Source organism: Bactrocera neohumeralis, chromosome 6 (assembly GCF_024586455.1).
Source record: "Bactrocera neohumeralis isolate Rockhampton chromosome 6, APGP_CSIRO_Bneo_wtdbg2-racon-allhic-juicebox.fasta_v2, whole genome shotgun sequence".
NCBI classification, from domain to species: Eukaryota; Metazoa; Arthropoda; class Insecta; order Diptera; family Tephritidae; genus Bactrocera; species Bactrocera neohumeralis.
Window position 1 is genome coordinate 75,456,552 of NC_065923.1, and position 277,912 is coordinate 75,734,463.

The 277,912-nt window shown below is 37.5% G+C and overlaps 12 protein-coding genes across 19 annotated transcripts; 5 read left to right on the plus strand and 7 right to left on the minus strand.

Annotated features, from left to right (window-relative positions):
* The first annotated feature begins 206 nt into the window (after window positions 1-206).
* LOC126761790 (homeotic protein Sex combs reduced) lies at window positions 207-42,998 on the plus strand. The gene is made up of 4 exons (XM_050478182.1): window positions 207-1,889; window positions 5,118-5,303; window positions 27,098-27,294; window positions 42,528-42,998. Exons 1-4 carry the CDS (start codon window positions 794-796, stop codon window positions 42,729-42,731), a joined length of 1,683 nt encoding a protein of 560 aa, XP_050334139.1. The 5' UTR covers window positions 207-793; the 3' UTR covers window positions 42,732-42,998.
* Window positions 42,999-45,508: 2,510 nt separating this feature from the next.
* On the minus strand, window positions 45,509-109,923 carry LOC126761794 (COMM domain-containing protein 4). Of its 3 annotated transcripts, none has more exons than XM_050478191.1 (5): window positions 109,812-109,923; window positions 107,686-107,826; window positions 107,383-107,614; window positions 107,022-107,300; window positions 45,509-45,654 (listed from the first exon to the last, which is right to left on the minus strand). In XM_050478191.1, exons 1-4 carry the CDS (start codon window positions 109,812-109,814, stop codon window positions 107,059-107,061), a joined length of 618 nt encoding a protein of 205 aa, XP_050334148.1. In that variant the 5' UTR covers window positions 109,815-109,923; the 3' UTR covers window positions 45,509-45,654; window positions 107,022-107,058. The 3 variants fall into 3 exon arrangements, with proteins under 3 accessions (XP_050334148.1, XP_050334147.1, XP_050334145.1); XM_050478190.1 differs by lacking the exon at window positions 45,509-45,654 and adding an exon at window positions 106,677-106,865; XM_050478188.1 differs by lacking the exon at window positions 45,509-45,654 and having other exon boundaries at window positions 106,677-107,300.
* LOC126761789 (glutactin-like) lies at window positions 54,974-84,628 on the minus strand. Of its 3 annotated transcripts, none has more exons than XM_050478181.1 (8): window positions 84,351-84,627; window positions 81,982-82,134; window positions 81,389-81,904; window positions 81,195-81,330; window positions 80,920-81,110; window positions 80,533-80,857; window positions 80,447-80,478; window positions 54,974-55,066 (listed from the first exon to the last, which is right to left on the minus strand). In XM_050478181.1, exons 1-8 carry the CDS (start codon window positions 84,573-84,575, stop codon window positions 55,058-55,060), a joined length of 1,587 nt encoding a protein of 528 aa, XP_050334138.1. In that variant the 5' UTR covers window positions 84,576-84,627; the 3' UTR covers window positions 54,974-55,057. The 3 variants fall into 3 exon arrangements, with proteins under 3 accessions (XP_050334138.1, XP_050334136.1, XP_050334137.1); XM_050478179.1 differs by lacking the exon at window positions 54,974-55,066 and adding an exon at window positions 75,408-75,991 and having other exon boundaries at window positions 84,351-84,628; XM_050478180.1 differs by lacking the exon at window positions 54,974-55,066 and having other exon boundaries at window positions 80,232-80,478; window positions 84,351-84,626.
* Window positions 108,769-109,873, plus strand: LOC126761796 (leucokinin). The gene is made up of 2 exons (XM_050478198.1): window positions 108,769-108,947; window positions 109,070-109,873. The coding sequence occupies exon 2, from the start codon at window positions 109,097-109,099 to the stop codon at window positions 109,610-109,612; it is 516 nt and encodes a 171-aa protein (XP_050334155.1). The 5' UTR covers window positions 108,769-108,947; window positions 109,070-109,096; the 3' UTR covers window positions 109,613-109,873.
* A 47,513-nt stretch (window positions 109,924-157,436) lies between the features above and the next one.
* Window positions 157,437-189,157, plus strand: LOC126761793 (protein phosphatase 1 regulatory subunit 3C-B). 3 transcript variants are annotated; one of them, XM_050478187.1, is made up of 8 exons: window positions 157,437-157,712; window positions 161,830-162,251; window positions 172,691-173,104; window positions 186,598-186,801; window positions 187,763-187,937; window positions 188,010-188,147; window positions 188,227-188,449; window positions 188,510-189,157. In XM_050478187.1, exons 2-7 carry the CDS (start codon window positions 162,175-162,177, stop codon window positions 188,410-188,412), a joined length of 1,194 nt encoding a protein of 397 aa, XP_050334144.1. In that variant the 5' UTR covers window positions 157,437-157,712; window positions 161,830-162,174; the 3' UTR covers window positions 188,413-188,449; window positions 188,510-189,157. The 3 variants fall into 3 exon arrangements, with proteins under 3 accessions (XP_050334144.1, XP_050334142.1, XP_050334143.1); XM_050478185.1 differs by having other exon boundaries at window positions 188,227-188,408; XM_050478186.1 differs by lacking the exons at window positions 157,437-157,712; window positions 161,830-162,251 and adding an exon at window positions 162,730-163,657 and having other exon boundaries at window positions 188,227-188,408.
* Window positions 189,158-194,292: 5,135 nt separating this feature from the next.
* Window positions 194,293-197,240, minus strand: LOC126761799 (phosphate carrier protein, mitochondrial). The gene is made up of 4 exons (XM_050478203.1): window positions 197,144-197,240; window positions 196,440-196,863; window positions 195,355-195,695; window positions 194,293-195,281 (listed from the first exon to the last, which is right to left on the minus strand). The coding sequence occupies exons 2-4, from the start codon at window positions 196,815-196,817 to the stop codon at window positions 194,939-194,941; spliced, it is 1,062 nt and encodes a 353-aa protein (XP_050334160.1). The 5' UTR covers window positions 196,818-196,863; window positions 197,144-197,240; the 3' UTR covers window positions 194,293-194,938.
* A 535-nt stretch (window positions 197,241-197,775) lies between these two features.
* Window positions 197,776-206,352, plus strand: LOC126763764 (putative U5 small nuclear ribonucleoprotein 200 kDa helicase). The gene is made up of 9 exons (XM_050481538.1): window positions 197,776-197,924; window positions 198,070-198,527; window positions 198,595-198,829; window positions 198,896-200,575; window positions 201,361-204,424; window positions 204,491-204,665; window positions 205,341-205,623; window positions 205,687-205,929; window positions 205,994-206,352. Exons 1-9 carry the CDS (start codon window positions 197,880-197,882, stop codon window positions 206,234-206,236), a joined length of 6,426 nt encoding a protein of 2,141 aa, XP_050337495.1. The 5' UTR covers window positions 197,776-197,879; the 3' UTR covers window positions 206,237-206,352.
* Window positions 206,353-206,851: 499 nt separating this feature from the next.
* Window positions 206,852-207,772, minus strand: LOC126763766 (uncharacterized). The gene is made up of 2 exons (XM_050481539.1): window positions 207,541-207,772; window positions 206,852-207,473 (listed from the first exon to the last, which is right to left on the minus strand). Exons 1-2 carry the CDS (start codon window positions 207,644-207,646, stop codon window positions 206,971-206,973), a joined length of 609 nt encoding a protein of 202 aa, XP_050337496.1. The 5' UTR covers window positions 207,647-207,772; the 3' UTR covers window positions 206,852-206,970.
* Window positions 207,773-211,002: 3,230 nt separating this feature from the next.
* On the minus strand, window positions 211,003-213,412 carry LOC126761989 (E3 ubiquitin-protein ligase NRDP1). The gene is made up of 5 exons (XM_050478446.1): window positions 212,946-213,412; window positions 212,693-212,835; window positions 212,172-212,616; window positions 211,883-212,048; window positions 211,003-211,815 (listed from the first exon to the last, which is right to left on the minus strand). Exons 1-5 carry the CDS (start codon window positions 213,033-213,035, stop codon window positions 211,712-211,714), a joined length of 948 nt encoding a protein of 315 aa, XP_050334403.1. The 5' UTR covers window positions 213,036-213,412; the 3' UTR covers window positions 211,003-211,711.
* Window positions 213,413-214,374: 962 nt separating this feature from the next.
* Window positions 214,375-219,151, minus strand: LOC126761388 (Golgi apparatus protein 1). Of its 2 annotated transcripts, none has more exons than XM_050477500.1 (7): window positions 218,256-219,151; window positions 217,006-218,100; window positions 216,410-216,934; window positions 215,891-216,259; window positions 215,448-215,817; window positions 215,260-215,366; window positions 214,375-215,200 (listed from the first exon to the last, which is right to left on the minus strand). In XM_050477500.1, the coding sequence occupies exons 1-7, from the start codon at window positions 218,946-218,948 to the stop codon at window positions 215,030-215,032; spliced, it is 3,330 nt and encodes a 1,109-aa protein (XP_050333457.1). In that variant the 5' UTR covers window positions 218,949-219,151; the 3' UTR covers window positions 214,375-215,029. The 2 variants fall into 2 exon arrangements, with proteins under 2 accessions (XP_050333457.1, XP_050333458.1); XM_050477501.1 differs by having other exon boundaries at window positions 216,422-216,934; window positions 218,256-219,150.
* A 1,147-nt stretch (window positions 219,152-220,298) lies between these two features.
* LOC126761907 (glutactin-like) lies at window positions 220,299-223,226 on the plus strand. Its single transcript, XM_050478342.1, has 7 exons — window positions 220,299-220,563; window positions 221,231-221,383; window positions 221,448-221,963; window positions 222,034-222,169; window positions 222,354-222,544; window positions 222,606-222,930; window positions 222,995-223,226. The coding sequence occupies exons 1-7, from the start codon at window positions 220,339-220,341 to the stop codon at window positions 223,120-223,122; spliced, it is 1,674 nt and encodes a 557-aa protein (XP_050334299.1). The 5' UTR covers window positions 220,299-220,338; the 3' UTR covers window positions 223,123-223,226.
* A 15,619-nt stretch (window positions 223,227-238,845) lies between these two features.
* Window positions 238,846-254,051, minus strand: LOC126762419 (zinc finger protein sens). The gene is made up of 4 exons (XM_050479140.1): window positions 253,597-254,051; window positions 251,149-252,356; window positions 241,643-241,793; window positions 238,846-240,191 (listed from the first exon to the last, which is right to left on the minus strand). Exons 1-4 carry the CDS (start codon window positions 253,766-253,768, stop codon window positions 239,974-239,976), a joined length of 1,749 nt encoding a protein of 582 aa, XP_050335097.1. The 5' UTR covers window positions 253,769-254,051; the 3' UTR covers window positions 238,846-239,973.
* Window positions 254,052-277,912: the final 23,861 nt, after the last annotated feature.

Sequence of the window (277,912 nt, forward strand, 5' to 3'; positions counted from 1 at the left end):
TAATTTAAAAAATAAATGAAAAAATTTTAAAAATAAATAAAAAGCAAAATTGCTTATAGCAATTTTAGTTAAAACTAGCAAACTGACTGCAAGCATAGCGGGCTATATACTAATACACGATATTGAGTAAACGCCGCGAATTTTTAAAAAATAATCAAAATCAAAATTTTTTTATAAAAAATATTACTCTTGTGCAAAAAGTGGCATTGGATTCGAATTCGTCGGCTAATTTTATTTTACACTGAAAAAAAAAAAAAATTAATTGAAAAATTCAGTGAATTTTTCTCCGGAAAAGTGCAAAGTGTTACGGAAACTCGAAAAAAACCATAAAAAAAGTCCCAAAAAAGTATTAAATTAAGTATTCCTCAACAACTGGCGCCCAACATCCACACTGGGTAGCCCTTATTTGCCAACGACGCCCGCGGGCCCTGAGAGTCCGCATGCCGCAACCGCCGTTGCACACATAACCGCCGTGCAGCCGCTGCCGCCCACGCTACATGCCTACAACGGTAACCACAACGACGCAACGCACCACAGCCAACACCCGCTGTTGCCGCAGAAGCATTTCCAGCTTTCCGAGCACTCCGCTTTCAATTTAGCCGCCACAGCGATCGCTGGTGCCGCGGGTTTTCCCAACAGCGCGGCCGCTTTTTATCAACGCCTCAACAGCTTTGCCGGCGCAAGTGAGAGCACCAGCAACTCATCCCACGACTACTGCCTCTCCACGTACAGTAGTGGCGGCCACGGTAGTGAACAGCAGCAATTGCAGCTACCAACAACAAACACAGACAACATGGATCTCATAAACCCCTATATGCGTCATCACAGCTTTGCCACGAGCCAGAGCAGTTCACCGTCGGCCATGGCTATGGCGTCTATGGCAAGTCGCAGTCCACCAACTGGCGCGGCCAGCTTGCATCATCACCTACCAAATGCCGCCGGCTTGACGAACGGTTTCGCCGAAGCGGCCGCCGCTGCGGCAGCTGCGCATCATGACTATCAGAATTTGGCCGCTGCAGCAGCGAGTCGCGATCATTTACTCGACTATCATAATGCGGCGGCTGCGGCCGCTTATGCCGCCAACAATAATAATCTTGCCAGCCCACTTATGCTGCTGAAAGCGCCGTCGAAGCAACTGCAGCACAGCCACGAGACCGGTGGCACAAAGTCAACGCGTTCGGCTGAGGATTCCTCCACACCGCCGCCTTTACTGTCGGCGGGTAGCGTTGGTGGCGCCGGTGCTGATCACTCCTCCGTCGCTTCATCGTCCCGCCTGCAATCCGAATCGCCCGATAATTGCGCCAACTCGCTGCATCAACGCAATCGCTATGACAATAACTCCAGTCCCGGCGTGGATAGCTCCAAATCGTATCCGGTGAGTCAGCGTAGCGGCAGTGCTGGCGATGAGGCGGGCAATAATAGCGAGTCGAGTCCGCCACCGCCGGACTACAGTCCGGAGAATCTCTCCGCCAATCGCGCCAAATATGCCAATGCATTGCAAGCGCATCACAACAACAATAATAATAACAATAATAACAACATAAGCGGTATGCATCCATTGGGTGTGCATCACAATAACAATAACAATATGCTGGAACACAAATTACCATTGAGCTTTCTGGGGCCACCGCTGGCGGCGCTACACTCAATGACCGAAATGAAGACTGGCGGCGGTGCGGCGAGCATGATGAACGGCTATGCGAATAATCAGCAGACGCAGCACTTGATCGGTGATGGTCGCGCTGGTGTCGTGGGCAGCGGTATATCCGGTTCCATGACGACCACAACAACAACACATACACAAGGTGCGGCTAATCCGCACGGCATCGATACGATATTGTCAAAACCGCCGCCGGTTACATCGGCGGGTCTAAGTGCTTTAACGGGAGGTGAGTTGTACTAGAGTCCGTAATATTTGGGGTTCTCAATTTTTTTCGCATAGTTTTTGCTAGTTATGAAAGGCTGCGGTTTCGACCTTTAGTTGGCTTGAGTGTGTGTTTCCAGACTTCCAAATATCTTTTTAAGTAAGGCCTTTAAATCGTTTAGTGTGTGTTTCCGAAGCCTATATTTCTGGGATGAAATATGAAATAGCGGCTTAGACGTCAACAGCTCATCTCATCTTTTTTCATCGAATCTGATCTCATCGGATCTGATCTGATCTCATCTCATCCCATATCATCTTATCTCACCTCAACGCAACTCTTAGTGAGGCTGATTGTCTAACAATTTTAATTTACAAAAGTTCCCAAATATTTATGTAAGTAAGGGTCTCAAAACCGTCGAATTTTCATTGCTGATCCTGATAAACTTAAGTTTAGGCCTTTAGCTTGATGGAGTGAGGGTTTCTGAAGCTCCTACTTCCGAAATAAAAGTTGAAATAGCGCTTGAGTTGCTACCAACTCATCTCATTCCATCTCATTCCATCTCATATCTCATCTCATCTCATCTCATCTCATCATCTCATATCGACTGATTTTATCCTTACTCTAGACGTTTTTCTAACAATTTTAGTTTACCCAAGCTCCAAAATATTTTTATAAATACGTCAAGTTACGAATTTTGAGTTCCTTCCCGCGACGCTCTTGCTCAAATCCGGTTTCACTTAAAAATTGTACATGCCAAAGACACATGAAAATCTCACTTACCAATATGTCATGAGCAATCATTTTAAACGTTCAATTACCAGCATTTGTGTTGCCAGCTTAAGCTATTTAATACTTTTTCGAATTGTACAACAACAAACCGAAGTCATTAAATTTTTTCACGACTTATTATCTAATATTTATTGTTGTCGCATTTGGTATTGTCCAACTAGTTCGTTTTTGTACACTAAATTATTGTAGCTTAATTAAGTGGAGTTATTGAGCGACAGCGCCGAAGAAGAAGGGCGCTCGCAGGCGGGTGACAAATTGTTTTTATTGTATATGCGCGACGGCTGCTGCATGACAGTGCGTTCAGCATACATATTTTCAATACTATTTTGATTACAACTCATAACTAATTAAATAAATGACAACAAATTAAATTACAACAAAAGCGAAATGAGACGAAGCGGAGCAGATCAAATCGATTACATCAAGGTGTTAACTAACATATGATTACATACCTATGTATTTATATACTTATATATATGTACAAATATTTGTTGATGTATGTATGTACATATATATGTATATACACATATATACATTATATAAATTTTATATCAACATTTGTACGTATTGATTATATACTTAATTTTATATATACGATATGAACAATTTCTTCGAAAATTGTAGCATGGTTTAAGGTAATAATTTGTTTAAAATTTCGAGAAGCTATCTCAATCAATAAAGAAGTTTTCCATACAAGACCTTTAGCGTAATTAGTCAGTTTGTACGGCAGCTATATGCTATAGGCATCCGATCTGAACAATTTTCTCGCAGATTGTATTTTTGCTTCAAAAAATAGTACGTGCTAAATTTCGTTAAGATAACTTGGTAAACAAAAGAGTTCTCTATACAAAAAGGTGATTGTGATCGTTCGGTTTGTATGGCAGCTATATGTTATAGTATTACGATCTAAACAATTTCTTCGGATATTATAGCGAAGCATTTGAGAAATATACATGCCGAATTACGTGCGGATCCCTTATCAAACAAAGAAGTTTTCCATACCAGGACTCGATTTTGATAGTTCAGTTTGTATGGCAGCTATATGTTATAGTAGTCTGATATCAGCGCTTTCCACAAACGAACAAGCTCAAAGTAGGACGTATGCAAAATTTCAGAGCGATAACTTAAACATGAGGGACTAATGCAACGTTCGTCAGGCTGGTCATCTGTTAAACTATTTTATAAGGCTTTCGACGTTTCCGCGAAAGTTCAAAATCTGAGGGACTAATGCACCGTTCGTACCTGACGTTTCCTTGTGAGTGTTACAAGCTTCTTGACAAACTGAATCTACCCAGTAACAAAAAATCTATGAAAGTTAGAAGCGGTAGAAAAACTGTCTGAAACACGGAATCAGATCTGGTATCTCTGTCGAACTTGGTTTCATGAAATTGTTATAAGAAAAACTGAAAACCCCTATAAGTCCGAAACGGTGCGTTACAGGAATTTTTTATATTTATGAACTCAACTAAAATACTAAAATATTTGAAAGCTTCCAAATTACAAATAATACCTCAAAAGACTTTAGACCTCTTCAACTGATGAAAACATTAAAAAGTGAAGCATATGGTGCTTTGAAATCGTCAGGCAAGTGTTAGAGAGATGGCAAGAGAGCTCAACAACTCTCGCGAGTCCGTTCGTATGATTTTGGTGGATATTTTGGGTATGAAACACGTTCTTGCTCGACTCGTCCCGGTAAAGCTGATTTTTTTTTTTCAAAAAGAGTACCATAAACAAGTCTCTTTGGTCCTAAAATGCTTTGCATACAACCGATCAACCACTGTATTCACCAGATTTGGCTCCGTGTGATTTTTTCTTGTTCCCCAAACTGAAATTGTCGCTCCGTGGAATCCGTTCCGTTCTCAGTCGATCGAAGAGATAAAACAAAATTTTGCTGACGGAACTATAGGTCATCCCATAAAGTGCTAATGAAAAGTGTTTTCAGGACTGGAGAAATCGGTGCCATAAGTGTATTACATCTGGTGGGGATAACTTTGAAGGCAACAAAATAAATATTGATGATTGATGAGAACTATGAGTACCTTGGTTTTGGACCGATCGGGATTACTTTTTCGAAGAGTGTCCGACGGCCTCCAGTGCAGAAAAGATTTCGACGCAAAATAGTACATTATTTATCTATGTTTATTAAAGAATATACAACATATACGCCATATGTATGTAAAAAGTTTTCATTTTGAATTTGGTGATTTTGAAATCGGTCATTTCAGCCTAAACCGACAGTGGTCTCAATATTTTGTAAACTGCACAAATATCTGGTATATGTACATATGTATTAATTTATATCTGGAAAACTCTGATTTTATAAAAAAAAAAAATTATTAAATATTAATAAATTGAAATTAATCGAATAGAAATAATAATTGAAGCCTAGAATTCTCACACACCTCACTTTTGATCCAAATAATGTCATATTTATAGAACCTAACATGCTCTTCTCACTTTCAGGTGGCATACCGCGTTTCTCCATTGCCGCCGCCGCCGCTGGTATGGCCCAATACTTATCGCAAAGTCAAGGTGGACCCTTGAAGACGCATGCTGGCCATATTGTAGAACGAACGCATCTGTATTGGCCCGGTCTGCAAGGTTTGGTCGCAAATCCAATAGCGTGGCGTGAAAGACTGTCGAATACGAGTGAGTTTGAAAATATTAATAACCTTTAATAATGAATTATGCAATAACACGAATATGAAGTATTCGTTTAAATCGCATTAAGCGAGTGGATACCTGAGCAGCCACCTACAGTGTTCTTTTGCTTTTTGATAGCAAAATTTTATATAATTTAAGTGAGTCGATGCCTACGTACCCAACTTTAGTGTTCTTTTGCTTTTAAGTGGCAAAATTTTATATAATTTAAGCGAGTCGATGACTGAGTCGTTTTCTTTAGTGTTCTTTTGCTTTTTGATAGGAAAATATATATTATTTAAGCGAGTCGATGTCTGCGTAGCCAATTTTTGTGTTCTTTCGCCCTTTGATAGCAACCAGGTATATACTAAATAAGCGAGTTGATGTCTGATCCGTCTCCTTTAATATTCTTTTGCTTTTTGGTTGCAAAATTTTAAACAATTTAAGAGAGTCAACGCCTGAGTTGCCTCCCTAAATGTTCGTTTGCTTTTTAGCAGCACTGAGTCAATAAATTAGCAAGTTGAAGTCAAATTTGGTGTTCTTTTGTGTTTTTGTGGTAACCAATTTTATATTATTTAAGCGAGTTGACGTCTGCAGAGCCACCTATAGTGTTCTTTTGCTTTTTGGTACTAAACTTGTTTAGTTAGTATATATTGGGACACAATTGCTTACCCTGAGTATCGTATGCAGTTATATATTCATAGTGTGAAAGAGGTAGCAAAATTTTATATTGTTTAAGCGAGTAGATGCCTGGGTAGTCAACTTTCTTTGTTCTTTTGTTTTTGGTAGCAACCAAGTTTATATTATTTAAACGAGTTAATGCCTGAGTCGCCTCTTTTAGTGTTCTTTTGCTTTTTGACATAAAAATTGTTAAGTTCGTACATATTAGGACATAATTGCTGACTCTAAGTCTATAAATTAGTATCGTTAGCAGTTTTACATGCGTAACGCCGAGGCGATGGCCAGCATATTACCATGTTCATTTACCGATTTTAAACACTTTCGAAGTAGTTCATCGTAATTGTACCAAATTAATTTGAAAATATTTCTGAAACAACAAAATATAAAATATGCTGCTAACATAATCAAAATACCTCTGACATTAAAACAACAAAAATATCGCTCACAAAATTAATGAGCTAACCGCCGAGAGCCACTTCAAAATCGCTTCTGCACTTGAGACGTTGCTAACCACAGCTTCACTGCCCACAGTTCATTAACAAGTGTGTGTTGTTGTCAAACCCGATTTACGTTTAATATTTTCACAATGTGTTATTGTTGTTGTTGTTGATTTTTGCTTTTGTCATTGATCGCCTCCGTTGGCAAGGAGTAAATTAATATTTCATATGCCTGTCAATGCCTCCAAGCGAAACCGAAGTGAAATCGACCAGAAAGCGGATCGTGCATAAGTGCAGCCAACAGCAACAATAACAGCAGCAATGCTTAGCTGACCAAATGTTGAACGCATCATTTTAAAGTGTTGACTGCTTGCAGTTCGCCATGGCAGAGCAAGTGCTCCAGTAAGCCAGTTCAGTCAATTGTTGTTGTGTTGCAACTTGCTGTTGTTATTGTTACTGCTGCTGTTGTTGATCTTGCCAGCGCTAAAGCAAACAAATGCACGCTGATGACCTGCAGAATTTCGTGCTGCTCCCGTTGTTGTTATTATTGTTTGTTGTTGTTGTAGTGATCGCGCATGCCTAAGTTGTGGACAATGCCTTTTACTTGTGTGTGTGTTTGTGTGCGGTTGCTGCGTTTTTAATGATTGTGACAATGCAGCAGATGCGTCAGACGCACATTGCTGCTGCTCCAACGGTTGTTAATGTTATTTCAGTTATTTATTTATTAATTTTATTGACTTATATGCAGAGCGTTGAAAATTTCGTGGCTGACAAAAGACCAAAATGCCAAGTCATCGCATCAGGCACAGCTCGTCAACGCATTAACGAATCAATGCAAGGCGAATGCGTGTGCGAAGCATAACAACAACAACAATATGTGTTATTAATACAATTTCACTGTTGTTGACAGGTGTTGATCATTAGCAGCAGCAATTGTCAGCACAGTGTGTCAGCTATCATTAACCACACACACACACACGCAGCTGCAACACGCTTATGCATATATACACGAACATACTTATAAACTGTCATATATTCATATACAATTTGTATTGTGCAATGCCTTAAAAATTATTGTTGTTATTGTTACGCATAGTTTCCTTAATTATCTTTAAATATGTTGTTTTTGTTGTTGCTGTTTTTTACTCTCACATTGTTGCAGCATCATTAACTAGTCCAACGCTGCCATTGTTGCATGTATTTGTCAACGGAAATGCCTGCAAGCTTGCTTGCTAACTGGTTTATACCTGAATTATACCTAAATTAACTCTATATCTGCTTGTATGACTTAGTTTTTGAGATATCGATCTGAAATTTTGCACACATCTTTATCTCCCTAAAAAATTGCTTAAGTGTCCAGATCACTGATATCGCAACACTATAGCATATAGCTGCCATATAAACTGAGCAATCGGAATCAGGTGCTTGTATTGAAAACTTTTTTATTTGACGAGATATCTTTATGAAATTTGGCAGAGATTATTGACAAAACCAAGTGTACGATCTCTCAATAAATTTCTCAAATCCGACCACTATAGCATATAGCTGACATACAAATTGTATAATCAAAACCAAGTTCTTGTATGGAAAACTTTTTTATTTGACGAGATATCTTCACGAAATTTGGCACAGATTACACTCTAAGCCAACAACATAATATTCGAAAAAAAAATTTGAGATCGAACCACTATAGCTTATAGCTGCCATACAAGTCGACCAGTCAAAATCAAGTTTTTGCATGTAAAACTATTTTAATTTTTTAATTTAAAGTTTTGTCTTGTTTTTCTGAAATTCTTTGAGAAATACTAAATACAAAATTCAACAAATTTCGTAAAATAAATAAAAATATCCTTCATTCCCACTTCACATCCACACTCTAAGCACGCCATTACTCCCCATTGGGGTTGCTACACATACAAGCAAGCAAGCAATCATCGTCAACAGCAATATATTTACATTTAAACAAATTGATAAACGTTTATGCGATGGTGTGTTAGCAGCGTGTACGACATGACAAGCAACATGCGCATAAACAATGCCAGCAGCAAACAAATAATAGCATCTACTACAAGTCTCACATCAACGCACCCACATACATATTTGTGTGTGTGTGACAGGCAGGGCATGTACCGTTTGCGGATTTATTGTACGAAAATGGCATTAAGAATAAGAAGGACTAACTTGCTGACTGACAGACGGACGAGCACGGCAAAGCTGTAAGCTGCAAAGTTTGCAAATGCGGCAGCAACCCCTAAAAGCAGGCTACACGATTGCTTGAAGTGAAAATGTCTGCCGTGTGGAGCAAGCAAATGCTGCTTTAAGGGTATACGAAGCAAGCGTTAAAGGGGGGAAATACTACAACAATGAAAATAAAATGCCAACACATGCATAAACTTGGGTTTGTGTAAGTATGTGTGTGTGGCTGTGTGTGGAGGAAGAACATATGTATAAATATGTACTTCTGTATAATAATGTGGCAGCGAATTTCACTTCATCGCTACACGTAACGGCGCAACGGCTGCCGCGCCAAGTGCTTGCTGTTGTTATTGTTGTTGTGCTTACTTTTCTGCTGGTTTTTTATGCAAAGCGACAACAAAGGCACTGCTTTAAATGTCTGCGTTGCCAACGCAACCGACGGCTTATGGCCGGGCTGACTATCTGTCTGGCAGGCGAATGAGAAATGCGAAAGTAACAGTAAACTGTAAAATGTGGCGATAAAACGGAAACGGATGTGGCAACGAAAATAAAGTGTTGCATATGCACATACAGATATATATATATACAAATATATATACATACATATACACATGCATGAATACATTCTTATAGTTGCAGACACTGATACATACTTACAGCTACATACATACACATACACACACACTTACTAACATGTAGTAAATGCGAATCACAGACAAATTTCAAATAAGCGGCTGCAAGTAGTTCCATTCGTTGTTGTTGCTGTTGTTGCCAGCCAGCTTTAGCGCTGTCTATTTTCGTAGCTGCTTTGCTTTGCGCATTTATTTTTTGATTTTGTTTATTAAAAAGCTAGAAGCTGTTGAAAACAAGTTGCAAAGACGAAGCTATGCTTGGCAAAAGGCAAAAATAAGTTGTGCCAAATCCATTTGCAACGGTAAATAAAATATGTAAAATATAATTTCGCGTGTACAATATTTGATTTTTCGAAAACAATTGTGGTCGCACAGCTGACGCGCATGAATAGCGAAATTCCGTTGGCAAAATAGACGCGAGAAGTGTCGGACTAAAGGTGCCTAAGTGAAATTCACACACATATATATACATACATATGTAAGTAGGTATATACTGTTATCAAGTATATGTTACTGAAATTCTTTATATATTTATTCATACACATCATCATTTACATACACATCCACCACACGCATGTTATTGTTGTTATAGTAGTGTTGTAAGTAGCAAAGTGCGCCAAATGTAGGTCGCCCAATCGATTTGCTGCAAAATGATGTGGAAACAATGATACAATCTTCTAACAGCAAATAAAACATTGCTTGATTTTTGTTGTTTTTTTTTTTTATTTTATGTGGTGTGGCTGGCAAGCATAGACAAATAGCAACAAAATGCAATGATGTGGAAAGTGAAGGTCGGCAATTTAAATTGAAATACATACAGGCAAACGTAAATTGCACTTAAAGAGTTGTTTTCATAACAATGTATCTCTTTACAGTATTTAATAGTTAGAAATAACGAATTGTAAACAATATTAAATTGAAAAAATAATGATTAAAAATTGAGAAACGTTAATTTTGTTTGCACGAAGGCTAAAATAACTATTCTAAGTTCAAGTTTTCTTACAAAAACTTAATTTTGATCAGAAGGTTTGTGTGACAGCTATATGCTATAGTGGTCCGATCTCAAAAATGTTTAAGGAAATTATAGTCTTGCTTTGAGGAAATATACGTGTAAAATTTCATGAAAATATCTCTTCAAATAAAAAAGTTCTCCATACAAGGACTTAATTTTGATCGTTCAGTTTGTATGGCAGCTATATGCTATAGTAATCCGATTTAAATAATTTCTTCGGAGAATATTGCCTTGTCTTGGAGAATAAGCTGTGCAAAGTTTCGTGAAAATATCTCATCAAATTACAAAGACTGAATATATGCTATACATTGATTTTAAAAATTTATTCTTATATTGTAGCGTTATTTAGAATTAATCGAAGACAAATTTCGTGAAAATATCTCATCAAATAAAAAGTTTTTCAAAGACTTGATTTTGGATCGTTTTGTATGGCTAAAGCTGTATTGTTCCGATATGCGGTTCCGACAAATGACAAGCGCCTTTCTGAGAAAACGATGTATGCATATTTTCAGATGGATATATCAAAAACTGGGGGACTAGTTTGCGTATATACTGTCAGACAAACAAACCGACAGGCAGACTGATAGAAAGACATGGTTAAAGCGCTTCAGCTTGCCTCGCTGATCATTTATATACGCTTATAATTTATAGAGTCCCGAATATTTTGCGTTCTCACATCTGCTTGATTAAGTCATGCTTACAGAGTTGCATTTTGCGCTTGCCACTTTTCCTGCTAGGTGTTAAAAAATTTTGGTAACAGTTTTGCCCCGTTCTAGGTATAAAAATTGGGTGGAGAGCGCGCCTGGAACTCAATTTTGATTAGCTTTTGAAATACTAGAAAAATTATTTTATTTTTGCATATTGTAAAAAAGTTAATTAACAGAATTTTTTTTAATTTCTTTTGGCAACCCTGCAGTAATTCAACAAAAATCTAATAAAATATTTATTACACAATATTTATAACGTAGTAGCAGCATATAAAAGAATATTAATCAGAAAAATTGTTAAACTTTGAAATTTTTTTGTTCCGAACATTTTCTTATGGTAACCCTGCAATATTTTTCTTAATAAAACTTTACTTAATTTATTCCACTTAGTAGAAGCTATGTGCTTCTCTAGAGTAATTTTAATCAATAAAATTTTTGATATTTTGAAATTTTATTTATTCCGAAAATTATAACCCGGCAATCCTGCTATATGTTTTTTATAAATCAGTAAAATTTTTTTAAGGTTTTTACTCTGAAAATTTTTCGTAAATTTTTTTTTAAGATTTTACATAATTTTTTTTGCCGAGTAGAAGCACATACATACAATAATTTTAACCAGTAAAATTAAAATGTTTTTAAATGTTTTTGTTTCCAAAATTTACATATGGTAACGCTGCAATATTTTTATTAAAATTTACAAATAGAGGTACATACATACATTAATATAAATTAATAAATATTTCCAAAATTTAGAATTTTTTACTCCGTAAACTTTCATGTGGCAACTCTACAATTTTTTTTTTTACCGGCTATGGTTCTCCGAGTAGAAAGATATACTTTGAATACCAAATTTTTAATTATTTTTATACTGAAAATTTGTATATGGCAACTCTACAATTTTGTTTTAAAATTCCATAATACTTTCTACCAAGTCGAAGCCCAACTAAAATTTTTTATCAGTAAAAATTGCAGACTTTTGAAATTTTTCATGTGGCAACACTACAATATTTTTATTTTTTAAGTAATATAATATTTTTTTTACATATACATATGTACATACTTTATTTTTTATCAGTAAATTTAGAAATTTTATCTATCCGAAAAATTTTATATGGCAACTCTATAAAATTTTTAGTAATATTTTCGCCAAATGGAAGCACATACATACATAATTTTAATCAGTAAAAAATTTAGAAACTTTGAAATTTTTTATTTCAAAAATTTTAATATGGCAACCCTACAATATTTTATTTATAAAAATGATAATAATGTTTTTTTACCAAGTAGAAGCACATACAGTTAATTTTAATTAGTAAAAGTTTAGAAATTTTATTTATCACAAAATTTAATATGGCAAACTTTAAAATATTTTTTTAATACTTAATACTTTTTTCCAAACAGAAGCACATACATACATACATACATCCATAAAAAATTTTAAAATTTTGAAATTTTCTATTTCGAAAGTTGTGATATGGCAACCCTAAAATATTTTTTTTTCACAATTTTACAAGTAATGCTTACTTTCAGTTGTATTTTTCTGTTATATACATAAATTTTTTTCAATTTTGTCGTTAGTCTCTCCACCGCTTACTCTGCATACGGCACTCCCTCCCACCGCGCAAAAGCAACACGCACTTCATAATGCCTGATAATCAATAGGTAACAAATTTACTTTTAATATTTTAACTAATATGCCAGAGGAGTGTCCCAGCTGCAGGATGCGAAGTGTTAATTTACCACCATCAAAAGCAATACCGTTAGTTCTGCTTTGCTGTATAGGCATAGCTGCAGGCGCCACACCATTGTTTGCACACATTTATAATAAGCGCTTAAATATTATACAAAAACTTACATATATATGTATGTGTGTGTGCAGCTACAATATAAAAAGACAATATTTCAAATAATTTACGTACATTTGAGACCCATTAAAAGGCGGAAAATTGCGAGCGCGCAAACCGAAGTGAAAAAAGGTAGTGCAACAACTGCAGACGGATGGACAGAGGTTGCTTTGAGACAGCGGTGAGGGTGACTTAAGCGATTATGAGAGACACAAAACAGAGAGGCTTACAGACACAGTTTGAATAACTGGCGCTGAAGTTGGAACTGATGCAGCCGGGCGGCCGAGCATTATGTGCGCCAGCGCAGTCGAGAACAGGCGGCAAACACTGCAAGCGCGCGGAGTGAGTTGATCAGTTCGACTTTGTGCTGCTGCTGAGGTGGCAAACACAAATAAACGCTTCATATTTGTCATAATTTATGAGGGAAGTGAGACACAGCCGAAGTCAAGCGCGCACACAAAATGATAAACACGTACATATGTGTATGTATGTATGTATATTCTGCACGTTTACCTCCAGCAGTGCGTTGGGACTCAGCTGTGCGTCGCTAAACAATATTTTCACTCATAAAAAATAATAAAAATGCTGATGAAAACAGAGAAGCGCTGCATTACACAGCGCCTCCCCCTCTCATTTGCTGCACTGTGTTCGCGCCGGATTAGCTTTGTTAAAGCGTTTATTTTTATTTTTTTTTTTCGTTACTTCGAATGCTCGAAAGCAATGTAGCTCGTGTCAAAGGCCAATTGACTGCAGCACTTGCCACGGCGTTGGCTGCGAGTGTATAGGTGGCTGTCTATTGATGAAGCGTTGTGCCGTTTGGCGACTTAGCGCCAGCTCAATTTGTCAATGCCACGGTTTTTTTTGCAAGGGTCACATAATATTTCCGTAATTTTTTTCAATTTGTTAGACATACATATACACATACATACACACATATATTTTTTCAATATATATTTATATAGTACAGTATGTGAGCAGCCTCAGCAACGCGGTAGTGTGTTATTGATTTTCTTTTACTTGTGTATTAGTGTAACCTGTGTTGTGTAGGCCTATATACGCCTGTTTTTACGCTTCGCTTTTTTATTGTTCGCTGTTGCCGTGTAAATGGAATCATAAGTTTTATATCCTTACACTTTTATGAGCTGTTGAATAAGGTAATTGAAATCTTTGTAATAGACAATCGAAATTTGTCGTAAAATAATGGTGAACGAATAAAAAAAATAAACGCTAAATGTTATTTATGTTAAAAAAAGTATAAAAGCTTTAATTAAAAAAAAAAATCAAAAGTAAAAATTAGAAAAAAATTCATAAATAATAAAAAAAAAATAAAAAATCTTTTGTAAAAAAAAATTTAAATATATTTTTTAGAACAAATATCAAAAATATTATTTAGAAAAAAAAAAATTTTTTTTAAATTAATTAAAATATTTTTTAGAAAAAAAATTAAAATATTTTTTAGAAAAACAATTTAAAATTATTTTCTAGAAAAAAAAATCAAAAATAATAATTAGAAAAAAAACTAAAAAAATATTTTTCAGAAAAAAAATTTAAAAATATTTTTTAGAAAAAATATCAAAAATATTTTTTAGAAAAAAATAAATTAAAAAAATATTTTCTAAAAAGAAAATTAAAATAGTTTTTAGAAAAAATATCAAAAATGTTATTTAGAAAAAAATATTAAAAAATATTTTTTAGAAAACTATTTTCTAGCAAAAAATGCAAAAATATTTGTTTACTATATAAAAACGCAAAATTTGCAAAAACGAAAAAATTCTTAACCTTTCACTACAAAAGATTTCATACAAGAACTTTACTTTGATCATTCAATTTGTTTAGCAGCTATATGATATAGCGGTTCCATCTGAATATTTTGTTTGCAGTTTATACCGTTATCTGAAAGAATACTATATGTCAAATTAATTGATGATGTCTTATCAATTGAAAAAGTTCGCTATACAAAATCAAGATTTTTATTGTGCGGTTTATATGGCAGGTATATGCTATAGTTGTCTGATCTGAATGATTTTTTCTGAGATTATACTGTTATCTTCCGGATTAATTTGTGCCAAAATTTCGTGAAGATATCTCTTCAAATAAAAGAGTTTCCCATACAAGGACCTGATTTTCAGCGGTTAGGTAATATGACAGCTTTATGGCACACAGGTCCTATATCGGCGATTCCGACAAATGAGCAGCACTTTGAGTAGGAAAGAACGTATGCAAAATTTCAGATTGATATCTCAAAATCTTCTAGCTCTCAAGTTCAAGTATGTATGTATATACAAACAGGCGAATATGGCTAAATAGCGGTGAGTCGAAATCTGTTGTCATGCTGATTTTTTGTATAAATATTTTTAATGTTTCTACTTTTCTTCGATTATCTAACGCATTTGTTAGCCGTTTTTCCCATTGCATAAATTAATTATCTATTAGAGTCTCTAGTATATCTGCATTGTTATATAATAATCCTTCTGCTGCCATTTAATTGCAATTGCAACCGCAGCAAATCCATTAATGTTTATCTGTTTACTGCAATAATTATGGTTTTATTTACTTGTGATTTCGCGCAAAAGTGCTGATAATAAAATTCAATTAAATCGCATAGTAATAATATTAATAAAGACTGTTTATTATTTCACAGCCATATTTGTTTGTTTAAGCCGCGTTGTTTGCATTTTTTTTTATTGTTGGACGACAATGCTTTGATTGACTCTCCCACCTGTAACGTAGGGCAGACTGATAAAAACACATATTTTCACACCTACACATACACAAACACACACACACACATGTATATAAACATAAATATTGCCGCGGTGATTGGAGGCCTTTTAACACCCTGACGACCTGACGCCTGTACGGATTTCGCGCACGCGTCGGCACGTGCTGACCACTGTGCACTCACACATATACACATACTTGCGTGGAAAACATATTTTTATGTGTGTGCGTGTGTGTGTGCTGCTTAATCTCGTTGCAAAAATGCAATTAATTGCCTTGCAATAAATATGAAGTGCAATGCGCTTGGGGAAAAGCGTAAAAAAGCAACAACTACCATGCGTGCGTGTGTATGTTTTGCTGCGTGTGGCTGCATGTATGCGCGGTGTTCATCAAGCAAGCCGATAATTTGCATTTTACGCCAAACTGTCGGTATAATTGCATGTTTGCATTGCAAATTTCATTGCAGGCTAATTAATTATAGTACACACACACACACACACATTGACGCGCAGTGTGACATATAAATAGTTATATATAAATTATTGTGTTGGCAATTCAATCAGTTTAAGCGCTGAAATGGGACACGCAGCTAGGGGATTATGACTGCCGCCGCAAAAATCTGTGGCACAAGCTCAGCAGACTTTATTGAACATGAAAAATGATTAAACAAGGCAATATTTTACCAAACATATGTATATGCATACATATGCCGACTATTCTGCGGTTATTGATAAGCTGAAAAGTATATTCTTTGATAAACTACTCGCCTTGTAAATCAAAGGGTGTTGCTTTGATTTGGAAGCACAATTTTCCGAAGTGGAGTTACCACCTCTAAAAAAAAATAGTAATAGTTTTTGTACATATATTACTTAAAACTAAAAACTTTTAATGGACAATTTAAATTTTTTTTCTTTTTGAAAATGTTAATACAATTTTTTAGATTTTATAAAATCTTTTATAAAAAGAGCTTTTTATTAGATTTCCTTCCATCCATTTATTAGCGTATTTCCTACATTTTAAACAAAAATATTTCATATTTTTCGAAAAATTGGAGTTGTCACCTTTTCTCAAGAATAAAAATCAATAGCATTTTGACAATACATACTTAAAAAAAATGTTTTGTGGAATTCTAAAATGTTTGTTTTTTTTGTAAAGAGTTTTTTGAAGAAAGAGTTATTAAAAAATTCTATATTTTGTTCCGTAATTAACAAAAGCGCTATCGATAACAGCTTAAATGAATAAAAATTTTTAATACTTTACCAAATTTTTTTTAATTTTCATAATATTATTTTTTTCAAAAATTTGAGTTTTAAAAATTTTTTATGCGAAATTTTTTCTATAAATTTTAAATTAATATATTTTTTTTTAATAAAAAATTAGTAAAAAAGATTAAACTTTAGACAAATTTACTAAAATTTATAAATTGTTTGAAATCAGTTTTTTTTCAAAATTTTAATTCTAAATACTTTGTTCAAAATTTTTTATTTTCATTTTTTTAATTTCTTCAATTTTTTTCAAAACATCAAAAATTCAAATTTTTTTTTTTACAATTTTTAAAATATATTATTATAAGTAAATAAATTTATTTTAAATTAATAAAAAGGTTAAACTTTCAAATGTTGACCCTTCCAAATACTTTATAAATTTTTTTTAAATTTTTTTCAGAAAACTTAAAAATTACCTTTTTCAAAGAAACATAAATATTTTTTTATATAAATGTTTTTTTGGAAAATATTTCTTCCTGAATAATTTTTTTCATGTAAAAATTTTTCAAAATTTCTAATCCTAATTATTCGCCAATTAGCGTTTAGTATCCAGCAAAATTTCACTTAATTCAATTATAACATCAAAAGGCCGTTGAAATGCAACATGCATGTAGAACTGAAATATACTAAATCCGTTTCTACACTCGCCCAATTAACCTGCCTGCTTCATAAAAGATGTAAACAATAAAGAAATGAATTGATTTCATTAGTCCTAGTCCACAAGAAAGCATCAATTCAATTACTCCAGTCTCAAAGCAATCCAATTAAATATTTAACACACTTCGCATGCGGCAAGCCACGAACGCCTCGTTCCCTTTACAATTCACACAATTAAATTTAAAACATTTACGATATGCAATGCACCGTTAAAACAGCCGAGCAACATAAGCCATAAACCATAAACCATAAGCTTGAAGTGCCTCGTGCAAATGAGCGAACACGAAGAGCGAACATATGCGAGTAGCAGTGGAAAATGTTCACATGTCGTTGCTGAAATGATTTTTATCTTTTTATTAGTCATGTTGGTGATAATAAAATTTGCGAAAATTATAATGAAAGTGTAACACGTAAACCTAATAAAATTTTCAAATGCCGCATGAAACGGGCCAATCGGAGAGAATGGCGTGTGTGAAAGCGCAGCGCTGCACGTTAAGGAGGCAAATAATTGAAAAAGCGACAAGGAATGCACACATTTATAAACACATACATATGCATGTATGAATATAAGGTTCATACCAATTTATGTATATTAGGGTGGGTCAGAAAAAACTAGATATATTTTCAATATATATAAAATTAGATATTAAAAAAACTATGTATAAATAAAATATTATAAAAATTAATATAAAAAAAATTTTACAAGTTTTAAAAGTATAACAAATATTTAAAAAATTAAAAAAAAACCATAAACAAACGAAAATTGAATAAAAAATGTTATTTAAAAAAATTTTGAAACGTAATTTTTAATAAAACAAAAAAAAAAATAGAAAGAAAACAAAAACTATAAAAAATATTAAAAATTAAATAAAATATAAAATGTAATGAAAAAAAAATAATTTAAAAAAATTGTAAAATATTTAAAGCAATTAGTTAATAAAAAAATTTTTAAAACATGAAATAAATTTAACAATATAAAAAAATCCGAAATTACAAAAAAACAGAAAAAAATGTGGAAAAAATTAAATATGAAAAATAAAATAAAAATTTATAAAAATTATTAAAAATAAAATAAAAATTTATAAAAATTATTAAAAATAAAATAAAACAAATTAAAATGTAAAAACAAACATTTAATGAAAAATAAAATGAAATAATTTAAAAAAATTGTAAAGCACGAAAAAAATGTAAAATATTTAAAAACTATTAAATATTAAAAAAATTTTAAAAGCTCATAAAAAAATATATAAAACCATAAAAAATATTGAATAAAATATTATGCAAATTTAAAAGAAAATGAAAAATAAAATATGCATTCAAGCCAATGAAAAAACAACTCAATTTAAAATTTTTTTAAAACATGAAATAAATTTAAAAATATAAAAAAATTCGAAATTAAAAAAAGTTAAAAAATACTTAAAACAAAAAAAAATAATGAAACAACATTAAAAAAAAATTTAAGGAAAAGTGAAAAATGCATTTAAGTCAAAATATTATAAAAATTAAAAAAAAATATTGTTTTTATATTTAAAACTACAAAAAAAATTAAAGGAATAATTTGTATGGAAATTTTTAACTAGAAGGCATGAAAAAACCTATTTTTAGAGTACCAACATAAAAAAGGATTCAACCACCCTAATGTATAGGCTTATGCACTAACTAAGATTAATTAATTTTTTCCCGCCCTAATGTATAAGCTTATGCACCCACAAAAATAATCAATTGTTTTTTTGCCCACCCTAATGGATAGGCTTATGCACCCACGGGCTGCGCTGAAATTTTGAGCTTATGCTCGCTTTCATACGCTCAAAGTAATTTACTTGCTTATCTGGGAACGTGCTTTAAGTTCGACCTTTGGCGTGACCGTGTACTACAAACTGTTTTTGTAAATGATAGGGATACGGTGTCTTCGTAAAGAACCCTTTGGACGTCACATGAGTCTAATTTTCGCTCATTTGGTTCCTTGTAGTGTGTATAATTAAGATCCTGCGCCTTCTTTTAATTGAGGCATTGCTGACGCACATTTAACTAAATATCATTATCATACTCGGCAATTAGCTTTGGCATTATGCCGAGGGTACGCATATGTGAGTGCATACTATTATGGGTGGATATGTACATACATATATATAAAGTTGGTATATGTGGATAAAACATGAGCTTCCGCTATATATGAATATAGCTACTATAAACATATTTTTAATCGCTGGTGAATCCTTTCCTACTCATACATACCTTCATATTTCAATATGTTATGTAATTATATCTTGATATACATATGTATGTCTTTATGAGTCGCAAAGGATTCACCAGCGCTTAAAAACTTGTTGTAGCAAGAGCGGGAAACATTTATTGCACGCACTTAAGTCGTTTTACCTTTTCAACCGCATTTACATAACTCATGCGCACCCTCAAGCCTCCTTAGTCAACACATTATGCTCGTATGTGTGTTTATTTGTATGTTTGTATGGCGCCTTGTTTGTGCGCCAACCATTTTAATGAGCCCTTTCAAATGTGGGTCGAATTCTTTGCTGAGCAGATTTTTATGTGCTTGTTGTTGTTTTATTATGGTTACTTGCGCGTATATCTTTTGGAATTTTAATTAATTGCGCGGTCTGGCTGCACCTTAGCTCAGAGCTTGGCTGGATTTTGATTGCTACATGTAAGCGAAAGGATTAAATGGCATTCCTCCGCGCATAAAATGAGTTCCTGCTGTGTAATTATATACTGGCATCTTTATATGTATATTTGCAGCGCACTCTTTATACCCTGAACAGGGTATATTAAGTTTGAGCGATGAAAATCAACTCCTTGTATGGAAAACTTTTTTGTTTGACAAGATATCTTTATGAACTTCAGTACAAATTATTTTTCAAAGCATCGCTACAATCTATGTGGAAATTGTTCAGATCGGACCACTATATCGTATAACTGTCATACAAACTAAACGCTCAAACTGAAATCCTTGTATGGAAAACTTTTTTAATTGACAAGATATCTTCATGAAATTTGACACGGCTTATTATTCAAAGTAACGGTATAATCACCGAAAAAATAGTTCAGATCGGTCCACTATAGCATATAGCCAACATACAAACTTCTCGAACAAAATCAAGTTAAGTACCTCTTTATACCTTTTATGCTATAAAAAATGCACCTATGAAGGGTATTATAGCATCGGTGAGCCGCATTTAAACTTTTTTCCATTTTATTTTTATATTCTGGTATAATTGCTGATAAAGTCTACATTGCTCATAATAAATTTAATCGTTTTAATGAAGTGGAAAAAATATGATGTGGAAGAATATGTGCTGTCAATATGAAACTATAGAAGGCTTTGGATAGGTTTTCACTTTGAACTGCAGCAAAATATGAAACTGCCTTAAGAAATACTTGTACTGGAACTCCTCTCTACCATAGCAAACTGTTGTGAGATAAAGTCGTGGTATCGCCGTGTTTCTTACACTTCTGAACTTTTTAGGCTATATAGTCCTTTGGCTCTATGAAACAATAATTAAATCAATAATAGTCTACGGTATTGTTTTATGGCGGAAGACGATAGAAAAGACTACACTCACGTAAAAACTATCGGTTTTCCAAGGGCTGCTCTCATTATTTTGTGATACACTTGTGACTGGCTGTCGTTTCTCTGCTTATTTACCTTTGAGGGTGGCGTGTTAGCTAAGAATTTACTGGAGGATACACGGATCTAAGCTTGAAGGAAGCGTCGAAGTTAAGAACTCAGTAGATGAGAGGAGCTTTATTACGTTTTATTAAGCATGCGACGAGGTTTGGTGGCGCAATAAACTGTCGGCAACTATCCATCGGCTCCAGTTTTAGACTTTCTTACCACTGCAGCGTCTTTCAAGCTGTAGTGCCTGTCGTAAAGGTAGCTGTAGATGTACTACTGCAGAGCTCGAACTTTTTCAGAGTAGTGACAATCGACTCCGATAGTAGGGGCTTGAGTTCGTTGACTGTATGTTCAAGACTAAAGAAGGATGTGTAGACTTATTACCTCCTGGCTACAGCGATATTGCAGGAAACCGTATGGTTGATGAGCTAGCTCGGACAGGTACTTCAGTCTCAAAAACTGCGGAATGGAATTGGATAGGAGCTATGTTGACTTCTTGTGTGACTTCTTCTTAACTGCTGGATCTCAAACCAGCTCAGCAAGCGTGGGTCAACCCAGGAGCTGTGCAGTTGCGAGGTACTTCTTGCCCAGAGTCAATCGGAAGAGGTCTAGAGAGCTCTCGGCTCTCAGCAAGATCCACTTTTCAATCGTTTTGGGAGTTCTTAGTGGAGTTAGACGGAATCCAAGCAGACAGATTGGACATCTCACTACATGCCGGCTGCCTTAGCTGTTTCCAAGAGGACGAGATAGAATCTTCTCAACATTTCCTCCTCAAATGTACCGCTTTTGCCAGATCAGGCCAAAATACCTCGGATATCATACTTTTAGTCACTGAGGTGAAATAGAAAAAACAGAATGAAAGGTGCTAAACAGATTTCTACTAGATTCAACACGAATTTCCCATAGCTAGTATCCAACTACTGGAGTTTTTCGTCTGACTTTACAAAGGACTGAATATAACAATCTAAGTGCGATCATTTCGCAATTCTGAGGTATAAGGAATCTAACTTAATCTGACATTGTGGTAAATTGTATGGCGATACTCGCTGTATTACGACTCGATCTCTTGTTTTATTGAAGCCTATACTCAGATAAGTTAGCGCCACGTGAGCCGTGCACTAGCGACTTTACAAGGCCCTACTTTAGAAGACCGCATCCTTTAATTTTGAGTCGAGCAGATCCAGTATATTGATTAGGGTGTTTTTAAAAACGTTTATAGTGTACTTTTCCTCATTGCTATTATAAATTGAAGTTATTATGATTTCCGAAAAATTCACTACAACAATAAATTACTGGTTACCAATTGCTCTCAAAGACATATCCATAACTTTTGTGCAATCCATTCAGCATTCAACTACCAAAACATTTCCAATATTGTCGTGTCGGAGCATACTTTAAGGCCCATGTTTACAAGCTACTTAAAAACTTTTCGAAATTTTCACAAAGTCATTATTTCATTATAAATTTTATTATGCGAAATTTCACAGAGCTCAAGCGGAACGGATGGCGGCGTAAAAGACACGTCTAAATCTACAAATGTACCATTGTTGTTGTTGCAAGTCGGCAAGCCAGGCAACAAGGCAATGCATGTAGAAACTTTGTCGTTTGTTTTGTCATTTATTAATTGTTTATAAATGCCTGGCACAGCTGCTAATTTACGCGGGGTGGCGGGTCAGGCGGACTTCGGCAGCTAACATACAGAGTTGAGATGTTTGTAGCCGTCTAAATTGTTTGTTTGTGTCACCAAAATCTCAATTTCTTGGTGGGTTGAGTTGAGCACACAGAGGCGGCACAACGCCAGCAATGGACGGACAATAAAGTTGAAAACAAGTTTTCAAGCGCTCAGCGCGTCGTAGCTGTAGTGTTGGTGCAATGTGCTGTGTTGGAAGACAACGAAACTGGTTGCCACGCATTTTGTTAAGACTTGGACTCCAAGTCTGATATGCTAATGAGGTGAAAGACAGCCATTTTAAAATTATGACAATTAAGTGGAAATGGCAACGAACGCCAGATTTTAATGGTGTTTTTATGTAACATTAATGGCTGATTGCCTGCTAAAAAGGAGAATTGTTTAAAGTTGATGATTTGTTTATAAGATTTTTATTACTTGTTAGTATACACTTGGCTAATAGGGGTCTCGGCTTTTATTTTGTTCAAGAGTTGGTGGTGTAGAATATTATAAAAAAAATAAAAGAAAATCGTAAGAATTTTTTCTTGCTTGAAAAGTGTCTTGAACCTTTTGGTTTTTCGTACCAGGACTGGGTTTTTTAAAAATGAATTTGTATGACAGCTACATATATGCTATAGTAATCTGTTCTGAACAATTTCTGGGGAGATTATATCATTGCTTAAAGCAAAAAGCTTTGCCAAATTTTAAAAAGATATCTCGGCAAATATAAAAGTTTTCCATACAAGAGCATGATTTCAATCGTTCAGTTTGTATGACAGCTATTTGCTATAGAAGTTCGATTTAAATATTTTTTTTAGAACTTGTTCCGTTAGCTTAGGCAATAATATTTGCCGAATTTCGTGACGATATCTTTTCATTAGAAAAAGTTTTCATACAAGAGTGTGATTTTGATCGTTCAGTTTGTATGACAGCTATATGCTATATTCGTCCGATCTGAACGATTTCTTCACAGATTATATATTTATCTTTAACAGTAGTAATTTCCAAATTTAGTGAAGATAACTCTTGAAATAAAAAAGTTTTCCATACAAGGACATGCTTGTCAGCGTTCACTTTGTATGGCAACTATGTATATGTTAAAGTGATCCGATATGGGTGGCTCCAACAAATGTGTAGATCCTTGAAAGCAATGAACTTTTGCAAAATTTTAGATCGATTTCTCAAAAACTGACTGACTAGTCTGCTTATATACTGAGAAACAGATGGACGGACGTAGGGATGGACTGACGAATATGGCTAACTGGACTCAACTCGTCATGCTGATCTTTCATACATATATATTTTATAGGGTCTCCGAAGTTTCCTGCTTTACGAACTCCGTGGGAAACTTAATATGGTATACTCCCTTCAGTGTATAACTATAACTATGAACGTCGCAGTCTCCGAGCGAGTTAAGACCGCAGAAATTTGTGAGAGGCATTGTTATTCCTCAGACAACCTAAAGATTTCGCTTGAAGGTTTCATAAGAGCTCGTAATCTTTGGTAGTTTAACGGAAAAGACGACAAAGTCGGTAAGTCTAGACTCCGAGGGAGTTAAAACTGAAAAAAATTGTGTGTAGCATCGTTATTACTCAGACAACAAAATGATTTTGTTTGAAAGTTTCATTAGAGCTCGTAATCTTCAGTAATTTACAGGATGGTCGGACAGTTTACCGAAAAAGACGACAAAGTCTTTTAGATCTTGGAGCTTCTACAGCTAGTTGTTGTGTAAAAGTTGGTCTGGCCAACGTACAATCCTCGTACGTTGATAGCATCCCTTATTCTCACACTTTAGTACTCCTTGTTACTTTCATTTAGCTCCATACAAAGTCTATGCAATGAGTTTTAGAGCTTCTACTAATATTTTAATCTAACCTAGACGACGGCACCCCCTAGTTATAACACCACCGCCTCACACCACAGTCATAAAACTAGTTTTATTTAAATGTCAACAATAAGAAAGTAATCGGAAGCCGTACATAAATACTTGAACCATAAAAAATATCCAGCCCAACTCCAGCTCAACGCAACCCTCTGCGCAGCAATTTAAATAACTGTGTTGAGCATTTACTCCCAACTAAAATCATTTCACATAATTAGGGATCATTTAATAATGGGGTGACATTAATTGGCCGAAAGCACGGTACAAAGCGAGCACAGCGAAGGCCACAAAGCGTCGCTGGCATGAGAACGTCCGGGCCGTCAACTAGTTGCCGAGCACAACCCCCGTTGTCACAGCTTTATAAGTGCGGTTTAGCGCCGCTGTAAGGCAACTAAAACAGACCTTTGAGATTTGGTTGCGGCATTGTGGGTGATTGCCACCACCATCCAGACACACACACACATACACATTGACACTTGCCAACAAGGTAGCGCTGGCATTTAGAGCCCACTTGTAATGATTGCCTTTCAACCCACACCAGGGAGCCGCACAGGTCCTGGGATTTATGTACGTGCGACGCGCGGTCCGGGCAAGAGCCGGTGGTCGGTGTGGCCACGACAAAGGCACGACGGGCGTTTTGTTTATACTCGTTTTATTGGCTTACACTCGCATAAAAGTGGGCTTACAGCACTCAACCGCCACACCACCTGCTTTGGCAGGGGAGTTTGCTGCGCTGCGCCGTGCGGATTTGTACCTCGCCTGTTTGGCTAATTGATTCTCATGTTGTGTTCATGAAAATGAAAATGACGCCAGAGGGCGCTTTTACAAATTACTGCGGCATAGGCTTACATTATATACATAATTTGTTGTAATTTCATTTGTTGTAAATATATAAATATATATAAATGAGTGTTCTCTCGGTTCTGTTGGCAAAATGTTTATTCTCTATGCGAGCAACGTAATTAATTTGCGGACAATTTGCGTTTGTTAATTTGATGGCCATTGGGCGGCACTAAATGTCCGGATTGCTGGGCAATTGGCTCCAATTGCTAGGTCTGCCTTTGGGGCTCATTATGCGAGTTGTTGCCTGTAATTGCCTGTGTTGTCATTTCCGGCCTCCGAATGTGGCTCCGTTTGTGCATGTGTATGTGTGTGGGCGCCATTTGCATTGATTCGATTTACTGCATGTAATTTTTTACCGTAAATGCCTAATTAGTATGTAATTATTATTTTAGGTTAGGGCTAGCAAAAACATTGAAATTTATTTATATGGATTTTCGATAAATTTTGTGGCTGGTGGCAGCAAGAGATGCCCATACTTGTTGTCAGTGCGTTTCTAACACCAAGAAGGCAAGGTCGGAGACCTTATAAAATTTATATATAGATGATTAGCATGATGAGCTGAGTCGTTTAAGCCATGCCGATCTGATTGTCCATCAGTCTGTATAAGTGCTTAATACTACCTCAGTTTTTCAGATATTCTAGCTGAAATTTTCCACACTTCATTTTCTTTCAAAGAAGTTGCCGATACCATCGTTATCCGACCACTTTAGCATATAGCTGCCATAGAAACTGAACGATTGGAATCAAGTGCTTGTATGAAAAACTTTTGCATTTGAGGAGGTATCTTCTCAAAATTTTATATAGATCATTACCCAAAATATTTTCATAATCTCCGTAGAAATTGTTCAAATCGGACTACTATAGCATATAGCTGTCGTACAAACGGACCGATCCAACTCAAGTCCTAGTATAGAAAACTTTGTAGTTTGACAAGATATATTCACGACTAAATTCGTAGAAATTGTTCTGATCGGACTACTATAGCATATAGTTGGCATACAAACTGAACGATCGTATAGGTGTCTTTGTATGGAAATCTTCTTTATTTGAGGAGATATGTTTACAAAATTTGGCATAGCATATTTCCCAAGTCAGCGCTATAATCTTCGAAAAAATTCTTCAGATCAAACCACTATAACCTATAGCTGCCATATAAACTTATCGATCAAAATGCAGGCCTTGTATAGTAAACTTGTGAAAAGGACGAGATATTTTCACGAAATTTGACATTGATTATTGCCCGAAGCATCGTCACAACCTCCAAAGAAATTTTCTAGATCGGACTACTCTAACATATAGCTGTCATACAACCGACCGAAGAAATCAAGTTCTTGTATGAAATCTTTTGTATTTGTGAAGGGTATTACAGTTTCGATTAACGTTCTTGTCTTGCTATATTAATATTTGCCTAAATTCCGTCTAGAAAAACTTTTTTCTCTCGGTAAGATAGCTTTCGCCACGTTTCTCTAAATATTATCTTAAATCAGTCATTTATATATGCATGATTCTCTTAAACTCCCCCCAACTTAATAAAACAAGTTGGGAGACAATACAACGCCAGTCTACGCAGAAAGTTAAATTTAACTTAATACAAGCTAAACATTTTTATTTTCTTCCGCTTTCCAGTGTCGGCGAGTCTCTCACAGGCGCATCAACACCATCAAAGCAACGACAAGGATGGCAAGAAGAAGCACACCCGCCCAACATTCAGTGGTCAGCAAATTTTCGCGCTGGAAAAGACATTCGAACAGACCAAATATCTGGCCGGACCAGAACGGGCGAAACTCGCCTATGCCTTAGGGATGACCGAATCGCAAGTGAAGGTGAGTCAATACATACATACATAGACTCGGTATATATATGTATGTACACATTTGTTAGACTCTAAGCACTACTCAGCTTCGTCCGTGATAAAAAGTATATAAAATGAAATATGAAAACTAGAAATGCAGCTCGGTTACTATCTAACAAGGCAGCACATTAAAGCAAGCAAAACTTTTTTTTAGTGTTTTTGTAAACGAGTGTTTTGTTTTTTTTCTTTTTGAAGAAATGCAGTTTTAACATTTAAAAGAGATAAGACACAGATAAAACGAAATATTCACCACCGAACATGAAAACAAAGTTGAAATTCGGGATCCCAAGCAGTTAAGGTGAACACACATACATACATATGTACTATCTCGTAAGCGCTGTTAAAAGTGGGCAAGGAAATGCAAGTGAAAAGGAAATGCGTGAAAGGCGTTGAAAAATTTGCATTTTTATTGAAAGGCAAATCCGAGTGGATTTCGCTGGGTATAAAGCGAATGAAGTATGGCTCGCAAAAGTTTTGGCGTTTAGCGGTGTACGCCGAGCAGGGGGTGGTGTGTAATATTGTGCATACAGCGCACTCACACTTACTCGTATCGCACGTATTTGCCGTGAAAATGGCGGTCACAACAACCAATCGTCCAAATACACGCTTGTATGTGTTTACTCGTGCCACTCAAGCCCCAACTACGTCGGTGAAGCTGCTGTGACTGGCTGTGGCTTCATCGTTTTCGAGCGCTTCATTTTGCGCTAACCTTTTATGTGCATTTTATTACATTTTTCATTTCTTCATCTTGTTTTTTTCTCTTTTTGCTGTGGTTGTTGGCTGCTAACTTGTATGCGGTTCGCCGTCGCTGTCGCCTGGGATTACGCGGGTCGCTGTGGCTGCTGCGGGTGCGCGCTTTATACGCGTAATACCGCATAATACGCGCCGCATGTCTAAGTTTGCAAAAGGTTTTTTGCTCGACTTTTGTTTTATTTTTATACCCTGCACAGCGTATCTTCAGTTTGTCACGAAGTTTGTGGGAAGCAGTAGGAAGCGTGGGAGACCTCAGTTTTTGAGTTATCGATCTGAAATTTTACACAGATTATTTTTCATCGCGACAATACAATATCCTAAGAAATGGTTCAGATCCGAAAACTGAATATACTATATATATACATATGTATGTATATACAAACTGAATGTTGGGAATAAAGTGCTTGTAAGAAAAACTTCTCTATTTGTAGAGAGAGAGTTACAAAATTCGGCACATACTTTTGCTTGAAGAAAATATACATTCTCCCAAGCAATAGTTCACATCGGACCAATGTAGCATCTGGCTGCCATACAAACTGAACTATCAAAATTCAGTCTTTATATGAAAAACTTCTTTATTGGACGAGATATCTCCTCAAAATACGGCATGAATTACCGTTTAAAGTAACCGTGTAATCTCCAGAGAAATTGTTGATATCGGAGTACTATACCATATGGCTGCCATACAAACTGAACGATAAAACTCAAGACCTTATATGAAAAACTTGTTTATAAGTCGAGATATCTTCATGAATTTTGGCACACATTATTTTCCAAGACAACGATATAACCTCCTAAGAAATTATTCAGATCGGATCACTATAGCATATAGCTCCCATACAAACCGACCGATCACAATCATGTCCTAATAACAAAAACTTTTTATTCGTTGCGATATCTTTACGAAATTTGGCACATATTGTTATCTAAAGTAACGGCAAAATCTCCAGAGATAGTACTCAGATCGGACCAATATAGCATATAGCTGCCATACAAACTGACCGTATAAAATTAATTTTTTGTGTTGAATCTTTTGTATTTGTGAAGGGTATTATACCCTCTTTGCAACAAAAGTTAAGTTTTGTTGTTGTTATATTTTTTTGTTTAAAATCTAAAATCCATGCAGACATTGCCGTCGCTTGCCACTTAATGTTGAAATCCACGAGCTTCGGCGACTGAATGCGCAGTTTAAAATACTTCAATGTATTTCCATTTATACGTAATTTTTTTTTTTTTTCATTTATTTCAAGGGGATATGTGTTGTCGCATTTGATACCGTTAAACACAAATCCTTTTGTCGTCAAATTTGTTGGGCATTATTGTGGGCATGTCAGTCGCTTTATAAATGTTGCTGATTTGTGGGACTTGTCAGAGATACTGTAGCACATCATGTATGTGTGTGTGTGTGGCACACGTGTGCGGGCTTTTGTGCGCTTGAGCTGCTTTTGTTGCATGTCGTTAGTTGTTGGTGTTGTTGGCGGTAACTATTTACTGACTTTTTCTTGTTCGCCACCGCGCGTGTACCGTTATTTAAATTAGTCCTAATCCGCGCATTTAATTGGTCCGGCTTTCGCTGCCATTGGGACATACGAACACATATGTACGTACATATGTATATGTATACACACATATTGGGTAGTCGAAAATGTCTTTTCGTATTTTGTCAATGCTAGTGGTAGTTGTCGTTGCAGTCGTATATATAATTTATATTTCATATAAACGAGTTGAAAGCTCATTGTGGATAACAGTAATATTGTCTACATACATTAACAACTTCAATTGCGCTGCAATTATGGCATATTTTCGCAAGTCTAGGCGTTATTGTACGAAAATTTAGCGGTCATGCCATGTACCCATATTTAAAGCGAAATTCCTAATAATTGTTGGAACCACCAATTGACAGTTTTCTGCGCAAATCAACGTTAATTGCAACGAGTGTAGGCGTTTTCTGCACTCAAATACAAATTTCAGCATTTTGAGCTGTTCAACATTAGTTTAGTTATACGGCATTGGGGTGCGGCCAATAGTTTAGTTTGTTATAATATGCAATCTTTGGCAACTGAATGTAAGTTTAAAGCAATAAGAGTAAAATAAGAAGAAAATAAAAATAAATTGAATTTAAAAAAGTTTGAAATTAATGGTACAAACATGGAATTCAATAAATTTTATATGCAAATGAGACAAACATTTTAACAAAAAAGGCGAAAAATATTTAAAACAAAACAAAAAACCAGGAAAAAACGTTAACTTCGACTGTATAGAAGCTATAATACCCTCCACATGTTCAATTTTTTTAGTTTTCTTACTAAAACTTTATTCTGATCGCTCATGCATGTTGAATTTCATGAAATTATTTTGCAGAATAAAAAAGTTTTCCATACAAGGACTTAATTTTCAGCATTATGTTTGTATGGTAGCTATATGCTATAGTTGTCCGATTTCTATAATTTCTTCAGATATCATGGTGCTGCTTTTGGCAATAATTAGTACTAAATTTCATAAGGATGGCTCTTCAAATAAAAAAGTTTTCCATACAAAAACATGGTTTTGAACGTTATCCGATCTAAAACTAGATTGTGTCGATGTCTTAGAGAAAAATTTATGTCAAATTTCGTGAAACTATCTCGTCGAATAAAAAAGTTTTCCATACAAGAACAAGAATCTGATCGTTCAGTTTGTATGACAGCTATATGTTATGGTAGTCTGATAACGGTGGTTCTGACCAATAAGCAGCTTATTGAGAAGAAAAGGTTGTGTGCCAAATTTCAGAGCATTAGCTCAGAAACTGAGCGCCTTGTTTGCGTATACACCGACAAACCCTGGTTAATTAATTAAAAAATTTTAATCAATAAAAAAAAAATTATAATAAAAATTTAATTAAAATATCAATTATAACTTTTTTATAAAAAAAATGTTATTAATTAAAAAAAATAAATAAATTATGAAAAATTGTAGTGATGGCAAACATGAATCGAAACATTTTTAATAAATCAAAATACTCTAAAAAATTTTAATAATTGATAAAGTTAGACTTATTAAACAATTCTTGCCACTCAAGTCAAGTAGCTTCAAAAGTGTCTTAAAAATTATGTAATAGCTTACAACTTAACTTAAAAAAAAAATTATTTCTTTAAAAATTAATCAAATAATTTAAAAAAATTTAATTATTTTACATTTGTAATAATTAAAAGAATTTATCAAAACATTTTTAAAATTATATAATAAAAAATTGAATTATTAAAAAATTTAATCTAAAAATTTCACTAATATTTATCAATAAAATAATTCTTAAATTTTGTATAATATCTCTCAAAAAATAGTTAAAATTCATAGTAAAAAAATGAACTAATTAACCATAAAATTCATAAAAAAAAATTTACAAAAATATTAATTGCATCATTTTTGCCAAGATAATTTTCTTATAAACTCAAATTTAAGCACATTTCTTTAATAACATTTATTTTTCAAACCCTACTTCTAAGTTAGCAGTGAAAGCAAATACAAACGCAAATGTCATATTTTCCAAGCGAGCTTTGCAGTGGCGCGCTGTGCACTGGCTAACGGTATTTTGTGTATTCAAAACGTGCTCGAGAATTCATATCATCAACACAACTCCCGACAGTCATTAATAATAACAGCTAAAACAAGGCAAAAAGCTACAAATGGCTCGTAATTATACATAAAAGAAACATATACAAACGTACATATGCATATATGCATACATACATACATTAATACACACACACATATTTGTTGTTGTGTCAAAATCTCAGCTTTGGCATCAAATCACAACGTTATGTCCACCATTATTTTCATTGTATGGCGCTTTGATGTCTAATAGCATTTGCTGTTGTTTTAGTTTGTGGCCAAACAACTGATGTCTGTGTGTGTGCGTGCTTACAAATGGTTTTAATTATGCTAACATGCAATTATTCTTGTCAAGATCATTTCTCATATTATGAAAGGTCGCCACACAACCGTTAGTTGCATTGCTAGTGTTTGGTGGTGGTGTTAGTAGTGCGCTGTGCACAGCTGCCGCCCACAGGAGGTCACTACATGTATGTATGTGTGTTGCAATGCTAAACACGGCTACCATTTGCACCCATACACGCACGCTTTTGCTAGTTTTTTGTTGTGTCACATTGTTTTTGTGCTGTCTATAGTGCTTGCTTAATATACAACTATGTATGTGCGTACGTATGTGTGTTTGTGTGCTCGTCTCGCTGTCATATTAACTAATTTGCATATGCAAGCTGTCCATATCCGGGCAATAGCCGACCGATTGATGTGCCCGATTGTTATTTTTGTTTTTGCCACAATTTGCATACTAGCGCATGAGGCAGCATGATACCGTTACACAGTCTAACCTATAAGCATGCAACCAATCTGAAAAGCAAAACAAAAAAACATTCATGAACATCCTTTGCCGTTTCACCACTTTTTACGAGTGTTTGTATGTGTGTGTTCGGTAGTCGATTTCATTGCTGGCCACGCGCTTATTCGCTTACTAATTGAATATGTATGAAGCGTCGTGTTGCCATTAGGCAAGCATGGCTAATAGATAAACCCACACATACATACATATATGCAGTTGTGCGTGTGTTGAGTCCACTTGCCATTGCCGAATTCTTAATTTACAGCCAAATTGTTGCCATCGTCCTAACGCACTCATTATGTTGTGACACGTAAACTCTCTGAAACACACACCCACATATAGCATACATACATACATACCATAAATGCTTAGTTGCTTGGCTGCAATGAGCTCCATTTGTCGTTGCAGTTGTCGCACTCAGCCCATCTTCGTCATTTGCTCGACTCTAACGCTATGCTCATCCATGCCAGCCATTAAGCCATTCACTTAGCCATCCATCAGCGCACACGCACACATGCACTCATACTTGTACATATATGTATGTATACTCTGTTCCGCTTGCGCTGCAGCCACACTGAGTGCCGTCGCTGTGCAACTGTCGCTTCGATTCAATTCCTCATAAAATCATAAACATTCGTGCTCCTCATTCTTCGGCCATTAATCATTTCCTCATCATAATCGCCAAATGTTTGCTGTTTTGTTTGAGTGTATGTGTGCATTTGTGTCTCATTGCATTAGTGTTGTCATCTTTTAGGCGTGGATGCACTGCGCTTTCCATGTAAATGTCTAAAAGTGTCAGATAACGGTAAAATGTATATGTAGTTGCTTATAGAAATGAATTTTTTAATTGTAACTAATAATTTCTAATTACACTGGTCAACAAAAAACATTTTTTTGGTTCTGTTTTCATGCTCAAATTCTCTTTCTAGATATTGAAAAATGCTGGAAATTTTATGTTTAGCTGTTAAAGTTTGCTTTTGTCTGATACGAATGAGTCTGATTTGCTTATGCATATGAACATATGTATATATATGAACATACAAGAAATGCGCCAAAAAATTCTACAAACACAAACATAAAAAAGTATTCGCCTTTTTTTGGTGCAGGAAAAACTGAAATTAAGCATGCAGAACTCAGGTTCAAAAAATATTCTAAAAAGTTTAATTAAAAAAAGTTTAATAATTAAAAAAATAATTAAAAATTTTTTATAAGTAAAAAAATTAATAAAAATATTTAATACTTAATAAAATTAAGCAAAAAAAATCCAATAATTAAAAAATTAATTATAAAAAATTTTAATAATTAAAAAAAATTAAACAAAAAATAATAATAATGAAAAACGAATTATGGAAAACTGTAATCAATAAAAAAATTTATGAAAATTTGTTTAACAATTAAAAATAAAATAATCTCCTAATTTTTAATAATTGTAAAAATGCATTAATTTTAAAATTTTTACCACACTCGTCAAGTAGTTTCAAAAGTATCTTAAAAATTATGTAATAATTTTAAAACTAATTTAAAAAATTGCAAAAATTAATATAATAATATGTAATAAATAAAAAAAGTTAATAACAAAACAATTAATTATAAAAAATTTTAAAAATTAAGCTTTTAAGCAAATATCAAGTGTTATTATTAATTTGTAAGTCATTAATAAATTGTCGTAATTAACAAAAATTAACACAACTATTTTGCTCTACAGTGACTTAAAAATTATGTAATAATTTAAAAAATTGTAACAACTAAAATAAAATAAAAAAAAAATTTAAAAAGAAAATTTAATTAAAATAATTAAAATAATTGGTAAAAAAAAATTTAATTAAAAAATTAATTTTAAAAAAATTATAATAATTTTAAAAAGTAATTAAAAAAAATTGTCCTTATAAAATTTAAGCAGCTTCAAAAAACCCTCAAAGACTAAATAACAATACATTTAATTGCGATTGACGCATAAATTAATAAAATTAATTAATGCTTCAAAATAATTTATCATACCCCCAAAAAAGCTTTTAGGCAAATGTCAAATGCCATTATACAAATGTAAGTCATTAAAAAAATTACCATAATTAAAAACAAAAGCGGAATTCTGTTATCAAGTCTTCTTGTTGTTGCTGCTTTTGAACTTAAAAATTACTTTCCAACTTATTATTTGCTATTTCTATAACGAATTACTTTATGTTCACATTTTCGTTTCTTTATGGCTTCCTCTCACCTCACGCTCTGTGTTTGGCCACAACAACAAGTAATAAAGGAAATCTGTTGCATTAATAGCTAATGAATGCCTATTATAAATTTCGGTTTAATTTGTTTCATAAACAAAGTTTTCAAGCAATGATTGTACTGTGGCACAGCTGAGCTTTAAAATTATATGGCAATCACAGAATTTATTGTTTATCGACAGCCATTAACAGTTGTATATTGTCGAGATTTAATGGATGTTTTGTGAGATGCGAAAAGCCATGTATTTTAGAGGGGGTTTAGAGTGGAAAAAAAGTTGGAGAGTAAGCAACCGCTGTCAATAATGTATAAAAGGTCGTCTTCAATGCTTCTTTAATTGATTGAAGTTTCGGTTAATTGGGGATACCTACTCTTAGAGACCTTAGTAGACCATCTCCATACCATCAGAAAGTAGAGATTTCATTGGAGAAAAAGGAAATTAGAGTTATTTTTCAATACAGAGTCCAATTTTAGGTGAAAAATAAATACTTTAAACGCAAAAAATGCAACTCTGCCATATCACTTTTTTCTATAAGACGCGTCGTTGTGCCAGTAAGCGAATTAACCGTTTTTAACCCTTAAAACCACGCACCTCACCTTCCTCTTCCCGACCGCAGCTCGCCAGTAAATTATTTATCCTTTAATTTTTGTTATTTTATTTTCCTTTTCCAATGGTTTGCCTTCCACTATATATATTTTTTGAACTCTAAAAAAGTATCTACTCTGCTCCACTTAGCGCTACTCAACTCAACTCAACCCGCTGCCATTCAATTAGGCATTTATCATATTTTACAACCAATTTTTCAGCTTAATAACGCCATGACCAATCTCTCTGCTCCTTACGCTCGTAAAACTAATTTAACTGCGTTTTTATTTAGCAGCAGCTAAGCCCGAAAAATTTATCTCTATCGCCTACTGAGCAACTTTCTGCACAAAATTAGTCAACTGCTGTCAATCTTTACGATTTTTCCATGAAGTTTATTACTAGCAAAACCGCAGTAAATCAGTCAAAACACAACTGAGGTATTCTTTATTTGGATGCATGTATGTGTGCATTGTATTCGAATATGTGTGAATACACAACTAAAATTTATACTGAGTGAGAAAGTGTATAGTTGCTCGTATATGCAAATAACTCAACTTTTATATGCGGAGAATCTCGTTTATTTTAACCTATACATACATATATAGTTGTGAATATAAATATACATACATATATACTTGTGAATCTAAACATACATATATGTATATGAGCTTGCATGCATCTATAAAATAAATTAATGACTTCTATGAGGCAACATAACTTTTCGAAATACTAAAGCCGAGAGAATATACTCACACTTGCATTCAAGCATAGTTTGGAATTTGTAGAAATAAACAATGAAGGCTTAAGCGGAGCGCATAGTGGAGGTTATAAACGAAATAAAAAAAGCTATAATACCCTACACAGTTGCATTTCTTAGCATAAAAGGGTGTTAAAAGCACTTTATCTTGATTTTTATAGGTCAGTTTGTATGACAGCTATATGCTATAATCATCCGATTTGCACAATTTCCTCGGAGATTGTACCGTTATCTTCGCTAATAGTTCATGTAAAATTTTGTGAAAATATCTCATGAAATAAAAAAAGTTTTCCATGCAAGGACAAGTATTTGATCATCCAGTTTGTAAGGCAGCTATATGCTATAGTTGTCCGATCTGAGCAATTCCATCAGAGATTAAAATGTGGCCTCGAAAAAATAATTATCGCCAAATTTCATAATGATATCTGCACAAATAAAAAAGTTTTTCCTTACCTGGACATGTATTTCATTGTTCAGTTTGTAGGGCAGCTATATGCTAAAGTTGTCCGATCTGAACAATTTCTTCAGAGATTGTCACACTGCCTTGGATAATGATAAATGCTAAATTTTGTGAAGTTAGGTCTTCAAATAAAAAAGTTTTCCATACAAGGACATTCATGAGATCGCGATGGATGAAAAATCTCAACGCTACATATCTTATATATATTATATGATAATATAACATATGCATATATCCTCATGCTACAAACTCATATGTAGTGTCTATCATATCCCGCTGTATCAGTTTATATTCGCAGCACAGCGGGGGCACGGATATGAATTAAAAATTTTATTTGGACCTTTAGTTTCAAGCATCTTTGCTGGCGTGTTGCTTTCAAGCGAATTTGCATATCAGTGTGTACATTTATGTGTACGCATGTGTGATATCCTTTTATCTACACACATACACATACATACGAGTACAGCAAAAGTAATACCACCACCAACACTACAACAACAAAAAACACGAAATACCAAAAACAGCAACATTTTATTGGCAGCTCTCTGCCTGGCACTCGTACCACCTGGCGACATTCCGTCAGCCATTTCGTTTGTGTTGACTGATTTCTCAGCTTTGGGCTCTTGCTGCTTTGCGACGCATGCGCTTTGCCACAATTTAAATGCCACCAAAACACGCACACCAACAATATTTTGACTTTATTTCTTACGCCTCTTAGCATAGCATGGCGGCCGTTGCCACCACTAACTCCACCACAACCACTACAAGCCCGTCAGAGCCGCCGAAAAGCCATAAAAATTTGAATACTTGACTTTTTGGTTTTATTGCACCCTTTATTTCTTTTTTTTTTTGTGCGCTCGTCCGCTTTTGTTGGCCAATTCGTTTATTCCAGGTATCCACCATGCCATGCATTTACAATTGAGTGCCAGCTAGACATGTGGTCCTGCGTCGCTTTGTTCGTATTTTTTTGTGCATTGGTCATAAATCTATCGAAATTCGGTTGCTTGTTGCGGCTCAAATGGCAGCGCAGCGAATTGATTGCAGCCGGCGACAATGTTTGATTGACTTTGACATGTTGCTGTCATAAAATGCCTTGGACCGGTGCGTCGCTTGCGCAATTGAGTGCACAATTGGACACAAACCTGTTATATATGTGCATGTAAATTTATGCTGGATACAGTATATGTTATATGTGAGATTTGAGCATATAATGCTCGTGTGTATATTTTTATCTTTGTATTCGAACTTTTTTCGATACAAGCACTGAATTTTGATAGATAAGTTTGTATGGCAGCTATATGTTACAGTAGTTCGATTTGAACAATTTCTTGGGAGATTGTGCTGTTGCTTTAGATAATAATCCATGCCAAACTTTGTGAAAATATCTCATGAAACAAAAACGTTTTTCAAACAAAGATATGTGTTTGATTGTTCTGTTTGTATGGCAGCTATATGCTATAGTAGTCCGATCTCAACAATTTTTTTGAAAATTATACCTTTGTCTAAGGTAATAATCCATGCCAAATTTTGTAAAAATATCACATGAAATGAAAAAGTTTTTCCTACAAAGATATGCCTTTCAAAGTTCAGTCTGTATGGTAGCTATATGTTATAATGGTCCTATCTAAAAAATTTCTTAGGATATTATACGTTGTCTGATATAATACTCCATGCCAAATTTCGTAAAAATATCTCTTCAAATAAAAAAGTTTATCATACAAAGCCATGCCTCTAATCATTCCCTTTATACGACAGCTATATGCTATAGTGGTCCGATCCCAACACTTTCTTTGGAAATTATACCTTTGTCTGATATAATACTCCATGCCAAATTTTGTAAAAATATCTCGTGAAATGAAAAAGTTTTTTCATACAAGGCCATGCCTTTAACCGTTCAGTTTGTATGGCAGCTATATGCTATAATAATACGATCTAAATAATTTCTTCAAAGATTGTGTTGTTTCTTTAGGTATTAAGACATGATGAATTTCGAGAAGATATCTCATCAGATAAAAAGTTTTTATATACAAGGACTTGAAGTTGATCTACCAGTTTGTATGGCAACTATATGCAATAGTGGTCCGATATCGACAATTCCGAGATTAGTAGATTTCTGCTCGAAAAACCAACTGCAACTTTATATCTAAAGCTAAAACACTTCATGCTTAGTACATCATGCAGCTTCATTCCAATTAATTTCATATCAATGATCGAATGGGCCAAAACTCTGTAACTGCAGATGAAATCCTTACAACCTGCATGTAATTAGCTTGCTTGCAACACATTCATTGCATAATTTACAACTTCATTTGCACATTTGTGTAATTATTATATCGGTGGCATTATGTGCAAATAAAAATGTAATTAATTTTTCTTTATGACAACAACAAAATGAAGTGAGAAAGGCACTGAGATTGACTAAGAATTATATTAGTGCACATGTGACTCGAAAGAAACCAAAAGTAATGTGAAGCAGCAGCTTTTTCGGCATGTCACACCCATACACATAAGTGTAGCAGATTTTACGAGGAGTCAAAATATTTCCGACGCCACCGCAAACAGTCCTTTACAACACCCACACACCCGCATTGTGCTGCAGCAGCTGGCAGTGCGTTGGAGTAAAACAGCGGCGGAAGCAACACTCGCAGGCAACGCACCATTAGATGGCATCATTAAGGATGCTTTTCATGGTCATTATTTTGTTGCAACAGCTGTGGCCAAAATATCCCAGAGCCAGCAAAAAATGCATACCGACATACCACAGTGGTGCCGAAACGCAAGCTTTTCGCCACTATTTTCGTATAATATTTGTTGTGATGTGCATAAAAATATATGCTATTTGTATATGCTGATATAGATAGATAAGCCAGCACATCAAAGTTTGGCTCGCATATTAAAGTTAGTCAAAAGGAAATTCCAGAGACCCTATACACGTACATACATATGTATATACAATTGATCCACCAAAACCCAGTCATTGTATGGAAAACTTTTTTAATCGACGAGATATCTTCACGGTTATTGCATAAAGTAACGCTATCATCCCTTTTGTTGAGATCGGACAACTGTAACATACTATATAACTGTCATACAAACTGGTCGATCAAGCTCATGTCCTTACATCGAAAACTTTTTTTCTTGACAAGTTATTTTCACGAAATTTGGCATTGATTTTCGTCAGAGACATCCTTACAATCTCCGAAGAAATTGTTCAGATCGGACGACTATAGCATATAGCTTCCATACAAATTGCACAAACAAAATCATGATAAAGGTCAATTTATATCCTTTTGTGCTATAAAAAATGCACCTGTGAGGGGTTCGAATCGGTTCGGTGCGGCCGAAGTTAATTTTTTAATTGTATATTTTAACTTCAATCGCCTTTTTGTTGACAGTCCATAACTTACTTCTCGGCTGTTGGTCTCTTTTCTTGAAATATCATAACTTACCTCTCGACTGTCAATCCAGTCTCTAGGTATTTATCCAAGTGTTCTTTTTGTATCAAAGTGATGTGACCATATGTTTTTATTGTTGTTGGCCAGGTTTGTACAATCGTGTGCATGATTTTCTACCGTTTTCTCCAGCCAGATCTAAGTTATAGGCATTTCTTTAAGGCATTTGTGAGGCTGGCTCTTAAGCAGGCAACATTTATTGGATATTGCAATCAAAGCGTATCGAATGAAGTATTCTTCATAAGTTAATATGTCACTAATCTATGAAAGTGAAGATTGCTACGGCATTGAACAGAGTCTAATGTTCCCAAAACCATTTTTCTCAATTATCTATCTTCTTCTGCGAAACTGAAAATGCCAAGAACAGAGCAAAAAATAAGAATTCGCAGAGATCTCGATTGAAGTCTTCTTCCTCAGTTAATTTGTCACTAATCTATTGGCGTGAAGATTGCTATGGGTTTCCTTAAACAGCGCCTAATGTTCCCAAAATAACTTTTTCTCAACTATCTAACTTCTTCTGCGAAAATTCCAAAACCGGAAAAAAGCAAGGAATTTGCACAGATCTATGGAATTTAAGACTGCTACGGGGTGTCTTAAGCAGACTTTAATTTTTGTCATCTATCCATTTTCTTCTTCGAAACAACAAATACCAAAAACAACCCATAAAACAAGAATTTGGACAATAAGTAATGATGAATTTAGCACTACATTTCTTTGCGTTCAGAACAGTTACCAAAATAGACAGGAAACACATTTAGTAGTTTGTAAAATAATGAAGTTCGGACCATACTTGTTGAAGAGCTTTACTTTAATAGGAAGATCCAATTAGAAGTCTGGAAACAGTGAAGGTTGGACCATACTTAATGAAGAGCTTTACTTTGAGAGGAATATCTAATTAAAAGTCTCTAAAATAGTGAAGGTCGGACCATACTTCTTGAAGTGCTTTACTTTGAAGAAGATCCAATAAGAAGTCTGGAAATATGAAGTTTGGACCATACTTATTGAAGATCTCTGCTTTGACAGGAAGATCCAATTAGAAGTCTGGAAATAGCGAAAGTTGTATCATACTTATTGAAGAGCTCTACTTTGCTTGAAAATCCACGTGAGGATATTATGAAATGCTTTAAAGGTTTCAAAAGCTGTTTGAGCGACCGCTCCTTAAAAACATTTCCCCACCTTCAAAAAAAGCTTGCCACAAAAATTTTAAAAACTCGAAAAGTAATTAACCGTAGCATTGTAACCACATCACAACAGACAACAGCTGTCGGCCATAAACTCGCAAGCCAGCCAAGGGCCGACAAAGGCCAACGTCGAATCTCAGATGAAAGTGGCAGTGGCACTGGAGCGGCTGGCTAATGACGCAAGGGCAGTGAATTGTCTGGCGCAAAAGTGTGTTAATGACCGCCAAAAGCCAGCAGTAGCCAGCAGTAAAGCGACTAGCAAAACAAAAGCTGCCACCAGGACACGATGCGGCATGCATGTAAGAGCCACATTGAGCACAGGATGAACGGAAAAAAAGTTGGTTGGGTCCATTGCTCGTGCTTTGCTAAGCAAATTATGTCGTCAACGCTGTCATTCGAAGCGCTCAATGAGCTCGAAAATGTGCTGCACACACTCGGCTGCTGCTTGAGTTACTGTTTTGCGAGCTCATTGTGGCGGCCACACACAAAAACATGACGCACATATACATACATGCCTAATGACTGAGGAAATAAGACACACACACACAAACATAGCTAACGACTGAGCCAATAAGTAGTGATATACGAAGACAAACCCGACTTTTGGCGCTCAGCCTGTTTGCGCCTTGCAGTCACACGCACCTCTATGTACGTATGTATGTATTGCTGGCAACATATGTTGCATGCCACACTATTAAGCATGTCAGTGATTTTTGTGCCGCTGCTTGCTTACATGTTTCGGCTTGCAAAATGTAGCTTCACTTGCCGCACCAAATTCGTTAGTCATGGTTTGCGCCAAGCCCACACTCTAACGTACGCCCTCGCACTCTGCCGCACACTGCTGCACGTCGCCTTCAGCACTCACCACCCCCGCTTCTTGTAGCGCCTGCCTTGCGTTTGGTGCTTTATTTTCTCTTAATTGAGGGTTAACCGGCGTTGATGATGCTGCTTATGGGGTGGCGACTATGCCTGCCACAAGGCCAACAGTGTGCCACTTGTGCCGCGCTACATGCGTGCCCTAGCAGCTGCTTGGAATTTCTATGCCGTATTAGGTAAACACCATTGTCTGTGAACGCCTTAATGCCGACAGCGACTTAATGACTTTACACATGTTACCAACGAGCGACGGCGTCAGGCACGAAACTCAGCCGAGTCATCAACGAGTTTAAGCATTAAAGTTGCAATTTCGACTTTTTCGAAAAGGTTGAGCCGTCACTTAGACGCGCAATAAATGCCAGTAAACCCACTTTTAATTAATTGCACACATAGAAAAGTTTAAGTATTTGCCTACCGAGTTTTGTAAAATACCGCTGACCCCTTACACATATGCCGTAATTAAGTGAAAATTAAATGCCAACAACAACAAATCTACTTTTTCACTCAACTTTTACTAATTTCTTGCTTAATGTTATGCTTGCAGGTTTGGTTCCAGAATCGGCGCACCAAGTGGCGCAAGAAACATGCTGCGGAAATGGCCACCGCCAAGCGGAAACAGGATATTATGGGCGGTGGCGAGCCCGATGGCGACTGCAGCGAGACAATGGACAGCGACAACGAGAGCTTGGACATGGGCGAGAATCCGGCGCAGAGTAAACGTTGTCGCATGGGTGATAATTACCGTTAAATGCGGCAGCGGTGAAGACTTCCAAGTGTTGCTGCGGCACTTTTGGTAAACAGCACCGCACGTGGAAGGCCACTCCACTAATATATAAATAAATTAGATATAACACTGTAATAGTTAATGAAAAAACGGTTTAATTATTTTCCTAACGTTTACTTAACGGCGCCAAATGGTGATAGCAGCAAATCTCTGAGTTTTAAAGCAGTCTTCTGAAGGCTCACTAAGTTAGTCTACACTGAAATAGTTACAAATATAAAGCAAAAAATTTCATTTTAACTTTTTTTATTTTTTTAGATTCTATCACATAATTAAGTGTAAATTAACAGTTTTTAAGCAAATCCTTAATTTAAATTTTATTATTTGTTTAATATATTTTTTTATTTAATTTTTTTTTATTTTAAAATTTTTCTAATACTTAATTAAGTGTAAATTTGCAGTTTTTAAGCAAATCTTTAAATTTATTTTTTTTTTAATTTTCTCTTTTATTAATTTTTTTAATTATGTTTTTTTTTAATTTTTAATTTTTTAATTTTTGTAATACATAATTAAGTGTAAATTAGCAATTTTTAAGCATATCTTTGATTTTATTTGTTTTTTAATTTTTTTAATTTTATTTTTTAAATTAATTTTTTTTAAGTTTTTCAATTATTAGATTTTTCCATTACATAATTATATGTAAATTAGCATTTTTTAAGCAAAACTTTAATTTAATTAAATTTTTTTTTAATTTTTAGATTTTTCCATTACATAATTAAGTGTAAATTAGCAGTTTTTAAGCATCTTTTTTGAATTGTAAATATGTGTGCGTACTCTTAAACTACTTTTTTAATATGTAAATTGTGTATTTGTATAGCAAAATTAAGCATAAATATGATAGCAATTAAAATTTAATTGAGTTGGAAATTAAAAAAAAAATTTAATTAAAAAAATTAATTTTTAAATTATAAAAAAAACCTTTAAAAAAATTTATTTTTAAATGAAAAAAATAAAAATTTAAGAATTGAAATAAATTTAATAAATGGCGGCAATGCAGCTTAGCAGTTAGTAAATATGTTAAGGCAAATCATAGGGTTAAACAATGTTACTTTGAGAGAAATTCGCTACCAACGCAGTTTGGCAGCGAGTGCAACGCTTATTTTTACAAATTTCAATGATTTTCGATACACAACTACACTAAATAACGGTACACATAAGGTTAAGTGCATAGTCAGATCAAAGCAGCTTCAGCGAGGCTATAATACCCTGCACAGTTGCAGTTCTTCCAGCATAATGCGATATAAAATTATATTTTTCTCGATTTTGACTGGTTAGTTTGTAGGGCAGCTATAGACTATAGTAGTCCGATCCGAAAAATTTCTTCAAATATTCTAGCTTTGCTTCAGAAAATAACATATACCGAATTTGGTAATGATATCTCGTCAATTCAAAATGCTTTCCATTCAAACATTCGATTCCGATAGTACAATTTATATGGCAGCTATATGCTGTAGTTGTTCGATCTGAATAATTTCTCCGGATACCCCTACTTTGGAATATACCTCACACCAAATTTCGTGACGATATCTCCATAAATACAAAAGTTGTCCATACAAGCACTCAATTCCGATCGTACAGTTTGTATAGCAGCTATATGCTATAGTGATCTGATCCCGGCAGTTCCGACAAATGAGCAGCTTCTTGGCAAGCAATGAACGTGTGCAAAATTTCAGATCGATATCTAAGAAACTGCATCAACAACAACTTTCAAAACTTCCTGCACTCTCTCTCTCTCTCCCATTCTCTTTTACATATTTTGATTATTATTCCTTATAAGTATGTATGTATATGGCTTTATTTCATCTTTGATAGCTATTCTAAGGAACTTAACTTGTCTTTTATGTATTATAATACTTAATTAAATTTATGCGTATGTATAACTACTTAAAGTAATTAAATTAAAATTTAATCGATATACAAAACTGAAAATTATGTATTTAATGCGAATACACGTAAATATAAATAAATAAATCAATACACATATACAAATGTGAGCAAATTATTTTATTAAACAAACTTGCTTAGCAAAATGTACAATTAAAAGCACGAAATGTTGCGGAGAGTTATTGATATATTCAGCAACAAGTAATGATAGTACACTTTCAAGACCTCACTCACTGGTTACGTGCCTTCATCGGTTTCTGCCATATTTTGCAGAAAATAATGGTAGATAATGTGCACACAATGCAAGAAAAGTTCGGTCACCAAAATGTTGATTAAAGAGATCACATCTCTCTGCATTTCAGAGACACTTTAGAGTTTTGAAATCTATTATGGAATCTGGCAACCGTAGTGTTGCAACAGGCAACTCACAACTTTATCGTTAAGTTTAACATTTATGTTATTATACGTATTCAGAAAGTTTTGGCATATGAGCGTTATTTGAGATGTTTACAGTAACTTAAAATCTTCATCTGTTTACAGTTACTTAAAATATTCATCTCGACCAAAAAATTAAATTAAATCGCAAACATTTTTACGTGAATAAGCACTTCCAAGTAAATTCTGAGTGGTCTTACAAGAAATCAGTAAAATCAGCCGCCGAAGATGGATCACTCTTCAACGTGACAATGCTGGAGCTCACATATCGACTGAACAACTGCAATTTTGAGCATGCAAAGCATGGATTTGATGAGTCAACCTTCGTATGGACCCCGACTTGGCACCGAATGACTTCTTTTTATTCCTATACGAAAAAATAAAATAAGAGAACGGTTGATGCATTCAGAACGTATGTTTCAGAGATACTTCGATTAGACTCGCAAAAGTGCTTTGACAATTGGTTTAAACGCAGGCAAATGTGTATAGATATAAATTTTCTCTAATCCCGAAAGATAGGAGGGCGTATGGTGTGTGCCTTCAAACCATCAACAGGTGCATGATTTTGATGCTGAAATTGATCACCGATATGAAGGGTTATAAGTTAGGTGGAAATATATCTACATATACTTATATATGTATTAGCTTCTAGTAACTCATTCATGATAAAAGGTTAACTCTCTCTCAGAACGCATAGCTATTTACAGATCTGTGTACTTATGTAAATGTGTATTTGTATCTACCCACGCATTAGTCACTCACAGCGGAACATGCTCATCGGCGATCGGCCTCAATTACCACAAACACGCTAATGGCATGCGTATTGAGATTCCGAGCATTAAACAGTAGTTGGAAGCAATGAAAACATTAGCGGGCGGAAAGAAAAGACACCGGGTCTGAGGTGTTGTCTGCAACGAATATTTGCCCGTTTCTCGTGCTGATGGCATTAAGCAAATATTTAAAAAAGTAAAAAAAAACTACAAAAACAAATACGCGTAGCAGCCACCATTAGCATTTTCGGCCATTGTTCAACGTTGGCATGATTAATGTCCATCAAATGTACGCGCTCGCTCGTCAGTGTTAACAACAGGTACCTACAGCGGTGGCATTATGGCAGCAACGGCAACAATGTATATAAGTAGCCTAAGCCCTTTCAGTGGTTTGGTTCAAATCATTAGCCAATAACTTTTCACTAACACTAAAATACTACGAATTTATATAAAAAATAGTTGTTGTTTTTTTCCTTAAATAATTACGAAGCTGCCAAGGTAGCTTAAACATTTGCTTACTGACAGCAGCTGACTTAAGCTTGACAAATAATATACTGTTATGAATATGTATCTACTTGTAAACTTACTAAGATTTGCGCTACAGTGTCAATTATTTAGTCCCGAAATTTCGGGATTAAAAAATAATGACTTCGGGATCCCGAATTATTTTCAGTTCAAAAATTAAATTTTTTGATAAAATTGTACTGTATAAATATATGTTTTATTTACATATGTATGAATTTTATGTATTTGCTCTATAATGCCAATTAGTTAATCCGGAAATTGCGGGATAAAAATATAATAATAACGGGATCCCGAAAAATTTTCAACTGCAAAATTTACTATGTTTGCTAAGATGAAGTAGATATGTATGAGAAAAATTTCCTCACTAGCTAAAAATTCGAGATCCAATTAAAATTATTACGGGATCCCGAAATTTTTTAACTACAAAAATTATTATTTTTGCTATGATAAAAGAGATATGTATGTATAAGTAATATTTTCTCACTAGCCAAAGAAATGCTTATTCAGCTAAGCAGCGCATGCCTTCCGACGTCTTTCACAACACTAAAATTGTATTTAGGCTTTCATTTCTACACATGTATTCGAACTTTATTTCTACAACGTTTTTAATTGTTTTTGTGTTTCTACTGAGTAAAAAATGCTTTCAAACGACTATGGTGGCACAATAATAAGCGACTTTCAGACCTTTTCACTCTGCGACTTTTGACATAGCTGCCGTTTGACAGGCGTAACCGTACGTCATGCGCATTAACAGTTTGATGATTATGTGTCTTGTTATTACGATTTGATTATTGTTGTTATTTCAGTTATTATTGCATGGATACTTGTTGCTGCTGTTGATTATTAAAGTGACTCCAAAGTGTCTGTAGTGACTGGTACCAGAATATTATAAATATGTATGCATACATTTATATACATATGCCTGTAAGTATTGAACAATTCTTCTACAAAATTATTGTTCAACATCATATACATATACGTATGTACATATGTATAAGAAGGCATTGTGGGTTCATTCATACTTTTCTAAAACTGCATATATACATACATACATATTCGTACATATGTATATGTCCATACATTCATTCATTCCACATCATTTCATCCATTATGCTCAGCATATTCATTGAACGCCTGAAATCCATTCATTCATTGCGCTTTGACTCTCTCATTGCCTCACTTGATTGACATTCAATCAATCTTCGGCTGGTGTGCGCGACTTACGCACTCGCTGCTCGCTCAACTGTTTGGGAAATCCCCTTGCACCTTATTGACTTGACTGTTGCCTTGCTCCGCTTTTGTGTTTGTTGTCTTCTAAGGATTAACTTGCCTTTGGTTGCTTTTGTGTGGCATTTTTTCTTTACTTTTTGTCTTAATCCTTTTGACTTTACCAAAGCAGATTTCCGGTGTTTAATTGTTGGAACAGGTATTCCGAGGACCTGTAAGTACTAATGTGTTCGAGAAATTATGCAACTTTGCATTCTTGTCAAGTCTCTATAGAAATCTTTTAATTAAAAGAAGATTTTTTCCATACAAGAACTTGATTTGATGGTCAGTTTGTAAGGCAGCTATATGCTATAGTGGTCCGATTTGAATAATTTCTTCAAAAGTCGTGTTGTTGTTTAAGAAAATAATTACTGCTTAATTTCGTGTAGATATCTCGATAAACACAAAAGTTTTTCATACAAAGATATGTTTTTTAACGTTCAGTTTGTATGGCAGCTATATGCTATAGTTGTCCGATTTGAATAATTTCTTCAGAGATTGTGTTGTTGCCTTAGAAAAGAATTAATGCTGAATTTCAGTGAGATAACTCTTGAATTAAAAAAGTTTTCCATACAAGAACATGTTTTTGAACGTTCAGTTTGTATGGCAGCTATATGCTATAGTTGTTCGATTTGAATAATTTCTTCAGAGATTGTGCTGTTGCCTTAGAAAAGAATTAATGCTGAATTTCAGTGAGATAGCTCTTGAATTAAAAAAGTTTTCCATACAAGAGCATGTTTTTGAACGTTCAGTTTGTATGGTAGCTATATCCTATAGTTGTCCGATTTGAATAATTTCTGCGGAGATCGTGTTGTTACTTTTGAAAATATTTTGTGCCAAATTTCGTTGAGATAACTTTTCAAGTGAAAAAGTTTTTCATACAAGAACATGTTTTTGAACGTTCAGTTTGTATGACAGCTATATGCTATAGTTGTCCGATTTGAGCAATTTCTTCAGAGATCATGAAGTTGATTTAGAAAATAATTCATGCTAAATTTCGTTATGATAGCTCTTCAAGTAAAAAAGTTTCCCATACAAAGACATGTTTTTGAGCGTTCATTTGTATGGCAGCTACTATATGTCATATTACTCCGATCTAGTATATGTATAATTGCCTTTAAAAAATCGAACACATTAAATATCGAGCATGCTCATTCAATTGAAATTGAAAAGTCATTTAGAAAGCAATTAATCCAATTCTTCAAATTGTAGAGCACGTTGCGCCTGCGCAGAGCACACAAATTCACATACATACTTGTACATACAAAAAACATATCTATAAATATACATGAAAGTTACTCCATGTAAAACCATAACAAATCGCTTATAATGCGCTAAGATCGTGTAATCTTTTCACTAGGCGCATTTTAACTGCGGCGACGTGCTCTTCCAATGATTTTGCACAATTTTCATTTGGTCATCTTCACCGTGTAAGCCTTAGAGCACATAAATTCTAACAAAATGTACATATGTGTGCATTATAGTTTAATAGCGTGTGTGTTTGAAATGTTTTCTAATACGCATTTCCTGTGCTTCCTTCTTCCTGGACACATGCGGCGCAGCAGGACGCCAAGCAGGAGCACATAAACACGTTGTCAGTGCGAGCATGTAATGAACTGGAGAAATGCGCAAAACAAATGAGTTGCTGGCAAACAAATGCAATTCACAGCCGCTTGTAAATCCGTCCGAAAATTGCCAATACTCGCTTTGGCCAGCTGCGTCACTCGCTCGCTCGCCACTCAGCGCAGCTCGACAAAGGTGCGAGTGCTCTGCGAAATGCGTGCGTGCGTGCCTCCCGAGAGATTTGCAGCGCACAATAATACAATTGTGCACAAACATATACATATACATACATACATACATAAAAATGCTGTTGAAGTCATTGAAGCCATCAATGAGGCTTGTGAACAGTCAGCAAGTCGCTGGTGAGTAGCCAACAACAGAAATTTGCCAAAACTCAGCGCAGCTTAGCTTCGGTCCGCTTACCTGTGTATGTATGTATGTGTATAAGTGTTGTTGGTTGCGAATTCCAATTAACTGCCGCAAAATGCAGTTCCGATTTGAGAATTTATTTTATTTTGGTTTTTCAGATTCTTATATGTGTATGTGTTTGTTGTATTACTATATCTGTATGTATGTTGTATTACTATCTCCGTGTGTCTGTGTGCCACTTTTGTGTGATTTGTCAGCTCAGCTGGTTGTCTTGCTGTTGTGCCTCTTTTGGGTTTAATTTGGATTAGTTAGTTTTTGGCACTTTGTCTGCCTGGATACGTGCGTGTGTGTCTGTGCGCCTTGGTATTTGTTATTTTACGTGTGAGTTCATGCGAAAAACGTTGATTAATTGCTTTTAATTGTTTTATTGTTCATTTGCATTCACTGTTGACACTAATCTGTATGGATCATCGCAAAGTCAAAAGATTATACAAACATGCATGCGAATATGCAGAAGAAGGAACAATACTGAAATATGCTAAGCGGATTTGGTAGTTGCATAAAAATTTTGTGAAGACGTCTAAGGAACACAAATTACATAGACATGGTCACGTGAAATGCCAAACTAAGTATAATCAAAAACATCGCCGCTGTCAGATATAACTAGTACCTATATAATTCGAATATAACCAATATATAACCATTTTATAACCAAAACTCAAATTTTTTTTTGAATATGAGTGTTTTCTATATCAACGTTTTTCCTTTGCCTGTGAACTTATAAAAAGCGATGTTGCGTTATTTTGCATTTTAGGTGACAGTAGATACATTTAGAGGAAGGAATTAAATTTTTTTTTTATATTCAAGCGATCTAAAGTCCAATCAAACTTTCTGATAACCCAGAGGCATTTTTATAGGTAGGTAGGTAAGTGTACAGCTCTTTCGGCGTAGGAACTTTATATCTTTTTATCACGTTTCATTGTTATATCCAGACTATTCTGCGCTCTTAATGAGACTACATAACAGGTCAATGAAAAAGTCCCCGGCTTACCATAGTTTCGGCTTAGAAGTCGATCCTAACAAGAATCTTGCTAAGACAAACTCTTTTTTTGACTCTTATTGGTATGCATATAATATATGAGAGAATTCTCGAGTGCCCAACATAAAATCCCAAACTACTTAGCGCTCATGAAAATTATTAAACAATACAAGGCAATATAAATTCGCTTCGATAACAATTCAAGAGAAATGAATGTAAATTACCGCATTTGCCGAATATCGAAATCAATGTGGGACAAAATACAACAAAATCGATAATCCAAATAAAAACTACAAATGAAAGCGCAAAATGCCTACATATTACCAACTTGAGTGTCAAAATGGATAGAAAACAAGAAAAAAAAACGTTAAATACAAATAGCTGAAACAAAAATACCCTACACAGGTTGAAGTTTCCTTACAAGCACTTGATTTTGAACGTTTAGTTTGTATGGCAGCTATATGCTATAGTGAACCGATTTGAATCATTTCTTCAGATATTATAGTGTTGCATTGAAGTGTAAATCATGCCAAATTTTGTGAAGATAGCTTGTCAAATAAAAACGTTTTACCTATAAGGACATGATTTTGATCATCATGGAAAACTTAATAAGTATACCCCGTTCAGGGTATCAAAAAATTGTATTAAAAGACAATTCATACACTTGTAACGCGTTCGTTGCTCTACGCCACCTCAGCAAAACAACAAAAGCAACAACCTTAACAATACTCAGTATAGCTTCGAATATAGCGACTAAATTTGGTAGTGAGTCTATTAGCTTTGTCGATAGACAGCCAGTCAGTGTTAGGTTAGGCAAGGGCCGACGAGCGTCGCGCGGCAAAAAGTTTGCGGAAGTGAAGTGGAATTTGCATCGTAAATTCCCGCTGCTAGCATTTACTACACTTTCGAAGCGATTGAGCTGAATTTATCTGACAATGACAAGCGATTGCCGGCATACATAGGCACATATGTACATACATATTTTGCAGGAGGCATATGCAGAGGTGGAGGCATATAAATGTTTGTATGCATAAATATGCTCTGGCAACCGGTACAAGCGCTGGCTACGCGGGCCTAGCGGAAATTGTAGCCAAAATAGGCTGAGCGGCTTCCAAGCCCGCCTCTTCAGTCCTTCGAACTGCTGGCGCAGCACTGCTTAGTGCGTCAAATTAGATTTCAAGTGTGTTTCGCGTACATACATACATATGTACATGTATGTAGATACTTCAGCAGTGTTTTCGTCTTCTGCTGCTGCTGCACGCTTCAATGTTGCTAGTTGTTGATGAGACAGCACGGCATGCCATTTAATAACAACATTTACAGCAATAACGACAACAACAGCAATGATTGCAACACTCATCAACAGCAAATAGAACGCGTGTAACTGCTGCGAATACATACAGACATACATGTATAAATACATACAATATATACATATATACATGTACTTGTGAGTCAATGAGATTTTTGTATTAACTGACGCTGCCAGTTTGTAGCACTTCGAGAGTTGGGGACGGCAGCAGTGGCGCACGGAAAATTGGTTGGCGGTGAAGAAACTGCAAATTCGAAATCGATAAATGATAAAAATGAGCAAAACATCATGGTTCATGGCTGGCAGCTTGTACGCGCACGTTCATAAAGCGTTTGATAGTCTGTGGCGCAGCCAACAACAACTACAGCAACTATAGCGGCATAATAACGGCAGCAGGAGTGGCTGCAGAGCCACTTCATATACTCGCCAAAGCACTTTGAGGCACGCAAACACACAAACACACACACATATATGTATGCATACATAGCAGCAGCGAAGCTTAGCTGTAGTTGTAGTCTGTTTGAGCCACAAACGCCTTACTTACTGCTACAATTTATCGGCGCTGGTTTACATGTGTGAGTTTGTATATACATACATGTATGTATGTATGTATATATGTGTGTGTGAGCAAGTATGCACAGCGCTTTTAGGGCGCTTTTGACGCCATCTTCTATGCTGCGCCAAATGTTCGAACAATAGCTATACAACTTTGTGTTGTTGTTCTTGTTGTTGCCTGGCTACTACCACTTACTACCACTGTTGTAATAGCTTTTAGCCCCACCGCTGGCTCGTACATTGGCTATTGGCAGTCGGGCCGCTGCTTTGCCTGCTTTTAACTCGTTCGGGGTGGATAACTTTTGAAATATTGAGTATGGATGCCATAGATTCGGATAAAGTGGCGCAGATAGCCAAGTCCAAACAGAGTTACAACAACTCGCTATGTCCTTAAACTGGTATATGTGTGCATATGTTTGTGCATGTGTGTTTGCAAAGCACTGCGTGCTGTTAGTTGCTGCTGCTGTTTTAAGTGAGCACTCGTCCAAGGATTAGATTGTGCTTGTTCGTCGCTCTGTCTATTTGTTCGCCGCGCTGTCTATGCTCCTCTGGAAGTGTGTTTCTTTGTCGCAGCTCGTTCATTCTGCCACTATATGATTGTATTTTATAAAACGGATTTTTATGGCATTCGATTTTATGTTTGTCTGTCATTGGCGAAATCGCCTGTTTTCGTACACTTTTGGTTTATTTGTATTTTATTATGCTATCAGCGTTTTATTACATTTCAAGAGCATAATCAATGTTTTATGTTTGCCTAGTTATGCCTATATTATTGAACCAAGTAGTAAATTGTCATGATTCTGTACTTTGAAAGCTTAGAAAGCAACCAACTTTTTAATATGAGCAGTAATCTTGTTGCCGACCCGAACATCAAATTTAAGCAGGATAAATTTTTTAAATAAACTACAGATCAAAATTTTGTACGAAACAACAATAATCAATAATAAATAACAGTATATCAGCTATAGGCTTAAAATTCTCAGATAACCCCTATTTTTGTGCATTGATATATTCAGTCTGCCGCTAAAGTAGACGTCGGAGAGCCGTAGTTTCGATCTGAAATTTTGTGTACATTCCCAAGAAGTTGCTCATTTGTCACCAATATCGGAATATTATAGTATATAGCTGCCATACAAACTGTACGATCAAAATCGAGTTTTTGTATAGAAAACTTGTTTATTTGAAGAGATATCTTCAAGAAATTTTCTACAAATTATTTCTGAAAGAAAGAAACGCAAATTGTTTAGATTGGACTACTATAGCATATAGCTGTCATACAAACTGAATGTTCAAAATTCAATCTTTGTATGGAAAGACTTTTTTATTTCACGAGATAACTGCACGAAATTTAACATAGCTTATTACCCAGAGCAACACTACAATAGCTGAAGAAATGTTTCAGATCGGTTAACTATAGCATATAGCTGCCATACAAATTGAAATATTAAAATCAAGTTCTTGTATAGAAACTTTTGTATTCTTAAATGATATTATAGTTTCGGTGCAATCGAAGTTAAGTTTTTCTTTTTTTCGTACATTTTGACTATTAATTCATCTAAATTTACGTTTAGTAATAATCAACATACATTAGAAGTTCAATAGCTACATTACTTTGTATACATTGATCTTAGCCTCTTATCTTCAATAACCAGTGAATATCGATAAATAATTATTTTAAAGCAATGAGTTGTGGTAATGCAGATTTTTTGAGTTTAAAAATTCCATTAGGCAATCAAGAAAATATTTTATTGTTATATGAAACAACAATATTTCACTATACTCTTTGTTTTTATTCTCCTGCAACATGAAACTATTTTACTCTGTAGCAATATGTATAATAATCAGAACTATGAAACGATTTGAAATCCGGGTGACTGTCTGTCTGTCCGTCCGTCCGGCCGTCCTTCCATGCAAGATTTAATTTTATTAAAAATGAAGATATCCTTCTGCAACTGTACATGTTCCTTGGCAAAAAAGTTAGGCGGAGTTCGTAGATGGGATTAATCGAACCAGTGCCACGCCCACAAAACATCATTAACCGAAAACTTATAGAGTGCCATAACTAAGCACTAAAATAAGATATAGAACTCTAAGTTTTCTCATTCAGGATAAATCCTTTAAGCACCCCTACCGACACTGTAAAAATGGTTGAAACCGAAAGATAACCACGTCCACTCCCCATATAAGGGTATTGTTAAAAACTACTAAAATTGCGAGAAATCAATTACTAAATACGACAAAGACTTAAAACTTTACATCCGTACCATAGAACTAATATCAGGCTTTTCGAACATCTCATTGACTTTACTTCATTTGATTGGCGATTGCATGTGAGGTACCTTAAGGGGTTACATGAATTTCCTTGGGTAAAAAACAGCATTTTTTCAACAACGTTTTCTCATATAAAAACTAATATATTTTATTAAAATTTTTTATTGTTACAAATATACACTATTAACAAAGAAATTCTGAAATTTTTGGAAAAAATATTTTAAACTCGACCATTGCGCCGCCATTTCCAGTGACTCCTCGAAAAAAAGATGCGCCCGCGCTGGCAGAATAACTCCTTACAGGATCATCTAAACTGAAAAAATACGTATTTTTGTTATAACCTTAACTTACTACTTGGACGAAGGAAAAAAACCGAAAATTTGAGTTTTGGATTTTTTACAAAAAAAATTAAAATTTCAATGAAAATTTCGCGACATTTTTTTTTTAAATAGTTGTAACCTAAAAAAAATCTTTCGTCCAAGTCCTTAAGAATTGTATCTCAAAGATCTGTGTAACATTTCAAGATTGTCGGTTTAGTAGTTCTCGAGAAATCTCGTCAACCGACTTCAAAAATACAGTTTCGAGAAAAAAGCGTTTAAAGACAGTGCTTAGCTTAGCTAGCCTCGAGTGCATAAGTTCTCAAGACTGTATCTCCGAAACTATTACTCGGATCAAGTTGAAAACTTAGGACAATATTCTAGAGGCAATTTCGATTTTTTGAAACCCGTAAACCTATGTAACCCCTTAATGAAACCCAAGGAACATTTGGTTAGTATAGCAAGAGTAAAAAATGTCGGCTAAACCCGAACTTAGCTCTTCCTTATTTGTAGTTGTAGTAGTAAAAAAAAATAATCCTTATTAAAAAACAGCATCTATAAGATTACAGCTACAATATTGTAAATACACACACATACAAATAGAATGGCCAACAACGTACCTTAGCATTACTTATCCATACTCCAAACACTCATCCATTACCAATATCTATAAAACTTGTATGACTATAATTATTATGTCCATATGTATGCATGTCGAACATTCCATGTCCCCTGCCACTTCATAGAGAGACAAGTGGCATTAAAAGTGCTGACAATAAGTTCAAAATGAAACACTCCAAAGACCCCCGACCACACAGCCGCAGCGAGTCCATAACTACCAAGGAAATCGCCGGCAGCCATGAACTGTTTGGAGTAACCAGAAGGCCATAAAATAATTCACCACACCACCACGGCAGTGGATTGAGAAACAGCGGGGCGCACAGCTAGCAAGCAAACAAGAAGAGTCTACGCAACCGCTGGCCACACAATCATAAACAACCAGCCGACTGCAGTCGCAGCAACAGACGCAAAACACACTGCTGCACAGCTTGAGTGACTCCTCGGTGCCAGAGTGGCGTGCCGACTCAAGTGAGTTGAGTGAGTGAGCGGGGCCACGCCTACGTGGCAAACGACATGGCCACACTTGAAAGATGGAAAACATTTTGCGCTAAAAAACGCACAAAATCAATTTGTTGTTGCTGCTTGAAATGCGCAGGTCTCAGCGCTGTTCCATTGCCACTGCATTCCTATGGCTTGTTTGGTTAAGAGTCTTTTAGCCAGCAGCGTAGCGAGGCTTTGTGGCAATTGAGCAGGTTCTGCTGCGCATGCTTCAGTTCGTTGTTGTTGTTGTTTGTAAGCATATTGTTGCTTTAATGGCATAATTTTTAATTGGAAGGGGCATGTGCGTCCGTTTGTGCTTGAAAATGAGCATAAAATTTACACAACAACAACAGCAACAACAAAAGCCACAGGCAATAAACGCACAACAACAATTTCATTTTCATGTGTAAGCAACAACAGCCAGCCGTGGTTGTGGTAGTAGTTAGTAGTAGCAAACACACACTGGTGCAACGGCAATAACAACAACAATGGCAACAACATCGGCGACGATGGAGTCCATTTTGAGTTTATTGTTTGATGATTTGAACATTTTATATGTTTTCGTGTTGCTTTGTTGCTGTTATTGTTATTTCATGTGCTTGCTGGCGCGTTGTTGTTTTTATATTTTTATAGTTGTTGCATACTTTTCCTGTTCTGCAAGTATTTGTATTTGTTTTATGCAGTTTTTAATAACTCTTTTTTACCGTTATTATTTTGCTGCGTATTTTCAAGAGATCTCGTTTGGTATTTGTTTGACTCCTATATATGTATGTACATATATACATATACACACAAGGAAACACATATATACACATTTCTATATTGCTATCTTCACAAATAAAGGCTCAATTCTAAGGTATTTATATGAAGCATGGAGGTTATCAGGCGATCGGGCATAGAAAAATGTATTTGTATACATGAATTTATGTAGACTTACGGGTTATATGGTAAATAAAAGGTCAGATAACTAATTTTCGTGGTCAAACCAGAATCGATAGACGCAAAGGTTGTGGTATGTGTTTAGTGGGTGTAGCAGGGAATCAGGCATTATACGCTGCCCTCTTACGACCAAATCTCTTAATTCGAACCTGTACTGCCAAATATTATATCATCTGAAGCTTCCGCGAACACCAGCTATCTAGTAGTAGAACACAAGAGGATGCGGAAGCTCCGTCCCGCTCCCATTCTATCGATAGTGATTCTAACGTGCCTTTCCTTATCAGCTCATCAGCAATTTTTTGCGATTCCGCTATGGCCTGGCACCCATACCAGTCTTATCACAAAGCCACTCGATGCTATTGATAGCGAGGTGAGGCACTCCTCGACCAACCATAAATGTACTGTTAATGAGTTCAAGGCTTGTATCGCCGCTCTGCTATCTGAGGCAATAGACACTTCTCTGAAGGAAGCTGCACGCCAGAGCAGTAGATCAGCTGCTACCTTAATGTCTGCAACCTTGACTTGGAAGATACTGCAATAGTCTGGAAGTCTGAGGTTGGAGGTGATAGAGAGCTCCTAACAGTGCAAGCCCCTCCACCAACCATCACCCCAACCAATCCGTAAAGCTCACTGCCGCCAGAGTTCGGTTTAACGACTTCATGATCCAAGTATTCCGATATGAAGTCTAAGCGTCCGAGTGTTCAGATACGTGTTCTTTTAAGATTCTATAAGTCTGGTAACAACTTTCACAGCCATACACCTTCCGACGATGTCCACGGCTTGCTCGAATAAATTCCTGCTGAAAGCCTGTCGCGCTTGTATATCATAACGCGCTGTCATCTCGTCGTATCTGCGCAGACAAGTGGCGGTGTTGAACCTCAGAATCTTGGCGGCCACAACACATACCCGCGAAGCGAGATAATGCGCTTAACAAAAGCTTCCTGCAATAAATTGATTGTTTCGTTGGCTGCATGGCATGTACCGCCGTCTTGTTAGAACCAAAGGTCGTCCACATCAACTTCCCCCAAATCAGGCACGAAAAAGTCATTAAACTGTAACTGCCATAATAGAAAAATATGAACGGAGGGTTCCTCTTGGCCATAGAACGCACTAAACAGTGACTTTCTAGGATGTCGGTTCAACAATGGCTAGACATTATCATCACTGAAAATGCGCCGATTTGCTCATTCAACCAAGAGTGAGCTTCCGCGCTGAATAAAATATTCTTATGAATCGATGGATGAACGTGGATGGCTTGGCTTTGGCTTTAATTCTTAATCGATTTGGAATTTTGTAAGCTCACAATCCTTCCGCATAGTCTTCCATAACGTGGATGGACACAGCTCCAATTCCAGAGACCGATGGCGGATGAACTCATTCGAGTATTCGTCTTCTACTCTTCTAGGCGGAGCAGCAATAGCGTCTTCGCTGCACACTGTACTACATCTCTGGGTATGCACATTGTCCACAAGAGTAAACGTAGTGCATAGCCGCTCCATGGTTAGTCAAAATGTCGAGTCTGCTAGGCAATTATGTCAATAAGGCTCAGATATCCATTATTAAAACGTAAAAATAGATATGAACTCCGACCCATTTCCATTCGACTGATAGTGAGGCTAAAGTGCATTTCCTTCCCCACTCATCAGTCTTATAATTAGTTATCTACTATTCCGGTGTGGCCTGGCGTCCAAATCTCGTAAAAGATCTTCTTATTCTGTCTTAGTTAATCAATATACCTTTGATCCTTAAAATTAGTTTAAAGAATATCATGCAGGAGCTTACATAAAATGCTTTCATCTAGAAATATATGGTCCCTCAATTGGATCTGGGACGTAGAAATGCTTCTGCACTTACAGATATACTCATATAAACACGCTTAAACACACACAGTTGCACAAAAGTAAGTGCTTATGCCTCATTTGGGAAAAACTAAACGAGCAACGATAATAAGCAATGACATTAAAACCATTTACTTTATGGACTTTTAATTTAATGGGTTGGGCTGTGATATTTCTGGACATGCAATGCCGTTTGGGTTGGGTTTGGGTGAACACACACACACAGACGTAGAAGCATGCAAACATTCATGCATAAAATACTCGAGTATTAACGCCCCATATAAACACACACACATACACACATACAAGCACAAATAGGAGTAAATGACACAGCGGTGACTGGAACAAAGACAATGATGGCACATTCGCCGAATTATTGCGTTCCAGTTGCAGTTTTCGTCCGAATGGCAAACTCATAAAAATGATTGCTGCCAACGACAATGGCAAAGGCACGTAAAGGGAGCGGGGTGCGTGTATTTGTAGTTGTGTCGCTAGGTAGGTCGGCAGCTGAGTAGTGAGATCTCTTTTAATTGCGTCTGTAAGTGATGCGATACTCGCTGTTTTGTTGGCTAAACGGTGGCAAACGGACAGTTCATTATATTAGACACGCTGGCGCTGTAAATACCCCGAGCACAGTCCACTAAAAATCCACTAAATACTTGGTTGTGTGTATGAGTGTGTGTGTACAAATAGTGTTTTATATGTAAGTGTATTTAATTTTGCATAAACTTTCTTGTACACTTGCGAATTTATCAATAACATTATTTATACGAAATTAATATATTGCTGCCCTATAAGTTATAAGTTCTCTCATGTGTGCATGCACATCTGTGTCTATGTATATACATATATGTGCGTATGCGTGTTTATAGTTAGCATTTTATGGTCGTCTTAGTCAATTTAATAACACACAAATATGGATGCTTCACATTCGCTTAAATTTTCTACATTTTTATACCCTACACAAGGCATACATATGAAGCAGGCCACGAAGTTTTTCCGTTTATATATACGTGAAGTAATCCAGCAGTTTTTGAGTTATCGCTCTGAAATTTTGGACACGTTCTTTTCCTTCCAAATAGCTGTCCATTTGTTGGAAATACCAATATCGGACCACTATAGCATATAGCTGCCATACAAACTGAACGCTCAAAAACAAGTTTGTGTATGGAAAACTTTTTGATTTGATGAGCTAACTACACGAAATTTTCTATGAATTATTGCCGAAAGTAACGGTACAATCTCGGAAGAAATTGTTCAGATCAGACCACGTTAGCATATAGCTGCCGTACAAACTGAACGCTCAAAATCAAGTTCTTCTAAGAAAAATTGAAGCTCTGTAGGGTATTATAGCCAAAGTTAACGTTTTTTTTTGTTTTTTCCTCAATTTTTATTCTTGCAAATTTTCCACATATAAACGCAAAAAATGCACCCCAAAGTAGAGCGCATAATCGGCAGCAAATAGCGTGAAACAAGCACAAAGCGAATGCATAAAATTCAATTGATTTTCATATGTGCGACACTTTTTATTGCTTTCTCTACAATTGATGCGTGTTCGGCAGCAAATAAGGGCAAATTATTTGCGTCGTTTATATCCATATACATAAACACATATGTATATATATGTATATATATGAATTTATATATGTTTGTCCGTGCTGTTTATGAAAGTTGGAAAATTGCTGCTCTTTTCCTTTGCCTTTGTGACGCGTTGCTCATATGAGGATTAATTGCAGATGTTCGAATTTTTATGCCAATGCACTCATACTGATATCATATATGTATATGTAGAAGCACAAGCATACATACACAGCTACATCCATATATGTTGCATGAATGCGAATTTTTTGCTACTTTGCTTATATGACAATGCTGAAAATGTTGCACAAAGAAGATTTGCAAAATGTTTTACGCTTCATTTGGCTTTGACTTCATATTTTTCATGTTTTTATGGCCAGATACCGTACATGTCACTACTTTAAATGCGCATATTAAGGATCCATATATGTATGTAGATACATAAATTCTTATTATTATCGCTAAATGAACTCAAATGAATGCCAAATATATATTTTTCTGAGTTTTGTTAGTAGAAAAATGTTCTCCAACCCTTTCCGTCGGTGAAAGTTTTTTAGAAAAAACGTTGATATCTCACGCTGTGGGCCTGTGGCGTGGGTTCCAAGATTGTGTGGTTATGTGAAGCCAGACACGATTGACGCCTTAGAGGAGCATATTCGACGCGGTATTGCTGATCACAATTGCTGCCAGCCGCGGCGGTCACTTGCCTGTAATCATTTTTATAATAAAGCTCAATTCTTGGTCATAGCATTAAATTATAAGGAATTATTTCTTCTTGGAAACTACGTACATGCCTCAGAGCATCCTTTTTTTACACAGCTTTTCAGGTAAATTTGATTATGGTGCAAAATACCCTGAATATTGAAATTTTATATCCGACTGTAAACCTGTCAAGCTTTCCTAAACTCCATTTGTGTAAAATTTTTGCTTGAGCAGCGTTTGAGAGTCCCTTTATGCTAAAGCTTGTACAGGAGCCAGACCACGGCGGAAAGACTAGCAACTGAAAAAGCTGATTAGCTGGCAAGGTAAGGTACCCCCAGTCAGGTCATTTTTCGCTTGGAATCCAGAAGGTTATCATCGAAATGTGAAACAAAAAAATCTAATTTTTAAAAGTAAAGCAGAACAGCTGCTATAACGGTATATCAAAATCCAAAAGACAAACAAAAAGTTCATAATTCCTAACACAATTAATCCACAAAGTCAACAAACAGTCGCAATCGAAATTGGAATCAGCAAAATGTCTGTTTTCTCATCAACACTCGGCCACCCCAAACGGCGACACCGATTCAGGCACCTAACCGAGCAGCTATGCTATCCCGAATGTAATGCGAAAGATGCCAACAAAAGATAAATAAAATATCAATTACTCAAATCATTTGCAACAAAATTAATTACAATAATATCAGTTAAATAATTGAGCAGCAATTCAAAATGTGGAAAATAATAAAAAGCAGAGTGCAAGGGATGAGAAGGACACTTACGAGGAGAGCAGCAAATTAGCAGTCGTTTTGTAGCGCCGTGTCAGGAATGGTGAATTGACATACAGACTTCACTTTTAAAGTCACATACATCACAAGCCGACATATACACACATACAAAAGAAGCAGACACATGCATATACATACATATGAATCGCAGCTATCGCAGTTAGGCGCTTAAGGATAACACAAAAGCCGATTGTCGAGGCACTAACTCAGTGCATAACAGTGATATTTATATACATATGTGAGTGTGTGTCCTCCATTCACTCATTCCTGCACAAAAAGTCATTGAGGTGCGAAATTAGCAGGGATAAAGCCAATTAAGGGGAGCCGGAATAGTAGAGCGCGCGCAGACGCAGCAACAAAGCCAGCAGAAGGTCGTCCAACACTGTCCGCCCTACCCTCCATATCATTATAGCGACATTCACACACTCGCGAGTCGATCTTTTGTGCTTCATGCAGGCAATAAAAGCCAATTGTTTGTCGAAAAATGTGAATTATGCGGAAATAAAAGACCAACTGCGCAGCGAAGCGAGCAATCTGGTTCAATTATGTGCACTGCGTTCGGCTGAAACCGGCTACAAAGTCACACGCGCAGTTGTGGTACGCGCTGCAAAAAGTGAAAGGAGGCTCTGTGAACACACAGTACCCTCAGAGAAAGAGTAGGAATGCGGTAAATGTTAACTAGAGCGCGGCTGGATGGCTTTGGCAAGCTAGATGCGCTGGCAAACACCGACCGATTTGGTGACAGTAGCAGCAGTGGCTGCATATTTTGATGGATCACCAACAACTAATTAGATTGCATGACTGACGTTCGAGTTTGTCATAATTATGTAGATCCTGTGTCAGGCTGCCTGAAGTGAGCAGCAGTTGGCGTTTAACTACTATCCAAATGGGACTGTTCAGCTATGAAAGGTGGAAAGTGTGTGCTTAATGAAAATGCAGTTAATTCTATTTGGTGACAAAAAGATGAAAACAGACAATTTTTTTGAGAGTACACTGTAAATAAATGTGAGTTAGGACGTCAAGGAAAAATAAAAGAAGGAAAAAAAATTTCTTCGGATATTTCATCTTCCCTTAGATAAAAAGCATGCCAATTGCATTAAGGTGTCTTGTTCACTTTGTATATGCTATAGTGGTAAGCAGTCGCTTTCTTGGAGCGCTACATCTACTGCTTCTAAGGAAATTCTTTTACGGAATGCGATGTGAGATTATTGCCTTGATTGCCGGCTCTCTGTCGACGTATATGTTGATCCTCTCTAAGCTGTTTCCTGCGTTGTTAGTTATCTCAGCCACTTTCCTGACCTCAAAAACCGGAAGCTTAAAGGATCGCCTGAGATCCAGCTCCAAACAAAGGATTTCGACTCCCATACCTTTAACGTAGTTAGCTATTTCAGCAACATTTCTGGCCGCAAAGACTTCCGAATGGTAGATACTGCAGTATACCGGAGCCTTGAAGGATCGCCTGAGATCCTGCTTCGAACTCGCAAAACTTTCGCCTGGAAAATACTGAAGTATGCCGGAGTTTGAAGGATCGCCTGAGATTCAGCTCTGAACAAAATATTTCAGCTTCCACACCTTATAGCTATCTCAGCCACATTTTCGGGCGCAAAGTTTTCCGCTTGGAAGATACTGCAGTATACAATAGCCTTGAAGAATCGCCTGAGATCCAACCCCGAGCAATAGGTTTCGGCGTCCACTCCCTCTTAATCTTCATTCCGGGCCAAAAGGATCTCTTAGTCACACAAGTTCTGATTGTTGGTGAGCGTTTATCGAGGTCATTGGAGGTTCATAGCCCCCACGCTAGAACGCAAGACGACATCAGACAACCGACTCGCTTTCCATCGATGAGATAAGGGTTCTCTCCCTAGTAAGGTCCACGGCTTTACCGTTTTCGGCGATTCCACTGTATCCAGGCATCAATTCAAGTCTAATATAGAAAAGATTAGTGCTATTGTTCATGTGATCATTCCATCCTTGACTAGTTTTGAGCGCACACTCAAAATCCTCGAATATTAGACGAATTTTCGCTGAGTGCATATTCGATTCCCACCCTTAATTAGTCATCAAACTCAATTATCCTTTATATTCCACCATGAAATTTATGAATCTTCCTCCTTAACCATATTTGGCAGCGCTCTCCTCCCCTAATGACATCGGCAACAATGCGAATTAGCTGGCACAAATTGCCTTTCATGCACTGTCAGTCCCTCATCAACGAACGTTGTCGCAAAAACAGCCAAGCTCATTCCCTGGCAATGGCATTCAACAATGCTGAGGCGCATATCCTTTAGGTAAACTGGAAGGATTTCATTGTTTGTTTCGTAAATTAATTTCCCAATTGACTTTTGCAAATCAAACACTTTGAAAGATAACAAAACAACTGCAACAACAATAGGAAGTCAAGAAAGTCCGACGCGCATGCGCAGTTGTCATTTCTTACCATTTCTAGCGTTTTACGAATGCAGATCATTTCGTGTTCATCATTAACCGATCACAAAGATTTCGAAAGCGGCGTAAAAGTAGAAATAAAATGAAAATGAATTGTGGCAATATAATTAGGGGTAGTTGAGTTGCACACGGTAGCGCCGGAAACTCGTTAAACGGTTGTCATTGCAGTTTTTAATAACCAAATCCCGGTCGTTCCGGGCAATAATTAATTAATAAAAGACCTTCAACAGATGGCTGGAAGCTCGAGATTTTTTCAGTCTTCCATATGAGGATTGCTGGGCTTGTGGTCTACTTGATTATTTGATACCTAAGCGGATTACGAAGATCTATTAAAAAACAGAATGAAACGTGATTTGTTGATTTATCAACCCGATACTACAAATATTCGGAAAGGGTATGTAATTCATGTATACACTACATTAGCTAGCCAACCTACCTAATTTTCTTCGCTTCGAAGATCTTTAATAAATAGCAGTTTTCTTCCATATTTATAGGTTATAAATACCGCCTCAGTCATATGGGAACTATATGGCGTTTACTCGGTTTATAATAATAGTTCGGACCGCACCGTTTAAAGCAAATCCGGCGTTTCTTCTTTGAGGAAGCACACGCCAATTCGCTATTATCTTTGCTGACATACGACGACCCTACTTTAACTTCCTTTTTGTTGTCGCCTACCTACTACCTGCTCTGAACCTACCATGAGCCTTGCAAAGATGCAGGCGAATCCGCTTTGTACCTCAACCCTACCTATGCATCCAAGCGGGCGGCTTCTGCTGACTGTCTTACCAACCTTAGCTGGTGACCGCGCTTTCAACAGCAAGTTTCTTCATTGCTATTCGTGAAGGACGATTTCGTCGCCCAGGCAGTGGGCCCGCTATTGCCACCCGCGACACTGCCCGATTTCCATATCGGTTCCGTCTTACTTTCACCCACATTAATTTTAGTTGTTTTTACTACTCATGTTTATGGGGTCAGTGGCATTTAATGATCACAAGATTCCAAGGTCATCTCTTTTAAAGGGCCAAGGCGCGTGTTGTCATACGTCCTTATGGAGCAATGTGTTCAAAGCCGACCAGTTCAAGGACAGAATATGACGGGAGAGGAACGTGCTCCGAGGTCTGCCAGGGTTTTGACGAGACGGAGGCAGTCTCGGCATTAAACCGCCAGCCATTTCTTCTGACCGCCAGCACAGGATTTAACCAAGTCCAAAAGCTTCAGTATTGAAATCATAATCGGAGTCGGAACCTAGATCAAGGTTCATTAAGAGTTTTCACAGGTCGCAAATCATTTAGCATAACCCTGTACGCTCCAAGGAGACTACTGGCCGCGGCGGTCACTTGCCTGAAGTGGCACTCAAAAAGGTCTGGTTTTGACTCTACGAAACCGTAGTCAAGCTAATAATGTTCTATTGTGTATTCCTCTGGTGGAAGACGCTCAAAAAGGCTACGCTTGCCAAAACGCTTGAGCGCTTCCAAAGACTTTTATCGGCATCTCCGGTGCACTACGGACCTCACCAGCAATAGCAGTTAATGCCATTTAGTACACGTGGACATTGCCGGCAGGTGTATGACTGCGAAGTGTACTCTAAGGCTCAGGGAAGCTGGGAATATGAAGAGGTCCGAACAAGGACACGTCGAAATTCTCACCTCCTTTAACTGACGCTTGTAGTGAATGTTGTATGGAGGAGCATAATGTGAAAACATTTAGGCACTTTCTCCTCCATTGTCCAGTCTTTGCACTACTAAGGCTGAAACAACTCGGTAGTCTTACCTTCGGCAATAATTTCTGAACGGTTCAAGGCATTATCGATTTGTAAGTGTCTTATTATCCAGTATATGTATAGAAGTTTTTGGCAAACGGGCGTTCTAAGCCGTACACGTGAGATCCGTGTAGGGATCGACCTCGTAACCTAACCTAACATAAACTGGATCATGGATGAGTAGTTAAAGTATTTACTTCGGCGATGCCTACTCAGTACAGGTGTGAGCTTAGCGCTATTTTCTCCAAAACTATAGAGATACATCTTAATATTGAAGACACTCTTGTTGCCTCCACTACTTTTGAGCAATATTTAACATAACTCATAAAACTATATCTTTATATGTATTTAAAAATCATAAAAACCTGTAAATGTTTCACTGCTCTCCACAAATAGCGCCAATGATTCTCCGTTTAATCGCCGTGGCCTGTCACAATTTTTCATTTCGCTCGCTTTGCATTTCTCTTCGGTCCAAAAAAAGTACCAGCACGCATACTCTTATTCACAATTCAATTTTTCGTTTATGATTTATATAACTTTCAATATTTTTTCCCCACACAATGGCATAACAGTACCTTCAAAGTTGGTCGCGTTGATTTCTTTGCTTTCTTACGGAATATATTTCGGTTGCTGTGGCATTTCATAAGGAAATTTACATACTGTTGTTGCATGGAATATGGAAATGCTTATCTCTGAAAGCTGTAAGTCCTGCGGTACGTCTACTGGTGCCTACGAACGCTGGCACTGGTGGTTTGAGCCGCTGGCTGGCTCATTGGTCCGTCGCCATACCACATGCTCCAACGCCACCAATATAGCTAGCGCCAGCTCAAAGTGGTGAGTTGAGGCGGATAGTGATGGTAAATTGAATTCTTTGCGTGCGGAAATGAATGTGGTGGTGGCTGAAGACGGCTGGCTAGTAACTCATGCGCTGCTCCAACCGTAACATTTTTGTACCGAAGGCCTGGGTAGTTATCAGCGTCGAGTCGACGTATGGCAGCAGTTCAAATAAATCATACAAAACGATGATGAAATCATGCGATACCGCAACCAATGTGCGTGGTGTTGGGGAGTGGGTTTTGTGTTACTTGTTTCCACATACGATGATGAGGTTATTCATGTGGGTATTCAGCGTTGATGCGGAGCGTAATTTTGGCAAATAAAATAATCTACATAATCAAAGGAAACATAAATAAATTGAGGTGGAGTGAGGGGGAACATGTAAATAAGTATTTGGTCCAAGTTTCCGTATAAAAAATAAAATTTGTTACCTCGGTTTCACAACAAATTTTCATAGAAAATAGTTCCGAGCATTACAGGCATGCTAAAAAGGTTTTAGGTGAAGAACCTTCCTACTTTGCAACGGAGTATAATCGAGCTTCGGCCCTCACGCACTCTTCATCACGATATCTGAACTATAAACATAGTGAAACTGGAACATGGAAAATCTGAGTTAAACACTATTATGTGGACATTCACTGCAGTGCCAAGCCTAGTATTAACACTGAACTGCATTTGATGGGCCTACCACATGTCATACTTTTAGGCAAAAGAGATCTTACGAACATTGTAGGAGTTATCACAGGGCATCTAACCTTAAGATCCCACCTTCCGAAAATTGAGAAAACTTCAGAAAATGGCAAAAGTGGATTCGGCAAGATGCAGAAGATGCATGGAGGATGATGAGTCGCTGGCATAATATCTATGCGAATGCCCAGCCTTCAGCCGGTTGAAAAGAAATATATTCCATACTCCAACTTAGACAAATTGGGCAGCTAGGGTGGAAGAGAATCAGGTTTTTTTACAACTGGACTCATTCGCCAACTACCTCAGCGGCACCTGTAGCGCTGCTCTACCGCCTCATACGCGTGTGCCGCCGAATTTGCGTCCGTGGAGAAAAACCTGTGTCTATAATTCATGCATTGCTTTCGCGAATCTGCCGAATCTGGCGCATCCACAAGCCCGCCCAACCAATCGGCTGCCAATCGACTGATTTATAGCGCTATTTAGATTGCGTATGGAAATCGACGCGCAGGAACAACAACAACTGCAAGCAAGGCATGTTACCATTTGTGCTGTGACGCGGATAAATCGTAGCCAAAATGATATTCATAAAAAAATTTAAAAAAAATAGTGGTGAGAAAAAAGTAGAAAACTATAAAATAACGTCAAGGTTATATAACTCAGTCCGACGCGCTGAATTATTGCCGCTTATGGTTAAGGAAACAAGAAAGCAAAGGGAAAGGGAGCAAATTGAATAAAACGTTAAATACGTAAAGGGTGATTCAAGTAGAGGTACTATTTTCAACAGCCTATTGTTGACAGATCACGCGTGAGTCGTGTCAAGCTGTCATGTTATTTTTGTTCAGTATTGTTTGGTATTTCATCATTTAAAGACTTACGTCTGAACAACGTTTACGAATCGCTCAATTTTATTACGAAAATTCGCATTCTGTAAAGAGTTCTTGAGACCCAAAATTCATTACTAGATAATATTTGACCGAACAGACTACGTCCAGCACGCAGTGAAGAAAATAAAGCAGCCGTAGCGGAGAGTGTATACGAAGACCGTGGAGAGTCGATTCGGGGCCATTCGCAGCAACTCGGACTGACGTATGGAACGACTTGGCGCTTTTTTTGGGCTCTTGAAAAGTTCCAAGAAGATCCGATGTTTTGGATCCAAATTTCGTTCAGCGATGAGGCCCATTTCTGGCTCAATGGGTATGTAATGAAGCAAAATTTCCGCATTTGGGACTAAGAGAAACCTGAAAACATTCTAAAGCTACCATTTCATCCAGAAAAACCAGCGCTCATCTATGGTTTGCGGGCCGGTGCAATCACCGTTCCATATTTCTTCAAAAATGATGCCCGTGAAAACATAACCGTCAATGGCGACCGTTATCGCGTCATGATAACCGACTATTTGATTCTTGAAATTAAAGCTCGTGGCGACATTTGGTTTCAACAAGACGGCGCCACTTAACACACATCATGTCAATCAATGGATTTATTGAGAGAACAGTTCGTTGAGCAGATAATTTCACGTTTTGGGCCGTTCGATTGGCAACCATCCATCCCACCATGTGATATCACACCGTTAGACTTTTTCCTAAGCGGATATGTAAAGTCTAAAGTCTATGAGGATAATTCCGCTTCGATTCAGGCCTTGAAGCAAAACATTACGCGTGTCATTCGTCAGTTACCAGTCGAAATCCTCGAACGCGTCATCGAAAATTGGACTCTACGGGTAGACGTAGCCGCGGCCAACATTTAAAAGAGATAATCTTCAAAAAAAAAAAAAAATCATAATAATGCCAAAGCATGTTCTTTTGAATAATAATAAACATTCCCCAGTAAATTTGAAGTTTCTGTGTTTTTTCTTTGAAAAAGTAGGGCTCCTCGAAATGGTTCACCCTTTATAACCCTCATATGAATATTTCTACATATGTAAGAATTAGCGGAGATTATCTTAACACCGAAATTTCGCCAAAGTCCCGTTAACCGCGCATACAATTGACATTGCCTCGAGCCATTAGGCGCATTCGACACACTTTAATGCGAATTCAAAATTAAAAACAATTTTAGCTATTTCGGATTTTGGCGACTCCAATCGGATTTTTGCAACTCAATCGCGCACTCACACACACCCACATGTAGCCATGCAAATTGACAGCGTAAAATTGCAATTGCGCGCCTGGTTAGGCGTACACGCCATTAAATGCGTCAATTTGCATGCAAACACTCCACCTCCCCGTTGCCGCCAACCAACCAACGCACATTTGAGCGCAGTTCTAATGGCTGATTGACTTCTGTGCGCCTAAGTACGGCTATGTCCTTACGCTTGCATATCCTTTGAATATTATCTGCGCCACCTGCAATTGACAGCCGCGCATAATGGCGCTAAGCTTCACGGCTTAGTGCCACCGCCGCACGCCCGCCATGCCACGCTATCAACCAGCCACTTCTACAGTATGTTTGTGCCTTTGTTTGTGTGTGTGTGCCAGTGGATTTGTGACATTTCATAGCTCATTTCCATTTCGATTGCATCGATTGTGGATTGTGATGCGCGCAGCTGTGGCGTGACGTTTTTAAATATGTAATTCATAATGTTTATCGCTGTTCCATTTGCATTGATTCCAACTGTTCGACATAGATTTATGCAGATCGCTGCGCAAGCACACATACTTGTGTCCATGTGTGTGTGTGTTTGTACAGTTAATATTACGAGTACATAGCGTGCCCGCGCTAGATTTGCTATTAAGCGCCTGCCAAGGGGGGACGGGCGTGTGGCGCGCTTTGTATTTGTCTTCATCTTGTCGGGCCGCCAATCCAATTGTATTGACAAATGGTTATGTGTCGTGGATTTGACGCCACTCGTCCTCCGTCGTCAGCGCACACATGAAATTTCATTGTCCCCCATTAGTGTTAATTGTTTGTACGGCAAACTCATATTTCACAGCTTATTGTCGACGCTGAACATGAGTTCACGCTACAGCCATGAGTGGGCGGGGTTCATGTGTTAATATTAATTAATCCGCTTAAAGCTGCGCTATTCGTAAGCGAAAAGTTAATTAATTTAAAGCATATTTGCATTGCTTGGTGCTAGAACAATTTTAAAAGCTAAGCAAATAATAGCGAATCTTTGGGAATGGACGTTTAAAACTATAAAACTCAAACGAATTGAGAAAAACAAGATAAGAACTGAGTTTGGTTGTACCGAAGCTATAATACCCTTCACAGGTGCATTTTTTCTAACATAGAGGTATATAAAGATATCTATATCTTGAGTTTCATCGGTCAGTTTGTATGGCAGCTTTATGCTATAGTTGACCGATATCGGCGATTCCGACAAATAGTGTGTTCAGCTCTCCTCGCGTGTTCTACCACTGAATAGCTGCACTTCTCATGATCTTGGCTAGCTCTAGTCCATGATCGCTTTTGGCCCAATATCAATCTTTGCCTTCAATAAGGTTAGCTTCTCCCCAGGTTGTGGCTGTTCCAACAGACCATTGCCCTAAGGACGTTCATGCTGAAGAGTTGAGAAGCTAACCGGACACCATTGCAGATGTATAAAGGAAGAAATTGCCTCAACATCTTTCTTCTTCATTGCCCCGCGGTTGCGAGATTAAGGCTTAAACAGCTGTGAGCTCACGCTTTCAGATATCCCACCGAGCTGGTGGGTATAGAAATTAAATTTCTATGCAAATTAGTATTGATCAAAAGACCTCTTGCTGACTTATAGAACCGAATACCGGAATTATGCTTTTATGAGCTCTTAAAGGGCTGAAGGGCTGCAACCTTAGCACCGCAGAAAAGACAGAATTGAATACGATTGAATGTACCTCGCATATACGTAATAGCGGAAGATTGCATACGCAGGAATGTTTCAAGAGCGAAGCATACTCTTGTTGAACCCACAGAGGTGACTTAGGGGTTGATGTCCAGATAGCACTGAATTAATGGATGGAATACTTCTCCAGTCAGCTGAATGGCAGAGAAGGTGTAACATCAGGAGATGGAAAACCCGATTCACCAATCGATTATGATGGAATACATGTACTATTGTCCAACTATTAAGAGGTTCGAATAGGAATTAACTGCCAGAAGAACAACAAATAGGCAGGGATCGCCGGCCGAAATATTCAAATACGGCGGCAAAGTTCGCGACTTCGCTCACACGTCAGTGTGGACAGTCAATAATTTGAAGTCGTAAATAATTTCGTCTATCTTAGAACCAGAATTAACACCAACAACAACATCAGCCTTGAAATCCAACGCAGAATCATTATTGTCAACAGGTGCTACTTTAGACTGAGTAGGGAATTGAAAAGTAAAGTTCTCAGAAGCTGATGAGACGAGCTATCTAGGTGCAAAACTGCAAAAGTCATGTGAAAAGCGGATCGGAAATACCCAAAACTTCTATTGGCATTCGATAGAAGAGACTGTAGGGATATGATCGGAATACTAACTGGTCACTGTCTGGTGGCGATGACTACTTGTCATGGACCTAATAATTGAACTCCATCTGGTATCGCAAAGGGTCAGATTAAAAAACGCTCGACGAACAAAAGCTAAACTTCTTATGAGTCGATGTTAGGAGTATGAGAGTTTCGCGGAAGATTTATGGCCCTTTGCACAATGACAAGGGCAAATGTCGCAGTCGATGAAAAGATGAGTTTTACGAGATATACGGCGACATTATTATAGTTCAGAGAAACAAGAGACAGCGGCTGCGCTCGCTAGGTCATGTTGTCCGGATGGAAGAAGCACTCCAGCTTTGAAGGTTTTCGATTCAGTACTCGTTGGTGGAAGCAGAGTAAGAGGAAGGCCTCCACGCCGTTGGTAAGATCAAGTGGAGAAGATCCTGGCTGTACGTGGGACCTCGAATTGGTGCCAAATAGCGAAAAGAACAAACGACAGGCGCGCTGTTGTTAACTCGGCTGTAAGCGCGTAAGCGCTGTCTACGCTAGTAAAGAGGAAGAGATGAAAAGTGGATAGTTTTAGTCAAATAAATTTAATCAAAATGTTTTTTCATTAGAATATTTAATAAATTCACTTAATTTATTTCATTAAATTAATTTATCAATCTTCGTCAGCGTTTCTAAATAATTCTCGCTTGCCTAGTCCACAATTAATTTAGGTTAGGAGGAAAATCAGCAACACACTATATTCGCTTAATTAATAATATGTACACACATACAATCATACAAGCATGTACTTATAATTATACACATATACATACATGTATATACATATATATATACAAATATGTACATATATACTCATATGAGTGTAAAAACTAGTCCAATATTCAGCAAATCATAAGCCATTCGAACGCTGCCAATGAAATCAATAAACTCAGGAGGCACGCACACATACTCATGCACTTTATATGCGCATATGAGTCTCATACATAATTAGAATTGGCATTTTGGCTCATACGGATGGATGTTTGGCATAATATTAACACAACGGCGAGATTTCGAAATGGCTGAGGCTATAATAATATTGCCACGAATTTGCTAATCGGCTCAATCTTTATTGATATGACCAAACACACACGCACACACACACACACCACGCATAAATGGTCGCATATTTACTCGTATTAGAACTTGTGTAATCAGATTAATTATGCGACTTTTGCGCCAATCGCCTTTCAGTTTAATTGGCTACGGTGGAAAGTGGCTGCCGCGCACAGCGTTGTTGTTGCGTCTGGGGTGGCGGCAGGGGTTGAAGTGCGGCGCACAAACGGTTACGTGGTCTGCTAGATGAGCATTAATATTTTTATTGCCACTGTGGCAAAATGTGTTCCAGCAGCGCTGATTGTAATTGTGATTATGGCATATATGCCGTATGCATGTGTGTGTAAACCGCGTGTACTTCGCACACACATAGTGTTAGTGTATGTGTTATATGAGCACGGGTGCTTGGACTTAATTTCATATGCGCATTTGTAAAACATGTGAAATGCTCATTACATGTAAATATGGACCGTGTGCACGGGTGTCTAATTATACCATAAAACATTTTCTGCTAAATTAACCAGACCCGAGAGGTCCTTTGTGAACTTTGCACTAATAACCACATGTATATATACATACATATGTACGTATATGTATGGTACGAGTGTAGTATGGCGATTTTTGCTTTGCTGGCGTTTTTAATATTTTTTGACTGGACTTGCTACGACGGGCAAAAAATAGTAAGACTTTCTTAATAATTTTAAAATTCTTCATTTAATCTTCAAAATCTATGTCGTCCCCTCAAAGTAATCCTCCTTGGCTCCAATACACTTGTAGCAACGTTTTTTTTCAATCCTCGAAACAGTTGTTAAAGTCAATTTCCGGCATAGCCTTCAATGTGCTTCTAGCGATTCTACAATTGACTCAAAACGGTTTCCGTGAAGTGAACTTTTGAGGGAGCGAAGAGCGAGTAGAGGAGAACATATCTTGAAAATTTAGACATAAATATTTAAGGCATCTAAACCCATCAGATCTGGACTGCCTAATTGTCAAAAGGATTAACAAACAAAAAATTGGGTATTATCATCAAAAACTAATCGTTTATGGACAAAATGTTCGAATTTAAAAGTTTTGGACTCGGAATAAATAGAGACATACTCGGAAGTCCTCCCACACCCCACTTCAAAACCCTCACTGAGGAGAAAGAATCATTTTGACGATTTATTCCTCGAAAGGCGGCGATTTGGAACACATTTTTATTTTTTTAAATTTCTGTGTGAATCCAAATTCATTTTTTCTTTAATAAAAATATGCGCCATGCGATTCTGCAAATTTCTACATTTTTATTTTTTCTCTACGACTAGTAGTTTAGAAGTTATAAGCATTTTTGTATTCGGTGAATTCGGCGGTTGCTTGCTGCATGCTCCTGGTCGCCTGGTAGAAATCTGAGATTTTGGCACCAAATTGAATGCAATTTTTCTGCAGCGGCGGCGGCTGCACTGGAAATTTGCGTGGTGTGTTGCATACGCAAAGGAGCGAAATTGGGAACACGGATGCGGGTATATACAATGCATACGCAAAGGCGCGAAATTGGAAAAACGGATGCGGGCATGCCCGGAAGCGGGACCTCTACCGGAAGTGGAGTAACGGTACCCCACTTCCGGTTCGAAACTTCAACCGGAAACGGAGAACCGGAAACATCGACCATTTCCGTTTCCGGCCAGGCACTTCCGGTTAGATGTTCCGCTTCCGGTTGATGGTTTCCGTTTCCGGTCAGGCACTTCCGGTTTAGGGTTCAAACCGGAAGTGCGGTGCCCCACTTCCGTTTCCGGTTTGCCACTTCCGGTTGGGGTCCGGACCGGAAGTGGGGTACCGTTACTCCACTTCCGCTCAAGGTCCCGCTTCCGGGCATGCCCGCATCCGTTTTTCCAATTTCGCGCCTTTGCGTATGCATTGTATATACCCGCATCCGTGTTCCCAATTTCGCGCCTTTGCGTATGCAACACACCACGCAAATTTCCAGTGCAGTCGCCGCCGCTGCAGAAAAATTGCATTCAATTTGGTGCCAAAATCTCAGATTTCTACCAGGCGACCAGGAGCATGCAGCAAGCAACCGCCGAATTCACCGAATACAAAAATGCTTATAACTTCTAAACTACTAGTCGTAGAGAAAAAATAAAAATGTAGAAATTTGCAGAATCGCATGGCGCATATTTTTATTAAAGAAAAAATGAATTTGGATTCATACAGAAATTTAAAAAAATAAAAATGTGTTCTAAATCGCCGGTTTTTGGGGAGAAAATCGTCAAAATGATTCTTTCTCCTAAGTGAGGGTGCGGGAGCATTTCCAGTTTTCATAAGATTTGGGCCAAAAATATTCTGTTATCATTGGGGGGTGGCGATTCCCATTCACAGTAATGTGCTGGTCTTTATCATCACGGAAGAAGTACGGCACAATGACGCCGCCTTCCCTTAAGCTGCACCAAACCAGAATCGTTTTTCGGGATGCAATGGTGACTAATGGAGTACGTGTGGATTGCTGCCTGACCAATAAGGCATATTTTGCTTATTGACGAAGCCATTCAGCCAGAAATTAGCCTCATCATTTTTGATGAAAATCCGCATCATTTTCAATTTGTTGCTCAGCCCGATTCACGAACATATGACGATTCTGGTGGTCAAGCGGCTTCAGTTCTTGCGTCAATTTGATCTTGTAGAGATATAGGTCCGTATTTTGATCGGTCGGTTTGTATGGTAGCCAGTTTGTTGTATGGTTTCTTCGGAGTCTTACCGTCAAAGTTAACATAACCTGTTCAGAGCATAGAAATATTTCAAACTCATAAATTATATACATACATAAACGACAGCCAACCCAACCATTCAACAAACAATTAAAAAGTTAGTTGAAACAAAGAATAATGTGTTTGTTTACTATTTCAATTTCAGTGGATAACCCACACACACTCATACACAGATTTACACAACTTTTAAGTGCCGCAATGGTGTGAGCGGAGAGCCTGCGCTGATGGAAAGGACAAATTAATTAGCATATAGGGATAAGTATTACACATACACACATACATATTATTACATACTTGTGTGTGCCTTTGAAATCGTCCCCACCCACACACTCACACCACTTGGCTTGCTTGCCACACATGTAATTAGTAAAGTGTCGTTAAACTTCAGGCGTTTGGGCAACGAGAACTCCGCTTCTGCTGCTTTTATTTACCAGTTTAACGGTAAAAGTGATATTCATGCCAAAAAGCAATTCACCAATTTACCGCTCTGGCAACACTTGGTCCGCCTGCTCACCGCCAAACGTTAGCAAACTCACTAAATTAGCTGAAAATTCAAATGTAAATGTAACATATACCCCCTACGCGCCACACACTGGCAAACACATGCCACACATACACAACCACACACACACATATGTATATATAAATGTGGTGACCACATTTTACTTTAGACAACTTTGAAAGCTTACAAATTATCATATAAACCTACTACTGTACTCATGCACATTTATTACAAATACTTATGTATATACATATACATATATGTATATCAGTGTATGTGTGTGTGTGGAAATTGGCAATTCATTCCTTGAGAAATAATTAAGATCTATGCGTATGCAAGTGGTGAGTATTTCGAATGCATGTTGGATTTGTTAAAAGCACAATAATTCTTGGTTGCTCGCATTCGCCTGTGTGTATGTGTGTGTGTGTGGTAGTCATGTGCTAATGCTGTTGCCACATAAGTTTTACCAGTTACAGTTGGCGTTGACTCTCTTCCCCTTTTGTTGTTGCGGATAGTGGGCATTTAAGCTGTTGGCAAGCGGCGACGCCAATGCTCTTTGCGCTCTCGCTTTTTGTTTTATTTGGCGTTGTTTCCATTCTAATTCAATTATCACTTACACATACACACATACAAGCAATACAAACACATTTACATAGATAAAATGTAGAATATGCTTAGCCTGACAAAGACTATATATACTTGTGTGTGTGTTTTAATATATTTTGTGACTTTAAATGACACTAAAAGCCTTGTCAGCAGCAAAACTCAAGCCTGCATGTGCTTAAGATGTCTGCTTATAAGAGATGGTGCGGCTAAAATGTATGAGAATAATTGAAATCAAAAAATAAAGAAACTATAATACCCTTCACAGGTATATTCTTATAGCATAAAAGGTTTTAAAAATCTATTTTTCTTGATTTTGATGAGTCACTTTGTATGACAGCTATATGCTATAGTAGTCCGATCTGAACAATTTCTGGTCAGATTTTAGAGTTGCCTTAAAAAATATTTCGCACCAAATTTTGTAAAGATATCTTCTCAAATACAAAAGTTTTTCACACAAGGACATGTTTTCGAACGTTCAGTTTGTATGACAACTATATGCTATAGTGGACCGATCTGCACAATTTCTACGGAAATTATATCGTTGCTTTAATGAATAATATATGCCAAATTTCAGGGAGATATCTCATCAAATACAAAAGTTTTCCATACAAGAACGTTTCGTTGAACGTTCCGTTTGTATGAGAGTGATCCCATTTGAACAATTTCTGCATTAATTGTAGAGTCGCCTTAAAAAATAATTCTAACCAAATTTCGTAAAGCTAAAAAATTTTTTCATACAAGGACTTCAAATTGACAGATCAGTTTGTATGGCAGCTATATACTATAGTGGTCCGATCGAAAAAAATTTCTCGAAGATTATACAGTTGCTTTAGAAAACAAGTCATGTTAAATCGATCGTTTGTATGGCAGCTATATGATATAGTACTCCGATCTGCATATTTTTTTCGGAGATTGCATCGTTTTCATAGCCGGTAACCCATGCCGAATTTCGTGTTGATATCTCGTTTTGAAAAAAAGTTTTCCATACGAAGATGTGTTTGTGACTGTTCAGTTTGTATGGCAGCTATATGTTATAGCAGCCCGATAGCGGCGATTCCGACGCATGACCAGTTTTTCCGTGAGAAACGAACGTATGCGAAATTTCAGATCGATATCTCAAAAATTAAGGACAACCTTGTTCCCGTATATACCAAAAATTGAAGTCGGACCAGTGCGTATTTACACCGAAAATGCTTGAATTTTCAAAAATATTTTCACCTCTCATTTCGCTGAAATATTTTTTAATTTAAGTCCTCACTGACGCTGACTGTTAAAAATAAATTTTCTTTAAACTCATTCTCTAGAGGATATAACGTAGGTTAACAAATAAAAGCGAATAAGTTCAATTAAAAAAATAAATAAATTATGCAATTATAAATTGGTTTCCATTTAGATATGGCTTTTTAGGAAATATTAAGCTTTAAAGCTTTATTTAAGACCTGGGTAGGATATTTTGTTGTTGTTGTTGTTTTTAACAATGTTAGATTTATTGTTTACCAAGTCATTTTACTTTTTTTCTCTTTAAAAAAAAAATACAAAATAAACCTTGAGCTTAGTATGCACCATAATACTTCAACTTAAAAATTTGCTTTTCAACTTATGCACTTCACAATAATTTTTTTAAATGTATATATATATCGCTTATTAGGAAATTTTAGATAATGTTTTTAATGAACTTAAAGCTTTATTTTAGACCTGGATACTCCATTTTTTATCAATGGAAGATGTATTCATCATTTTCCTAAGAATCTTGATTTCCCAAAATGTTTGTCATTTGACTTTTCTCTCATTTCAAGTTTGGCTCTTTAAAAAAAATACAAAAGAAAGCACCAAATCCTTCTCAGCTTCAAAATCAGCTTTTTCGACTTATGTACTTTACGCGCTAATCGCTAATTCACAGCTAAAAGATAAAATTGTCAAAAAGCTACACCACAGAAACCTCAAAGTCTAAGCAAAACAAAAAGCGCAATAAAGAAGACAGTAGCAAAAAGAAAATACACACACACTAACAAAGCAAACACACAGACAAACCTTAAAAAACACACACAGCCAAACACTAAAAAGCACAAATACACATACGAGCACAAAGCATAAATCTACTGTTGAATTTGGTGCGCTTCCTTGGTCCACTTCACTCGCTGCCAATTTCTGGATGATTTAGTTAATTTGTTTACTTTGTGGTGTCGTAATTTTGTCGTCGACTGTTGACATATGAAAATTAAGACGGGGGCAGTTAGCAAGAGTAAGTGCCATTTGAGAGAGCTTTTAGCTGCGCTAAGGCAGACTTCATTGTCGTGTGTATGTGCGATGTACATTAAAATGCTACGTTCGGTTGCGAAAATATAGTGTTGGCAAACAACTTTCGGGCATTTGTGGCTAAAGCTAAAATTGAATTTGAAACGCTTTTTGGCAGCAAATTTTGTGGCTAAAAGCTAGAAATATATTAGTTTGATGGAAATTCATGGCAGGCAAATTGAGCAAGTCATATGCCTTAGCTAATTGGAAAAATTGGCGTGATTAGTAAAAATAGTGGAGATTAGTAGAAACAGTGTTGGGAAGGGGTATAAGAATCGTATATTATATTCCAAGTTTAAACTTTTTTAGAGGTATCTTCACGAAACTTGACGAGAATTATTGCCTAAGGCAAGAGTATAATCTCCGAAGAAATTATTTAGATCCGATCACTATACGTATAACATATAGCTGCCATACGAACTGAACGTTCAAAATTCAGCACCTGTATGGACATCTTTTGCATTTGACGAGGTATCTTCATGATATTTGGCATGTGTTAATCTCCAAAGCAACGGTATAATCTCCGGAGAAATTGTTCAGATCGGATCACTATAGCATATAGCTGTCATACAAACTGAAGGTTCAAATATCAGTACTGGTATAGAAAGCTTTTGTATTTGACGAGATATCATCACGAAATTCGGCTTGTCTTAATCTCCAAGGCAGCGGTACAATCTCCGAAGAAATTAACCAGATCGGATCGCTATAGCATATAGCCGTCATACAAATTAACCGATTTGTACTTTTTCTTGTTTTCTGAAACAAGAGTTGACAGACTGTAAAAATCGTCTTGGGACTTCTATTCAGTGTACAGAAAACTGAACACTAATTTTATAGAATGTCAGTTTTCTTGTCAAGTCTTATATTTAATAGCTATAAGAAACTTAAAGTACATACCAAATAAAATAAATTTTCTAATTTCTATAATTATTTTTCAATCAATTGCTAAACTTGGTGGCAATGCTGGCGGCGAAGTGAACGTTCTGATCAATTTATAGCGCTCTGGATCGTCGACAGTCACTGTGAGCTCGCTTAAAATATCATTGCCCACGCTCATTACCTGATTTATGTGGAAATAAGGACCAGACTCCGCTGAAATATACATACTAAATAAACCAAAGAACATTATTTTCCAGTTATACATACTCTCCATGGCTTTGATAGACAGTTCCGGTTGATCGGCCACTCTCGGCACACCATCAGCTATGAAGGAGTACCACAAGTCCACCATTTTCTTTGCGATTTGCGTGTCATACGCATTCAGTTTATGTGTGGCAAACACATATATATTATCGTTCGAATGATGTACGCCACCCTCAAAGGGATATTGCGAGTTACCCAACTCATAGCCGAAGCGCGTATGCTCGCCGGCATAATCGAAGCTGTATAAGTAGACGGTTGCGGCACCGCGCCGCTGCAATTCGTTTGCATAGGCAATCACCGGCGATTTCATATAAATGATGTTGGCGATCTGCAATAAGGAGTGGATGAGCGTATAATGCAACGTGCAAATAGACGATTATGCTAACTCACATCAATATAGGCCGGCCAGGCAGCGGTATGATTGTTGGTATCCAAAATTTCCGGTCTGAAGAGCATGCGCAAGAGCAAATTGTTAGAGAGGCTAGTGCTGTCTTTGCCTAAGTCGATCAGCGTATTTGCGAACTGGCGCACAGTGAGCTTAGCAATGCTACCATACTTTGCCAAAAGCATATCATAAAGCGCTGTGACGTGTTTTGAATGATGTTTTCAACATTTTTTTCAAATTAGTTTGATTTCAATCCATTTTTGTTGAGATTAAAACTTACTTGCCAGCACGAAAGTGCCATCGTGCTTTGTGAAGCCAGTCATTAACGGCACTGTGCGCTTGAGATTCCGTAACAGTGTTTGCGGTTCTGTTGGCAGCACGCCCTGCACATCACCTATAACGGGACTGAAGCTTTCCTAAGCACACAAAATATTAAATAAATCAGCTCTCTGAATACAGGCGCTCAAAACTCACCTCTTTGGTTACGCGCAACAGCTGCAGCAAATCAACCTGCCTGAGGCAATCGTATGCCTCGTGCTTATCTTCACACTTCGCGCATTGAAGCGCCTCGCAAATGCGTTGAACCTGCGCATATGGCTCGCGATTTATAGCCCACGGTGCCGTTATGGCGCCCGATTGCACAATCGAGCGCTTAAAGTAGTGTTCCGGTGTTTGCGGACTTAGCAGCAGCGCACCAGACATGGCGGCACCGGCGCTCTGACCGACTATCGTAACACGCGTGGGATCGCCACCAAACGCATGTATGTGCTTTTGCACCCAACTCAAGGCCAAAAGCAGATCCAGCACTGGCGCATTGCCGGGCATGTCCTCGGTGAGTATGGTCAACCAGCCGAGCGCGCCGACGCGATATTGCGCCACTACCAGCACAATGTCTTTCTCCAGCAGATGGTGTGGTGGGTGATCGGAGGCGGAGCCATTGGTGAAGCCGCCGCCATAAATGTAGAACATTACCGGCTGCTTGGCCGCGAGCTGTTATTGGAATATATATGAAGTATATAATGTATATATGTAGATATAGAAAATATATATGTACGTGTGAACCTTACTTTTTTGCTGTAGACACTCAAGTTTAGACAATCCTCCAAGTCTTCCTGCAGTTGGCTAGCATTTAATTTTCCGACGGTTGTTATGACCGGACAGCGTTTGCCGAAGTTGCGCGCATCGTAGGTGCCTTGCCAGGGGCTACGACTAACTGGTGGCTATAATAATATTATAGTAAGAGTAAGAATATAGTATTTTTGTTTGCTGACATATTTAATATTTTCTTGCGCGAAAAACTCTCTGGCTGTACTAAAAGCCAAACCACTGAGCCACCGTGACGTTCACTCATTATCACTATAGTGTTATCGCAGTTCTAGTACACTCATAAATATTATAGTAAGAGTAAGAATATAGTATTTTTGTTTGTGACTACGTCATTATGAGCCACCGTACGTTCCTAGTACACTATAGTGTTATCGCAGTTCGGTGCTACGTCATTATATACGTACCTAGTACACTCATAATTTTTGGCTTACGAAAGCATATACCTATGCATACTCGGACTTTGCCACTCACTTCACTTAACGGAGATAAGACCGAGTCGATTTGCACGTTTCAATCTATGTGCCTATTTTTCTTTCTTTCTCTTAAATCGTTATCATTTAATTCAGTTTCAAGATTGAGGAACACGACTATTGAGAGTACAATGCTAAGTGTATTGATAGGAAAGTGTGAGAGAGAGAGAGAGAGGAGAGAACGGAAAAGGGCGAGGAAGAGAAAAATTCAAGACTAAAATTCTATTTGAAAGGTCAACAGTTCAGTTTGTATGGCAGCTATATGCTATATTAGTCCGATGTAAATAATTTATTCGAAGAAGAGGCCGCGAACAATTCTCTGTGCCAAATGTTGTGAAGATATCTCGTTAATTAAATAGTTTTCCATACAAGATCTAAAGTTTGATCGTTCAGTTTGTATGGTTTGTATGTAAATGTCATTGACCTGTTTGTTAACACGTAGAGTCAATGGTCTTTTTTAACATTTAGTCAAGCCCACAACCTTTGTTTACATTTAGCCAAGTCAAAAAACCTAGTTTACATTCAATGGCCCTTTTGTTTACATTTTGCGGAGGTCATTAGCTTTTTTCATTACATTTAGAGTCAACAGCCTTTTTGTTTACATTTAGTCAAGTCCACAGTCACGTCATGACTTTTGAAACACATCACATCTCGACATGAGAGTCATTTAAGCACGGTGACTGATTTTCTTTTATAGAGCCCGCTAGCAGCCAGCTTCCCGTGAGGTCACCTCTTGACTTTTAAATCGCATCACATGAGAGTCACTTTAAGTTCACTTTAAGACTTTTAAATCACATCACAACTCGACATGAGAGTCGCTTAAGTACAGGCCAGGCACGGTGACTGCGTTACTTTTATAGAGCCAGCTGACAGCCAGATTCCATTGAGGTCACCTCTTGACTTTTAAATCGCATCACATCTCTACACGAGAATCACTCAAGCACTGGCCAGGTACGGTGCCTGTTTTTCTTTTATAGAGCTCGCTAACAGCAAGCTTAACGTGAGGTCACCTCTTGAATTTTAAATCACATCACATCTTGATATCAAAGTCACGTAAACACTGGTCAGACACGTTTCTTTTATAGAGCCCGCTGGCGGCCAGCTTCTCGTGAAATCACATTGAAACTTTATAATCAAATTACATCCGATCCAAACTAAACAACTCTTTCGGAGATTATAGCAATGCCTGAGATAATAATCTGTGCCAAATTTCGTGGGAAAATATCTTCATATAAAAAAGTTTTTCATATAAGCACTTCTTTTCGATCGTTCAGTTTGTATGGCAGCTATATGTTATAGTCGCCGCATATCAGCGGTTGTGACAAATGAGCAGCTGCTTGAAGAGGAAAAGACGTGTACTAAATTTCACGAACGATATCTCAAGAACTAGTAAAACTAAATCGGCTTAACTCGTCAAGCTGATCACTTATACTCGTATATATATTTTATAGGGTCTCCGATATTTCCTTTTGGCTATTATAAACTTCGTGGCAAACTTAAAAGACACTTTTTATGGCATAACAAGCACTATAAATATTTAAAACGAAATTTCATTCACAAGCTATAAAAACCTTAAAGAAATCATTATTTATGCCAAGTTTTTTTTATCAAATCTTGCTTAGCAAAACAAAGTTCGTAGTATTACTAGACGCTGTATAAAGGCACTAAATACAGAGATCGCTAATTATAAATGCAAATAGAAACAAATATTTAAATTATCAGCACAAATTATAGACTGGTTTCACATTTCCCATATTATGCATTTTTTCTAAATAGATGCAGGTGACACACGCCGATTATTTTTAAATATTCTGTAACAACTAACACTGGACTAGGCACTTCGCACACTGTAAACTAACCTTGAAACGCAGTTCACCACTTGGCGATTCCGCATAGGGAATACCGCGGAATGAGTTAAACTTCTGTTTCGTCCATAATGTTTCAGCGACACTGCCGAGTACTGCACCTTGACCGGGTATAGTGACGTGCGGCGGCGAATCGGCTGTGATGGACTTTGATGTCACCAGTGCGACAACAACGACGAGTGTGCCCACCAAAGCTAATACGCCAAGCAATAGTTTCATGGTCTAGCCTCTAAGCGGCACGAGTAACAACTGAATGCCTACACATTAATGAGAGATATTTTACGTTACAAATGAACGGCCGTAAAATGCTAAACTTATGCTCAGCGGTGCTCGGTAAAGCAAGTGTATTTTGGTAAAACAATACCAGCGATTAAAGCGACTCGTTTCACTAGCTTTAGGAGCTATCGCAAAGTAAACAAACACGTTGACACAGTGCTGATAAAAATAATAGTACCACAAGCAAACGATCGTGTTAAAATTTGATGATAAGTGACTGCTTGCAGTTTCGCCAGAGATTTCGCAGATGTTGTTGAGTTTTCGCTACTAATTTCTAGCATACTATGCTTACCGCTATTGTTGTTGTAGCAGCAGTAAACAATACTGATCTAAATGTGAAGAAAGATGCCAAATTGCTACTGCTTGGTCGGATAAACAACAATCGAGTTCGTAGATTCGACTAACGTGTGAGCGGACTATGGTTTCAGACAAAATGTTTAAGAATGCTACCGAGCTCGTAGTGCTTTGGTGATTAAATTCCGTTCCGGCTACGTAGACTCGACTACCGTGGAGGCGAACTATGGTTCCTAACAAAATTTTTAATAATGATGTCGAGTTGATAGCCCTTTGACCGTTAAAAGTTCGGGTTCGTTCCGGTTACATAGACCCGACTATCGATTCAACGGAATATAATTATCATCTAACGAGCCGGCATTAAAAGTTGTAAGAAACCAGAGACTTAAACCTAGCCATAATCTGTTTAGACTCATCAATTTTGAAGAAAGTTGTTGAGTTGATAGTCCTTGGCCGGATAAGAAGCCGTGCCCGTTCCGATTAAATAGACCCGATTACCCTGGGAGCGGACTATGGTTTTTGGCATAATTTTTAAAAATGCTGCCGAGTTGACAGTACTTTGACGGATGCAAATCTGGGTCCGTTCCGATAACGAAGACCCTATTGTTCTGTGCCGGAATATGGTTATCATCTATTTAGCTGGCATTAAAAGTTGTAAGAAACCATACACCTACGCCTCGATATAATCTTTTTAGACTTATCAATTTTGAAGAAAGATGCCATGTTTCTAGTCCTTGGTCGGATAAACAACCGGGTCCGTTTCGATTACATAGACTCGACTATCGTGAGAGTGGACTATGGTTCTTCGCAAAATTTTGTAAAATGCTGCCGAGTTGACAGTACTTTGACGGATGAACCCCGACTGTGGTATGAACGGAATATAGTTATCATCTATCGATCCGGTGTCAAAATATCTACAAGCAAGAAACCAGAGACCTTGACCCCACACAAAACCGGGTTTACGAGTATTCCTTCCAAATTTCGAGCACACTATGGTTTTAGTAGAATAATCCGGCGTTAAAAATCTAAGAAATAATTTCCCACACAAAACATGGCTTACTTTATAATGTAGTTTCTTTTTTTTTAATCCCACCCTGTTGAAATACAAAGTTTTTTCTTCGTGTGAGATAAGTTTTATAATCGTAAAAATTGTAAAAGTCAATGCAACCGCAATTAAGTGGGGTAGTTTACGCGAAACAAACGCGGGTTATGCTAAATAACGGCTGATAGGCACTCTTATCGCGCAATCATTTTAAAATTTGCTCATAATTTATAACACAAACAATGTGAGGGCGATCCGAAACTACAACAGAGCAGTGTTCAAGGGGAAAAGTCAGCAATACATGGGAAAGTTATATAAAGGCGCTGAGAATAGGTATTTGAAGCAGGCCGCTCGGCGGTTGGATGAGTGATGAGCCGCGTGACACGCGTTACCCAAACCACAAAACATAAACACCGATGCCGAAGACAACAACGCCACCACCACCACCTCAGCAGGAGTAGCGACGGCAGTCATGAAAGAGACCTCATACAACCGCGACGTCGAAAACCAATTCGTTTGAATGCGTGGTCGGACGGCTGCTGGCGCTCAACGATGCTTGTACAAGCGCTTGTAAGTCGAACTTGCCGACACGCCGACTATTAAATGCTTAATGACTATTTTATAACTACGATTGCACGTGTTGTTGTTATTGATGCTGTTAGCTTTTATAATTTGTTGGTGCAACGCTGTTTTTTTGACTATGATTACACGCACTTTACACGCTCTCACGCGCACAAATCACAACCAAAACCAATTGGATGGGAAATACAGTGGGCGAGGGAAGTAAAATTGAGAGAAAAACTATTGCTTATATTGAATATTCCATATAAACCGAGGTGTTCTCATTAAACTATAAAACAAGTGAGATTTTCAAAGGCTTTATGAGAGGATTATCCCTTCTTTTATCTCACTTTTGTTTAAAACTGAGAAGAAAGCACGCTGTTGAGAGCAGAGAATCCACACTTTTGCTCAAGAAATCCTGCCTTCCGCGCTAAGCTGTCATAGCCATCTCTCTACGAATGGCATCTTCAAATTTGGTGCAGGGACCTCAGTCACAGGCATTCCCGGTCCCTCTCGACCGGAGTAAGCCGTACTTCATGGCACCCCTCAAGCTGATTGCTAGAGATCGCATGTGTGCGACCACCAAGAGCTACCACCTCCTAACCTAGGGTGTTATGCGACACTGGTCCGCATTGGGAAGCAAAGGTGGCGTTACGGCGTTGGGGGGCTCAGGCGAGTCGAACTTTTGCGTTCCCCTCTATAATCATTAACCCCACAGCCCATTGTGCTGAGCCAAAGGTCGTACAGAGCTGATGGACCACACTACAGCAACAACAAGAGATCAAAAACAAAAAAACCAAAAACAAAAAACCAACAACAAACTCCGGTGCAGGTACATACATATCTCATTTTCCAATGTGATCGCCAGTGGAGCGTTCGATGTTTGACCAGCATGCCAAAGACAACGACGATGACATGCCCTTCTGCAATCCTAGGCCTCTCATAAAACAGTTATCCACCAAACAGTTACCGGAGAGTTGTGTAGTTCGACATTTTAGAGCCGAACGGCCAACTGTGTAGAGTTAGCGTAAATAATAGCCGATAGCAAAACACTGTGCTCTCAAGGCTTCAATCGACTTTCGTCGCTGAACAATATGTGAGAGCAACTTGCTGCGGTCAATTTGTTCATTTGCTTTCCGAAAGGATGTGTTGCAAAATAGAATAACATGCTGCGCATTAGATTGGCACTCTAACGAAATAACGGGATATGAGCAGCGGCCGGAAAGCAGCAATCGGCGATGTGTGGGACGACGTCCGGACACGTGCCGGCAATACAACAAACCCACAATAACGACGAAAACAAAATTAAATCAGCGGCGACGACACGTTTTAGCAACAGCAACAACAAATTGTGGCAGGACAATGGATTTGCGCGTTTTTTAAATGACAAACAATATTTACAACACGCTTCTCAAACACCCCAGTGCACTTACGCGCAGCTCAACCCAACATGGGCCGAGCATATTTCGTGTAATTACGGGTAAATGATGAGATACAAATTTGCGCAGTTAAAAGCAAATCATTATGTCAGTGACGCAATGAAGCGGAAAATGAAAACAATAACAACAATGACGATTAAATATGAAGACTATACGTTCGTAGGTCTATTTATAGTAATTAAATATGATTACAACGGTTATGATGTAAAACAAGTCTCACAACTCACCCTACAACCTGATGGCGGCGTCTCAATGCTGGGTCCCGTCTGTTCTCTGGCTTCACGTTTTGCATAACCGTCCATCATTTGAGCTGCTCATAACTGTCGCAGCGCTTCCTTGTCCTCCACGCAAGCTCGTGAGGTGAGCTGAGACATGTAATCAGCAGCGGAAGATTGCGTGTCGCCTGTAATCTGAATGGCCGCTGCTGTGATTTAAATAAACGTCATTGGTTGCAACACCATAGCATCACACCAGCTTTAATAGCAACAACCCCTTCTTGGCCGGCCAGTTCCACTTTACTCAGGCCAATGAGTTGAGCGCGGCCACCAACCCGCATTCCTCGGTGCCCGTCAGTGTCATCACCGCAATGCTGTCATGTTGCGCCACAAACAAATTACTTTTAAGCTCGCAAGTGACTTTTTCGCACAGCGCTCCCCTGACTTCCCTTACCGTTACACACTCCGCCAACCTGCCTGCGTAGGTTTACGCTCGGCGTTGCTTTTTTCGCAGCCAGAAAGTTTCGTTAGGCCTCAGTCCCAGCGGGCATTGCGTACAATTTCATCACTTGAGCCGCCGTTGACACTGTTGTGGTGGCCGCTGTCAGACTCCCAGCGGCACGCAAAATGTGATGAACCAAGTAACCAATCCACCAACACAACCGTACCGCTTCCCTTCGTCTTGTGTGCTTGTCTGTTTGTTGTTGCCGCAAAGCTAACTTTCCATACAGAAATGTCGCTACAATTCATTTAATTTTGCCATATTTACTTTGCTCGACAAATAAAAAGGTGCTTCGCTCCAACAAAGGGTTCTGCTATACTCTTAACCGCTCGTTCCAACGTTTCTTAATAACAAGGCGTTGTGGCTGTCTGGCGTAAGTATATACTGCACACTCACCCTCGGCATCCGAGCCTTGGATTTGTTTTTGTTTCTCACATTGAATCTGACACATCACGAACTTATTTAATTTGTTTATGATAATTTACGGATTACGCAGATCGCCTGTCAGTGCGTTGTGTGAATATATAAAATGCGAAAAAATGAGTTTTAAATTCCTCTTGTGAGCAGGTTGTCCCTTGGGTGCGAGTGGAAATATTGCTCGGAAGGGGAATGAACACGGTTATTGTTTTATTTTAGAAACTTCATTCGCATATTTATAAAACAAATCATTTCTTCTATTTAACTAGACTCGCCCTGTCAAAGAGAATGGAATGCAGACAGAGCATGCTAGAGCAATGGATTACTACAAGCTCCACTATTCCACTATTCTCTACTCGTCTTATAGAAGGCTGTGGAGCAGAATATTCAACAAGAACCAGATGAGTCCATACGCCATCGTGTGCAATTCACTTTATGGAGTAGATTTTAAAAGATTGAAAACAGAAAGTTAGAGATGGCACCCTGCCGGGCCTTAGGAGCTAATCCCTTGGAGACAGAAAGTTAAGAGATTACGCATAAGATCGTATATTTGAGTCACACTCTCTAAGTGAAAGCAGCATGTGGATCTGACCATGATCAAAGCCACAAAAGCTCCCAGCCCAGAATCAACAGGAGGATGTGTACCATCATCGTGAGGCCGATTGTTACGGATGGAGCGGTGGATTCGAAAGCATCTCCGACTTCGATATGATTTCAACCATTGAAAGCACCAGAAGTCATGAAGTCATTGAAGTCATGATTTAAAAGAAAGCAGAAGAGGGAAGTTAATCACATCCTAGCAAATGAAAGCCTTAAATGATGAAACACCACTGGCTTTTCTCACAAAGACTTCACGTTTGATCTACTGCTAAGAGGTAGCAATATTAAGTAGTACGCTAGTGACTCGAAAACGTCGGAATGCATTGCTGCAGGTATCTCAGGAGCGCGTACCAAATCTGGGGCATTTTTTGAGCACTTACCACGCAAATTGGTGTGTAGATATGAAGCTCCAACTATTGCGGCACTTAAAGCGATCTCGACTTATGAGATCAAATCGCTATTGATGCGTGAGTGCATAGGATGGCTTAACAGCCTATCAAGTCGCACCAAATACACCTCATCTGGGTACCAGGTTGCAGGAGTACAGCCAGGCATGAACTGCCTGACGAGCCAGCCCGCTCTGCAGCTGCTAATAAAAGGGTAAAATCGGTGGGGTTCCGATTGCGATTAGTTCTCATACTATAAAGGAGATAATCCACATGGAGGAAAGAGTGGGCAGAGAAAAGTATTAGTAACAGCTCACTTGCATGCGCTAGACAAATTTGGTAATGGGTGGTTACAGCCTCACTATATATGTAGATTTAAAAGTGCAATCAAACTCCCGAAAGGCAAATTCTATTTTCATTTTATATTGGACACTGTAAGCTCAAGAAGGACTTATTTAACAAGGATCTAGCCTCGTGTGCAAACAGACGGTTCTGTCTCATGGAGCCGGAAACTCTGAAGGACCTGATGTTTGACTGCACGGCAATCCTTAGACGCAGTATCAAGGTCCTTAGATTTATGTATCCAGCAGAATACTGAAATGTATCAGTGTGCTGGCGAAAGATCTGTTTCTTAGGCCCATATGTTTCGACAAACGACAACCCTAGCTTTCGGGACAGTGAAAAAGGAAGTGATGAGATGAACTCACAAAGATTTCTTCTGTATATGGGGATAAATAAGATTTTATAAATGAGTACCGTAGTGCGCAACACAGCAGACAACTTTTTAATAGGTGGGTTGAAGCTAATAGGTGAAGTTTTCTGTAAGCTCTCTGTCATTCTTAGCTTTCCGCAGGACCACTGTAGAGTTTTGCAGGCATTAAGGTGGCAGTAAATGTACTGCGCCGAAGTGCAGCTTCTTTTAAGATGGTCAGCATTCACTCCGACAGCAGAGCAGTAATACTGGCGCTGAGCTCGATAACTGTTGGCCAATAGGCTTCATACTGTAAGGCTAAAAATCTTGTCGGACGCAAGTAGTCAAATTTGCATGGAGAAGGGTGAGGTGGCAAGATTCAAGCACTTTTTCTTCAATTATCCAGCACTTTCTAGAATAAGGTTGAAACATCTCGGCAGTCTTACCTTCAGCGAACCAGCAGACACAGCCGAAACTGACATTAACCGTGGCTACAAATTGTAAAAAGCTCCAAAACTTTTATCGATTTGTGAGGGTCTTATGTTCAATTATATAGGAGTTTCATAGGCACCACAACGGATTTTCGTTTCAAGCTGTCCAAGTAAGATTCATGTTAGCATCGTTCTTTTAACCTAACCAAACACAGTCTACTCGAGTTGCGTCTCATATCGAAGCCACAAAATGGTTTTCATTTGGAAAACTGAGATCAGTACAGCTAGTGCAATTATACCTTAGTTCACTTAACTTCGGTTAGCCGCGTGTCATATCTTGAAATTGCAGCTGCAGAGCAAATTTTTGGTTTTCAGCCACCTTAAAGGAATGCTAAAGAATTATAAGTGGGTTGGTAGGGATTTACAAGCACCCACTACCGTAGCTGCGCGATACCAAAACAATATTGTTTCGAAGTTCTTTTATGTTTATACTTTTCCTCCCCCTTCATGTGTGTAAATAACTCAATACCAAATCAAAGTTTAATAGGCTAAAACCCAAAACAGGCCAACATATTGTAAAACCATAAAAGCTTTGGCATACGTAATCATCATTTATGTATGCGGACTCATAAAATCCAACACAAGCAAATTGAGTTCTTAGCAAGGCAGGCAGAGGCGGCGGCTGCTTGTGCGTTATGTCGTATTTGGGTGGAGATCGGTGTATCCCCGTGCTTGTGTATGTAGTGTGCGGTAAGCGCTCGTCAAATTGCCACTAAATGTGTGTATTTAGAACTCATAAGACGCGTCAAGCCGCAGCAGGCATAGTTAAATACCTACACGCATGCAATACTACACCAATACCAATGCAGACGCAACAAACGCACCTAACAAGCCATAAAGCGACCGCGCGATCGTAAAATAAAATCGCAAGCGCACACACAAAATCGAATGGAAATCTTTGAATATTTAAGTTTATTGATATACGCCTCGCAATGTGTTTAATATGCTTGCGGTTGGCTAGCTAATGACACATAGAACGTTGCCACACACCCATAGGAAAGGTTGCGGAGTCAAAAGTGCGCGGCACAACCTGGTTGCCACATATAAAATCGCATAAAGGACACGAAAAGTCATATTAGGCATAAAAATCAATTCTAAATGTTGCGTCAATATTATTGACATTATTGGCAACAACGCTGCTACGCACGCCGTGCTTGTTGTTGCTGTTGTCGGTGTGTGCGCGCCACAAAATAGCAACAAAACAACACGTTACAAGGACATTTCACCATGGTAATGACCGTAGGTGAAGAAGCCTGTGGGCACAAGTCACACAAGCACACACATGCAGCACTTAATATACTACACATACATATGCAGTAGTGTGTGTTGCTGCGTGCATGTGTGTCGATTTCTGTGCATTGAACCAGTTGTTTGGCCTATAAAATCGACCCAAGCAACCGACCCTTTAGTACTTTTTAGTGCTGCTTTTATGTTTGTTCGTGTGTGTGTGTGTAGGCTTGGCACACCACTGCGCTCTCGTAAAGGTGTTTTTGCATAATCAACAATTTGTTTTTGTTTTTTTTTTGTATATATTTTAAAATCTTATTTTGTTGCAGTTCGGACATAAAAATTTATTTTTACAATTTTACATGTGCTGAATGCCACAGTGCCACAGCAGAAGTACACATATCAGCATAAGTGATGTCTACACATATGTCCGGTGTGTGTACATAGAATATAAAATATAAGTAACTGGTTTGTTGTTGTAAAACATGTTTATTGCTTTACTTTTACGAGCTATTTAAATTTATTTCCGAAAACCAAGCCGAGATTATGTCATTAGAGCATACGAGATTTATTAAAATAAATAAATAAATACAAAACACAACAAGAAGTTAGTCAAATTGCTGATTTGAATTTGCAATTTGTGATATTTTGAAATTCCATATTCTATATGTGAGAAATGTAATATTACTTTTTATACTAAAGTTTTAGCTGCTTAAACTTTGATTTGGAATTGAGTTATTTACACACATGAAGGGGAAGGAAAAGTATATACATAAAAGAACTTCGAATCAATATTGTTTTGGTATCGACAAGCTACGGTAGTAGGTGCTTAAAAATCCTTATCATACCATTTATAATTCTTCAGCATTCTTTTAAGCTGGCTGAAAACCAAAAATCTGCTCTGCAGCTGCAATTTTAAGGTATGACACCCGGCTGACTAAAGCTATGTGAACTAAGCTATAATTGCATTAGCTGTACTGTCGTTTTGCAAACGAAAACCATTTTTTTGCTTCAATATGTGTGTGCAATTGGCAGAAGACTGTGTTAGGTTAGGTTCAGAGGTCGATCCTAACAGGGATTTTACTTAGACAGCTCGAAATGCCATAAGGAAACTTCTATATAATTGAACATAAGACCTTCACAAATCGAAAAAGTGTTTTGAGCCTTACACAATTTGTGGCATCAGCTTATGACGGTTTCGGCTATGTCTTCTGGTTCTCAGAAGATAAGAGTGGCGAGGTCAGGCTTGTAAACGCTGGACAGTGGAAGAAAAAGTGCCTGGATGATTCCCTCCTCCATGCAACTTTGACGACTTGCAAAATACAGGATTTTTAGCCTTACAGTATGTAGTCTATTGGTCAACAGTTATTGAGCTCAGCGCTAGTATTGCCGCTCTGCTGTCGGAGTGAATTTTCACCACCCTGAAAGAAGCTGCACTTCGTTGCAATACGTTTATCACTGCAGGTATTAGCAGAAGAGTAGTCTGGTAGCCTTAAAGAATGAGAAAGAACTTACAGAAACTGCCCTTTCCTAGCTTCAACTCACCTATGAAAAAGTTCTGTATTCTGTTACCCACTCTGGTACTCATTCAGAAAATTTCATTTATTTTTACAATTAATTTCTGTTTGTTCAACATACTTGTATAACGACAAACATCTTTTCAATTAGATATCCTTGAAGTTGTATGGAAGATTTTGTAGAATCATCTTATCCATTCCTCCTTAACTATCCCGAATGCTAAGTTTCAAGCAACTTCGATACAACCTACAGCCAGCCACTAGCTGAAATAGAAACCAGAATTGTGATAGACCATCGAATCGAAAAAGGGCTTGAAGGCTATACCGGAAGAAGTCAATAATAGTACGCGTCGAATTATCTCTTCCAAACTGTCAGTCGTCTCCGGCTTATCTGCGTCTACAAGTAACTTTATTTAACCCCACAGTCTAGCGTTGTTAAAGCGCACGATCTTAGAGGCCACGCCACAGACCCACGACTCGGCAGTCTTGTTGAACCCTATGACCAATGATTACCTATGCTTATAAAACACACCAAACAGTGACTTGTTGAAGATGTAACGGCGTCTTAGCAATAGCTTTTGTTACACGACAATTGCATCAAGCAAAGTATGTAGTTGGCTGGGAGCTGCTACGCTACCCGCCGTATTCAACAGACTTGGCCCCTTTCGATTACCGAAAAGTGGTCAAAATGTGTAAAAAGCAATGATCAATACTTTGAATATATTTTGTTTTTACCTTCCCATACAAAATTAGTATTTAATTTTCACAAAATTTCATTGCACTCCTGTCCACCTGGTATAGTACAAAATGGGCTTAGCAGCCACAAAGCGGAAGCAAGCAGTGGTTAAGAGTTCTTCATGTTTGAAGATATCTATAATAAAACCTCGCTTTATTTATATCCAAAACATTTCTCCAATAAAGTTTCCTCACACATCAATTGGACTATAAATTCAAGCTATAAACAAGCTCTAAAAGCGATTTCACGTGCGCCATGTACCAAGATTGACTGCATCAATTTGTCATTGTATAAATTTGCAGAATTTTAACCAAGAGACCTCCGCGCCTACACACTACCTCTTATAACGCGCTACTTTCGCATTGCTGGGCATGGGTTTAGAAGGAGCGGCGACACGCAAAAAAGTAATTGAATTACAAATGTCAGCGCGACACTGCGGCAGGCTGGAATGGAAGTAGCGACGAGCGACAACGACAAACATGCCAAGCGCGACAACAACAACACACAAAAGCGCCAAGAATATTTGCAAATCGAAAGCCTGCAAACAATAGCGCCAATGTGAAGCGCAAAATATGGCCGGAGACACAACACTCAACGCGCGGCAACAACTGTGAGTGCGTGCGGGAGGTGCGAGAAGTGGCAAACAAATTGCGCTTAAATGATTCAATTACGCATCAGGTTGGCAAACGCGCGCCTTCCTAAACCAAGCGCCTTCCTCTCACAAGCGCCAACACTAGCCCAGCGAAGGCAACAAAGCGAAGTAGCGCGCCGCCAACGTTGATGATGACGAGTGCATGTGTGTGTGAGTGTGCGTCAATGGCGACAATGACTGTGCAACTGCAGACAGCTGCTACGGCTGTGCGCCTAAAAATATGCTTGCCATACAGGTGTACGCACTGCTGATGATTGCGTGTATGTGCGCGCTTGAACGCGTCTTGATTCGTAGCTGTGCGCCAAGGGCCTCGTAAGCCATACGTTGTCGTGTCGCATGAAAGTAATGATGTGTTGGAATGAGTTGCGACAGTTGCAATGGGAATTGCGAAAATTTACGCACGTTACAAATTCGTAAAATGATTACCGAGACGCACGCACCGCTCCTCCCAACGCTCATCAGCAGCGTTAATCATAATACGCCGCGCAGCGCTGACTGCCTGTGTTGGTTGGTAGCATTTATTATCGACGCTAAAATGACGCGCCACGCCAGCTGAGCTTGTACCCCGCCGCCGCCACCACTATGCGCCGTTAAATACAGCGCTACTAAATACCTCGGCGGTGCGGCGCTTGGCGCAGCGCATTAAGCGCATTTCGGGCGCCGCGTAATAACAATTTAATTGGCCACTTTACAATGTGCGATGTGATTTTAATTTAATTTTATTTTTATTTGCCACGCGTTAATAGCGCAATGCGGCACTGAGCACACCGAGGCGGCGCGAAAGTGCTGGAGGCGCGCCACTTACACACATGCGCCCATTTAATTGAAGTGCGAAATTATTTGACGCAGGCACTTAAGATTGTTAGCGGAGGGGGAAGTAATGAAAAACGTAAGTAAAATGGGAGTTAAGCAGGTCGCTTTGGCGCGGAGTTGCAATATAAATCAGTGATGATTTGTCGCCAATGCGAAGTGAAAAGAAAAGCGTATGTATGTATGTGCGCAGAAACACATGCTTTAGGCAGACTGTCGCGATATCTTTTTAATATAAAATTACGTTCATAATTTATCTCACCTGCCAACCCGGGAGATATGCATACATATATGTAAATATATGAGGAAGTTCTTGTTAACTCCAGCACGTTCCGTTGCCTGGGCCGTTTAGACCTACAAGCTGGTGATAATTTAAGAAAAGGAAGTCTCTTTAATATTTTTTATACGAGGTGACTGCTTGAACCAATTAGTCAACTGCAACACCCATAAAGAAGAAGAAATATTTAACTTCTGTTGTACCCAAGCTAAAATACCTTCACAAATGGAGAAGGAATATGATATAATGGTCCCATCTGGTAAATCTATTCCGAAATTGTAGAGTTGCCTTATACCATAATCCATGCCGAATTTTGTGGAGATCTCTTGAAATCAAAAAATTCTTCATACAAGGTTTGGATTTTGATCATTCTGTTTGTGTTGCAGCTATACGAAATAGGGGTCTGACCTGGAAATTTTTTTCGAAAGTTATAGCGTTGGCCTGGGCAACAATCCAAGCCAATTTTTTTGTAAAAATTTTGACAAATAAAAAGTTTTCTGTACAAGAACTTAATTTCAGGACGATACTTCGTATATATGCTATATATGGTGCTAATTCAACTCAGCTCGCCATACATATATTTAGAATATCCGAGGAAGAAGCAGCTACAGTTCTAGCAGTTGCAGCTTGTGAATAATCTCCCCTATGGTTGAGATCGACGATCTCTAGTAGCTTTCAAAGCGTTTCAAAGAATACAAGACTATCAGAATTACGTTAAGTTAAGTTAAATAGACGAACCTAATAGTAATCTTACTTGGACAAGTTATAGCGCCAGTTCGTTGTGGTACCTAAGCGACGATGCGCTGATGACAAAATTGTAGACTAATGTGCAACTAATGTCAGTTTTCGGACTGCCGAGATGATTCTACCACAATCTTACAAAGCTGAAAGTTCCTGAAAGTTTTCACTTCACCTTCTATCATACAATTTTGACAATTATTAGTAGTATTTCGTATAGCCTAAAGCAACGCGCTCCAACCTTTTCTCCTAGCTGCAAGCGATAAACAGCTTACTGCGCCTCTTTTCCAGCAACTTCTTCCCGTCCACCAATCGGGCCTCATCGTTAAGTAAGCGGAGAAACAGTCATCAGTTGCAGTCTCCGCGACGTAGTGTTCCTAACTTTCAGGGATGCAATTGAAGTAGGAGAGAATTTTAGCTGGTCTCTGTGTAGACTACTTCATAGGCGCTCACTCCGCCTCTTTTCCAGTGACTTCTCCTCGTCCACCAATTGGGCCTCGTCGTTATGTGAGCGAAAAAATAGAGAGGATGCAATTGAAGTAGGAGGGAATTTCAGGAAAAATATGTTCAAACGAATTTGATGCCCGAAATTGAAGCTTGTGATCTCGGCGACATTTGATTTCAAGAGGGCGCCACTTCCCACACATCGCATCAAGCACTGGATTTATTGAGAGAATACTTCGGAGTAAAATTTTGCGCCGATCGATTAGTCATCAATGTCGTGTGATATCACACCGTTAGACTTTTTTCTGTGGGGACATGTGAAGTCTAAAATCAATGCGGACAATACTGCTTCGATTCAGGCCGTGGAGCAAAACATTACGCGTGTCATGCGCCAGTTACCAGTCGAAATCCTCGAACGGGTCATAGAAAAATGGACTCACTGGGTGGACCATCTGAGGTATAGCTGCGGCCAACATTTGAAAGAGATAATCTTCCAAACATAAATGCCGAATAATCATCTGTGTGCTAGAGCTTGACGAAAATATGGAAAAGTCCGAGTTTAATCACTCCTTAGAGGTGTTCTTCAATATACTAAACAACAATATTAAGCAATAATTGAGCTGTGTTTGTTGAACAATGAAAGAAAGTTGTGTACTCAGCTTTTTAATTAAAATGTTTACAAACATTTGTACTTTTATATAAGTCTCTCAATACCTCAGTAAAGCTAATATTTGTGCTGAAACCAAGCAACAAGAAAATAATTTCAATTCATTTGCGCCTCCCCCCCCTTTGCAATATTGAATAAACTCTGATTCTATTTGAATTTATATGCGCTTGATTGTCCAACCAACTCATCCTTTTTCATTTAATAGATATCATTTCTCATTTTCCCCCACACGCAGGCACTTCCTCACACACACACACACACACACACACATACAGCGCGAGACTTCTATGTACGAGGTATACGCAAGCGAAGTGCGGTGCTGCGAAATGCGCAAATACTCACAATCACTTGCTTTTCTGGCATCCACTCTCCCTCCACATTCCACTACCCCCCACTCGCTCCGCAGTTGTTGTGTCAATTTACCCCCTCACTGCCACTAATGTCTATATTTCATTATTTGTATTTACTCGTCGCTAACTTTTTCTACACTTCACACTCCACCCACCTTCGCCCTGCACTAGTCGTCGTTGTGTCCTGTGCCATTAATGTTATTATCCTGCCGCGCTGTTCCGCTCGGTTGCACGCCTAAGTGAGCGCACTCAAGTATCAATTGTATTAATTTAGAGTCAAATACGCAGCGGGTATCGCTTTATATGGTGATTGTTGTTGCTGTTGTTATTGTGTCATTTTGCTCTTCTTCTTTCCACTTTAATTTAGTGAATGCTGTTGTTTATTGTTTTTGTTGTTGCACTTCTATTTATTTAATGTGCGCTGGTGTCATCACTCCAACGCTGCTGCTGGCGCTGGTGCCTCTATGAGTGTGTAGCTGCGTGTGTATGAGTGCGTTTGAATGTGTGTGTGTGTTGAATCAGTGCATTGCCTCTGCGCTGTTTATCATTTGTAATGAAGGGCCATAACTCTTTGCCCACCCTCGCCACCTCATCGCCAATATTTATTCAATTGCCAGCGCGGTCCGCCGTGTTTGTTGCATTTATTTATTTGCCATTAAGCGAATTAGTGTGTCTAATGTGTTAAATGTTGCTCGGCGCAATGCGGAAAGCATGAAAAGGGTTAAGAACGTTGGAAAAAACTGATTAGTTACGCGAAAAATCCACCAGAAGAGTTAATTTGGATATATGTATCTACTTTAGAAGCCCAATGAAATATTACTAAATTAGGTTAGGTCCGGTCCGGTAGGCTCGTGAGCCTCGCATAGATCAATTTTGGTTCTTAGCGATGTCAAATGGAGTACCGTTTCGTAGTCATCTTTCAGTATCGACACCGTCTCCAATGTTTCATGATATGCCTCAATCTACCACCGTGGGTCTCGAATCGAGCTTTTCGCTGGAGTATTATACTTTTTGCGAACGACAAGGCCTAACCAGGGTATTTCTTTGATTTTCATGTATATACATACATGTTGCCATAGAAATATATACACAGTTCATTTAGTTCGTTGTTTCTTCTTCTTCGATATTCACAGCTCACGCGGAGAACTCCAAAGACTTCGCGGAGAACAGTTCTATCGAATGCTCCAAGTGCTTTCTCATCTCGGTTCATCATTGTCAGCTTTAGAGTTAGAATTAATAACTTCTTCGTGCCTGAATTGGTGGACGACTTTTGGTTTCAACAAGTCAGCCAACGAAACATAAAATATTTATTTATTGAAGGAAACTTTTGGTGTGGGTAGTGGGCCTGTGGCGTGGCCTCCAAGAAATTTAATATACTGGACTATTTTTTGTGGGGTTATGTAAAGTTGCTTGTCTGCGCAAATAAACCTGAGACTATTGATCGCTTTGGAATAGAATAATCGGCGCGTTATTGCTCAAAAGTGAAAATTGCACCTCTCGACTGAAATGCATTCGAACCAACCACGCCAGTCACTTGCCCGTGATAATTTTCACTACATAATGGCATATCAAATACCAAATTCATCCCCGTCCTGCTGTACGATGACAACATCTCATAAGTCGGCGTTACAAGTTTAAGGTTCTCCAGATGATTTATGGTCCTTTGCGCATTGGAAACGGCGAATACCGCAGTCGATGGAACAATGAGCTGTACGAGTTATACGACGACACTGACATAGTTCAGCGAAATAGAAGATAGCGGCTCTACTACAACTCTGAGAGTATTCGATACAGTACCCGCCGGGTAAGCAGAGGAAGAGCAAGACCTCCACTCCGTTGGAAAGGCCAGAAGGAGAAGGACCTGGCTACACTTGGCATCTCCAATTGGCGCCAAACCGTGAAAAGGAAGGACGACTGCCGCGCAGTTGTAAACTCGGCTCACAACCGCGTAAGCGGTCTCTTCGCCAGTAAAGAAAAAATGAAGGGTTCAAGAAGATAAAACAATTTCGTTTAGCCAAAGTTTCGCTCGCAAAACCAACGTTTCACAGCAATACCCGCCCAATTCTGGTGCTAAATGCTGAATAGTGCCGTAACTTGTTAGAAGCTTCCGAGCGTTCTGACAATTCGGTTGGCTTTACACTCATTCATTTCATTACACGTAATGAAAGTAATATTGCTATTGTTGTTTTTGCTTTGTTAGGTTGCGATTACATATGCCAAACATTATCTGCCGAAGCATAGCGTTGTATATTTGTAGACGCCGCAGTCTTGTCACAATTGTTGTCAAACAAGGTGGCCGACCACCCTCTTGCCACCGCGCTTTGTCGGGTTAACTAAATGGGAGGGTGAAAGCAGTAAACAAGTGGCTGACTCCGGTTGCCTTACGTTTTCTTGTTGTTCGGGCGGTTTGTGTACTTCTGTGGCGAAATCACATCCGCTACGCGTTCCGGTATTTAGCCGCGACGTTTAATGTGTGTGTGGGGATGTGCGTGCTTGTTGTTGTTATCCTGCCGCATGTGCGTAGTGCCACTTTGTGACTTTTAACAATCTTTTTCCCTTTGTTAAACATCGCCTTCTCGCCGGCAACCTCAACTGCAAGTTTGTTACTATTTGGCAAGCATTTATCCCTTGCCTGCGCGGCTCGCAAGCTTCTGAGTGTGGGTTGTTGCCCACCACAATTCGACTTCAAGGGTAATAATGAAATAAATGCTGCGCTAAATGATTTCGTATTTTACATTTTCCGCCCTTTTTCGACTTATTTTTATTGTGTGCGTGCTTTCCCTTTGTTTTGTTGTAGATTTTGACTGCTGACGCTGTTGCAAGTGTCGCTGCTTTGTTGGCAGTTTGGGCTTATCTCATCATGTTGCATGAGTTTCAATTAGTTTGATGCACTTTTCCGCTGGCTTGGAAGGAGTATTAGGGCGTCCCCAAGGTATTTTCAAATTTAATATATTTTTTTTAAGTTATGAGAAGTGATTCGAGTTAAGCGCGTATTGAGGCAAAGCTGCGAGATATATATAGAGCGCGTTATAAAATTCTTTTGGAAGTTTGTTGTATACTTATCCTGCCCTAATGCAGGAGCAAACTTCCCCCGTAGTTTCTTTCGGCGTTTCTATGATTTTTGGTTTAAATGATTAAGTCTCTCATTGCAGGGCGGTTAGATTTGACTTTATCTGCACTTATTATCATTGCTCTTGCTTTTGCGGGTGGAAAGTTATTATTTTGAAAAACATTTTTGACACTTTAAATCGCAGGGAAATTTATATTTATTGCACTTTTTGTTGTAAATATAATCAAGTAATGTATTTCATTAAAAAAATGTACTCTAAATAATAAGTGTTAAAAATCATGGGCTCAAATACTTTAAATAGATTCAAAAGACTTTTTCTTAAAGAACTTTTCCTATAGCTGCCTCATTTCTTCATATCAAATTTGTTTCTTTAGACATATGGCTTTCGAGAAGAAATACAACGCATTTGATTTAATTATATAATTTAGACAAAGATATGCCATTGAAGAAGTCGCACGGTAGGGAGTTCCTTTTCGTGCTGTCGAAGGCGGCTTTAAAATCGACGAAGAGGTGGTGTGGGTCTTTCTCAAACATTTGGATTTTCCGGGACCATAGTGATAAGGTCCAATCCGTTTGTTGACGGTGGGCTTCAGTCTTTCACACGCTATGTTCATTCGAACACAAGAGTTTCGGTTAGAATTATCAATTGGGCCTTAAGAAACTCATAAAAACAGCAATCTCTGTTAGCGCTGTTGGGTAATTAACCGGTTATTTAACCGATAGATGGCTAGCAGGCTTGGATTTGTTGCAAATCGGACCCAGTTTCTTTCTATCTAGTGCATAATTTAATATTACTTAGTTTCGCTTCTAGTTTCAAGTTTGTTTCTACAATTTTTACAAATTTAATTAATATTTTTCTTTAGAGTTCAAGCGCCAAACAACACCTGTGCTGCATTGATTACATGATGGTAACGCGCCACACGCACCAAATGAGAGTAAATGAAGAAAACGAAAAAGAAACAAAAACAATTGCGCCAAATAAAGTGAAGCCAATTGAAAGAACTCGTAAATTTCGAAGCAATTCTCAGTCATAAATCAAGCGACAATAAAAACTAAGTAAATGAGCGCGAAAAAAATTTGAAAAAAATCGGAAAAAATGCGAAAAGAAAATAATTTCCAACAGCGTACGAAGCGACGCGAAACTAAGGCGAAATCGCAAATGAAATAACGCGTCAAATGTCAGCAACATGTGGCAACAACATTGAGTAATTTTCAAGTAAATGCGCCAAGGCAGAGAAAAAAATACTTGAAACACTTCAAAGAAAAGAAAGAAACAAGTGAGTATGTGAGGAGGCGTTGGGCGCGTTGAGGGCAACTAAACTGCTAAGACTTGCTGCGCTGCATCAAAAACATCACAAGAAAGTTGCCGGCTGAGCTTGACTGCTGCTATTGCTGCTGCGCGTCTTGACAGCGGCCAGCGCCGCGCGAAAAGTGTAAAAATTAATACAAAAATTACAAAAACAAAGGCTGGGAATTTGTTGTGCGGAAAAAATTTAATTGAGGTGACATTTTCGCCACAGCGACAGCAGCAGCTGCGGCCAAACTACAAGATGCATGCGTATATGTGACGTGGGCAGCGCGGCGCTCACAACAACTACAGCAAAGCGAGCGCCTGTGACTGCAGCAAATTAGCGACGACAAACGGCGTAAGCTTTAATTGAAAAAAATATCCAATGCAGCATTTTCCAGCGCTGCCTCCCCGCACTCCTCGTTTTTAGTCGCCTAAGCGCGCGCATGAGTGTGTATGTCCCATTTTTAATAAAGCACAAGTTGGCGAGGTAGAAATTTTTTAATTACTCAACCGTGAGGAAAGCGAATTTAATTGCATATAGGGTTTGTTCGGAAAGTAATAGGACTGAATCGATTTATTATTGAACCAATCGCGGAAGGCATTCTCCGGAATAACCTTGAGAGCCTAGGTGCAAGCTGCTTGGATCCTCTCTGTCGTCTCAAAATGCTTGCCTTACATTGGCCTCTTTAGGCAAAGAAACAAAAAATAGTCCGGGGTGGCCCCATCTGGGCTGGACGGCGGCTGCGGAAGCGTTTCAATGCCAGCCTTGATTAGCTAGCTGTTCACAAAAAAGGCGGTCTGAGCCGGTGCGTTGTCGTGGTGGAACTTCCAACCCTTCGTTTGAGCCTTGGCGTTGACTGATTGTCCAGGAGGAACAAATTCAATGAGCATCGTTTTCACTTTTGATTTGCGCATTCTTCACTTTTTTGGGCGTGGAGACCCCAGCGTATGCCATTCGGATGATTGTCTCTTTGTCTTGTGATCATACTCAAAGATCCATGACTCGTCACCTGTGATTACGTTATTCAAAAATTGGGGCTCACATGTGTGAAGTTCAAATTTTCTTGGTACACTTTCTCTCGCCTTCGGCTTGCACCACTCACAGAAACACGTCGCGCAAAAATGTTAGTCCAGGTGCTCGGAGACAACTGGCCAGCCGCTCGTTCGTTAGCTAGGAACGCCTTGTACGGAATCCAGTAGGTGCGCACACGCTCCGAAGTAGAGTCGCGGTGGAAGAAAATCAGTCCTTTACTTTCCGGACAAACCCTGTACTATTGTGTGTCTGTGTGTGTGTGATTATTAAAGGGGAGGAGGGGGTCGTGATGGGTATATGCGCCACATGCGTACAAAATTTTTACATTTTTACTATCAAATTTGGCTGCATTTGCGTCGCACTTAATTTACCGTCGCCGGGCCCAGCGATTTTATCTATTTTAACCCCAAACTGATGGCCGCATAATTTTTGTCACATTCGGAGTTTAATTTGTTCTTGTAACCAGCGGCGCACGTGCAACTGTAGCTTGCAGTTATTTCACGCATAATTTTAGGTTGATATTTCTGGTTTATCACTTGAAATTTGTTATCCTTTTCGGTAAATTTTTTTTTTATTTTTCTTTGCCTCATCGCGTGGTTTGGGCACGGAAAAGGGTTAAAATTACGCCGCTTTTATTAGCCACACTAAAATTGTGTCTCTGTGTGTGTGTTAGTGTGTGCTGAGCCATAAATCGATAAAAGAGCTTTCCCTTGTGGTCAGCAGATAATCTACGCATTGCCGTTATAAAATTAATGTTCTACCTCTGCGGTGAGGGCTTACAATGCAGATTTTTTAATTAATAAATTTAAGCAGCACTAAAATACAATTTATTGGACGGCTAATTTTGACTCATCTATTACATTAATGTTAAGTGGAAAGGAAGCAGCGGAAACATAACCTAGAAAATGAACAAAACATAACCTACAAAAAAAGCTTTAGCTGCTGAAGAGATCAAAAGTATAATATCCTCTAATTATGAAGACTTTTCCTGACTATTTCTGTATTGCGATGAAGGAGGAGAACAGAATCCTTTTTCGCGACAGTCGGGACTACGTAACCGGAACGGACCCGAATTTTTTATCCGGTCAAGGACTCTCAACTCGGCAGAATTCTGTCGCTACAACAACAATAGGACAATAGAATAGAAGTAAATTGAGGCATGCAGCGCAATCTAAGGTCTGAACTCACTAAATACCGGGTCTAAGTAATCGGAACTGACACGGTTTCTTATCCAACGAAGGACTGTCAACTCGGCAACATTCCTCGAAATTACTTTACGAAGTTTTCTGCGGCTACATCAATAACAACAACACCTATCGTCTATTAAACCCTTTCCTCAGTCACAACAAATCACTTAGACCCAGCTTAGTGATGATTGATTACACTTTTAAACGTAGTGATTGGTTACACCCATTAGCACCTTTGCTTCGTGCATGTCTGTGAGTTATTATCACTACTTTTCTCTGGTCATTCTTTCATCCATGCGGAGTAGCTACTTTATGGTATGGGAACCAACCGTAACGCAGGGTTCCGGTCCAACAATCGTGGGGGCAGCTGCACAGCAAGCAACCTTGTCAGCCAGTTCATTCTCGGCTGCACGCATATGACCTGGCACCCAGATGAGATGCATGTGAGTTAATTGAGCCGGCAGTTTACACTGTACCCGTCGACAGAGAAGGTCAAACGATGTGCTACCCGACGTCTGCGCAAAATGCCAAGAGACTGCACTCCACTAACTTTTACCGATGAAGAGCTTCTTTGGTCCGAACACGTCGAAACAAACCAAATAATTAATACACCGTTTTAATGCATGGAGCCACTTAAAGGGCTTATTGGATCATAATGGGCCTAATGAAGGTCTTAGAGCGGCCGCCTGCGGTCTGGCGATTCCGCGTTCCTCCAAGCAAGAAGTTTTGTTGATGTTTCTAGAGTATTCTAGTCTGCCTCGACTTGTTTTCAGAGAACTATAAGTTTCAGCGAAGCCCTTCTCCACTTGACACCAATAACTGGTAAGACATAGCGGTTATTCTTCAATAGATGATTAATTGGTCAGTTCGTCCATAAAGGAGTATAAATTTTTCAACTGACTGTTCGTGCAACAGTGGGGTCAGTACAAAGGAAGGAATATGGATTTAATACATAAAATCGAGACCTCTTAACAACAACAACAAAAGCAACAGACGAGAATTACCAAATGAAATGCCCAAGGCCGGATGGAAATACATGGCAACGCCACCTATCGGTGACTAGCTCCACTGAGCTAAGGTCGTTGTGTTAAGTAGCTCAAGCTCTACAATGTTCATGAACATTGTCACTAGATGACGCTGAAATGCATTTCCGCACAAGATTTATCGATTACAAAACAATCAAAAAAATCTACACAGGTGTGCATATGTCAGCCGGTCTGTTCCCTCATGGATATGAGATATCAAACTGAAACTTTTATATTTGACGAGGTATCTGAACGAAATTCGGCAAGAATTATTTTTGAAGGCAACGGTACAATCTCCGAAGAAATTATACGGATCGAACCACTATAGCATATAGCTGTCATACAAATTGAACGATCAAGAACAAGATCTTGTAAGAAACACTTCGTTTTTGGGAATGGTATTACAGCATCGGTGCAACTGAAGTTAACGTTTTGTCTTATTTTTTTATATTATATCTAAATGCAATATTTTTTTGTGTTTTTGTCATTTATAATTACAATAATAGTTACGATTTGACGATTATGACGAAATATAAGTCTTCCTAACAGGAATTTCTCTCATAAGCATTTACTGTAATTGTAAACGCAACATATGAGTATTAATACTATCATACTAGAATGTTATAAATGGTTTTCATAGTACCTAATAATTACTAGCTTATACCCTGAAGAATTACTAGTACATCTAAGTACTTTACTACTACAAAATGCATTTTTAATTCAATACCTTGTAAAGAAATGTCCACTATAAATTAGTTTCACACTTAGACATCCGTTTTGTCCTTTTCCCGCCAACTATATTGTTGCAATGTAGAGCGCACCTCCTTCAGCTCATCGAGTAAGGCCTCAACGTTTGCACGCTCAATATTTAGCACATGTGTGGTGTCCTCTGGCAGCCCATCAATTAGCTCCTGTGCGATTTTTAATTCGAATTTGACGCAGCCAACTGTGTTATCGGGCTGTTCTGGTGACGGTGGTATAAAACGCACTGACGAGAGCTCATTAACTGTAGACACAATAGGGAGAACATAAATATGGAACATGAAATGATAATAAATATATTTTCTTAATAAGTTTATAAAACACACTTTTAAATGCCTTGTCCTGCAAGCGTTGACGTATTTGCCTCACATTGGCCGCCAAGACGCGGCACATTGACGCAGCATGCTCCTTGGGTAAGCCCAATTGTTGAATCTCTTCGCTGAATACCGCCTCCGTAACGGCATGACGCGAAGCATTGATCAGCAAGAAATGTATGCAAGCCACAGCAGATTTGCCATCGTTGGACAAATCAGCTGTTATCGCTTTAATGGCGTTCTCCTGGGCATGCAGAATATGGAAAAAATAAAAATGAAAAACTTTAGGGATATAACAGCAGAGTTTACACTTACCTCGAACTGTGCACCAACAATTCTCTTGGCAACTAAACCAGCTAGTGTCTCTAAATTCTGGGCGCTCAGCACGGATAGTGTGGATATAATCTCCGCCAACACCCAGTCGGGACAGTCGCCATCACCACAGAAACGGAATTTCTGCAAAAAGCAATTGTAAGCGATTAAATGAATTAACTGCGATTCCATACGGCTCAATTAAATAACGGCGAAGCAAGTCAATGAGTTGAAAGAATTAACACGAAGCGACAACATTTTAGTTCACGCACCATTTTCAACAATATTTGAACGTCAACTCACACGAAGGATTAGGTCTGACAGTAAAGAAAATGTGCTATTTTAAGGGGTCCTCCGTTTGACTTTTAGACTCATGCTACACATAGTGGTGCGCTAATTAAATATATATATTAAACACGCTTTATGTGCGTCCCAAAGGCAAGTAAATATATTTGTAAGCAATATACATATGTATGTATGTGTATATGTGTGCATATTTATTTTCACTTTTATTTATTTGAGTTTCCATCTTTGCCGCGAAAGTGTTGTTTGTTAGCTAACTCGTAGAGAAGCAATTAATAAAATTTCCCTATACTTGACTGTCAGCATAAACGTGGAATTTATGACACTTGTTGCTTGTGATAATTTGTCGCAGCAAAGTGCATAGACATTAGACAACCCACCTACCACCCTCAAGTACAAGCTGACTTTGCAGCAGATAGCTTATTATACGTGTACATGCTTGTTGTGTCGGCACCCCTTTCACTCGCTCACTTGCTGAAGCGTGCGTTAACGCCAAAAAGCACACTACAATTATTTGTATATCATTTTGAAATGCATAAAGTGTAACGGTTTAGAAAAAGCACTCCCTCATACCACTTATCCACTTCTTTATAATGTGCTAATCGTTGGCATTTACCGTTTTGCTAGCTGTAATTATTTAACTGCATGCCTTTCTTGTGAACGTAAATATGTGTTTTTAAATGCAAATAACACATACACATACATACATATATGTACATATTTGCTTTAAGCCTGCGAGTTAGTTATATCCTTAGCTGCCGCACATAATTTTTGCTATAAATATGCGTGTAGGTTTTGAATTCTTCACAGTTTGTGCTCGGTAAAACACGGAATAACTTCTTTTAATATTTATAACAGTGGAATTAATATTGCAACGAAATTTATAATACCGATCGGATACGCAGCTTATTGTGTACGGAAGTTGCAACAAATCTATTGAAATACGTTTAATCGCGTAAAAGGTACTTTAACTATTCGAAAGTTATATGTAACTTGCTTTAAAAATATGTGTGATTACAACAGTGTGGTTGCACAGCGCACACCTGCCACTGCATAGTAATTTTCAAATTAATTTTTGTTGCAGGATTTTTGGTTGCCTACTTCCTTCAACATGTACATCATACACACAATACTTTTTATCACTTTGTTGATTTGCTTTTGCCAAAATGTATTTGTATTGGCACAGCCCGTCGGTGATGAGCTAAGCACATGCGAAGATCAGCTTACAAAATATCGTCGCTTTTTACTACAAGCCATTTTGAGCTTTGAAGATGTCTGTGATGCGTACGACTCACATCCTCTTAATCCGCTTGAAGTTTTATATAGACAGGACCAACAAGACTCCGCAAACGCGCCGCTTTTCCGTGCACTACAAACGGGCAGCAGCGCCAGCGAACAACGTAATGAAATTTGGGCTTTTTTCAAACTATTGATGGCACAATTTAACGATATGGATTTTGTCAACATCATTAAGGAGGCAGTTATTGATCGTTGTCGCATGAAATCCCAACTGCAGCATGACGAAAAACGCAATTCCGTTGTATTGGGTAAGAAGCAGCGTTTCCATTCGTGGGGCGGTAAACGCGCACACCTTTCGACTGACGACAGAAGCATGGATATGTTGTAAACGGAAGAAGCTGGTTTAAGCATATAACATCTTTAGAATTCTTTACGGGCTGGATACCTTTGTTTACTGTATATAACTATCAAAAATTTTAACACAAACACAAAATCATGTAACTTTCAAACTATTGTTGGCTGCAACTACATTAAAGTACAAAAAAGTAAAACATTTGTTATTTAATTAATAGTTAGGAAAAACTTACCATTGTAGAAAAATATTTAGACGCTAATTTGGTTTTGGCGGTGCTGGCAGATTTCTGACAAATAGCCAGAATTAAATGAACAATACAAAACAGCTGTTCTTGTGTTGCCAACGCAAGTGCGATTTGACGCAGAGAACGTTTATAAATTACGTTCTCTGTAATTTATATACGTTCTCTGGTCGTAAGCGTTAGCCGCGTTGCCAACTAATATGCAGTAGCTGTCATAAAATTTTCCGCCGGAAAGACGCGTTAAGATACGTAAAGTTTTATTTCGTCGAAAATTTAGTGAATTTACAAATCTTTCTATATTACTTAAAGCTTAATGGGTAGATTTTTAAGTAAATATCAGGAATATATCAAAAAGTGTGCTTTGGTTATGTTTTTTACGCAGGAAAAGTTGCATTAAGGAAAGTCGTAGGAGCAGCGATAGTCTGCGCTGGTAGTGTTTGTTTTTGTGTGTAAAAAGTGTTAAAATTTCATAAAAATACAACAAAAACGAAAGTTTAAATTATTTGTAAGCTCAAATTTACCGCAAACAAAACTTGCGGACCGGTTATATAGAATATCAACGAAATGGGGCTACTGAAAGCAGCAAAGGTGAACTCTGGGTGAGTGCTTATATTTGTACGAGTATGAATTTAAACTATTAAGGATATTGCATATTTCCAGTAAGCCCAATTATGTAAGTGTCACATGCAGTTGCATGAAAAATTCATATTAATTATCGCCCACAGTCATTTACTGTCTTATTTGTAGGTAAAACGTGAAGGCGTCCATTAAAACATAACCTAACTTTCAAATTAAGAGAAGTTACTTGTGCACCACACACTAAACCAATACAAAAAAGTCAAAAGATATAACTGCGAGCTTGTTCCCCTTTTCTTTGCATTTTCCTCGTGTCAGTCACGCATGCTCCGCTGCCAAAATGTTGCTTGGAGTAAAACCACAGCGAGATAAACGCGTTATTTGTGAGATATGCAGACCAACGACGGCGTGGGCGTGAATTACTGTCCTATGTTTGTTGCTTGGCATGTGCATACCTGCGTCAAAGCGTTGCAACTTTTCCAGCTTGCTCACTTTTTAGGCCGAAAGTGCCTTAATAAAGTACAACGCCGGCGCATGCTTTACAAATGTTACTCTTGCTGGCGTTTGACTAGTTGACTGCCGTAGTTGCGCTCCCTCTGCTGATTTATTGTCATTTCCCACTAACAACAGCTGCAGCGCTGGCAACATTTGGGTCGCTGTACACCACCACGCATAAAAATGTAGGAAATGTTTGCATATTTTTCATAAGCATTGTTGCGTTTGGCGAATTCTTGCAGCGCAGCAGTAATTGGAACTGTGTACGCGCGTAATGTGTCTGTGTTGTGGGTGTTGTACGCGCGTGCCTACTCTATTGCCTAGTGCGCTTTATTTATTATTTTTGCAGCGTTTTCTTTGGCTGTAGATGCCGTGGGGTTAGCGTTTATCAATCGATTGTATTTCATTTGTCTGCAACTCGTTTCAATGTTTTTTCTGCACTGCTTCGTTGCTGATAAGGTTTCCACAATGGCTTCTGAAGTCGCAGGCTGTGTGGTCGCCGAGAAACGCTTGCGTATATACACTAGAGAAAAGATAATTTTATGCATTTATTGTGCCTTCAAATATCAATTTTTACACCATCCCATTTCCGTCGGTAAACTTTTAATTATACAAGTCCTTCAAATTCGAAATTGTTTATGTTTGAAAAACTATTTTTTGTTATTAAATAAAAAATTATAAAAACAAATAATAATATTTGGAAACCTTCGCCTTCATGTACAGCGTCTGATATGCGAGTCCTATGTACTTATATGCTTTTTATATAAGAACGCCCTACTTTACTAATCTCTGCGCCGTGAAATAAAAATACTCAAGTGCTATAAATGTGGATCGCTGTTGTTTGCCGCCGCAATGCTGGGTCAGAGATCACACAAAAATCGCCAATTTATTTCATTATTATTGTCAGCTGTCTTTTATTATTTTTATTTGCGTTCTTCATTTGTTTTTTTTTTTATTATTATTATTTTTTTTTTTGTCGTGATTGATGGGTATTTTTACTTTATTGTTGTTACTGCCGCACACACGGCACGGTATTTCAATCAATGGACAAAAACAAAATCTTAGCATGCAAATGGAGTCAAGCTGGCGGGTAGCGGGTGCAAAAATTTAAGTATACAAATAAATCTGCAAGGTGCGCGCAAATGAAAATTTTTTGCTTCTTCTCTGAAGAGACCTATTTGATGCTGATGGCCTTAGCCTCTGTTTATTTGGAAAAAAAACGTTTTCTATATATTTATATATAAATTATTCATATATTTTAAGCAAGATATTATTCTTATCTATTTCACAACGCTGTGAATGAAATCAAAATTAATTGAAATGTCGTAGCAAATTTGCGTATTAAAAAATAAATTCATTATTTATGTGCTCGTTGATGGAAATCTGTAAAACGTATTCATGGCATTTGCATCGCCTGTTTCTTAATGTTTGTTGTTGTGGGTTTTTTCCTGGCACTTTCTAGCTGAACGGAAGCGCCAAGTAGATGTCACTGTAATGAGATTGAACATGCGATACATTTTTTAACAAGTTCGATGTATGTAGGTATAATATTTATAGTCAAATCGATCGTTTGCTATAAGAAAATCATAACACAAGATGGAGAGAAGCTGAAATTTTGCATACAATCTTTTCTCCCCAAGAAGATGCGCATTTATCGGAATCGTTGATATCGGACTACTATGTATATCAAATAGCTGCCATACAAATTGAATGATAGGCAGCAAGTGCTTGTGTAGAAAACTTTTTATTTGACGAGCTATCTTCACGAAATTCAGTTCAGGTTATTGCTTAATTAAAACCTTTAATCTCCGAATAAATTAGTTCAATCGGATTAATATAGCATATAGCTGCCATACAAACCGATCGATCAAAATCAAGTACTTGTATGGAACACTTTTTTTATTTGACGAGATATCTTCACTAAACTTGACTAGGGTTATTTTCTAAGGTAAAAGTATATTATCCATAAAATTTGGTCAGATCGGATCACTTTAGCATATAGCTGCCATACAAACAGATCGATCTTGTATGGAAAACTTTTTTATTTGTTGAGATATATTCACGAACTTTTACGTGGATTATTACCCAAGGCAATATTATAATCTCTGAAGAATTGTTCTGATCGGACCACTATAACATATAGCTGTCATTCAAATTGATCGATAAAAATCTAGTGCCGGTAAGAAAAACTTTTTTATTTAATAAGATATTTTCATCAAACACGGCGGAACTTATAACACATAGCAAGGCTGCAATCTCCGAAGAAATTTTTCAAATCGGACCACTATAACATATAGCTGACATATAAACCGACCGCTGAAAATCAATTTTTTGTATGAAAAACTTTTTTTATATGTGAAGGGTTCATGTTTTTACTTTTTTATGTTAATTAAATTAAAGTTAAATTTTTTTTAACTTTTTTTCTTATTTTTGCTTTATTTTGAGTTTTTAAGTTACGTCGTTTTTGCTTTAATCGCTTATTTTGCACACATTTAAAAGAGTCTGCGGTAATCAGCTGTTTAATGAGCCACTGATGTCAATGACGTCAGCAGATAAGGGAAGCGTAGGCGAATAAGGACGCTGTCAAAGCCTAAAAATAGAATTAGTAGGGAAGATTAACGGCGTAAAAGAACTTATTTTCAAAAGGTTGAAAGCAGCAGAAGAAAAAAAGGAACAGAAGAATAAAACCAGTCATTTTAGTTTTAATCTCAGCAACAGAGATTATCACTGTAATTGTTACTTTATGAACTCTGCAACTTATGCACCGTTATCGGCTGAAATGAAAAATTGCGATTTCATTGTTAGTTTTATAGCTTTTCTAAATTGAGTTTCTATAAAAATTTATTAGTAAATTTATTGTTTATAAATTCTTAATTTTGTGTATAAACTAAAAAGCGCATAACTCATTTTGACAGGTTTTCATAAATTTTTTAATCAAATGCCTACATTTTGAACAAGTTTAATATATATTAGAGATTTTTATAGAAAAATATTTATAATTTATAGCAATTTATAGCAGGTATGTAGTTGATAATATTCACTTATAATAATGGTTGTTGTTGCTATAAGCACGCAATTTCGATTTACTATTTATTTCTAAAAGATATTCAAAACATTATTAATTAAAAAATTAAAAAAAAATAATAATAAAAATGACAAAGGCACATGCATTTTTCGGAGAAGTTTGTAAAGCTTTTGAAATTTATGGCGCATAATTATGTTGACCACACTTTCCTAATTCACACATAAATAAAAGGAAAGCGACGAGTCAACTTGTTTACGAGCCTAGAAAGAATCCGATTAACTGCCACATAAATAACTAAATACGTCATTATTAGCTACTGCATTAGTATTTCATGCTTGATAATTTTAGCAGAAACTTATTTTTGGCAAGCGAAATTTTTTAGCACAGACTATTATAGCATATAGGAGTATTTTTATACTCTCGCATGTTGGTTTCTGGGAATAACAGGGAATGGAAAACAAAAAATATATTTTAGAGCACTAAAGAAAGTATATTTTAAAAGCTCGCAGAGGGTCTATATCTATAGACTTAAATTAAAAGGTTATATGATTGATCGCGCAGTTTGTATGGCAGCTATATGATATACTGGTCCGATCTGAATAATTTATTCATAGATTGAACCATTAGGTCATACAATATTTCATGAGAAATTTCGTAAAGATATCTCGTCAAATGCAAAAGTTTTTCGTACAAGCACTTGATTCCGATCGTTGTGTTTGTATGGCAGCTATATGCTATAGTGGTCCGATCAGAACAATTTCTTCAGGTATTGAACCACTTCCTCATACAATATTTTATAACAAATTTCGTGAAGATATCTTGTCAAATGAAAAGTTTTCCATAAAAGCACTTTATATCGATCGTCCAGTTTGTATGGCAGCTATATGCTCTAGTGATCCGATCTAAACAATTTCTTCGGAGATTACGCCATTGTTTTAGATAAAAATCAGTGCCAAATTTGGAGAAGATATCTCGTTAACTAAAAGGTATTTCCATATAGGAACTTGATTCCGATCATTTAGTTTATATGGCAGCCTTAGGATAAAGTGACTCGATCAGAACAATTTCATCGCATATTACACCATTATTTTAGGGAATAACTCATACTAAATTTCGTGAAGATACCTCGTCAAATGAAAAAGTTTTCCATACAACCACTAGATACCGATGGTCCATTTTGTAAGGCAGCTCTATGCTATAGTAATCCGATATCGCAGGTTTCGACAAATGAGCAGCTTCTTTGAGAGAAAAGCACATGCGCGAAATTTCTGATAGATATCTCAAAAACTGAGAGAGAGAGGGAGAGACAGGCATAGCTAAATCGACTCAGATGGACGTGCTGATCATTTATGCACAAACATATGTATATACAATATTTTATAGCGTGTACGACGTTTGATTTTGGTTACGCCCTCAAAAAAGCATATAAATTCGTTCCTATGAAGCCTAAAATTGGTTACATTTAATTCCTTTCCTGCTCAGCTGCTACTGGTCAACTCATGTGTGGTTCATATGGTTCACAGTTGTCTCTATAAATATGTCTATATACATATACATATGTATATATGCAAATTTCTAAACAATATTGTATGTCACATGTGCAATCGTGCAACAAAATTTGCCACATGTAAACACCACAGTGTAATGGCCACTGCTGAAGTACCACTCGCTCTACAAAAATATAACCTTTGACCTTAGCATTCGTCTATGAATTAGATAAGTCACAACAATAACACAAAAGTATTGACAGATCATGTAATCTACAAATTATTTTCAGCGGATCAGTCAAGCAAGTGATGTTCGCACTAACATTTATGAACTGTCAGCGATTTACAGTAATCTTTAGCTGTCAAAACAATGATGAGCTTTTTTCACAGCAGTCACTTTATTTGTTGTCTAATAATTATATTAATTATTAATCTAAGCACACACATACTATATACTATAATGAGATGCTCGTATTATTGAACATGCTGCGATTAAGATTAGGCAATCGTGTTGGCGCCGGTGCACCGACACCGGCCGGATTTGTCTCACTGCACAGTGGCTTAGTAAATATGAAAGCGGCGCAAATAGAAAAATAAATAAATTTTCTATTACGATTTTTGTTAATTGCCGTTTATTTTTTATTTTTATTAAAAAATTGCAGCTCACAAGCCGAGCGGGTGGGTGGGCGGTTTGTGTGTGCTCTTCCAGCTGTAGTGGGGTTTGTGTTTTGAAAGCCTGTGCATAATATTTTCAATAATTTAATATTTTTTACGACTTATTCGCGAAGGGTTTTGAAAAACAACTGTAAATATTATACGTAATATTATATAAAATGGGAAATAATCAAAATATATTACAAACTAACTTGTGGGTGTCGCAAAGGTCATTGGAATTCTCAGTTTAGTCGACAAATTAGTTTTCGTAAGAAGAAACGAGTGCAACTGAATGCAAACACCAGATAGATAAGAAAGATAATGTTGATTTAACACGTGCTTGAGCTATAAAATATTAAAGAAAGTAGTGTATGTATAGAAAGACGTGATAGATCAACTTTTAACCATACCTCTGTAGTATGAAAATGGCATGGCAGTCATATGATATTTGGAGACAAATAAATGTGGACCGAAATCTTGTTATAGGCAATGCTTGCGGTCTACCGGTTCATGATTTTCGGCCATTGCAGGACCAATACTAAGCCTCACTGCGTTAGGTTACGTAAGCAGGCAATAAGTAGTATGTAACGCGGTCATCTGGGTGCCTAATAATAGAGAAATAGGAGGAAACGAAAAGGCATTTAGCTGCTTCAAGGGTCATTTGGTGGTGGTGGTTGTCTGAGAACGTGAGCTTTCAAGTGTTTAAAGCATGATCTCGCAAACGCAGAACAATAAAGATGAAATTGTTGAGATGTTTTAACTTCGAGTTCTTACATATAACTACTACAGCTGGTATTCAGTAAAATTCTCAACCTTGGACGCCGATAGGGCGATGTGGTGTTAAAACCCCAACAATCATAGCTCATTAAGCTCCAAAGCTCGATTGCGCGGACTGTGTTCACACGAGGACTTTTTTTGCCCCAAACCGGTTTTTTTTGTAGGCTATGGGACGACGAGGAAAAACGAAGGGACCCATATTTTTATCCCCGACACCCGGCCGATGACTGTCAACTCAGTACTATGTCTCGAAATTAGTTCAGGAATATTTTCTGTCCCTAAACAACAACAGGGAACCGTGCAACTCGTGCTCGGGATAGTATTCGGCATTTCTATTCATTTCGAAACTATTTTCATATTTGTTTCAAATGAATACTTTGTTTATGTTCGGAAACTTGAATTTTATAGAATGGAAATGTTTTAGAAAAGACTGAATAAGGATCTAGGAATTAGCTAATCCAAAATCACATTCTCAAAATCTTGGAAGCTTCAGACAAGAAAATGCGAAAATTGTCCAACTCAAATTATCGTACTCGTGTCGCTCGCATTTGGCGTTAATGTGCGACATAAGAGTCCTTGTGTGAACGCAGTCATACACAACTTTCTTCACACACGCCCCTTAACGTAGAATCAGTCTCATTGCTCAACTCTTCATATGTACATATGTGCGTAACGCATGCGCACAAGATATCAAATGTTCAACAGATAGTCACTGGTTTCACTTGGCGTAGAGTCTGCTGAAGTGGTGTTCAAGATATAATTTTCTTTTTTTTCGCTCCACAATCGGATATCTTTTCACTTTCTTTCAATTGTAAATCTATACTTGTTGTTGTAGATATATAAATACATTTGTTTGTTTAATTCTCAAGTATGCGCTGCATTAACACTTCACCCAGAAGAATTCAAAGTAAATAGCACGAGTATCAGCGTTCGGTTATCGTTTAATGACCACTCGCTCGCCACTCACAGCCATGCGCCCTTATCATATTTGCCCTAAATAGACGCGCACTTTTGTTGGTATTTCTTTAAACACTCATTGTGGGGCAATAATAATGATTTGCAGATACCGTTATGCTAAAATTATGGAAGAATTGTATATTTATGTTTGGTTAATAGTGGCAATTAATCGATTCGAAGTGTGGTATAGGTGATATAGATTAAATATAAGAAACATATTTTCTAAACTAGTTTGATGTCGAAACAGTTTATCAGTGTTGCCATCACTAAGGTCAAACTAAAAATATACAGATATGTTTTGAACTAGTTTTTAGCTTTAAATAGACTTTATTTCAGTAAGCAAGTGATAAGCAAATATAGGGTGAACCATTTTGAGGTTCGCTACATTTTGAAAAAAAAAACAGACGAGGTTCCCTACTTTCTTAAAGAAAAAACAGAGAAATTTAAAATTTAATGGAGAATGTTTTTTATATCATTAGAAAGAACAGTCTTTGGGATTTAATTTTTAGAAATTTTCTCTTTCAAATGTTGGCCACGGCTACGTCTCAGATGGTCCATCCCTTGAGTCCAATTTTCGATGACTCGTTCGAGCATTTCGACTGGTAACTGGTGAATGACACATGTGATGTTTTTCTCCAACGCCTGAATCGAAGCTGGATTGTCCGCATAGACCTTGGACGTTACATATTCCCACAGGAATAAGTCTAACGGTGTGATATCACATGATCTTGGTGGACAATCGACCGGTCCAAAACGTGAAACTATCGGCTCACCGCAGTGTTCTCTTAACAAATCCATTGATTGTTGCGATGTGTAAAAAATGACACCATCTTGTTGAAAGCAAATCAAGTCATCAATAGTCGGTTACCATGTTGCGATAAGAGTCGCCATTGATGCTTACGTTCTCACTGGCATCATTTTTGAAGAAATATGTAAGGATGATTCCATCAACCCACAAACCATACCAGACCGTTTTTTTCGATGAAATGGCAGCTCTTGAATCTCTACTAGTTGCTTTTCGCCCAAAATGTGGTAAATTGTTTACATACCCGTTAAGCCAGAAATAGGACTCAACATTGAACAAAATTTGGATCGAAAAATTCAGATCTTCTTGGAACTTTTCAAGAGCTCATAGAGCGAGGTGAAGTCGCTTGTGAAGGTCGGGCGGCTTCAGTTCTTGCACTAGCTGTATTTACGCTTTCAAATCAAGATCTCGACATGGAATGCACCAAGTCGTTCCATTCATCAATCCGAGTTGCTGCGAACGGCGCCAAATCGACTATCCACGGTCTTCGCGTACATTATCAGCTACGGCTGCTATATTTTCTTCACTCCGTGCTGGACGTGGTTTATTCGGTCGAATATTATCCAATAATGATTGTTTGGTCTCAAGATATAGTATGTGATGGTGTGGCGAATAGTACGCTCAGTAGGCCGATTATGTTGACCACAAGTTGAGCGTAGCCGGCGAAACACATTCTTTACTGAACGTGAATTTTCGTAATAAAGTTGAACGATTTGTGAACGTTGCTCAGGCGTAAGTCTTTCTATGATAAGATGCCAAACAATGCAGAACAAAAATAACATGAAAGCTTGTCACGACTCACTCGAGATCTGTCAAAAAAGGCTATTGAAAAAAGTACCTCTACTTGAATCACCCGCTATAAAAATAAATTTAAATATTTTATAGCAACAACAAAACTTTTTAGCTAGCAACTATTTTGATAGGAATATTGATATTTTTCAATTTCAAAATTGCCCGCTTAATCTGCTCTATACTTGTATATTAATGAAGAAATACTCTGCTGGGCGTAAGCGATAGCCACCTGCAGTTGCTTCAAAAATTATATTAAGAAATTTTAATTATAATAATTTTATTGACGTTTCCAATAGAGTCGTAAATCCAATTTTGCATTTTTATGTAGATGTCACGTCAAAAGTGTGGCTTCATGCAGATTTTTGTTTTATTTTCACACCATAAAAATTTAATAGCGTCAAATTTTAGTAGAAACAATAAAAAAGTAAGCTTGATTTTTGTATTGACTACTATCAGTTTCTATATTAAGAAGTATATGTATATGTAAGTACACGATTGTTTTAATGTCTCCGGGAGGTGCTTTAGCCGCGATAACGGTTTTAGTGTTAGGTTATTGTTGTTATCAAAGCGAAGAATGCAGGCAGCTATCGACTGAGTGCTCTCGTTTAAGTGTCGCCGCACCAAATCTTATCAAGTAACGATATGATTTTCAAAGAAATGATTCTGATCGGATCACTATAGCATATGCATAGTTGTCATACAAACTGAACGATCAAAATCGATATTTTATATGGAAAACTTTATTATTTAAAGAGATATCTTCCCAAAATTGGCACGAATTATTTTCCAAGGCATCAGTATAATCTTTGAAGAAATTGTGGAGATTCTCCGTTCAATTTACTGTCAGTATTGCATGCAAATGTGTACTAATAACTGCGCACATTTACTACGTTCATAAAAAAAACTATTACTCAATCTTATTTTACACAGACTTGCAATATTAAATTAGCTAATTTCCATTATTTCTACAAAAATCCGTAAGAGAAACTAATGTGGCATCAGATAACTGCGGTTTTTCACAGTGCTTACGGGGCGCCACTAATTTAGATCAGTAGTAGGTATGCATATACAGTAGCTACTTACTGTAATGGGACCAATAAAAAGAAAATATTAAGAAAAAATAACTGAAATTGCTTAAATATATTATTACTAATGGCTATATTAAAAAAAAAAAAAAAAAACATTTAAAAAATTTAAATTTTCAAAAATTTTAATTTAAAAATTATTTTTATTTTATTTTTAATTCTAAACTTAAAAAAGTTTGATTTTAAAAAATGTTATTGTAAAAAAGTATTTTAATTTTATTTTTAAATTTCAAAGAGTTTGACGTTAAAAAATTATTTCTATTTTATTTTTAGTTTTCAAAAATATTAAATTTAAAAAAATTTGATTTTAAAAAATTGTTTTAATTTTATTTTATATTTCAAAAATTTTGATTTTCAATAATTATTTTTATTTTATTTTTATTTTCAAAGATTTAAATTTCCCAAAATTTAATTTTAAAAAGTTTTAATTTTCAAAAAATATTTTCATTTTACTTTTTATTTTAAAAAATTTTAATAAAAAAACGAATATATTTGTTTTTATTAAAAAAAATTGTTTCCATCATATTTTTTATCCTAAAAAATTTTAAATTTCAAAAATTTTGATCTTAAAAAAAATTATTTTAGATAAATGTTTTTATATTATTATTAATTTTCAAAAATTTAAATTTAAAAAATTATTTTTATTTTGTTTTTGATTTAGGAAATTATTTTTTTATAATTTTCAAAAATTTAATTTAAATAAAAAATATTTTTACATTATTTAAAAAAAAACGGTTGTCATTTTATTTTTTATTTTAAAAAATTTTTAATTTCAAAAATTTTAATTACAAAAATTTTATGTGTTTTATTTTTAATTTTCAAAAATTTTAATTTGAAAAAATTATTTTGATTTAATTTGTGACAAATTAATTACATCAGATTTGCTGATTTTTATCTGCGCCAACCTCAAAATCTAACAAAAGCTCATGTAATGCCTGTACATATGTGTGTTTTCATGCATGTCTACATATTTTTTTATTTTTTCCACTGTAATTTTTGTCCATCTTCTGCCAACATTTGCACGTGTCAATCAAGCAGCTGCTGCAATTATAGCAAATTTTCGCCTCGCCGCTGCAATAAATTCGATCGCCTACAGACATACATATGTACTTATGTACAGTGATAAATGAGCATATGCATTCACTCGTGTGTATGTGTGTATGCGTTTGCAATTATAAAATAATTCAATTAGAAATTTACGAGCGATAAGCTCGATCGAAAATTATTTGCGCAACATTAAAATTTTATTATGCAATTTTTTTATAGATATTTTTAAATAATTTGACAAGCTCTTGATCAAATGCACAATATACACACATAATACGAAGACTCAATTAGAGCACAGATCCGCTACGCGCATGCATTAAACTCGGTTTGCACCTTATTTATATTTGCTACATTGTATTTATAAAGATAACAGGTTTATATTATAGTACGTATGTTTATGTGCAGAAAAATTTCTGGCTTTTTAGCCATCAACAAATTTAGACCACAAAAGGCGCCACTCAACATCTGCAGAGCTACTCTTGTTTACATTTACTTTTTAGATTTTCTATGGCTTTTTATTATACCCTGAACACGGCATATAAAGTTTTTCACGAAGTGCCTATAAAAAATATCACGTCGGAGATCTTATAAAAATATATACATATTTACACGGTTTAGTCCATTATTTTATGAGGTATCGATATGAAATTTTGCAATTATTGCTCAGAACTGTTTATATCGGAGCATTATTACATATAGCTGCCATACAATCTGAACGATCAAAATCAAATACTTGTATGGAAAACTTTTTCATTTGACGTGATATCTTCTCCAAATTTCGCATAGATTATTTTCTGAAACAATGGTGTAATCTTCGAAGAAATTACTTAGATCGGACCACTATAGCATATACCTGCCATACAAACTGACCGAACAAAATAAAGACAAAGATCTTTTCTATCATTTTATGCAATAAAAAATGCACCTCTGCAAGGTATTTTACCTTCAGTGCAACCGAACTTTTAATTTTTTTTATTTTTTATTAGCGTTTTCGTGTTTTTTGCGAGAATACGCTAAATGTCAACAGAGCATTTTTCGAAAATTGCGCACTTAATTTCTTCTCATAGCTTTTAGCACGGTTTTGGCAGCAGCAGCTATCACGGCATATGTATATGCGGCATATATGTACACACATACATGTATATAAACATATCAACATCTCTCCATATCTATATATGTATGTGTATACACATACATCTACATATAATGAGAAGCTGTAGCAGTTGGGCGGGGCGTATGATGCACATTTATTGACAGAAACACACTCGCAAGTGGAATAATCGTTCGTCTATAAATAAATAAGTGCACGTTTCGCTTTTTTCTGCAAATCATATAGTAAATGTGACAGTCTATAAATAAAACGGGCTTTCAAATGAAAGCGCACCACACGTACCCACACAAGCACACATACTTGTACACACATATTTAAATAGGCACTCATATATATTTGTGCATGTGTATATACGTACACGGGGGCGCCAGCAGGCAAGTGTGTACATTTACTCAATAAAGGATGTAAAAGTCTTGGCAAATCTCGCCGATCTCCAGCCAAAGGCGGCATCTTCTATCGCCCGCAGTGGCAAAAATCAGCGTCTTCCCGCTTGTTTGCGTATTTAATGTCTGAGAAATGTCAATATTAGCGCCAAGACACATAAAATGGAAAAGTCCATTCATTAGCGTTTAAATGTTTTACTTTGCTCAACTTTTTGCTTGGCGTTTGTTTGACGCTTTGTTTGGCTTACGCAGCTGGCTTGTGCCAACAATTGTTTGTGGTGTGGCGCGGCTGCTTATTGGCTTTGTCATAGATGGCGTAGCACATCAATCGGCTGCATATGCCAAAGGCAGCGCTGCAGTGGCGTGCGCGTGCAGCAAAGTGTTTAAAAATAAATCTCACATTGCCAATTTTAAGTAAATTTTTCAGCCGTCCAATTTACTTTGTGACATGTCTCTACGAGTCGGGCATTTTGTCTTCGTGCCAAAAACGGCACACAAACAGCGAAGGGTTAATTGAATTAAATTAATTTAATTTACGGCTTAAAAGTGTTGTAAGTAAATATTTTTATTTAAATTTTTTATTTATTTAGGTCAAATAAAATTTCGATAAATAACTTCTCATGCTATTATTGTGTCTACTTTTGGGGTTTTATACCCATAACAGGGTATATTAAGCTTGCAATTAAGTTTCTAACAACCGGAAGGAAACGTGGAGACAATAAAAAGTAATATATCTATCTGATCAGCGTGACGAGCTGAGTCGATTTAGCTATGACCGTACTGTATATAGCTGAATTAGTCCGTCAGTTTCAGAGATATCGAACTGAAACTATGTACACGCTCTTTCCTCTCTAAGACGCTGCTCATTTGTTGAAACTGCCGATATCGGAACACTATAGCTTATAGCCTTCATACAAACTGAACGACAAAACTCAAGTCCTTGTATGGAAAACTTTTTTAGTTGCCTAGATATCTTCACCAAACTTGATGAGCTTTATTGCCTAAGGCTCCGGTGCAATATCTGAAGACATTTTCTAAATCCGAATACTCTAGCACATAGCTGTCATACAAACTGTCAGTTGAAAATCAAGTTATTCTATGGAAAGCTTTTCTATTTGACAACATATCATTTTCTATTTGACAATATATCAAGACAAGACGAACAAATTGTTCAGATCGCTCCACTATAGCCTATAGCTGTCGTACATACTAAACTATGTATAAGAAATGAAACTGTGAAGGGTATTATAGCTTTAGTGCAACTCGGCGCTTTTTTGCTTTGTGTTAAAATGCAACACAAAATATATAAAACATATATTACATGCCGCTACTTGAAAGCCCAAAGCTGCTGACATTTGGTTCAGACAAAAATTAGGTAAATTTGCAGAAAGAAAATAGGTGATGATGACACAGTGACTTAATTTAGAAAAGATCGCGAGATTTTAACTTATAGTGTAGTTGACGACTTGATCTTGATGTGCTTAGTATGTTAGATATAGAACCATATCCACATCATCTGTTATTTATAACCTTGAGAATGGATTTGATTTTCCTGTAATTTTTTGTTACGATTTTTTTATATTTAATGAATTTATTTTTTTTATTTTAATTTTAATTTAATTCAATTTTACTTTATTTTGATTTTTTTTAAATTTTATTGTATTTCATTTTATTTTATTTTATTTCATATTAGTTTACCTTATTTATGTTATTAATTTAATTTTTATATTTTATTTATCTCTTTATATTATTAAATTTTTTTTATTTTATTCTAAATTTGCTTAAACTTTTTAAATTTAATTTATTATATTTTTTTTTAATTTAATTTTTTTATTTAACTTATTTTTTTTTAATTTCAATTTATATAATTTTATATTATTTATCTCTATACTTTAATGTCTTTAATTTATTTTATTTTATTTTATTTTTGTATTTTACTTTGTTAATTAAATTTTTTTATTTTAATTATTTATTTATTTTTTTTATTTAATTGAATTTAACTTTATTAATTTTTTTTTTAATTATTAAAATTTAATTTATTTTAATTAAAATTTCTTTTTACTCTTTTTTAATTTTTTTTATTTTAATTATTTCTTTAATTGTTTTTTATTATTAGTTTTTATTGAATTTAATTTTATTTTGTTTAAATTTTTTTTAATTTTTTTAATTTAAAATCATTTAATTTTTATTATTTTATTTTATTTTTTTTTTTTTATTTTATTGAAATATAATTCATTATTTTCACTTTATTTTATTTCATTTAATTTCTTTTAAATTTAATTTGATTTTATTTGATTTAATTTAATTTTTATTTTTATTTTGAATTGCTGATTCTGAGGAGTGGACCTTTAAGCTTATTTTCAGCCTAAAGACAAATTTTATTATGAAATGGTATTGAAAATTTTTATCACCTCTATAATCGTCCTTGCATGTATTTATATCGAATAATAAAAACAAATTTTTTGAAAAAAAAATTCTTTATTAGCCAACGAACTTTTCAGCGCCGACCAGCTATGAATGACTTTCAAAAATTGGCACTCGGTTAGCAAAAACCAAAACTGAGAAAGGCAACACTTGTTGTGACAGCACAAAAAAAAACGAAATAACCCTTTTATAACAACAAAAAAGTGAATTTCTGAAAAATTCTTCGAATCTCTAAAAAACCAATTTTTTCGTTGAATATTTACTAACAATGCCTTTTCACAACAAAATGTTTACACTTGGCTATTCACATGAGTATTATTACTAGTATGTTTATATAAATATATACATGTCTACATAAGCATTTATTTACATAAAAGATGTGTATAATGCCCGCCTTCGCCACAGCAGCACCGCTAATTCATTTAGCGACTTAAATAGCGCACAACAAATTCATTTTGTTAATTTCTCAACAATTTTTCGCTAATTGCCAAAGAGCAATGTCTCACTCGCTGCCAGGTGGCATTCAGCCGCCAAACCACGCCGCCGCGCGCCTCACCCACAGCCGTCCGTTAACTGCCACATCACGCAAGACACTTGCAAAGCAGCTGTGTGTTTGCTATTGTTGTGCATTTGGCACTTGTTACAGCAAAAATTTGCCTGTTTTACAATTTTATTGAACGCTCACACATCACATATGTACATACATATATACTTATATTCAGTTATGTATTCGAGTGTTTTGCCACTTCCGGTTTGCGCTTTTGTTTGGCAATGAAAAAGTTCATTCTATTGCCGCTCATGCTATTAATTGGTTGCTGTTCTGCGCTCTGCTCTGCTATGCTATGCTGTGTTATGCAGCGAACGCATTATTTCTGTTGTTGTATGCTGTGTCAGTTCGTTAATGCAGTTTTCACTATTCAAATGCGTGCATTGCACTCGTCTAACGGTTACAATAATAATGAGACTGCCTCAATTAACAACAAGAATAAACGTCTCTTGCTTCTACATATACATTTATAAGTATATAGATGTGTGCGTGTGATCAGAATATTTGCATTGAGCAGAAAATTGCACAGCTTCAGACATAACATTAATTTGATTGAGCTGCGTGAACGCATATACAACTGCATATGTTGTTGTTGCACTTGTGAGGAGTAGGAAGTGGGCTCGGCTGGGCTACTGTGCTGAGGTTGACAGCTCGCATTATGTGCACTTATTGACCGCAATGTTAGCTCAGCTAGAAATATACACACACATACATAGCACACATACATCGACTTTACGCATTGAGGCTTTTATAACAGATTTCTATTGCACGCATGCATATGGTAAGTATATACAGGTATGCTCAATTTCGCAATAAACTCACTTTCATTTTGAAATGTATGTGTATGTAAGTATATAAGGCCACCACTCAAGTCAGACAGCGCGACGCATAAGGAAACTGTAAATATATACATACGTAGACATACATATGTATATTGAAATAGCATTTCTCAAATGATCATGCGAGACGATCGCGTAAGATTTGCATTAGAAACGTATTAACTGCGTGCTGATTGTGATGAGATTAGCGTTTAGAGTGATAATGAGCAAAAGCTCTCAATAAATAAACATAACATTTTAATACATAAAAGAATACTGGTCGAAATGTTTAAAAAAAAAGAAAAAATGTTAATTGCGATTGCACCGAAGCTAAAAGGCCCATTTGTTATAGCATAAAGTATATAAAAAGATTTATATCTTGATTTTGATCGATCAGCTTAAATGGCAGCTATATGCTATAGTGGTGCGATTTAAACAATTTCTTCGCAATTTATATAGTTGCTTTAGAAAGTAAGCTGTACCGAATTTCATGAAGATATCTCGTGATATAAAAAAGTGTTCCATACAAGAGATTGAATTTGATCCGTCAGTTTGTATGGTAGCTAAATGCTATAGTAGTCTGATTTTGATAATTTCTTCAGATATTGTATAGTTATCATGGACAATAATATGGACTAAATTGTGTGAAGATACCTTATCAAATAAAAAAGTTTTTCATTCAAGGACTTGGCTTTGATCGTTCAGTTTGTATGGCAGCTATATGTAATAGTTCTCCGATATCAACATCGGTTCCGATTTTTCGTCCTTCTTGGTGAGAATAGAACATGTATAAAATTTCAGGTTCATATCTCAAGAATTGAGGGAATAGTTCGCGTATATGCGAATATACTTGGTTTACCATGTTCAGACCCTTTACACCAACAGTATCACGCAATCGCTCAAGTTTTGGTTGTTGACCAGCAGGTTGCAGAGCTTAATGGAGATCTATAGCTCAAGAGCTGAACTGAAGAACACATCACGATACTGATTCGCTAGCAATCGAAAGAAATTTGGTGTAAGGTTGTCATCTCTAACAAATTCACCGGCTTTAAAGTTTTCGGCGTTACCGTTAACGGTCACCCGTACAAGTCTAATATGCGATGAACCTATTGCTAACGAAATCATACTCCCCTTGACTATGTTTGAGCACACAGCCAGTATATCCTCTAGCCTATCAGAGTGAATGCACACCTAAGTGGATTTCTTCTAAACTTGGCATTTATGTTCGTATGTAACTTTTTCTGCTTTTTAGTGAAAATAACTACGGCACCATTAATACAAAAACATTTTTGTGTATAATCTTGCGTGGGCGGCTCTGAGTTCTTTGAAATATACAAAACAATTAAGCGAGAAAAATAGTTTTAACAAAAAAAAAATAAGTAAGGAAGAGCTAAATACGACTGACAACGAGTTTGGTGGACATAATTTCTGTACTGTTTGAAATATACAATATGAATATTAAAGAGGGGGACCACAAGTGTGACCTGCTTTGTAAAATTTCAAATAAACCATTTTTGTGGGCGTGGTTGTAATAGCTAAGAGTAAACGTTGGAGACCCTATAAAATATATATTTAAATGATCAGCATGACAAGCTGAGTCGATTTAGCGCCGATGAGGGTCGTTGTCTGTTTGTCTATGTGTCTGTATATACATGAATTAGTCCCTAGGTTTTTGAGATATCGATATAAAATTTTGTACACGTTATTTACTTCTCAAGAAGCTACTCATTTATTGGAACCGACGATATCGGTCGACTACAGCATATAGCTGCCATACAAACTGACCGATCAAAATCAAGTATTTATTGCGAAAACTTTTTTAATCGTCGAGATATCTTCTCAAAATTTGGTATAGATTATTCTCCAAGGCAATGGTACAATATCCTTTGAAATTATTTAGATCGGATGACTGTAACAAATAACTGCCATACTAACTGATCGTTCCAACTCAATTCCTTGTATGGAAAACTCTTTTATTTTACAAGGTATCGTCGCGTAATTGGCATGATTTATTATTCAAAGCACCTACATATACAACATCCGAAGAAATGGTATAGATCGGACCAGTATAGCATATACCTGTCATACAAGCTGACCGATCAAAATTAAGTCCTAGTATGGAAAACTCTTATATTTGATAAGATATCTTCACGAAATTTGGCATGGGTTATTGCCTAAGGCAATGGTTCAATCTCTCAAGAAACTTTTGAAATCGAACTACTATAGCATATACCTGCCATACAAACCGACTGTTCAAAATAAAGTTCTCTTATGAAATCGTTAGTATTACAAGCAAATGTTGGGAGTACATAACTATTATACTCTATACTAGACGTTGCGGGATGTTAAAAACAACATTTCTCAACAAAATTTTAATATTTCGATTTCCGAATTCCGGAATTGGTAAATTTGTATACAAGTATTATATAAAAGAAAATCTAAGCAAATAAAACGAGTGGTTTGTTAGTACAACACCTAGCTGTACATATGTATATGTATGTAAATATTTTTTTGTATTTTTATTATTATTTATAAATTTATTTATTATAAATTAGTATTCATTCGTCATCTAAACACCGAATTGCCATCTCATCCCTACGTATTTTGAAGGCAACAACTATTAAGAACAAAAAAAGAAAAGTGTCTTCAAACTATTTTCTGAAATTTTGTGGCGACGCAGGCATTAATCTCTAATATTTTTACTTACTTTTTGGTTTTTTTTCTCATCAACGTTTTCAAGTTGCATGAATGAGCTTGACGTCAGCAGCCATGCGAGCCTTCCGCCGTTTTGGCCCAAATGAAGGCATTAAAACGTCAAGAAAATCATTATACATAAATATACATACATACTTATATGACTATCTATTTGTGAAAATGTGCGCAAGCTGTTAAAAGAAATTTGTAAATATAAATTTTCCAGTGAAATGTGGTGGGCGTGTGTTTGGAAAGTGACACACACAGTTACTTTATATGCAACAAAATGTGAGCTATTGCATAAAGCTTAGAGTATTATCGAATTTAAACCGAAATAAAAACAGAATGTGCTTACATACATATCGTCATCTAAAATGCAAAATAACATAACATTGCTTTTCAGCAGTTTGCAGGCGAAAGAAAAGCGATATAATAGAAACCTCTAATATTGAAACAAAATTGAGTTTCGGATAAAATGATTATATATTGGTTAGATATTGGTTATGCATTGGTTATATCTCACTTTCGATTTTTTTGATGATACGTTGTTTTGCATTTTATGTGACGATATGCTATTTATAAAAATAAATATACTATTTTTCAGCTATAATGTCTCGCAATATAAGAAACTCGAAGCATTAATATGATATTTTTCCAGTGAAAAATCAAAATTAAATTAAAACTATTTCTCAACTTTCAAACTGTGTCCACGAGCAGCTTCTCTAATATTAACAATCAATTACTTTCGCTTTTTTACTTTGAGCGCTCCAAACATGCACTCAAACGTTGGATTTTTTCCCACGTTTTGTCCAATTACTTGATTTTACTAACATAGACATCATTTATGCAAAACTTCCAATTCCCATTGTGTGGTCAATTTCCCCAGGCGTTCGTCAGACAACTCATGACATCGATTGAAATGTTTAGAGTGCACTAACATACAGACAATTTGAGTGTTTCGAACCATAAATATGTAAGCAGCACAGTAAAAACCAGCTGCAAGGTATTCAATAAACTGAAACACTGTCGAAAACAAATTTTTTGGACTGATCCTTAATAAACACACTGTGACTCGCTTTGATTGGAGGGAAGAGCTTATCCACTGGGAGTCGATTGAAAGGTTTTGACACCACACTCGGAGATTTTAAATCAAATATAGAAGAATTTACGAAGTAACAGCAATATTAAAATATTTTGTAAGGAAAATCTCGTCAACAAGAAGTTCTGGATACGCCACTGAGCTCATCTCTACTAACAAAAATGAAGAGCTCATCAAAAATAAATACAGTAAAAAATAAAAAAAAACAATAGAGAGTCAAGAGTAACTCTATTATGATATTTATTTATTTAAAACTTATTTTTTATTAATTATTATATATACATATTTTTTTTTCAAATGAAAAATTCAATTTAAAGTTAGTACACAAATCCAGGTTCCACTGTGCGTTGACATACTAGCTTCGCATATGCAATATATAAGTACATACATATGTTTAATTCAACTATTCTCCAACAAAGTTTGCTTGGTCTACATACAATTTACGTTTGTATTTACAATTAGCTTGTGGTGCGAGTAGACAAATTGAAATGACCTTAGGTAAGGTTGTGTGCCAACACACGCGTCTGAGGAACTGACGAAATATTTATGTTTCGAACATATACGCATGTATGTTATATATGTATGTATGTTTTTGGTTGGTTAAAATAAAAACAAGTAAAAATTAACTTCGATTGTAGCATAATACTTTGTGAAGTGTAAACAAGTCTCCATGGAAAATTGATTTTGATCGGTCAGTTTGTATGACAGCCATATGCTATAAAGGTCCGATCTGAACAATTTTCGGAAAGATTGTAACGCTGCTTTAGAAAATAATTTATGTTAAATCTCGTGAAGATATCTCCTCAAATAAAAAAGTTTTCCTTACAAGAACTGAATTGTGAACGATTAGTTTGTATGGCAGCTATATGCTATAGTGATCCGATCTCGACCTTTTCCTCGGAGATTATACGATTGCTTTAGTCAATATTTCATACCGAATTTTGTTACGATATTTTCTCAAATAAAAGAGTTTTTTTACAAGAACTGGATTTTGAACGAATAATTTGTATGGCAGCTATACGCAATAGTGATCCGATCTGAACCATTTGTTCGGAGATTATACGGATTCTTTAGTCTATATCTTATGCCAAATTTCGTCAAGATATTTTTTCAAATAAAAAAGTTTTTAATACAAGCACTTTATACCGATCGTTCAGTTTGTATGGCAGCTATTTGCTATAACGGTTCAATATCGGCGCTTCCGACAAATGAACAGTCCCTTGGAGAAAAAAAACGCTTGCAAAATATCAGATCGATATCTCAAAAATTGAGGGGTTACTTCGCGTATATACAGCGAGACTGACGAAACGACAGAGGGATATCGGCTCAACTCGTCGTGCTGATCATTTCCATACACATTTTAAAGACTTTCCAACATTTCCTACTGGATTTTGGTTATGCAATGGACAACCCCACATGCTTTTCAGCATAATACCTTATTATAATTCCATGTTTAGTGTCAGCAGGCGTCCAAAGAAAATTATAAAATTTTAACTGCAATCGCCATAATTTTTCTATTTTTAGTCTCAATTATTATTTTCAAGTATTCCATTTTAGATAAAATCCATTCCATAAAAAATAATCTGTGAAAGTGCGGGAATAAAACACTAAAGTAAATAAAACCTTTTAGCTTGATTAAAGTAATTAAGAATCCAGAATGCACACCACACTCAAAGCTCATGCGTATGTATGTAAGCACACAGGCACAGATGTAGTATCAACTATGGCCTACTTGATCATTTGATCACTTGATCGCGCCGTGGGGTGCTCGAGTGTTTGTGTTTTTTAAAAGCATTCATCTAATCAGCTGCCTGATTTGCTATTTTTACTTAATGCCATTTGTCGCTACTAAAAGTCTGGTTTTTTGGGGGTAAATAACTCGATTAACGGCTGGAGCGATAAGCGAAATTATAATAATGATAACTAATGGTGGGCAACTAAATACAGGGTGTGGCATATTAGTTGGCCACATTTCGTTGAAAGACATACGTAAATAACTGACAGCTTTGCCTGTCAACTGTCAATTGTTGGGACAAAATTTCTTTCAAATGAAGAGGTGATCGCCAAAACTGAAGTCTATTTTAAAACAAAGGATAAATCGTACTACAACAAAAATGGTATGGGAAAGTTGGAGCGTCGCTATAATCAGTGTATACATAACCCAAAAAATCTGTTTTAATATAGAGACTTCTCAATTTAATTGTTAAGTACTTACAACAACTACAATATTATTATGAGCTTAACTACTCGATTTTCTTAAAAAAATCTTTAACTTATTGACATTTCCACGATTCCAAATTAGCCTTAGATTTGTCAATAGCACAAATGTTGCTAATAGAAACGTTTGACAAACCCATCTGTTTACACACACTTCGCAATATGTTGGCCATGCCTGCCTAAAAGCACCTTCATATACGCTACATATGTTTCTATGTAAGTATGTATATTTGTTTGTATGTATATATGTACGTATGTATACGTTTTATATATGTATGTATGTTTGTAAATATGCATACACATTCTCATAGCTGAAACAGTTGCCAAACTAGCAGCCGCCGACCATACCGTAACTGACCTAGATCACCTGATCGAGGCGTGATCAGCAGTAGCGTAATGAACACTGTGGCGCCAAATGTTAGAGTGAACGGCAAAATTTAGTTGAGCTTGTTTTAGCATAAATAATTGCTTTCTTTTCTTCTTTTTAATTTATTTATTTCTTTTACGATAGATACAGAATTTTGAGTGAAAAGTTCATGTGTCATGTTTCAGTAACATGTTTCTGTCAGGGCTCCGTTTTCTAATATTTATACCTTGAACAAGGTGTACTAAGTTTGCCACCAAGTGTCTAGAATTCAGAAGGAAGCGTCCAAGACTTATAAGTTATATTTATATACGATCAGCATGACAAACTGAGTCATTTAGCCATGCTCGCCTGCCAGTAGATACGCGAACTAACCGCTCAGTTTACAATATATCGATCAGAAATTTTGCATACGTCCTTTTCTCATGAAGAAGCTGCTCATTTGTCGAAATCGCCGATTTCGGTTCACTATAGCATATAGCTGTCATACAAACTGAACGATTAAAGTCATGTGCTTGTATGGAAAACTTCTTTAATTGATGAGATATCTTCCAAAAAATTGGGATGGAGAATAACTGAAAGTAAGGGTATAAACTCCGAAGAAATAGTTCAGATCGGAAAACTATAGCATATAGCTGCCATACAAACTGAACGATCAAAATTATGTCCTTCTAAGGAAAACTTTTTTCTTTATAAGATATCTTAACGAAATTTGCCACAAATTATTGTACAAAGTAACGGTATAATCTCACTAGAAATTTTTCAGATCGGCTCGCTTTACCATATAGCTGCCATACAAGCTCAATCAAGTTCTTGCGTGGAAGCTTTTCTATTTTTCTACGTTTTCTTGTTTTCTCAACATTTTTTATCAACACTCAGATAAATTAAAATGTCGTACCTTTGTTTCGATATGCTCTTTAACATTTTTCTTACGAATTCTCATAGTCTTCTCAAATCTGCTATATGATTGCGTCATCTATTCCATTGCATTTGCCACTACTGCTCACTACAGCAATAAAAGGCCAATGTCGCCTTGCCGATCTTATCGATGCCCAGTCGGCGTATACCCTTGCCGTGCTATTTCGCTATTTTTAGCAGCAACAGCAACAAAAACAAATACAATAAATACTATAAATTTTAAATATAGCGACATCTGATGCATGTCAACCACATTAAGGTGGTTGTTGTACGCTGGCGAATTTGTTTATAGCACAAACATACGCACATACATATAAGTATACAGAAACATACATACATACACGCGCCAAGTTGTGGGTGGCTCGGTGGCGTGAGTAAAAATGCCACCATTGCGCTGTTGAGTAATTGGCGCCTCGCTCGAGCGTTAGCATTGCATTGTCGACATGCAAACACATTGCTTTGGGGATATATGTAGGTATGTTTGTACTAGCTTCCAATTGTTTTATTTACTTGTTATTGTTGTTTTTTGTTCTTAAATTGATTAAATGATAAGTTGTGAAATTTCGGCATTTCAAAAATTTGCGCTAGCTCGTGTACGGCGCGTGTCTCTGCGTGCTACGCGGCGCCAAACAGCAACGCCACCAAACGCGCCTTATCAAAAATATGCAAATAACTTCGTTGGCATTGTTTTTACTGAGTTGGCAGAATCTTCTGACACATGTCGCCGGTCACTTTAACAGCAGTTACTTTTATAGGGAGCAGGCAGTGCGCTGCATTGAGTGCACACTTCACAGCTCACTTGCAGCGAAACGACCGTATCACTGTATCACACGCGCAGTTCGTGCAGCGCGCATTGTTTTTAACGCGCACCAGGGACGAAACATTTACACGCGCAAAAATAGTAAAAATACGGCTAATTAGATTGGCGAGTAAATTAGTTTCATAGTTCATGAACCTTAAATCAATTTCATTGCAAAAATAACGCCAACGCAAATAGCGAACATTAATATGTTTGTATGTATGTACATATTTATTTTTTTATGTATGTATGTATGTATGTCGATTACCACGAAAACATAAATACAAATGCACCTTTGCGAATAATCTGGGTTTAGTGTGTAACTATGTAGAAGCACTTAACTACTACATGCACATTTATAAGCGCTGGAAAAAGTTCGCTGTAAACAACGATTTTATACCCCACGCGTACAGTTACTAGTGCATTACAATCGTCTGCTCCGATAGGTTATGCTAGGTTAGGTAAATTGGCTGATTTTTCGTGGATCAAAGATAAGGTTACGAATAATTCCACTTCGACACCAAACCGTTGTGTTCTCTAGAGATGCCAATATGTTGTGATGCCCAGAACTCCTAAGTATGGAACAAAAGAGAGTCCACGAAAAATCCCACTTGAACAGCTAACTACGCTTCTCCGTTGTGATCCCCAGAATTCCAAGGTAACGATCAAAATTGAGACCATGAATAGTCTTACTTGCACAGCTAACGACGCTTGCCCTTTGTGATGACCAGAACTTCTAGGTTTGACTTAAAAGTGAGACCAGGAATTGTCCCACTTAGTCAGCTATAGAAATCTGTCCGTCGTTCTGCCCAGAACGCTTGGTATGGATCAAAAGTAAGGTAAAGAATAATCCCACTTGGACAGCTCGAGACGCCTGTCAGTTGTGATGTCCAGAACTCCTAGCGATGGATCAATATGAAACCTCGTATAATTCCACTTGAACAGCTAGAGAAACCTGACCGTTGTGAGGCCCAGAACTGCTGGATCAAAAATGAAGCCATGAGTTGCATAACAAAACATGTTTTGAAACGCTCCAGGCGATCGAAAATCGATAAAAATGATTGCTATGGATAGTTCTTTGATATAACAGCAATAAGTATAGGTTTGCCATTTCGTTCTTAAACTAAATGAGATCTTATCTTGACCTTCTTCCAAAGTGTAATCAGCTTGAAAACATGTTGATATTTTGTGAATATTTTTTTTTTCTAATGATTATGCCTGAAATTTCAAGTAAGCTAATAATTAGCAAGCAATATGTAAGTCCGCCTACTGAGCTCATAGTCAGCACCCGGAATTTATGCATTGGGTCTAAAGCAGTTTGAAAATTTTCCATTCGCATTGGCGTCACTGCAGCTCGCTTGATCCGCAATGCAAGTCCCCCGCGTGAAATGTCCTAGAGATAGTAAGACTTACTGCTCAATTTTTCGGAATGTTTATTAACTACAATATATAGCAATATATGTATGTATGTATGTATATAGTGCGCTATTTAGTGAAACGAAAGTATGTATGTAAGTAAGAATTCAAAGATTATTCTTATATTAATTAATACAGATCTACTTCGGAGTTACGGCAAATTACTTGCGAGTCTTATAACGAGATTAATATTTTTATTGCATAATACAATATATTTAAATAGTATTCTTGTATATAAATAGTATGTACTTGTAATTAATTTGCCATGCGTTGACAGAGTGATGATAGTGTAATGTGGCATAGGTTATTGAATGATTGCCGCCTTCAATGGCAGGGCAACATTCACATGATTACAGGATGTGGGAAAAATTAATTAGCTACATAGAGGCGATATTATTTGTTGACAAACTTACATATTTAACTGTAATAAGTGAAAAATAAGTACATATGCCAGAGGACAAGATAAAGCGGGTTGAATGTAATTGAGAGAGTCATTAGAGAACCTTTAACACATGACGTCAAACCAAGGAAGCTATGTGAGAGAATTGGGTGTTATTTTAAATAGCTATGTGAGAGAATTAGATAATATTTTAAGGAAAAAAAATGATGCTACATTGGACAAGTTGTTTAAAGAATATTGTGGGATATGTGCTTCTCCTTTAAGCTGACTTTTATATTATTTCCATAGAAAAACTTGGTTTTGATCGTTGAGTTTGTATGGTAGCTATAGGATATAGTAGTCCCATCTGAACAATTTGTTCGGAGATTACAGCTTTGTCTTGGATAATAATTCATGCAAGATTTCGTGAAGATATCTTGTTAAAAGAAAATGTTTTCCCCATAAGGACTTAGTTTTATTCGATCAGTTTGTATGGCAGCTAGATGCTATAGTGATCCGATCTAGAAAATTTCTTCAGATGTTATAGCGTTGCCAAAAATAATAATCCACATCAAATTTCGTGAGGATATCTACTCAAATAAAAAAGTTTTTCATAAATGAGCTTGATTCTGATCGTACAGTATGTATGACAGCTACATGATATAGTGATCCGTTCTAAACCAACTATTCGGAGATTATGGCTCTGTCTTGGATAAGAATTTATACCAAATTTCTTCAAGATATTTTGTCAAGAAAAAAAGTTTTCCACCCAAAAACTTGATTTTGATCATTCAGTTTGTATGACAGCTAAACGATATCGTAATCCGATCTAAACCATTTCTTCGGAGATTACAGTTTTTTTCTTGGATAACAATTTATACCAAATTTCCTCAAGAGATCTCATAAAATAAAAAGTTTTTCATACAAAACACAATTTTATGCGATCAGTATGGCAGCTATATGCTATATTGATACGATCTAGAAATTTTTTTCAGATATTAAAACATTGCCTTGAGTATTAATCCATGCCAAATTTCGTGATTATATCTATTCTAGCACAAAAGTTTTTCATACAAGAACTGATCGTTCAGTTTTTATTCCGTCGACGGTGGCTTTCTAAACTATCAACTCAATATAAACAAAGATTTGATGTTTGTAACATAATTTGTAGATAGCCATTGACAAAAAATACAAACATCAAATATTTTAGATACACGTGCCACCGCAGACATTTTGGTTTATGGAATTTTCCTCATAATTGTCGCGCAAGTTCTTTTGCCCACCACGCACATTTTTGTTGTTGTTCATGTGCGTCTGCTGTCTCCATTATATCGTATGGAAATTTTCTTAAAAACCACCGTATCATGCCTATTGCTTACGCTGTTCACGTACCTTTCATGTGATAACTCGAATGCTAATAATTTCCATTGATATGCTATGCTTAGTAAGGCCCGTCTGTGTTCGCTGTTATGATTCGTCGCAGCATTTTGTTAGTAAAACAAGCAGCATGTGTACCAAACATGCATGAATATTTATTTCCATCTGCCAATGCGCGCACATAAAATCGCAGATTATGTTGCCATTCGCTGATATTTTTATTTATATGTATACCGTTAGGGAATGATACTACATTCCAATTAACAGAAGTCACGCTGCTGTTAAATTGCTGTTGTAGTAACATTAAACCAAAATCAACATTGGTTCAGTATTTGTATTTGTAGTAGAGATCATGGAGTGGCAAATATAAACGTTTATTATTATGCATTCATTGCTTGATAGCGGATCAGTGGCGCCATTTGGGCCACGCGTTCAAGTTGAAGCATAAAAATGCGAAAGACAACACGAAAACAATAATTTAAAGATGTTTGCCAGGAGCAAGTTTATTTTTAAAATTGATATTTTTATCAAATAACAAAAACTGCAAATATGCAAATGATCGCGCCATGCATTGGAGCGAATGACAAGCAGTTCTTTAATGCGCCAACGCCATTTCGTTTATATAATTAGATTTCGCCAAGCAGAGCTGCCAAATATGCTGCCGAAATGTTATTAATAGAATATTATAAAAAATGCTATTGTTCTAAACATGCAGCTCATACAAACCCAAAAAAATAAGAATTTTGAAATTCGAAAAACAAATTTAGATATTTTAGATTCAATGTTTTTTAGATTTTAATAACGTACATATACTAAAAATACTATTATTATAAATATGCAGCTCATTCGGAAACACATAGAACAACTCGAATTTTTTTTTCGAAATTCGAGAAAAACATTTCGAAATGTTCGATTAAATATTTTTTTTTTTTTTTAAATACTATTTTAATATATGCAGTTCATTCGAACACAAAAATAAATAAATTGGGAAGAAAGAAATTATCGAATTTCAAGAAAAAGTTTTCGAAAGTAAAAAAAAATTTCGAAATGTTCGATTTTTTTGGATTTAATAACGCATACGGGAATATGGCCAATGATTCCCTCTGCCATAGAGAGCACCAAACAGCAACTTTTCCAGGACCGTCAAAGGTGTGTCATCCGAGATATTTCAATATAAATCGGCAAAAGTCAGGCAATAAAGAAAGAAGCGACTAGTTGATTTCCCCACGTCTTTCTCAAAACAGCTTCGGCAAAGAGCGTCCGACAGAAAATTTAGCCTTGTCGCGTATAAAGCTATTGGAGTCAGAACACTAAAACTCTTTACACTTTGTTGTTAGTATCATCGTTGAAATTTATTGCTATTGTCGAATATTGAAGATGTCTGGTGTTTCTTCGTATATGTATTCCTATTGACGATGTTCAGTTTAATGTTTACAAATGAGCTTAATCTTTTTGAGTGTCACTCAATTTTATTCAATTAATTATGTATGTAAAATAGTGAATATCGTTTAAATAATACTCGTAAACATAAGCGAACAACTAAAGTGAAATCAGTGAACTTGTCAAAAGCTAAATGATAAAATATTTCGTATTGCTTATTAATAACAAGCCACTAATTAGGTTAATGGAGTTTGGAGTTATCTAACGCTACTAATGATGATTTTCCATAACTTGAGGTGAAGATAAACTCAACTAACCGGAAAAGCGTTAACTTGCTTTGAAGCTATAATACCCTTCACAAATACAAAAGTTTCCATACATGAACTTAATTTTGGTCGGTCAGTTTGTATTGCACCTAACCGTCCTAGCATAGTAAAACACATTATTTCGGCAAAACTCGTTTTTTCATTCAAATAGTTCTCTTCAAGGGTGATACACTGATTAAAGCGACCCTCCAACTTTTTAATTCCATTTTTGTAGTACGATTTTTACTTTGCTTCAAAATAGCACGCGGTTTGGCGATCACCTCTTCATTCGATGAAAATTTCTTCCCAGCGAGCATTCTTTTGAGTTCTAAGAACAGTAAATAGTCGCTGGGAACCAGATCTGGAGAATGCGGTGAACGCAGAAGCGTTTTCACTGACTTGCGAAAAGGTGCATTGTCTGGGTGAAACAGTACTTTCTTTTCTTCAAATGCGGCCATTTTGCATCGATTTCGTTCTTCAAAGGATCCAATAATGCTATTTAATAGTCTCTGTTGATGATCCTTCTTTTTTCAAGGTGGTCAATAAAAATTATTTTATGCGCATCCCAAAATACAGATTCCACAACCTTGTCAGCCGACTAATGCGTTTTTCCACGCTTTAGGTCGAGTTTATCATGTGCAGTTCACTCGGATAACTCTCGATTTAACTTCGGAGTGAAATGATAAAGCCATGCTTCGTCCACTGCCTTATAGCGTAGCAAAAACTCGGGATTATTACACCTGAGCGTCTCCAAAAACTACTCCGAATCAGCTACTCATAGTTGTCTTTGGTCAAAAGTGAGCTCACACGGCACCCAGTTTGCACAGAGCTTTCTTATACCCAAATAATCTTGAATGATAAATATGCACGTTTAGTTGATATCTTTAGGGTGCCTGCTATCTTGAACAACTTCACTTTACGGTCACCCAAAATGATTTTGTGGACTTTTTTGATGTTTTCGTCGATAACAGCCACTTTTGAGCGTCCACTGCATTCAACGTCTTCGGTGCTCATTTCACCACGTTTAAACTTAGCATTCCAATCCTTGATTGATGAGTTTCCTAAGATTCTTCGAAGTGTCCGGTTGGGTATTACAAACTGCATAGCTCTTCTTAAAATACCCAATTCAGGTTATAAATATACTTCACCGATACTAATTATGAACGTTAACTAATAATAAAAATAGCAGATTCACTCAAAACCATCAATCCCACAGGCCACAAAAGAACACTCACCCATTACACATATATACTATATAACTATATGGTAGATAGTCATTCCACACGCTCACCGCTTTTTTCGTTTTTTGTCTGTAATTGAAGAAAAGTCTTTCAATTAAATTAAAATTCAAGAGGAAATCCGGAGACACGCATCTACGCAAATGCGCCAGACTGCGACCAATTCGCCTGCAATGCGCTTGTTGTTGCTTCTCAATGCTGAATGTTGTTGTCGGCTGGCTAGCTGGCAGTGCGCGATCATTGAGCGCGATCACATTGCAACCCACAATGAAAATTTATGCAGACGAAGCAATTAATGCAGCACAAAGCAAATTGCAATGCGCCATGCGCAATTGCCAACCGTCGGTCGTCGGCCGCGACGAAATCAGGTTAGAAGGGGGCACAATGCCTTGAGAAAAAAGAATCATGATTATAATTGGAAAATGCGAAGAGAGAGCTTACAGAAATGCAAACTTCAATTGAATATTTCGTAAGTTGTTGCTGTTGTTCATGGTTTGTCGGGACCGTGGGTGACAAGTTGTGCTGGATTTTCGCGTAGAGAAACAGGCATTAATACTATTAGAGAGTGCGGACCATGGAGTAAGAGGTGCACCGTATCACATATTTGAAGTGCTGAAGTGGTTTATACACGGTTCAAAGGATGTTCTTTCGGTCACACTTTGCCAAAGATGCCTTGAGGAAGGCGCGGTGAACTCATTTTGTGACTTCATTGTTTACACCTTTGGTCAATTCTGAAAAAGTCACTATTTGGTGTGCTTTATGCGAATAATGGCCTTTTGTTCCAACAAGACGGAGCTACATGCCATGCAGCCAACGAAAAAAACTTTGGTGAGCACCTTATTTCGCCGAATGGACTAGTTTTGTGGGGTGATGCAAAATCGCTTGTCCACGCATATAAGCTCAAGACGATTGACGCCTTGGAAGAGAACATTCAACGGGTTATTACTGGCGTACGGCCCCAATTGCGGTCGGTTAGAAGAGCTCAGAGCACTTTTCTCACTTCCTTCTCACTTCTACACATGGCTCCATCCTAACTGAAAACCACATATCTAAAAAAAAAAATCAATCAAATCTCAGTGCTCTACCAATAGTATTCTGAAATCATATGTTCCACTTTTTGGAAAAAAATTGCAGACTTATTTTTAATATTTTGAAAAATTTTGTATCCAACATTTTTACGCCGCCATAATGTTGTGCAGGAACGTCGCTGCAATTTCTTGTTAAGCTAAAAATCAAGTACGCCAATCATTGGAAATGCCCCAGTGGAAACTAGTTCCGAGGCAACAACAAAGCAGCCAGGATACCGGCTTGCACAAATATTTAAATGCGAGCGAATATTTATCTGCCATAAGCGTATGCATTTGCAGCTTGCTGCTACTGTTCTTGCAAAAAAAAAGTGGGCAAACTTGAAAGAATGTTCTCCTGCCCAAAGCTACTAAAAATTTAATAGTAGTCATTCTAGATTGCAAGTTATTTGAAATGGCGATAATTATCAGTAAACACTGCATAATGAACGCAAGCATTCTTCGGGTGTTTACCTGACAAAAGAAGCACTCACACAAACGCCCGCCTGCTGATAATTTGCTATCGATGGCTCGGCTGTCGATAAGGGTGTTGGTCGCATTTACGTAAAAACTTTTCCACTGGACTTCAATTTGAATTTGTTTAAGAATGGACGCGCATCTATTTTTGGCACCTCGAAACCAAAATTCCAAATTCAACGGTAATCGTAATTAAATGATAGATATTAGAAACATATTTACTTTATGTTACCACACATCGAGAGCCACTCAAAATGCAGCAGAAACACACGCGAGTAAATAAATATACAAATAGAAAGCTACATAAGCATAAGCCGGTACTCATGCGCAGTCTTGAGTGGACGGAGTAAAATGCCACAAGTGCATTTCTTGAGATGAGCACAAGTTGTTGAAGCACTCCAGCACACTTGGCATTACAACCACATACCAGTCCATAGCGACTCGCCTGCAGAGTTGTGCGCGTAAAAGCTTCACGCTGGCAAGACATGCCAGCGCTCGTAATGCAAACACTTGGTTGGACGTATGAATGGAGAAATGTGACTTGATGTGGCAACCGTGAAATTACAGACATACCAATATATGTCTACTTCGGCATGTATTTACTTTTAATACACATAAATACTTGAGTATGAGGTGTAAAGCCGCAGAAAATCTAACTATACCGGCTTGCATGCCAGAAGAAAATTTACTTTGCGCTATTAATTTAGTATTTACAGCTAGTCGGACTTAAGTTCAAAATTTATACAGTTGCATAATACCGTTCACACGATAGTCGCGTCTAAATAATCGGAATGGACCCGGATTTTTAACGGCCAAAGACTGTAAAGCCTTGAAATTCAACGCAGAATCTCTCTTGTCAATAGGAGCTTCTTTGGACTGAGTAGGTAATTAAAAAGTTCTCGACGAACAAAGACCAAACTCTACAAGTACTTCATCATTCCCGTCCTGTCTGGTGCAGGGGCATGGACAATTACATCAATTGATGAGTCGGCCTTACGAGTGTTTGAGAGAAAGGTTTTGCGGAAGAATTATGGTCTTTTGCGCATTGGCAACGGCGAGTATAGCAGTCGATTGAACGTTGAACTGTACGAGATATACGGCGGCATTGACATCTTTTAGCGAATCAAGAGACCGCGGCTGCGCTGGTTTAACATTAACCGCGTAAGTGGTGTCTACGCCAATAAGGAAGAAGAAAAAGGAATGTACGCAGCACCGATATGGTTGCCTGGACATAGTTTACATACATTACGGAATGCTTCCTAATATCTCCTTTTGGAGAGTTCTTCCTAAAATCCCGAACCTTCTCATAATTATTTATGCTCTAACGTTCAAACAAAATTGGTCCTACTCATCTAACTCTTTTTTTATCTGAAATTTCGCACACGTCTTTCTCCTACATAAGATGAACATTTCTTGGAACCGCCGATATCGCGCCACTGTAGCATAAGACCTCGAAATTTTGTATAGATTATTATTTGAAGCATCGCCACAACCTCAGATAACGATCGTCCGATCTTTAAAAAAATATACCTTTTATTCTTTAAAGAAATTGCACCTGCGAAGGGCATTACAGCATCGGTACAGCCGATTCGTTTTCTCTTGTTTATGTATGCAATGGCATAAAAAGACTAACTAGCAGCCGGCAAGCCTTAATTGCCGGTCCATTCGGAAGCTCCATGGTCGCAACCTTTTTGAGCTGCTGTGCCAGTCATTTGCCGCTTCTCTATGTGTGTGTATGCGTGTAAGTACTTGTATATTTGTATGTAGTGCAGCGAGCAACAAATGATCGCCATTGACGATGATAAGTGACTGTTGCTGTTGCTGCCGTTGGAGATTTCGCAGCTATTGCCATTGTGTGTTGTTGTTGTTGTTGTTGTTGCTTTTGACTTTTGTTATTTAGGTAGTCAAGTTGCTAACGCTATTGCCGCCAGCACTTTTTTATTACTGCTATTGTACAGTTTGCATTCGCATTGCTGTTACGATTGCTGTGCACGTTGCTGTTGTTGTTCTTGTTGCAGCAATATAGTTTCATTGTTGTAGCACTTCATATGTTATACATCTGCATGCACTTGAGCAATCACAGCAGAAGCCACTCCACAAAGTCTACGAACAATTGCCACATTGCTGTGGGTTGTTGTTGTTCTTGCAAGACTACATATATAAAATTGCTGCGTTGCGCCTGTCGTAGGTGATTTAATAAAGGAGCAGTGGCCTAGAACGTTGACTACGTGCTGCGCCTACAAGCTGACGTCGCTTGCTTTTATTGTTGTTGTGCCGACTTTTATTTCACTCTATTAGCGTACGTCTAGTTGTTGTTGTTGGTTTGGTCAAACAGGCTGCGGCTGCCAACCGGTTGCGACGCTGTTGCTTATTTGCATTGATTTGGTTGCTGTTGTTGTAACTGTTGGTTTTGCCGTAAATGTTGTTGTCTATGTTATTGTTTTTCTTGTAACTGTTGAAGTTGTTGTTGTTGTTTCTATTTTGATTGTTGTTCTTTTCGTTGTTGTTGTTTTTGTTGTTGAAGCTGTTGAAGTTATGTATATCTGTTGCTGTTTTTTGCTGTTGTTTTTTTTGTTGTAACTTTTGATGTTTTTGTTGTTGTTGTTGCCGCTTTTTGATTTTGTTTTTATTTTTGTTGTTATATACATATGTTGTTGTTGCTGTACGTTTTGTTATTGTTTTTGTCTTGTTGTAACTTTTGAGGTTGGGTTTGTTGTAGTTGTTGTTGTTGTTGTTGTTGTAATCGTTGTTCTTGTAGTTGTTTTTGTTGTTATGTCTGTTGTTGTTGCTGTTCGTTTGTTGTTATTTGTTTGCTTTGTTGTAACTTTTGATGTTGTTTTGTTGTTGTTACTGCTGCATTTTGTTGTTGTTGCATTTTATTGAAGTTATTATTGTAGTTCTTCACATTAAAGCGGCACCTCAGCTTGTTGTTGCTTTATTAATAATGCTTTTTCTTGGACATTTAACTGCGATTCGCTTGTCATCAGCGCACTCAAGCACCACCACCGTTCTAGTCGCATGCCACAAATCCGAATGTCTCTCGGACCTGTGCTCCCAGCCGCCAGCGTTGCTCCACTAAAAGTCTGGAATGTCACAAATGCAAAGCAAAAATCTGTCTTTAAATTGTAATAAGTTTTGTTATGAAAATCAAAAAGTATAAAATAAATAGGAAAAAACAAAAGCAACAATAGTACATTACAAACGAAAAAGCAATTGCGCGCACAAAAAAAGTGGGTAAAGAAATGCCAGCGCACACGAGCGTTCAATTAAGCGCATGATCATGCACATTAATATGCATAAGTGACGTTTCCAACACACACACACACACTCGCACACACTTGCTCGAATTGTCTCATGTGCACTCATGTAAATGTAGAAAGCCCTCTTGTACGCCTGCAGTCGCCAGCGCGCTTTTCACTTAAATACTCACACACGCACAATCTGTTCATGGGCGAACATTCATTTTTATCACAACTCAGCGATTGCGCTTAACAAGCGGCCCAGGTCGGCTCCGAGCCCAATCCGCCGAGCCACGGCATGCACTCCATGGCAGCCGCGGAGGCAACTCAAGTGGAATTACATGTAAAAATGAGCGATGCTTTCGGACGCGCGGCTTTATAGCGTACTTAACAATATTTTCACAAGCATGCCGCATACATACCGACAAACATATATACTGACATTTATACATACCAACATATGTATAGGCATAGTGAGCTAGACAAGTGGCATAACTACAATTGTGCTCATAATAGATGGAGGCATTCATTGAAAATTTTCAGTTTGCCGGTTGTTGAGGAAATGGGATGTGATTCCACATAAATTTGTGGCAAGCACCGATACTTACAAGTAATTGCTTGCTTACTCCTTGACTGCGCCTGCGAGAGTAGTAAGAAATGAGTTTGAATTTATTGTGAAATAAATAATATCGATTCGACACACCTTTGCTATGTAAATAAATTGTCGCTCATACAGGAAAGATAAATAACGCAGTTTGCTTAAAGAAGGTTTTAGGTATATTTTTTTGGGAGCCACATTTACATATATGCTGGCAAAATCTTAAGCCTTTGGTAGAGATGCCCGCATTAAAACTCAAAATAAATTTTCATCAAAGCTAAGTAAGATCGAAATAACAAAGATGATAGCGATACGCGATCGTCTAGTATGTTTGGTTTGGTTAGTCTAGTAGGCTAATGATCCATGCATAGGACACCTGATGGTCCTCAGCGATACCAGGTGAAGTAGATTAAGTGCCTTGAAGTAATCCATGAGTAGCAGTCATACTCCAGAATACCTGCGCAACAGGCTCAGTAACGCTACCTCCTCCGGTCTCTCACGACGTGGCCAAATTTTTGAGTCACTGCGTTGCCAATGTGTAACAAGCGCACAAGTGTAGGTGCATTTTTTCTCAAATGCCTTGCTCTTGACATTTAATGCAGTCTTCTCGATTTGACAGTCCCATTCTGCAGGCGTGCGCCGCCATCAAACTAAGACCAATGAATATTTAAATCATGTTCCTACACTCTCTTTTTTCAAGAATGGGTAGAAACTTTGTGTATTTCTGATTTACTACTTCACATATGGCTTTTGCAGTTATGCGCTCAGGTAGATCGTTGCATCTTCTTTGCCATGCTCCATGTCGCCATCTAGCGACATGTAGCCATCTAGCGAGGCTCCTGTCTTAGCCAACTCGTCTGCTTTTTGCTTTTTGCAGTCTATTTTCTCCTCCGCTGCTAAACCTCTTCCTCACTCAGGTCTAGACGATATTCTCAGCTGGAAGTCCCTATGGAAGTCCAATCTTGAGAAAAAATAGTCTGATTGAATTTCGCTATGTCCATAACTCTTCCTTTTTCAACCACCAAACTCCTTAATTCTATATAAAACAACTCAACTACCTTTTCTGTTTCATCTACTTTATTGATTAGCACTCTTGATGTCACTAAAATCAAAATTTTATCATCTGTGCTCCATCTCATCCCTTGTTGAAACATTAATGGTTTTAGATAGACACATCATTATCAGTAAGGACAGATTAGAGCAGCAAAAAAGTAAGGTCGTCACTGTGTTCGTCTACATATCTTTTAAGGGCTTCGAAAATCGTCTACTAAGTTCATTAATGATCGTATTAAGTGCTTGACACATATGTATGTATATGATATAGATTCTCTAGTGAAAAGGATTGAACACAAAATAAAAAGGGAATGATTTTCGAAAACTTTTTTTCACACATGAGGGCAACCTTGCACAAATAGCTATTGATATTACCTCTAAATTATAATACCATTTCATGAAGGGTATGGAAATTAAAGTCATTTTTAGGCTTTGTCACATTTTAAGATTGTCTTTTTCCTTGTCGCTGCCGCACCCCATTGATTTTAATTACCAAAATAGTAAGTTGTGTAAAGACAATTTCGTCGACGTTTTTTGTTTGTCAAACAATAACGAATTGTTGTTGTTGCAATGCAGTTGTTGTGATTATGTTGGTCGTAAAATTGAAACACATGCGGCGACAAATATTGCCCGGCGTGATCGAGGCGACCGAAGCGGCCGAAGCCATTGGAGCAATAGTGAGTAATCAATTTGATTGGTAGCGTGTTGTTGTAGCGTCATTTAAACACGAAAATGTGTGCAAGCGCTACAAGGCTACATACTCTATATAAAGGCGCATACAGATATACATTTTCGTAGGCACAAAATAAATGTTTTACAGTGAAAAAAAAATATATATAGTATATAGTAGAAGTTTGTAAGTGGTTCCATGCGGCTTGTACGCACCTTTAAACGTGTAAGCCTAGGCATGTGTACTTTTATACCCTAAACAGGGTATTATTAAGTTCGCCACGATGTTTTTAACACCCGAAGGAAACGTCGGAGACCCTATAAAATGTCGTCTGAAGGATCCGAATAAAGTACTTGTATGGGAACTTTTTATTTTGAGCAGATATATTTATGAAATTTCGTGTGGATTATTGTATAAAGCAGTGGTGCAATCTCCTAAGAAATTATTTAGATCGGATCACTATAGCATATAGCTGTCATACAAACTGAACGAACTGGATCAAGAGCTTGTATGGAAAACTTTTTTATTTGAGAAGATATCTTTTCGAAATTCGGCATATCTTATTATCCTGAACAAAGGTATAATCTCTGCCGAAATTGTTCAGATCAGAACACTATAGCATATAGTTGTCATACAAACTGAACGATCCGAATCAAATGCTTGTATGAGAAACTTTTTTATTTGAAGAGATGTTATCTCGAAATTTTACATACATTATTACCCAAAACAAAGGTATAATCTCTGCTGAAATGGTACAGATCGGTTTACTATATCATATAGCTGACATACAAACTGACCGATAAAAAAATTCTTGTAGCCAATATTTCATATTTGTAAAGGGTATTATTACCCCGTTGCAGCCGATGTTAACATTTTTTTCTTGTTTTTGTATATGTATGTATTTGTACGTGCCTTTGCATTTGGTATGGAAATCTTGTTGCGTTGAAATGTTGACAAGCGACATGCCTTGTTGCATACAAAATTTACCTGCATGTGTGCAACAACACTAACTATTAGAGTAACGACGACAATAAAGCAGTACAGCGCGTTTAGAAGCGACAATCAGAGCGACAACAACAACAGCGAAAATATTTTTTTTGTTTTTGAAAAAGAAATTCCTTTAAAAGCATTGCCCACTTCAGCATTATTATATAGACGGCGCGGCCTTTCAACACTACACCAGCTTCCCCCTGCTGCACTCACAATGCTGGTTTGATGGAGCTTGCAGACGCAGCGAAATTTATCGGAAAACCTAAAAATACGACAATGCACTGATTTACATATGCCAGCGGCGCAGCGTTGCCCCACAGTTACTAAACTGCAGGCAACTTATTTATATATAGGTCTTCGTTTGTGTATGTGTGGATGTTTGGCGGCAATTCACTATTGAAATAAAATAATAAAGCCGATCATCTTTATTGTCTTTTTATAGCACAATTTATGGCAATAGAAAATTTCACTATGAAAAATGCGCGCCGTAATGCAAGACAAGCCGCTTTTTGAATGCTTAATTTATTTATGTAGATTTTTTAATTCCCTCACATTTTTTTGTCCAATTTTCCTAAACTCAACCAACTGAAAGTGGTTAACCCATTGTATTTTCCAGCTCGTCGTCGCATACGGTGGGTCATGTAAATTGTGTTGTTGTGCCGCGCGCCTTTTATCGTTCGTTTCGTGTTTGGTGGCATTCGGCTTGCAGGCGGCTCGCCTCTACGTCGTATTGTCTGCTGTTATCTTGGCATCCACATCTATTTTCAATTCGAAACTGGCTCAATTTCCGCATCAGCGGTGTCTGGTACAACAACAATTGCGCCACGTTTAACACCAAATGACGCAGGCGCTACAAAGAAAATCATTTAATGCTGGCAATACTTTTGCATATTGGTTTTGTGCCTCGTTATGCATTCTTCTCGCTGCAGTTTTGCTACCCACTCGGTGTTTACAGCACAGTCAACTCGTTTTTTCGGCCGCTTGTTCATGTTGTGATATTGTTCTCAGGGTGTCACGTTCAAACCGGCTTATAGAGACCCAAATTTTTGCTTCGGCTGTGACTTTTAAGCCAGGAGTGTGGGTGTTTTATGACGTTTGTCATTAATCTGACAGTTTTTCGTAGCTTGAAACCTGAGAAAATTATAAAATAGCTATTTAAACCTAAATTGTCAAATTACAATTTTGTCCCAAATATGAACACTTATGGAAGACTTGTGAATAGATTTTATTGAAAAGCCTGTTAACTTAAGGAATACAATAGACCACATACCCTTTGCTTTATTTGGGATAGAAGGTTTCAATTCACACCAAAAGAGGGTAGATGTCGGAGCTACATCTCAGGAAATGCTCCATGCTTCCAGGATACTGCGGTATATTCCAGGTTTTCGGAGCCGAAATATTTTGCTCGGAGCTGGATCTCGAGCTTTTTTTGCGACGGAATTTTTTGCGGCCAAGAAATCGGCCGAGATAGCTCCCAACGCTAAATTTGTGGGAGCTGATATCTTTTGCTCGGAGGTGGATCTTAGGCGAGCCTCCAAGCTCCCGGCATACTGCAGTATCTTCCAGGCGGATGTCTTTGTGGCCAGGATAACGGCTGAGATAACTAACAAAGCTAAAGGTGTGGGAGCCGAAATATTTTGTTCGGACTTGGGTCTCTGGCGACCTTTCAAGATTCCGCGATACTGCAGTATCTTTTAGGCGGAAGTCCTTGCAAATGATTTCTTCGGAGCTGGATCTCAGACGATCCTTCAAGCTTCCGGCATACTGCAATATCTTTCAGTGGGAAAGCGACTGAGATAGCTAACAACGCATCACAGGCGATTTTTCAAGCTTCCGGCATACTGCTGTATCTTCCAAACGAAAGTCTTTGCGGCTGAGAAACCTAACAAAGTAAGAAACTACATAAATGAGGTCAATATATATAGCCAGGCGGCAATAATGTCACATCGCATTAAATCAGAGTCTGTCCTTGTACGCAGCGTCGCAGTAAATGTAGTGGCGGACGGAAAGCGGCTGCATATATACTGAGGTCTAAGCTAATAAAGTTGCCAAAAGTGCCAACCGTCTACCTACCAAACCAGTACATGAAAGATGAAAATCACTAAACACGATACACAATGAAATTTTCGAAAGGACTGTCAGGGGGATCAGGCTGAGAGGAAATGCCTTAAGAAAATGCAGGATCGCTAAGAACCTGCTTTTACTTACCAAGTCTCGAAAGGACTGTGGGACGGTTGTTGGCCTTTTGACAGGTCACAACTTACTGGCATCATATATGTACATTCCGGATGGGTATAAGAACGACGAAACATGCAGATATTACAGGGAAGTTGACATAAGAGAGGCGCTAGCACACCTTGTTTGCTTATATCCAACCTTAGAGTATCTAGAACTTGTCTCAGATATCTAAGAGTTTCGCTGTTCATGTGCCAAGATGGAGTTTCAAAATTAGATATCAAGTCGAGAGACGCTGGAACACGTCCTATGCTTATATACAACCTCATAATATCTAGATCGCGTCTCAGATTGTTAGATGAAATATCTAAATTACATATCAAGTCGCTCTTAAAGTTCGCTAAAGGCTTTGACGCATTATATGGCGAATACTTCAGCTAAAATTAAACTGAACCTATAGACTGGCCTTACTAAAGATCCATATATGATATATAACCTGCCAGTATCATCTTACCTAACCTAACTAAACCTATTCCCTCAGCGAAGCTTGTCTGAACTATTTCGCCACACAAAGTCTTCGTATACGAGGTTTCGACTACCTTTTAAGCCTAGATGTGTGAGGAGAGATAGAGTATTCTGAGCTATAAATAGCTGTTGATATAAAAAAAAAAATAGAATATGCGATCATAAAAATATAAATTCACTCAGAGATAATATTCATTATCAAAAGTCAGTCCAAATTTTTCTAGTGAGAATCTAAATATTTCTAGTTATATTTTGGCAGTTTTAAAATATTTTTTAATGGAACTCTAGTGTCTAAGATCAACAGTTCATTGACTCTTGAAAGTTATATATATCATACGTATGTATATATAACCTTTAGTCCGCGCTCTCATTTTTGAGGCCAATTTGTGCCAAATATAATATACAAAAATTCAGAAAAAAAGTATATCTTTTTATATATTATCATATTTATGACATTTTGTGTTTATTTTTAAAATCAATATAATTTTCTCGAAAAACATCTATTATTATTCTAAGTAAAAATAGCTGGATTAGCTGCTTTGAAGCCAGTCACTACTTCTGCGCTTGAGCGCTGGCAAGCAAGGGGCGGCGCAAAGTGGAACAGCGCATTGTGTTGCTGATAAGCAAATCCTGCTAATAAACTAATTAAGCGTTTAGCAGATAACCTTTTGTATGAAAAGTACCAGGCGCCGTAAACAAACTTTTTAAAACTACAAAAGACTACAAATCCAGCACGGCTTCTGCTGAGACTGGACCCACCGCTTTATACATAGTAAGTACATAAATATGGATTTGGGCACTGCAACCTGTTATAAATAATATCAGAAATATCTTGCTGTCTAATCTCTTACACTACATGCGCATTTCCGATCTTAAGCCATTTGCCGAAAGGCCAATTGTTTGAACGCGAAACAAAATGGCAACAATAAAACTATGAACAATAAATTAAGTGATTATTTGTGGTCGCGCGCTTGTTTATGTGCGTGTGAGTGTGTGCGGGGCGGCTACCTTTTTGAAATGCGTGAAATTAGCGTTTGCCGCAGGAAAATTCAACCGGCCTAACGCTGGTACGCGCGGTCGTCTATGCATGTGGCACGGAGGCGTTGATATTTCTACCGAAAAAAATATCTTCGAAGAGAGATAACAAAAAACAAGAAAACACGTTAGGTGCGGTTGTTCTGAAGCTGAAATACCCTGCACACATAAAAAAGTTCTTAATACAAAAATAAGAAGTTTTTCGTTCAAGAACTTGCTTTTGATCGTTCAGTTTGTATGGCAGCTATATGTTATAGTGGTCCGATCGGAAAAATTTCTTCAGGTATTGTAGCATTGTCTTGAAAAATAATCCAAACCAAGTTTCGTGAAGTTACCTGATCAAATAAAAAAGTTGTTCATACAAAGGCTTTATTTTGATCGTTCAGTTTGTATGTCAGCTATATGATATAGTGGTGCGATCTGAACAATTTCTTCGAAAATTGCAGAAATATCTGGTATAAAAATTTATGCCAAAATTTATGCCGTTATATTGTCAACTAAAAAAGTTTTTCATATACGGACTCTATTTTGATCGGTCCGTTTGTATGACAGCTATATGCTATAGTGGTCCGATATTGGGAGTTTCGACAAATGAGTAGTTTCTTGGGGAGAAAATAAGGTGGTGCAGAATTTTAGTTCGATATCTCAAACCCCGAGGAACTAGTTCGGGTATATACGGGCAGACGGATTGGCAGACCGAGGGAGGGACTAAAACGAACATACTACTGTGATCAAATTTAAAGGTCCATTTCATCCCCTTCATTCCCCTCCCGCTGCAATACACTTATGTCAACGAATTTTCCAGTCCTCATAGCACTTGGAAAAATCCTCCGCCGTGACCGCCATCAGAGCCTTCATCGATTCAGCTTTTATATCCTCTACACATGCTTTAAACGATCTTCGGCGTTTCCTTCTGGATATTACCAGCTTTCTCGGCAAACTTAATATACCCTGTGCAGGGTATAACAACAGCAGCGTAGAACAAAACCTGCGTGGCAGATAATGGAAAAGGAAAAGACAAGTTTCAAAAATTGGCCACCAAACACATAGACTACCGGCAGTCGCTGTGACACCGGTTATCAGCGTTGTTTGCTAACGCGGCTGCTGCGCCGTAGCCTGTTCCATTGCTCGCCAAGTGTTGCTCACTCGGAGTTAGTGAGCGCGAAACGCTTGCTGCATGGAAGCAATTGAAATAAGCAGAAACACTCACTCAATACTCGTAATGACTTTTTACAAGCCATGTACTCGTATATGTTTGCAGCTCACACAGCCATTCGCACATATGTAAATATGTATGCTTAAAATAGCTAAAATAGCGGCAATGTCGAAACATCTGTGTAAACTATTGATGCTCGTCCGAAAGTCTATAATCAGTGCAGTCCATAAATTACTGCAGCGAGACAAGCCAAACGTATGCACTTACTTAAGCAACAACAACTGCAACAATAGCCGGCAAATTGAAAACAACTTGAATACATGGCTTCGCTCGCTATTAACTCCCCGAACGCCAGCCGAAGTAGAGCTGCCAACAGTATTTTAATTAGTGGAGTTGCGGACAGCAGAAATTGATTTATGGCTTTTTTATTGCGGTGTGCTGAAAGCGTGACTGAGGGTTACTGGGGGCAAATTTAGTGCGACAAGTATTTAAAAACTAAAATATGTGCCAAGGAAGCTGGCAATTAATGATAGTTAACCATTGTCAACGTTGTCACTGGAAATGCTTTACAGGAGTGTTTTAAAGAAATGTGGGCGTGTTGCCCACATTGTTATTTACTGATCGTTATATAAATTTGCAGTTCAATAATCTTTTTATAAATTATGTTGAAGCTGACACGAAAGGATGCTGGAATGTTATAAATATCTCTTATTTATGAAGCTGCAGTTCAACCATAAGTGTCGTCTCTCGGTTATAACTATTACACTTATTTTCTTAGTTTTTTTTAACATTACAGAATCGGCTGAAAACTGCCTTTTTCAACAATTTTTTTCTTATATAAAAAATTATTTTTTTTTTATTTAATTATTTATTGTTACACACATACACTAACAAAGAAATTCTGAAATTTTTTGGAAAAAATATTTTAAACTCGGCCATTGCGGCGCCATTTCTGGTAATCCCTCAGCAAAAAGAGACCCACGTTGGCATGATAACTCATACAGGATCATTTAAAGTAAAAAAAATACGTGTTTTAGTTTAAACCTTAACTTAGAACTTGGACGAAGAAAAAAAACTGAAAATTGGATTTTTGTCAGACACTTATAAAAAAAATTAAAATTTCAGAACTTCTACACATGGCTCCATCCTCCAATAATTAACCTTTAAAAATATTTTAAAAAAATATATTTTTTATATTCAGTTAAATTTTATTGCATTTACTAACTGCAGTTAAAATTATAATCTATTTACATACATAACCATACCCAAAATATATATGTTCTTCTGATACATGGCAACCCTCATTTGGTCACGTACGCAAAAAGTTAAATAAAAATTGAAAGCCTGCCCTGTTGCACTCTCCGTCAGCGAAGACATGATCGTTATATGTATGTATGTTTGTATATGTGTTGCACACTCACTCAACTGCATTCTTGCTCTCAACAAAATGCATTATCTGCTCTTGTATATTCAAATGTTAACATATGTATTTAATTAAATATAAATGAGTAGATTTGTAAGTATAATATGGAGAGACAGCAGCAACCACAGAGCAGATTTTACAATTTCCCTGGTCGTGTTCATGCTACTCAAGGCGACGATATTGATAAAAAAGTGTGGTTACATTATTGAAATTCTTTGTGAAAAGTTAATAATATTATCAAGTATTTATTGTTTAAACTTAGTCCGGAAAATATCCAAAAAAACCAGCTGATTATTAAAGCATGCTGTTTTTTTTTATCAGAGAGACAAAGCATTAAAAAATGATATAGCTCTTTTTTGAAGAAACAATGATTAATTGAGACTAACTATCACAAATAAAAATGCTTCCGTATAATGACTTAATGCTGACCTGTCAATTTGTATGGCGGCTATATGCTTTAGTGATCGATTTGAACCGATCTATTCGTTCAAAATCGTATTCTTAAAAAAAAAATCAGCTTTATCGGGACGAGTCGAGCAAACAGGCGTTTCATACCGAAAATATTCATCAAAACTATTCGAACGGACTCGTGAGAGATATCGAGCTCTCTTGCCATCTCTCTAATACTTGCCTGGCGATTTTAAAGCACCCTATCCTTCACTTTTTTAATATTCTCATCAGTTGAAGAGGTCGAAAATCGTCCAGAAAGAGGTATGCCATCAACGATCTCTTGACCGTCTTTGAAGACTTTGTACCACTCGTAGGCTTGTGTTTTCGAATCGCCGTAAGCCTTCTTCAACATTCATAATGATTTCGAACACGAAATTTGATTAGAAATACAAAATTTGAGACAAATTCTTTGTACGAAATTGTTTTCCATTGTATCGCGCTCATATTTGGCATAGTAACTAATGCAAATGGACCTACTCGCATAGATACCTGAAGAATACGCTTTAAAGGTCCCAATAGTGCAACGCTAACCTTTCTTACACTGGGTAGGCTGCCGAAAATTATTTATTTTTGAAGGAATTTAAATATGTTTTTCTTAATTTCAAGGTTAGATACATTTTGTATGGGTTTTCATTGCACTGTTTTATTATAGCATATCTTCAGGAAATGAATCCATGTTCGGAACCTTTAATTATTCTCTAAATAATAGTACATACATATATACATATGTATGATATTTATCACAGATAACCAATCAATGCAAGAGGCTTTGACTCAAAGAAACTTTAACCAAGGAAATGTGCTCTCTAACTGTCATCAAATGTCAAATCTTATAACGTTATTTTACACGTAGTTTCAAGGAATTACTTTGTGGGAGCACTTTAACACCCATATTGGTGTGTGCCGATTTCACAGGTCTTCAAATCATGTCCATGGAAGACTAACATTTAAATGAAGTGACGATTTCAGATCTCTTGATATCATGTTCTCAAAAATACTCGAAATAAACACTTTCCTGAAGGCTACATATCACATAAACCAAGTGACATTGTATACTCAACTAATACGAATGTTTACTTATCTCAATATCCAGAACTTACGCGTTTCGGCTCGAAAAAGATCAGGAACAATTTTACTCAACGCTTTCAGTGCGACAGCGCACTGTTCTTAAGCGATAACAGCAGCATTTACTTATCCCTGGGTGCTCGCATGATTGTGAGCACCCCATATGTGCTTGTAATGCACGGCCAGAGCGCTCATACATACACACAGGCAGCTTGTCTTCGCTTACCGCCGTCGTACCTGCCTACCAGCCGTTTTCGGCTGTTTGTTATTTGTCAGCCCGCATGCCTCCCATCGAATCAGGTTGAGAGCTGCTGGCAGCTGCTCTTTATGCTACTAGGAGTATTCGCATGAAAACAACAAAAAGTGAGCTAAGCCAATATGAGTGAGATATGCAGCACACGGCATATGAGAGTCAACACTAAAACAACAACACACATAAGCGCGAGAAAACGATTCGTGCTCGGTCGCGCGGTGATACGGCCGCATCGGTTGTTTGTTGGCCTGCTCTGTTGGTTTGTTTAGTCGATCGAGTCGATTTTCAGCGTTTAGTTGAGTTTTGTTGGCGAGCCACCGGCAAAACAGCTCGACATTCGTCTGCTCCACACCGAAGCGAACGTACACACGCTGGTGCAGTGAACGCGCACGGTTTACAAAATCAAAACAAACAAGAAATTCGTCCAGCCCACGAACGGCAACGATCGCCAATAAAATATATAATAAAATCAAACAAAAATAATTGAAATTAATTTAACGCACAAGCAACATAATAGAAGAAAGTACACAACGCAATTGCATAAAATACGGTACGTGTGGTGAAAGGCCAGCAAGCAAACGTAGAGAAAATTAAATTTTACGAAACACAGAGTGTCTTAAGTATGAAAAACGCACAGATCCTGCACGAGCTGTGCTGTAAAGTATACCAAAAATATATGCAAACAGGCGGCAGGCTGCAGCACTTACAAACTGAAATTTGCCTTTAGTTTATTTTATGCTATTTTTTTAAGCTTTTTTCGTCTTATACGCGACGTAAGCGACACGAAACGCGTTGCTTAATTAGCTTTTCGTTTAGTTACGAGCATGACGCGTCAGCGTGATCGCCAAAGATTACAGCAACAAAATGTGGCTTGTGCCAGATTTGGGGCGCACATAATTCATTTTATATACACAAAAACATATATGTATATATTGATACATAATAATATCCTTTTGGCGCTAGCAGCATATAAATATTATTAAAAAAATCGTCAAAGCGAAAAACTATAATTATTAGCGTGGGCTAGCCGCTCGTGTGACATAGAAAATGCAAGAAATATCGCCTGCGTTAATTTATGAATTTATGAGTGAGATATTGGACATACATATGTACATATTTTTTTTGAAGTTAAAAGTATATTAGAACTTTTAAGCTATGGTGACAGTGATGAGGCAAGCAAAAAGTTAAAAAAATGCGACGGAAATAGTTAAAAGACAATTCTGTAATAATAATAAAAAACTACAAATTAATATATGATAATGTTAAGAGTGTTAAAATAATGCGTCAAACATTGAAGAACCTCGAAAATATACGAAAAATATTTGCATTAATCAATAACAAAAAAAGTCGCTAAAGACTCAGGAACCACGAAAAATACAAAAATATATTTGCAATTATTCAATAACAAAAAAGTTTTTTCTTTCAAAAATTTCAAAATTTTTTAAAATATTTTTTTCTTTCAAAAATCCCAAAATACTCGAGAACTTCGAAAAAATACGAAACATAATTTTTTTCTTTCAAAAATCGCCAAACGCTCGAAAGATTCGAAAAATATTTTTTTCTTCCGAAAATCCCAAAACACTCAAGAACCTCCAAAAATACGAAAAATATTTGCAATTAATCAATAAAAAAGCGTTATTTTCTGTTAAAAATCCCAAAACACTCAAGAACCTCGAACAATACAAAAAATTGTGTTATCACTGCGATCGCATGACTAATGCCCGCCTATAAAATACTGCGAACACAACATATGATTTAGAGCGACCAGTGCGCGGCTGACTAATACAAAACGCATTACTATTAAAGCAACGCAAGAACCCTAACCCACACACCCTGTGTTTACATACGTTTTATGGGCTCCAAGGCACCAGCTGTACTACACATGTACTCCAAGGCAAGCAATTGAAAAAAAGCACCAGGAAAAGTAGCAACAAATTAAAATATGCGCAAACAAACACTTGAAATTCGCAAGCACATTCATCTCAACTATAAATAGCCCACACGCGCTCAATGCTTTCGAATGGCAAACGCCCATTACAGGCTGGGAGCTTTGACAGCGGAGGCAGAGACAGCTGAGCGGCTACAAGTAAACATAATTAAGCCACTTTCAAACAGCTGATGAAAGAGCACACATATGTATGTACGTATACACACATGTATGAATATGTAAGTATGTGTGTGTGGGACAAAACCGCACAAAAATATTTATCATAACAAGCATAAAACGTCAAACCTGCAGCATTATCGTACAACGCCGCTGGCACACAAGTACATATGTACATAAGTATGTATTTATAAACATATGTTTTGGATTCGCACTCCGATTCCGCACTCCGACGCGAACCCATTACACACACACTCACGCCAAACCAACCGGCGCCAACAAAACTATAAAGCGTAACGCCAGCGACCTTAGCGCTGCAGCACGCCAACGAACGCTTATTCAATGCACCAAAAACAACAACAATTCGTACTCAGCTTGCTGAATAACTGCTTATTTGGTCTAAGTGCGCGATTGGACAGGTGAACGATCAATTTGTATATTAAATGAAATTTCGCCAAGCCATTGAGTGCTTTATGTGCAAATCAAAGATCATGTAAAGCCACGCGAATGCGCTACAAATCACCACTTAAATATGAGCGAGTAATAAACTAGAAAATTGATTGCCAGCGGAAATCGCTATTAACAATCACTTGGTAGGAAATATATATAAAAATGTATGATAGGCGATGATCAGCAGCGAACGCGCATTAATTAGAAAATTTTCGAAGTTAAACGTTATGGTGATGATAAAGCAAAGATAATTGAATAATCATACTTATATAGTAAATTGATTGGTTAAGCATAACGAGCAGCAGTTAAAGGCGAAGTTTTAATTTAAAGTTTAAAGCTTAATGAGCGCACGGCGATTGGTTGTATTTATACGCTGAACTGCTTATATTAAGTTTGTCACAAAGTACGTAATACTCATTTTTCGGAATTGCCGATGAAGGACCAAACAAACTGAACGTTCAATAAGATCAAGGACTTGGCTTGTATCGAAAACTTTTCTATATGACGAGGTATCTCTACAAAATTTAACACGGATATTTATCCAATGCAACAGTATAATTTTCGAGAAAATTTTTCAGATCGGGCCATCATAGCTTATAGCTGTCAAACAAACTGAACGATCTAAATAGAGTTCTTGTATGGAAAAGTTCTTTGTTTGAAAATATATCTTCACTAAATTTGGCATAGATTATTGACCAAATATAATAGTACAATCTCCGAAAAATTTTTCAGATCGAACAACTATATTATACAGCTGCCAATCAAAATTAAGTCGTTGTATGGAATAGACAAGATATCTTCAAAATTTGACAAGAATATTTCCCAAGACGTTGTATGGAAAAGTTCAAAATTTAATGCTTGTATTGAAACTTTTTTATTTTTGAAGAGCATTATGGCTTTTGTAGAACCGAAATTAACGTTTTTTCTTGTAAATTAATTATTTAGTCTCAGAACTACGATTTTTTATGGAATCGCTTTTAAAAGCTATGTTAAATATTAGTAGCAAGTTATTTAAATATGCCTTAAGTTTTAAGTGATCATGTCAGTAATGATCACGAATCGCTGTTTAATTATACTATCCTTAAGAGCTTTCGAAGTGTAAGAAATGCATATGTATACCTTTATATAAATAAAACAAATTATAGCTTAGAGAAAACAATTCAGAAAAAAAAAAATATTAAATGATAGCGGTAGTAATTTTTACTTTCTATAATGCCAAAAACTTTATAAAAAAATAATATTAGACTTCATAGAAATTAATTTGAAAATTCCAAAACTTCATTAACAAACGCTAGTTTTTCTAGAAGTTAATTCAAAAAATCGCAAATTAAGCATACTTAGTTGCATAGTGATATTTCACTAATCTTAAAAGTTATCCTGTTTAGTCTTTTAAGATTAGTGACACGATCACTATGCAACTAAATGTGCTTTATACCCGAAAGTTATGTATGCATTGAAGAAATAACTAAGAAATAATCACAAAAAATCATACTAGCACAGCTTTTGCTATCGCTCACACCTAATCGAGTTTGAAGATGAAGATCGCAACGCCAGCGCACGAGTGATAAGCAAGTTGAAGAGTCACTGGACACACTCGAAATGCTTTAGTGAATCACACAGCAAACTAAATATTGCTAATTAAACTCAAGCAGCCGGAAAATAAAAGCGAAATTCACGCCAATTAAGCCGCGCCAAAAGCGGCAAAGTCAACTGAACCTGTTGTGGCAAGAGTTACGCCAATTACATGCAGCAAGACTTGCCCAGTCATACCATAAACCGCTACTTCATATAAATTGTTGTTAAAATTATATACATAGTCATCTTAATTAAGCCTAAAAGCTAGTAAATCGTTACGAAAATACTATTTGTTTTGAAACGCTTTGAATTTCGTTGTTTCATGTCACTTAAGTGTGGCTATTTTCGCCAGTAATTGCATTCCTCATAATAGATTAGCTTGTATAGAATAGAAAAACACTGATAAGCGACTGCATTTAGTAGTTATTATCATATGTATGTATGTATACATGTCTGTATGTATGTACATATGTATGTACGATCGTTGCCAAGATCACTTGTGAAACTCATGCTTCTCTTTTTTTCTTTCTACTTGCAGCGCACACACACACACACAAACACATATCAGCACTAGTATTCCAGCAATCAACGCACAAACAATTTCTGTAGCGATAATAACTACTGATAGTAAGGTAAGACCCGAACTAACCGCACTATCACAACAGCTGACGAAGCATACGAGCATAAAGAAAGCAGCAGCACGCTTCAGCATCAGCATCAACAGCGTTTGCCGGAGTCGTTGCCTATCAGCGTGCGCCGCTAATCACAACAGCAGACAGCCAATAATAGACTGCAGCGTACAACAACAACCACCTATAACACAGCAACAGCAATAGTAACGGCCAATAAGGCAGCAATTGTAATTAAAGCAGCAGCCGAGAAAATGATTTCACACAGTCCACCCATCTTCAGCCATAGTCCACCAGTCAGTTTCCTATCGGACTACATGAACAATCATCGGTGAGTGATCGTAGTGCGAACGTTACGAAAATTATTACATGCGAATTTGTGTAGGAAGAAAGTTGTTTTAAGACAGGATTGATGATTGCCTGTGCTAAATTTAGTGAAAGGCGCAGTATTGAGTAGTAGTTTCCGCTACAATGTTTGAGAAAAGTGTTTTGAATGAATACGAAATGATGTAAATACGTTTTTAGAGCAAGCAAAGTGGTCGTGCTTGAACGTGAACACCTAATATGCGCTTAAACTGAAATATGCTGATAGTTACAATATCACTTGAAGTTGTACTGAACTTATGTATGAAAATTTAGTAACATTTTTTGGTAAAACCAAAAGTTTCAAGTTCTAGAAAAGTGATCGCGCGAAAAGTTTTCGCGAATTTAAATTAAATACGTTTAAATTATCTGGCGGTTACTGGTTATGGTATCACTTGAACTAATATTTTTAGTAATAGCAAAAATTTCAAGTTTTACAAAAGTGATCGTGCAAAAAATGTTCGAAAATTTCCATATAATTCATTATAATTCGTTTAAATGCAGTTACCTTAAAAGCAAGTGGGCTATAAAGTGCTTAAGAAATGTTTTCCACAATTAATTTGAGACATTATGCATAAGATTTGATAATATGAGGAGTGATCGCGCTTAAAAGTGAACCTCTAACATGCGCTTAATATGAAATAAGCAGATAATTAACGTTTTTCCTGGAGCCAGCTTGCACTTTTGTATGAAAAGATACCAATATCTTCAGTGAAACCAAAAGTTTTCGCGATTTACAAAAGTGATCGTGCAAAGGTTTTTCGCGAATTTCAGTAGTAAATGATAGCTAACTTGTTTCTTGAAGTCGAACTGAAATTTTGTGTGAAAATTTGCTAATATTTTTAATAAGCAAAAATTACGCGATAAACAAAAGTGATCGTGCAAAAGTTTTTCGCGAATTTCAATAGAATACATTTAAATGAACAGACAGTTGGTTATTAATAATGTCGTTTGAAGTCAGATAACACTTTTGTATGACAATTTGCTAATATTTTTAGTAATAACCAAAATTTTCGCGATAAACAAAAGTGATCGTGCAAAAGTTTTTTGCGAATTTCAATAGCATGCGTTTATATGAATATCCAACTAGTTATACATAGTGTTGCTTGAAGTCAGCTTGCACATTTGTATGACAATTTGCTAATATTTTTAGTAACAACCAAAATTTTCGCGATAAACAAAAGTGATCGTGCAAAAGTTGTTCGCGAATTTCTATATAATTCGTTGAAATTCGTTCAAATGCAGTTGTTTTAAGCGCAAGTGGTTTACTTAAGCTGCAAATAACAGTTAAATATAACTATTCGATTACGCACAAATGCGTCACATTAACTTGAAGAGTGATCTGAGGATCAATACGCCCACACAGATGCATAGGTATATTTTCGTTTAATTTTAAATGCCACAAAAAACTACCTAGCAATAAGTACCCGTGTGTGTCATCAAAAGTATTGTCGCATTGATTTCAATAATGACTAAATCCTTAAACAAACAGCGATCTTCATTGATCGTGCCAGCGCGTGGACAAGTATATGTTCTAAACGCCTATCAAACAACATGCTGATTCAGCACTAGCATTAGCAGTGAAATAGATTTAAATAAAGCATAAACAATCGTCCATCGAAGTATGCGCAGATTCAACCTGTTGCCAAGCGCATGTACCACACGCAATCAGCGCTAACGCGCACTGTTTTGGATTCCAAATGGATTTATTTGTTTGGCGGCGTGCACACAAAGCGCCTTCGCAAAGTTTCTTAATCTAAAAATAGTTTGCAATTTTTTAAATAAATTTTTTGCAAATTTGTCAACCGCAAGGCGTCGACGCATAAGTATTTGCTCCAATGCTTTTTTTTATTGGTTCTTCTGCTTTTTTTTGGCTCATGTTGACTTAGCAGCTGCTCTTGACACTTGTGAATGCCATTAGCGAAGCCAGCAAGCTTTCAAGAGCAAAGTTATGGGCGGCAAGTGGCAGATATTTATAAAAAATATCGTCAACATAATTGATCCTAGCATAGATGTGTATACTAGAGCGGGTCGATTTGCAGGGAACCAAAAAAATCGAGATCGGAAGAATCGCCTATGCGTGAAATGTGCTACGGATCATGCTGAAGAATTTTGCCTAAGCGACTATGGGTCTAAAACCCTTTTCGCGGCATCGATTTTGAAGGCGAAGTTTTTTAGAGATAATAAAATTTTGTTAGTCAGTTTTTGAGATATCCGTTTGAAATTTTATACGTATGTAGCTGTATTTTGATATGCTATTGATCATTTGTCGGAATCAGTCAGTTTGGACAACTATATCACATTTCTTTCATACAAACGATTTTTCCGACCTTTTCAAAGTTCGTCTTAAAAATTGCTGGCTGGAGACCGATTTTAGACGCTTAGTCTCTTAGTCAAACTAGTTCAGTATGATTCGTAAAACATTTTCAGCATACACGATTTTATAAAAGAAAATTCGACCCGCTCTAATGTAGACACTTTCGTGTTATGTGACAATCTTTTGGCCTTGGCTAAAGAGACAAGCCCCCGGTAAAAGTTTTAAAATGGCCTCGACAGTGCTGATACATTGCTTGTACTAATAATGAAGAGCAGAAAGTGAAGACTTTTTTTGTTGGAAAGCTTGTAAACATAAAATGATCTTTTGTCAGAGATCACTGATCGCTTTTATGCCAAAAACCTTGACAATCATTAAGCATTTTAGGCGTAGCAGTCATTACACAGTATAAGTCTATTATAATTATTGGGCAATACATATTCACTTGAAATACAAAATTACGTATCCTCAAAAAAATCGAACCGCTGTCAGATATAACCAATATATAGCCATTTTATAACCAAAATACTCATTTTGTTCCTATATGAGCGGTTTCTATTATAACGTTTTTCCTTCGCCAGTAAACTTATGTATATGTATGTAGCATAAAATTTTGGCCTACCATTGTCAGATATAACCAATATATAACCCATATATAACCAGTATATAACCATTTTATAACCAAAACTCAAATTTTGTACCAATTTGAGTGATTTTTATTATAACGCTTTCCCTCCCTTGTAAACTTTTGAAAAGTGATGTTACGTAATTTTGCTTTTAAGGTGACAATTTACATACATACATACATATACACTTAGTATATATGCGCTCATTTGCCTGATCGATCGGCTGATAGCATCTAAAGCTATGGAAAATACCATATAAGATCAAAAGATCTGTTAGTCGTGTTATCAGCTTGTTTAACACCTAATCCAAACAGCTTTAAAATTTCCGCTGTCACCTAATAGTCTGCTTTCAGTTAGACTTTTAGGGTTAATGCGAAATTTCGTACAATTTAATGCTTTAATCTGTCGTGTTTTCAATATTATTAACGAATTCAATGAAAAAGTACCGTAAACAAATAATAACATGCATTTGCGCGTGTTGCCAAGCCAAATCGGCTTATGAAATTTGTATTTTATTTTAATGTGTTCTAATCCAGCTAAACATCGCTTGACAAGCACATACTATATGCTTATAATATAAGTAAAAATATAATCAAAACAAAGCAAAAAACGGGGAAACGCTACAAGCTTAATCGGAACGCACTACTTTTTATACAAATTACCTCGAAAAGAGATCATGGCAATTTCAAACTTGTAAGCCCAAAACTTATAAGCACATAATCACTATTTAATAAACTCAACCACTTGAACTCGCGCAGCCGCCGCGCGACGAGACAGTAAACACTCGTAGCACATATGGACATATGTAGGTATGTAGTTATATGTAACTGCAATGTACACATAGTTATAGATAAGACACGCGGCTGTTGCGTGCTAATAGTCTGATTGCTCGGCCGGGCTTACTGACCGCCTCAAGCCGGCTGCTAGCCACTAACACTTGCCAATCTAGTCGCCGGCTTGCCTGTTTTAGCAATACATAAAAAATGAGGCGCCATATGTGATGTCACATATAAATCGTTGATAGTGTTGATATAGTTGGGGGAAGTCAGCGTGTGCGAAAGTGCAATTGTGCACAGATATTGTCGTATATGTTGGTATGTATGTATGTTTGCAGTAATAAAAAAACGCGTGAGTGAGTCAATATGATAATTTAGTGCGGGTTGCGCGTACTTTTCTAGCCAAGTAGCTGCTTTGATAAGTGGGAATAGGTGTCATAAAAACCGAAGGATCGAATTCGAGATCTTGTATGAAAAACTTTTTTATTTGAGCAGGTATACACAAGAAACTTTGCATAAATCATTGTACCAAACAATGCTATCATATCTGAAGAAATTTTTCAAATCGGACCACTATAGCATATACATACATAGCTGCCATACAAACTGAACACTCAAAATCTAAGTCTTACTTACACATATCCACATTTCTAAAGTTGTTGTTGTTATTTGCAGTTTTCTAAACGCATATCTTCGACTGCTTCATACAAGTATCTCACAATGCGTGCTTAACTGCCTACATAGCACCTAAATATGCTTATGGGACTCCACTCCTATCTGTCTCTGCTTTATTCAATCAAACTTATCATTTCACTTTCATTTGCAATTGTACATTTGTGTTTTTTATTTAATTTTTAGTTGCTTGTGCTTAACAATAGGCAAACAAATTGCGTGAGCACTCGTGCCTTGCAGATTGTATCTGATAAAGCTAAAGTGCGCTACTCATCGCGCGCTGTTTTCGTAATTCAATTGGAATTGCGCCGATTAAGCGGCAGAATGTGACGGCTCGGGGCTAAATAAGCTAAATAATAATAGTCACTAACTTATCAGCAGTCTGGCAGTTAATCAGGCAATGTTTAGAAACTTTGCTAAGGATTTCCTATAAAACTTTGAACACACTAAAACTATAGACTCATAAAACTTTATTGTTGGTGGCGTAAACATGACGGCGGTGCGTGCTGGCTGTGGGTATAGAGTTGAGTGGAAAGTAGTGGTTTTTTCCATAAATAGAATAATATTTTGTGTAAAATAAAGGCAATTTTTTGGTTTTATAAAGTTTGTTCTACGAATTTGAGTCATTTCTATGCGTTGAAGTAGTTGCTTAGCTTTAATTTAGAGTAAGTTGTTAGCTTGGCTTCAGTTAAGACTTTGAGTAGACATACAAAAGAGTGCGCAAATAAATATTTTCTTTTGGAAATTTTAGTATATATTTTTTTTAAAATTTTTTTATTATTATTTTTTTTAGAATTTTAATATATTTTTTATCAAATTTTTATTATTTTTTTATTAAAAATTGTAAGATATTTTTTTACAATTTTTTAATATTTTTTTTTTATAAATTTTATATTAAAAATTTTAATATACTTTTTTATGCATTTTTTATTAAAAATGTTATTATATTTTTTATAAATTTTTTTTATTAAAAATTATTGTTTAAGAACTATTATTTTTGTCATTATGTCTAATGTCATTTTTTACTGTTACTACTACCAAAGCTCCAAATAAGTTCTTCATTTGACCTAGCCACATTTTCCAACCAGCTGTCGGGAATACCACAAAACACCACAGGACTAACAATATTCACACACATACTGATATCCACACATTCAGACATACACACCCGCTCTTATGCGCTTTCAGTAATTAATATAAATGAATTAATCAGTTATGTTCGAAGCATTTATTTCTTAATTATGCTCTCAACTTGCGCTGATAGCACACTATATCTAAAGCATTTATTATTATTATATTATTATGACGCTAAATATAACTTATCGATAAGACGGACAAATAAATTTGCAGTGCAAATCGGAAATTCCATAAATCGAACTGTATAAAAATAAAAAAAAATAAAGAAAAATTATAAAAAATATAAAAAAGTTAACAATCTGCAACTTCAATTATGTATGTCCGTGTGTTAGCATATAACTGATAAATCAATGTCAATATTAGAGGCACGTATGCCACATAGGGAGCAATAAAAATTTCAAATATTTTCAAAAATTCACAGTCAGTTATCAATAGTAATTAATTGCAAAATATCAAAAATATGCAAGCAATTCTATACACATTGAAATATTAATTTATTTATAAAAAATATAGATAACAAATTTTTTTGTTAATATATAAATTAAATATAGATAAGCAAATAGGGACTTTTTTTACTATTTCTATTTTTTAGCAAAATGCCTAATCATCACTTGAGCTTTAGTTAATTTATTTGCTTTTCAATTAGGGCATACATTTATATAACAACAAATAGAAGGCAATTGACTAGTATTTTTGGAATGCGCGTTGCCAACTGGCGAAAATCATCAATTGCTATTGAAAAGCATATTAAATTGAAGACCTTATATAGAAAAGTTTTTAATTGACAAGCTCTCTACACAAAACTTGGCATGGATTATTATCCAAGCCAACGCGACAATATTTGAAGAAATTTTTTCAATTCGTACCACTATAGCATATGGCTGTCATACAAATTAACCGAACAAACGCAAGTCCTTGTACGCAAAACTTTTTAATTTAAAAAGATATCTTTACGAAAATTGGTAGAGACTATTTTTCAAGACAACGCTATAATATATTCAGAAATTTCTCAGATCGCACTAGTATAGCACATGGCTGTCATGCAAACTAACCGGCCAAATTGAAGTCCTTATATGGAAATATTTTTTATTTAAAAATATATCTAGACGAAATTTTGCACATATTATTCTCTTAAGCATCGCTACGATCTCCAAAGAAATTATTCAAATCGGATCACTATAGCATATAACTGCCATACAAACCGACTGATCAAGCTGTAAGTATGGAAATTTTTTCAGATCAAAGTATCGTCACGAAATTTTGCACTATAGCATGTGGCTGTCATACAAACTGAAGCCATTCAAATTCAAGATGAAGCTGTTTTCATATCCTATTGTACTACAAAAAGTTGAACTGTGAACGGTATTAAAGCTACAAACGAAGTTAATTTTTTTTTTTTTTTTAATTTTTATTATTTCTATTTAATATATAAAAATTATGTGCAAACAAAAGCAATGGAAACTAACCACAGTCCGAAATTGTTTAGCCTTATCTATTGTTTTAAGCAATTTTCCATAATTTTTTTGTTTAATGTCGCCACTTGACACTATTTACACAGACACACACGCACACACATTTAAGCCACAAAAAATTAAAACAAAAACATTTAAGTAGCCGAAAAATCAAATTTTAAACAATGCCGATTACCGATCGTGCTCATCAACTCAACTAAAGTCAAACCAAAGTTTGCGCGCATTTCTTGATCAAATACAAAAATAAATAAGTGAAAAAGCTAATAAATAAATAAACTTTAGTGAAGTTGTGTGCAAACATTTGCTTACCCCAAGCGAAGTGAGATAGCCGGGCAAATTATCTACAAGCGCTTAAACGAGCGCGTCTAGTAAAAGTTAAGCCACAAATTTATAGTTGCGCACACACACACATACCTTCATGCAAATGCATAAATACTCGCACGATAAACAAAAGGCGGATACATTGCTTATAAACAGTTACAAAGAGCGCATGAACACAAATGGGTTTTCGAGTTTTTTGCCAATTTTTTGCCAATTAGTGTCTGTTAAAAGAATTTCTCAATTTCTCAACAATTGGAAGTGAAATACAAATGGCAAAATGAAGTGCGATTGAATAAGATACACGATTTGTTTAAGTGAGTTGCAAGTGCACTCAAAATGGCAGGCCTAACACGTAAATAGCGAGCGAGAAACAGCTGAAGTACGTTTGAGTAGTGAAGGTTATGTCGCAATGTATTTGACAAAAAGCAAAAAAAAAAATATGAATAATATAATAAACTGAATAAAAATAATAACAATATAAAAAACCGAAAAAATTAAAAAAAAAAAAATAATTTATGTGCCACTATATTAATTACCTTCGGTATGACATTGAATATAATAAGCAAAATTTTGTTTTTGTTTTTATTTTTCGCTTTCGTTATCATTTTTCCATAAAGTTTTAACGTAAATGTTATTCAAAAATAAAGCATAACATATACATTTTTAAGTTTTATGCTCCAGCATCCTAAATGTATGCTACATAATTTTGAAAAACACCAACTTCTTAATAATATATTGAGATACTAACAAAATAATGAAAACCAAATGTCGCAGATGCTCTAAAGCATATATACATATGTACATATATAAATGATCAGCGTGACGAGCTTAACCGCGTAGCATACAGCTATCATACAGACTAAACGATCCAACTCAAGTCCTTGTATGAAATACTTTTTTATTTGACAAGGTATCGTCACGAAATTGGACCCAAATTATTATTTAAAGCAACGCTATAATATGTGAAGAAATTTTTCTTATCGTTGAACTATAACATATAGCTGCCATACAAACTGCCCGATCAAACGCAAGTCCTTGTATGAAATACTTTTTTATTTGACAAGGTATCGTCACGAAATTTGGCCCAAATTATTGTTTAAGACAACGCTTTAGTATCTCAGCAAATTTTTCAGTTTGGACCACTATAGCAAATGGCTGCCATGCAAACTAGCTGATCAAACCTAAGTGCTTGTATGAAAAGCTTTTTTATTTGAAAAGATTACGTCACAAAATTTGGCACGGATTATTATCTTGAACATTGCCATAATATCCAATCGGATCACTACAGCACATAGCTGCCATACAAACTGATCGATAAAAATCAGTATAAAGCTCTTTTTATATCCTTTTATGCCATAAAAATATAATAATATTTAATTAATATATGATATATGTATGCACATATGTATGTCATGAAATTATACTCATTCTGTTTTCGCTCATATTTTTAAAACCAAACAATCAACAAGTAATAAAAATTAAAAAATTTCCATTTCAAAATCCTTGTGCTGAATACGCGTCGCCGCAACCAATAATTTTTTAATTAAACACATAAAAATAGCAATAGTATTTTGCTAAGTTCTTGTTTGCTTGTCGCGCAGCCAATCTCTTGCCCATTTAAAGTTCGCACCATACACTGTCGGGCAACAACTATTATTACTATTACACACACTAACACAATTTTTCGCAAACTTTTTTTATTGTAATTTAGTTGCTAGTTTATCAGCGCCGACAACACATTCCCTAAAGCTCCCCGCCGCCACAATAGTTGTGGAGTTAATCTAGGCGCTATTGCAGACAGCTATCGACGTCACAGGCTACTTGAGGCAGCAGAAATGTTGTTTACGCTCCGGTTAATTTATTTTCGGGGACTACGTGCCTCCCGAAGATTTATTTTTTATTATGCTTTCTTATTTTCCTTTTTTTCGCATTTCCTTCATTTTTTAACACATTTTTGTTGTATTTGTTTTGCTAAGCTACTTTTATTGCTTCATTACGCGTATATGTATATGTACATATGTATGTGTGTATGTGTTTTTGCGAGTTTTTATCTTAAAAATTTCAGCGCTGGCTTTGTTATTGTTGGCGGCTTTTATTTTGTTGCGGGGGCTATATCGGTTAACGACAACACGCGCAGCAAATTTATGTAGGCATTCTGCTTTGATGCCGTGGAGTGTAGGGTAAAGAGATATTTGCAGCTACAGTACAGCAAAGATAAACTCTAGATTTTGGAAGATTTTTATTTTTGTTTTTTTTTTTTTGATGCAAACGATTTTGACGGCATCACTTTCTGCGCAGTGTTTGTTTTTGTAAAATTTTCTTGCTCAAATGTCTATGTCTGTTTGTTTTTGTAAATTTTTGTAGCTTAAATGGCTATGTCTGTTTGTTTTTGCAAATTTTTCTAGCCCAAATGCTGATGTCTGCCTGCGCTGTCGGAAGTCCAGCGACAGTCGCCCAGTTTCTTGACAAGCTACGCGGCTAAATTGCGCCAAATGCGTAAAAAGTTAACGATTCCAAAAATTTTCATGCACAATTGTCTACTTCTTGTGGTCTTCTATATAGTACATTTTAAAGGTTACTTTTCAACCTTTGAGATAATATCGTCACCTAAAATACAAAACAACGTATCATCAAAAACATAGAAATTGAGTGCTTTATTGCTTACGATTCACTACATCATATTACAATATGTAGCAATAAATTCCCGGCTTCCGTAGTCAGATATAACCATTATATAACCATTACATAACCACTGTATAACCAATATATATAATATATATAACCAATTTATAACGAAAACTCAAATTATGTTTCAACACGAGTGGTTTCTATTATATCTTTTTTCCTTAGCCTTTCAACTTATGAAAAGTGATGTTACGTAATTTTACATTTTAGGTGACGATACATAAGTATGTATATGTCGTTAATTCGTAAAATTTTATAAAATTGCTTGTGAAATGTTAGCCAAAGTTATTTACGATATTACGATATTTTCATTAAAGCGCTCAGCGTATAAAACACCATGCTATATACATATATTTTTTTTGTATTTGTATTAATTGTCGCTTCTCCTTTCCGCTTGCTTCCAGTTACAATGACGAAACAAACAGAGCGTCACGCTATTGTCGCCCCCAAGTGATCACACTCGCCTCGAAGGCCATGGCCAATAGCGCGGCCGCCGCTTTCGCCAGCCATCAGCTGAACCAGCAGCAGCCAACGCCACAACAGTCGCCGTTCTCAACACATCAACAGCAGTCGCAGCGTCTGCCCACCACCGTCACCGCTGGCTACGGCAAAGGCCATGAGGGACGCGTCATTGGCGGCTTGCCGCGCACGCTCTCCGCCCCCACCATCAATTTACAGCCGAAATCTTGCCTCAGCCGCAAAACCTGCCTACACCGTTCGCAAGCGAGCTACAGCAGCAGCAGCAGCAGCGATAGTCGCGACAGCGACGCGGCGGGCGCGGCGGCGGAATGCGCGAATTGCAAATGCAATGGACAAAGGTGAGTGGACCAAGAAATATTGCTGTACACATTTGATACAACTCAAAGTGCAGTAGCTGTGTTATTGTTGTTGCAAATTTTTTATTAAAGTTTTTTGTTGCTGTGCGATGTGATATGATAGCCGGTGTGCAGCGATTAGTTTTATTTGGCGGTTACTCATACGCCGTGGTATGCATTACGTTCCATTTAATGGTAACGCCGCATACTTGGTTGCCGTCGTGCCTTGTGCTACGCCAAGCGCTGTGCATTAGCCGCGTTTTTTGCAAGGCGTGCGGTGGCGCAACGGCGGTTTGGCGCTGCAATAGCGGAAATGTGACACCAGCTTGGCGCTATGGCATACGGCAAATGTTTAGTTGTGTGTATGTGTGTGTGTGTAGTTATCTTCGTTTGTCGTGCGCTTAGTCTAATATAAATCATTTTCGCTATTTTTACACAATAGGCGCTCGTGGTGACTCTGTGTCGCGCGGCCGTGTGGCGTTTGTGCCACATCTTACCGCAATTGCTTAGTTTGGTTTGACGCAAACGCCAACGCTTGTGGCCCAGCGTTATAAATAGGCGACAGTGGTGGCGTACCAGTCGGCTGACGTTATTGCATTTCCCGCAAACGCTGAAAAGCATTGCAAAATGTGCCACCATAACTCATAGCCACACAGCCACATGTACATACATGTGTCTCGCCCTTTTGGCTTTAATAATCGCATGCAATATTTATTTCAACGCGCCTGCAATCTGCCACAGTTTCAGTTGTCTTTCATGCCATTTACTCGTATTTATTTATAAATTTCGAAAGTTGGCTTTCAGCATTTAGTCAGCGGCGAAACGTCATTGCCGTCAGCAGCTGTCAGCCGCAATGACAAGCTATTAAACAAAATAGGAAGAAAATTGAGGAAAATGCTGTTTTTATAGCGAAATTTGTCGGAAAAAATATGGACGTTTGTAGGCCACAAGCAGAAGGCCGCTTTCACTCACTCGTATGGCATGCGTCGCGCTCAGTATTTTTCATAAATTTCTCTTGCCTTCAAAATTGTTCGGGAATCGTTCGAGATGAGTCAATGCGTTGCACTGTTGTTCTCGAATGTGTTGCATGTGTGTTCGTGAAAATGCCTGATTTTATTATTATTATTATTAGTATTATTATGTATTTGTAAATTTCTTTGTTTGTAAGCGGCGGATGTTTCGCTGCTATTTTTGGTTTGTAATTTTCGTGCGACCTTCCTCGCCAATGTTGTCTGTCTCTTGCATACTTTGATGAATAGTTGCTATAGAAATTCTTGGAAATTGAACAGAGTAAGAGAAAATTGCGTTGAGTATTGGAAAATTGTTACTTAATTTTGGTTTTTGTTTTTCTTCTACAAAATATCGCTTAACCGATTGTCCAAAATCAAATCCTTGTATAGAAAATTTTTTTATTTGATGAGATATCTTCTTAAAATTTGGCATGAATTATTTTTTAAGGTAACGGTACAATCTTCAGTAAAAAAATTTCAGGTCGGCCCACTATATTATATAGCTGCCATACGAATTGATGCTATAGAAACTTTTTTATTTGTTAAGGTATCTTGAAGAAATTTTACAGGAATCATTATCCAAAGCAACCGCATAAATTCCGAAGAAATTGTTCAGATCGGACCAATAAATCATATAGCCGCCAAACAAACTGACTGATCAAAATCAAGTCCTTATATAAAAAACTTTTTTATATCACGGGAAATCTTCATAAAATTCGACATAAATTATTTTTTAAGGTAACGGTACAATCTCCGGAAAAATATTTTCAGATCGGTTAACTACAACATATAGCTGTCATACAAACTGAACGATCAAATAAAAGGCGATTTTTCTTAATTATGCTCGAATAAGAGAGTATATATTTATAGAGCGACATATGTATTTATAACCCACAATTCTTTTAAAAAGATATGTATAGCATCAAGGAGACCTCTTGTGGTCTATTAAAAAAAATCGCATGCGCCTTTGTATGCATTTAGTTATCTATTATCGCTATCAATCACGCACTTGTCGCTCAGATAACCCATGAGCCTAAAGCTAAACAGTCATACAGCAATTATTTGCTAAAACTAAAACAAAATATTAAATAATTCTTGTCCTGGATATGAGTGTGTATGTTCATAATATATATGTGCTTATGTGCATTCCGTAAATGTTTTTGTTATAAAAATATTCAACTTTATACTTGCACTTTATATATATGCATGTATGTAAATTACCCTTATTATCGAATTCATATGTATGTATGTCTCACTCATTATCGAATTCACACCAAACTGCGGTCGCTTTTATATCAATGACAAGATTTGTTAATGATCGCGTGCATTAACATTCGCTCAAATGCATTTAAGGCAATTAATTGCACAGATTAACGTTGGCGCATATAAAGCACAGTGACTGCAAACACTTAAGCGCATGTACAAACATACATATGTACTATATATGTATATAAAGGAAATTTGGATTATAGTGAAATAAATATTTTTATATAGCCAGTATAGTGATATGATGATATAAATATATAGTCCAGTATATGATATCGTTTCTGCCTTGATTTCATAAATTTAGCAACAAACACTGATAAAATGTTAAGAGAGCAAGTATTTTTTTTAAATTTATTTATATATTTTTATGTATGTATATTTTGAGTTTTGATTTTAGTTTTTTATATACATTTTTTAAATTTTTGTTTTTCATTTTTCCTTTACTTTTTTTAGTTTTTTTTTAATTTTTTATATCATTTATTTTTTAATTCTTGTTTATAATTTTTTTATTTACTTTTTTTTTTAATATTGTAATTTTTTATGTTTTTTTGTAATTTTTGTTTTAACTTTTACTATTTTTTTTTAATTTTTAGTTTTTTTAATAATTTTTTATATCTGTTTTAAATTTTGATTTTCATGTTTTTAATTTTCTTATGCTTTTTTATAATTTTTTTTTTATTTTTTATATTTTTTTAATTGTTTTGTTGGTTTTAGATATTTTTAGTTTTTTACTTAATTCTTTATATTTGTTTTAAGTTTTGATACACATGTTTTTAATTTTCTTATGCTTTTTATAAATTTTTTTTAATTTTGATTTTTAATTTTTTTATATATTTTTTATAAATTTTCAAATATTTTTTTCACATTTTTAAGACTTGATTTTAGTTTTTTTTTTCATTTTTTAACATTGTAATAAAAAATAGCTTTCTAGCAAAGACTGCCTAATCTTCATAAATTCAGCAACGCACCCTGAAAAAATGTTGAGAAGGCAAGTGTTTTTTTTAATTTTTTCAATTTTTTTTTACTTTTCCTTTCTTTACTATATTTTTTTAAATTTTTGTTTTAATCTTTTTATTTATTTTTTTAGTTTTTTTAAATAACTTTTTATATTTGTTTTAAGGTTTGATTTTCATGTTTTTAATTTTCTTGTGCTTTTTTATACATATTCTTAATTTTTGATTTTTATTTTTTTTTATTTTTTTAATTTTTAATTTTTTTAACTTTATATAAAAAAATTGCATTTTTTACTTCTATTTTTTATATACATATGTATGTACATATGTTCGTTTTTGAAATTTTTGCTTTTAATTTTTTTATAAATCGTTTCATATTATTTTTGTTATTGTTTTAAGCTTTGATTTTATTTTTTTACATTTTTTAAATATTTTCTTTTAATTTTTAAAAATGAAAATGAAAAAATGTTGAGAAAGCAAGTGTTTTTTTTTATTTTTTCAATACTTTTATTTTTTTAATATATTTTTGAAATATTTGTCTTTAATATTTTTATTCATGTTTTTTTAATATTTTTATTTTATTTAATTTTAATTTTTTTTAATTTTTTGTGTTTTATTTTATAAACATGTGTATATTTTTTTTAATTTTACTTTAATTTTTATATATTTTTTTTTTAAGTTTTAATTTTGTTTTTTTAATTTTTTTAACATTGTTATTTAAAAATAGCTTTCTAGCAAAGAATAATTTATGCTGATCGCATCAACTTTGGCCTACAATTCGACTGCCACTTAGCATTGCAATGTGTGTTTGTGCTTGCGCGTGTGCAAACGCCGCTGCCGCACGCCCCTCTCAGCGCGCGTAAAAATAATCGCGATGATGAACGGCTTTTTAAATGTCAAACAAATTGTTTTTTCCCGCATACGACTAGTCATAACAACGACTTGCCCGAATAATTACAAAACATACATACATACATATACATATACATATGTATATATGAGCAAGGCAGTGAGATAGTGGCGCTTATAAAACGTGCATTTTATACACAGACAGACATACAATAGGTAAATGCATTTTAATTGCTGTAATCGCAGCTTTATGCTGCTGCCCACCAAATAGCTGTGCACATTGCATTGTCGTTATCATTATTGTAATCATTTATTGAGTTTAAAAGTGGCGTGCTGATAACTGGATTTTTACTGCCAGCGCTTAAACTGGGCCGAAGGCTATTGGAAAGCAACACGTACCGCATATGTTTGTATGTATATATGCACTACATATGCTATAAAAAATGGCGTTTCAAAAAGTAACACACACATATACATATGTATGTATATACATATATTTATGTACAGTGTATGGGTGCGCTATTAATAAAACTCTGAAATTAATGGATTTCTCTTGCATTTGCCTGCTCTGTGGCGAGTTTGAATTCAGCGAATTTCTGCCCGCGCATAAATCACAATTTGCGTCAATTTGCGTAGAATTATTTTCACATTAATGATTTTTCATGCCATGAGACGATGTTGTCGCATTTCCGTTTTATCGACGACGAACACATTTTGTGTTATTTCGTGAGCTGTCTGCTGCGGAAAACCCTCTAAATACGCGAACTAGTCACTAGTTATCGATCTGAAATTTTGCTTAAACAATTTTTCTCATCAAACCACTGCTACGAAATTTGTCAGGGTTTTGATATAATATCTGAAGAAATTGTTGAAACGATGTCGATATCGGCATCACTATGGAAACCATATAGTTGATGCCATTTGGCATAAATTATTGCCTGATTGTACCGTTATCATCTCCAATAAATAGCTTAGATCGGACCACTAATGCATATACATAGCTGTCATACAAACTGACTGATCAAACTCAAGGCCTTGTATGAAAAACTTTTTTTATTTTACGAGATATCTTCACGAAATATATCCTCCTAAGAAATTATTTAGAGCGGACGACTATAGCATATAGCTGCCATTCATATTGATCATTCAAAATCAAGTATAAAGTCACTCTGCCTAACAACTTTATGCTACAAACACAAAAAGTATAAACATACTTACACATACCATGTAATATAAACGATAAAAGCGCTAATAAAACAATATAAATTTTTTGTTGTACAACAAACATGCCGCTGCAATGCAAGTTAATACAAAAAACGCGACAATTTAAGCATTAAAAATAAATAAATAAATAAGAAAGCAACGAAGATCACTTTGTGACTTTATTTACAAACACATACATATAACATATATGTACATATCGGTATGCATGTATGTTTGTATGCAATATGTAGACGTTGCTATGTTTACATGACAATTATGTGGCGTATATCACCTCCCCACACGGACGGCCGTACTTGGCTGATTCACGTGAAGTGAGCGTGATCGCCCGCCAAGCGTCTGGCAGCGTTGACTGCGTGTCAACCAAAAATACACCGCAATGGCGGTGTGACGCTCAATGGAAATAAATATCTAAACTAAAATTAAATTAAAATACGCAGCACAGCAGAAATCAAACAGTTACACATGTAAGCGCGAGACGTGAAAAGTTTTCGTTGCACTACATACACGGCGGAGGCTATTGCGTAGACATAGGCGTTGGGAGTGGGAAAAAATTAAGAAAAATTGCGGGTTTTAGTGGGTTTGATCATGTAATTTAATTCATGCTTGACAGTTTACTGTAAACAGTTCCCGAGCATAAATTCTTTAGAAATCACTGAAGGGCTTGTTTGATACTTTTGATTTTGTATGCTTTTTAAGTATATATGTACATATGATCACTAGATATATTTGCTTTTTTTTCAAAAATAAATTTTATATATAAATATTGAATTTTGTTTTGTGTGGTCATTTCTTGAATTTTTTTATTTATTTTTTTCAAATTTATTTTATTTAATTTTTTTTTTATTATTTTTTTTTCACTTTTATATTTTATTTGACGTGAAACTCATATATTGTTGTGCTCTAATTTTTGACACGCCCACTCATACACTCAAATGTTTTCCCGAAATTAAACATTTTCGGGTTATTTTAGACAATTTTACTACAAGCTTTGTGATAAATAAGGAATATTATTGTTTAACAACAAGCAAGTATGGAGAGTTTCGAACAAGAGATGGTAGAGGCAGTAATAACAACATGCAGGTGTGGGAAGTTTCGAACAAGGGTGGTGGCAGCGTAGACACTTTTTATACGAAAATAAGTCTTCACATGCTACTATGAGCAATAAATAGTCGAATTTGTTTATAATTTTAAAATTCTTAATTTATTCTTTAAAATCTATGTCGTCCCCGAAAATCTAAGCCGTCCCCAATACACTTAAGCCAACGTTTTTTTCCACTCCTCGAAACACTTGTTAAAGTTCCGCAACAACCTCCAATGTACGATTCAAATTTAATTACTCAAAATAGGAATAGGAACGATCTTACGAGTATGCTGAATATCCAGAAGTCACACGGAACTAAATCAGGCGAATACGGTGATTGCATTACTTTTTCATTCTATTTTCAAAATTGTTTGAAAAATAGTAAATTTTTAATGCGCTTTCACATTAATAAAAAATTGTTCAGACAACTGAAGTGAAGTTCTCGCAAATTTTATGACAATCAAATGCTGTCAAAATTGTAATTTTGTTTTAGTTATTCTGATTCACCCTGTATCTACGCGTTATGTTCCTTCGTTTTTCAATTCTTCTACTGCTTCTTCTGCTGCAAATTAATCACCGCGCTTGGCATGCCACCCCAATGGGCAATTATTAAAATGCGCGCTGCTGCCTAATAATAAATTCAGCGCAACATGTGATCGTGTGTAGGAAAATATTAATGTTACGAAAACAGATTTTTGAAAATATTTCAAATTCAAGAATATTTAATTATACATTTGGGCGGGTGTGTCATTAAACTTAGTGCGCTATTAGTCGCTTCGTATAAATTTAGCACAATTTCATGTTTATTTAATGGAAGTCCGTAAATTATATGCTATAGCTGTCGTACAAACTGAACGATGAAAATCCAGTCCTTATATAGAAAACTTTTCTATTTGATGATGTACATATCTTCACCAAATTTTGCACAGATTATTATCTTGAGCATTGCTAAAAAATACAAAGAAATTGTATAGAACGAACTACTATAGCATATAGCTCCCATACAAACTGCCCGTTCAAACTCAAGTCCTTGTATGAAAAACTTTTTTATTTCAAGATATATCTTGACGAAATTTGGTAGGGACCGTTTATAGCCGCCATTCAAAGTGAAATTCAAAAATTTCCCCACTTTCAATTAAAATATCTAAATTATTTTGTAATGTCTTCCATGTTTCCATATAAAAGTGAAAATTTTAATTTCCAAATGGCAAACGCATAAAAATTAGCGCCTTGCATATTAATTTTCCAATTAACGGCTAATTTTATAGGTTTTGCATATTAATTTTCCAGTTAACAGCGCAACTCTTTTTGAAAATCGAATCATTAGTGAAAAAGCAAGTTTCCTACAAGCCAACGTGGCTATCCGCTGCAGTATCGAGTGTTTCGGACCAAAGCCACATGACTTTTTGTAGTTTTTTAATATAAATATTTTGTACCAGCATTTATTGAAATGAAAGCCCTAAACGGCAGTCGGCACTCAGTTGATAAAACCGGCTTTGTTTTTTTTCACCTGTAAAACCAAAACAAACAGCCTACAAGTTGTAATGAGCTGTACAGCGCAGGCGCGTTGATACTTTTGTGCACTCTTATGACAACAGCTAATTACCGAGTCAAAAGGCATACGAACAAAATGTGTAAAATAACAATAAATTGAGGTTATAAAAAATCAAAATAAATAGTGGCGAAACACGCAAGCAAACATACAACCGAAATGCGTGGAGAAATCAAGAAGCAAACACCGGCAAAGCTTATCACTGCCGCTTAAATGTGAGCCAACGTATCGTTGACCGCTTTCGTAGCCGATAGTGAAGACGCCAACGATTTACATTTACTTCCACTGCTTGTGGCGACAATCAAGTCAAGCAAGCTGTAAAAACCTGTTGCGTGTGAATTGAATAATTCGTTGTTGAGTTGCCCAGACAGCGCTGTTCCGCAAGCCGATCTCAAGCATCGCCGCCAAAAGACAGCTTCACTCATACATATATACTATATATATACATATGTATATATATATATATGTATATACTATGTCTCCACAGCCATATCAGTCACTGTTAGCACCACCAGCACCCACCAATAACCGCTGTTCAAGAATTAAACATGCGTTGTCCACATGATCGCCGGGAAGGCAAAAAACGCCAGCATGTTACAGCGTCGCTGGCGTTGCAATGCAACCAAACCATAACAAAAATAATAAAAGTGAAGAAAAACAGACGCAACACAATGCATATTTATAAGTAAAAATCAATGCACTTCCCGCAATCACACATACATACATATGTATGTACATATACGAGTGCTTGATACTCAGCTCACGGCCCACAGCCCAGAGCCCAGAGCCCAGCACCCAACATCGCTGCACATTCCTTAATGCCTACTGGTTTTTTTGCCTATCAAACTGTCCATATATACGTACATATGTATGTATATGATATACATGCAATTGCTTTTATATACAATAATAAGTAATAATTCGCAGAGCGCGCCACCTACCGCCTACTTAGTCGCCATCAGTGATCGCGCATGCGATCGTTAACACTTGTTGCTCCAAGCAATAAAACTGCACAGCTGCTGCTGTGTCGCTGTAATTTTCTCATTGCCTGCAGATATCTTGCGCCCAACGCATTCTTCAGGCGCAAAGACACGCTTACAGCGAGTGTCTTGGTATTAAACACAATAAAAAATAGCGGCTAAACACACTGAGCGCTCGTCTCTACGCTCAAAACTCTGTGCATTTGGATGGCAATGTGTGTTGCATCCATGATATGTGACTTGAGAAGCTTGTAGAAGCCCCTCTGCAGACGCATTCTACGCACTTTTACATGTTGTAGACAAAACAGCGTCGTCGCATAGGCAAGTGATCATGTCTTCGCCGCGTTCGATGTGATCCTGCTGTAAACCTGAACGTTCCGACAATGCACAGATTGCGGTCAGACACTGATAGGCGTGTATGCAACGTCTGCGTATAAGCCACTGACCTCATTGCTTGAAGGTATTGTAATTTATAAATATATGCATAAATATGTACGGAGCGTGTGTTGAAATTAACAGTGATGCGAATTTCACTTTAAGCAGGCTTATAAGGAAATTTCGGAGACCCTACATGTTAAAATATATACCTAAATGATCAGTATATGTGAGCAGTTTTTGAGATATCGATCTGAAATTTCACATACGAAGCTGCTTATTTGTTGGAACCGTCGATATCGGCCGATTATAGCTTAGAGCTGCCTTACAAACTAAACGAGCGGAATCAGATTCTTGTATGCAAATTTTTTTTTATTGACGAGATATCTTGATGAAATTCAGCACAGATTATTATTTTGATCATCGCTATAATATCTAAAGAAATTACTCACAGCGGACACCTATAGCACATAGCTGCCATTCAAACTGCCCGATCAAACTCAAGTCCTTGTATGAAAAACTTTTTTATTTGACGAGATATCATCACGAAATTCGACATGCATTATTAACCAAAACAACCGCATAATCTCCTAAAAAATTGTTCAGATCGGACTACTCTAACTTATAGCTGACGTACAAACTAACCAATCCAAATCAGGTTCTTGTACAGAAACTTTTTTGTTTTGAAGTTTACTCCAGCTGCGCTACAGCCGAATTTAACATTTTTTCTTGTTGTTAAGTATTTTTAACAGCCGTTAGTTGGCAACACGCAAATAAGTTTCCCAGCCACAATTTGCCGCTTATGGCCAAACAGCAGCGAAATCCAAAATAAATTATTTTTTGCGTGTAATGAGTTTTTGCCAGACATGCGTGGAATAAAAAAAAAAAAAACAAAAATACTTGAGTATCTAAATTTAACCCGAGACAGACGTAAATACTCCGCGCCGACAGCCATAACTTTTTTTTTGCAAACGAAATTGGGCGTTCAACTCCATGTCACAGTGAGTCAATTCTGCGCAGCCGAAAATGTGCTGAACGAGCATGTGTAGATAAGCCGATAACTAACATTTTTGTGACGTCAGCTCGTTAGTTAATGAACAGCTGTGTATACATATAGATATATTGGTATAGAAGTCTATACTTGAACAGGTTAGCAAATATTGACTTACTTTGCATTTATCGGCCTAATTCTGTTTATTTCTCACCGTTTGAATTGCGCTCGCCAATCGCGCTTAACATTTTAGCGCACTTGATTGACTCGCCTTCAGTAGAACGAAGCAAACAGCTGTTTCAGTTTCAACAATTGGTAAGCGTTCGTTTGCTGTAGCAATTATGGACTGATAGCTAATTTGCTTACGATAAATTTTAATAGAAAATGATAACTATAAAGTCGGTGTTAATTAATTAGCTGACTTCATTATGCAAGGTCGTTATGAGATTGCTCGATTTCAGAGCATTGAAAAGTGCTTAATAAATTTCGGCATACATACGAAAAATATATAAAATACATACTTACTTATATTAAACAAAAAACCTCACTTGGAAAATAGATTCAGGCATTTGATCCCAACTACTCGTAAATGAGGTTTATGGTGAGCCATAAGCATACACATATGTATGTATAGAGTTCGATATACATACATATGTAGGTATGAGTTTTAGATATATGTAGGTATTTTTGTCTATAGGCTTTCAAAGTAAATAACATAATATAATTATTTATTAATATCAAAATTTCTAAAGCTTTTTTTTTTCTCAACATTTTGAGCAAGTCATTCAATATTTTTTCCGCATTATTTACATATCGGACACCAAAAACAAACCAGTTTCAACTTATTTAAATTTAACATAACGGATTTTTTAAATACAATTTTTGTAATATATTTTTTATCTACACTGAAAAAAATTTGTTTATTTTGAAAGCATAATATTTAATGATTCTAAATTTGCTTATCATAAAGGAGTCAATTTGAAACGCCATTTTTTAATATACATACGTATTTTGAATTTACACTGAAAAAATTTTAATTTACTTTGAAAACATTTCTTCTATTCTATTAATTTAGTTCAAATGGTTTTTAATTAATTTTTGACAGCTTTATATTTTTTGTAAATTTTTATTAATATTTATTTTAAATTATATTTTAAACATTTTTTTATGAAAAATTTATAGTTAAAAATTTTTAACTTATTTCCATTTGCAATTATCAAAGTGTTTTGAATTTCTATTTAATTTTTTAAGTGCTATAAATAATTCTTAATTTTTGTTTAATTACAAACAAAAAAAACAGTAAAGGAAATTATGTATGAAAAACCTGAAAAAACTCATAACGTTAAAATTTGCGCAAATAAACAGTATGGCAACCACACTTTTTACAAAGTATCAATTAAATAATAAATCTGATTAAAACATTTAAAATATATTAAATACATATAATTAAAAATTTTTGCAGTGTCGAAATATTAAAAAAGCATTTTAAACTAATTCCTTTTTAATAAAAAATTAACAATATTATCAATTAAATTATATTATATATACATTTAATTAAAAAAACTTTATAATAAAAAAATTATATATATATATTATTAAAATACTTTCAAAAGAACTTACATTTTTTTTCAGTGTAAATTAAAAACTCATTCAAAAAATTGTATTTCAAACCAATTTTGTTAAAACCTAATTTAAAATGCATATTTTTTGCAGTGTAAATTCTAAATATTTTCAAAAAATATACAAATTTTTATTTAACTGTAATTTTTATCATACGAAAAATATTTTCAAATAAATTAAAAAATTTCTAAGCTTTTAAAAATAAACAAATAAAAATTAAAAATAAATCTAAAAAAAAATAAAAATTTTAATTAACGGTATTTTTTATTATTCGAAAAAATAAATTAAAACAAAAAATTCTTATTATAGGAAAAAATTTTAAAAATCGTTTAATATACAATAATTATATAATATATATTATATTTTAATATAATAATTAAAAAAAAGTTAAAAAAATCACCAAAAATTTGTAGTTGTCAAAAATAATGAAAATCAGCATTATTTTGTAATTTTTCTAAATATTTCGAAGACTGTTTTTGATAAAAAAAAATATTGATTCCTGCAGAGAAAGCGCTGAAAGGCCGCTTTGACATTCACTCAAACACCAGAACAAGACATACATATGTTCTTTTATGTAAGTATACCTACAAATACAAAGATATTTTTAAGGACTTCAATAAACATATGTATATACATACAATATACATATGTATATGTATGTATTTAAAAATAGCGCTTAAAATGTGCCATTCATCTTCATTCTAAGACTTTTTCTTTTTAAATTCTTGCACTTTACTTGATCACCTCACCCATCAACAATATTTTTTCACACCTTTTAGAGTTGCTGTCTATATATACATACATACGAGTACAAACGTAGTAAATAAGGCATTTTGCAGATGCCGCATGCCACATCTGTCCGATATATATGTATATAGACATGTATGCATGCATGATTATTTGTCTGTATGTATGGATGAATGAACATATGTATGAATGTGCGTACGTGTGTATATGTGTTTGTTTGTATAGTGCATTTATTGTTTTAAATTTAGATGACTTATTCACATTGAAGACCAACGCAACTCGTTTCCTAATGGCCCAGCTGCGACGTCGAAGCTATAAATCAGTTTGAAAACACGTCGTATTAATTCTGAGAAAACCTTAAAAACACCTTCACCTCCTGACCTCATCACGGCACATAGGTCTCGAGACATTTTTTATGCAAATAAGAAGCTTAATTAAGAATTCTTAATTCTCTTGGCGTCAGCAACGAGTCAAGCAATGCAATATTTGGCGAAATTTTTATACTTCCTTGGCAAGACATTTAAATCACCTGTTGTTGTTGCTTGCTTTATGTCACTTGCAATCGTTTTTAAGCAACACTCGGTGGGTGTGTTGCTTGTTGATGCGTTATTAGACGAGTCATTTGGCGAGTGGCATGATCGACGCCTGCTTCAAAGGCTAAATGTGGAAAATATACAGCAACACGTGCCCACCAACTTGGTTGCCTCAATCGTATGGTTCTTTATTTTACACCCCACTCTATACAAATCACATCGCACAGTTGTCGAAATGTGATTTAAAAAACTCTATATAATGTTTTATTTCAATAATAATTTTATTTAATTTTTTATCTTTTCTTCTCCTTTCAGCCGTTGTACCAAGCGTGTGATCTTCGCTGACGATGAAGGTCAACCGCTAACGGAGGTGCGCGTTATGTCCGAACCCTCGAATGTGCCGCCATTGTGGAGCACGAAATTCTTGGAGCAAATTACACAGGGCCTCGTTAGTCCACACCCGGCCGATCAATGGACCGTCGACTTTAAACAACCAGCATCCGATTACTTAACATTTAGGTGAGTGCAAAGAGCGACAAAACACAAATTTCCATATTTATACCCTGAATAGCGTCTGTTAAGTTTGTCAGTATGCTCGTAACACTCAACAGGAAACGTCAGAGATCCTATGAAGTATATTAATATAAATGGTCAGCGTAACAAGCTAAGTCGATTTACCCATAACAGTCTGTCCCTCTGTCTGACCGTCCGTCTTTTTGTATATACACGAGCTAACAACTCAGCTTTTGAGTTACTTATCGGAAATCTCGTCAGTCGTTGTCCGCCCGTACCTCTGTATATATACAGAGGCGAGTAGGAGCTCAATTAGCTTCGTTTGGTTTACTTCTGGACTGTTGGGTCTTAGACCAGCTCCGCAAGCGTTGGTCAACTACCAGCAGCTGTGCAGTCGCAAGGTCCTTTTGGCTCAGGGTAAATCAGAAAAGGTCGAGGGAGCTCTTCGCTTTCAGCAAGGTCCACCCTTCAATGGTGGTATGAGTTCTAACTGGACACAGTCCGATCGGAATTCATGCAGTCTTACGGGATGCCACCTGCATCAGCTGTTTGGAAGAAGATGAGGTAGAATCATTTCAAACCGTCATGCTGACAAATCAGCCATTTAACCTCACCTAACTTATTGCTAAAGACGCACGCTGTGGTCTCCGAAGAAACGGTTCAGTTTGCTTGACTGTAACATATAGCTGTCATACAAAGTGAACAATCGGAATCAAGTCATACATGGATAGGATCAATGTTCTTGCAGCAAATGTTGTTGTTGTGTTGGAGCAGCAGAATACTGCCGAGTTTACAGCCCTTGGCCGGGTAAAAATCCGGATCCGTTCCGGTGTCGTGAGAACGGGCATATCTTTGGTATTTGTGCAGGATATTAAAGCTTCGGTGCAATCGAAGTTAACGTCTGCTCTTGTGTTTTTTATTATTATGTATTTGGACCTATAAACTAATTACAATTTCACTATTACAGAGAAAAAATCGATCGTGACTTTGTCTCACTCGAAAATGTGATTGTCAAGGATGAAGAGTCCATTGTTGTCGGCACGGTGAAAGTGAAGAACATCTCCTTCGAAAAGGAAGTCGTTGTGCGCGTCACATGGGACGACTGGAAGAATCAGCAGGACATATTCTGCACCTTCGCCAGGGTGAGTTGCAAGCAAGCTGCCAACCAAAGCTCTATTTTTTCTAACTGTTTCACTGTTCACTTTTATTTGCAGGCTTATGGACCAGCTACCTATGCGCACGTCGTCTTCGATACGTTCTCATTCAAGATCACATTGCCGCCATCGTCAAAGCGTCTGGAATTTTGCATTTGCTATCGCGGCAACAACCAAGAATACTGGGATAACAATGGGGTAAGGACATAATATAACTTATTTTAACACTATTATGTTAATTAATCAATTATCTTTATCTATGTACATCTCACCACAGGGTAAGAACTATACTATTACAAAGCGTTCGCCCTTCTACTACAACGCGCTCTCGCCATATGACAAGAATACGTCGCGCAATAGCTGCCGCGGCCATGTGATGTCCGCGCTCTCGGAAGCACTGAGCAATACGAAAGAGCATCAAGCACAAAACAATTGGAGTCAGGAGTCGGGCCCCTACTGGTAAATGTCATTTGTATTAGAAGCAAGCAGTCAAGCTGTTGGTGAGCAAACTTGAATGAAACAGTGAAGCTAAACAAGGAAAATTTCCTCAAATTCAACAGGCAACAAAAACAGAACGAGGAGAAATATTGGTGATGGTGATTATACTAAATAAGGATGCGAGTCGTACGCTCTGCGCTAGGAGCACTCAGCGGCTCACGTCGAAAACAGCGCAAACAACCCTGCAGTAGAGCAAAGAATCTTACATAAATGCCAATGTAGAACAACTAGTTTAGACGCAGCAACAACAACAATAACAAAAACAAGCAATAACAAATGTAAACACAAAGCAAGACAAATACACAGCAACAGCACAAAAGCATGAGCGGCGCTGTTGAGCTACAGCGACGCCACTGGCGTATACCAAAACAACCCAAAACAGCAGACTAAGCCGAGCGTGCGGAACGAAGTGCATTACCACAACTGCTAAGCAAAGTTTTGGCGCTAAAAAAGTTAAAAACAATAACAAAAACTATATAATATGAAAGTGTTAAGGCGCTCGTGGTGATGTCTAAGAGCTAAAAAATTTTAAAAATTTTAAAAAATCTGAAAAAATCCTTAAAAATTTATGTAACATATACGACAGCGTAGTGTGCGTTAAATCAGTGCAATATTCGAGAACCAATTGTGCACATTTTAAAGGCTTTAACTTCAAAACAACTGAACAAAATAAGTGATTTAGTCGCCCCTGCGTATGACAGCAATTTGTGGGCCGCGATCATAAAGACTTGAGAGTAGGAGCAGTGATATTAAAACGTTGACTAAGTATGACTAAGAAAGGAAGTAGTAAGGGGAGCAAAGAAAAAAATAGTAAACTTAAAAACTATGCAAACAATAGGAAGGCGGTACGCGCCGCCAAAGCAAAGCGCAGCCATTTTGTAGCTTTTAGTTTAGAAAGTGTTAACGGAAGTGACAAACTTCAATGTGCTGAGCTCACGAGCCACGCGCCTCAACTTGTTTGGCCGGCGCTTCAATGCGTGGCTTACGTGTCTTCGAGCTGGTTTCGAATTCACGGCCAGCAAGTGAAGCGGGGCATATATTTTGAAGCCAGTTTTAGTAGCGCTGCATAATGTTAACTAATGTGGAAATTACTCTATATATTTGTATACTATTTGAGGCAGCAACAAAGTTCGTTAAATGCCAACATGAACTTTGTCGCATTCTCAAGCACTAAAGATTCCTATATAGTCTATATAAAACGTGATGACTTGCCATTTATAGTCCAGAAGCTGCAGCGCAACGACGCACCAGCGTAACTAAGGCTACGCGCATAGCGCAGCAGCGCGGCACAAGCAGCAAAAGTAAGCACAGGGCATGAAAATTCAGCAAGCAGTGTCTTACTTTTGTTTATTTTGCCGGTATTTAACTTTGCTGCGCGCATGCGCAGTACTTTAGAGCAGCAATAAGCGCTTATGAGCGCATTAAGTAAAGGTTGAGACTTCAAAACATTACTTTTTTATATGTTTGAGGTGCTCAAGCGCTTAAGTAAGCAAGCAATAAATAAAAATAAGAGTACGGAGTTAAAAAAATAAGAGTACGGAGTTAAAAAATTAAGAGTACGGTACCATAGAAACTTTATACGAACATTTACTACCCGAAACGCTAACGCAAACTCAATATTACTAGCAGAACTGCAAAAATAACTACAAAAATACTAAGCGAACTGCAAAGACAGCGCATTTTCACAGCTGCGTTATGACTTTGAGTGCTTTAAGTGAGCTTAGGGGCCACAGTAGCGTTTAGCGTTAGTTTAGGTTACAGCAACTACTTGAAACTATGCACACAAGCGCTAAAGAAATCAAATATCAAGCGTTTGTTTGCAAAATCTGAAACTAGTAACATATGTATGCTATAACAATAACAACAATATGAAAACTGAAAACTACAACCAACATACACATACCCAAAACTATAACTAAATTTATAATTGAAACTATAACTAAACTATAAAATACGCCTACAATAGCCATAAAAATATATATATATTATAGTAGGTTTAGTTGTAAGTTGGAAATCAAACACTTGTTGTTGTAGTAATGTAGTCTAGCTGTAAGCGGCAAATATTGTGTTAAGTGAGCGCGGAGTTTGTGTGATTTTTGAACTGCGTTTGGCTTTTATTATATAAACAAGCGTGTATACTATTTTATTTTGTGGGTTTTTGACGCATAAATTCTTAACGAGACTTGTGCTGACGATTTTTTTTATAAATGGTTTTATATATTTACTTACTTTTTTACAAGTTTGTGCGCGGCTGCCACAATTCCTTGCAACATGCACAGTGTGTTTTTAGTGGCGTTTGTTAAATGAAGCCGGAAATAACTGTATAACTGTAATTGTTAGTATACATTTTTTTGATAAACAAAAGTTTTTATTGAAATTTTTTTTTTAATTATTTTAAAGTTTTTTTAATTTGATTCGAATTTTTTTTTAACCTTTTTTCTATTTTTAATTTTTTTTATATTTTTGCTTAATTTTTTTAAACAAAAACAACGTTAAAAACAAATTAAAAAAAAAATTTAAAAAAAATTAAAATAAAAAAAGGAAAAAATTAAAAAAAATAACTGATATTAACAAAAACTTTTTTGAAGCAAATTATTTTTTTTTTAATTTTAAATTTGGTTTGAATTTTTTTTATCTTTTTTAATTTTTTTTGAGAAAAAACCGCTAAAAACAAATTTTTTGAAACAAATTATTTTGTAGTTTTAAATTTTTTTAGTTTTTTTTTTTGAAAATTTGTTTAACGGAATTTTGAGAAAAAATTAAACACATGCGTACTGTGTCTTTAGCAGCGCTTATTTAATGAAGCCATAAATATATTTATTATTATTTTTTCGATAAACACAAATTTTTTTCTTTGATTTTTTTTTATTAATTTTTTTTTAATTCTTTTCTTGAAATTTTTTTAAACAAGTTTTTCCATAAAAAAATTTTGTTAGGAAAACATTGAAAAAAGAATTCAAAACGCAAAAAACTAAAAATAAATAAAAAAAGTTAAAAAAAATAAAAATTTGGAAAAAAAAATATTAAAAAAATTGCACATTGTGTTTTTAGTAGCTCTTATTATATGAAGCCATAAATATATTTATTATTAATTTTTTGATTCACACATTTTTTTTAATGTTTTTTGGAATTTTTTTCTTTTTAAATTCTTTTGGAAATTGTTTACAAACGGGTTTTTACATAAAATTTTTTTTTCAAGTAAATTAAAAAAAAATATTGAAAAAAAGTTAAATAAAAATTAAAAAAAATCAAACAATAAAAAGTTTACTAACAACTTTTTGTTCAAAAAACATACCGCTTGTGTTGCAAGCGAATTAGTGTGCGCGTAACAGACAGACTTACTTTTTTATGTCAAAAATATTATCTATATACATATAACTGTTTATTTGTGATTATTTTTATATACTCGACTTAAAGATACTGCTGCAATGTCTGCAGACCGTGTCTCAATGGATTTTTTTAATGTGTGTAATGTTTTTTATTTGACAATAATTTATATTTTTACCCACAACAACAACCAATAATGTACTATATATTATGATATATTTCTTTTTAATTTTTTATAAAACATTTTTAATTTCGCAACGACATTTTTTTATATCGTATGCATATGATTTTGTATGTTCTATGTTTTTGTAAGCGATAAAAATTTTTTAAACGGTTTTTTGTAACAAAAATAATAAATAAGAAAAACATAAAAAATAAAAAATAAACAATTTTGTAAATATTATTTTTAATAAATAGTTTTATATACATATAATAACTACATATACAATATACATATGTACATATATGCATACATATACACATATGAATATACGTGTAAATTTGTTACGATTTTAAGCGTGTGTAAGTAATTTCGAATATGTTGCCATACAAAAAGTGAAATTATTTCACTTTTGTTACAATTTTACTATTTCAAATGCAAAAAAAGCCAGTAAACAATATATAGGCAGCAAAATGCAAAAGCAAGAAAAACATAAAAAATTAAAAAAAACATTAAAAAACGTATAAAAAACAAATTTAAAAAACTATATATATAATTTAAAAAATAAATATAAAAATATATATGTATTCAATAAAAAAAAAAAAAAATATGCAAATAAAACGTTAAACAAAATTTTATAGCAAACACAGCCTAACATTATTAAATTTACTATTTTGTAAACTGTTTTTTTAATTTTTTTTTAAATATATTTTTAACTATTATATGCATAATGTTAGCACGGCTTACATTTTTACTTATTCGCTCGTTTGTATCCGAAACTGTAAGACTGAAATGGTTGTTAAGAAAGTTGCACAACAAATTTAGCTTAACAAAATCAAATTGTTCGTTTTTTTTTTAATAATTTTTACGCAATTATTAATTGGCAGCTAACTGAAGACTTGCACAGAATGGCGAAAAGTACATGCATACATACATACAAATGTAAATCTGTGTGTTAGTTTTTGAGATATTGAACTGAAATTTTGCACACGTTCTTTTAACGTTAAGAAGCTGCACATTTGTCGGAACCGCCGATATCGGAGCACTATAGCATATAGCTACCATACAAACTGAACGCTGAAAATCTTGTTCTTGTATGAAAGACTTCTTTATTTGTCGTGAAATATTTATGAAATTTTGTGTAGATTTTTATTCATGACTTACACATATTATGTGAAGAAATTGTTCAGATCGAACCACTGTAGCATATAGCTGTCATACAAATTGTATGCTGAAAATCTTGTCCTTGTATGAAAAACTTTTTTATTTGTCCGTGCATTTACATGAAATTTGTCATAGCTTATTATTCAAAGCTTACCATACAATATCCGAAGAAATGTTTCAAATCGGACAACTATAGCATATAGCTGCCATAGAAACTGAACGAACTTCTTAAAACTTTTTTAATTTGCTGAAATAAACGTTTCTTCTTATGCATATAAAATATAAAATCCAAAATGTATGTATATGAATACAAATCAAACTTTTTTGTAAAAACCGAACAATATGTACATTTGTATGTGCATGTGCTGTATGTACTTTTATGTAGCGTTTACAGCGTAGTTGGCCTTCAAAAATAATTATGCTCTAAAAATAAAACAGAATATGCTGAGCTGACGCATTATTAGATTTTTAGTTGAATACTCTTTTGCATATTTTCCATTTCTACATTTCTCTTTGTTATATCATTAGCAAGATTTGTAGTTTTGTGGAAACATGGACAGCCTCTAAACCATTTCAACACACGTTTTAAAAGTTTCTATCAACTATTTGCTTTGCTTTACGGTTCCTTTAACTAATTTAGTTATTTTTAAGAACATGTATATATGTAAACAAAAAAATTATATAATATATGTTATAAAATCAAGCTATTAACTTTAAATGCGCCATATGTGTAATTGTTAAACGCGTTTTGTAGATATTTAGTTTTTAAAGTAGCATAAGAACAACAAATGTAGATTTTGAATTAAGACAAATACCTATATATACCTAAATATACTTGTATATATAAATACTATAAAGTTCTAAATAAAATATATTTTTTGAAATATACACTTTTTATTTTTGTTGTTGGCTCTAAAGTAATTTGAAGTTATGCTACCGATTAGCTACTACTCGACCGGCAAAAATCCGAGTCATTTCCGGTGACGTATATTTTTTACGGATTCTTTCCATTTTTGGCCGAATTCACACACACACGCTTAGCTATTATATAAAACAAAACATATCATTTTGTATGAAGAAAAGAAACACAGTTTTTTAGTTTTGAATATTTCACTATATTTTTTCGGACAACGTTAGCAACGCTGTTTAGCGGGGATTACAAAACACATGGTTAAAACGATAGATATTTTACACTTTTCACTTAATGCTGCTAAGCTAGTGTTACAATAATCGTTAGTAATTTGAACATAACAGTTTTCACTTAGCATAAGTTTTTTTTTCGCTGCGCGCACACAATTAGAATTGTAGCTTAAATACATTAGACAAGATTAAATACAAGTTAGGTGTTTGAAAATATGAAACAAGTAGTTAAAAAGAAAAACAGAATGTTTTTGTAGTTAATTAAATGTTTTTGAATAGAAATGCAAAGTTTCTAGCGGCTTATTTACATTAGCCACTGGAATGCCAGAATTATGTTACTGTAAATGCTTTAAAATTTAAATTATAGTAAGTTAGCGTATTTGCTATTCCATTGTGTTTCAACACTTTTCACCTTAAACACTAAGTTTTTAGCAGTTTTATGCATTTTAATCGCGTATCGTCTAGTTTCTTTCGCTTCCCCCTATAAATGCGCCGATACGTATGTCCGTGCCAATGTGTATGTATATTCACTGTATTCACTCGTACTGTTGTGGTAAACTCGCTATACTTTTTTGCAACTTAACTACTGTAACTGTGACGACTTAATGCCTTGTCTCACTTTAATATCGCTGGCTGAACTTATTTAATTTAGATACGTATTGTAGTTTACTGATGAGTTCGGTTTAAAACTAAAATTGATTTAAGCTTCGACTTTAGCCTTGAGCGAAGCTGGCATCTCTGGTGGTGGTGGACGTGGCAGAGCCAAGGCAACCTTGACACCGTCGTAGATGAACCATTGCAGGGCAGTAAGTGTACCGATCATAATGATACGTGGCGTCAGACCGTTCCACATACCCATGAAGCCGAGCGATTTAGCCACTTGGATGGCAGTGGAGCCCTTGGCTTGATTCAATTTCGAAACGACCACATCAGCGGGATGTGATACAATGGCGCAGAAGACACCAGCAATGTAACCAGCAGCGAATGTCACTACCAATTGTTCACCCTTGGTGCATTCGACACGTGGCTTGGGTACAACGTGTCTAATTAGGAGGAAAAGTAAACGAATTTAGCATAACTACTAATAAAAAGAGGTATGGCAGTTACGGTACTTACTTGTACAACAATTCCACGGTGCGTTCGAAGCAAGCGAACTTCATCATGGTGTATGGAATTTGACGCATCCACAATGGTACCAGACCCTTGTAGAAGGCACCGACACCCTCATCCTTGATCATTTTAGGCAAAGCCTCACGGAGATTGTTGGCAAAGCCAGGTGTGGTCTGGATCTTAACCTTGGCAGCTTCCATAGGAGCCAAAGCAATATCGGCGAAGAATTCAGCCGAAGCAGAGGCAGCCAAGTACAACCAAGTACGGTACAAGTATGAATTCTCTTCACCCAAGATATTCGAGTAGTACACTTTGAAGACTTCATATAAACCGAACTTGCACAGACCCTACACGTTGTATGAGTAAACAAACATAACAAGAATATATAAATAAAAATATGAACAAATATTCTATTGATAATAATATTTCTATTCTAGCAAATATATGGTTCTAAAAATATTTCGCACTAATTTTTAACCGTATGCAATGTTATGTGATATATTTTTTAAATTTTATTTATAGGGTTTTTACTAAAACTTTTGAACTACTTTTATCTACATTTGTTTGTATAAGTTTGAGTAGCCGCTTTAATTACCATAATATAAATTCTTATCACATGATGACAAATACTAAATAAATGACGTCGAGTGGTAATGCTGATAAGTTTACACTCAAACTTTGGTTAAGTACACAAAATGCAGACAGAATGAAAATCAGACGTAATAAGCAAACTAATTAATCATACAATTTTCGTCATGTGGCATTAATATATAGGATATTGAAAAAAATACACCGATTGGTTTTGATGTGTAGCAATGAAATAAACCAAATCAAAAAATTTAGCATTAAAAATCAATAAGCCGATAACGACAAGGGATTGTGTAACCTCGGTACAATATTGAATATTTTCTCATTTCTTATTGTTTGACGTCCTCCACAAATGTACATCGAATGGTTTCTTCACAAAACTCGCTTGACTGCACTAATTTTCGCAATTCCTATGTCCCGTTTCATGAAGATCTTTTAACTTATTTTTTTGCGCACATATATTTCGCGTGCAAATACAATTTTCACTTCGCCCACTCACTCACCTGTGCTGAGTAGCCGAAGAATGTTGGTGCCCAGCCCTTAACCAGACCACGTGCGCCTTCCTCAGCAATGGTAACCTTGAAGCCGTTGATCAAATTCTTGTACTTTTTGGGGTCAACTTGCAGACGGCATTTGACCAAATCCAGCGGTACGACGAAGGTGTGCGTAGTACCGCAGGACAGAATGCCGCCGACACCGCATAGCGCAAAGTATTTGTTGCTGCCGAATTCGCACGAATCACCGCTAGCTGCGGCAGCTGCCTGAATCTGGCGTCCGGGCACTGGGCCAGTCGCCGACTTACCGGTGGCGTCGCATTGGACTTTAGTAAATGGAGTGCGCAATGGCGAGTTTTTGGCAGCTTCAAACAGTGATGAGAACATTTTGGAATATGTTACTTTTCGCTGTTTCGGTTAATGCTTTTGCAAACTGGAAAATAATTAAAAGAAAAATATTACCTATATAGAATAAACTCAAAGCAAGGTCAGTTGTAAAAATCTAAAACCATCCCTCTTATTGAGGTTACATAACGTTGTAGTTGCTGACGAATATACCAAAATTTTAAGAAAAGTTTACGCTTTTCATACAGCAAATTTTTAGTTTATATTTGTTGTTTATTAAAACAAACTAATATTTCTTCAAATCATGTGCAAATATTATACCAAATAAATATTCAATTATGCAATTTAGTTAAAAAATTAGCACTTACACAGACAGCACCTATGATGGGCACGAGAAAGACACTTGGAAGAAAATTTCTGCTCCCCACCTGACAGATTGTTCGTAGCGAATTACTCGTTACTATTAAACAGCGTTGCTTTTGTCGGCACAACACGTCGTTCAACAGCTGAATTATTGTTTCGAGAACAGAAGAAAACTTAACATAAAGTAAAATACTTAATTGCATATTTCTTATTAAAACAGTATATTTTCCACTAAAATCTTATAGCTGTGTATATATACAGTTGAACTTCCCTTACTCGCCACCATAATCCACAAAAAACTTCGGGTTAGAAAGACATCGAGTTATGGAAGAAATTTTGTATGAAATTCGACTTCTTTTACCAATGCAAGTGTTCGGGTTATGGAGAATTTAGAGTTATAATTTTCAAATTATGGTAGTTTAACTGTATTAAAATGAATAGCTTTTAACACCACTATATTGATATATGTACATATGTATTTAGGTATAATATATTTAAAATGTTATATGCCAATATCTGTTCCAATCTCCCGAACATAAAATATGTCTCAAATACAACCCTGTACCGTTTTTATTAAACACATTTTTTTTAAATATTACGAATGACAGTAAAGGCCGCAGTAGAGAAAATTTTGACAGTTTATAGAAGCAGCCGGAGAAAATATCGCAATTTCTAAAAGTTGTGAAAATAGCAATTAATAAAAAATACTTAATAAATTAAATAAGAGGAACAAATATCACCATGGCTGATGCTGCAGCTCGTCAACTTCAATATGAGTACAAAGCGGTAAGTTCTTTCATTGCTGAAAAATGTGTATACGAAAGCTGCAATCTGATTAGCGTCCAATGTGAACAACGAAAGTAAACGTTTGAAATTGCATGCTACAAATTCTTGCACATATAGTTGCTCTATACAGTTTTTTTATTGCTAGAATTCCAATCTTGTGCTGCAAGCTGATGTACGGCTTATTGAACGGCCACGTCGCGATGAAGCTACTGGAGAAGTTGTATCGCTGGTCGGTAAGTTGGAAGGCACACGCATGGGCGATCGCTATCAACGCACAAAGCCCGAAAAAATGGAAGAACGCAAAGCCAAACGTCAGAAGCGAGATGAAGCGCAATATGATTTCGAACGCATGAAAGGTGCTACATTGCTGTCCGAAGGTATAGATGAAATGGTCGGAATTGTGTACCGACCCAAAACACAAGAAACACGCCAGACATATGAGGTGTTATTAAGTTTCATACAAGAAGCGCTGGGTGATCAGCCGCGTGATATTTTGTGTGGTGCGGCCGATGAAATTTTGGCAGTATTAAAAAATGATAAGCTAAAAGACCGTGAACGCAAACGTGAAATCGATAGCTTGTTAGGTTCAGTAACCGATGAGCGGTAAGTTAACATATTTTCAAGAAATTAAATAGTTATTAAAATAATAATTTTCATTATTTTCCATTAGTTTCGCTTTATTAGTCAATCTGGGTAAGAAAATCACAGACTTTGGTTCGGACGCCGTGAACGCTCTAAACATCGCTGGCAACGAAGAGCAAATTGATGAGACTTATGGCATAAATGTGCAATTTGAGGAATCGGAGGAAGAAAGTGATAACGATATGCATGGTGAAATACGTGACGAAGATGGACAAGAAGAGGGCGAGGAAGCACGCATCGACCATACACTGCACGCAGAAAATGTAAATATTTGCAAAGCAATAAAATTTCAAATAAAAACATTTTATGATTTTCTTTTTATATTTCAGCTACTCACAGAGGATGCAGCGAATGTGAAGAAAGAACGTGGTTTGCATCCATTAGACATTGATGCATACTGGTTACAACGTTGTCTGAGTAAATACTACAAAGACGCCATGGTATCACAAAGCAAAGCGGCCGATGTTTTAAAAATTCTCAAAGATGCTGCTGACGAAAGAGACTGTGAAAATCAACTCGTACTTTTATTAGGCTATGACTGTTTCGACTTCATAAAACAACTGAAAAACAATCGCCAAATGATTTTATATTGCACAATGTTGGCCTCGGCGCAAACGGACAGCGAACGTCAGCGTATACGTGAAAAGATGCGAAATGACAACCATTTAGCTAAGATATTACGACAATTGGATACCGGCAAGTCAGAGGAAGATGACTATGGCAATTCATCGCGTGCAAATAAACGTGGTAAAGAGGAGAATGATGACTCGGGTCAAGGCACGGCTGGTCAGGTGGCAGGTGTGCGACAAGTGCTCGAGTTGGAAGAGTTAGCATTTACACAAGGCTCTCACTTTATGGCAAATAAAAGATGTCAACTGCCGGACGGTTCGTTCCGCAAGCAACGTAAAGGCTACGAAGAGGTACATGTGCCCGCATTAAAGCAGGTACCTTTCGAAGACAAGGAAGAACTGCAGTCCATTGACAAACTACCAAAGTACGTGCAGCCGGTCTTTGAAGGCTTTAAAACCCTTAATCGCATACAAAGCCGTTTGTGGAAGGCCGCACTTGACAGCGATGAGAATATGTTGTTGTGTGCTCCCACCGGTGCCGGTAAAACGAACGTTGCTTTGCTGACGATGATGCGCGAAATCGGCAAGCACATCAATGAGGATGGAACAATCAACGTGGATGAATTTAAGATAATTTATGTTGCGCCCATGAAGTCGTTGGTACAGGAAATGGTGGGCAACTTTGGCCGTCGCTTAGCTTGTTACAATTTGACCGTATCCGAGTTAACTGGTGATCATCAATTGACGCGCGAGCAAATCGCTGCCACACAAGTAATCGTGTGCACACCAGAAAAATGGGATATTATCACACGCAAGGGTGGTGAAAAGACATTTACCAGTCTAGTGCGTCTAGTCATCATCGATGAAATTCACTTGCTGCATGATGAGCGCGGTCCAGTGCTGGAAGCACTTGTGGCACGTACCATACGCAACATTGAGACCACACAGGAAGATGTGCGTTTGGTCGGTTTGTCCGCCACACTACCTAACTATCAGGATGTGGCAACATTCCTGCGAGTGAAACCAGATAAGGGTTTGTTCTATTTCGATAATAGCTTCCGGCCAGTGGCGTTAGAGCAGCAATACATCGGTGTTACGGAAAAGAAGGCGTTGAAGCGCTTCCAAGTCATGAACGAGATCGTTTACGAGAAAACAATGGAGCACGCAGGACGCAATCAAGTGCTTGTCTTTGTGCACTCACGCAAAGAGACCGGTAAGACGGCGCGCGCCGTGCGTGACATGTGTCTGGAAAAGGACACACTCGGCAGCTTTCTGCGTGAGGGCTCAGCCAGCATGGAAGTGTTGCGCACTGAAGCGGAGCAGGTGAAGAACACAGAATTGAAAGAGTTGCTGCCCTATGGGTTCGCTATACATCACGCCGGCATGACGCGTGTGGATCGTACATTGGTGGAGGATCTGTTTGCCGATCGTCATATCCAGGTAGGGTTTTCATAGCGACTTTGAAAGGAAATTATGTATTTAATATTTTTTTCTCTTTTTTAATTTTTTTTGATATTATTATTTTTTTCTTATTATTATTATTTTTTTTTCTTTTTTTTATTTATTTGTATTTTCTTAATTTGTTTTTTTTTTGTTTATTCTTGTTTTTATTTATTTGTATTTTCTTAATTTGTTTTTTTTTTTTTGTTTATTCTTGTTTTTATTTATTTTTTTTATTTAAAAAAATTTTAATTGTTTGTTTAATTACTTTTTGAATTTTTTTAATTGTTTTGTTTTTTAATATTTTTTCAATTTATTTAATTTTTTTTTAATTTTTTTTATATTTTTTATTTATTTTTAAATTATTTAATTATTATTTTTTTTATTTTTTTTTCTAATGCTTATATTTATTTATTTAATTAAAAAAAAAAAAATTTTATTTATTTTTATTTTGTTTATTTAAACAATTTTAATTTTTTGTTAATATTTTTTTTTAATTGTTTTGTTTTTTGTTTTAATTTATTTTATTTACATATTTTTATTTATTTTATTTACATATTTTTATTTATTTTATTTTGTTAATTTTTTATATTTATTTTTCTAATTTATTTTTAAATTTATTTCTTTTTTTAATTCATTTTTTTACTTTTTTTAAAATAATTGATGTTTTTTTAATTATTTTTTAAATTATTTTTTTAAATAATTAATGTTTTTTTAATTATTTTTTTAATTACTTTCTTTTTATTATCTCTTTTTTTCTCTCCTCTCTTTGCGCCGTTTAATAGGTTTTGGTGTCCACAGCCACTCTCGCCTGGGGTGTCAATTTACCGGCACACACCGTTATCATCAAGGGCACGCAAGTTTACAATCCCGAAAAGGGTCGTTGGGTAGAATTGAGCGCACTGGACGTACTCCAGATGTTGGGTCGTGCCGGTCGCCCGCAATACGATACCAAAGGCGAGGGCATACTCATCACTAATCACAGCGAATTGCAATTTTACCTTTCGCTGCTGAATCAACAACTGCCCATCGAGTCACAATTCATTTCCAAAATGCCAGACATGCTGAATGCTGAAATTGTACTGGGCACAGTGCAAAATTTGAAAGACGCCGTACATTGGCTGGGCTATACCTATCTCTATATACGCATGCTGCGTAATCCCACTCTCTACGGCATCTCACACGACGCCATTCGCGATGATTCGTTGCTGGAGCAGCATCGCGCGGATCTTATACACACCGCCGCCTTGCATTTAGATCGCAGCGGCCTCGTCAAGTACGATCGCAAGAGCGGCCAATTCCAAGTGACCGAGTTGGGTCGCATAGCGTCGCATTACTATTGCACACACGAAACTATGATGACTTACAATCAATTGCTGAAGCAAACGCTCAGTGAGATCGAGCTATTCCGCGTCTTCTCACTCTCTTCGGAGTTCAAACACATTGCTGTGCGCGAAGAAGAGAAACTGGAATTGCAAAAGCTTATGGAACGTGTACCCATACCGATAAAAGAGTCCATGGAGGAGCATAGCGCCAAAGTGAATGTGTTGTTGCAGGCATACATATCGCAATTAAAACTGGAAGGATTCGCACTAATGTCCGATATGGTGTTCATAACACAGTCTGCGTCGCGTTTAATGCGCGCCATCTTCGAAATTGTGCTCTATCGTGGCTGGGCGCAGTTGGCTGACAAAACGTTGACACTGTGTAAGATGATTGATCGCCGTATGTGGCAGTCTATGACGCCACTGCGTCAATTCAAGAAGATGCCCGATGAAATTGCTAAGAAATTGGAAAAGAAGAACTTCCCATGGGAACGTCTGTACGATTTGGAGCCCAATGAGATTGGCGAGTTGATACGCGTGCCAAAGCTGGGCAAGACCATACATAAATTTGTCCATCAATTTCCAAAGTTGGAACTATCCACACACATACAGCCTATAACGCGTGCTACGCTGCGCGTAGAGCTCACGATCACACCCGATTTCCAATGGGATGAGAAGGTGCATGGTTTATCCGAAGGCTTTTGGATACTTATTGAGGATGTTGACTCCGAAGTAATTTTACATCATGAATTCTTTCTGCTGAAGGAGAAATATGCTTTAGATGAGCATCAAATCAAGTTCTTTGTGCCAGTCTTCGAACCGTTGCCACCGCAATATTTCTTGCGTATAGTCTCGGATCGTTGGATCGGTTCGGAAACACAATTGCCAGTCTCTTTTAGGCATTTAATATTGCCAGAGAAAAATATGCCACCAACAGAGCTGCTCGATTTGCAACCGTTGCCCATTTCCGCGCTACGCAAACCGAAATTCGAGGAATTCTATGCCGAACGTTTCCCACAATTCAATCCCATACAAACGCAGGTTTTTAATGCCGTCTATAATAGTGATGATAATGTGTTCGTAGGCGCACCCACAGGTTCCGGCAAAATGACCATAGCCGAATTCGCCATCATGCGTTTGTTTTCACAGCAAGCCGAAGGTCGTTGCGTCTACTTGGTGTCGAAGGAAGCGCTTGCCGATCTTGTATTTGCCGATTGGCATGCGAAGTTCGGCAGTCTCTCACTCAAGGTTGTCAAGTTAACCGGTGAAACTGGTACCGATTTGAAACTGCTGGCTAAAGGTCAGATTATAGTTACCACCGCCGACAAGTGGGATGTGTTGTCACGCCGTTGGAAGCAACGCAAAAACGTGCAGGCGGTCAATCTCTTTATAGTCGATGAATTGCAATTGGTTGGTGGCGAAGACGGTCCCGTTTTGGAAGTCGTTTGTTCGCGCATGCGCTACATTTCGTCTCAAATTGAGAAACAGATCCGCATCGTCGCGCTTTCCTCCTCGTTAGCCGATGCGCGTGATGTCGCACAATGGCTCGGCTGCAATGCCAATGCCACATTTAATTTCCACCCGAGTGTGCGTCCCATTCCATTAGAGTTGCACATTCAAGGCTACAGCATCACACACAACGCAACGCGCATTGCTTCCATGTCGAAGCCCGTATACAACGCGATCATTAAATACAGTCCACACAAGCCGGTTATCGTTTTTGTCTCATCGCGCAAGCAAGCGCGTCTTACGGCCATTGATATACTTACGTACAGCGCATCGGATATGCAACCGAATCGTTTCTTCCATGCCGAAGAAGAGGACATCAAACCATTCCTCGATCGTATGTCCGATAAGACGTTAAAGGAGACACTATCTCAGGGCGTGGCGTACATACATGAGGGTCTTACGGCCTCCGATCATCGGCTGGTTGAGCAGCTCTTCGACTCCGGCGCTGTGCAGGTGGCTGTTGTAGCACGCGATCTCTGCTGGGGCATGAGCATTTCGGCGCATTTGGTTATAATTATGGACACACAATTCTACAATGGCAAGAATCATTCTTATGAAGACTATCCAATAACTGATGTGCTGCAAATGATTGGACGTGCTAATCGTCCCATTGAAGACGCGGACGCTAAATGTGTGCTGATGTGTCAGTCATCCAAGAAGGATTTCTTCAAAAAATTCATCAATGAACCGTTGCCGATCGAGAGTCACTTAGATCACCGTCTACACGATCACTTCAATGTGGAGGTCGTCACGAAGACCATCGAGAACAAACAGGATGCGGTCGATTATCTCACTTGGACATTCTTATACAGGCGTCTCACACAAAATCCCAACTATTACAACTTACAGGGGGTTACACATCGTCATCTCTCCGATCACTTGTCCGAGTTGGTCGAAAATACACTCTCCGACTTGGAGCAATCCAAGTGTATTAGCATTGAGGACGACATGGACACGCTTCCGTTGAACTTGGGCATGATCGCCGCTTATTATTACATTAACTACACAACAATTGGTAAGCGTGTGGTATATTTTAGGAAGATTTTTGATTTTTTACATTTTTCTTCTTTTTCTATTATAGAACTCTTCAGTTTATCATTGAATAGCAAAACTAAAGTTAGAGGTTTGCTCGAGATCATCTCATCGGCAGCAGAATATGAGGACATTGTGGTGCGCCATCACGAAGAAAATATCCTGCGCACACTCTCTCAACGTTTGCCAAACAAATTGACTGGTCCAAACGATTCTGCGCCAAAGTAAGTAGCTCCAGTTCAGTAGTGGTCCTCCTACTGATAATTGGGAAACCCGGCAAGCATGGGGAATTTTGTCGTCTGATAACTCTACTTTCCCCAGTAGTCAATGCACTTGAACTCTTGTTACTTCCAATATTCTCTCACTCACCATCAAAATGACTTCCAGAAAGCGCACAACACTTAGCACTAGAAACAGTCAGATAGTTTACAGATTCTATTTATCCAAAATTGTTCCCCATTTATCCAGAATAGACCCTGACATATCAAACATATATCCAGTGCGCAATGAGTCCCCGCTTGACACTAACCATCTCTTTGCATGTCCTACTAACCCCACACAACTGACACCCTTCTCCCTTTGGACTAACCCCTTTGAAACAGCACGTTTCCTGAGCCTGGATTGCATCGATGACAACTAATCTAATCCTTACCATTCCAACAGGTATTAGGTATCCGTTACAACAAAAACAACAAATATGTCTTCTAACTCTTTTTTTTTTGCATTCCCAACGAATGCCACTTAGCTAACACCCCGCTCCCTATCGTCCGACCACGTCTAAACAGCACGTTTCCTGGGCCTACCGTTAGATGACTTCGTTGACAAACAGCCTGAATCTTACCACCCAAGCAGGGACTAGATGACCAACATAGCTAATGAACTCTTTTTTTTTTTTACAGATTCAATGATCCGCATATTAAAACAAATTTGTTGTTGCAAGCGCATTTATCACGCCTACAGTTAGGCCCCGAACTACAGGGTGACACCGAACTAATTTTGAGCAAAGCTATACGCCTCATACAGGCCTGTGTGGATGTGCTCAGTTCAAATGGTTGGCTCTCGCCGGCTGTGGCTGCCATGGAGTTGGCGCAAATGGTTACGCAAGCTATGTGGAGCAAGGACTCGTATTTGAAACAGTTGCCGCACTTTACAGCCGACATCATCAAGCGTTGCACAGAAAAGGTACAGTTGCCGTAAAAATACGAAATTTTACTTAAATAATTTATTTTATGCACTATTTTGTAGAAAATCGAAACCGTTTTTGACATTATGGAGTTGGAGGATGATGACCGCACACGACTGCTGCAATTGACTGACGCACAAATGGCCGACGTGGCGCGTTTCTGTAACCGTTATCCAAACATCGAAATGAACTTCGAAGTGGTGGATAAAGATCGCATCAATTCCGGCTCCACGGTGAATGTGATTGTGCAACTGGAGCGTGAAGACGAAGTTACTGGGCCAGTTATTGCACCATTCTTCCCACAGGTATGTCAAGAATTGTCTTTTTTGCTTTCAATTTCATTGATTTCTTAACTAATTTTTCTTACAGAAACGCGAGGAAGGCTGGTGGGTGGTCATTGGTGATCCGAAAACCAACTCACTGCTGTCCATTAAACGTCTGACGCTGCAGCAGAAGGCAAAAATAAAGTTAGATTTTGTGGCGCCCAGCCCCGGCCGACACGAGTACACACTGTACTATATGAGCGATTCATATTTGGGCTGCGATCAAGAGTACAAGTTCTCCATTGAGGTTGGCGATTTCCAGTCGGAAAGTGAAAGCGAATCGGAATAAACGATTAATAATCGGTCTGCAATTAGTCTTAGTTCAATGTTTTTCGTAGATTTCTGCATAAATTTGCATTTTTCAAGTGTGCGCGTGTGGGTAATAAAGAAAGACAAACAAACCAATTTCTTCAGTATTTGATTTTTTTATTTGTAAGCACAGCGCTGCGGCTACGTAATTTGAAATTCCTGTTTTTTAATAAATGTAGATCGAAGTAATAGAAAGAAAAATAAGAAAAAAGCTATAATACCCTTCACAAATAGTTAAGATTTCATACAAAAACTTGATTTTCAACGCTTAGTTTGTATGGCAGCTATATGCTACAGTGGTCCGATCGGAAAAATTTCTTCAGAGATTGTGTCACTGCCTTAAATAATAACTCGAGCCAAATTTCGTGAAGATAACTCATTAAATAAAATTTTTTTCATACAAAGATTGGATTTCGATTGTTCAGTTTGTATGACAGCTATATGCTATAGTGACCCGATATCAGCGATTCTGACAAATGAGTAGCTTCTTGGGCAGAAAAAGACGTGCGCAAATTTCCAGATCGATATCTCAAAAACTAAGGGACTATTTCGCATATATACAGAAAAACAGACGGACATGGCAAAATCGAATCAGTTTGTTTTAGTGTTCATTTATACATACATATATATTTTTTCTTCGCAGAATTATTAACACAATTGCACAAATTATTATTAATATCGAATATTATTTGCAGCTTTCTAAAATTTACTGCTCTAACGTTGACTGACAGACACCGATGATCCACGGCTGTTGGCATTATTGCCGTTGGGACCATTAGCAAAGCTATTTGTGCTAGCAAAGTTGATCACCTGTCCATTGGGCAGCCTATAAACTTGGCTCATTGAAGCGCCGGCAGAGTTTTGCGGTCCAAAAGGACCAAATTGCGAAGCTTGTGTCAATGTACCCGCTGAGGAGGCACCGAACGCGCCGTTCGGACCGAATGCGTTGAAGGCTTGCGAACCAGCATTGGCGGCCGCTGAGTTAGCGCCAAACGGTCCAAAATTAAAACTATTGGAATCAGCCGCAGCAGTCGCCTGTGATTGCCCCGATTGTGGCATACGTTTAACACGCACATGCTCCAGCAAAGACGCGCTGTTCAAGGGCATTGCGAAGGGTATGCTGCGCACACGTCGCACTTGTGGCCGCAAATTCGTCTTTGGCTTGATATAGAGTGAAGACTCCACTAAGACTTCGTCGACAGCAGCGCCATTGATCGCTATGGCAGAGAAGGTAGCAAAAAAAATTTAATTAATATTGGTATTTTGAAGCTGGCTGCTACTCACGTAATGGCGCACTGGGTGTATTATCCTCGCTGACAACATTTAAAGTAGCCGCAGTAACGCATGCTGAGCAGAGTATTAAGACAGCCGAAAAAGTTAGGAAACGCATAGCTTACTATTATATATATATGTTTTTGGTTGGAATTGCACACTCCGTTCCCTAAAGCTTGACAAACACAACGTCTCGCAAATCGATCTTCACTAAACGCTGCTCAAACGCAGACTATTGCCTGAGTCATTGACTGAGCCGAAGATAACTCTCGACATTACTATGGCATTTGCCGCTAAAGGTAAGCACTGAGCAGCTAGGCAAAGGTAGAAATGAGCGCAACAGTGGGCTAGAAAGCGTTTGATATCAAAAGGTACACGACGCAAAACCTTATATTGGAATTATACATTGTTTTTAAAATTCATAAAGTCATAAGCATAAAAATATGCCTAAATTAAAAATAATGCATTTCTGAAAAACAAAAAGAAGAAACATTAACTTTCGTTGCCTCGACGCTAAATACCCTTCACAGCTGCATATTTTATAGCATAAAGGGTATAAAAAAATAATTTTTCTTAATTTTGAGAGGTCAATTTGTATGGCAGCTATATGTTATAGTGGTCTGATCGGAAAACTTTCTTCAGATATTATAGCATTGCCTTGACAAAGAATCCATGACAAATTTCGTAAAGATATCTCGTCAAATAAACAAGTTTTCCATACAAAGAGTAAATTTGGATCGTCCAGTTTGTATGGCAGCTATATGCTACAGTAATCCGATATCCGAGATATCGACAAATGAGCAGCTTCTTTTGAAGAAGAGAACGTGTGCAAAATTCCAGATCGATATCTCAAACTAAGCAATCACTTTCATGAAACAAGCTGCGCTTAATATACAATTGTACTCGTGCTTACGATAGATACATATACATACATATATGTATATATGTACATATGTACGTCATTGCGCTGCATGGACAATTTATTATTTAACTATTAACTCTTCCGACAGCTGGGGGAAGACCAAAACGCAAACTCGAGCAAATAAGCAGGCAAAAGCCGAAATTTAACATCGATCATTAGTAGCCCAAACCAGAAAGCCACATAGATATATGTACATATGTAGATATAAGTATATATGTGTGTATATTTTTTATATGCAAAGAGCGACTTAGCGTACAGCAAACAAGTTTTCGTAAGTCATTTAGGGGGGAAACTAGTTTCTGGGGTTCCTTTGAAGACAGCGCTAAATGATCCAATGAAGCAGCATCTTAATTATATACACACACACAAGCAGTCAATTCTCGATGATTAAGTAAACATATGACTGAGAGAGAGAGAGCGCTAAATGTGAGTTCTAAAAGAGCACAGGCATGGATTGAAGAGATAAGAGCACAAGCAAAGAGAACGGAAACATAAGTGGGGAAATAAAATAAATTTAAGCCGTTAAGTTCAAAACAGTTACAAATGTTGCAAATTTATCATATATGCAAAAAAAACCGTTAACTTCGCTTCACAAATGGAAAAGATTCCACAGAACTGGATTTTGAGCCGTCAGTTTGTATGACAGCTCCGTGCTATAGTGATCCGATTTGAACAATTTCTGTGGAGTTTGTAGAGTTACCTTGCACTATAATCTATACAAAATTTTATGAAGATATCTCATCAAACAAAAAAGTTGTTCATACAAGAACTTAATTTTGAACGTTCAGTTTGTATGGCAGCTATATGCTATAGTGGTCCGATTTGAACTATTCCTTCGGAGATTGTAGAGTTGCATTGGAAAATAATCTATGTCAAATTTTGAATAGATATTTTGTCAAATAAAAAAGTTTTCCATACAAGGACGGGATTTTGATCCTTCAGTTTGTATGGCAGCTCTACGCTATAATGGTCCGATATCGACGGTTTCAACAAATAAGTAGCATCTTGGGTAGAAAAGCGTGTGTGCAAATTTTCACAGCGATATCTCAAAAACTGTGGGACTAGTTCGCGTATAGTACAAATAAAATATACTTATTTTCATACACCCTGTTTGATATTCATGTATGCCTTTATTTGGACTTAATTCAAAAATGTATTTATTGTAATAAGAGCAAAACAGTGCGACTTCGCTGAATGTACATATATATGTAAACATCTATATACATACATACATACATATAACAAAGCCACAGAAATTAAAATTTTTTTTAGTTGTTGTCGATATTACACACAATTTTGTTGTTTTAATTGATATAACGAATACATGTTTATATGTATGTATGAGAGAGTGTGTCCATACACATATGTATGTATATAATACTAATCGACGTAACATATTTATTGATTGGCTGAACAAAGTGCAGTGTGAAATTATCATATTACATATTTACTAGAGTACCAAGAGCACACAAAATTTATATAAATTTGCAAGGAAAATATGTAACAATTGGTACTGCTAATACTAAGGGCTAATGTATATGTATTGTGTATGTATATTTATATGTATGAGCAAGAACTATGTAAAACACTCTTTATATAAATTAACCTGCTTCAATGTATTGATCTATGTATTGTGTATATGTGTTGATATATATTTGTTAGCTGTTAATTCATTATTAATATTATTTATTAACACAAAATTCATTTCTTGGCTGAGATCGCTTAAATAAGACTACAAACATATGTTGAAGTTGGTTGTTTTATGTTATTTTCACTTTTAAGCAGGGTTGCAACTAATGAATTAAAAAATAGTTGTGTTTTTTTCTTTGTGATCCCAAATAGCTTAATTAAAAATCATTTTTAATCACAAAAATATTAATTAAAAATTAAAATTAATTAAAAAAAGAAAACTATTATTTAAAAAAAAACTGTCATCCTATTTGGTTAGGATTTTTGTGATTAAAATTTATTTTTAATTCAAATTTTCGAGATTAAAAATATAATAATTATTTTAAGTTAAGCTTTTCGAAATTAAAAAATTAATTTAATTGAGAATAATAATTTCAAAAATCTAAATAAAAATCATTTTTAATTTCGAAAAGCTTAACTTAAAATAATTTCTAAATTTTTAATCTTAATTAAAAATAATCTTTAATTACAAAAATCTTATTTAAAAATAATTTTTAAATTTTTAAAAAATTTTACCTAAAAAAATAGGGACTAAATTTTTTTTTAACAAATTTTTATTTAAAGTATTATATTATATTTTTTTTATTAAATTTTAATTCGAAATAGGGCTTAAAATTAAAATTTTATTTTTTTTATTTCCGATTTCGGTATTAAAACTCAAAAATCTCATTAGCTTAGATTTTAATAAAAAAAAAATATTAATCATAAAATACATTAAAATTTATTTTAAAAAAATTTATATACTAATTTTTAATTCAAAATTTTTTAATTAAGGAAATTGCAACCCTGGTTTGAATTTAAATAATAGACAATGATAATTATACAGTCAGTTGAAAAGCGCATAAGCTAATGAAATTCAAATATGCATTTGAAAAATATATTTTTAAGGCGTACTTAATAACTACAAAAAGATTTTTTAAATTTTTGTTTAAATTTGCATACAGGGAACAGGCGCTGCCAATGAACTTGTGTCCCTTATTGTTTATACTCGCCATAATCAACCTAATCAACCCTGTACGGTTGCAAATTATAAAGCTGTTTATTATTTTTATCATTTTACTGCCAAATTAAGACACTTTAAACATTATTATACTAATAATAACAATTGTTGTAATTTTTCGTTTTTAAAGTTGATAAGCACATGTGTTAAAATAAATCTCAAGTGCAATTCGTTATTTTGTACAACAAATTAATTACAAAAGTAAAACAAAATTAATTATATTTAATGTTAAGGAAAATCTCAAAGTTGTTTGTGTAATTGAAAAAGTAAATTTATATAAGTCTAAAAGTCCATTGAAGATTTGGCTGTTCAATACTTAAAATTTCGCTAATTTGCCAATGTGTCTCGCACAATTTTGTAGCAGCTTAATTAAATAAAATTTTAATGCTCTAGCTGACGCAATTGTCGCTATGGTTAAGATAGCTTAGTTGTGTGCATATGTATGTTTGCATGCATGTACACTTTCTTTCTTTTTGCCAGGTTTATTATTTCAATTGAATCGTTTGTCTTTTTTAATTTTTCTTTAAATTGTTTGTGTAATTCTATATGTCTACGAGTAGAATTGTGTGCATTTATTCTATACCATGAGCAAAAATCATTACCAAACCCGGTTCCACCATGACGTCTTCAGACATATGAGCATTATCGCAGCTTAAAACCAACACAGCTTGTTTACCTACAAATTCCAATTACAATGGTGTAATATTAGAAAACATTTTTTTAACATGCTTCTTCTTCTTTACCTGGTATACGTCGGCAGACGTAGTTATCATAGATGCGTCTATTATTCTGTCGCGTCTCTAGTGAACTCAAGCCGCGTGGCCAGCGTCTTTCGTGGCAATTCTCCATAAGATTATCCAGTATGTGTGGTGGACAGCCAGATTCAGACAATGCACGTTTTATCATCATCTATAAAAGAATAAAACGTACATTTGAAAACTCACGAAACTCTCTCCTCTAGAAATTTTCACAAAAAATCTGAAGAAATTGTCAAAAACAAACTCAAAAAATTTTGCTAATCAATCGCCTTACCTGTAGTGCATCATCCGGTGTTGAGATCATACCGCCCCAGCGTGTTACACGTGCACGTGACAAAGTCGAACTCCAGCGTATCACCTCATCACGTTCCATCTGATCGGCAATCGCACGCATAGCTGGATTGGAGACGCGCATTGCGCGCATAAAGTCTTTAAATAGTTGCAACTCACGCTTCAACTCATTGATGACCAAATTTTGATCACCAATCTCTGTCTTAAGCTCTCCCATTTTCAACTGCTGTTGATGTATCATAGAACGTAATTCACGTAAGCAATTGTGATCCTTAAGCTCGTCCTTGGGTATAACAAAGCCGCATCCTTTTTCGCACGGCAATGGACGTTTTGGATTGTGTTCGCACTCTTCCAGATGAGAATTCAGTGCATCCAGCTTGAGTACCAAAGTACAGCCATATGGCGCATTATCGCAGGTGATGGAAAGTCTAAAAAAAAATTTAAAAAATATAATTATTTTGGTGTTATAGCAAATTTTACTTTTGGTAGTCTGGATATACATACCGTGAAAGCAGATTGCGAAGTATACGCGGCACGGCGCGCAAATTTGCGGTATTTAATGCGTTGCGGTCTACTGGGCAGGTGGGCTGACGGGTGAGCCATTCGTTAATGCACGCACGACAAAAAGCGTGTTCACACATTGCCGCCTAAGGAGAAATGCAAAGTGAAAGAGTTTCATGTCGTTTTAGGAACATACGTATATATTTTAAATGTTCACAACCTTTCCGCTTTTTTAATTATTTAAGCGGTTACTGACCTGTAGCGGCTCCTCAAGAACACCTGAGCATATGGGGCAAGTGAGCTCTTCATCCACTTCTCCCTGAAAGCGATGTAAATCGTAACCCATTTTCTACCTAATGGTGCTGAAAATGTGGCAAGTGGCGTCTGCCTACAAATTCGTGCAACACCACTGTTGCTTGAGCAACCGAAATTGTTATTTTCGCAACCTTTTCTTTTTGCTTTTGTGCTCGTTCATTCGGTTTCAATTCTTTTTCTTTTAGCTTGAGCCCTTAAAATTGTCGATTTCACTCGCAACTAAAATTTCACAGAATGCGTTTAATAGCTGTTCTTATGCAATAGTAAACAATTTTTTTTATTTTTGTATAATTGCTGCTAATATTGGTTGTTTCAACTAAATTTTTATAACAAAATCTGTGTTCGCAAACAAGCCAATGTTACGAGAAACAGCATTACGAACAGGAAACTCAAAGTGAAAATGAAAAGAAAATAGTGAATTTGGAAAAGAAATAAATTTTGTCAACTGTCAAACATACAAGAGGGCTGCCACATGTTTTGCTAAATAAAAATAGCCAAAGTAAATAAAATAAGTGGATTTTCTAATTTCGATGCATGCATTGAGACGTTTAGAGCAAATAATTTATTATTTTAAAATTTTTTTAAGTAAATTGGGAGTTTTTATTTGAACAAAATCAAATATTGGGTAACATTTAGATTAGCATCCCCGGATTTCGGGGATAAAATGGGTGTCACTGGAAAGGTGGCGTTCTCCAGATCACGAAAATATATACATTTAGTTGCCGCTGACTTATAGTTTTAAAGATATTTGCATTTAAAGTTGAAAAATTTACAACTTTTACATTGATAATTTGTGTATTGTGAGTAACTTTTTCATTTATGTTGTGCACTTTTCACTTACTAACACTTCACTATAACGTTTCGGTATATTCATTTTTTTAATATTTGTTGTAAATAAAGCTTTATTTTATTTTAGTTACAATTCTCTGCATTTGCACAATAAGAAAAGGGTTGCCATGGTTATTTTTATTGAAGCGCGGCGCGATATAGTGAAGTGTTAGTAAGTGAAAAGTGCACAATATAAATGAAAAAGTTACTCACAATACACAAATTATCAATGTAAAAGTTGTCAATTTTTCAACTTTAAATGCAAATATCTTTAAAACTATAAGTCAGCGGCAACTAAATGTATATATTTTCGTGATCTGGAGAACGCCACCTTTCCAGTGACACCCATTTTATCCCCGAAATCCGGGGATGCTAATCTAAATCCCAGCCCAAATATTTTCTTTTCATTACTTAGCATTAGGGTGGTGAATTTATTGCACTTAAATTTTTTATTTTAATAAAATTGTTGAATTAAAAAATTAGTTTCGATGAAAAGAAAAAATAAAATTTTCTATTAAAAAAAAAACTAAAACTTCTAGAAATGAAATATTAAAAATCAATTTGTATTTTTTAATATCGTATTTCAGATTTTTTTTTTCGATACGGTACTTGTGATTAAAATTTATTTTTATTTAAACCAGAGAACGTAAAACTGTATAAGCATACGTTCTCTGTTTAAACTAATACAAGTACACCTTCAACTTCGTTCACCTGAAGCAAACTCCCCACACAAAATCCAAAAAATCTTTTTATTTTAAATTCATAAAAAAGTATATTTAATGTAAAGCGTTGACTTTGCCAATATTTTTATCGTATTCTATTATACTAAGCACATTTAACAATATATTCTACAATTCATATATGCATTCCGTATAAAATATAAACTTTTTACAAATACAAAAACTAATAGTACATCGAAACGAATTCATTTCAAATTATGCACACCATTTAGTTCCAATTAAATAACTATATAATATATTAAGCCATACAATGCTGATTAGAATGGAAAGATAAAACAAACTTTGTTTCGGTTAACAAATGGGCACATAAACAATCCAACTATGAATACATATCTCAAAATATTTTCGGTTTATAAAGCATTTAACCATGAAATTGAAGTAGATTTTATGGATTGTAAGGGAAGTGGAAGGGGACACGTTTGTGGTGTTATAAACATTTACTTTTCTATTGGACAGTTTATTTATTTTTGATGCTGATTGCGCGTTTGGTTATGCGTCCCAGGAAGATTCCCATCATAAAAATCATGCCCACAGCAGACATAAATATGATTAAGAAAAATCTTTTCGCCGGTGAGGAAACAACCTGACTAACCAGTTGTTCCATATTTTCGGGCGGTTCCGCGAGTACCTGCAAATTAAATACGTATTAGAAAATGTAGCAGAATTAAGTGAAAATTATTTTCTTACAGTATCTGCATTGCGGAACATTTCAATACGTTTCTGTAATTTCATACGGCAATCTTCTTCCATTGCCTTCGACTGGTCTTTCAGCAAGACTTGCAAGCATTTCAATTCTGTAATAATGAAAAGTTAAGTTTTAAGTTTTTCTAAAATTAGCTTTTATATATTTTTAAGTATTGTAACAGCGTACTCACTTCTGCCATTGCCACTTGGCACGTTTGAACAGTATCTCAACAGATCCACGGTGCATGCCTCTTGCAGTATGGGGTCTACATGTATATCCGCCTTCGCTTCCGCTATTAAGGTTGCCACCTCAACACGGCAATCGCGATTTATAATCTTGTGATTAAGAAATGCTGTTTTCAAACATTCCTCGACCATGCCATGTTCACGGTTTTGTAGATTAGCTTTGCACAATACTTCTATTTCAGATTTGCAGAAATTTTGTAGCAGTGGATTGAGTTGATAGTTCAATGCTTGCTCTTGCAGCACTTTAATCATTTCTTGCGTGCAGTTGTAGTCCAAACGCGATTCGCGGAACTTGTCTTTCAAGCATTGCACAACCTGAAACGCATTTGTTATGAAATGAAGAATACCACACATATGTATAAAAAATATAGTGTTAATTAGTACTTACCAAGCCGTTCAATTCTTCATTTGGTTGTGCCGTGGCCACAATATGCGAGCAATAACGGTCGATATTCTTGCCACAAGCCAGCTGCAGGGACGGATTGAAACGATAGTCGGTATTTTGTTCAATCATTCGATTTACCACGACCAAATGACAGCGTTGATCGAAGAGCGGATCATCTTTGTAGGTCTTGAGGCAGTCCAGCAATTGATCAGATTCAACATTGTTACAAAATCTGTAAGTCATTTCTTTGCAGGTGTTGATCAATGTGAAGTCGGTGCCACTGTCGGCGAGCTGCGATCGTTTCACCAAGAAAATGGCGTGATGGCAGGAACTGCCAAGACGCTGCGTATTTTGTTGCAAGCACTCCAAAGCCTTTAATGCAAGCCAAAGTATTATTAAGTTTATGCGTAAAGCCATAATTTCATATGTCAATTGTACAAATATATTTTTTCTAACATACATAGATAATATGTGTGTGTAATGTAAGATGTGTGGTGATTAAATGATGAAAAGGGAACTTGCATTGTTATTCACCTGACCAGGTCCCTTCTCGCCAATGCAGAAGGTTTCTAACTCCTTCTTGCATGCATTCGCTAACTTCGGGTCTAGCAGTATGGACTCGCGTTGTTGGTAGAGTTGCGCTTTGACTTGCTGGCGGCATTCTTTGGGTATGGAATGACGTTGGCCGCGTATCGTGTCATTACGCATGACTTCGCTCAGGCAGGCGACAACATCGTTTTTCGTGGTGCTTGACGCGCAGAAGCGTGTTACGTGTGGACGGCAGGCAGTTTTAAATTTATATGTGAAATGATAATTTTTCAGCGAGATGATTTGAAAATGTTCGATGGCGGCGCGACATTTAAGATCCTGACGTAGATCAGCGTCGTTTTTATGCGCAATCAAGCAATCCATCATATCACCTTTGTCCTTTTCGCCCTTCAGTATGTGCTCGCAATGTGTTTGCATTGCATTTATGCACACGGACATAATAACCGGATTCAATTCGATATGTTCGGCCTCTTCTTCGGTGTAGGTGGCAACCGCTTTCTACGGAAAAAAACAAAAACAAGTTGATATTTTAAAAAATTTTCTAACGAATAACCAAAAATAATATTCACTTTGCATGTTGGTGCTAGTTTCTCAAGATTTGTTTGCAAGCAATCCATTTCGGCGCCCTTCTGTGTGCGGTCAAAGCAATATATGGACAAATCTTCAATGCATTCGTCTTCAACCTCGGGTATAAGATCCACAGACACGGCCCGCTGACGCATCACGCGTTTCACCTCTTTGAAGCAGTCCTTACGAAGTGATAAATTTTCATCATCACTGTATGCAATACGATGTAAGCAAGGTAAAATGAGTGGTCCACGTTCTGGATCCATTTGCACGTCGTTAACGTCATCCCATACGTGTTTGGCTCGGCAATATTTTATGGCGTCGTCGTGACAATGTTTGTATAATTGCGGATCTAATTTGAAATCACGCGCTACAAAATACTGTATCAGCATAAGTGCTTGTTCGCAGTCCGGCCGCATTACTGGCGTGCCAATGCGTTCCATAAGGCAGGACATTACGCGCGCTTCGCCAGCGTCTGTGTCGCGGCATGCCACATCGACGACCGGTTTACAAGCACGTCGTAGAACTGGATCCACACGCCAATCCTCACCTACGTCAGCTGCTTTTATTAGCTTCTCCAGTGAACGCTGACATTGCGCAGTAACGCGACGATCCTTTCTACGTTTTGCGCGTGCATGTTCCATGAGGCAGTGAATTACTTGACCGTTATCAGTGTTTCCGACGGTACCACCTCTGACAACTTGCCCCTTTTCAATATCACCACAAAACTTTGGTATATCATCGGCGCAATCGCTTAGAATTTCTGGCGATAATTTGAAATCGTGCATCAGCATACGACGATGATCATTTATTTCCGCTTGGCACTCCGTGGTTACCATCGAACCGTTCTTTACAACCGATTCAAGACAAAGTAAGATTTGTGCTAAACGTACTTGTTTGTCTTCGGATACACCACGACGGCAGTGATATTGTTTGATATCGTCCTTGCAAGCTTTAGCGAGCCCGTGAGAAAGCCGATAATCTTTTCCGATTTCGCGATCGCGTTGTGCAATTTTTTCGTTACAGCGACGTGTCATTGTGGGATCCGCTTTATTCTTAACCAGACATTTAAATGCAGCTGCTGTACCAGCAGTTTCCTAAAAACAAAAAAAAAATTTAATAAATATACATATGTGTTGAAATATTGTATAACGGTTTCAATAAACATAATTCTGCTATATGTGAAAATTAAAACACTTGTTCATATTTTTAATAATGAAAAAACGACAAAATCATCAAGTGCATTACTCACCTGTCCGCATAGGCGTCTCCAGTCATCGCCACAAGCTTCGAAAAATTCCAAATCTTTTCGTTGCTGCTCCATTGTATTTAATTCGTCTTTACATTTTACATCAAGTGCATCAGCAGCTGTCTCCTGTAAGCACTGCACAGTTTCAATTTGTGACATACTTCTGCGTTCCAAATTTAAGCGGCCACATTCTAATTGTTCTATTTGCGAACCACAGCCATTCAAAAACGCACCCAATTGATCAAAATCTGGAAACAGTGTCGCAATGGAACGCAATATATATGCACGGCATTCGCTGCTGTGCTCCATACGCATTGCACGTTCGTGTATACAGCTCCATAAGCTCACGGCATTCCCACAAGATGTTAGTTGTTGTTTCTGTGCACCACAATGTTGTGGTATTAGCTGATCGGTTATCCACTTTTCCGTCTGCATTGTACGTTGTTGCACCCATAAAGCATGTTGACATTTATCAGGCACAGCCTCCAATTGACTGGACGAGAATGTGCTAACACACTCCAATACCGATACATTATCGGTTTGTTTGAGGTGTGCACAAAGTGACTGTAATTCCTTGCATTCGGGCCTATCGATGAGACTATGTTCTAGCTGTGCTATTGATGAGCTCGAATTGCTGGAATTCGACAGCGTGGCGCCGGCTGAAAGCAATAAAACCAAAGCAAATTGCAGCCGCATCTTTGCCTTGTAACTTAACTTTATTTACAAAATATTTTTGTGCATATGTATGTTAACGTTGTGAAACTTATTTTTGAGAACTTGCTGATGTGTACGTTTAGATTTTAAATATGCGCTCGGCAACTTTAACAAATTACATTTACAATAGATTATAATAAACTGAACATTCATCCGAGAGTTGCTAAGAAAAGAATTTGTGAATGACAGTTCTACGATAAGAATAACAAAAATAAAAACAAAAGGCCTGTTCGCACACTTAGCTTTCAAAAATATTATTTAGGTTGGAATTAATGGAATTTCTGTTTGCACGCGGAAGTGAAGCAAATTTTCTAATTTTCCAAGCAAACAATAATTGCTAATAATTTTGCATAATTGTCGTAATAAACGCTGAAAATGTATGCAAATTTATGACCGAGCTACGTTGTTTAATAATGTCACAGTGATGCCACTTTATTTAAAAATATATAAATTAGCTGTCTTTGTGTAGTAATTGTTGGGTTTTAGTGTATATTGAATGTGCAAAAATTATAGCCTAGCTTTAGGCGCAAAAATATTCGAAAGTTACGGTTTAAGAAAGATCCATACACGAACTTGTCCTTGATCATTATTGCATGCAGCATGGCAGCTGCTTCTTGAAGATATAAGGTCCTGTGCGAAATTTCACAACGATACTGACCTACTGACAGAGGGATAGACATATGTATATACATACATAGCTAAATCGACTCATCTCATTTCTGCGAATGCTCTTGTTCTTATTGTCCACAATTTATATTCCCACAATTATTGAGAAATGCTCATTGGTTTATTGTTTTGTTTTGTTAATGCCAATCAAGTTTACTGATTGTGTATAAGCTTTACCTTGCGAAAATCCCCATAAATCTATACTCGAAGTAAAGCTGTGCCTACGAATGTACGCAGCTGCTCATGTACATACACACATATGTACATACTGGTATGTATATACATTTGTGTACGTTCGTACGAATTCAATGTCAAATATATACTTATGACAGATGTTTGGCCCAGTTTCTGCTCCAGTTCATACCGCCCCGATTTTTAAACCTCTTTTGCTCGGTTTCTGGTTCTTTTTGAAAATGTTTCTCTTGACCAAATAACACTGTGACTTTCAAGCCGAAATTTTGACATGATCAGCTGATCCATAATTCTGAGTAATGGCCATAGTAGCCTTCGAACTTGTAGCTCTCGCAGAGATAGTAACGCACTTAGATACGTCGGCACCTTGGTATACATGTACATATGTATATATGTATGTATGTATCTGTGCACAATTATCTACACTTTTGCGATATAAGCTTGGAAAGCCGCTTAAACATAATACTTTATTAAGTTTCTTGCTAGTTGTTTACAGATCTTCGCCGAGCTCAGTATGGCTTCCATTATCGGTCTACTCAGCATACTCTACTTGTTGCTTATTCCCGTCAGTTGTTCTTATGGTCCACAGAATATAATACCGTCTGAGGTTCGTGTGAATATATCCGGTCAAGGTGTGGTGATCGGCAATACCAATACTACAGCATGGACTGGTCAAACTTATATGCAATTTCGCGGAATACCCTATGCAGAGTCACCAAGTGGAGAACTAAGATATAAGGTAATATATTGTGTCTAAAATAACGTGTGCTTTTTGGATGTGTGGACGGATCGCTCGCTGCGTCCAATATTCGGTCCTAGTCACTCAGCAGAATCAGTAATTCGTGGAACCATGGATTTGTTTCGCTCGGCGTTTGCTCTACTGGATAATGATATTTTTTGGTGACCACTTTAACTCGCGTCGTTGGCCTGTGACTTGGTCTCCAAGATCGTGCGATTCATTCGTGGCCAGTGTCATGTGGAGACTCATTGCACGCAGGACATATGTATATTAGATATGTCGGAGGTTATTCTGGGTAAATAGGAATTTAACCTGCTGCAGTATCCAGAACGAAGTTGCGCAAGGGTCACTCTCGTTTTTCGCGGCAACTCGAGCTCTTCGTCTGTAATGGGTGGTGGTTTGACTTCAAGTACGCCATTCACTGAAAGTCGGTGAAGGTGTTGATGACTCCACTGTGAATGACGGTCAGTGCTTGTCGGAAGTTATTTGCGTTCGAAGTCTAGTCGGCGTATTGTTTCATGTCGTCGACGTAGATTAGGAATGATCTCTTGCTACACCTAGGTGGCGATGGTCGAAAATTGCGCCTTTCGGTTGGAGGTCTAAGTCTTCTTTTGTCTAAGAGATTCTCTAACTTAACCATTACTATTTTCTTATATCTTGTTTTTAGCCTCCAGTACCTCGGAAACCATGGTCAACGCCACTTCAAGCCAACGACTACGGACGCATATGTCCACAATTGTTTACATACAACCGTTTGTCGCCCGATAAACTGCAGGGTGATCTAGAGGACTGTCTCACCTTAAATATTTTCACCAAAAAGGTATGTGTGTAGCAAAATATATGTTTTTTTTCTTTATTATGCACAATATTCTCTTATGCGCCAGTTAAACGCCACGCAACCGGTGATGTTCTACGTTCATGGCGGTAGCTTGCAAGTGGGTTTTGCCAGTGACCACCGACCCGATTATTTGCTCGAAGAGGATATTGTGCTTGTAGTGATACAATATCGTCTGGGTATACTTGGATTTTCCGGCACAAAAACACCGGATATGGCTGGTAATTTCGGTTTAATGGATATAATGTTGGCACTTCAATGGGTGCAAGAGCATATCTCCGCTTTTGGTGGTGATAGCGCAAAAGTTACTGTTTTCGGTGAGAGCTCGGGCGGTGAATTAGGCGGCGCATTACTGATCAGTCCTAAGACTCCACCGTCAGCTTTTCAACGGCTCATTATACAATCGGGTTCAATCGTGGATAAACAATCTATAAATATGGAGCCACTTGCGCAAGTGACACGTGTTTGTCGCGCTTTGAAGTGTGAGCATTGCGAAAGTATTTACCGAGCGCAACAATGCTTGAAACGCGCGCCAGTTATGGACCTGCTTAAGGTGGCTGAAAGCGTAAGTCTACAATATTTTTTCGATAATTTTTTCGTACTTTTCACGAAGTTTTTTATTTTTTATTGTGAAGGAACGTTATGGTTTGATTATTCGCGATTATTTTGGTACAATACCAGAGCATCCGGCTCAACTGATTGGGCAGACAAATAAGAATGTGCCCATAATGACTGGCTTTACAAAACACGATGGCGCGATTGTGTTAGCCTGTTAGTATTGGCATTTGTTAGATGTTACTCGTATATACAGTTGAGCTTTCCTTACTCGAACCAACATAATCCAGAAAAAAACTTGGAGTTAGAGAGGCTTCGAGTTATGGATTTAAGACTTCGAGTTATGGAAGTTCAATTGTATGTGTTATTCCGTATTTACATTTATATTTTCGTGATTTAGTCTTTTACGACGACTTCAGAGTGTTTCATCCTAATCTGAACACTGTTACTGTGGGAGATTTCGCCACTGCCTTGATGAATTGGATGAACGATACAACAGGTTTGACTAATAATGCCATGACGCGTTTGTTATTCCCTGCGGATCTATGGCACAGTGCCGATCATAGGCGCGCTCTACCCGCCTACTTCGATGTAAGTCACGATATCTGTTTCCTGCTAGCCATTACTTAACAAATATATACTTTTCCCGTAGCTCGTCAACATACTTTTCTTCAAATCTGTAATGTTGGGCTTCACAAACAAGCTATTCGAGAAAGCCGCACAGCCGCCCATCTACTTCTACACTTTCGACTATGCCGGCGAGAAGACAAATTTCGGTTTCGATTTGGGCAACGCACAGTATCCCTTCAACGGCGGTGTACATCATACCGATGAGCTGATTTATCTATTTGCAATGAAGCCACCGTTGAATGCGCAGGATACTGCGATTGCCAAGAAGATGGTGGCACTATGGGTGTCTTTTGCCACGACTGGCGTGCCACAGGTGCCGGATGGACCACTAATATCACCAATGGAACGTGAGTGAATGCATGGGTTGATTTGTGATATGAAAACTTATCATCTTTGTGGATTATTTTACAGATAAACGCGGTCCATACTTCCACATTGACGAAGAAATAAAACTGGACGATGATATATTGAAGGAATTCACCGCAACCATTGACGATCCGAATAATACAAATCTGGATCGCCCCAGTAAAATGTGGTAGAGGCCGCTTATGGCGTCTTTAAAGCTAAAGCTATACATATATATATTTTTGTTGCTTCCTCTTCATACATACAAATAAATCTTTTTCTTTATTGTCTGCATTAAGCAAGCGCGTCGCATTTCTTCATCGATTGGCTTAGAATGGGTTCGTTTGGCTGTGGCTAAATGCCTTTATGGTTTCCCTTAGCTTTCTAGCTTGTGTTGTATGGCAAGTCACACCTTTTTTACGTGTACAAGTATTTGCAGTAGAAGCAAAACGATAGTGTGTTTGTAAATTCTAGATTTTGCTAATTTAATCGCCGTCCAACTTAACGGTTGGTTTAGGGTTTAAGCCCTCATTGTGTGAGCTGCAGCTCTGATATACAGCTTTTTGTCATGCTGTCACTAATTTAACCTCTATTTCTAGTAGTATCACTAACAATACCAACAATAAACACACACGCATATCTATGGTATCGTAACGCGCATTTCATTGACTCTACAATCTCATTTTACTTGATTTTTTAAGCGCTCTTAACTTGGATTTGTCTTCGCTGACGGTCATGGCGGTCTTTGGCCGCTTCTGTCTAAACGCACAAGTCATTGGACTGTATTGTTTTCCTTTTTCTTTGCTATCACTTTTTCTTAATCGAAAGGGATTAAGATTTTCACAAGTTTCATCGAAAGAATACGTCTAATCCCCACATATGCTTGGCAACTTGCATGGATTCCGATTGGGTCGTAAATGCACTGAGTGACTAAGGAAGTATTGTGAAATTGCGAAAATCAGACGTAGAAAATCAATGGTGTTTAGCAGGAATTGAAGAATTGAAAAATCAATGACAATTGACAGTAAAAATAGTTACGACAGTTTCACAAGTAATGTCATTTTGGGTTTGAACTCCTCTCTCAATTTTTTTCTTTTAAATACTAACGAATGCAGTTTGGGAATGGTATAAAAATCGCTCACCAGATTACTTGTGGCACTCAGCAAAGATACATCTTCTCTCCCTTGCTTTGGATACTCTTGATCACTTGATATTTCTTTGGACAGAGAGAATCTCGCTATTAGAACTATTGTACTCTCGAGCTCTGTCAAATATCTCGGGGCTATTCTAGATAAGCAAATAAGCTGAAGAGAACGCACTGCGAGCAGGTCTTCACACAATCTTCGAATCTGGAACTACTGCAGAAGAGCTATTGCCTCAAAGTGGGGTTTACGACTCCACATGGTCGTGGACAAGCATCCGTCCCAACATACTGAAACAGATGCAACGTGCCTGCTTGCTGGGGATTATAGACGCATTGAAAACTACATCAACAAAGGCTCTTGAAGTTATCTACGATATCTGGTCAAAACATATTCATTGGATCCAGACTCGGCGTCACCACGGTCATGGTATCACCTACCTACTCGACCTTTTTATGATATCGAAGTAAACAATCCAGTCTTTTAGTCCGAAATTGTTGTGATAACAGAAGTCGCCATGTGAGCTTCTGCTGAACTAGCAAATCCATAAACCTTCTATGGGAGAACCAAGCGGTCCTTAAGGCTATAAGTAACACATATACTAAATCTCACTGGAGACTGCTCATGCCAGCTGGGAATACAAATGTCCGAAACTGCCTCAGATCTTTCAGCTTCTTCAAGAGTTGTTTGAAACAATCGACCCAAGAGCAAAATCTCAGTTCTTGGAACACTAGCAACGCAGGTCATTGCACAAAATTACTTGGGGTAGTGTTGATGATGGACAGACCAAAAAAGCTTCTACAACTGGACAAAAAGGAACATAGTAATATTGTAAAGGTCATCACATGGCAGCAACTTTTAAGATAACACCTTCAACACCTTCAAAGAATGCAGAGCATGCGCAGAGAATGATGATGAGACGCTGGAATATTACTTTTGCGAATGTCCAAGCCTCATTTGGATGAGAAAGATATCCCTTTCAAACCTCCAAATGCTCCAACTTGAGAGTCAGTGGGCAGCATTTTTCCAGGACATCTACCCTTAAGATCTAAACTTCACAAATTTGGATTCGGTGGAATGCGGAGCTTATGCGGAGGATGATGAGACGCTGAAACACCAATTTTGCGAATGGCCAGCCTACAGCCAAATAAGACGGAATATATTCCACGGCTCTCAATGCCATTACTTAAGATACATTCGGGAACTGAGGTGGTAAATATTAGATATTTTATCACTGAGTTGTTGAGTAAGGGTTATGATGGCTTGATTGCTGTCGTCTACGTCCCACAACAGTCGGGTCTACGTAACCGGAAAATACCGGGATTTTGATCAGGCCAAGGACTGTTAATTCGGCCGATTTCTGCCGCTACAACAATAATAGCAACGGTCTGGCGCCTCGTTTTCAATCAACCAATCAAAGAAACCAGTAATACATACGGTTGTGTGGAATGGAAGTTAAAACTCTATCAACAACAGAGAAGAAGAAGAGTAATGAATTCGGCGATAACAGTAATAATAAAACATACAGATAAAAGTAGCATTTGCTGAATGAATCGGTTTCTTAATGGAACCAAAACTTATTTTGAGGTTTGACGATCTTCATTCGATTACTTTCTAACTAACTTGGAAGACGTTGCCGCATGCAACTTTTATGACACAATTCTAAACTGATTTACGTTTATTATTGTGGACATACAGCATACAGCTGTACGTGGATGGCGTAGGCATTCAAAGAGCATACATGAAGAGCTGTGTAGTTGTGTGCACTCGTATGTATGTAAATGTTTGCATTAAACATATTTTCAAGCAGATATCCTTTCTTTCTGGCCGCACACTCGCCGTCGCATAAGAAATCTGCACCTGTCTTCGTAAATGAGTCCTGGGTGTTGTCGTTTGCGCTTCCTTTTGCTGGTTTCATTCTCGGCCAAAATGAATGACTGTTAGCTCGGCTGATGGCTCATTGACTGACTGACTAGCTGTCTGCGCTGGCTGTGTTGTCTGTGCTGCCTTCGCTGTGTTGACTGTGTTGTAACCAGCCGGCGTTTGACCCAAGCGGCCTTACAGCGTTCAGCTTGACGGCATTGCGCTCAATGATGAGCAATATTATATTAGCCGCTGCAGTAGCCGGTCCTGGAGCGACGCGCAGAATAGCTGCAGCCGTCCGGTTTTCGTATGCTGCGCAATCTCGGGGTGTCCAGGGTGGGCAATGTGGTAAAAACCATATGCTCGTCGTTGCTGTTGTAATCGTCTGTGGCTTTTAGTAAAAATTACACTAAAACGCGCCTTGCCGAGACTGCGCCGTGCTTTTGTCCAGCGCCACTCTTACCACGAGTTTACGCAGGATGCTGGCTGTAACAGCGCGTGTCGCGTGTCGGCGGTTGCCACATGCCACTAGTATGCGCTCGCAGCATTGCTGCACGCATTAAATTGCAAATCACTACACAAACGAAAGTCATTAGTATATTTTAATTTATATACACACATACAGCTGTATAAAACTGCTCATACACATGTGCACAGTTCATCCAAACAGTAATAACCAAAAAAATGTGCGGCTTAGAGCCAAAACGGCTGTTGCCCCTTCGACGCATCTTCGATTTTTTCTGCGCGCTCTTCGGCCGCATTCATCAACACAGTTTTTTTCTTTCCCCAGTTATTGTTATTGTTGACCTGCTGCCACTTTGGCTACACCTGTCGTCAATGCTGCTCCCCTCGCTGCCATTTTTTTTGGAATTCGATTTTATTTTGTGTTATTTTTTCATTTGCTCAGTTATGTTTTTTGTTGTACCTGCGTCTGCGATGCGCTCTCTCGCAACAGCTTTGCTTTAGACGATCGTGCGTGTATTGACCCAATTTTGATATCCTCAATTTTCGTGTTTCATTTTTGTGTGCGAAACCATTTAAACGCTTACATTTATTGACTTTAAGGTGGAGCGCATTTGGAGGGCATTTGAGAGTTGGAAAAACAAATCTCAATTGATCACTTTCGAAAGGTTACTCAATTATTTTAGAAATATATGTGTAGGATTTCTTTGGCACTACAGCCGTGGTTTAGTCTAGGTCGCCACGCCAGGTTCACGACCCAAGCGCAGACAGGTCGCTATTCACATAGTTCTTCCAGTGCAAGCGTGGGCGCCTTTGCTTTCATTGTCCACTTATAGGTCTTGAAGCAAAGTGGCCTTTCGCTGGCACGGCATGTTTCATGTCAACGTGACGGCCGAATCAAAGCATTCGTTGAATTTTTAAGCGTTTAACCATATCCATGTTGCTTCAAAACTATCTGAGGCTTTCGTGTTTCTTTCCTGTAATAACATGTTTATGTCATGGGTCACAACCGAAGGACAAAGTTTCATTAATTCATGGCCAAACCAGCGGCACAACCCCAGCTGGGGGCAGAATTTCATTGCTTCATTTTTATAAAGCGAGCGCGAGACAGACACTCGCGTGTAGCCGTGTCCCCTTGGTGGACACACCCTGACACCGATTACCTAGGCGTGACCCCATCAAGGTTCCTTCTCTTTTAGTTGTAACCCTGAGTTACACAAGGGTTGGTTATCACATCTCAAAGTTGCTCACTTTGGCTAGGGTACTCGACGAGGACGCAAGTATAGGAATTGGGTATGGTAGGACAACTATGGCTTTGATACCCAGCCAACTAACTATCACAACACCTCATTTACACTTCTTCAGTACCGAGCCAACCAATATGAAATATGTACGGCTGAACTGTGACTGTGGACCAACCGCAGGTTTGGGTCCTACAAGGTTGGTGGTTGATTTTAAGATCGATATCTCAAAAACTGAGGGACGCGAACTAGTCTGTACAGACAGATGGACCGACGGGCAAACGGACGGATAGACGGGCATGGCAAAATCGACTCCGAACGTCATACTGATATATATTTATATGCATATTTTATAGAGTGGAAATGAATAAAGGCCTGATCTCACTCGTTATTAATCCTTGGCGTCAGCTACACTCAAAATAAAGCTTAAGAGCATACTTAGATCCTCTATGTAATACATATGTACATATGTATGCATGATGTTAAAACATTTTAATTGCGCATCGAATCGCATTTTGGGTAATTTACCGCGCCACCAGCTCGCACACCATTCCAATACGCTTGCACCACTTATTGTCGCGGCAACACAAATCGAACGCGGCCGAAAACCGACACCTGCCCATCTGCCTGGTCTGCTACCGCAGAATTGAATTTTTTCCTGTTATTTCGTTTGCACTGTTTGTAAGATGCATCCTGACCTAAGACATTGTTTTTCTGTTAGTGTAGCAACCTGCTCGGTGTAGCTCGACTGACAGCGTAAACCAGCAGAATGCTGATGGCCTCCGCTCTTCCGCTATTCGTCACTTGGCTCATTTTAGTTCTGCATTTTTGGCTTCCTTTTACACATTTAATTTACTAAGTTAGTCGTGTTGTTTTTGTCTTCTACTATTTTTTTATTCTCTCATTTACTGATACGATTATGTATTTTTGTGAATATTTGTGCGGCGTTGTGTTGCGTCTTAAAGGGCTGGCGCGCTTAAGGGACGATTCTGTTGCCCTTTCGAAAAAGTCACCTGCGCATACCGATTGGGCCATTGCTGCCATCACTTCAGTTGCCACTTAATGTTGTATACTGTTCTTGTTGTTGTGCTAGCAGTTTTTATTCATAGGTGCAGTGCGCAGGACAATGCCAACATGCGGCACAGGATTAGAACGGCGCGTTAACCCCTCGGCCTCTGTTTGTGGCAATCGCCTACAAATGGCCTGTATGTGCCCCCATTAAACAGTTAAGCAGAGAAATCAGCTATTGGCACCCTAATCCGTTGTACCTTTTACCTAGATTACTAACAACTTTATAATCGTTTCTTTATCCTGGATGTTTCTTTGTTATTTCTCGTAGTCATTGTGGTTAGACAATGCATTTCCGCTCGTTTAATTAGTCAAAGTCATGGTAGTGCATTCTAATGGTACTTACTAATTCCGCCCGCATAACGCGGAGCCACCACTGGCTCATGATGTTGGACAAGATGTATTAAATGTTAGTGGAAACCATTGAAAGGGTGCGTATGCGTTTAGTTGGACCGGGAAAGGCTGCCAATTGATGGGGGTACAGGTGTTCAACTGCTGCGGATGGTTTTCTTGAACTCTTTTCTCTATATTTTTTCTAGTATTTAAGAAATGTAGTTTAACGATAAATTCTAAACCGTTAAAATTTGACAAACAGCTTAGGAGATCTTCTCTGGAGACTTGAAAAACATTTTTTTCATGAGGTTCAGTTGGATTAGGTTACTTTAGATCAGGTTAAATTGTCGATGCTAACAAGGATCCACTTTAATAGCTTAGAACACTGGTCCGGTAGTCAGTGGTAGTGGACAGCTTACAATGCCGCTGCGTTGTGGTACCTAGAACACCTATAAAAAAGACTTCCATGAATCGACTAAATGCATTGAGCCATTTACAAATTTGTTGAGACAGCTAAGCTGAGGTTCAGCTATATCTCCTGGTTCCTCAGATATGACTACCGAGATGTTACAACCTCAGTTTTGCAAAAGCTGGACAATAGACGGGAAAGTGCTTGGAATTTACCAGCTCGTCTTCTACCATACAACTTTGATATCTAGAAACTCCGCGTGTAAACGCATTGAACAATGTCCACTAATACCTGCCCCGATTGTGACAAGACGAACTTTGCATAAGGCAAGTAGTTCAGTAGATCTCCTACGTTCTATTCTAGGCCAGAAGTGTGGCGCGGTCACACAGAGGCTGGTTGTTGACCTGCTAGACGCACAGGAGGTCAATAGATCCAGTGCTAAAGCAATTTAAATTCGATTCTTCTTAGCTCATCGCCTTTGCAGTTTCCAGCGATTCCGCCATGACCAGGCATCCAAAAGAGTGAGGTAAGCCACTCTTTATTTAACTTTGAGCGCAGAGTTTGCGAGCTCAATGCTAGTAATTCCACTCTGCTAAAGGCGTGAACGCTCACCTAAAAGCTGCAATTCGGAGTAGTAAGCCTAGTGCTACTTTAATAACAGCCACTGGTGCCAGAAAATTACTATAGTGGTCAGGTAGCTTAAGACTAAGCTTGACGGCAACAGACACCCTTTCCAAATTTTCTTCCTAGCTTTGATCCATATTGAAAAAGCTTACTGCGCATCTTTTCTATCGGGCCATATATATGTGCATCCCTCGTCAGTATGTGAGTGGAGAAACATCTGCAGTAGCCTCTTTGACGCTCTTCGGTGGAAGCAGCACGTGGATCTGACCATGGTTAAGGCAACAAAAAAAACACTCATGGTGTGCTAAGAATCGCCTGGCTGGGAATTCCTGAGGCTGCAAGCCAACGTATGCCAGGTGGGTATACACCATGATCGTGAGACCGATTGTTACATATGAAGCGATGACATGGGCTTCGAAAGCAACGGATATTTCGGTTGGACTTTCGAAATTAGGAAAGACTTGTCTGCTTTTACGCATCGGGTGCAATGTGTACGTGCCTGACGGTAGCACTAGAAGTCATGCTGGAACTCCCACTCCTCCACCTAGTAATCAATCAAACAGCTAAATATACAATGCTTCTAATAAAATAAAGGTATGCAAAAGGAAGGTAACCTCATTCCTGCAAATGAAGGTCTTAATTGATGAAACACCACTGGTTCTTCTACCGAGGAGCACCGTTACCAAAATGGTATACTTTACAAGGAAGTTTAAAGTTACCCTTAGCAGTAAAGCTGAATGGAATAGCTCCATGCTTGACCTACTGCTAAGGGATAGCCATATTAAATGGCTCTTAAAGAGATTATGTCGCTATTGGTTCAGGAGTGCATAGAGCGACTGAATAGCCTATAAGTTCGCAACCAAGTGCATCTCACCAGGGGTATAACCAGGAATAAACAACTCTACAACTGCTATCTGGATAGAAGGACCGGAACCTTTCATTGCGCTTGGTCCCCAAACCATATAGGAGCGACTCCACAGAAAAGAAAGCATGGGTAGGGAAAGTATTGGCAACAACTCGTAGTCATGTGCCAGGCAAAGTTTCTAAGGGGTTGGTACACTCTCACTATATTTAAAAGTGTAATCAATCTGCCGAGATACAAATTCAGGCTACTTGTGTCATTTTACACAGGGCACTGTAAGCTAACGAAGCCTTGTGCAAACTGCCGGTTTTGAAATATGAAGCTGGAACTTCCCGAGTAATTAATGCTAGAATTCAGAGCAGTCTGTGAACGCAGGATCAAGACCCTCGGATATACATGTTTATCCGAATGGAGATCACTCATCTCAAGAGCACCCAAGGAGCACCCAAGATGATACTAGAATTTATCAGTGTGCTGGGCCTATGGGATTTCTTGTGGATCCAGGTTCTTGCTTCTATGTATCCGAAAAAAGATGAGATCGCCTCAATAGCACCCAGCAGGATACTGAAATTGATCAGTGTGCCGGACTCAATAGATCGCTGTGCAAACCTTAAGTTCTTTCTATTATAAGAATAAGAAACATATCTCTCTTTCACACTTTATTAAAAGTTTAAATTTTAACAAATTATACTCAGAGAATTTCCATAAATTCAACACATCTGCTGACGAATCCTACCGATCAGCGATTGTGCTTATTTATTACAATTATTTTGAATGTAAACATTTTCAATTAAGGACGATTCTTTATGTGCGCAGAGAAGCCATAAATTAGTTACGTGGGTCATGTCCAAGTGGAATGCACTGTGTATAGCCAGCAAAGCGTCACAGGTGCAGAGCTCACGGGACATTTGTGGAGTGCAAAGTTGAAGAACCCCAAATGGCGCGTGTGGATAACTAACCTCATTGCGTGGCAAACAATAAACAAAACAAATACAACATTGGCATAAGAGACGCACAAGGTAATTTTTGGCAATGCGGCCGCAGGACAATAGCGAATAACTGTTAAATGGCTGTAAATTAAGCGGTGATCGGTTGTGGGCCCGCTTGAGTGGAGGATCGCTTGGGCGAATGAACCGATTAACAGGTCAACGACGGTGACACACAAGTTCAACAAACCGATAACTGCAAAAACAACGGTGGCAACAACTTCAAATGTTGCCAAACAAATGGGCACAAGCTAATGCAATATATAAATATATATTTTCTTTTGCAATATAAACGAATTTTAAATGCTTGGAAACGGCGAAAGGCAGGGAATGAAACTGGCAAAGCTGAGAACCAAATAAATATAAATGCCTTTGCAGTGCTGCATCCCCGCGAAGTGGCATAAGGGATGCCACGCAAAGGGCGCTACCCTCGGCTGGCTGGCAAAGCAAAACCTATGCTACAACAAACATGCGCAGACACGCAAAACAGTTGCCGTTCACATTTGCCAAACAACCTGTGCGGCATGTGCCACACATTAAAGTCGCTTACAAAGCTGGGGACGCGCGGGGTGCCGCTACCGCTTAGCCAACGAGCGCTGGGTACACCGTGCGCCGGCTCGTTTCACATTGATCGTCCGCGCCGATTGCCGATTGCCTTGTGGCTTGGCTCGTGTCATCTGTTGAATTATAAATTATGGCAAGGAATTAATTTTGCTGTGTCCTCTCGTCGACTATTCGTGCTAGTCAACCGACAACGGCATGCAACATGCAACTGCAGTTGCAACTGTGAATCTTGCAAAACCCGTAAAGTAGTAAAGAGCAACAATAACAACAACAAAGAGAAGTCACAAACAGTTGAAATGATTTTGCTATTGTGTTTAGTGTTGTTGTTGTTGCTGTAGCTGGCGACAAAAGGCACAACAACGCTGTGGTTGCCACATAAAAACAAGAAGTAAATAGCAGGAGGGCGCGAACGCATCATTTGCGAGAATCTAGTGCAAAAGATAACTGCAGCAAGACGGTGTTGTTGTTGTTGTAGCCGCTTGCTTGCTTGTGGTCGGCACTTGACTCGTGTTGACTTGACTTGACTTATATTGCGTTGCCAATAATCAGGATCAGCCGGCGCAACAGACGGCTAGCGTGCTGCGCTTGTACGCCGATTCAATGGCCAACAACAACGAAAGGACATGTAACTCCTGTCGGCAAGGAGCGGCACACTTGACAAGCGTAGATGTACAACATGTGTATAGGTATGTATGTGTTGTTGTATTTATGCTAGTGTGTGCTGGTATGTACATATATAGATTTATGAATGTGTGTGTGAGCTCATAGTTGTTTAGCTGGGCGCTGTGTTGTGTCTTGTTGTTGTTGCGCTGCTGCTGCTACTTTGTCTCCACTCTTGCCTCCGCGTTTGCCTTAAATGCTGGTTGCTACGCATACAAGTCAGCTTGTTGTTGTTATTGATTTTTTTGTTTTTGTTGTTGTTCTAGTTGTTACTGAGCGCTTGCATCATGCGCACCTGTCGCTTTGGCAAAGCGCGACAGACAACGAACGAAAGGTGTGCGCTGAACATTTTTTCCGCTGCAGCTTGGCAGCCAGGCATATTGCGGGCACCAAAGCAACGCCAACCACAACAACAACAAAAAATGAGCAACACGTAAAAAGCGCGTATAAAAAATATTTCAGTGTGCGCATTTTTAATTTGTGGCACCATTGGCATTCAGCCGCCGAGCGCATCCCTGCAACAAGCCCCGCTACGGTCGCTGGCGCTCAACGCGGCTGGTACCTGCATGCAATTTGCTGCCACAATTGTTGCCTGCACATCATCTGAAAGGTCTGGGCCCAAAGGATATGAGTGTGGCGCACACATACAAATACATAGTTGGGTCTTTGAGCGCTCGGTTATAGACGCAATCGCAGCACACAAATGAGCACTGTGAGTGAGTAGCAGACAGAGCGCGGCGCAGCGCAGCGCAACGCAGATGAGTTGATTTTGTGATTTCATTTCGTAGACACGCGCCTAATTTCGGATTTCGTACACTTTTTATGCATTTTGATTTTTCGGTTTGTGTTTTCTTTTTGTTGTCTTTTTGTGGCTCGGAAATTATATGTTGCAGATGCCGGTGGCAGTAGTCAGCTGGATTTCTACGCACAGGTTGCTTAGAGATTTAGGCATGCGTTGCAGGTATTCGACCGGGCTAAAAGGCATATGTTAAGATAACCAAAACGAAGGCGCACGAAATGGGAGAGGGTGATATCGTGGCAATTCGTAGTTGAACAGGTTCGTGGAACGGATAATTATTTTTCACCTGCTACACTTCTTCTCTACGCATAGTTACATTTATGCGTTTAGTACGATATTAAGGACTTCATCTGCCGCTTCGTGTTCGTAATTTCACTTTCGTGTATTTAATGAATTTATTGATAGCAAACTTAGCGCAGATATGCCGACTATTTTGGAATGCAGGCGGCTCTATGAAATATGAGCACAAGTTGTGGAAAACCAGTTCACGTTGTTGTCACCGTGTCTTGTAAAAGAATGTTTGCCAATTCGCAAGGAAATATTTATCAGTCACATTCGAAATATATCTTTTATTCGGTCTATACCGTCCAACCATTTATATGGTTCACTAAATAGATTTGCCGTGGGTCCAACAATAAGGATTCATAAGTTATGGTCGGCAGGCAATATACTCGTTTGCAATGCTGAGGATTAAGCTGATAAAGATGAACCAGAAGTCTGCACCTACAGGATTCTCCGCATTCCTTTTCTTCTTTACGCTTACGAAGTTATACTTATAGCCGAGTTAGCAACACCGCGCCAGCCGTTTACTTTCTTTGTTATTTGTGAGGGTGTTATGATCGATATATGTGACCTGGTCTACGAAAAGGGGGCTTAGGTGTCAAAAAAAAGGAGAACAATTAATGAGATAACGAGAAACTGACGATTATTTTTAACAGCTTTTCTCAGAAAACTAGTTTTCGCAGACCAGGTCACATATAGGAATTTTACTAACACAACGAACCGGGTTTTTAAACTCTCCAATTGAGATTATTGGTCCTTTGCGCGTTGGCCACGGCGAATATCGCATTCGATGGAACGATGAGCTGTACGAGATATATGACCACATTGACATAGTTCAGCGAATTGAAAGACAGCGGCTACGCTGGCTAGGTCATGTTGTCCGAATGGACGGAAACACTCCAGCTCTGAAAGTATTCGACGCTGTACCCGCCGGGGGAAGCAGAGGAAGAGGAAGACCTCCACTCCGTTGGAAGGACCAGGTGGAGAAGGACCTGGCTACGCTTGGAATATCCAATTGGCACCACGTAGCGAAAAGAAGAAACGACTGGCGCGCTGTTGTTAACTCGGCTATAATCGCGTTAGCGGTGTCTACGCCAATTAAGAAGAAGAAGAATTGATATTTCTACTGGGATCGACCTCTTCAGCTAACCTATTCTAACATATATTATAAGCCACCTTTGGAAGGGCTTTTATCCTTAGAGCTATAATTTCTGTATTTTAGCTGTATTAAATGCTACAATTGATGTTAATTTTTACGAAATACTGTTAACTTTGAAAATCAGGGCGCAACTCATTAACAAATCGCCCCGGTCAATGCATGCCGCTTTTGCAATAAGAAATTTTGTCACGTCTAAGGCGGCGTCGATAATGTCAATAATGCCATTCAACATGCCGCCCTTTGTCGGCTTTTTAGCAAGCACTACGGCAGAGGGATGTCAGCAACAATCAGCTGCCGAATTCAAAGCGGAGAGGCGCAAAGTCCTTGACAGACATGTAAAAATGTGGTTTCAGTCAGGGCAGCGACATATATATATATGTGTTGGTGTGCACTCATATCGACCTCAAATTGATTTGGCGTCTTTTTCATGCACTGCTCTCATATTTTATTGTCGCTACCCGCACCTTGCAACAAATTGTTGCACACCAACTGCCACACTTTAGGCAACCAACAAAGATCACCGATCGTGGCACCACCAGTCTGTATGATTGAATGTGATCGAAGCAGCAATTTCGGGAATTTTCACAGCCGAGCAGACTTGTGACGCGGAGGGCTGGTGCGCTGAGCCCTTTACTGTGGCCACATGGCTTGTTGTTGGCTGTTTGCTGCAAGAAATAGTGTACGAGATTTACGAACATTTTTTTTGGTACATTTACTCGCATACACGAAAAGTGATTACAGAATGCCTTTCTTCGCAACTTTTCAGCTTCAGACGATATTTTGAAAGAAAAGTGCCAACTGATTCGCAATAAACGAAGATGAGGGTATGTTTCGTCATTAGCTTTCGATGTTTATGATCGTTCACAGTGCTAACTGTAATTATGATATGTAATGACGATCGCATTGATCTTTGCCTTGATCAAGAGCAATCAATGAAGTTCGTCGATAATTGCTCAGCGCTGTTGATGAAGCACGAAATTTTGTTTTTGGTTCTTTTTTTTTGGCAAGTACTTTGTGTGATTTGTAATTTGCTGTTGCAACAATTGGAAATGTACCGCTGAATAACTGAACTGTCGCTGGACTTTACGGTGTTATAAGTATTTTAAGGGGTTTACAGTTTTTAGGCGACTGTAATGTTGTCGGTATATTACAAAGTGGCATATTTGCCATTGTAGAGCCGCAGATCAAAGAAAAGCCGACGGCGGTAACTCTTTGAGGCTACTCTGATGCCGTCAAAATTGTCGCAAAATACTGAAAATTATTAACTCGAACAATTTTCGCTGAAATCAGGTTTGACGAAGCTCGTTCGATCGATCGGCTGGCGTTGGTAATTTGTACTTAATTTGTTGTTAAATTATTTAGTATTGAATTTCATAAGGACTCACCGAAAAGTTGCGGGAAAAGTAAGAACAAACGAAGGTCGAAATAATTTTTGAAGCATTCAAGCCATATCGAATAGAAAAAGTGCAACTTTCGGAGCATATTTTATTAGTAGATAGTTTAGAGCTTTGTGAGGTTGATCGACTTCGCCGGGGCCCGAAATATGGGTACTAGATTCCAGCACAGAAATTTCATAAAGTTATCTGCTGTCTCCGGATCCAAAAGCCACCAACGAGATAGATCATATTGTGCTAGACGGAAGACACGTCTCCAGTGTTTTAGACGTGCGTCAAAGATACGCACCCCCCTCTGAGCAGCAAAAACGCACGTCAACAAACTCAAGGAACGTTCGACGTCGAAAAGCTGCATCGCAACAGCCGATCGATTTTCTACTCGACTTGCACTCCTGCTCTCTGAGAGCACACATCAGAAACTCGGTATAAGGGAACTGTGAAACGGCATTTCAAGCTCCTTACGTACAACTGCAAATGAAACCCTTGGTTTTTGGAAAAGGTAAAAAGAACAGCTGGTAAGATGAGGAGTGCGTGTCGTAGTCAAGAGTAAACAGACTGCCTACCTCGTAACGTTACAATCGACCACAACACATGCGGGATGAGATAGATACCGAGAGCTGAAGAGGGAAGCGAGACGCATTTGCAGACAAAAAAAGGAGAGAGGCCGAAATGCGTGAGTATGAAGAGTTGGGCAAGTTGGCCGACAGAGGTAATGGTCGAAAGCTCCACAAAAAGAAGCGGCGATTGACAGAAGATTTTAAGACCGGAGTATACTATTGTAGAACCCCAAAAGTGATCTAGTAACTGATGCCCAGAGCATACTGAAATTTTGGGGGGAACATATCTCCAGTCTGCTGAATGGCAGTGAATGCAAAACATCAGAAGATGGCGAACACGTGTCCCCAATCGATGATGATGGAGCAGACGTTCCATTGCCCGACCATGACGAAGTTCGAATAGCAATTACACGTCTGAAGAACAACAAGGCGGCGGAGGCCGATGGATTGTCGGCCGAGTTGTTCAAACACGGCGGCGAAGAACTGATAAGGAGCATGCATCAGCTTCTTCGTAGAATATGGTCGGACGGAATCATGCCCGACGATTACAACTTAAGTATGCTTTGGCTGATCCACAAAAAGGGAGAACACACAATCTGCGTCAACTACCGTGGGGTAAGCCTCCTCAACAACTCATAAACGGTTCTATTGAGCGAACTGTGTGAAAGACTGAAGCTCTTCGTCAACAAACTGATTCGACCTTAACAGTGTGGCTTAATTCTTCGGACTGAGTAGGCAGTTGAGAAGTCCCCTCTTGAACAAAGAACATACTCTACAAGTTACTCATCATCCCGTCCTGCTTATGGTGCAGTGACATGGACGATGGCAACATCTGATGCGTCGATGTTACGAGTTTTCGAGAGAAAGGTTCTGCGAAAGATTTATGGTCCTTTGCGCATTGGCCACGGCCAATATCGCATTCGATGGAACGATGAGCTGTACGCGATATACGACGACATTGACATAGTTCAGCGAATTAAGAGACAGCGGCTAGGTCATGTTATCCGAATGGATAAAAACAATCCAGTTCTGAAAGTATTCGGCGCAGTACCCTCCGGAGGAAGCAGAGGAAGAGGAAGTCCTCCACTCCGTTGGAAAGACCAGGTGGAGAAGACCTTAATATGTTTGGAATCTCCAATTGGTGCCAAACAGAGCAGGAAGAACGACTGGCCCGCTGTTGTAAACTCGGCTATAATCACGTAAGCGGTGTCTACGCCAATAAAGAAGAAGAAGATGCAATTCTTTCACTTTTTACCATTTTCACAGGCTTCTCACTGGTCCATTCATAAAATTGCATTTCCGGTTAACAAAATAAGTAAAATCGAACTTTTCGAATTTTTTCACATTTATTTATTTTTTTCAAAATTCTTTATAAAATAAATAGGTTTTAATTAAGGCAAAATTATGCATAATACTTAGGCTACAAAATTAAATTAGCTAAAATATATTAACTGATAAGGCCTTAAACTACTTTAGAAAGTTAAGCATGAAAAACGTTTAAAATAAGTTTTTGATAAATTTCTAAAATCTAGCGATTTTTAATTAAATTTAGTAATAATTTAAATTATTTACTCTAACTTAAATAATTAAATTAGTTCTTTGGTATATTTAGCTGCGTTGTAAATAACAAAATTTTGTTTTAATATTACATAATAAGGCCAAATGTTGGAAAAATGTCCAAAATGCTACAAAATTGTATTTACAGTTATTACTAGTACTTCGTCACCTAAAATTCAAAATAACGTAACAACACTTTTCATCAGTTTACAGGCGAAGGAAAAACGATATGAAAGAAAGCACTCAAATTGAAACGAAATTTGAGTTTTGGTTATAAAATGGTTAAATATTGGTTATCATACACTCACCTTTTGGTTATAAAGTGGTTATATGTTGGTTACATCTTCCCAGCGGAGGCTTAAAAGTTTATGATAATAAAAATACTATTTCGAAGTAAGTAAAAAACTCTATTTCGAAGATTTCGATGATACATTGTTTTTTGGCATTCTAAGTGACGATTTGTTATAAGTAAAATTTTCAATGATTTGAGCAACAATAAGTGAGCAGAAATAGTCCAATTAACAAACAAACGAATACAAGTCAATTTCCTTAACACTAATTATTAAATTAATTTTACTTTTTCTAATTCTGTACTTATTTGCTTAAGGCCAACACTTAAATACTTAGCTTATCAAAGGCTATATCAACACACCGACACACATTCACTGGCTTAGAAAAGTTTCATTACAAGTATTTCTTATATAAAACTTATGTACTGCAACGACTTAATAAATAAAATAGTGTGCAGAAAACTTTGGCTTAAACGACTTAGTATTTTAAACAGACCAACTGGGACCACACAATACTTGACGTGCGTACTAAACCTAATTGTTCCTCGATGCCCACAAAAGTCACACATACAACTGCGGCAGAGCAAGCATATGCAATCGATTTATATATATATATATATATTTATTTATTTATATATACATATATATGTCGTCTAAAATTCGCTTAGTCATACTTTTAATTCGAGCTCACACACAGCTAACCGATCCATAAGGTATCCCAGCGCTGCGGCGTAAACACAAAACTACCAGTCTCGTTATAGCGCTGGACCGTTAACGGTCCATAGGCGTGTCTTCAGCAACTGCTGCTGCTCACCTCCATCTTCACCGGCGCCAATGGCTCCTCGTGCCGACTCTCGCGGTGGCGACGCAGGTCGACCTTGCGTTGAAACGATTGATCGCAGAGGCCGCAGCCGAAGGGCTTGTAGCCGGTGTGTTTGCGCATGTGTGTGATGAGATTGGAGCTTTGACTGAAGGCTTTCAGGCAAACGGTGCATTTGTGTGGCTTTTCACCTGTAAAAATGCAAGAAAATACGAAAAAAATAAGCAAGCGATCAATAAATTAATTAAAAATAAAATCACTTTGTGACCGGTGAGTATATGTACATATATAAAGTGTGGTTGGAGGGGTGGCAAGTGTGGCCAAAGTGGACCTTAAGGACGCAGCAATTAAGAATATTAATCACTTTAGCGTTATTGCGTTGAAGCGCATTTGTAGAGAAACTCATGCAATGCAACTAACGCAGGTGTATAAATATCTCTATTGCCAGGACGCCAGAACGAAGGGCGCGCGTTGCAACAAACGATTTTACACTTCTGCAACAAAATCACGCAATTAGTAAAATTAAATCAGATAACGGCGGCATGCATTAATATATATATGTAAGTATATAGATATATGCATGTGTGTGCAAACGCATGACCGTGTGATTTAATTGTTGGCAAAGTGGTGACAACATTGTTCGATGGAGTGGCACGTGACACGCTTTATCACACACATTTGTATATATACAGCAGGTGAGATATCGAGGGTGCTAAAAATTGACTTTTGCTGGTGCACAAGTGCAAACTGCAGTTTTATAAGGTGTTGCAATATGCTTGTATTATCGGTCAGTTTGTTTGGCAGCTATATGCTATAGTGGGCCGATCTGAACGATTTCCTCGGAGATTGTGTCACTGCCTGAGATAACTCTTCGTATCAAGTTTCCTGAAGATATTTCAACCAATAAAAAAGTTTTTCATACAAAGACATAATTTTCATCGTTCAGTTTGTATGGCAGCTATATGTTATAGTTGACCGATCTAAACAATTTCTTCAGAGATAAAAGCGCTGTCTTTAGTTAAAAGCCACGCTAAGTTTTGTGAAGATATCTCATCAAATAAAAAAGTTTTTCTTACAAGAACTTAATTTTGTTAATTCCGTTGAATGGCAGCTATATGCTTTAGTGAACCGATCTAGAAAATTTCTTCGGAGATTACATTGCGGTTTTAGACAATAACTTGTACCAAATTTCTTGAAGATATCTCATTAAATAAAAAAGTTTTTCAACAAATAAGTAGCTACTTGAAGATAAAAGAACGTGTGCAAAATTTCAGATCGATATCACAAAAATTTCTGGGGAGGAAAAGGAAGTGACAGCTCAAAAACTGAGGTATTAGTTCGCGTATATACAGACGGCATAGCTCAACAAGCTGATCATTTAAGCACCCTGTTTCGACAATTGTGCGCTTAATAAAACTGTTTGTTGCACGAACTAATAGCTGATAGAATGCGTTGATAAGACCAGCTTTGTTCGCGCAGTCATTCTGGCCATATGTTATGGTATATCGCCACTAAATACTTTACTGTTTACTTCAAAGTTGAAAATATTTGATTTTTAATATGATGTCGAAAGAATAGACATTTTGAAAAATTTCCAAGCAGTGAGATTTAACTTATTTATTCATTATGTTAATTAACCTACCTGTATGTATGTATGTGTGCTTCTTCATGTCGGATTTTTGATGGAAACGCTTGCCGCAATATTGACATGGATAAGGCCTTGTGTCGCTGTGGATCAACAAATGTGTGGACAATGTCGACGAACGCTTAAAGGATTTGCCGCATTGCTTACACTGCAAAAAATAAATAAATAAATTTAAAATTAAAAAATTATTGTAAATAGTATACAATCAATAATGATCAAAAACGTTTGAAAAAATTAATTTTTCTATAATAGAAATATTGAAATAAGCGCTAATAACAACGAAATGAAACCTACTCGTCTTACTGTCTGTATATGTGGACGTTTAAAATTATAAATTTGCATGGAAAACTTTTTTATTTGACCACATATCTTCATCTTATTTTACGCAAAGAATTGTACTAGGTAGTAGTATAATCTCTGAAGAAATCTTTCAAATCGGTTGAAGCAGTTGAAATATTTTCACGAAATTTGACACGAAAAGTTTTCTCAAGCAATGATACAAGCTCCGAAGAAATTGTTCCGTTCGTTGCACTATAGCACATAGCTGCCATACAAATCGACTGATCAAAACCATGTCTTTGTATAGAAAACTTTTTCATTTAATGAGATATCTGCACGAAATTTTACACGTAATATTATCTTAAGTAGCAGTACAATCTCCGAAAAACGGACCACTATAGCACATAGCTGCCATACAAACTGATCGCTCAAAATCTAGCACTTATATGCAATTTTTTGATTATACTAAGCATATTATAGCTTCGCTGGAACAAAAGCTAACGTTTTTTCTTGTTTCGAATTTGTAATGACGTTTAAAAAAACTATAACTACTCGCACACAGCACTTGTTACACGTTATTTTTACCTGTACTACGTGCCCCCATTCCAATGCGTCAACAATGCTTACAATGGCACTGTTTCAAACATCACAAATCATGTGAATGATTTTCCGTGCATCTATAATGTTTCAGCTCGAGTTCGAATGGGTTCGTATAAAACAGCTATACAAATACGAAGTTTAGTAAAGAATGTAACAGCAATAACAAATCAAATGAAGATCGTATTCAACTAATCAGTTATACATATGTACATACATACACTCAAGCCTGAGATATTTACGTAGGTGTTCGAAAAATACACGCTTAAAGGCAGCATAGCGTTTGGGAGGTGAGGCGAAAACACTCGCACACATACATACATATGTACATAGTTTACAAATGGAGTTTGAGTTGTTTTGAACGATTCACACTTCGGTTTTTTTAATACCAGGCCGCGTAATTAGATACAATTGTGCAAATATTTTGAAAGTTTTTGAGAAAATAGTGCTTTAATTTACTCAGTTGAGAATGGCAGTGCTGAGTGTTTGTTTTTGTTTAAGTAATCAAGTTTGGAGACGTGCTCAACTGGCGTAATATTCCAAGTGTAATGATTTGAAATTGAAAAATTTAAAATTATAACTAAACTAATGGACGAGCGTCTTTTAAAATTATATGTGTTTCAAAAATCTTCGAAATATTTTTTTAAGATTTCATAGAAATACAAAAATATTTGTAAAAAATGAAAAATGTTTCGCTGCTTTGAAAAAAAAAATAAATAAATAAGAACTTTCGAAAAATGTTTCGCTGATTTCAAAAAAATAACGAAATAAACGACATATGTATATGTAAAAAATTTCGAAACTATTTTGGCTGATTCCACAGAAATAAAAAATATTAAAAAATGTTTTCGTTGGTTTCATAAAATACAATGATATTGAGAACTTTTTTATTGATTATTTTGAAAATATAACAAATTTCGAAAATTTTTTCGCTTATCATTTTTTTTAAATAAAAAAAAATTTCTGAAACTATTTCGGGGATTTCGTAAAAACAAGTAAGTTTACCACATTAAAAAATACAAAACCGAAATTTTTTTTTGATTTTTTTTTAAATAAAACAAAACACCTTTTCGGTTTTTAATTTTTTTTTTCTAATAAAGCAAATTCCGAAAACTTTTTCGTTGTTTTTTTCGCTGATTTCACAAAAATAAAAAACAATTGAAAATTTTGAAAACTAAAAAACTTTTCGCTGAATTCATAAAATAAAACGAAAACTTTGGAAAATATTTTTTTTTTTTGACTTTTTTGATTTTATAAAAACAAAATTTTAGAAACTTTTTTGCTAAATTAAAGAGAATTAAGATAATGGAAAACGTTTTTTAAATCAAAAAAATTTCGAAAACACTTTTGTTGATGTCATAAACGAAAAATTTAAAACTTTATCGTTGATTTCTTAAAAGCAAAAAAAAAATCTTTCGGAAGCATTTTCGCTGATTTTATAAAATGTTTTTTTAGAAACTGAATTCTAAAAAATAAAAAAACGTGCACCTTTTTTCCTAATTTCATAAAAGTATAAAAAATCCGAAAACCGTTAGGCTTATTTTGTAAAAATAAAAAAATAATCAAATTCGAGCTCGAAAAAATTTTCACAGATTACATACATACATATATGTAAATAAAAAATTCGAACATTTTTTCGCCTTTGAAAACCTTTTCGCTGATTTTCAAGAAATCAAAAATTTTAAAAAAATTATTTTCGAAACCCTTTTTGCTGATTTCATAAAAGTGAAAAAATCACACGTGCAGACATATATAAATATATAAGTATTTATGAAACAAAACAACAGCTTGTTTACTGCCAAAATATCACACCAGCCAAACCTATTTGTGCACATAACCCTACAAATATTTGCAGTTTTATTCTATTTTAAAATAGCCTCTATTTCCACAGTCTCTTGCTTTTTCTCTTAACGCAACTAAATATTTGCATTAAAAGTAGACAAATTTCAATAAAAATCCCCACAAAGTAGTGTGCGCTGAAATGAAATCAGACACAGTGTCGAATGTTGATACAGTTTGTCGTGCAACGTGAACCCAAACGATGGGTTCGTGGACGTTCTAGGGCGTCAAAAGTTAAGCAAGCAACCGATCACACACACACACACACATAAAGCATATATTTCTTAAAGATTAATTACTATTCTGCAAATAACAGTAGACGTTTGAGCAGAACAGTAACATATTTCATAAGCTTTGTTGCTGCCTGTCTGCGCGCAGGCTGGCAACGCTCGTCTAGAGAGCTTGACACAAGTGTTTGCTGCGACAGTTAGCCGCTGCAATGCGCGTGTTGTTTGATTGTTTGCCTACTATTGAGCGCTGAAGCGGGATTTACGTAGACTAGATACATGCATACAAGTAAGTAGGTACGATATAAATACATATGTATGTATGTACTAAGTGTGTGTGTGTGTATTTGCGTTTGAAAAGGAAAATGTATGCAGGCGGCTCTAGCGTCTCTGGTGTCTGTTTGCGCAGTTATTTTTGGTACAAAAATATGAAACATCGCCATTGTTATTGTTGTTGCACGCATGTTGCTGACAAACCATGCATGTGTGTGTCAAACCATGTCCGTACTCTTGCATTTATTGATTGCTTATTACACAAGTGTCGCCTTTGTGTTTTCACTTTGCCTTATTATTGACGATCGCGCGCCTTTGTTGTTGCAATTTGCGTTTGTGTGTGTGTGACTTGTAAAGAATACACATGCATGCGTACATGAATATATATACTTAGCTATATAACTGTTTGGCTAATTAACGACAATTGTTGCGCAGCTTTGCTATGAGCTGACACTGGCAGCGCTCAAGTTGCTTTGCGCGGGCGCGACCGCGGTTAGGAAGCGCAAACGGAAGTTGGATTCGCCAGCCAAATGCCGCTATGCATGCAAATGAGCTGGAGAAAACCCCTAACTGGGGTACGGCACTAGATTTTGTTACCTTTGATTCGTCGAGGTGAGTCAAAGCTGAAGAAAGCGCTGACTCAGCGCCGGTACATATGTATGTATGTATATACAACAAAATGCAAAGGCTGCACTCGAGTTACTGCTCGCGTATTTTCAGCTGCTGGTAAAAAATTTTATAAAAATTCTAGCAAGTATAAAGATGTTGGAAAAAAGTGTGCCAGCCATAAGGCAGAGTTTCCAGTTGAGTGCCGCGCGCAAGGCATATTTTTTCGAATTTGTTGCGCGCAGGCCACCCACTGATCACTGAGCGCGCAAGCGCTGTAACAACAGATGTAAACAGTTTTGAAACGCTCAAAAAAAAAAAGAAAAAAAAGAAAACAAAAACAAAAATACTTTAATAAAAATAAAAAAAAAAACAAAAAAAGAACAAGAAAACAGAAAACATACACTTATAAACTCACAAAAACCAATTTTTTCTTAATAAAAATCCTTACAACCGTCATGACGCCGAAATGATCAATAAAAAAACGCTTATTAAACGCCACACGACCATCTGCTGCGGCTCGATATTGCTGTTAACACAACATGTCTTGCTTGCAAGACAAAAAGAGAGAGAGTGAGCGACAGCAACGAAGAAAGGTAAGAGCGTAAGCATGAGCAAAAAGCGATAGTGAACGCCGTTAAGAACGCCTGTCAGCGCTAAGGACGAAGCCCTTCAAGCGTATCGGGTTGCAATAAAAGCCTTATGGACACAACAAAATTGTGAATGCAATGCCAAAAAAACAACAAGCAACGTATATGTTTGTAATATATAATATACATATAAGTAGGTGCTTCTAAAGTATAAAAAAATATATATGTGTGATCACATAGTAATTGCAATTTGACACTTTGTAACGCATTTAGGCGATCATACGTGTTAAACGTTACTGAACGGTCGTGCGCCGTGCCATATTGACAATTATGCTTAATCGGAGGTGAAATGATTATGAGTGCTTTATGTAATTCTAAAGAAAATGCATGTGTAAACAGATGTATTGTATGTACCATATATACATATAAGTATGTAGGTACATACAGAAAAATTACAGGAAAACTGAAGCTAAACTCTGAATGAAGGAAACAATAGAAACATTGAAAAGCTGGCTTTATATCCTACACAGAAGAAAAAAATTTTAGATAATTGCTGAAAATTTAGCAGTAGAGAGATAAATAATAAAAATCTCCTACTGTGACTGCACGGTAACTAAAATACCCTTCACAGTCGCATTTCTCATGGCATAAAAGTGTACAGAAAGATGTTTATCTTGATTTTGATCGATCAGTATGTATGGGAGCTATATGCTGTCCTACTGAACAATTTCTTTGGAGGTTGTATCATTGCTTTAGATAATAATTCATGCAAAATTGTATGACGACGCCTCTACAAATAAAACATTTTTCCGTACAAGTACATGTCATCGATTGTTCAGATTGTATGGCAGCTTCATGTTAAAGTAGTCCGATCGGAACAATTCTTGAGAGATTGTAGGGTTGAATTTGTTAATAATCTGTGCTGAATTTCGTGACGATATCCCTATAAATAAAAAAATTGTCCATACAAGGACATGTTTTTGAACGTTCCGTTGGTATGACAGCTATATTCTATAGTAGTCCGATAAGAACAATTTCTTCGGAGATTGTAACAATGCTTTGACTAATAACCTGTGCCGAAATTCGTGAAGATATCTTGTCAAATGTAAAAGTTTTCTCTCTAAGAACATGTTTTTGATCGTTCAGTTTGTATGGCAGCCATACGCTATAGTAATCCGATTTCAACAATTTCTTCAGAGATTGAAGCAATGCTTTGAATAAAATTCTGTACCAAATTTCGTGACGATATCTTTACAAATAAAAAAGTTATTCCTACAAAGACTGGATTTCGATCGTTCCATTTGCATGGTAGCTACATATATGCTATAGTGGTCTGATCAGAACAATTTCTACGAAGATTGTATAATTGCCTTAGATAATATTGCATGTCGAATTTCGTGGAGATATCATGTCAAATGTAAAAGTTTTCCCTACAAGGACATGTTTTTGAACGCTCCGTTTGTACGGCAGCTATATGCTATAGTGATCCGATATCGGCTATTCTAACAAATGAGCAGCTAATTAAGAAGATAAGAGATTGTGTAAAATTTCAGATCGATATCTCAAAAACTGAGGAACTAGTTCGCGTATATATAGACAAGCAGACAGATATGGCTAAATCGACTCAGCTCATCATGCTGATCATTTATACTTGTACATATATATGTAAGTAAACTTTATAGGATCTCTGACACTTTCTTCTGGCTGTTAAAAACTTCGTCGTAAACTTAATATATCTTATTCTGGGTATAAAATTTGAGCCTTTTTTCACAAACACTCTCACTTCCTTAAACTCTCAGCTCTCTGATAATTCCTACACATTAGATAAGTTAAAAGTTATAATTATACTAAATAATGCAGTATTTATGCTATTATTGACAAAAATTAAACTCAGCAATATAGTTTTCAGTTTCCTAATATCTTATGTTTACTAACTCAGTACAACTCATTTGAAATACAGCGACGTTACGCAAACAAACCGCAATTTCTTCGACCTGACACCTGACATTATTGTAAACTGTGTCATCTAAATTTCTGATTGTGCCAATCAAAAGCATTTCCAATGCGCACAAACTCGGCAGAGGAAGCGTGCTGCTATAGTCCATAGCTAACCCCTTTCCAGCTGCGCCTCCAACCCTAAAATCGTTTCATTAAATACTCAACACTGCGAAAGTCGAAACACTTACTAATCATAATTACTACAAATAAATAATTAAGACAGGAATTTACCACCGCAAACAGCCAGAGGACAGTGGGTAAATAAAGTGCGCGACCAAACATTTGCCAAGCGCTGACATGAGCGGTGAAAGTGAGGGGTCAGCGCGTGAATTGTACGGACACGCAATGCAGACAAATTAAGTAAATTGAAAATTAACATAAAACTCAAGCACTGCAAGGATCATCATAAAATATCAACAAACCGAAGAAGGACGCGCGAATGACACAAATGAAATAAAGCAAATAAATGACGGTAGTGGGTGCAAAGTGTTGGAAATTACGCAAAGTAATTGAATAAGCGTCGAAAAAGTCGAAGATTAGTGCTGTTTTCATCGAACAGTGGTTTAATAGTGACAATACAACCCACCAAGAACAACGAGTCAACGAAAAGCTGACGGGTGTTTTTTTAGAGGTGTGGTTTACAATTTGGCAATACGTTCTTTTGGACTTGGTCTTTTTGACAGCGGCTACTTGATTTATACCCATTTTGGCTTGCCAGTTCAGAATGGAGAGACTTACTATGGAACAACGCTTACAAATCGCTCAAATTTGTTACAAAATATTGGTTTGATTCGCCCGTCCAATATTTGGTCGACATAATCACTTAGCAGAGTCGGTAATTTGAGAATTATGAATCGGGTTTGCACCATGTTTATTCTAATGGATAATGCATATTCGCCGTACAGTACGCACTGAAGAAAAGGAACCCTAAGGAGTCCATCCACCAACGCCCACAACAGTTAGAGCTGTATCCAACTTTATGGAAGATTTTACGGAAGGAACTTGGTTTTCGGTCTTACAAAATTTAACACGTGCAAGAATTGAAGCCGAACGACCAACAAGCGCGTCGCACGTTCAGTGAATGAGCCCAAAAAGAGATGGTCGCCGAAGCTGATTGTAGCAAGACAATTTCGTTAGCGATGAAGATCACTTTTGGTTGAAGGGGTACGTTAAAATGCAAAATAGTCGCATTTGTAGTGATGACAATTCACAAGCCATTCTTGGGACGCCGTTACATACTCATACAGTCTCTGTTTGGTGTGCTCAGTGGACAGAGGAAATCATTGGTTCATATTTCAATGAGGAACACTATAGAGCCATTATTATTGACTTTATTGACTGTGCCGATGTTGATGTGGGCGACCTTTGGTTCCAACAAGATTGGAAGGAAACTGTTCGCGAATTTACACAAATCTGCTTAATTGTTTTATTTCTGTTTTCGTTGTTTCAGCTGGTCTTCAGACAACAGAGCGCCAGTACTAGCCTTTAACTCATTAACAGTGCGTTGAGAGTTGGTCAAGGACTGCCTAACCTCGTTATTAATAACGTCGAGTGGCTTTGTGATAAGACAGGTGGGTATGGAAAGCAAGAGGAGCAAAGAAAGTCACCCTAAAACACCTATCGTTTGAATGGAAGTGGGTCAGTATTCCCGTATGATCTTATGTTCAACTACTAGATAACTAGACTAACTAACTAGATAGCTTGGGTCACCATCGATATATGCGCTATCCCAAAAGCCTTTTGGCCCAAGATCGATCGCAAGAGATATTGTGATCTCTTTGGCTTCAGTAAGGCTAGCCTCTAATTGTGGGGCTTTTATGCATGAAATCCTAGCTGCGTGCTTTGACCTAATGGCGGTCACTTGCCAGTAATCATTTTTAAAACATAATTGAGATCACTTATCTTTATAATATAACCAAATTCTGGATCTCAACAATAAATTATATGCGTTTTATTTCTACCAGTAAACCACATGTCCAAAAAAACACCCTTCATTAAATTACTTAAATTGCAAGGGTGGGGGAGTAGTTATAATTGCATTTGATTGAAACAATCAGTATGCCAGCGTATTAGAAATGTATACCAAAAGTCCCTCCAGCCCCCTCCCCTGCAGACAAAATCATTTTTGTACACGTTTAATTGTTTAATATCGTGACACAAATCGTGGCAAACACTACGCACACCAATGCATATGCAATTTGTTTGTTTGTAAGTATGTAAGTTTGTACAATTGTGTCGGTTGGAAAGGTGACGCGCTTCCAACCGCATTATTGACATATTGAACAATAATTGAAGTGGACACATGGTATATTACGAAATCGATGCCTTTTAGGCAAATTAAACGAGTATACAACGGCGATTGCAATAAATAGGCGCTATCTAGCAAACGAACATTGCATTGTGTGTTTGTGTGCAAGTCGGTCAGGTGACCCAAGGGTTTGTGCACTTCAAGCGCGGGTACTTTAACTAAGTGTCGCTATGCGTGTTAATTGCTCAATATTTTTCAATATTTTTGGTGTTTCGCTTTTGTTTTTGCAACAATAATGAATAGCTTAATAAAAGCGTGTGGCCTAAGGGTTACTTGTTGTTTGTCATATAATGTCGAAGGTCCTTCAGTTATATGATTTACTATTTTGTATGACATTTCCGTGCTTAAATAAGTGGGTTAACTATTTCAACTTAAGAAAAATCACGCAATTACTTAATTAATCGCAGTGTGAGACTGACTATTCAAGGTTTTTTTGTTGCTTGCTATTTTTGGGAAGATTTCAGTCTTTAGACTTTAGCAGTCAAACTCGGCAACATAAAACTCAATGGTACTGCAAATATACCTGTAGGTCATACTTTGCTTAGATTTCAGCTAGTTCTCACGCATTACAATAGTATATTCTTCCTACTGAACGCGCCTATCCCTACTGTAGTAAGTGCATTTTATGGTCGCCGCTCACAGCTGACCACATTAATCAAAGTCCTTTCAACAAACTCACGCACTTCCACACATACTGCCAATCAATTCCTCATTTTTCATTTCTTATTATCAAATTTTAAACACTTCGTTGCCTTACACCAAGATTGCTTGCCAAAAAAACCTTACCTGAAAGTTGCGCGTCCCCCGCTTCTCGCTCTCACCCTCACTGCTGCAACTGTATGAGCGTTGATGAACATCTGCTGCGCTAATGATCGCGGTCGAGTCCGGATGCTGTTGCTGTTGTTGTGCAACATAATGTTGCAACTGTTGTTGCTGCTGCTGCTCATGCATTGAAGCCGAATTATTTGGCGAGTAACGGCTCGCTTCCTCTGTCATATCCGCATCTTCTTCCGTTTTCATGTGCTCCATACCGTCATCGTGGCTATCGTAGCTGCCACCTCTGTCCAGCCGACTGGTATTTCGTCTGCGCATTGCATGCTCGTTGTTGTTATTGTTGTTGTTATTATTCTGCACAAAGGCATCAGCGCGATTCTGCAGCTCCTTGAGGTGCGCTTGCAACATTTCGAAATTGTTGCCTGTCGCCAGGCCGGCCATGAAGGCATTGCGATGCGCATAGATTTGTTGTTGTGCGACTTCCATCTCCAAATTGGCCGCTTTCAGCTCCTGCGCGCGTGCAGCAGCGGCTACGGCGGCCGCATTGAATTGTGTGGCCAACGCGGCGGTGGAGGAGAGTGGCGATTGCAGCGCGACATCACCGTTCAAGCGACGCGGATAGCTGGCGCGTCGTTCGTACTTAAATTTACGCACAATCGGATCGACGGCATATGTGCCGCTGTAATCCGTATTGGCGGCTGCGCATTCGCGCGCTTCCGTTTGCTCGCACATACTCGCCGGCGACCAGATGATCGTGCCGTGCGAGCGCCGTTTCGTCGGTGAACGCGGCTCCAATTTGTTGAGCGCGGTTTGCTCGCTGTTGGCGTTGACTTTGAGATTGACAGCGCGCAGTGGCGGCGGCGTGCTGACAATGTCAACGCTTGCAGGCGTGCAAGCGTTTAGCTCAGATTCACCGCTGCTTTCATCTTTTTGTGCGTCGTGTTGGTAGCGCGTCAACTGCTTCAGGCAAGTTGCTTGTTTCAGTGACAGATTCAGCGGCATATCCTCACTGTGGCTGGCATCGGGCTGTGGCGGCAGCTGTGCGTTCTCCTGATCCTTTTCGGGTGTGAGCGAATAGTCGCGATTGTTTATGAACGATGTGGGTGAGTGGGGCGTGGTTGGTGTGGTGGGCGTGCCGAGCGCTGTTGTGGTGGAGGAGAGTAGAAATTGTGGCCATAAAACGCTGGAGTAGAAGAGCGAGTTGTAGGGAAAGGGAAGATCTGTGGGTGGTAGAAATGAAATAAAAATTGTTTGAGCAATTAATTATTTTTTTAATTGGAGAATATAAGAAAAGTAAGTTTAATTTTATTTTTATTTAATGAGGAGCATAACATAGGTAATTAAAGAATGTAACCTCCAATGTAATAATTTTTCTTTCGAAAATATTAAAACTATTTAAAAGCTTTGAAAATGTGAGTAATAATGAAAATATTTAGAAATTTTGAAAAATTCAATACAACAAAAAATGTAAAAAAATTTCAAAACACCAAATACTGTTAATGGTTTTTGTCCTTGCTATAAAAAGTCAGAGTTGCTTAAATATCATATAATTAGATTTCAATCAAGTAACAGAACCACCAAATATGAGTATTACTACTAAATGGAATTTCGAAATATTAATTTTGGTATTGAAAACATTAAAATTATTTAGAACTTTTGAAAATGTGAATAATATAAAGTTATTTAGAAATTTTTAAAAACTCAATACAACAAAAATTGGAAAAAAAATTTGAAAAAGCTTTAATGGTTTTTGTCCTTACTTTAAACAATCAGAGTTGGTCAAATCTTATATAATTACTTTTTATATGTTTTAACTACCAAAATATCAATCAAAAGCTTAGTTTTGAATAATGAATAACTTAAATCGTCGGTAGTTAATATTATATATGAGCACGGAACGGCAGAATGGTAAAGATTTTGATAATTTTTCCATAAAAATTTCTCAAAAAATTAAAATATCTTTTTTTATTTGATTTTTACCACAATTTTAGTTTACATAAAAGACGTTTTCAAGTAAATTTGTAAAAATATTTAAAAAAAAATTTTAAAAAATCTAATTTTAATACTTATCCACAATTTTAGGTTATATAAAAGGGTGTTTCAAATAAATTTCTGAAAAATTAAATACAAGTTCCTCATTTTTATTATTTTCCACAAATTTTAGTTTATATAAAAGGGTTTTTTCAAACAAATTTCTCCATTTTTTTTAATTTTTCGATCCTTTTTCCTTAATCTTAGTTCATAAAATAGGGTTTCTCAAACAAATTTCTCAGAAAAAAAAATTTCTATTTTTTAATCGTTTTCACAATTTTGGTTTATAAGTATAAATGTTGTTTTCAATCAAATTTTTCAAAAAATAAAAAAAGTTTTTTCTAATTTCGCATAAATTTGTTTCGCTTTGATTTTTGCTCATTTTTAGTTTATATAAAACTGGTTGTTTCATCTTTCAGCTTGACTTACTATTCAATTTCTGCGCCGACGCGATGACGGAATTAAATGCCGATGCATTTTGTAGCCAGCTCTTCGTAGAGCCGAGATTCACATCCAGCGCCGAATTGGCAAAGGCGGCCAGCGAAGGCGATTGTGCTGGTTTTTGTGAATGCGGCGTTAGCGGTGGCGACAGGTGATTCATGTTGTCTATATTTTTTGATAATCTTTTTTGAAAATTTTGTGCGAAATCTGTAATTTATTTTTAAACGAAATCTGAAATTTATTTTTATGCGCTACTGATTGCTCAAACGTTTGTTTGCGCAGCTTTTGTGGTGTGGCGAAAGTTCACGTTAATTATTTAACACAATTTTAACGAAAATATTTCAGCAAACAAAAACAGTTAATTTCTTTTGATTAATTTTTTAATAACTCTTTTTAAATAATTTTTTTAATTATATTTTTTTTTAATTATTAATTTTTTTAATTATTATTTTTAATTATGTATTTTTTTTAATTATTTTTTTTTTTTTAATAATATTTTTCTCGCTTAAATCACTTGTATGTATTTAGCTGTTGCAGCAGTCTTTGATTTCTCTGCTATTTTCACACGGCGCGTCTGCACGAATTGCGACTTAACGGTTTTATTAAGCAAGCACTTTTACACAATATTATTTGCCATGCACTTTGTACAAACTTTTGTCGTATTGTCATTTATTTATTGTTTAGTTAACCACTTGAGCACACGTCCGTGTTGCACGGTGCTTGGCACCTGACTGAATCTTCACTCGTTGGCTGCCTACGACCAGACCCAGAGCCCAATCGCGTAGCCCGTCACTGACTTGACTGAGACTGTTTTCAAGCTGGCTGAGAGTTGCGTTGGTGTTGGTAAGAGTGTTTGTTAGCTGGTTGGCTCTTTGACGGCGTTTGTACGCCAGTTGGTGGCTGTTGTGCTTGTTGTTGCTTATCACACACATACACATCAGTCAGCCAGCGACGGTGGTGGTTGCTGGCTAACACTGTAGGGATGGCCGTAAAGTTATTTGCCAACATGTACTTGTGCGGTTGTGTGTTTGCGTAAGTGTAGTGGTGTGGAGCATAAAATGCGCTGCGCTCTTAGTGGTGACTTGATGGCGTTGAAGTGGTTGATTTTCAAGCTTAAAAAATCGTACTAAAGCAAATTGCAGCACACGACAAAGCAACAACAAAAGCAAAGCATGCTGTAAACGTAACAAAAATACATACATACAGTTATACATCCATACTTACTAGATACTTACACACATGCATACATAGATGTACCTCATATGAGGTCACCTATAAAGCCGCACATTGAATCAAAACGGCACGCAGCGGCACATTTCACCTAAAAGGGCTGCGCAACCGTAATTTGTACTCGTACGTCCACGTAAATGTTGTTGTGTCAACGCCGTCTGTTATCTGCTGGCGTCGGCGCAGTTAACGTTTTCACCTTTTCATCTCATTTGCGCTCTAATTTGGCTTGGAGCTGCTTTATTGCGCTGCTTGTTGTTGCCTTGCAGCCCTGTCCTGCCGCAAGGGTCACAACACAGCACGCACAGTTATCTGCCGTTGTTCTTGTTGCGCTGACATGTAAACATTGTTGTTGTTGCTGATTTTATAGCCAGCACGCGCTTACCACTACTAATTGGTGTATGCTCGCGGATTGGCGGTGCATTGCCTGCGCTGCCGTTGCAGTTAGTTGCCACTACATGTACCGTTTTCGTTGTTGTTGCTGCAACAATTCTTGGATTTTTTGTTTGTGCTGCTGCAACAACTGTTTCTGACGGCTGTTGCGCGCTTTCGTAGATGTAAACGTTCGTTTGTCGCTTTTAACAAGGCAGCAAGCGTGTGTGCTTACCCCCTGCGCCGCCATTATGGTTGCACCGTTGTACGCTTGCGTGTAGATTTCCCCGAATTTCCTTGTAATAAGCATGCGGGTGTGTTGGTTTCGACTCCTTTGCATTTGTTGCTGACTAAGCCAAACAATTTGTAGTTGATTCAGCTCATGGGATCGTTAGTTTCCTGTAATGACTAGAAGTCAAATTTGATTTTTTATTGATTATTTCGAAAATATGTTATTTTAGAGATATGTACATATGTATATAACGGGTTTTTTCAACAAGAGCGCTACAAAAGAAGTTTTTTTTATTCCTGTGAAGGTACATTTGATGCTATTATGTATGGAAGTCCAGACGCTGAACCCAATTTTCGACGGTTTTTAAGCTTAAGTCGGCCGATACTGCTGCATTTTCACGTTCGATATTCGTACGAAGTTCATTAATCGTCGTTGACTTATTGGCAAAGCCCATTGAGTTGACTTAGCCACACAGGAAATAGTCTAATGGCGTCAAATCGCATGAACGAGGCGGCCAATTGACTGGACCATTTCGTAAGATAACACGTTCACCAAATTTGGGTTTCAATAAATCGATTGTGACATTTGCCGTCTGGCTTGTAGTGCCGTCGTGTTGGAACCACATATTGTCCAAGTACATATCATCCAATTCGGGCCAAAAATATTCGGTTATCATTGAGCGGTAGCGATTCCCATTCACAGTATGTGAAGTGCCGGTCTTGATCATCACGGAAGAAGTACGGCCCAATGACGCTGCCAGCCCATAAATCACACCAAACCGTAATTTTACAGGATGCAATGTTGTTTAATGGAGTACGTGTGGATTGCTGCCTGCCTATTATGGCGAGTCTCATCGCTGAAGATGATTTTTCGATAAAAATCCGCATGATTTTCAAATTGCTGCTCAGCCCGGTTCACGAACATAGGACGATTCTAGTGATCAAGCGGCTCCAGTTATTGCGTCAATTTGATTTTGTAGGATTGTAGGCCAAGATCTTTTCACAAAATTCAACACAACGACGTCACAGAGATGCCCAACGCTTGAGAACGACGTGTGAGAGACTGAGTCGGGTCTTCCTCAATTGATGCGCCAGCGGCAGCAATATTCTCGACACTATGTTCACTTCTCTGTCTCACTGGCACGGGAACATTTTGTACTGTGCCAGTGGATTCAAATTTTTTCACTAGACGCTTGATTGTTGATCTGATAAGACGATTATGACGACCATAAATTGACGTAGCGCTCTTAAAGTTGAGGCTATTGACTCCGAATTTCGGTAGTTAATTTAAATAATTTCGACTTTTTGTTGGATCGCATATCTTTCTATAATGAAATGGCAAACTTTACTAAACAGAAAAAAATATGGCGTCGTTTTTTTGTCCCTATCGGTCTACTTTTGTAGAGTCGCTATGAAAAACCCATTTTTAAGTGTATGTACATACATATGTACTAAAAATATAATAAATACAATAATATATATGAAGCTTTGTTTCGAAAAGTCTTTAGGAGCTTGCCCAAACCCTATACTGATTTACTTGTCTTGTCTCGTCCCGAAATTTGAAAAAATCGAAAAAACTCAAAAACTGAGGGACTACTTCGCGTATACATATTGGGGGTTATTACTTAGTTTACACCTTAAGCTCCTTTACAGATGTCCTTAGTTAAGTTCATTTGCAGCAATCGTATATGTTCCGACATTGTGCAATAGGCAATCAGGCGGTCAGGCTAAAAATCTTGTTGAAAGCAAGTTGTCAAAGTTTTATTGAAGCATCCAGCCATTTTCGCCTCCGTTCTCCAGCTTTTGTAAGACTGAGCTTGAATCAGTTTTTTACCTTCGGTGAAAATAATGAAACAAGACCAAAATATCTATTATTATTAATTAATTTTGAGCTCCTTTACAGATTTGCCCCAATCGTAGGTGTTCTTATTTTGTTTAATAGGCAATCATGCGGTAAAGCTAAACATCTTGTCGAAAGTAAGTTGTCAAAGTTGTATCCAGCCATTTTCGCCTCCGTTCTCCAGCCTTTGTAAGACTGAGCTTAAATCATCTGACAGTTTTACCTTCGGTGAAAATAAGAAGACAAGGCTGAAACTGGCATTATTAATAAATAATTTGTGAAAGTCTCAAAGCCTGGTGAAAGTTGTCACAATTGTATGGAAACATCCAGCCATTTTCGTCTCCATTCTCTAGCCTTTGCGAGACCGAGGTTGAATCATTTGTTAGTCTTAACTTCGGCGAAAATATGGAGACAAGGCCGAAACTCACATTTGCCGTCTCAATACCTTTGTGAGTGGCTCAAATCATTGTGAGGGTGTTGTGATCTGTTATATAGGAGTTTTAGGTACCACAACAGATCGGTGTTTTAAGCTATTTAAGAGAGGTCGCTGTAAGAATTGATCATAATCTTAACTAGATGTTCAATAAGAGCGTTCGGTTGAACGGAGTTGGTTAAATTACGTGAGACAAGTTGGTGCTCTCGCTTACTTATACTCATACTAAGAAATTTATGTAAAAACGACATAAATCGCGCACTATATTGGTGATAGTGCTGCTTTACTAACATATGTGGGTCTAATGTTTAAAGATATTGTTTAGTTCATGTCTCATATCGGACCTATCGGATGGTTTTTTGTTTTCATTTTGAAGAGCAGCACAGCTCCGTGCTACCATTTCTTACTTCGTCATTCCGATTGTGTCCATTAAACTTTACACAAATAGAAAATAAATTATTCTAATGAGCGCCAATATAAAGAGGCGCAGAACGGAAGACACCTGCTCCACCTGTTTCACTCGAACAGTCAGCGATAAAACTAACGCAGTTGTAGGTAAACGTACAATTAAAGGGAAAATTCTAATGATCTCGCATACAATGCATTATAAACTAGTTAAAATTATGCTGGTTGCGCGCATTTGAATAACTTGTAACGTATTTTTGGTAGCAAGGCGGCGCTGAAGTGGTAAGAGCTGAAAAGTCCAAGCTGTGGCAAGGATATGTGGCACTTCCGTGGCATTTTCGCGCCAATTTTTCACGAACATGTGGCAGCATGTTAATTTCTATGAATGTGTAGAAGGAAGTGAGTCTTAGTACGACGGCTGTAAGTGGTTTTCTTATAGCCGTATAGACATGCGGGTCTTAATGGCCAAGGAAAAGGCGAACTACTTGCAGAGGGCAGCGTTTGGCTATGGGAAATAAAAGATAGGCGGGTGCCAGGCACGCTTCCTTGGCACACTTTCCCTACTGCTACTTGGCATTTTCCCTGCCATACATGCCGCACATGCATGAGCACCTATTTATATGTGTGTGTGCACCCTTCGGTTGAAGATGTTGCGCTAGAGCGATTTTTGTTTTATCACTCGACTATGTGAAGTGTGCCTGCAATTACAATTTTATATTGCCTTATCGGGGCAACTGGTTGGTGGAAAAAGCGCGCCTTCAGTTACACATGAGGGGTCATAGGCATACACACATACACATGTGTATATTTGTAGTATAACGAAAGGGCATTTACACTGACACAATGATGAGGGTGTTTGCGGTAAAAACGCCAAAATAGCAATGTGACTGACGAATGTCAGCCAGTTTATGTTAGGGGTTAGGGACGCGCTCTTCGCTAGCTAGCGCGTGCGACAGGCAGCTTGAGTTTGCTGGCGATAAGCTACCATCGTAATTTTTGTAACGGACTCACCGTATGCTGCCGCCAAAATAAGCAGTCAACAATGTCGTTGTTGTGTTGCTAAAAAGTCAAGCCAACAGCGCAGAGAACGCGCAATGAATAAAGGAAAAATAATACAAAAAATATAGTTAACAATTGAAATTTCAGCAAAACAGCTTATACTAATTTAATCTAGCGCGTTATCTACTAATTGCAAATTCCTTTGAAATTTTGCGTTGAAAATTTGTTGTTTTCTTTTTACTTTTTATTTTGTAACTTTTCATTGTTGCTTTCGGCGCCATAAAATCACCATTTGCCTTTTGCGCGTTTGACACCGCTAACTCTCACGAGCGCAATCACTTCAACAGTCACACTAGCGCCGCCATCGTCAAAACCCATAACTTCACACAAACGCAACAATAACAACAAGCAAATAACGTTGGCTCGGATAAATAACAAACAAAAATGCCATCACACTTTGGTTGCGGCTGCTTTATCTGCGCGTGCCTGCTCACGGCGCTCTATTGCCTTTGTTGTTGTTTTTGCATTAGTGCCTTTTTGCCGCGCCGCGATTGGCTAGCCAGCTGGCTTGGTGGGGCGTATACTTCTCACACTTTGTAAGTCAAGCGCTGCGGCGTTGGTTTTGTTGCACTCATTTCGCTTATTCACCACAGTTGTGAGGTGGTGTGGTAGCTTGGCGCTTAAATCTGTATTTATTATTGTGTTTATGGAAAAACCTTAACCGACAGTTGTAGGAGTATTTGTGCGATATGTTTCGACTTGAGAAAAACAAAAAACAAGAAAACCCGTTAACTACAGTTGCACCGAAGCTATGACTTTCGAAAATACAAAAGATTTCATACAAGAACTTGATTTGTATCGTTAAGTTTGTATGACAGCTATATGCCATATCTGATCTGAACAATCTCCGTGAAATTGTAGAGTGCCAAATTTCGTGAAGATAACTCGTCACATAAAAAAGTTTCCCATGAACGACATGAATTTGATCGTTCAATTTGTATGACAGCTCTAAGAAATAATATACCGATCCATTTTTTGGAGATTGTAACGTTTCTTTAAGAAAAAAATCATGCTAAATTTCGTTAAGATAGCTCGTCATATAAAAGAGTTTGATTTTTATCGTTCATTCTGTATGACAGCTACATATATGCTATAGTGGTCGGATTAAAAAAATACGTTCGCAGAATATACCATTCCTTCAGATATTACTCCATGCCAATTTCGGTTACGATCTCTTATCAAATTAATAAGCTTTCCATACAAGAATTGGATTTTGATCGGACAAGGACATGATTTCTATTGTTCATTTTGCATACGGCAGCTTCTCTGAAGTTACGGTGCGACAGTCTCTTAAGCACTGGCCAGGCACGGTGCCTGCGTTTCTTATATAGAAGAAGCTGGCAGCCAGCTTCTTTGAAGTCACCGCTCGACTTTGAAATCACATTACATCGCGACGCGACAGTCACCTAAGCACTGGGCAGGCACGGTGCTTGTGCTTCTTATATAGAGCCGGCAGCCAGCTGTCCTGAAGTCACCGCGCGACTTTTAAATCACATCGCGGCGCGACAGTCAGCTAAGCACTGGCCAGGCACGGTGCCTGCGTTTCTTATATAGAGCCAGCTGGCAGCCAGCTTCTCTAAAGTCACCGCACGACTTTGAAATCACATCACATCGCGACGCTACAGTCACCCAAGCACTGGGCAGGCACGGTGCTTGTGCTTCTTATATAGAGCCGGCAGCCAGCTGTCCTGAAGTCACCGCACGACTTTTAAATCACATCGCGACGCGACAGTCAGCTAAGCACTGGCCAGGCACGGTGCCTGCGTTTCTTATATAGAACCAGCTGGCAGCCAGCTTTTCTGAAGTCACCGCACGACTTTGAAATCACATCACATCGCGACGCTACAGTCACCCAAGCACTGGGCAGGCATGGTGCTTGTGCTTCTTATATAGAGTCGGCAGCCAGCTGTCCTGAAGTCACCGCACGACTTTTAAATCACATCGCGGCGCGACAGTCAGCTAAGCACTGGCCAGGCACGGAGCCTGCGTTTCTTATATAGAGCCAGCCGGCAGCCAGCTGTCCAGAAGTCACCGCACGACTTTTAAATCACATCGCGGCGCGACAGTCAGCTAAGCACTGGCCAGGCACGGTGCCTGCGTTTCTTATATAGAGCCAGCCGGCAGCCAGCTGTCCTGAAGTCACCGCACTACTTTTAAATCACATCACATCGCGGCGCGACAAGCCAGAAACGGTGTATGCGTTTCTTATATAGAGCCAGCTGGCAGCCAGCTTCTCTGAAGTCACCGCACGACTTTGAAATCACATCACATCGCGACGCTACAGTCACCCAAGCACTGGGCAGGCACGGTGCTTGTGCTTCTTATATAGAGCCGGCAGCCAGCTGTCCTGAAGTCACCGCACGACTTTTAAATCACATCGCGGCGCGACAGTCAGCTAAGCACTGGCCAGGCACGGTGCCTGCGTTTCTTATATAGAGCCAGCCGGCAGCCAGCTGTCCTGAAGTCACCGCACTACTTTTAAATCACATCACATCGCGGCGCGACAAGCCAGAAACGGTGTATGCGTTTCTTATATAGAGCCAGCTGGCAGCCAGCTTCTCTGAAGTCATCGCACGACTTTGAAATCACATCACATCGCGACGCTACAGTCACCCAAGCACTGGGCAGGCACGGTGCTTGTGCTTCTTATATAGAGCCGGCAGCCAGCTGTCCTGAAGTCACCGCACGACTTTTAAATCACATCGCGGCGCGACAGTCAGCTAAGCACTGGCCAGGCACGGTGCCTGCGTTTCTTATATAGAGCCAGCCGGCAACCAGCTGTCCTGAAGTCACCGCACGACTTTTAAATCACATCGCGGCGCGACAGTCAGCTAAGCACTAAGCGGCATGGTGCCTGCGTTTCTTATATAGAGCTAGCTGGCAGCCAGCTTTTCTGAAGTCATCGCACGACTTTTAAATCACATCGCGACGCTACAGTCACCCAAGCACTGGCCAGGCACAGCTACGTTCCCGGGAGGTCACCTTATGTATTGAAGACTTATCCATGCCAAATTTCGTGAAGATAAAGAATTTTCCATGTTTTGGATCTTTCACTTTGTATCACAGCTATATGCCTTAGCAGTTCGACCTGAACTTTTTCTTCGGATGCTATAATCTTGTCAAATAAAAAAGTTTTCCATACAAGGACTTAATGCCGATAGTTCCGTTTGCATGATAGTTATATGCTATAGTAGTCCAATATCGACGGCTCCGATGCCGTCCGATGTGCAATTTCTTGGAAGGAAAAGCACGTTCGCCAAATTACAGATCGATATCTCAGTTGAAATAGTCAAAATATTTAAAAGAATAAAAAAAAATATCCAGAAATTGTCTTTAGGTTAGATTAGGTTAATCTGGTAGACCAATAAGCCACGCACAGACCAGTTTTGGTTCTTTGCTATATCAGATAGAGTGCAGTTGGTAGGACCATGAGGAGTAATCAAGCTTTGGGATGCCTTAGCTTGACGCGAATTTTAAGAGACTCTGCGCCGTCATTATCGATACTTACTACCTATATCATACCCTGGAAACCGCAGATGCTTACAGCGTAATCATGCCAACGCAGGACAAGTGCACAAGAGGTGCCCCATTGCTTCCCTGGTGCTTTGCTCTAGACATTTCCTAGTTTTCTCGATCTGTCAGCTCCATTCTGCCGTCGTGTGTCGCTACCAGGCAGCGACTAGTTAGTAATTAGATCAGGTTCCTACACTCTCTTCTGTCTATTAAATCAGTTAGTTAAATTTGTTCAAAAATAGTCAAATCATCCATCTCCGCTCCTTCTAAGCCCGTTTTGCCACTCTAAGTGTTACCAACCTCTGCGCAAAGATGTACGCAGGGCGCAGCTACCGTTAAACTAGTGACACCTCAAGGGTCAGCAGCGGTAATCAGCGCGCTTAGCATACATTCACGCGCATTAATGCCCACAAATAACAGCAATGCTTGTAGGCATGTTGTGTTAAATGTTGGCAAATACTTTGCTGATTTGAAAAATGCAACCCGGCAAATACTGCGCACAGCGACAACATATCGCAATGAAATTAACGCTTTCCCATAAAAGGTAGCAAATAAGTCACTGAATATCGCGTTTAATTACAGCAGACAACTTGGCAGCGACTTAAAAAGCTGGCTCTAAGCGAAAACCAGAAAAGTGCCAAACTCTTATAAAGTATTTAAACACTCACATACCTACCAGCTGCTATACATATCAACAGCTACTTACGTCGTTTGCCAGCAGCACAGCGCAAACCAAAGTCTTTGTAAAAAAGTGTGAGCGCAGCGCTTGCAGCCGCCACCCACAGCGTGGCAAACTACAAATAATTACCAGCAAATGGGCAGTGACAAAAGAGTGTTGCCAGATTTGTGTGTGGCGCAGGCGCAACGTGTGCTCCACAAGCCTTATTTTCTTACAATTGTGATTGTTGTGGTGTGGTTAACCGTTGGCGGTTTGCTCTGGTTTTGCGCGTCACAGTCTCCGCGGCAGCAGTGCTTGGTAAGCTGCGCGTGTAAGGCGCCACCAAAATGCCTTCGCGTTGACAGTGAAGTAATGAGCAGCAGCGCGGCACATTCTTCACATTGCTAACAGCGATGTTACCACTAATAACAACAACAACAACAACTAATGTGTGCTACAACAACACTAATTGCTAGCATAATAATGGCAGTAAAGCTAGTAGCACGGTCAAGGGCCAGCAGCAGGCGTGTTGTTGCTATGGCCCGCGCGCCAGGTCGCATTTCTATGCGGGAAGTCATCGGCAACTAACCCTGTGTAAGTATTTGTCCGCGCAGTCAGCCAGCGCTGCGCGCACAGTCATCATTTATTTAGGCAAGAACAAATCGCGCCCATGCACCCGCCTGCAATTGTTTTCCTGCTACTATTTAGTGCAATATGTGGTCCCTGCTGCTCCGGCAATCGCGCGATTTATACGCAATTAATATCAAATAAAATTGAAATAAATTCACTTTGAAATGCAAATTATTGCGATTTGTTCGCCAGCGATCGTCGCGCGTAGTGCATCTACAATCAGCGCGCAGACCCGCTATGGCCGCGGTGGTCAGCATGCAACCGCCGCGCATCGTTAGCGCAGCAATGTATGCCTACTGCGGCGGCAGCTACTGTGTACGCCACACAAAATTTTGCTGATTTCAATCATGCGCACGCACTCCTTGTGAGCCGCTGCATATTGCTAGGCTGTACGCGCGGCTTTGCGCGCGCCTTTGACTGGGCAGCACAAACGCAGCACCCGGTTTGGGGTTCATAGCTACTGTTTGTCTAGCAAACAAGCGCCGCATGTGGTCTTCAAATGCCCCATTGCCGCGCCGCTGTATCAGTTTACCTCAGCGCTTTTGTTTTTATTATTGTTGTTGTGATTGTGTGATTTTTTTAGCCAATATCGCGCTATGTCGCCCGCCAACTCAAACCTCAGCTGCGTCTAATCGCTACTGCCGCGCTCTGGCCAACGACCAGCACAATTACTTTATCAAAATTTATTTTTTTAGTAATTTTATTCGTTTTTGGTTAAGCTAGTAGAGGGCGGCCGGAGCTTACACACAACCGTTAGTTGCCTATACGCGTTCACGCAGATTCATAGCGCACCGGAATCCACCGGTAAACATAAGTACCTATCTTCAACATTTTCTGTATTCAACTATGGATATATGCACGTAACGCGCCAGTGCCGCTTTCAGCGCTTGCTGCACATTGGGTCAGCTACAGCAAAAAAAAAATAATAAATAAATAAATAAACACACATATGCACAATTGGCAATAGTTGTTTGTTACCTTAAATTAAAAGCGAATTGTCAACGAAAACCTTCAGTTGGCTTCGCTCCATAGCTGTTCGAGCGTTTGATAAGCGCATGCGCCCGGACGCGGCTGTCGTTGCAGCGACAACAGTTGTTCGTTATTGTTAGCAATGGGTGCGATTGCGGCTGCAATGCCGCCTTTTTAGCAATATTAGCCACTTCATGTCGTTTGCGCCGTCTATCGCTTCTTGCCTGCTGGCTTGTGCGCTGTATTGCCGGCTGGAGTTTGTGGGTCTGGCCGCTCGCATTACTCGCCTGGCTTGCGGAGGTCCTTCGATGGTCGTCAATTGATAGCCAGATTTGTGCAATTATCATTTTAATAATTGCCAACAATCTTCACGATACATTTTCCATTGTGTCTGTGTGTTTGCGTGTATGTGTGTTAGAGTGAAGCTTGCTGGCTCACGTAGTTTTTGGGTACAAGAAAGTAGTCCACAGCCATCTGTTACATTGTGGCGCAGGAAATGCCGCCAGTCCACGCTGACATGGCCATTGTGTAGTTAATGGCGTAGCCTCTGTGGAAGACCGGTAGCCGCAATTTGGTAATAAATTTATTGCGCTTGATTTTATTTGATTCAACGTACGTTGCGCTGAGTGCCTTTTAATTCTACGCGAAATCTCTTTAGATATGCAAATACAAGAATTCGTCCAGTTGAAGCTGTTTTGCTTTTATTTCAGAATGATCTTTTCAGGAAGTGATTTTGGCGGCTATGAAGTTACTTTACTATTCGTGGTGATTCGGTACACAGTGATTTTGGCGCAGGCTATAACACAGTTACCTTTTTCGTAAGCACTTAACCTCAATCTTGACTCTTTAAAAATGTAGCTTGTGCATTCTTGAACAACTTTCTTTCAAAAAGAACCTGGAAATTTGACCAAGACAAGATATGTGGAAACGAAGACATTTTGTGAATACGCTCAGTCGAGTATGTAGTATTATCATATGAATCTCTAACCTTTGGCTTTGGCATGTAAGGTTACACCGGAGAGCTCCTGTTCACTGAAAAACCTAAGGGCAAGGAAAGCCTATTGGCGGACCATAGAACTCATGGAAATCAGTGAATATTGACCGCTGGACTAAGTTAAATGACGATTAGGTCAAAAAGACTTCATGGAAAAGCTTCTTCACAAAGGTAGAGGGCTATCGTGATGGCAAGGAACCCCATACCCTCTTTAAAACCATTCAAGTCTCTGCGACTAGAAGGCAACATACCAGCGCATTCAAGTCACTGCGGTCGGAAAGCAACATAACAGGCTGTTAAGGTGTAGCTACTGGCATTCAACTATGCGAACTGCATAAGACAGGGACTGGGGATATATTCCGAGGGCCTGGAAGCGAGTCAGAGTTACGTTCATCCCGAGGCTGGTAAGAGCTCTTTTATCACGGTGGAGGACTAAAGGCCCATGAGTTTTTCTGCTTTCTTACCGAAAACTTTTGGAAGGGTCAGTTTTGAACTGGCATATAAGAGGGCGCATTCCGAGGGACTATTTATCGGAATCGCAGCACGCTTATTGTAATGATAGGTCAGAGGGTACTACCTACCTACTAAAGTTAAAAGAACTTGCTGTAGAGACTTTTTAGATATTGAGGCAGCTTACAAAAAACTAAAAGTGGCTCAAACACCTTATTTTCAGTCTTCTGTGCGACAGAATGATCGGAAGATCAGAGAAGAAAGTTCTTAAGTACCGTATACTAGTTGATGCAAGAGTATTTCAGCGTCGTAACCGGTTGGGCGGCTGGAAGTGACCCCACCATCAACCCAGATAACACTGTGATGGTTTTATTTACAATAAGAAACAAGATACTAGAAGCCGAGGATGGGAAGCATCCGTCTGCAATCTGCGAACAGAGTGAAGTATTTAGCTTGTTCCTAAATATGAAGCTCCCATCGATGCCGAGGGCAGAGCAAATAAGGCGCTTATTGTGAGGAAGTCGGGTAGAATTTGTTGAAAGGGCAGTGAGCTTTTTTAAGAATGCGTCGAAGCCTGGAGTAGATCGGTATATTTTAAGAAACTCTATGTCAACTTTTAGACTTCCTGACTATTGCAGCGTGCTCAAGCCGTTGTTGCTGCCATTGAAATAGCCATAGAGTTGATAGAGTTACTGCTCCGGCGCGCAGCCTCTTTCAGAGAAGTGACTATCGACTTTGACAGCAGGGTGGTGATACTAGTCTAGAGTCTCTATATATCGAGTCTCTAATAATAGTCTTCTTATACTAGTATGGGTACCAGGCCGCTTGGACATGCTGATAACTAACTGTAAGTTGATGAGGTGGTAAGGAAAGGTGGTGTTCTAGTATTCGGTAACTGTAGTTCGGAGAAGCTTGGCCAGGCTGATCTACCATCGGTTCTTTCGCTGTCACAAGATAAATCGTAAGAGATCCACTGAGTTCTTTGCCCTCAATAAGGCTGGTTTCTCATAACAATTTGTGGGGGTTCTAAGAGGGCGTTTCCCTATCGGCGTTCAAGCTATAAGGTTGAGAATCTTATTGGACGTCAGCTTACAGATGCTGTAAGGAAAAAAGGCGTGGAAACATATCAACAATTCCTTCCTGGGAACTTGGAAGCTCACACTGTCAGATATTCCACCGAACTGACAGGAACAGACACTAAATCCCTGAACAATTTTGTATACGTCACAAAGTGCTTTGCCGACTTATAAGATCAAACACAGAAGGTCTATATTTATGGGTTCAAAAAGTATTGTGTATATGCCATTAGTCCAACTGCAATCTCTGGATCAGCCATTAAACCAAACCTTTGTAATCCTTGAATTATTTGGCTACTACACCAGATAGATAAAAATATTTCCACCGCATGCCAAGGGAAATCAACTTTTCGTCTTCATAAATCAGAGTTTTCTCTTGTTGTATAGACCCTAAAATCTCGGGAATAAAAAAAGTTAAGCGTTGTGGATCTCGCACAGAAATTGCGTGCTCGTGAGGTAAGAAGCGGTTTCCAGAAACAAATACGGTGAACTCTGCTTATACCCTGAAATATTCTACTAAAATCAACCCTTAGTTTCTACAGAAAAATTAATTTTCATTACTTTCGAATTTCTTATAATTATCTGGCATTAGACGATCAAAAGTGCGACGGATCGCCATTATTTCATTCATCAAGTTTTAAATGTAGATTCATTCAACCACTTTCGCCTATAATTCCATAACAGCAAATGCAGAAACTATATAAAGGAACAAACAATAACTGAAGCAAAAAAAGGCATGCACTCCACCAACAACACCAGCAGCACCAGCCGATACAAATTCAACTGTTATACAACGGCCCCAATTTAATGCACATCCTTGATCCTTGTGTTGTGCGCTCAGGCGAAGGCGTCAGTTGTGCCGCACAAAAACAGGATCAGCCGTAGGTGAGGCAAGAAATGCGCATTGCACACCAACAAAGCCGAAGCACGGCGCACAACGGGTATCTGAACACATGTCGCACTTCCAGCGAAGTTGCAGCGAAACCCGAAATTGTGTGTCGAAAAAAATGTGTGTGGATTTTTTCAACGCGATTGCCTGTGTGTGTGTGGTGTGCCATTAAAATCATTTTTTATTAACAGTTAACGCGTGTCTGTCTAATATTTATCATGCACTAAAAAAGCATTAAACTTCTTAACTGTGTTCAACTTTCGCACCCACCTGATCTCGAAACGGAACTGTAATTTGATCGAGCTAGCCAGATATTAGATGTCTATCGGCACTCTTTCCTGCAGCAGCAACAGCCGCAGCGGCAGCCGTAGTGGAAGTGGCAGCTTCCTCTCTTTAATAAAAAGTTTTCAACCAAATATGCATAAAAAGCGCTTCAGATGCACTACCCTTTCGTTTCGCACATATACAGATTGGATTTTGTCTGCTGACCCTAGGCGCTGCACGGCGCTGCACTGGTTATTCACCTTTTGCATTTTAGATCACAGTTTGATCCTTTGCCTACCTACCAGCACCGGCTGTTTGATTACCGGAGTCAATTGCATTGTTTGCCTCGCCTCGTCCGCTGTTCAATTCAGTTATGTAGGGATTCGAACGCTTCGTGGCATATTTTCGGCAGTCCATTTAGCAAGCCAGCCGAGCTATTCAGTTAGACCAGCGCCTCGATTGTGCATCATCCATATGTCTAAGCAATGTATGCACACACACATATACAAATGTGTGTGATGTATAATCACTGGTTAACTGTCCTTTCCTACCTGAGCGCGTGCCGGCTGTCGTCGTCGCCGTCCGTCTTTGTTTGCCTGCTTCTTTCCTTTAGTTGCTCAATTTGCTTTGTGGCTTCGGCTGTTTCGACTTGCTGTGCACACTCATGTTGTATTGTTATTGTTGTGGTTGTGATGTTATCCCTCTCTTGGCTGTCATTGACACCCCAAACACAAAACATTTGCAAACAGATGACGCTTTTAATTTTCCGGATTTGTGCCTCTTTTGTACACGAACTTTTGTGCTCACTAAGCCGGCAATAGCCTGAGCAGATTTTCTTGTTATTCGAAATTAATTACTGATCGATCATTATGATTAGAAACGAAGGAATTTGGTTGTTGGGCAATTGAGCTCTAGCGACCTATTGTCGTTGATGCTTAGCGCACTTTGAGTTTCACTTGAGAAGTATGGAAGATAACCCAATCAGAACGATTCGAGTGTGGAATAACGAAAATGTTGATCCTGTGAAAGTTCGGGGAGGGAAGCTCAACAGTGAGTCAACTATCGGGTCGGCATAGAAAGAACGGATCCATCAAGTTCCGTAAGCTCTAAAATGTTCCGAGCGTAGGCTAATCAATATATCACACCTCCGACGATTATCTCTTCATAGCTTCAACGTATATATATCCACCTTCATTAGTTCCAGCTCCTCGGTCTGAGTTAGAAAGACCGGATCGATTAACTCTCCATAACTTCAAAGTTAGTAAATCAATCGTAATTGGTTCAAGTCTGAGGTCAACTGTGATCGGAACGACTTAAAAGAACCGGATCCATTAGCATTTTCTAGCTTTAAAATAAGTAAATCCGCTGGCAGAGGAAAGTTCAACAATGAGTAAACCATGATCGGACCGACATAGAAAGACCGGACGGCTCAATTCTTCTGACAGCCGTTTATTCGTTCCCGGAATCGACCTGCAGGGACTGTTATTTCGGCTATCTAACCCCGTTTGGATCAATAAGTTTTAAGGTTTTCACCGGAGCGATTTCGAATCGGAAACTATTATTGTTTGTGAAAAATGCGGAACAATATGTCACCTCTCGACGATTAACTCTCCATAGCTTCAACACCAACAGAGAAAGGCCGGACCGATCTAGAGCCGCAAGCTCAAAGGTGTATCAACCATAATCGATCCAACTTAGAAATGCGGGACCGATCAATTTTGCCGACAGTCGGTTCTACGTTACGGAAATTGGCACGAAGCGGCTGTTAATGAATCAATATGTCCCAACTCAAACCATTAAATCTACATATCTTCAAGGTATGTAAGTCCTTAGTAATTAGTTCAAACCCGAGGAGGGAAACTCACCTATGATCAACTACAATCGATCCGACATAGAAAGACTGAACCAACTTAGAGCCGGAAGCTCAAGGGTATGTCAACCATAATCGGTCTAACTTAGAACGACCGAACCAACTTAGAGCCGGAAACTCGAAAATATTACGAGCAGAAGCGCGTCCGTTTGTCAAAAAACCAAACGGTATGTCACACCTTCAACGATTAACAATTCCATAGCTTAAAAGTAGGCAAATCCATCGTAAATAGTTCCAGCGCACTATGAAAGCCTAACGGCATAAAATATATTAACGGCATGAAATACACACATAAACGCATATAATATTTACCTCTAAGAGCATAATTCGACCATCCATGCCCATAAGTGTACACTGAAAGCAACTTCCACGAAACCCAGCCATTTATTATCATTTCAAACCAATCCAAGCTGTCCCTAAATGATACAATAATGCCGTCTATTAGTGATAGGTCAAGCAAAGCGAGCTTCCTGATTTCCTAAGCCATACCATTCACCGCCGCTTAACAGACAGATCGACGCGATGGTGTCTTATTCGTAAACTCAACTTGGCTTTGGCAAGCAATCTGCGCATGCGCGCCCAGACTGCTACATGTGCACATACATCCACACACATTTGGGCATGTTGCTGGCAACAGCGGAGATGCGCGTCACAACAGTGAATGCGCAGACAATCAATGTACTTATTTGTGTAATATCACACGTGAATGAATCAGGCGAGGGAAAGGAAGGAGCACACAAAAGCAAGCGTACAAACTGCATAACCAACCAAAAACAAAACTCAGACGTCACATGTGACCATATTGTCGAGTTTGTTTGTCGCAGCGACAATATTTTTGATGTCGTTTAGGTAGCTGCGCCGCCGCATGGGACCCCCTCGGTAGCTGACAACAACAGTAAGAACAGTAAGCGTACGGCCGCGTCAGCGTAATTGCAATCGCAATAAAACAATTTACCAAATACAACGCAGCGGTGGGGCAGCAAGCGCCACTAGCCAGCCAAACAACCAGCCAAGTGACCAACGAGGCACAGCCTCTGGCCAGCGCGGCAGGCTGGCAACCCAAGTGAGCAATTGTCAGCAGCAACAACGGCAATAACATCAACAACATGAATTGCGAACAATTGCACACGCGAACGTTGGCACAAACATTTATCATGGAAATTGCAGCGGTGCCGAGGCTGAGCAATGCGCCGAATTAGAGCTGGAGCTGGAGTTGGAGCAACAACTGGTTGAATGGTAGTGGCAGCGGTTGCTTTGGTTGGCGGCAGACAAGTAGGTGCGTTTGATACGCAAATAAGCGAATACGAGCGATTTCCTTTACGGCACCAAATACAGAGCAACCATTTCAATGGGGGAGTTGCGGTGGCGGATGCCAGCAGGTGGGGTGCATGGTGCATTCATATTGTGCGCATAGCTGTGTGTGTGAAATTATGTATATTCAAGTCGCGACGAGGAAGCCTCAAATGAAAATTAAGCTGATTGTGGAAGACAATAAAGGATATGCGGTTTGTATGCTTGCTGTAGCGCCACCTTATGTAGACGCGCAGTGACATAGCGTATATTGGAAAATGTGGTTTACTTGTGCTCAATAGCAGTTATACAATCAAGATAAAAAAGGCATTTGCTGGTATAATACTATTCCAAAGAACAAGAAACCGAAGAAGAACCGGAAATGGTGATGATATGGGGAAGGTACGTAATGACGAAACGCTAGCAAACCTCGATCGGGTAGACCGAGCAGGAGGAAACTTGACATTCTAAGATAGTTTATCCTCATTTGTATACTTTAAGTACAGTCAGTGAGAGACTCTAAAATGTTGGGAATTACTGCACAGTGTCGAAACCGAGACCGTTCGAAACCGAAAGATGCCTGTCAAGATATTTTGTTATACCTTCTTGAGAACAAAGTCGAAACCGAAACCGTCGCATATCAAGTAATGCCCCTCGATATCTTTCGTTATTTGTTGATAGTCTAAGGATGTAACAACGAAGTCACTGAGAGAAAATCTATCTTTCACATCTGAATCGATAAGTAGTAGGTTTGAGTGAGGATCCTGAGGAATTGTTACGCCTTTAGAAGAGCCAATGTCCCATAGTCTGGTTTACGTCTTCACATGGTCTATTGGATATACACAGGTGCCAGCCGGTTCACACTAACATATGGGGCGTTGGTATGGTGGATGGCATTATTATTGAAAAGGTGCGGTATTAAGCCCCTGAAACAGGAGCAACGGGCCTGCTTGCTGGGATTTCGGCGTCACTATACGCACAGTGTCATATTCGATAGTGCTAATGAACTAATGCTAAATTGGCGATGCGACCGAGAAAAGGAGACACACGAGGAATCATTTTCATCCCCTATTAGAGAAGAATGGATCAATAGTTCTGTGATCGACAGTTCCAACGACGAAATCCAAATATTCACTGATGGATCAAAGGGCGAAACAGGAACAGAAGAGGGTTTCGACTGTCGTAATCCGTACACAGAAGGCAGCCTAAAACTAAATTATTAAAATTCCGCTTAAAGATTCTAGTGGATGACCAAGCATGAATTAAGACTATCAATGTTGCCAATACTAAGCCTCATTTCGGTATGTTATGCTTGCAGGCAATAATCGGGACATCTGAAGATACATCTCACCTAATCTTCAAGTTTTGAACCAATGGGCACTTCACGTCTTAGAACACGAGCAATACAGGGCATATCAAAAAGTTTCTTTCAATCCATATAGCTTTTACCTCTTAGCAAAAGGGGACCTTAGTAACAAACTCTAAGCAAACGGGAGCTTAGTAACATTTGTGTGGTTATCACAGGGCATCTGCCCTCTTATGATCTCACCCTTAGAAACTGGGAAACGTGGAATGCATAACTTACGTGGAAAAAGATGAGATGCTGGATCATTAGCTTTGTAAATGCTCAGCTTTCAGGCAGATGTTACGGCATATATTGTACGAGTCCCAATCCTACAACTTAAGAAACTTTGGGCAACAGGAGTGGTAAAGGATCCAGTGTTTTACTAAATCCCGGAGATCCTTTGTTTCAGTGCCAGAAAGCAAGATGCCAATGGAGCCATTCCGATGCCTTAATAGTGATTGATCAAATGCGTTTTTGTGATTCTTCCAATCCATTTTGGAATGTGCTTAAATACCTACGAGTGAGCGCCTTAAACTTCAAATATGCAATAACAACAAACCGAATCGGATATATAAAGCGTTAGTATATGCCGGCTTGTCTGAGGGTCGGTTGTTTTGCGAATTGTCAGTCCATTGTGCTGTAGCAAACACAGATTTGTGTTTCCACTAACTTAAAATGAGACTGCGCGTGAGATTTGCCTACACATCAAAGCGTTTTGCGGCGCAGCCCCAACTCTGCACTACGCTAACACCGATAGAGCTCGCCAAAAGCGTGTAGCTAGCTTTGGTTGTGTAGTCAAGTTGATACATGCAGCTTAGCTCCAACTCCCTACCGTTGACTGAAGTGATTTTATTCTACTATTGTTGGCTGTTATTCTTCGACTGACTATGGGAGGAGCGCACGTTCGCTGCCGCTACCGCTACCGCCGTTGTTGGTCGCACAATTTAGTGGTTGGCTGTTCTATTCAGCAGCTGTCAGTAGCGATTTGCATAAAAATAGTTACAGCACCAGCGCTGCAGTGCCCACTTGCACAACTACTCACATTTCGCTTTTGGCGTTCGTGGTTTGGAGTGCTGCAGCGTCTGCCTATTCAGCCTCTTCGATGGCTGTGGATATGTCGTCCGACCTGACAAAAGGCAACATAATTACATGATTTCAGTTGCTATTCATGTCGGCAGGCGCCATTCGCCTTTGTTGACTCTTCAGTGCCGTCCGCATGTAGGTGCGTTTGTGCGGGCGTTGCTTGATGACGCAGGAGTCGAGTGCGTGGAGGCGTTCTGGCTGCCGAGGCTGTGGGGCAAATTGCCGATATACGCACGGTTGGTTTTGCGAAAAGTGAAAAAAGGAGTCATGGACGGTAAATCAAGTGGCAATTAATGAATGTCAACATTTGCAAATGTCGGTTATTAATGAGGCACAAAGCAGGGGTCGGTGCCATGCTTTGTTGCAGCGGTACAACAGTGTGTTTGGGGCGAACTATAGTCTGCTTCTCACTCTACCTCTTACACCCGTGTTCCTAATCCCTGTCAAAGCTTCCTTCTCGCTCTCTCGCTTTTTCTCTCTTTCTCTCTCGTGACACCCAATTTCTTTGATAGCTATGATAAAATATTGTCATTTGCAACTCAATCGATTCTTCGGCTTTTAGTCTGACGCACTTAATCGCCTTCAATTTGCCGAGCTTCAGGGTTATCCGAAAACACTTTAAACGCTGTGAAGACATCTTAATGCAAAAATCCAAATGTTGGCACACAAAACCTCTGACATCAATTGTGATTTTTTTCCGGCGCATTCGCATCTCCCAACCACTGCTTCTTCCGCCGTACTCTACTTATAGTTGCTGTTGCTGCTTTCGTTATCCTTGCGGCTGCACCTGTTCTTTTGGCGTTGGCCAAGGCGCTGCAGACACAGTTTAACCGCAATCGCGTCATTATTTTGTATGCGTCGCCAAAGCTTCTACAACAGCAGTCAACAACAACAACAGTAGTGGTGTAGCAGAGTTCACTAAAAATGCATTAAACAGGATCTGCGCTGGGTCTGGGTCGTCGGTTGCTGTCGTTAGTCGGCAATTTAAATGGTTAACTGTTCTGCGCTGTGCGCGCGAGCAGAAAAACTGTTCTCAGCACAAGCGCTTTGGGGCAGGGACTTAGTTTTAACGACGGCTGCCACTGTAAGACAAACACAACACCAATAGCAAGAAGTAGAAAGGCAAAAAGTGACAGCATTATCTCGGCAACAGCAGTTGCGGTCGCAGGCGAATTTCGGCATCAACTCGAACCCTGCGCCCTTAGCAGAAATGAAGTTCAGCACTCAACCTTTTCTGCGGTTTACTGCAACATCAGAGGTTGTTTTTTTTCTTGGTTTTTTTTCTACCAGCTTTTGATTTCAGCTCGTGCCACCATGACGCGCTGGCACGCATGCCGCATGCCACACATCACAACACACACACACACAGCCGTAGCAGTAACACATTGCGCGTGCGCAGCTTTAGAGCAGAATCTCACATACGTCTGACCGATTTTTTCATTCGTGGCAATGCAAAAAGCCAAGAAACCACTTTCGTTTATTTAAATAATTTCGTTATCGGCCGAGGTTGCGGCTGTTGCTTGTGCCACTGCTCAGTTGCAACTGTTGTGGTCTGAGGTGTACGAGCATTTTGTATTATTTGCAGTTATTTATGTTAAAGTGGCTGCATATTGCGTGTGAACAGTGATTCGTTTCGGGGTTTTGAGGCAAACGGTTAGGTTTCTTGAAGAAAATGTGCGGATATAAGATTTAGTTGTACGAGGGTTGCTTCTTTTACTTGCGGCATTAGTGACTAAGAAAAATATTAATAAATGAATACATCAATCCCACTTCAGGTGTCGAAAAACGAAATTCCAAGTGTAGCCAGGTCTTTCTTCACCTGGTATTTTCAACGGTGTGTAGGTCTTCCTCTGCTTGTCCCGGCGGGTACTGCGTCGAATACTCTTAGAGCTGAAGTGTTTTCATCCATTCGGACGACATGACCTAGCCAGCGTAATCCCTGTCTCTTAATTCGCTGAACTAAGTCAATGTCGTTTAATATCTCGAACACCTCATCGTTTCATCGACTGCGGTATTCGCTGTTGCCAATGTGCAAAGGAGCATACATCTTCCGCCTTTCTTTCGAAAACTCGTAACGTCGGCTGATGAGATGTTGCCATGTCCATGCCTCTGCACCAAGCAGGACGGGGATGAGTGACTTGTAGAGTTTGGTCTTGGTTGATCGAGAGAGGAATTTACTTCTCAATTGCCTACAAGCAGGACAGGAGATATTTCTGCTTGCATCTACAAGGTATCAACTGAACGTAGACATCATATAATTCACGAATATTTGGATAGAAAGTACTCTGCAAAGTGGGTGTCGCGCGAGCTCCCTTTTCACCAAAAATAAGGAGTGTTCATGATACGGGGCAGTGTGTGGAGCTGGAACAATAGATGAAACCTGGTTCCACAATTTAACTCTTAAGTTCAATCGATAGTCATCCGAGTGGACTCTACACAATGAACCCGCTCCAAAACGTGAAAAAAGCAACAGTAACAGTAGTAGTAACAGTAAGGTTATGGCGTCTGTATTTTGAGATGCACATTGACTACCTTGAAAAGGGAAGGACCATCAGCAGCGATTGCATAGTGTTATTGTAACGTTTGGACCGTTTGAAAGAAGAAATCGCCGAAAAACGGCAGCATTTGAAGAAAAGGAAAATTTTGTTACACCAAGCCAATGTGCCAAGTCGCAAGTCAGTTAAAACGATGTCAAAACTCCAAGAACTGGGCTTCGAGTTGCTTGCTCATACACCGTATTCTCCAGATTTGGCCCCTTGCAACTTTTTTCTGCTCCCAGATCTCAAAAGAATCACCGTTGGTAAGAAATTTTCGTCGAACGAAGAGATATTGACCGAACTTGAGGCCTATTTTGAACTACAAATAGTACTGTAAAAATGGTGTCGAAAAGTGGGAGAGTTACTATAATCAGTGCATCACCTTTGAACCGCCAAACGCCAAACATTAAATTAAGTTCATCGTTGCACTGTTTTGGTGCGATGAATCACTCCGACAGTTGTAAAAAACAATCCCGCGAAAGCCTTCGCGTTTTAATTAATTTTTTTTTTGGCCGAGATGAATATTTTAGGTTACTGTAAACAACACAAATAAACTTTTTAAACTTGAAAACTTTTTGCCTGTGAAAAGAGAGCAATTTATTTTAAGCAAATAGCGAAGGGCCTTCAAGGGAAACTAATTTTTATAGCGTCATCTTGAAAGCATCCCTCTGCGCTCGAAAGTCGTCTCTTCGTTGGTTGTGAAAATTAGGAGTTAGGAAGGTATTTTTGAACACAATGCCGTTATAAGCACCACACACAGCTTAATGCAGCTTACATATATCAAATCTACAAATCTACGTGCGTATGAGTGCCGATTCTTTCGCCGCCAATTCTTTACGCCGAACGCAAGGATTTGTTTTGCTTGGTCCCCTCGCGTCAGAGTTACTCATACAAATTGCTGTTGTTGTTGTTGTTGTGGCATGTGTTGCATTTAATAACTGTTAAGGCATCAGTTGTGATTGTATTTGTTGCTATTGTTGTGGCCGCCGCAAAACCGTAACAGTTGTTTTTATGCATGCACATTGCGCCGCCGCGTACAACACACGTTGCGGCAACGCGCTGCTCGTAAATGCCTTTTAATCATAATCACTGTGGCAACAACAACAATAACGACAGCCTTAACCACAAACTAAACTGGCACACGTACTAATAGTGCAAAGCAGTGTCTC

Coding starts and splice junctions, on each gene's coding strand:
- LOC126761790 (XM_050478182.1), top strand. CDS start 794: ATGGATCTCATAAACCCCTATATGCGTCATCACAGCTTTGCCACGAGC. Junction 1,890..5,117: donor TCTAAGTGCTTTAACGGGAG/GTGAGTTGTACT, acceptor TCTCACTTTCAG/GTGGCATACCGCGTTTCTCC. Junction 27,295..42,527: donor TGACCGAATCGCAAGTGAAG/GTGAGTCAATAC, acceptor TTATGCTTGCAG/GTTTGGTTCCAGAATCGGCG.
- LOC126761789 (XM_050478179.1), bottom strand. CDS start 84,575: ATGAAACTATTGCTTGGCGTATTAGCTTTGGTGGGCACACTCGTCGTT. Junction 82,135..84,350: donor GTGGTGAACTGCGTTTCAAG/GTTAGTTTACAG, acceptor ATATTATTATAG/CCACCAGTTAGTCGTAGCCC. Junction 80,858..80,919: donor CCTGGCCGGCCTATATTGAT/GTGAGTTAGCAT, acceptor TCCTTATTGCAG/ATCGCCAACATCATTTATAT.
- LOC126761796 (XM_050478198.1), top strand. CDS start 109,097: ATGTACATCATACACACAATACTTTTTATCACTTTGTTGATTTGCTTT.
- LOC126761794 (XM_050478191.1), bottom strand. Junction 107,615..107,685: donor TTGTTGGTGCACAGTTCGAG/GTAAGTGTAAAC, acceptor CTGCATGCCCAG/GAGAACGCCATTAAAGCGAT. Junction 107,301..107,382: donor GCAGGACAAGGCATTTAAAA/GTGTGTTTTATA, acceptor TTGTGTCTACAG/TTAATGAGCTCTCGTCAGTG.
- LOC126761793 (XM_050478185.1), top strand. CDS start 162,175: ATGATTTCACACAGTCCACCCATCTTCAGCCATAGTCCACCAGTCAGT. Junction 173,105..186,597: donor TGCAAATGCAATGGACAAAG/GTGAGTGGACCA, acceptor TTCTCCTTTCAG/CCGTTGTACCAAGCGTGTGA. Junction 187,938..188,009: donor TATTCTGCACCTTCGCCAGG/GTGAGTTGCAAG, acceptor TTTTATTTGCAG/GCTTATGGACCAGCTACCTA.
- LOC126761799 (XM_050478203.1), bottom strand. CDS start 196,817: ATGTTCTCATCACTGTTTGAAGCTGCCAAAAACTCGCCATTGCGCACT. Junction 195,696..196,439: donor TCTTCGGCTACTCAGCACAG/GTGAGTGAGTGG, acceptor TACAACGTGTAG/GGTCTGTGCAAGTTCGGTTT. Junction 195,282..195,354: donor ACCGTGGAATTGTTGTACAA/GTAAGTACCGTA, acceptor CCTCCTAATTAG/ACACGTTGTACCCAAGCCAC.
- LOC126763764 (XM_050481538.1), top strand. CDS start 197,880: ATGGCTGATGCTGCAGCTCGTCAACTTCAATATGAGTACAAAGCG. Junction 198,830..198,895: donor ATACACTGCACGCAGAAAAT/GTAAATATTTGC, acceptor TTTATATTTCAG/CTACTCACAGAGGATGCAGC. Junction 205,930..205,993: donor TTGCACCATTCTTCCCACAG/GTATGTCAAGAA, acceptor TTTTTCTTACAG/AAACGCGAGGAAGGCTGGTG.
- LOC126763766 (XM_050481539.1), bottom strand. CDS start 207,646: ATGCGTTTCCTAACTTTTTCGGCTGTCTTAATACTCTGCTCAGCATGC. Junction 207,474..207,540: donor TACACCCAGTGCGCCATTAC/GTGAGTAGCAGC, acceptor TCTCTGCCATAG/CGATCAATGGCGCTGCTGTC.
- LOC126761989 (XM_050478446.1), bottom strand. CDS start 213,035: ATGGGTTACGATTTACATCGCTTTCAGGGAGAAGTGGATGAAGAGCTC. Junction 212,617..212,692: donor CTTCGCAATCTGCTTTCACG/GTATGTATATCC, acceptor ATTTTTTTTTAG/ACTTTCCATCACCTGCGATA. Junction 211,816..211,882: donor CGTCTGCCGACGTATACCAG/GTAAAGAAGAAG, acceptor TGGAATTTGTAG/GTAAACAAGCTGTGTTGGTT.
- LOC126761388 (XM_050477500.1), bottom strand. CDS start 218,948: ATGCGGCTGCAATTTGCTTTGGTTTTATTGCTTTCAGCCGGCGCCACG. Junction 216,260..216,409: donor CTGGTCAGGTGAATAACAAT/GCAAGTTCCCTT, acceptor CTTGCATTAAAG/GCTTTGGAGTGCTTGCAACA. Junction 215,818..215,890: donor ATGAAGAATTGAACGGCTTG/GTAAGTACTAAT, acceptor AATGCGTTTCAG/GTTGTGCAATGCTTGAAAGA.
- LOC126761907 (XM_050478342.1), top strand. CDS start 220,339: ATGGCTTCCATTATCGGTCTACTCAGCATACTCTACTTGTTGCTTATT. Junction 220,564..221,230: donor GTGGAGAACTAAGATATAAG/GTAATATATTGT, acceptor TCTTGTTTTTAG/CCTCCAGTACCTCGGAAACC. Junction 221,964..222,033: donor TGCTTAAGGTGGCTGAAAGC/GTAAGTCTACAA, acceptor TTTATTGTGAAG/GAACGTTATGGTTTGATTAT.
- LOC126762419 (XM_050479140.1), bottom strand. CDS start 253,768: ATGAATCACCTGTCGCCACCGCTAACGCCGCATTCACAAAAACCAGCA. Junction 252,357..253,596: donor GTCGGCGCAGAAATTGAATA/GTAAGTCAAGCT, acceptor TACCACCCACAG/ATCTTCCCTTTCCCTACAAC. Junction 241,794..251,148: donor GGGGGACGCGCAACTTTCAG/GTAAGGTTTTTT, acceptor TATTTTTTGCAG/TGTAAGCAATGCGGCAAATC.